This window comes from Phoxinus phoxinus (assembly GCF_949152265.1).
Source record: "Phoxinus phoxinus genome assembly, chromosome: 1".
NCBI lineage: Eukaryota > Metazoa > Chordata > Actinopteri > Cypriniformes > Leuciscidae > Phoxinus > Phoxinus phoxinus.
Window position 1 is genome coordinate 50,009,170 of NC_136876.1, and position 288,358 is coordinate 50,297,527.

General features: G+C 39.5%; 6 protein-coding genes and 2 long non-coding RNA genes across 17 annotated transcripts in view; 2 read left to right on the forward strand and 6 right to left on the reverse strand.

Annotated features, from left to right (window-relative positions):
- Positions 1–1,548: 1,548 nt before the first annotated feature.
- LOC307003693 (uncharacterized protein) lies at positions 1,549–29,435 on the reverse strand. 3 transcript variants are annotated; one of them, XM_079622419.1, is made up of 14 exons: positions 29,070–29,435; positions 14,306–14,480; positions 4,858–4,926; positions 4,443–4,675; positions 3,931–4,124; positions 3,234–3,368; positions 3,067–3,150; positions 2,948–2,979; positions 2,711–2,813; positions 2,491–2,627; positions 2,345–2,405; positions 2,055–2,275; positions 1,729–1,934; positions 1,549–1,650 (listed from the first exon to the last, which is right to left on the reverse strand). In XM_079622419.1, the coding sequence occupies exons 5-12, from the start codon at positions 4,081–4,083 to the stop codon at positions 2,075–2,077; spliced, it is 906 nt and encodes a 301-aa protein (XP_079478545.1). In that variant the 5' UTR covers positions 4,084–4,124; positions 4,443–4,675; positions 4,858–4,926; positions 14,306–14,480; positions 29,070–29,435; the 3' UTR covers positions 1,549–1,650; positions 1,729–1,934; positions 2,055–2,074. The 3 variants fall into 3 exon arrangements, 1 of the variants encoding a protein (XP_079478545.1); XR_013798787.1 differs by lacking the exons at positions 1,549–1,650; positions 1,729–1,934; positions 2,055–2,275; ... (5 more) ...; positions 14,306–14,480; positions 29,070–29,435 and having other exon boundaries at positions 2,891–2,979; positions 3,234–3,673; positions 3,931–4,222; XR_013798788.1 differs by lacking the exons at positions 1,549–1,650; positions 1,729–1,934; positions 2,055–2,275; ... (6 more) ...; positions 14,306–14,480; positions 29,070–29,435 and having other exon boundaries at positions 2,900–2,979; positions 3,234–3,673; positions 3,931–4,222.
- A 2,064-nt stretch (positions 29,436–31,499) lies between these two features.
- Positions 31,500–132,070, reverse strand: LOC307003518 (uncharacterized protein). Of its 3 annotated transcripts, none has more exons than XM_079622073.1 (10): positions 131,721–132,070; positions 130,972–131,065; positions 129,719–130,351; positions 109,875–109,976; positions 102,696–104,657; positions 97,320–97,493; positions 81,531–81,704; positions 62,870–63,034; positions 38,370–38,416; positions 31,500–35,474 (listed from the first exon to the last, which is right to left on the reverse strand). In XM_079622073.1, exons 3-10 carry the CDS (start codon positions 130,294–130,296, stop codon positions 34,912–34,914), a joined length of 3,765 nt encoding a protein of 1,254 aa, XP_079478199.1. In that variant the 5' UTR covers positions 130,297–130,351; positions 130,972–131,065; positions 131,721–132,070; the 3' UTR covers positions 31,500–34,911. The 3 variants fall into 3 exon arrangements, with proteins under 3 accessions (XP_079478199.1, XP_079478200.1, XP_079478198.1); XM_079622074.1 differs by having other exon boundaries at positions 131,786–131,957; XM_079622072.1 differs by having other exon boundaries at positions 130,972–132,062.
- Positions 132,071–139,541: 7,471 nt separating this feature from the next.
- Positions 139,542–141,738, reverse strand: LOC307003750 (fascin-2-like). 2 transcript variants are annotated; one of them, XM_079622532.1, is made up of 4 exons: positions 141,722–141,738; positions 141,159–141,280; positions 140,899–141,066; positions 139,542–140,790 (listed from the first exon to the last, which is right to left on the reverse strand). In XM_079622532.1, the coding sequence occupies exons 2-4, from the start codon at positions 141,265–141,267 to the stop codon at positions 140,585–140,587; spliced, it is 483 nt and encodes a 160-aa protein (XP_079478658.1). In that variant the 5' UTR covers positions 141,268–141,280; positions 141,722–141,738; the 3' UTR covers positions 139,542–140,584. The 2 variants fall into 2 exon arrangements, with proteins under 2 accessions (XP_079478658.1, XP_079478657.1); XM_079622531.1 differs by lacking the exon at positions 141,722–141,738 and having other exon boundaries at positions 141,159–141,351.
- Positions 141,739–145,924: 4,186 nt separating this feature from the next.
- Positions 145,925–205,058, reverse strand: LOC307003563 (NLR family CARD domain-containing protein 3-like). Of its 3 annotated transcripts, XM_079622166.1 has the most exons (10): positions 204,937–205,058; positions 203,401–204,023; positions 200,321–200,431; positions 192,441–194,381; positions 188,766–188,939; positions 185,197–185,370; positions 173,285–173,458; positions 148,541–148,587; positions 148,397–148,467; positions 145,926–148,139 (listed from the first exon to the last, which is right to left on the reverse strand). In XM_079622166.1, exons 2-10 carry the CDS (start codon positions 203,823–203,825, stop codon positions 148,137–148,139), a joined length of 3,120 nt encoding a protein of 1,039 aa, XP_079478292.1. In that variant the 5' UTR covers positions 203,826–204,023; positions 204,937–205,058; the 3' UTR covers positions 145,926–148,136. The 3 variants fall into 3 exon arrangements, with proteins under 3 accessions (XP_079478291.1, XP_079478292.1, XP_079478290.1); XM_079622164.1 differs by having other exon boundaries at positions 145,926–148,467; XM_079622165.1 differs by lacking the exons at positions 173,285–173,458; positions 185,197–185,370 and having other exon boundaries at positions 145,925–148,467.
- A 20,995-nt stretch (positions 205,059–226,053) lies between these two features.
- On the reverse strand, positions 226,054–236,287 carry LOC306999103. The gene is made up of 5 exons (XR_013797726.1): positions 235,674–236,287; positions 232,314–232,423; positions 229,491–229,510; positions 228,859–228,986; positions 226,054–226,225 (listed from the first exon to the last, which is right to left on the reverse strand). It is a non-coding gene; the product is annotated as an uncharacterized lncRNA (long non-coding RNA).
- Positions 228,562–235,661, forward strand: LOC306999093 (uncharacterized protein). Of its 3 annotated transcripts, none has more exons than XM_079613544.1 (9): positions 228,562–228,977; positions 229,097–229,126; positions 229,498–229,548; positions 231,987–232,177; positions 232,325–232,484; positions 234,542–234,651; positions 234,922–234,954; positions 235,225–235,239; positions 235,368–235,661. In XM_079613544.1, exons 1-9 carry the CDS (start codon positions 228,842–228,844, stop codon positions 235,410–235,412), a joined length of 771 nt encoding a protein of 256 aa, XP_079469670.1. In that variant the 5' UTR covers positions 228,562–228,841; the 3' UTR covers positions 235,413–235,661. The 3 variants fall into 3 exon arrangements, with proteins under 3 accessions (XP_079469670.1, XP_079469671.1, XP_079469672.1); XM_079613545.1 differs by having other exon boundaries at positions 232,029–232,177; XM_079613546.1 differs by lacking the exon at positions 229,097–229,126 and having other exon boundaries at positions 228,872–228,977.
- A 30,256-nt stretch (positions 236,288–266,543) lies between the features above and the next one.
- On the forward strand, positions 266,544–278,179 carry LOC306995327 (fascin-2-like). Its single transcript, XM_079606854.1, has 5 exons — positions 266,544–267,735; positions 275,495–275,651; positions 276,360–276,481; positions 276,574–276,741; positions 276,856–278,179. The coding sequence occupies exons 1-5, from the start codon at positions 266,916–266,918 to the stop codon at positions 277,059–277,061; spliced, it is 1,473 nt and encodes a 490-aa protein (XP_079462980.1). The 5' UTR covers positions 266,544–266,915; the 3' UTR covers positions 277,062–278,179.
- A 9,218-nt stretch (positions 278,180–287,397) lies between these two features.
- LOC306999056 overlaps positions 287,398–288,358 on the reverse strand; it is a 6,434-nt gene continuing 5,473 nt past the window's right edge. Inside the window, exon 3 of the long non-coding RNA XR_013797720.1 lies at positions 287,398–288,358. This exon is cut by the window's right edge and continues 1,259 nt beyond it. This is a non-coding gene — a long non-coding RNA (uncharacterized lncRNA).

A 288,358-nucleotide genomic window follows, 5' to 3' on the forward strand; every position in this document is an offset into this window, starting at 1 on the left:
ACTCCGAAAACGTCAGATCCAAATTTAAAATAGGCGCTATCTGTATAAATAAACAACATATTTGCGCTTTAAACAACTACATTGTCGACTGAAAAACTATAACAACGACATTTCGTGACACAATAACGGTAGTATTTTTCACAACTCCGAAAACGTCAGATCAAAATTTAAAATAGGCGCTATCTGTATAAATAAACAACATATTTGCGCTTTAAACAACTACATTGTCGACTGAAAAACTATAAAAACTAAATTTCGTGACACAATAATAGTAGTATTTTTAAATTTAGCTACAAGTTATCGCGAGAACAGATTTAGATCAGGCATACTACTGGCATACTAATGGGGTCCTTAGCCCGGACCCATCTCTTCACCCGTGAAGTGTTGGGTCCGGATGAAGTGTTGAGTCCGGGCTAAGGACCCAAGCAATCCGATTGGTTCAAAGCACGTTTTATGGGTAATCGCTTTAGTGCCTGGTTACAAATCATACAAAATCACATAATTAAAGAAGTCGTTTGACCTACGTTATAACGAGTCATTAATGTATTTTAACTTATATGTGTCATATAATAGTATATACCCGAAGCTATATATTGTGAATTTAAGCATTTCTCGTTCTTAGTGTTTTTTTTTTTTGTTAGCGTATAGTAGCGCGGCATAGAGCATACATCTATCCGATAAACGTTTTGTCGTTTTTAATAAATTTGTATTTATTACTATTTTCTTATTAACAGTTTAACCATAAATGACAGAATGCTAGCTATGTTTTGTGTGTACTTAGTATAAATATTAATCAACCAAATAAGTAATCAATCAAACCCCTTTCTTCATATATTTTTATACTTATTAAAGAAAGTAATTGCATTTTTAGGTATGTTTTGAGACATTAAGTTACTTGTTATTAAGCAATAAGGCATAATATATATTTTTAATTACAAGCATGTCATTTGTGTTCTAATTCATATGATTTATGTCATAATTAATTGTTAAAACAGAACATCATAACAATACAATACCACTCAATGTAATAAAACCAGAACCAAAACTCATATAAAAATAGCATTTTGATTAAATTACACAATATAATACAATACAACTGAATTATGAGATTTATTAGATTTCATTTTTATTAACACAAAACTACAAGCAACATGCACGTCATTTATAGATTTATAGACTTTTTAAAATACACAACAATACAGAGAAGCTTTAAACAGACATACTGTAGTGTGTCTTTAAAATACATTTGTGATAGTCCTCTGGCTATACAGTGTGAAGATTTAAACAAATTTAATGTTGAGTTAGCTGTGTTCAATTTAATGAACTGTATGGTTAAAGATTTTGAGAGAAAGGTTTATCCTGGATTGACTAATGAGAGACAAATAGATGCAGTGTCTTTTGCTGTATGTAAATTCAAATCTGTAGTTTGAATTAATTCATGTTGTATGTGCAGTCAATTCTTTGTGGAACCATCCTAAGGCCTAGATGATGCAGTTGAGATGTGTCGAGGCACCATTTCCCCTTGGCATGATGGGTCGTGAGCTCGTGACTGAGATGGGCAAATTCAAAGGTGCAGCGCAGCAGGCGGAGTTAGCTCGCTGAACCCTGTCGTCATTTGTTGGACGAGGAGGCTGGACAGACTGAGGAACTCTGCAAAAACATACAGAAATGCTGTGACACGTTAATTTGTACACACGCAAAGTCTACTGTGTGATGTACGTCACTCACTGTTTTTACTCAGATGGGCAAACTCAAAGGTGCAGCGCCGCAGGCGGAGTCAGCTCACTGAACCCTGTCGTCATTTGATGGACGAAGAGGCTGGACTGGCGGATGTTGTGACATTAGGCCATTTTAATGACACACTCCACAAGATAAGATATCTCAGCCCAAAAGTGACTGAAACCTTCCGTTCGTCTTAGTATTATAAGGCTGACCTGAACAACAAAAGATTTTTAAAAAGTAATTACTTAAGTTAGTTTAACGAGTTAGTTCACCCAAAAATATACAAATCAGACATACATATTTGTACCAAAACGATCCCATAAAATGCATACCTCAGGAATCAGTTCAGACATTATAAGGTCAAAATGTTCAAGCTTTTCATCCTTCTTTTTTTCGTAAACACAATGTTGTCAATGTGTCCCAGAAGTTCCTCAACATGTGCTGACAAGGCTGGATGAAAACTCTTTGGTTTTGCCATTTTACCAGTCTTCGTTTGCCACCATTTGTTCCACGTGGGTTTCAGTGAGCCTTTCACAATTCCTCGGAACAAGTCCTGCAAAAAAATATTTAGTATAGCAAACAATATCTAGACATTTTTTATTTCGTAAAATCTTATATGTACCTGGATTTCAGTGTCACTGACAATAGAACAAATTCCCTTTTTCCCCACCTCCTCAACTGTCCTATATTTTAAAAAACATCGATTTACTTGAATTATTAAACTTATAAGTTGGTTTATATGAATGAGGACACACATTTTACACATACCTTGTATACGTCACATGGTGAACAGCATATGCTGCCATTAATGATGCATGATATCTTCTCAGATACCACAGATCTTCTCCCTGTATCACCTCGTTTTTCATAGAGGTCCATTTGTCCCTCACCTCCATTTCTGCCATCTAAAGCAATTAACACAGTTGTTGAAGTAATGTAGATGTAATACACAAAAAATATTAAAAATAAAAGCATTTATTTAACTTACTGTACAGACCAAAACCCCACAGTTGTTAGAGTCAGACAGCCTCCACTGTTCTGGGTACTCAACAGTCCATTTTCCCAAGTCCCAAGTATTTCGGAATGCATTGCTTTTGTACAAAAGAAAAAAGAAATTAAGAAATGTACATTAGTAAATGAAGATAAAAATTGTGCCATTTACAATGCACAAAATATAGCCAGGTCCATCTCAGAAATGGACTTGTAGTTGCCAATGGGGTCGTACACTCGAATATGATTCCTCAAACCATCCAAGACCTTTACAAAACAAAAAGAAACCGCTTTAACCACAAAGAGTAACAACTGTTGAGCAAAAATGTATATATAGTTTTTTTCCACACATACCCACAAAATGAAGTGATTTCCCTTTTCAGGGCTCTGTCCACCAACAATTCTTGGAATAAGGACCATGTCATTCTCATCAAGGTCCTTTAAAATATTTGTAAGTAAATAATTGGTGCTGGAATGTGTCCCCTCTGCCCCTGAGATTTAATTTATAGATTTTCATTTACCTTCAGACAAGAAATGTGACTGTCATCCACATGTTTCGTGTTAGTGAAGGATCGCCACCAGAGAACAAATGTGTGCACCTGTAATGCAGTTCCACCATGTGCTTTACAGAGCTGTGCGATCCTTGTGTCAAGAATCTAAAAGAAATAGTAGGTTACCATAAAAATGTTGTTTAATAATATAAGAAGTATAGGAGATTTGTGGACAAGCGCCCATACAAATAAGCTGCCATTGGACGCATAATGACTCGGAGGGATCGTATGGTGAATTGGGATGACATATGCCTGTTATTTAATGGTTACTCAGGTCTTTTGCGATCACCCTCGCAGGCTCCCCAGAGTCCGTAACACTAAGTTGCATCTTTAGTGACCTTGATAGGGTGCAACACTGGAGCCACTGTTTTAATAGTAGCATTACGCTGACACTGTGGACAATGGGCAATCTAAAAAATAAAAAGGTGTTTGTAACATTGCAAACAACAGAAACACATTACTTTGTACAACTACATCAGGGTCTCAAACGCAACATAGGATATTGAGGACACGACTTAACATCATTAGGTATTTAATAGAATATATGCTCTTGTGGCCTAAATATAATATGTCGTGACCTCTACATAACATACCCATTATTTACACTTGAGGGGCTGTATATGAAACCATCTTGTGGATCGGGAATTTGAGTCTACAAATATCTTACCCACTTTGTGACGTCCGGAAAGATGCCTTGCCAGTAGTATGCGCTTGCAATCTTATTAAATGTCCTTGTTATCCCCTGATGCCCAACTGTAGCTGGGCTGTCATGGCAGTCCCGAAGGACTCGTTCCTTCTTTTTCTCATCCATGACAACCATACGGTTTGATCCGTTTGCAGTCTTGTAATAAAGATGTCCACCTGTATCAGAGACATAAAGAGGTAATGTGAGGGAACGCAACACACAGTATTTAAATCATGTTATTTATTGAAGAATATATTTATATAAAAATAAATAACACATATAATAAAGGGTGTAGGGAACAAGGAAGAGCAGAGCAGATAAGACGAAGTGTTATGGTCACAATTGTTAAATTAAAAAAATGAATACTATGTTAAATAAATGACACTCATCACATAAAGCATGACATACTGTATAGGCTTTCTTTGGTGCTAAAAAAACCCAGCCCATTAAAACTCAACTTCAACATGGAACAACAACAGACATGAACATCTCACCCTTGTTCAAGTTGGGCTTTAATAGATTCTGCCAAACTGTTTAAAAATATATAATTTTCCTTAGTGGTGAAATGAACTCCATCGTGCAAAAAAATCAAGGGAGAAGGCTCTTCCACCGCAGACCAGCCAACTAAGCCGAACCAAGAAATGTAGACATCCTCAATGCCAAGGCTGTTCCCCATGGTCTTTGCCGCTCTCTCAGCCCCACGCCGGACGTAGAGTCTCCAATGAGACTGTTGTTGGATGAAAAAACACATTGTAATAGTGAGAAATGTAGGCTATAGAGAAAAGGGATAACAGCACTATTAATTACACACAGTTATATAAAAATACATTATTACCTCACCTTAGTTGTACAAAACAAATCTGTTAAAAGTTTAATGTTGTACAATAAATAGCAGAAGAAAACTATTACTTCTGGGACATTGGGTGGGTGCACAATATGCCATCGTGGCTCTCTGGCTCTCTTCACTCTCACACATTTCTGAAAGAAAGAGAAAGAATCATCCATATCCATTTCCATTTTAGTCCCTCATAGTTAAATATGCACACAAGCATGTAACTGTACTTCATTAATTATCTAGAATAATACACATGAATAAAAAACAGTCTAATGTTCTTTATTGTAATTTTTAACTTAGTTAAATGTTACTTATTTCTGCTAACGGTTTATATATTAAAATATTCTTACATAGGCTATCGAATAAAATGACACAACCCTGTCTCTTTTTGTTACATTTCAGTTTTAATTATCAATAATAGACATTATAAAAGTATAAGTAGCCTAAAAGGCATAAGAAGCTATACAAGTCAAGAAATAAAGTAAGTTAAACGATTCAATCAAACAGTCTGCAGGCTACAACGTTAAATAGCCTGAATCATAAAGTTATAAAACTAAACTTTGCCCTCAACCAAAACGATTTGTCGGGGAATAAATTAAAGATTAATAAGATCAAATATCGCCCGTTAGATATAGCCTACACAAGACGAATATTATCTCATGTTTAACCACTAGACTAGAGACATCATCAGCCAGCGGCAAACATCAGAAGGACTAGCCGAGGTAAGGCTGTTCTAGGCGGGGTACATGAGCGCTGAGCGGCCGGTGATCGCCTGGATCTCACAACTCCGAAAACGTCAGATCAAAATTTAAAATAGGCGCTATCTGTATAAATAAACAACATATTTGCGCTTTAAACAACTACATTGTCAACTGAAAAACTTTAACAACTACATTTCGTGACACAATAACGGTAGTATTTTTCACAACTCCGAAAACGTCAGATCAAAATTTAAAATAGGTGCTATCTGTATAAATAAACAACATATTTGCGCTTTAAACAACTACATTGTCGACTGAAAAACTATAAAAACTAAATTTCGTGACACAATATACCGTAATAGTAGTATTTTTAAATTTAGCTACAAGTTATCGCGAGAACAGATTTAGATCAGGCATACTACTGGCATACTAAAGGGTCCTTAGCCCGGACTCAACACTTCAGTCGGACCAGAGAATGTCTAATAAGGGGAGAAGGTTCACTCTCGCTACACTTCCGGCTTCTGACTGGTTGCAGTTCCACTCTGATTCCATATGAGGGCGCTCACAGGACGAGTGCAGAATGAATGGAGGTCTATGGAGCTATACCCCTCAAAATCCACTTTTCTCAAGATATAATTTTTTGTCTAGTAATTTGAATGTTGTATTCGAAAGGAGATGCAAAGAAATTGCACATTGCTGGGTGTTAGATTTTTTAGAGTCACTTATTTGCTTTAAAAAGTCTTTCAAAATGTCAATGACGTCATACACATCGTACGACCAGAGATACTGCTTTACGGCAATCCTTCAGTCACTGTGGTGCTTTCGCGCTCTGCACTTTATTTTCTCTCGAGGCATCGCCAGCACAGCTGACACAGGTAAACACACGTGCTAGAAGAGTTTCTGCTAGAATACATTCTGTTCCCGCTTCGGATGCCATGATGCCATCAAGCGGTATCTCTGGTCGTAACCAGTCATTCACTGACCAATCAGCGTTCGTTAGCAGAATGCTAGCGTGTTATGGGCAACAACAACTCAACCTGTAAGAAATCGAAAGGACATAAGTACTCGTTCATTCAATTTTAGACCTATAACCCATGTTGAACTTGCCAAACCTACAATCAAATCTGAGATTTCTCAACGGCAATCGGCTGAAAGGGACAAATTTAGCCGTCTAGCCCCATAGACTCCCATTCATTTTGCACTCGGGGGTGATCGCCCCCAGTGGAACTCTGGTGGAACTACAACCAAAATTCGGTACAATAGGACTTAATAGGGAGTGAACAGGCTCTCCGTAGACGGGCTCTGGTCGGACCCAACACTTCACCACACCGGACCCATCTCTTCACCACAACCATAGACATGTATAGAAAGGCTAGATGGCTCAAGGCGGAGTCAGCTGTGTCGTCACTTGGCGGCCATCTTAGGTCAGGATACTGCGCTGCTGCTCCCTGCTGCTGTGGACGGAAGGTGAGTGACATACGCCAACTAAAATGCTCGTAACCTGCTGAATTCTTGACGGATTTACAAACGGTTTGGTTTATTACAAACCTTATTAACGTGGCTATGAATTGTGCTGATGCCGATGTTTAAATTGTAGCTTTTTTTTTCTGCAAATGTCATTCATGTAGCTATGATACAGGACACATGGTTCGGCATATTTTAATATTCATAGTAGGCTTAACAGTAATATAATATTCTGATATAAGTTATAAAGTGACCAGACGTCCAAAATCAAAATATGTGATGTAGGATATAAGGTATTTTATAAATCACACACTATAAATATGATAAAGAAGCAGAAACAGATAGTTGCAGTAAAGTAAGATATTTTAATAAGTTGAAGAAAGAATAATGATTTGTGACACACACACACACACACACACACTCGATTTGCGCATCGCCGTCATGTGTGTATTACAGGTAACGTTATTACATTGCTTCCTGATATACGTGCGCAAACACAAATAACCTATATTTATATGTTTATACTACAGGGCCGTTGAATGCTTGTATCTGATAACCGTGAAGCTCTTGTAATTATTACTTTACCCAACCTCTCCATGTCGAGTGATGCAGTAAACATCAGACAGCGCACGTGAACCGATCATCTCTAGCCTACTATAGTAAAAAAAAAACACGAACACTGTTGAAAGATACAGTAGGCTACAAATGACCTGTTCGCGCCACAAATTGTTCTCCGTCCTTAGCGACCGAGTCATTGAATGGGAAACAGCGGCTGCTGTCGTCAGCGAGCAGCACTCTTCAGACAACGAGGGCGCGCGCGCCGCGTTGATACCTCCGTTTTCTCGAACCCGCGCAGTGCGGCGGTCAGAACACGGAGACCATTCTGCCCCTAGATATGCGTGCGAAAGCATGGGGAGCGATCCCGGGCGTGTCAGAATGGGTGCTGAACGTTGTAAAACAGGGCTATGCGCTGCAGTTCGCTCGCCGTCATCCGCGCTTTCGAGCCCGGACCGTGACGAGCGGTCCTTTTCTTATCTGATCTGATTTGTGCTTCAGAGCGCGTTTTTTTCCCTGCAGCGGGTGGTGGTGGTGGTAGGGGTCTCTCTCTTGCCAAAGGCTTCTCAGCCATCCTTCCGCTCTCTTCCCTGAATTGAAATAAAGTAGTGGGCTGTACTTTCCACATGATTGACATCAGGTTCAAGTACGCCCACAAGCCGTGCGAGTTATTCGTGTATTGCAGGTTGGCTGGTGGTTATGTTGCCCGCATACCGCCTCCCATGGCCGAAATTGGTATTACGACACCTGTCGGGCCGTGGCTAGTAATGCTAATGCTAATTAAGGTTGATATCTCTGCAGCACTATAACTTGACATTTTTTTAATGACATCATTGCCCTTATTTAATGTTATAACTGGACGAGCGGTCCTGTCCTAAAATGGCCGCCGTGTGACGTCGTCAGGTCCCATTGGCTCTCTTCTCCAATAGCATCTCCAATAGCATCCAGCTGCAGCCCCGCAGACTCACCTCCGACTAGACACCAGTGGCTGGACACCAGTGGATAGACAGCCTACGTCATTTCCTTTTTCTCCGTCATTTCCGTTTCGCCGCTAATTTCCGTTTTCACCTCTGGATTGACATATATTCATTTTATATTTTCAAAATATTTATTTTCTGTTTTCACCAGTGGATAGACAGCATTCTTTGCAGGCTTTTGCACACGTCTTTAATATCTGACGTGTAATATCTTTCAAATTGGCTTAAACTGTCTTTATATACAAATACATAATTAAAATGTAAGTACTTTGAAAAAGAGAGTATAAAAATTGAGTGACTATAGTGTATTTAATCTTCAAAAAACACAGCTCATTAATTCCTACCGGGACGAAACAAGTGATTGGCTTGCACGACTGTCACTCTCCGTCGCCATGACTACCGCCGCTATTATTAGGCTTGTTTGAGATGAGCAAAATCTGCGCAGAACCGATCACCGGTGATCACCGCGAGATGCATGCCGGTTAGAAATGTGTCCGACTGCGTTCCGCCTGGCTCTGATATCATGCTGACGTATGTCAAAACACTCTCGCGAGCGCAAGGCACACCTGTCGGATTCTGCAGTCGCGCGCAGTTGCTCTCCACCGACTGCACTGATCAAAAGCATGATGGGAAACGACTTGCTGACGACACAGCTTAATGCTCATTGGTTTAAACAACCATAATGTAATGTTCTCTTTTAAAATGTTTGATATTAAAACTCTGATATCATGTTTTATGTGTATAAATGATCTGTGAATATTCCCAAACTCTCTGACAGTGCGATCTCTATATGGATTATGTGATTATGTAATTAAAATATATATATATATATAAACACATATATATATATATATATTTTAATTACATAATCACATATGTAATTAAATATAAACACATTTCCCGTGGGCTCACCACCTGCAGGAGGGGCCGTAAGGGGCCGGTGCATAGAGGATCGGGCGGCAGTCGAAGGCGGGGGCCTCGACAACCCGATCCCTGGACACGGAAACTAGCTCTAGGGACGTGGAATGTCACCTCGCTGGCGGGGAAGGAGCCTGAGATTGTGCGTGAGGTTGAGAGGTTCCAACTAGAGATAGTTGGAATCACCTCTACGCACGGCTTAGGCTCTGGAACCACACTCCTTGAGAGAGGATGGACTCTTCACCACTCTGGAGTTGCCCATGGTGAGAGGCGGCGGGCTGGTGTGGGTTTGCTCATAGCCCCCCAACTCAGCCGCCATGTGTTGGAGTTTACCCCGGTGAACGAGAGGGTCGTTTCCCTGCGCCTACGGGTTGGGGATAGGTCTCTCACTGTCGTGTGTGCCTACAGGCCAAACGGCAGTGCAGAGTACCCGGCCTTCTTGGAGTCTCTGGGAGGGGTGCTGGAAAGTGCTCCGACTGGAGACTCCGTCGTTCTACTGGGGGACTTCAACGCTCACGTGGGCAACGACAGTGTTAACTGGAGGGGCGTGATTGGGATGAACGGCCCCCCTGATCTGAACCCGAGCGGTGTTCAGTTATTGGACTTCTGTGCTAGTTACAGTTTGTCCATAACGAACTCCATGTTCAAGCATAAGGGTGTCCATCAGTACACGTGGCACCAGGACACCCTAGGCCGTAGGTCGATGATCGACTTTGTGGTCGTTTCATCTGACCTGCGGCCGTATGTCTTGGACACTCGGGTAAAGAGAGGGGCGGAGCTGTCAACTGATCACCACCTGGTGGTGAGTTGGATCCGATGGCGGAAGAGGAAGCTGGACAGACTCGGCAGACCCAAGCGTACTGTAAGGGTCTGCTGGGAACGTTTGGCCGAGTCTCCTGTCAGAGAGATCTTCAACTCCCACCTCCGGCGGAGCTTCGACCGGATCCCGAGGGAGGCTGGAGATATTGAGTCCGAGTGGACCATGTTCTCCACCTCCATTGTCGAAGCGGCCGCTCGGAGCTGTGGCCGTAAGGTCTCCGGTGCCTGTCGAGGCGGCAATCCCCGAACCCGGTGGTGGACACCGGAAGTAAAGGATGCCGTCAAGCTGAAGAAGGAGTCCTATCGGGCCTGGTTGGCTTGTGGGACTCCTGAAGCAGCTGACGGGTACCGGCAGGCCAAGCGAACTGCAGCCCGGGTGGTTGTGGAGGCAAAAACTCGGGCCTGGGAGGAGTTCGGTGAGGCCATGGAAAAGGACTATCGGTTGGCCTCGAAGAGATTCTGGCAAACCGTCCGGCGACTCAGGAGAGGGAAGCAGTGCCCTACCAACGCTGTTTACAGTGGAGGTGGGCAGCTGTTGACCTCAACTGGGGATGTTGTCGGACGGTGGAAGGAATACTTCGAGGATCTCCTCAATCCCGCCGTCACGTCTTCCATGGAGGAAGCAGAGGCTGAGGTCTCAGAGGTGGACTCGTCCATCACCCAAGCTGAAGTCACCGGGGTAGTCAAAAAACTCCTCGGTGGCAAGGCACCGGGGGTGGATGAGATCCGCCCTGAGTACCTCAAGTCTCTGGATGTTGCGGGGCTGTCTTGGCTGACACGCCTCTGCAGCATCGCGTGGCAGTCGGGGACAGTGCCTCTGGGATGGCAGACCGGGGTGGTGGTCCCTCTTTTTAAGAAGGGGGACCGGAGGGTGTGTTCCAACTATAGGGGGATCACACTTCTCAGCCTCCCTGGGAAAGTCTATGCCAGGGTACTGGAGAGGAGATTACGGCCGATAGTAGAACCTCGGATTCAGGAGGAACAGTGCGGTTTTCGTCCGGGCCGTGGAACACTGGACCAGCTCTATACCCTCTACAGGGTGCTGGAGGGTTCATGGGAGTTTGCCCAACCAATCCACATGTGCTTTGTGGATTTGGAGAAGGCATTCGACTGTGTCCCTCGTGGCGGCCTGTGGAGGGTGCTCCGGGAGTATGGGGTCCGGGGTCCTTTGCTAAGGGCTGTCCGGTCCCTGTACGACCGAAGCAGGAGCTTGGTTCGCATTGCCGGCAGTAAGTCAGACTTCTTCCCGGTGCATGTTGGACTCCGGCAGGGCTGCCCTTTGTCGCCGGTTCTGTTCATAATTTTTATGGACAGAATTTCTAGGCGCAGCCAGGGGCCGGAGGGTGTCTGGTTTGGGAACAACACGATTTCGTCTCTGCTCTTTGCGGATGATGTTGTCGTGTTGGCCCCATCAGACCAGGACCTTCAGCATGCACTGGGACGGTTTGCAGCCGAGTGTGAAGCGGCTGGGATGAGAATCAGCACCTCCAAATCCGAGGCCATGGTCCTCAGTCGGAAAAAGGTGGCTTGCCTACTTCAGGTTGGTGGAGAGTTCCTGCCTCAAGTGGAGGAGTTCAAGTATCTTGGGGTCTTGTTCACGAGTGAGGGAAGGATGGAACGGGAGATTGACAGACGGATCGGTGCAGCTTCCACAGTAATGCGCACGATGTACCGGTCTGTCGTGGTGAAGAAAGAGCTGAGCCGCAAGGCGAAGCTCTCGATTTACCGGTCAATCTACGTTCCTACTCTCACCTATGGTCATGAGCTTTGGGTCATGACCGAAAGGACAAGATCCCGGATACAGGCGGCCGAAATGAGCTTTCTCCGCAGGGTGGCTGGGCGATCCCTTAGAGATAGGGTGAGGAGCTCGGTCACTCGGGAGGAGCTCAGAGTAGAGCCGCTGCTCCTCCACATCGAGAGGGGTCAGCTGAGGTGGCTCGGGCATCTGTTCCGAATGCCTCCTGGACGCCTCCCCGGGAAGGTGTTCCGGGCACGTCCCACCGGGAGGAGACCCCGGGGAAGACCTAGGACACGCTGGAGAGACTATGTCTCTCGGCTGGCCTGGGAACGCCTCGGTGTCCCCCCGAAAGAGCTAGAGGAAGTGGCTAGGGAAAGGGAAGTCTGGGCATCTCTGCTTAGACTGCTGCCCCCGCGACCCGGCCCCGGATAAGCGGAAGAAGATGGATGGATGGATGGATGGATATAAACACATGTATTAAAGAAAAAAAAAGATTGATAAACACGTATTTGGAATGGGATTATATAGCCTAACAAGTGAGTTGGGTGTCTTGTTCATTATATTTATTTTCATATTTAAGCAACAGAACTTAAATTACATCCAGTTTATTACCAACACTGTGCACGAGCGTGAATCCCGTGAATCCCGCGATATCCATCTTTGATCTCACAGGTGTCAGATCCACTGTGAGAAGAGAGAACTGTCCGGCTTGCCTGCACTTTTTTCACTCCTCCCATCACTGCAGCCGCCTACTCTCGCATACAATTCAGGCGAGGCAAGGCGCATCTCAAACAAGCCTATTGGCTCTGCCCACGTGCGCGCAGTCGCGCACCCGTTTTTCATATCACTATTCTTTGATCATATCACTATTCTTTGTGACTTAAATTCAGCCTAGATCAATGGACTATAACGTTTTGTCAATACAACAGACTTGTACATGTTAATTGACCACAGTTTTTTGCCTTGCCCATTTGGATATTCTTATTTTTTTTGTAAATGTAACCACTTCTGTTTTTTAAAATATACATAGATTCATATACATGATCAGACAATTTACCAAACAATCCAGATCAAATGAACACTTCATAGTTTTGCAATATTTATTGGAAATTACACAATCTGACCATCAGAATGAAGATGCCACAGTCAGGCCCGTAAGGTAGTGGGGGAAGTAACCTAGAGCAAACTAGCTCTAGAATTGAGGCACACCAGAGTTCACTAATACCTTTAAAAAACATGACACAGTATGAAAACAAGACGATTTTTTTTTAAATAGCTAGTTTGTGCATTTGAATTCTGACATGACCTATCATCATCGACAGTTTATTATTTTTTCTTACCGCTGACATCTGCATGGCGCGTCAAATTTGAAAAGTGAATGACGATACGGAAATGACGTCAATTTGAAAAGGAAATGACGTCTGCTGTCCATCTACTGGTGTCCAGCCACTGGTGTCTAGCAAGAAGTGAGTCTGCGGGGCTGCAGCTGGATGCTTCTCCTCAGCGCCGGTAAGCTATCTAGCCTTTCTATACATGTCTATGACCACAACCAGGGACGCAACTACCCAGTGTCAAAGGGGTATGCAGCAACAAATTAGGCGCCCCCCACCCCCCAAACAAACAAACAACAACAACAACAAAAACGAAAAAAAAGTGTCCAATGTAATGAGTGAGGAACGAGTGAGAGTTAACATATAAAATAAGTAGAAAATTGCTATTTATTAATAAAATTGAACTCTGTCCCTCTAGGGGGGTTCGGGGGCATTTTTTTACCAATGGATTACACCGGCACTAACCCAGCATCGCCAATTAATACAAAAAAAAAAACGAACGGGCCTCCGATGTAGCAGCTACGAGTTTTATGGGCTGTTAAGAAGAAAAAAAAAAGTAGGCCTATTAGATGTATCGGCCCAAATAGGACCGGGAATCTCCCGGTAGCCCCGATGGCCAGTAGGCTATGCGTGGACGTCACACTTTAAATCCTGTTGCCTTTCACCATCCACTTATAGCTGCTGTCTCATCAATTGACATGCCATCTCCCTTTTCAGTCTTTCTTTTTCTATCTTTAGCCCCGACAGCTTTTTTACTTTATCCATCTTTATCGACGACAACTCTACTCGTTCCTGCTCGCTCAGCGCTGACGGCGCCCCCGCCCGCTCGCGATATTATCCCCCCTCTTCTAATTAAAAATTCTATGATGGAATCTTATGAGGGCGCCTACTCTAGCCAGTTAGTCCTCTACAGGGTTATATAACATTGAGGAAATGCAAAAATTATTTAGAAACGCACAACAGCAGCTCACAAATAGAAATTCTAAATTTAAAAAAAGTAAAAAAAATAATAATTTTACCATCGCTTTGGCGCCCCCGCTGGTGCTGCGCCCCTATGCGCCGCATATAGCGCATACCCACTTTTTGCGCCACTGACCACAACGGTAAACATCCAGCAGCTCCTCCTCGAATGGATTCTTTTCACACTTCCGGGTTTGGAACAAGGAAATAAATTACAGCAGGGCCACTTGTAGCCTATTGAGGTAAATGCGAGACCATATAAAAATTATTTTTTGCATTCTCACTTGCACAATTTTTATTATCTAAGAAAAGTTTGAAACAACATTTGGGGATTAATTTGTTAATGGAAATACACAAACAAAACTGCTACAATTTAAAATGTTTGTAACTATTTACCAAACTACTACTTTTGAACATGTTGATTAAGTAACTTTGCAACTCCATATCAGTCATTATAGTAGCCTATAGTTTGCTTAATACCTGCTAACACTTTATTGTGATGGTCGTCCAACAGACATGAATATAAAAATAAAAGATAATAAATAAATAAATAAGAGTCAAAGAGTCTCTAATTCTCTAGCATCTGTCAACAAAATCATAAAATTTGATATTAGTAAATGGACACTTGAAATGGTTCATGTAAAAATTGCAAAGCTTCAAGTATGGATCATAGACTGGTATGGATGTAGTATTGTTGTGGTGGGAGTAACAGATCGACACAGTTGGTGTGGCGTCAGGAGACATAACATTAATCTCTGATATTTTATATCTCAGAGTTTTTTTTTCTTTAACTAGTTCCTATAACTTTAACAGACATCCAGTTCATTTTTTTTTCTTACATTATGACAGACTTCCATTTTATTTCCTTAAAAATAATATATTTGAATGTCAGGTGTATTCGTGATAGCACAAAGAGGAAATTAATATTTTTATTCCGTAGACGAAAAAATGCTGATTTGATATTTTTACAAGAGACTCATTCGGTGGGCGATGATGGGAAGTTTTGGAAAGCACAGTGGGGTGATGTTATTTCTGTCATGCCTCTCAACAATCAGCAGGTGTCATCATTCTACTTAATACATCTAAAGGAGATATCATTGAATCAGTGACCTCAAATGAGGGTAGAATGATTATCTTGGTTTTCAAATTAGACAATTCCTTCTTTATAGGGGCATTTGTAAGGTCTCGAGCAAAATGGCTGGAACAAGGGGAAAGAAATTTGAGTTATTTCTTTGCTTTAGAGAAACGAAATCGCTAGAGAAATAATTGAACTACTCTTAAAATTGATAATAACATCACCTCTAATTCTTTAGACATTTCAAGATATGTGGGTACATTTTATAGCAATATATATAAGTCTAATATTCAATTCGATGATTGTGATAGATTTGTTGAATTAGTCAAGGCATTTACACCAACTATATCTGAACAATTTAAATTGGACGTCCCATTACTAAAGTGGAAATCTCAGAGGCTGTTAGCTCAATGAAAAAAGGCAAATTGCCGGGTAATGCTGGGCTCTCAGTCGAATTTTATCTGCATTTTTGGGAAATTATTGAAAATCTGAAATTTGATTTATTTAAAGAATACTTAAAAAAAGTAAATGTCCACGAGTATGAAGCCAGGTTTAATATGTCTTCTCCTTAAGCCTCATAAAGATCATTTAATGATAGAAATTTGGAGACCTATTACACTCTTAAATATTGACTACAAAATGTTATCATAATTTTTTGCTAAACGGTTATAAAGAGGTCTTCATGAGATAATAAGTGAAACACCAACAGGTTTTATGTCTAACCGTCACATTAGCTCCAATATAAGACTTGTTTTCGGCCTGCTGGACTATTCTGATAACATCAATACTGATGCACTTGACTTTTATAAAGCATTTGATACGGTAGAACATTATTTTTTACTTAAAGCACTTCAGATTTTTGATTTCGGACAAACTTTTATATCTACAGTTGAAATGCTTTATAAAAATATTGATAGTTCTGTGATATTATATCCAAACACCACAACAAGATGTCCTGTACTGAGATCAGTTCGCCAGGGCTGCCCTATTTCACCGTTTTTGTTCCTACTGATGGTTGAATTATTGTCATTACATATTAAACATAGTCCTATTATTATTAAAAGGATTGTCTATTTTTGGTAAGGAAATTAGAGTAACTCAGTTAGCGGATGACACAGCTCTCTTTTTGAGTGACAAACATCAGATTGATAATGCTATAACCCTGATTGACCAATTCTCAGCTGCCTCTGGTTTAATGCTTAACAAATCTAAATGTGAAATCTTATGTCTGTGACAGACTGAAGAGGATTTTTTATATATATACCTGTTAAGAAATGTGTAAAATATTTGGGTATTCATATCTGCAAGGATCACAAGGAACGTCAACAACTAAATTTTTCACCTAAATTGAAGAAAACTAAAACAATACTAAATTTATGGCTTCAAAGAGACATTTCTATTTTAGAAAGGATCCTTTTGACAGAAGCAGAAGGGATTTCAAGAAATGTCTATCCTGCTCTCTCTCTCTCTTAATGGCCATGACTCAACATGTAAAGATATAAATACCATATTTACGAATTGTGTGTGTAAAAACAGACACCATCATGTGAAAAAAGCGGTGCTCTCTGGCTCTAAGGATGAAGGTGAACTTTTGGGACTTGAATTATACTTTTAAGGTGAAGTGGTTGAAGGAATGTTTGAGAGCCCCAGAGTGCTTACTTTATCCCCAACAATATTTTCAATAGTGTAGGAGGCCTAACATTTTTATTGAAATGTTACAAGATTGCCGCTAAAACTATCGCAATTTTATCACCAAGCTCTTTTGGCCTGGAAGCTGTCATTCTCACAACTTTTCTCCATCTTTTCAAATAATGAATGCATCACTAAAGGGAACAAGTCACTCTATTTGCAGAAATGGATCGATAGAGATATTATCTTTTTAAAAGACCTTTTTGATTGTAATAACCAATTACTTAACTATGAATCCTTTCTCAGAGAGAAGGCATTCCCAATAACGTTCAAAGAATATAACTCAGTTTTCAAATCTATACCTAATGGCAGAACTAATGCTTTTTCTTTGCACTGCATGTCTTCTGTACGTTGGTTTCATAAAGTGGTGCGGACATCACATCCTGAGCAAAAGTGTCCATCTATCATTTAACTGAATAAACCTGTGTGGTATTTTTGATTTCTTAATGTTGTAATGGTGGTGCAGTCATTTAACTTCTAACACATCGAGGAGGTATGGAAGCACATTTCTGCCAACAGGAAAAAAACATGCTTTGGTAATTATGACATAGAAAGTTGAATTTTTTACATACCAAGTCATAATGAAAAGTTTAAATTATTACTTAAAATGTAAAAAAATTATGGCTTAAAGGTGAAAATTATGACATTACAGGGATAGTTCACCCAAAAATAAAAATTAGCCCATGATTTGACTCACGATGACTCACCCTCAAGCCATCCTAGCATAGATGACATGATGTATATAAGACAAAATTTGCGGTTTCGCTATGGGTGTGTGTAATTTACTTTGTTGAACAACTTGCCAAAGTATACTGAAGTTATGTTTACCACAGGCTTTATTTTACACATAAATCAGAAAACCCCATTATAAAATCCCATAGGAAAATCTCGAAGGAACCAGCAGCGAATTATACTTTCAGGTTCGGTCAAATCTAAACAAATCTATTCACACTCGAAGCCAGAGGGCGCCCTCGCACAGAAAGTACAGAGTAGACACATAAAAGTTATTTTCATAAGAATATTTATTTTGAAAAAAAAAAAAAAAGTATTTTGCCAATCCTAGCTATATTGCTAATTGAACTAGCTTTTATCACTGTAGAATACTACAAAATAATATATTGTTTGCCTTAATCTGTATAAAAAGTCTAATCAGATCGTAAAAATGAAAAAAAAAAAATAATAATAACGTAAATTAAAAACTGCATGCTTAGATAATATGAGTAACTATTATTAGCATTTTGGTCTCCTCTAAACAAAATCTCATGGTCTAAAAAAGTTTTAGAGTTATCCTCAGATTTCAAATAAAACATGATCAGAACAACATAAAGCTATAGTTATTTTATTTTATCATATGCTCATCAATATTCTTGTTAAACACAGTAAAGTGTGAAAACAACTCCAAATCTGAACAGAAGCTTTTGTTCTTCTTCAAAATGTTGTTTTATTATGTGTGTTATTCTTAATGAAGAAAAAATTACATATGGAAATATTTAAGCTGTTATTGTAATAGTCTCTTAATCCAGAAAGTGCTTGAATTCAGGGCTTTAAAGAACAGATAATGAACAAAGCGAGTCACCAGCAAAGAAAATGTATGCAAACCTCATTGAATTAAGAAGTGTGCTGGACTTGTGTTAAACTTGGCCCTCTCTGTAAAGGCTGGCCCGATTGTGGCCATGCTTTAAACAATTCTAGATCCGCCACTGGAGTGAAGTGTAATATTGTATTTTTCTGATGAATCAAAGGGCGACACTAACATTTACAGTATTAGAAACAGATAAAACCACACATATTTCACTTACTCACAAAAAAGACTGAAGAAAGAACATGAATGCACAACGTCGTCCTGAAAAGTCATTAGTTTAACAGGTGTCAGTACGAGAACTGATGGTTTCTGAGTGAGTCTGTGTTTGTGTCTCTGGTTCTGGACAGCACTCAGTGCTCCCACAGGGAAGAGGCGTCTGTTATGTTAAGGAAGGATCACACCGACACAGAGTAGCATCAACTTCTCATAACTTTTACTTCCATCTTTCTCGTCCTTTCAGACCCAAGCAACCGAACCTATACATTCGTCAGGCATAACACAATACTCCCAGCACAATCAAACTCTATGCATCACTGAACACTAACTCAATGCATATTAAACCCCACTTTAGAGAACACAACATTTCCCCCCCTCCTAAGAGTTTTCAAACATGAAAAAAAGTCCTGTAAATGCCCCGGGCGAGAACGAGTGCGAACAGGCCGCGGCGGAGGACAAGGATGCGGCTGGGCAGCCTGTGATGGGCAAGGACACATCTCAACAGTCAGGTTGGTAGGGATGTCTGGAGCTTGTGCAGGAGCTATCTGAGGTGTTGGCTGAAGCACTGAGGTGCCCTGCCAAGCTGAGGGTGTGGCTTGAGATGTGACACCTGTTGTATGTGCCGGGGCCGGTACTTTGCGGAGGCGGCTTGCATGCCACCGTGTGCCATCACTAAGCAAGAGGGTGACTGGGCCCAGCTGACGAATAACTTGGAGAGGGGAAGACCAATACGAAGCGAGCTTGTGGTCTCTGTGGGGCCTGCGAACCCTGACCCATTCTGCCGCCTGTCTTTACGTGTGCTGAAAGGTCAAATTTCTGCTTCATCCGCCTCTGCTGGCGTTCAACAGAGGCCCTGATGCTTGGTAGTGGTCCCTGAGGCAGTGGTGGGCTGAGCCTGTCGAGGGGAAGGTGGAGCTCACGGCCAAGCATGAGGAAGGCTGGAGAGACCCCCGTTGTAGAGTGTTGGGTGGCTCTGTAGTGCAGCAGTGTGTGACGGATGGCCTGTGAGAAGGTCCAACCCTGGAACAGGTGTGCTCTGATACTGTTTTTCAGCGACTGATGAAAGCGTTCGACGCCACCGTTAGCTTGGGGATGATAGTATGCAGTGCGGATGTGGCGGATACCCTTGTTTTTGAGGTATGTGGTGAACTCAGCCGAGATCAGCTGCGGGCCATTGTCCGTAGTGATAGTATTAGGAAGGCCCCAGCGGGAGAACAGAGAGTCCAGAAAGTTGATTATGACCTGAGAGGTGACAGAGCCGGTGGCAATGAGCTTGGGCCATTTCGAGTGCAGGTCATAGACAACCACTAGGAAGCGTTGGTGATGAGGAACTCCTTGTATCTCACCACATATGTCCAGCTGCAGGTGATCCCAGGGCTGCGATGGCCAAACAAGAGGTTGTAAGGGTGGGGGGGCCTGGTGACCCGTCTTACCGCTCAAGAGACAGTCTTTCAAGAGACAGTCTTTCACCAGGGCCTCAATGTCTTTATCTATCCCTGGCCACCAAACCCGGTCTCTGCAGCGCTGTTTCAACTTTACAATACCCAGGTGGCCCTCGTGAGCCATTGCCAACACACGTGCACGTAGGGTGCTGGGGATAACTGTGCAAAGGCCGCGTGCCACACAGGTGTCGTTCCAGCAGGACAGCTCCTGCTTTATTCTGGAAAATGCTGCCAGCCCCTCCGATATCTCCTTAGGCCAGCCGTTCAGAATATAGACACGGAGCTGAGAAAGAATCGGGTCCTGTTCAGATGCGTCCTTCAGTTCTTGTAATGATACGACAGCCTGGAGGGGTGTGTGTAACATCTGGACAATGTCCCGTTCCACCTGGTCTGTGTCGGTGAGTGTGTGCGTGTCAGGGTGAGATGGAGTAGCACGGGACAGTAGATCAGCCACAACATTGTCTCTGCCAGGAGTGAACTTCATGTCAAAGTTATACTGGCGAAGGCGATCGGACCAGCGATGTAGCCGCATTGGTCTGTGGCCTGTCCCCGATGTAGAAAGCAGTGTAGTCAGGGCCTGGTGATCTGTCCTCAGGGTGAAAGCTGCTCTGTCTGATTGAGGGCCCGCGACGCAAAGGCGATGGGCTTCTCCCCGCCCCGCTGAGTCTGTGACAGTACTGCTCCTATGGCTGTAGCCGACGCATCGCAGGTCACCAAGGTGGGGCTAGAGATATCGAAGTGAGCCAATACTGGAGCTGTGGTGAGCTGCACCTTGAGTGCATGCACCGCCTCAGAGCATGCCTGTGACCACACCCACGGCTCATCCTTACGCAGCAGACGCCGTAGAGGAGCAGTGGTAGCAGAATAATGTGGGAGGAACTTCAGATAGTAGCCTGTCATGCCCAAGAAGGATGCGACCTGTGCAGCTGAGCTGGGTTCGGGAATTGCCAGTATGGAGTCTACATTTGACTGAAGAGGTGTGATGCCATCTGCCGACAGTCGGAAACCCACATACTCAATGGTTGGTGCAGAGAAAACACATTTTTCAGCATTGACGGTTAGTTTGTGTTCAGCTAGGGCCGCAAAAACTCTGCTGAGGCGTTCATCATGACTCTCAGGAGAGGGCCCATGGATAACCACATGATCCAGGTAAATGGTATACCAGCTAACACCGACAGCATGATTTTTTGAAAACAGCTGGGGGCGGAGCTAAGTCCAAACGGCATGCGCGTGTAACGAAACACACCTGCATGGGTCACAAAGGCTGTGAGGTTTCTGCTGCTGGGATGGAGAGGCACTTGTAGGTAGCCCTGTCTGAGATCCAGTTTAGAGAATATGGTTGAGCCATGGAACTGAGCAGTGAGTTCTTCCGAGGTAGGCAGTGGGAACCTGTCCGGGATCACTGCCTTATTCACTGCTCGCAGGTCAACACACACCCGTAGGGCCCCTGATTTTTTCTGAGCTACCACCAGGTTTGAGACCCAGGGCGATGCATCCACTGGTTCGATAATGCCAGCGTCCAGCAGCTGTTCAAGTTCAGCTGAGACACCATCTCGGAAAGCCAGAGGAATGCGGCGAAGTGGTTGAATGACTGGTTTAACGGCGGGGTTCAGGAGAGGTTGGTGGGCAAAAGCAGTGAGGCAACCCAAGCCTTCAAACAGTGATGGCCATTTTTGCTGCCAAGGGGTGGAGACTGTCAGGATCGCAGCTCCCTTTGTGTCCACTAGGGAGAATCCCAGAGCCCAGAACAGATCCAGACCCATCAGATTGGCCCCGCGACGGGCAACATGGAAGGTAAAGCTGGGTACCAACTTGTTGCCATACGCAACAGTCACTTGTAGGGAACCCACTAGATCAATTTTTGAGTCACCATAGCCACAGAGTGAAGCAGAGGGTGGTGAAAGCGGCAGCGCTTTGAAAAAAAAACTGTATGTGTGCATGTTTAAAAGAGACACACTGGCACCAGTGTCCAAAATCAGTGGGATACACACATCATTTAGGCGTACTGAGCATACTTTAAATGAGACATTATGAATGATAGTGGGTGACTCAGCTGGAGCCGAGCGGCAGACTGTGATGGTTGGCAAACAAAATGGTTGCGTTTGCCACAGTTGCGACACGTTTGACCACGGGCTGGGCAGTTCTGTGCTCTAGACGGATGAGATGAAGATCCACAGTTATCACAGGGTCGTGACGCTAGTGCTTGTGGGCGTGGCCGAGACCGCGGCGGGCGTCTCAGTAGCATAACCGAGGAGTCTGCTGCCGCCAAAGTGTCGTTCTGGCTGGGCTGTAATGTTGATGGGGGTATGGGGGAGGGGGCTGGGTAGTCCGTGACTGTATGCTGTTTAGTCAGAGCCGACGCACATGCAGCTGCACTCTCTATTTGTAATGCAATCGTGATTGCTCGGGACAGTGATAAATCATCTGGTTCTAATAGCAGAGTTTCACGTACTTTTGCGTTGTTGGTATGTTCAATTAACTGGTCGCGAATCATTTCATCCTGCAACGCACCGAACTTGCATGTGCTGGTCAATCCACGAAAGGTTGGCTACGTACTGCTGTACTGACTCACCGGGCAGCTGGTGTCTTTGGCGGAACAGAAAACGGCGCAGGAGCGCACTCTGTGGGGCCGCAAAGTGTGCGATCAATAGTTCCACGGCTGTGTCATAATCGCTTTGTGTGCCTGACTCGAGCGTTCCCAGCACACGCCGACCCTCGGCTCCCAAGTAATGCAGTAACAGCGCCTTTTTGCGGGCTGTGCTCACGTCAGTCAGCCCCACTGCCAAGATGAAAGTCTCGAAGGACTGTAACCAGCGAGTCCAGGGAATCGGAGACTCACCAGGTAAAGCAAGGAAAGGAGCAGGAGGTGGTAGTGCGATATCAGCCATCCTCGTCGCCAAATGTTATGTTAAGGAAGGATCACACCGACACAGAGAGTAGCATCAACTTCTCATAACTTTTACTTCCATCTTTCTCGTCCTTTCAGACCCAAGCAACCGAACCTATACATTCGTCAGGCATAACATAATGCTCCCAGCACAATCAAACTCTATGCATCACTGAACACTAACTCAATGCATATTAAACCCCACTTTAGAGAACACAACAGCGTCCACGCTGAACCCATCGCCCATCAGCGTGCCTCCCTGGTCTCCACGCAGGTACTTGCCATTCTGACCCTTGATGCCAACCCGTCCATACTCCACAAACTCAAAGAAGAAATCCTCAGGTTTGTCCCCATCTGTGCACACCAGACCACTGCCGGACACATACCAAAACTTTTCATTTACAAAAAAAACATGCATCAGGAATTTTGTGAAGAAGTGCCCAACAGAGTCAGTGTTGCTCAGTGCAACTCTCGTCAGTCTCCGCTCACACAATATGACTCACTTTTTATATGGTATGCGCCATCGCTGAAGAGCAATGAGAAGATGTCATAACCAGAGCGACTGGCGTCCAGTGTATTGGAGTTCTTGTGGTGACACACAAAGCCGTTCTCCCCACGCAAGACCAGGATAGGCCGATTAATCAGCTTTAGCACAAACTGCTCGTCCTCCCCTGCCGAACACACGAGAGGAGTTATCGGACTCGTGTTGTGTCCAGTAGTGGAAGTTTAGTAAAAGGACAGAGAAGGATCAGTGTGCGCTCACCCAAGGATTCACTCACAGCTGCAAGCTGTCCATTTTTCTTTGTGCAGACATATTTTCCATTGTTTGCCCAAAGCGACTCGTCGGCCCAACCACTCAATGTCGAACATGGTGTTTTCTTCTCTGTCAGTTACAAGAACACACATATTCAAGATCATCGCTATGCATATTATATATTATATATGTTAAAGCGATAGTTCACCCCAAAAAGAAAATTATCTTATTTACTCATCATGCCGTTCAAAAACCTGTATGACATTTTTTTTTAAATCTACAGAACAAAACTAGTTTTTTTTTCTTCATAAAACAGAAGTAAATAGTCACACAATGAACAAATGAACACTCCCCTCAATGTCATCACTATTTCTCTTGTATGTGCCATAAATAAACTCAGGCAACAGAGACCAAAAGTTTAACACAGTGCAATATCAATTCCAGGGCTTTTTTGTGTAACTGAACATAAACCTTCTATACCAAAATCTGCCCCTTTTACCGCATTTCACACACACGAAATCAACAAAGCAAGAATTTCTCATGTTTAAGTTGTAGTCAGACTCATCCTCCTCACTTCTACTTCTCCGTCAGCCGGTCACTGAGACAAAGTCTTCTCTGCATTCTCAGAGCTCAAGGCTGTCCTCTTTTGTTTGGACTATGTTTCGCTGCAAGTGAAAAGTCTCTCACGAGGGCCAGAACTGCAGGGGCAGCCGGATCTGTGTGAGGACGGGCAGCCGGATGTGTGTGAGGACGGGCAGCCGGATGTGTGTGAGGACGGGCAGCCGGATGTGTGTGAGGACGGACAGCCGGATGTGTGTGAGGACGGACAGCCGGATCTGTGTGAGGACGGACAGCCGGATGTGTGTGAGGACGGACAGCCGGATCTGTGTGAGGACGGACAGCCGGATCTGTGTGAGGACGGACAGCCGGATCTGTGTGAGGACGGACAGCCGGATCTGTGTGAGGACGGACAGCCGGATCTGTGTGAGGACGGACAGCCGGATCTGTGTGAGGACGGGCAGCCGGATCTGTGTGAGGACGGACAGCCGGATCTGTGTGAGGACGGGCAGCCGGATCTGTGTGAGGACGGGCAGCCGGATCTGTGTGAGGACGGACAGCCGGATCTGTGTGAGGACGGGCAGCCGGATCTGTGTGAGGACGGACAGCCGGATCTGTGTGAGGACGGACAGCCGGATGTGTGTGAGGACGGACAGCCGGATGTGTGTGAGGACGGACAGCCGGATCTGTGTGAGGACGGGCAGCCGGATCTGTGTGAGGACGGGCAGCCGGATCTGTGTGAGGACGGACAGCCGGATCTGTGTGAGGACGGACAGCCGGATCTGTGTGAGGACGGGCAGCCGGATCTGTGTGAGGACGGGCAGCCGGATCTGTGTGAGGACGGACAGCTGTTGATGGGCTCCTGCATGAGTTGTCCACTAGAGGACGGTCCTCCATGCTGACGCTGGGCTCTGCTGTGTAGCGGTCCAGAGTCCACCGTGTCCTCATCATCTGAGTGTCTGAAGCAGAGAGTAGGAGGCTTCTCTTCTTCTGGCTCTTCTGCAGGCTCTGGGGAAGCCGTACTGGGGTTATTTTGCAGCAGTGCCTCAAGGCTGGTCCTCTCCTCTTCTCTGTCTCCTCACTGAAGATACTTCAAGTCCTTGAAGCGTGGGTCCAGCGCTGAGCCATCCGTCGTTGAGGTTTGCTTGCCGTTCAGACGGGTCCTTTTTAAAGGCAGTCTTGAATTTCCCTATGTCGGCTGGGTCCTCCTCCGAAACGGCCATTGTGCGGGACAGCTGGCAGAGAGCAGGCGACACCACAGAGCAAGAAACATAAGTCTCACCTCAGAGGAGCTCAGTCACATCTCTGCAGTGGATGATGAGAGACACACACCGTACATTTATTATATCAGTGTCATAGTAGCAGCCTAGCCGACTTCAGCAATCTGATTTAGTTTAGTTTATTACAAGGACAATGCATATTAACATGACAAGTCAAAATATGCCAGAGTTAGCCAAAAGGCTAGTTTTCATCTGCAGTCCTAGGCCAGATGTATAATAGGCAACCTAAAAATACAATGTCAATACAACAATTTAAGCAAAAACATAGATTATACAGAAATACAACAAACCCTACAAATTCTAAAATCAGCAGAGAGAAGAAGAGAAAAAAAGAAAAAGAGAAAAATCATTCAATGTTGACATATTTGCATACTAAAAAGCCAAATTTTAAAAGAAGAACGAAATCTATAATAACTATTTACTTCTCTAACTGACGTTGGGATGTCATTCCATTCTTTTGAGGCTTTAATGGAGAAAGCAGACTGACTAAAAGCAGTTTTCCTGAAATGAATCACACAGTCCCTTCTAAATGTACCTCTAGTGAGACGACTGTTTTCTGATCTTAAACTCAGAAACTCACTAAGAGGTGGTGGAGCCAGGCCATTGAGAATTTTATATGCTAAACAGCCATTTGAGAACTTAACAAAGTTTTCCCAACTCAACAAATTATATTTTGATAAAATCTTACAATGATGAAAATGACGTGGTTTCTTATCAAAAGTTTTTAGCGTTTGTTGATATATAGTCTGTATTGGGAGCAAGGCGGAGTGGTTGGCCTGAGACCAAGTAGTTAGACAATAACTCAAATGCGAAAATATCATAGAGTGCATAAACATTTTGGCCGCTTGGGTAGACATTGAATTCCTGATATATCGAAAATTAGATAAATTAAATTTTATTTTCTTAACAGTATTTGAAATATGAGAATTAAACTTAAGTTTGGAGTCAATGATAATGCCAAGATATTTAAATTCTGAGACAATTTGAATTTTTTCACCAGTAATAAAAATGTCCGGATCGACTGCAGAGTTGGTGGTTTTACTAAAAAACATACCAACTGTTTTGGAAAGATTTAACTGCAGGCTACAGTGGTTTAACCATTCACTAATTTTAACCATAGCATTCGTAAGTTTGGCAGCCACTTCTGCTTTTGTTGTTCCATGTATATATAAAACAGTGTCATCTGCATACATTTGAACTCTCACTTCTGGGCACGCACTTGGCAAGTCATTAATATACATGCAAAACAAAAGGGGGCCCAATATAGACCCTTGAGGCACTCCAGTGGACAACTGAAGAGGTTCAGAATAATAGCTGCCAATACGTACAGCTTGTGATCGTTGAAAAAGATAAGAGGCTACCCACTTTAGAGCATTATCTGAGAAATTAAAATGAGATAGTTTAGACAGTAGAATATTGTGATTAACAGTGTCAAAGGCTTTCCTAAGATCTAAAAAAATAGCTCCAACAACCTTGTTCCTATCAAGCAATGATTTAATATTTTCAATAAAAAAACAGTTTGCTGTCTCAGTGGAGTGATTCGTCCTAAATCCAAATTGTAATGGATGAAGGGAAAAGACTGAATTATTCAAGTGATTCCTAATCTGTTGAGACACCCATTTTTCTAAAACCTTAGAAATGACTGGCAAAATGCTGATAGGTCTATAATTGGAAATAATGTGTCTGTCTCCTGATTTAAATAAAGGGGAAACAATAGATAATTTCCAAGCATTTGGGAATTCCCCCACAGAAATAGATTGATTAATAATTTTTGTGATGGGGATAAGCAAGGACGAACCTAATTCTTTCAACATTGTATTATCCATACCAAAGACATCTTTCGCTTTAGAAGTATTAAGTGAACTGATTAAGGATTCAATATTTCTTTCCGAAGCGCTGGAAAACACAAGGCTGTGCTCTGACGACAAGATAGGGCACTTACTAATATCTACGTGTGAGAAACCCTGTGCAATAGATGCAACAGAGTCTATAAAATAGTTGTTAAAAGCTGTAGCAACCACAGTTGGATCAGAAATACTTTTCCCATCCAACACAAGTTCAACAGGTTTTCTGTCTTTATGTTCCTGCCCCAGCAATTTGTTTAATTGATCCCAAATCAATTTTGAATTGCCCCCTGCATTGTTTATAATGGTTAGAAAAAAGTCAGCCCTTGCTTTTCTTAACTGAGATGTAACTTTATTCCTCAACATTGTAAAACGGTGTTTATCAGTACTTAATTTTGAATTGTTAGCCCTTTTTTTTGCAAGATCCCGTTCTTTCATCATATTAAAAATGTCAGCATTAATCCATGGGAGACTATTCTTATAATTTCTGTTTCTAAATTTTTGGGAAAACTCCTTAATAAAATACTGCAGTCTACTTGTAAGCACTGTACTTCCATCATGTACGTCTTTCCCAGCTAGCAAATCACTCCAGTTAAGCCTGTTTATTGTATCTATAAAATGATCCCGTACTTTGTTGGGTATTCTCAATACTTCCTTCTCCTTAACAGTTGAAACACAGAACCTTCTGCTAGTTAACTTTCTTGTCACCAGAACTAAATTATGATCCGATAATCCAGTGATCATATTAAAGGATTTAGTAATTCTTTCTGGTTTATTGCAAAAGATTAAGTCAATCTGTGTTTCAGTATTATGAGTTTTTCTTGTAGGACCCTTGACTACCTGTGTTAAATCAAATTTATCACATATTTGTTTAAGATTTTTCCTAGCTACTCTGTCTTCCCAATTAACATTAAAATCCCCCATTATTAAAACCTCTTTTTCAAAGTTGCATCTAAGAAGCATATTACGAAAATTTTCATAAAAATCAACTTTGGCAGAGGGAGGGCGATAAATTACAAACAAACTAAAAAACATTTGTGGCGATACTATAATTTTCAATCCAATACATTCCAAGTCCAAGTCACTATTTGACAAGTTAATTTCATCACATTGAATACTATTTTTAATATACACTAAAACACCACCACCTTTAGATCTCACTCTATCATTTCTATAAATTTGATATCCTGGTATGGTGATAGCTGCATTAGGTGAATTCTCATGAAGCCAGGTTTCGGACAGACATAAGAAATCCAAATTAGAGTCCAATAACAAATGGCGGATTTGTTCCATTTTAGACATGAGACTACGTACATTCAGATGACCGCCAAATAAGCCCTTTGGTTTTATACTGGGGTCCCATAAAATTTTAGAATTGTTCACAGTTCTGCAGACGTTCCACTTTCTATTTTTCACTACTGCTCGGTTTGTCGTCAACTTCCTGATCTGATTTGTAGTACTTCCGATCGTAGCTAAGCTACCCATATCAGCATTACCTTCAGTAGAATGACATTGTGACTGTAACAATTTTCGAATTGCCAAGTCACCGTCCGTATCATCACACCCACACGGCGATCTCCGTTGAGCAGCGGGGACGCCAGCAGGGCAAGCAACATCTCCCTTGCTCCCCTCCAGCACACCCCGCGAACCCCCGCAGAGCACGCCATTCCTGCGAAACAGACCACACTCCCCCTCCAACGCACCAACCGCCGTCACCACGCCAACCACCGGCAAATCCACAGCGTCCACCGAAGAAACAGAAACCGGTAGGTCAATCGGTTGCTCCAAAGCATAGCAATGTGTACATGATGAGCATACCTGTAGGTTTCCAGTGTAGCTCCTACCATAAATGGATGATACACGCGGCCCCGCCCGCGTTGGTGCGCTGACTGGACCAGGGCATTGATGAATGTCGCCAGATAATAATAGACAGATTGAGATAATGAAAGCGAGGCTTCGTTGTTGGTGAAGTACAGTTTTGTACATTCGTCCTCTTGTTTTACTGAAGAGATGTGGATGAATGAAGGTGATAGCTAAAGCATGTCTCCCAAAACCAAAATGCTTATTTAAGTAAAGTAAGTAAAGTAAAATGATAAATAAAGTGTGTGTGTGTGTGTGTAAGCTTTTACCTGCATGGTTCAAGGATGGTTTCTGAAGTTCAAAATCAGATTTTTTTTTAAACAAATGTAAGAAATATGAACTATATAAACAGTGGCTTTTGTGTTCGGGTCCGCATTGACCTGAAAGTGAACTGCAGCTTTACACATGAAATTATGCTGATGTTTTTCATCTATTGATTAGATTTGTCTCAAATTAATTCTGTAAAATACATTTATCCTCTTTCCTACACACACATTTGATCCTTCCCACATTTCCCACAAAAGTCCACATTTCTCTCTGCTGACACCTATTGATGAACCATTGCAGCAGGAACAGATTCAAGCGGTTTATCATCGGCATTCTTTCATGTGGAAGTAAAAGTTTATTAATGAAATGTTTACAAACAAAATGTTCATTTTACTGAGTAATATTGATGTTGTTTTGTTGGAAAAAGAATATGTAGTTTTCATAAAAATAAAATTTTCACTGTTTTGAGCAGTCATGAGTTATAAGTTTCAAATTAATTTAATTAAATCCAGTGAAGTCAGTGAAGTTCATACTGGCAATTCTCTTATTATATGTTCTCATAAATTTCATCTAAAGATATATTCAAATAAAATGTCTCATATTGATAAAAATGTATCTTTTCTTGCATGACTGATTTTTGCTTTAGTTCCTGAGGAAACTTTAAAACTTTAGTGCATTCACTCATTAATGAGAAGTTACTGATTAGATGCGATATGGTTTAAGTTGAACAATATTAAGTTATGAGTGTTTTGTAAGCTCACGTTCCTCCGGGTCCAGACAGAGCTCAGTAAATGATGAAGAGAAACTCGTGTGATGAGGACATGAACCGCTGTGAACCTCTTTGATTTTAACTTGCTCTTTGATTCAGTCAAACTGATTTACTTTAGTTACAGGGACACAATAATGATGTTAAACTTCAGTGAAAATCTGATGTTATATGTAATAATTCAAGATCCCAAAGCAAATATGCTGAAGTAAAACTGTGTGTGAGTTCAGTTTCCATTTGTACATGTTGAGTTTCTTCAACTGTGATGCACTTTACAGATGAAGGAGATTTCCCCCTCAGGTGCTCCTCATTTGTTATCTTCCCGCTCAGAAGTGCAGAAACACCTACAAATGAAACTTCCTCCAGCCCAGCAAAACCAATGTCATTTATCTTTGTTCAATAATATTTTTTTCTTTTGTATTTTGAGACGATTTGATGGTACTTATTAATATTAATGCAATAATTATGGTTAATTTATGCCATTGGAAATAATAAAAATCTAATTTTTTAAAATATTTTTTTTTCAATGAATGAAGTATTTCAGATTAATATAGAGACTAGGCCTTTAAAATCAGATTAGCGCCATCTGTTGATAGAAAATAAAATGAAACATGTCATGTCATAGTGTTACCACTAGATGCCTGTATATCTCTCTGGAGAGGCTTGTGAATTCTCTAGTTGTTTAAGGACAAAATTACTTACTTTTAAGATGTGGATTTGAATGTAGCCTATTTTGTTTTTATATTCTCAAATAAAACTTTATGTCAAGGTTTATAAAAAATATAAATACAATTTGATGTGAACTGTACACGTTTTTGCATTATTATTACTACAGTCAAACCTGAATACAAATCAACAACAGCCCGAACAAACCAAACTAAATCTAAATAAATAAACATAAATGTTTATTAATGGGCCACCATCGCTACAGCATATAACAGAACACTCTAAAAAATGCTGGGTTGTTTCAACCCAATTTTGGGTCAAATATGGACAAACCCCAAACGTTGGGTTAAAAATGTAATTTAAAAAGGAAACCCAACGGCTGGGTTTGTCCATATTTGACCCAAAATTGGGTTGAAACAACCCAGCATTTTTTAAAGTTAACCTGTGCAGAATTCACTTTATAAATCCCAGTCAGCGGAAGACTGCACACATGCGTCTCCTCCCCGAAATAACCTTACAACGCCTAGTTTTACTATGCATATCCTCATCTGCATATCATTTGTATATGATATATATACGTATAGGAAATATTGTGATTCTCTTTTAGTTTCTCTTTTCTGCTCAGATGATTCTGTCATGTTTAGTTTGAGTTTCTCCAGATCTAATTTAAAATAAACTGACTTGGAAAAATAAACATAATGAGCATTTTTTTTATTTATTATTCTGATTTAAAATTATAATAGCATTTTTTTTACATAATTCAGATGTAGTCTCACATATATACGTGTTTAAAGGGCACCTATTATGGAATTTTGAAATTTACCTTTCATGTAGTGTGTAACATAGATCTAAGTGAACAAAAACATCCTGCAAAGTTTGAAATATGAAAGTGCACCGTATATAAAGTTATTGTCTTTCAAAAGTAAGAGTCGACTCTGAGTCATTTTTATGAATCGTTAGAAGACCGAAGCTTTTTCTCTGACTAGATGACATCAACTTGTCAAGTTATTTGAATACGATACGCCCATTTATTGCGCTCCAAGGCCAGGGAAAACATCATGGAGACGAGACGCTGTGTTCTGAAGTGCGGCTCAAAAGCAAACTTTTTTCATCTGCCCAAGGAGGAGCATTTGAAGACTAAGTGGCTACAATTCATATATACAACTATACCACAGAAGTATAGTCCGAGCCTTGTGCTTTGTTCGCGCCATTTTCAAGACGATTGCTTTACCAACTTAAATGCACTCACACTTGGATTCGCGAGCCGGCTGATATTGAAGGAAGGTTCAGTTCCAAGTGTATTTGCATCAGCTTCCTCCTCCTATCACAACCTGTAAGTGTTATTAATAATTGTTGCTTTTATGTTTTATGTAGCATGCTTAATTATTATTTTGTTTGTTGTGTAAGCACCGTTTAGCTTCTAGGTCTTAATTGACAATTGTATTGAGATGTGAAGTGTTTGTCGTTGTTTTCGGAGTTGTCTTAAAGAATAGAGTAATACCTCGTAGTAACTTTACTGCATTTTTTTTTTTTAAACGTTATGTTTATGCATCGGGCTAATTCAAACAAAGACTGATTGTGCTTTTACAATATGCTCGCTAACATAACATTACATTCTTTATCTTATTTTTAGTTTTTTACTACAAACTACAAAGCAGTGGACTATAATCATTATTATAACACAATTTAATTGATAAAAGCATCATTGTACTCCGTGTTAAACAATAACGCCGCCTTCACACTGGCAGTTGAAATCAGCTCCGTAACACGCAATACGCCCCCAGTGGACATCGTACTACACCGATGAAAAGCTTCGGAAGCGAGTAGAACAAAAAGCGAGAGCGCGCGCGCGAGAGAGATACCGAGTGTGTCTATGGTCTTGGTGATGGAAGTTCGATAAATGGACAACAAAATGTACCCCTGTCTTGCTCGGATCTTGGTGAACGCAGCCACTGACAACAATATAAACAACAATTAAATTCATACCACTGAATTACTGTGATTTGAATTAGATAGACAGAAGACAAGTACCACTAGCACTACAAGGGGAATATTTTCACTATATGCTACCAGCCGACGATTTACCATCATGGAATTTATGAATGAGCGGGTATTTTGTGAATGAGCAGGGGTCACAATATTTAATTATTCATTTTAATTGTATTAACTGCCCTAATAATGTTAGAAAATCATGAAAATAAAAAAATGACACGACAACTTATCGTTATAAAATTGTATTAAAAGTTAAGAATTCAGGTTTGTTTATCAGTACCATAGCAACGTTCAACTTCCGCTGGAATTGTCGGATAGGAACCGTCCGTAGCCTTTCGCAAGAGTTAAATTTTTTGAACGCATCCGGACGACCAACGGACACGATTTTTTTTGCACCGCACTCGTTCGGACCCGGTTCGGACACATTCGCATGCGGTCTGCGAATCTCCATAGGAAATTAATGACTTCCGGTCGTTTCGTTGCCGTATCGGAGCTGATTTCAACTGCCAGTGTAAACACTGCTGGGTCATCTGACCAATCAACGCAGATTAGCGTCGCTCAAAGGAGGGGTTTGAAAAATGAGTCGTTGAACGATTCATTTGGGAGTCGGTGAGCAAATCAGGTAAAAATAAATGCATATTATACGACAACAAAAGTGTTTTTTGTTATTGCATGCATGTAAAACTGTTGTTGGGGACTCCCTAAACAACATTAGGAACATTTTAAATGTCATAATAGGTGCCCTTTAAAGACGGACTATATTATTATTACATAAATCACATTACAGGTTTTTAAACTTGTAGAAAATAATATAAACGTTTTTTAAAACCATATGAAACAAACAGGAATACTGCCAACATTTCTAAAAACTTATGTTTAATGTTTTTTGTTTTTACAGTTTTTTTGGTAACACTATTTTACAGTGTCATTGTTACACGCTACATGCATTTACTGCAGTAATAACTATAAATTACCCATAACCCTATAGTAGGAACATGTACTTAATATTACTCAGCACTTAAATATAGAATTACACACTGAAATAAAGTGTTTTTTCTTTGACTCTGTGACAAATAATGAATAATTATATAGATAATAGAGTCATGAACTTTCCTGTTCAACAGTTCTTCTGTATTAGATTCAATCCAAACTCTCTGTTGATGAAGATTCATAAAGTATTCAGTCAAAACTGGACATTAAGAAGCAAACGTGTAAAAACAGTGAAACTCAGGGCGACAAACGTTTATCATGAATGACAATAACAGTCAAAGATCAACAACTGAAGAAACATGTTCAGACGGACACAGAACAAGCGATTATTGCCCATAAACTACAATAACATGATTAAACTGTAATAAAACATGTGAATTAACAGTGAAATACTGGAGGTGACAGAAGATTCATGTTCATCTACAGTTATCTCTATGATTATACACATCATGTGTTATTCATCTCTCATTATTGATTATAATAATCCTTCGAGATCAGCAGTGTTTTAATCAGATCATCTGAAGGATTTAATAACACATTGTGCACAAATAAAGTGTGTGTGTGTGCGCGTGTGTGTGTGTAATAAAGTGTATGAATATCAATAACGGTGATAATGCAGTAACACACACAATCAGTCAAACAACTGGAAAAATGTCAGTTTAGTGTGTGTTTGTGTGTGTGTGTGTGTGTGTGTGTGTTTATCAGTCAATGTGTGTATGTGTGTGTGTGTGTGTGTGTGTGCGTGTATGTGTGTTTATCAGTCAGTGTGTGTGTGTGTGTGTGTGTGTGTGTGTCAGTCAGTGTGTGTGTTGTTTAATGTGACACAGAGACACTGAACAGTTAACACTATAAACACTAAATCCAGCATAGAGGGGTTCAGTGAATGTGTGTGTGAATGTGTGTAAGTGTGTGAGTGTGTGTGTGTCAGAGACGCTGTAGAAGGACAGAGTGCCGGCCGACACGTCCACAAACACTCCTGCTCTCTTACAGGATCCTGGACCAGCAGAAACATCAGTGGAGTTATCATTGTGCAGGACAGAGAGTGTGTGATCAGAGCAGATCAGACTCCAGGACTTCTCATTACGTCCAAACACACAGAACCTACTGTCACGACTCCCTCCTTTCCTCATGATTCCTTTATATGACACTGAGATACCAACATCTCCACTCCATTCACACTCCCAGTAACAGCGTCCAGTCAGACTCTCTCCACACAGAACCTGATGATGAGGATGCTGAAATCTCTCTGGATGATCAGGATACGACTGACTCTCTGACACATACGTCACCTTTCTGTTCTCCTCAGACAGAACGAGATCAGTGTTTGCTGTGTTTGGATCCAGTGTGAGATCAACGGCATCTGAACACAAGAACACACATTACAACAGCAACATTTACAACCAGATAATAAAGTGCAAGAGTTTGGAGTTGGCTTGAGAAAGCCTGACCAGAAACTTTGAATTAGTTAAAAAGCTTAAAGTGTGAAGGTTTTGAAGGAAATACAGTCTATCGATCAATAGATTGGTAGATAGATTGATTCTAGGGTGTTGCTATGCGGTTGCCAGGGTACTCAGGCTTGTTGCTAGCGTGTTTATATGTGGTTGCTAGTGAACTCTGGGTGGTTGCTAGGGTGTTACTATGTTATTACTATGGTACTCAGGATGGTTGCTGCTAGGGTGTTGCTGGGGTACTCTGTTAATTATGCTAAGGTGTTGCTATGCGGTTGCTATAGTACTCTGGGTGGTCGCTAGGGTGTTGATAATATTCAGGTAGGTTGCTAGGGTGTTGCTATGTAGTTGCTAGGGTTTTATTATGTGGTTGCTAGGGTACTCAGGGTGATTGCTGAAGTGTTGCTATGCGGTTGCTAGGGTACTTGGGTGGTTGCTAGGGTGTTTCTATGCTGTTGCTAGGGTACTTTGGTGGTTGCTAGTGTATTCTGGGTGGTTGCTAGTGTGTTGCTTTTTGGTTGCTAGGGTACTCAGGCTGGTTTCTAAGGTGGTTGCTATGCAGTTGTTAAGGTGCTCAGGGTGGTTGCTAGACAGACAGACAGATCTTGTCGCGATTTTGAAGCACGAATAATTCACGCGATGGTTTTATTTTTTGATCAGCTGTTTGTGTAATGAGTGCTTACACACCGAACGTGAATGTGCTGCGGCGACAGAAAAGGCTTCAGCCAATCACATATAGTGGACTGCATGTAAACATGGCCCCTGATGATTTTAAGAGGACAGCTCACTTAAGCAGACTGCCAGACGCTGCTCCGGACCGATTGGTTCCCTGAAGTTTGTGGTTTGTCTCGTCAGATGCGGTGCCACTGTCTGAAGCTCCTCAAATTGTCCCACAGACATCCGAAAGTGTGCGGAACCGGCCATGAGAAAGTTTTAGCTCCTGTACAAGATTTGCATACTCCCCTTCAGAGTCTCTGCTCTTTAAGATTGGGTGCACCCAAAACCTTCTTCGTCTTCACTGGATGATGATGATGATGATGATGAAGTATTCATGTTTTCTCAGCTGTCGGCTATGAAAGTTTTGAAATGTTGAAGCTCTGAACGTTGCAAATTCGCGTCGCGGCTGATGTGAATGGTTTGATGTAGGGATGCAACCGATTAATCGACGATCGATTAATTGTCGATAATACATTAATCGATCAAACTTATCGATCATCGATTAAGCAGGTTCATGCGCGTGCGTGCTGCTCAACCGCGAAACACAAGCGAGCGCGCCGGAGTTATGTTTGGGACTATTTTACACCTTCATCATGACTATAAGTTTTCGTGTGCATTCGCAGCCTTTTGTTTTGTGCAAATGTAACGTTAAGTTGTAATAGTTTATTATGTGTATCTATATCTGATTTATCTCATATTGGATGCATTTGGTTAAGAATTGTTGAAGCGTGATCTTTAGCGCGCGCAGCTCAAACGGCAATGCACGACTAATAATGACTATTGGGAGGACTGTCATATTACATAACATTATAAAGAGAACAATAGTGTAATAAAACATTGTGAAGTATTTGGGTTTAGTTGCCGTGTCGCGTTGTTCCAGGAAGAGCGCGTCCACAACATGAGTCATTCTGAATGGCACGTAACTCAAGTTCACTTGTGCATTCACGTCATTTTGTGCAGATATAATTTGTAATATTATGTTTATTTTGTATATATCTGACTAATCTCATATAGGTTGCGCTTCTTTGAGATAAATAACGCGCTAGCAAAGTGCTCAACGGTTATTCATTCAGCGCGCGCCGCTCAAGCAGCATTAATGCACGACTAATAGTAACGATGATTAATTTGGGACTGTCATATTACATAACATCAGAACACTATTTTATTAAATCGTTGTGAATTCATTGGGTTTAGTTGCCGTTTTCAGTGCGTTTCAGTGCACGTCTAACGTTACAACACACTGCAAGCACGCATCTGAGGCGGCGTTGGTGACACGTTGTATTATTAGTCGTTATATTTGATTATTAAATAATTAATTTAATTTAATTATCATTCACATCGAAACATTTTACAATCCTACTAGCCCTTCATTTGGATTAAAAGCCATTCTCATTCATTTGGTGAGTAACAGTGTTTTTAACAAACCCTGTCATGCTGTTGGCCATATGCACTGCAGCAGACGCATACTTGATCGTTAATTTAAATTACGATCAATCATGGGAATTTGTGAAAATTGACATCCCTTCAGTTCTATATTTGAAGTTTCCAGGTCTAGTAATCTTACTGTTACCTTTCTCAGACCAAGCATCAATAAGTGCTGCCAATGTTTCAAGTTTTTCAAGTAGTTTACCAGATATGTAGACTTAATATAGTTTAGGCTAAGCCTACCCATATAGATTTTTATTTAACATTTATTTTATGTTGCTTAATGTTTGCAACAGGTGAGCCAGTGCACAATTATTTTTTATGTATTTTAATTTTCTGTGCATAATTTATTTTGTTAAACTACATAAATGCCATTCTGTACCGTATCCCAACTGTTACAATAAAACATCATTTGAGCAATATACCATGCATTTTTGTTCAGTATATAAGCAATATTTTGCTTTTTATGTTAAAGACACTATTGATACCGTGAGAAATGTACATTCTCAGGAAAATAGCCGCTTATCAGTTAAGCGATCGATAAGGTCAATCATTTACAAACTGAGTCTAAGGAAAACAATGTTAAGCTTTAATAGTAGATCACTTTTTCAGGATAATTTAATAACAAAACAACAAACACTAAACCTGTGTGTTTGCGGACTTACATTTGTGTGGTCCTGGTGTAATCCTGAACTCTCCTCCGTGATCCACACTAGAAAACACACACACACACACGTTTGTTTCACTATATAGATGTGTAAATTGTCCTCACTAGTCAGATGTTATATTCATTATATTAGTGAGGACATATGGCAGTTGACATTATACAGCAACTAAGCAAGTAAACACACTTTAGTAAAACACACTCTCCTGTTTTTCTTTTTTCTTCTTTACATCTTCAAGCTCCACTTGAGCTACACAATACAGCACAGCAGTCTCGGTGTGATGCCTGCGAGTGGAGGAGACGCTGCGCATGACACGTGACCAGGGACGGACTGGGACTAAAAAACGGCCCTGGACTTTGACTAGGCCCGGCCCAAAGCAATCGCCGCGCGGAAACTCGTCAACAACAACAATAACGCCTGGCATGAGTGTCACAAGACTTTAATTGTGTCTCATGATACTATACCATCCAAATTATAGCAATAGCACTGATGTTGACTAGATGTTGTGTTAAAAGCATATTATTCTAGATTAACTTGAATACTACATATAAATGGAGGTCTCAACACACTGCAGTCCTGTGTAAAAAACCTCTAGGCTGTGACTGTCTGACTTGGGGCGCTTAAAGTATTTTTAAGTTGAGCTGGAGTGGGTGTCTTTCTCTGCTCTTGGTCTAAGCTCAACCTGAATAAACAAATGGAATGGATAAAAAAAAAAAAAGGTTTTATTCCAAGATGGCATGGAATAGATTATATAATATGCTATTATAACAGCATATTATACAATCTATTCCATGCTGTCTCAAAATGAATTTATTACTTAATAATCTTAATTAATTTATGCAGCAATTAATCTTACATCACAAATAATATCACATCTAAATGAAAATACACCATTACAAATGTAACATCTGTATTTAAAATCTTCAAAGTTTGTAAACTGTAACGTTACCAACATTTTTAAAAGTAAAAGCACAACATATTTCTTAATATTAGCTACTGCATGTGGCATTTTACAGCTAAAATTTTGAAGTTTAGCTGTTTTAACTAATGTAATCATTAAAAATGTAGCAACCTGAATATCACTTCCTAACATCATCCCTAGCAAGTAACTCTCTTTCTCCTCTCATGTTCCATACTTACTTGCCCTGGATCTACCTGCTCATCTTTCTGTCCCTCATCATCACTAGTGGCATGTTGCTGTACAGCTGTCTGGCTCTCTTCTTCACTGCTGCTAATATTTAACTGCGAGGTGCTGCTGCTGGCTGATGTGCTGCTAAATATTTCAGTTAGTTTGCGACATTTAGCGGCTTCGGTATATAAATTACGCACAAAAAAATTATCTCGCCTTCTCAGCCCCACCCTTTTCTTTCCGTTTTTTTTTTTTACCCGCGGCCGCGTTAACAGAGAAACAAACGGTGATGACTGCGTGCGTGGCGGGTGGTGGGCCGGCCCGCCGGCCGTCCTGGAGTACCGGCCGTTCTGTGATTCTCCAGATCACACAGATGGCCAGTCCGCCCCTGCACGTGACGTGCTTGATCCCGACCCGGCCCGAGGATAGTGGCGGAAAATATCGGCCCGTCAAGTTAATCTAATCTACAGATAATCTAAACTCTACTGTAGATTACTTGCTTTTGCTCCGTGGATTATTAATGGACTTCTCTGGCAGATTCAGAGGCACTCAGAGGAGATAAGGGTGAACAATGACTGTTGCACACGGTTCCTGAGACTATTGATCACCAATAAAAGACTGACAAAAAACTGTCATTATTCTGTACATTAAACATGGTGCTTGTGGGTTATTTGGTGCATTATATTGTACATACAGGTGGATGGAGTTCTATTATGGTTTCTCACTTTGTGTGCGTTTATTTTTATCTTTTTAAAGGACAAGTTCGGTATTTTACACTTAAAGCCCTGTTCTCAGATCGTTTCTGATGAAATAGAACGGTTAAGATTAAAATTTGGACAGATGCTGCTGTCCCGAGAATTTTCGGTTTCTGTGGTAGCATTCACGTCTTTGTAAACGAAAGTTTAATGCGTTTTAGGAAGGATTATTCCAGTGCACCTATGCAGCCATTGTGGAGGTGGGGGGGTGCTACCAAAAGAAACGATCTGAGAACAGGGCTTTAAGTGTAAAATACAGAACTTGTCCTTTAACACTGCAGAATAAAGAACTGCTTTACAGCAGAATTAATTCTGTTTACATCTTTGATATTTTCCTGTTTATCCCTGTAAAGCTGCTTTGAATCAACCTGTATTGTATAAAGCGCAATAGAAATAAAGGTGATTTGACAACTCAAAGAACAGAAGTCTTGTTAGTGTGAAATCACACCGATATGACCTGATCGTCACACAGGTGTAAAAACACACAGAAGCTTCTCATGTTAAAACTCATGTGTTCACCATGCTCCGTAAATAATTATTGTCCTCCCTACTTCTGTCTGCCACGTTTTCATTTTTTATGTTACATGTTTACTTTATCGAAATTGATGTTTTCTTTGATTCTATAACTTCTCATGTTGGTTGTCTCCATCTGCTTTTCTGCTTGTTTGATTGTTATAATAAGCAGATTGCTTGTCTCTTTGTCTGTCAACTGTTTGTATTATTTTGTGAAGCAACCTTGTGTTCTTGAAAGGCGCTATAAAAGGCGTTATAAAAAATAAACATATTATTATGTTGACACACGTAGGGCTGCAACTAATCGATTAATCTGTCGATTATTTTTTTGATTAATCGATGAATCTGATATATTTTTTTATTAATTTCCAACCGTTTATTCAAAAACAGAACTGAGAGAGTGCAAATTCACAGTGCAAAAAATCTTCAGAAAGGATGTACAAACAGGTTGCTCCTTGAACATCCTTGAGCTGTTTAAGTAATAATAAAAAAATTATAAAAAATGGACTAACACAAAAAAACAAACGTATGCTTTACATCTGACAAATATATAGGCTTTTTTTAAAATAAAGTGCACAAAAATATGTATATTTTTGTTTAAAGGGACCTGAGCTGTCAGAACAATAATTTATAAAAAAAAAAAAAAAAAAAAAATACAAATCAAAAAACTTAACAGGATTTGTTTAAACGTCAGAACTTGTTCTCTACACTAAACTCACAGACACACACACTCACAAACTTGTGTTTTGTTTCGTTTTTTGTCAAAGATGTTATAATCTTTAACAAAATGTTTGACATTATTTGATAAGCAAACGCACACAAAAGACAAGTCTCGCACATGGATATTATCGTATACACTCGGTCTCTCTCGGGTCTCTCTCGGATACACTCGGTCTCTCTCGGGTCTCTCTCGGATACACTCGGTCTCTCTCGGGTCTCTCTCGGATACACTCGGTCTCTCTCGGGTCTCTCTCGGATACACTCGGTCTCTCTCGGGTCTCTCTCGGATACACTCGGTCTCTCTCGGGTCTCTCTCGGATACACTCGGTCTCTCTGGGATACACTCGGTCTCTCTCGGGTCTCTCTGGGATACACTCGGTCTCTCTCGGGGCGCTCTCGGGTACACTCGGCCTCTGCTCTCGGGTACACTCGGGTCTCTGCTCTCGGGTACACTCGGCCTCTGCTCTCGGGTACACTCGGTCTCTGCTCTCGGGTACACTCGGTCTCTGCTCTCGGGTACACTCGGTCTCTGCTCTCGGTAACATACTCGGACACTCTGCTCTCGGATACACTCGGTCTCTCTCCTACACACTCGGTCTCTCTCCTACACACTCGGTCTCTCTCCTACACACTCGGTCTCTCTCCTACACACTCGGTCTCTCTCCTACACACTCGGTCTCTCTCCTACACACTCGGTCTCTCTCCTACACACTCGGTCTCTCTCCTACACACTCGGTCTCTCTCCTACACACTCGGTCTCTCTCCTACACACTCGGTCTCTCTCCTACACACTCGGTCTCTCTCCTACACACTCGGTCTCTCTCCTACACTCGGTCTCTCTCCTACACTCGGTCTCTCTCCTACACTCGGTCTCTCTCCTACACTCGGTCTCTCTCCTACACTCGGTCTGGAGTTATGGCTCTCAATATCGCAATATATCGTTGGGGAAAAAAATATTGTGCAGCCCTAATATATATATATATATAACCACTTTATGAAATGTATAAACATGCATCTAATTTCCCCATCTCATGGTGTTGCTTTTATGTGGTTTGGCCTTTTCTTGTAAACTCTAATGGGTTAAAGGGGTCATGACATGGTTTATTTTATTTTATTATTATGTTCCCTTAGGTGCAAATATAGTATTACTATAGTTTTTTTTACAAAAAACTTTTAAAATGTAGTGATTTCTCTGGGACCTTTATTATTTTCTATCTTTGTTAATGATATGCCCTTATGCTGTACAGACTGTAATATTCATCTTTATGCCGATGATACAGTCATTTACTGTAGTAAACCTACCATCTCTGGGATAAACCTCTCTCTACAGCATGACTTCAATTCTGTACAACAGTGGTTATTAGCTAATAAACTTCTCCTTAATAAATCAAAGTCATACTCTTTACTGTTTCATAGAAAAGCCTTGGATATAGATGAAAACAACCTTAATCTTTATTATCTCGACTCCTCTCCTTTAGAGTCAACTGAGACCTTTAAATATCTTGGTGTTTGGCTGGAAACTGATTTATCTTTTAAAACTCATGTACAAGCAATGACAAACAAAATCAGCTCTCGTCATAAAATACTTTATCAATCTGTTAATTGTTTTAATTTTTTGGTCAGGAAAAGAATAGTCTTACAGCTCCTCCTGCCTATGTTGGACTACGCGGATATTATTTATCAGAACACTACTGCCTCTTGTTTGCATTCCATTGATGTGGTTTACAATAGTATTTGCCGTTTTGTTCTTCGCTGTCCCTTTAGGACACATCGCTGTGTGTTGTACAGACAGTTGTCCTGGTTGGCCCCTTCTGCCAGGAGACAGTCTCACTGGTTACATTTTATATTTAAAAGTTTTTATTTTAATTATCCAGTTTATCTCAAGCAACACCTAGTGCTTTATAATTCGCTTTACAGTCTGCGACACAATGATCAGATCTTTTTTGTTGTTCCTAGAGTTAAAAGACAGGTATGGAAATATGCTTTTTGTTTTAAGGCTCCATATGATTGGAATAATCTTCCATTTTCTATCCCGTTCTTTAACTTCACTTACAGCGTTTCGAAGGGCTATCGGGGAACATCTTCGGAACATTTGTCTTTGTTTCTAGTTTTGCTTGTTTGACTTTGGACTTTATTGGTCATGTGTTTACTATTTTTAATTTTTATGTCCTCATTTTTATTTATTTTTATTATTGTTATTATCATCATCAATGTTCTTGTTTGTGTTCCTCTTAGTCCTTGACCTTGTGCAATGCTAGTCATGTGGTTGTTTTTCTGTCATGTCACTTGTGGGGTTCGTGCTGGGTAGGGTGGGGTGGGGTGGGGTGGGGTGGGGTTGACCATTGTGAGCTGGTGTGTGTTTGTGTGTTGTTGTGTTTTGTCGTGCTGTCTTTGATTGTGATATTTGCTCTGCTGTTTTGGGTCTTTTTTGCTTTGCTGTACTGGAGGACCCCCTTGAAAACGAGATGTTTCATCTCAAGGGGTTAATCCTCGCAATAAAGATATGTTAATAAATAAATAAATAAATAAATACATTTATGACCTTTTCCCACCCTGTTTCTCATCCTCTGATTCAAACAGTCTGTTTTGGGGGGGTTTCCCCTTTAAGAGTTCAGTGTTAACGCCCACTGTTATGATTGGCTAACGTTAGTGCCTATGCATCAATTATTAACGCCCCCAGCCAGAACATTTGCGGATTCAGCGTATTTAAAAGTAGTTTAAAGTTTTAAACACATTACTTACAGTTTGCGTCGTCGTTGTTGAGCCCATAATAGTCGGCAAGGACTTATCTTTGAGCAACAGTTTTCTGGCAAAGCCAGCATCATTTTGGGATTTGTTCTCAAAACAGTCATCCTTCAAATGTATAGAACAAACGCTTAAACTAACACTGCCGTGACTGAGACGTCCGCAAAAAATAAAGTGCATCCATTTTCCCCTGACGACTGGATCTTTCGGCAGCGTATTCAAAGATGTTGTTTGTCCACAGCCAGGAACAGCACATCTGCGGCATCGTAATTTCCCTGTACACAGACCCACTCGCTGTCCGTCGACTGAACACTTGTGAGGCGCGCAGCGCGCGGGCGCGACAACGATACGAAATGAGCGTAGTTGTCTTGCGCTTTAAGCGTAGTTGTCTTGTGCTGGAGGTGGTCATATGCAAACGCTGGTACGTCACTTCGTACCGAGACGTCACTTCTTACCATGGATCCAGAACGAGCTGTATTTAGAGCTTGATTAAATAAATGATTCGTTTATAATGGGGAGGACGTCTTAAGCTATGAAACTTGCAGGACGTTTTAATGGTACAAAGACCTCTTATATACCAAAAGATCAAGGCAAATTTGGTTTCTCATGTCATGACCCCTTTAATGCTAAATACTATGGGTAATAAAAATCATATGTGTGGCATTTTTGGTCTCTATAAACCCCCATTTTTTATTTTACATTACATTTTGCTAACTTTGTGACACTTTAGTATTATAAGAATCTTGAAGATTCTTTTCTTAAACACCCAATGAAATTACATATTCAAATGCCCTGCTAGGACACAATGGGTCGTAAAAATGTCCCTCCAAAGGGATAATGTCTTATTGGTTCACCCAGTTCTCCTCTGGCCAACGAGTGAACAGTGAATGATTATGATTTAGGCAGCATTCAGAAGTCAGATTGGATCATTCAGATTATAACATTAGTGATGAACAACTGCTGTTAACAAGCAGAATCACTGAAGGAAAGTTGTTTAACCCCCTGGGGTCGGCAATCACGCCGGCGTGATCTGCTCGCTTTTTTTCTTATCAGTGCAAAAGAGATTCAAAATACTTTGTTGGTTTTGATCTTACATTTAAGTGTTTTACATCATTCGATCCAGTTAAGTTTCTATTTTTTTTGTGTATACTCACAATAAAAACAAAGTGTTGTGTCTTTCTTTTATCTTTTAATTCTCTTCTTTTAAATGAAGTAATTTATATTAAAAAACACATATTCTTAGTTTATGTAATCCGTTTGAAACCAAGGAGAGGCACAGTTTTTCATTCTCTCTTCATTATTTTTACTTTTATTTATTTTACATCTGAAATTTCCTGAGGGTATGAATGAAGAACTTGAACTGTCATGCTTTTTATAAAATCTGATTATTCTCTGTAGTTATGTTTCATATTTCCTGCTAAATGTTGTCAAAATCTGCTGTGAATTCTACTTAAGTGATCAATGAGGTAATTACTCTCCTGAGATAATTGTATTCAATCACTTATCTGTGAAAATTGGATTCAGCTGATTGATCTCAATTACTGACTTGTTAAAAAAAAAAAAGGGGTGAATCTTGTTTGTTAAGTGAGCACTGAGGAAAGCATGTGCTGAAACGTTTGCTCGCCTTGTCTGTTTTTAAATTCACCTGCACTTTGCACTTTATTAATAAAATAATGTTTTCGTAGACACTTTCTGTCTCAATTGGATCAGTGTGCGGCTAGCCACTCTCTCTACTCCTACCATTCGCCTGGCTCTACGCACCTGAAGTAAATGGACTCATAACAAAAGGATACTTTTCTGGTTGGAGCGCTACATATCCCTCTATTTATTTTACATCTGACAGGAAAGATTGCCTTACAATATCCCTAACATTCGTATATGGTCGTGTTTCAATGTGATATTAGGCTACTCTCTAAACATATTTGTATTATATTTCAATCCGTTTTGATTAGCTTATGACACTGATTATCATGCTAAAAATACTGACTTTTGCGAATATCTGCTTAGGTGTAAATATGATTTCGTGCAAATATATTTCAGCCTCCGGTAAAATGTGATACTGTCTAAATACTAGACATTATATTTTTATATATAAATGTTCGGTTTTGGTTAGCCTATGACACACGCTAAAATATTGCCACAGATGATTGTGAATGCAGGTGTAAATGTTTGAAATGCTCTAAATGCGTGCGCAGATAATGGCCAACAGCTCGCGGTGACGCATCTATGGCCCATAAATAGATATTTCTCCGTCCTATGGCCCATCAACAGATATATAGACTACATGCATTGTGCATCCATACCCATTAATCGCCCATCTTTGGATAATGTATGCTAACACAGTTGTTTTTATTTTTTTAGGAATGTGTTTGCATCACGCTCTCCTTCTCCAGCAGAGGGACACGCGAGAATGATGGTAAGTGCACAGACGTAATATTTTACTGATGAAATGTAATTGTGTTTACAATATACATAATATACTCGTCATAATATACAAGTAGGGCCTACCTATTCTTGTGTGAAATTACAAAATCGGTTGTCTTTTTCTTAATCCATGGCCATAGTGATTGATAGCGATAATAATACAGTTTCTTTGATTGTGTTATCAACAGATGTGACAATGAACATGTCCAAGCACCGGTCCCGAAGAGAGCCATGGCAAACAAGCAACAGGTCCAAGTCCACCCTGTCATGGAAAACCGAGACTGATGTTGACATGGTTGCACAGACTGCGTGATTCCTGCCCGGGAAACTGGACCGCAAGTGACCTCTGTTTACTCACATTCGCCCATGAGTCTGTTTGTAACAGTATACACTACCTTTCTTTCTTTTTTTTAAAGGATGTGTTAAGTTATATTGTTGGGAAAGATTTCTATTTTGAATAAATGCTTTTCTTTTTAATCAGTGAATCCTGAAAAAAATATCACAGGTTATAAAAAAATATTAAGCAGTCAGGGCTCGCAAAATCGCCCGCCCGACGTCCCCGGGCTATTGTGTTTTCCAGTCGGGCTACCAAAATGCATAACCGGCCTGCCCGACGGGCTATCTGAAATAGTGTTCGCTTCAGTCTTGTTATAATCAGATTCAGCGCGTTCTTCGTCTTCAATCCGCAGTGGCGCCGAACAGAGCGCACGTCAGAAACAGAGGACAGGATGTGTGTGTGTGTGTGTGTATCTGAGCCTCATTGGTCTGTCACTGCTCGTCAATGTCAGAATATTAGAGATTACCAATCAAATCAAAGTAGGCGGGATTTATATTCACAGAAGCGGCTGAGCGCGAATTTGAGCAGAGCGACTCGACGCTTCAGTTTATGGTCAAGTGCGATAATGTAAGTAGCTAAACTAAATATTTCACATTTGACTTTTTTTAGGTCATAAATGTTAAACAAATGACAAATTATCAGGCAAACGAATTTACTTGTCTAATTTCGCCATTTTGAACTGAAAATAGGCCTTTGTAACGTGACTCGTGGAATGTAATTCGTTTACTGTCATTGTGAGGGGACGAGAAACAAAGCCGTTTTCATCTGGTTAGGCACAATATTAATAACGAATGTGTACATGTTGAGAATTAATATAGTACAATTTGTAGCCTTCAGTAAATTAAAAAAGTTCAGCTTTAGGAGGGGAAGAGACAGGGCAAGATGAGGAGACTGAGAGAAAAAGAAAGAGTGATGGATAAGAAGTGCGAGCAAGTATTGACAAATACTGCCCGCTGACATGGGTTTAAAGCTATTTTTTATCCTTTTTTTTGGCCTTCAAACGTCTTGAAATGCACATATCAGAGAAATAAAAAAAATTGAACCCCCTAACAACCTTACATTTAGGACCTATTTGATTATAAAGCCCTGTCTACGGCCCTGTATTAAGATCAATAATGAATGTGTACATATTGTGAATAAATTTAATAAACTTAGTTAGGCTACCTAGCTTTCCTAGTAGCTTTCAGTAAATGAACGTGTCTGAGAAAATGATTGATAAATCAACCTATCAGCTGACCCCAAGTTTACTTTCGTCATTGACAGACAAAAATGAAAAGCCTATCAGTCAAAGCTCAGCTTTAGGACGGGAAGAGCCAGAGCAAGAGAAAAACAAAGAGAAAAAGAGTGATGCTGATGAGGAGAGAAAAATAATCAGCTGTGTGACATGGTTTTAAAGCTATTGTTGTCCAATTTTTTTGGCATTCAAAACATCTTAAAATGCACATATGTAGATCAGAGAAATCTAATTTTTCTCGGGCCCCCGAGAAAATTATTGCAGATTGGCCCCCGAACACCCCTAACTAGTCTACCTCACATTTGGGACCTCAGTGATGATAACACTCTGCCATCTGCATGTTAATGAAACTAGTTAATTGTGAGCGTTAGACCCTAACCCAAAGTGTTACCTTTTTTATCATACCCTCATTGGGGGCTGAGCCACAGACAGATTCATGTTCCACACTGGTCACACACATTTCACTTCAGAGATCCAGATGTATATTTGTATTGATGATTCTAATTTGATTATTTTATATCCAATTGTTGATATTTGTGTTTTGAAAAAGTTTTTGATTCATGTTTTGACTCCTAACCAATTTTCTACATTAAAAATTGTCTTTTTATGTGGGCTAGTAAAATTAATTTCGGGCTACCAAAATCTGAAGAGTGCCTGCCCGAAGGGCTACCAGCGATTTAGAAATTTTGCGAGCCCTGAGCAGCACAACGGTTTCCAACATTGATAATACCTGATTATCAAATGATATTAGAATGATTTCTGAAGGATCGTGTGACACTGAAGACTGGAGTAAGGATGCTGAAAATTCAGCTTTGATCAAAGAAATAAATTATATTTTAAAGTATATTAAAATAGAAAATCATTATTTTAAATTGTAATAATATTTCACAATATTATTGTTGTTTCTGTATTTTTGATCAAATAAATGCAGCCATCTTCCAAAAATATTAAAAATATTAAAAATGGTAATGTGTCCAAACGTTTGACTGGTACTATATGTTTATATATGTACGGTAGCACTGTGGTCTTGTGAGGCACAACATTTAGTTCCTCCACATAGAGGAATTACAATAAAAAACAGATTAAAAAACAAAACCTTTGAATGTCCTCTCATTCTCAGATTCTCCTCTCTGCCTCACAGCACCGTGATGGGGCATTAGCCATGGATGGGGGAGTGTCTATTGTCTCCCCTCATTCATATTCATGGCCATCAACACCCCTACGCATAAAGCAGTGCTGGCACAAAAACTGACTTGCAAAGTTTAAATCATTATATTGTTGTTTTGTGAAAGAGTGATCAGAATGATTTTCACATCATTTTGTAGTAAATATTCTAGCCTACAAGAATGGTAACTCAAAAGTCTTGTGCCAAACTATTCAGTATGAGTTATACGAGCTCATTGCAGTGACACATTTTTTCCCAAAACTTACTAACCACGCATAATATTTTTTTTCTATAAAATGCAAACATGTACAGTGCTATGCATAAGTTTAGACACCCATGCTAAAGTTGACTAAAAAGAGGAATAAAAAATCATCTTTTGGAAATTGAACTTAATGCCTTAATTTAAAAAAATAGGAAAAATCCAACCTTTAAGGACACCAATTTTCTTTGTGAATGAATAATGTATCGTAAATAAATAAATGTTCTTCCTTAAAATACAGGGTGCATAAGTTTGGACACCCCTATGTTAAATTCCCATAGAGGCAGGCAGATTTTTATTTTTAAAGGCCAGTTACTTCATGGATCCAGGATACTCTGCATCCTGATAAAGTTCCCTTGGCCTCTGGAATTAAAATAGCCCCACATCATCACATAGCCTTCATCATACCTGGAGATTGGCATGGTTTTATTTCAGTTAGCCTAATAGCTGGTTTGATTTGCATTGAGAGATGATCTTATGGAAAGTACTCCATGCCAATCTCCAGGTATGGTGAAGGCTATGTGATGATGTGGGGATATTTTAATTCCAAAGGCCAAGGGAACTTTATCAGGATGCACAGTATCCTGGATCCATATAGTAACTGGCCATTAAAAATAAAAATCTGCCTGCCTCTATGGGAATTTAACATAGGGGTGTCCAGACTTATGCACCCTGTATTTTAAGGAAGAACATTTATTTATTTACGATACATTATTCATTCACAAAGAAAATTGGTGTCCTTAAAGGTTGGATTTTTCCTATTTTTTTAAATTAAGGCATTAAGTTCAATTTCCAAAAGATGATTTTTTATTCCTCTTTTTAGTCAACTTTAGCATGGGTGTCTAAACTTATGCATAGCACTGTAACTTCCATTTTGCTCACATATTATTGTAGCAGAGTTTGTGCTGCAATACAGCAGAATTATGTGTTGGCCAAAGGTATGTTGTAAGTAGCTGAGATAAGCACAAATGTCAGGGCATGTCAAAACCTCTCAAGGGCCCCAAAAACCCCTCAGACCCCAGGGGGTTAAAACTGTTTTAAGCACAATGTGTTTAACTTTTTCCCTACAACCATTTTAAGTTGTCTACTATCGCCATCATTTTTTATCATATTCACAAAATGTCCATGGTCCACAGATTACTTAGTTCTCAGCATGATGGACATGTCCTAAAGACTGTTCTCAGTTCAGTGTACTGTTGGACCAACTGAAGCGCTGAAACGGTTAAAAAACCTTCCGAATAAGTACACTCGGTCTCTGCTCTCGGTAACATAATCGGACACTCGGTCTCTCTCCTACACTCGGTCTCTCTCCTACACTCGGTCTCTCTCCTACACTCGGTCTCTCTCCTACACTCGGTCTCTCTCCTACACTCGGTCTCTCTCCTACACTCGGTCTCTCTCCTACACTCGGTCTCTCTCCTACACTCGGTCTCTCTCCTACACTCGGTCTCTCTCCTACACTCGGTCTCTCTCCTACACTCGGTCTCTCTCCTACACTCGGTCTCTCTCCTACACTCGGTCTCTCTCCTACACTCGGTCTCTCTCCTACACTCGGTCTCTCTCCTACACTCGGTCTCTCTCCTACACTCGGTCTCTCTCCTACACTCGGTCTCTCTCCTACACTCGGTCTCTCTCCTACACTCGGTCTCTCTCCTACACTCGGTCTCTCTCCTACACTCGGTCTCTCTCCTACACTCGGTCTCTCTCGCACGCTCTCGGATACACTCGGTCTCTCTCGCGCACTCTCGGTTACACTCGGTCTCTCTCCTACACTCGGTCTCTCTCCTACACTCGGTCTCTCTCCTACACTCGGTCTCTCTCCTACACTCGGTCTCTCTCCTACACTCGGTCTCTCTCCTACACTCGGTCTCTCTCCTACACTCGGTCTCTCTCCTACACTCGGTCTCTCTCGCACGCTCTCGGATACACTCGGTCTCTCTCGCACGCTCTCGGATACACTCGGTCTCTCTCGCACGCTCTCGGATACACTCGGTCTCTTTTCGCACGCTCTCGGATACACTCGGTCTCTCTCGCACGCTCTCGGATACACTCGGTCTCTCTCGCGCGCTCTCGGTTACACTCGGTCTCTCTCCTACACTCGGTCTCTCTCCTGCACTCAGTCTCTCTCGCACGCTCTCGGATACACTCGGTCTCTCTCGCACGCTCTCGGATACACTCGGTCTCTCTCGCACGCTCTCGGATACACTCGGTCTCTCTCGCACGCTCTCGGATACACTCGGTCTCTCTCGCACGCTCTCGGATACACTCGGTCTCTCTCGCACGCTCTCGGATACACTCGGTCTCTCTCGCACGCTCTCGGATACACTCGGTCTCTCTCGCGCGCTCTCGGTTACACTCGGTCTCTCTCCTACACTCGGTCTCTCTCCTGCACTCGGTCTCTCTCGCACGCTCTCGGATACACTCGGTCTCTCTCGCACGCTCTCGGATACACTCGGTCTCTCTCGCACGCTCTCGGATACACTCGGTCTCTCTCGCGTGCTCTCGGGTACACTCGGTCTCTCTCGCGCGCTCTCGGGTACACTTGGTCTCTCTCGCACGCTCTCGGATACACTCAGTCTCTCTCGCACGCTCTCGGATACACTCGGTCTCTCTCGCACGCTCTCGGATACACTCGGTCTCTCTCGCGTGCTCTCGGTCTCTCTCGCACGCTCTCGGATACACTCGGTCTCTCGCGTGCTCTCGGATACACTCGGTCTCTCTCGCACGCTCTCGGATACACTCGGTCTCTCTCGCGCACTCTCGGGTACACTCGGTCTCTCTCGCGCGCTCTCGGGTACACTTGGTCTCTCTCGCGTGCTCTTGGATACACTCTGTCTCTCTCCTGCACTCGGTCTCTCTCGCGTGCTCTCTGGTACACTCGGTCTCTCTCGCGTGCTCTTGGATACACTCTGTCTCTCTCGCACGCTCTCGGATACACTCGGTCTCTCTCGCGCACTCTCGGGTACACTCGGTCTCTCTCGCGCGCTCTCGGGTACACTCGGTCTCTCTCCTGCACTCGGTCTCTCTCGCGTGCTCTCTGGTACACTCGGTCTCTCTCGCATGCTCTCTGGTACACTTGGTCTCTCTCGCACGCTCTCGGATACACTCGGTCTCTCTCGCACGCTCTCGGATACACTCGGTCTCTCTCGCACGCTCTCGGATACACTCAGTCTCTCTCGCACGCTCTCGGATACACTCGGTCTCTCTCGCGTGCTCTCGGATACACTCGGTCTCTCTCGATCACGCTCTCGGATACACTCGGTCTCTCTCGATCACGCTCTCGGATAAACTCGGTCTCTCTCGATCACGCTCTCGGATACACTCGGCCTCTCTCGATCACGCTCTCGGATACACTCGGTCTCTCTCGCACGCTCTCGGATACACTCGGTCTCTCTCGATCACGCTCTCGGATACACTCGGTCTCTCTCGATCACGCTCTCGGATAAACTCGGTCTCTCTCGCGTGCTCTCGGATACACTCAGTCTCTCTCGCACGCTCTCGGATACACTCGGTCTCTCTCGCACGCTCTCGGATACACTCGGTCTCTCTCGCACGCTCTCGGATACACTCGGTCTCTCTCGCACGCTCTCGGATACACTCGGTCTCTCTCGCACGCTCTCGGATACACTCGGTCTCTCTCGCACGCTCTCGGATACACTCGGTATCTCTCTCGCACGCTCTCGGATACACTCGGCCTCTCTCGCACGCTCTCGGATACACTCGGTCTCTCTCGCGCACTCTCGGGTACACTCGGTCTCTCTCGCGCGCTCTCGGATACACTCGGTCTCTCTCTCGCACGCTCTCGGATACACTCGGTCTCTCTCGCGCACTCTCGGGTACACTCGGTCTCTCTCGCGCGCTCTCGGATACACTCGGTTTCTCTCTCGCACGCTCTCGGATACACTCGGCCTCTCTCGCGCGCTCTCGGATACACTCGGTCTCTCTCTCGCACGCTCTCGGATACACTCGGCCTCTCTCGCACGCTCTCGGGTACACTCGGCCTCTCTCGCGCGCTCTCGGATACACTCGGTCTCTCTCTCGCACGCTCTCGGATACACTCGGCCTCTCTCGCACGCTCTCGGATACACTCGGTCTCTCTCGCGCGCTCTCGGGTACACTCGGTCTCTCTCCTGCACTCGGTCTCTCTCGCGTGCTCTCTGGTACACTCGGTCTCTCTCGCATGCTCTCTGGTACACTTGGTCTCTCTCGCACGCTCTCGGATACACTCGGTCTCTCTCGCACGCTCTCGGATACACTCGGTCTCTCTCGCACGCTCTCGGATACACTCGGTCTCTCTCGCACGCTCTCGGATACACTCAGTCTCTCTCGCACGCTCTCGGATACACTCAGTCTCTCTCGCACGCTCTCGGATACACTCGGTCTCTCTCGCACGCTCTCGGATACACTCGGTCTCTCTCGCGTGCTCTCTGGTACACTCGGTCTCTCTTGCACGCTCTCTGGTACACTCGGTCTCTCTCGCACGCTCTCGGATACACTCGGTCTCTCTCGCGCACTCTCGGGTAAACTTGGTCTCTCTCGCGTGCTCTTGGATACACTCTGTCTCTCTCCTGCACTCGGTCTCTCTCGGATACACTCGGTCTCTCTCGCGCGCTCTCGGGTACACTCGGTCTCTCTCGCACGCTCTCGGGTACACTCGGTCTCTCTCCTGCACTCGGTCTCTCTCGCGTGCTCTCTGGTACACTCGGTCTCTCTCGCACGCTCTCGGGTACACTCGGTCTCTCTCGCACGCTCTCGGATACACTCGGTCTCTCTCGCGTGCTCTCTGGTACACTCGGTCTCTCTCGCACGCTCTCGGGTACACTCTGTCTCTCTCGCACGCTCTCGGATACACTCGGTCTCTCTCGCGTGCTCTCTGGTACACTCGGTCTCTCTCGCACGCTCTCGGGTACACTCGGTCTCTCTCGCACGCTCTCGGGTACACTCGGTCTCTCTCGCACGCTCTCGGATACACTCAGTCTCTCTCGCACGCTCTCGGATACACTCGGTCTCTCTCGCACGCTCTCTGGTACACTTGGTCTCTCTCGCGTGCTCTTGGATACACTCTGTCTCTCTCGCACGCTCTCGGATACACTCGGTCTCTCTCGCGCACTCTCGGATACACTCGGTCTCTCTCGCGTGCTCTCGGATACACTCGGTCTCTCTCGCGTGCTCTCGGATACACTCGGTCTCTCTCGCGTGCTCTCGGATACACTTGGTCTCTCTCGCACGCTCTCGGGTACACTCAGTCTCTCTCCTGCACTCGGTCTCTCTCCTACACTCAGTCTCTCCCGCATGCTCTCGGATACACTCGGTCTCTCTCGCGCACTCTCGGATACACTCGGTCTCTCTCGCGTGCTCTCGGATACACTTGGTCTCTCTCGCACGCTCTCGGGTACACTCAGTCTCTCTCCTGCACTCGGTCTCTCTCCTACACTCAGTCTCTCCCGCATGCTCTCGGATACACTCGGTCTCTCTCGCGTGCTCTCGGATACACTCAGTCTCTCTCGCACGCTCTCGGATACACTCAGTCTCTCCCGCATGCTCTCGGATACACTCGGTCTCTCTCGCGTGCTCTCGGATACACTCAGTCTCTCTCGCACGCTCTCGGATACACTCAGTCTCTCCCGCACGCTCTCGGATACACTCGGTCTCTCTCTCGCACGCTCTCGGATACACTCAGTCTCTCCCGCACGCTCTCGGATACACTCGGTCTCTCTCGCGTGCTCTCGGATACACTCGAACCAATATTTTAAAATGTGTTCTGCTTTTCTGTTTACAGAAATGTTCTAATTTTGGAATAAAATATTAAGTGACCTTTTTGTCACTTGTAATGAAGCTTGCTTATTAGTGAAATTATTAATATCATGGAATGGAAATGATTGACTTTAGCCTGGAGTTATGGCTCTCAATATCGCAATATATCGTTGGGAAAAAAATATATCGTGCAGCCCTAATATATATATATATAACCACTTGAGAAATGTATAAACATGCATCTAATTTCCCCATCTCATGGTGTTGCTTTTATGTGGTTTGGCCTATGTTTTCTTGTAAACTCTAATGGGTTAATGCTAAATACTATGGGTAATAAAAATCATATGTGTGGCATTTTTGGTCTCTATAAACCCCCATTTGTTATTTTACATTACATTTTGCTAACTTTGTGACACTTTAGTATTATAAGAATCTTGAAGATTCTTTTCTTAAACACCCAATGAAATTACATATTCAAATGCCCTGCTAGGACACAATGGGTCGTAAAAATGTCCCTCCAAAGGGATAATGTCTTATTGGTTCACCCAGTTCTCCTCTGGCCAACGAGTGAACAGTGAATGATTATGATTTAGGCAGCATTCAGAAGTCAGATTGGATCATTCAGATTATAACATTAGTGATGAACAACTGCTGTTAACAAGCAGAATCACTGAAGGAAAGTTGTTTAAAACTGTTTTAAGCACAATGTGTTTAACTTTTTCCCTACAACCATTTTAAGTTGTCTACTATCGCCATCATTTTTTATCACATTCACAAAACGTCCATGGTCCACAGATTACTTAGTTCTCAGCATGATGGACATGTCCTAAAGACTGTTCTCAGTTCAGTGTACTGTTGGACCAACTGAAGCGCTGAAACGGTTAAAAAACCTTCCGAATAAGTGCCACAACATTGCTGGATCTCATGCTGCAGTTTCACAGGGCTGGTAGTGTAGAATTTAAGTGGGATGAGATCTGTGAATTCAACTTTATGATGATGATGTCACAATCAATAAATAAGCCACATCACCTGGCCATCTTTGATTTTTTTTCTTCCTTTGCAACAAATAACATGTTTTACACTGCTACAAAGGACAACTAACATTAAAAGTCTAGGGAAAACTGCTCAAGTAAGGAAGTGATTTCTCTTTTGCATCTTAATGTTTCAATGGTTAAACAATTCTTGAATGTTGAAACTAGCAAGGTCTTAAAAACACATGCAAATGATAAACCATGGCAGAGATAATAATAATCCAATATTTATATGATAATCCACTGGTTTATCCAATCCACTGGTAAATCACCCAATCCCTACACTGTTCATACAGGAACTAGAGACCAGTGACTTTGCTGATCTAAAAATCCTCTCTAAGACTCTGGCCAATAGGCTGATAGAGGTTAAGACGAAACTCATTTATGTTGACCAGACCTTTTTTGAACGTTGAACCAGAATTTTTTTTTTTGTTGATTTAGGTTTTGTTTCTGTTGACCAATACATTTTTATAGAGTTTAGCACAGATATATTTGAAAGACTCTACATGCTTTTGTATTTGGATTAAATTGTACTAATATTTGTTTAACACTTTGAAAGTCAATGGTGATTCGAGCGCTCTTTTTGAGGGTTATTAGATTGTTGTGCACAGGGATGTTATAATCTCCGGCCACTGAACCCATGCTAAACAAACTATGATAAAAAAATATATATTTATTTTTTGCACTAAAGTGAGTGTCAGCATATGTTGTCGATCATGTAATAGCTAGGGATAGGGAATTGATAAGATTTTATGATGAATTGATGACGATTCTGCTTATCGATGGTAAATGGAAGTGGATTTGCTCTAAATGCATTGTCACTTGAATAGTTTTAGCGCCTCCTAGTTGTGGTTCTCAAGGAAAATAAGTGAAGTGAGTTCAGTATTGACCACATTTCCTATCGAGTCAGCTTATCCTCAATCTGTAGATGCTACCCTTTTGTCTGTGTGAAAGCTTCATCTTTAAATTAATTATTTTTATACAATGCTTGATCATACCTATTTATATGATGTGTTTATTTGTACTTGTGACACTTAATTTTTTAGAAGCTTTGTGTCATTAATGTCATTCTGGTGAAAGCCTTTAGCTATTAGTCTAGCCTTTCTTTCATTTGGTATGTTAGGGATGCACCGAAAAATATCGTCCGAAAATAGCGTTTTCGTTTTTTGAAAGAGAAAAACGGCTGAAAATATATGCCGGCGAAGGGTTAAGCACTCAGGTTTCACTTTCACTCTAATAGCTAACCAAATTAGCTTTGGTTAAACAGGCGTATAATAATTTGGGTAAATGTGTAAGCTAGATTTATGTCACATCTTCATGGACACCACAATGATTTCCCTTGTGTGCAATATTTTTCCTTGTAATTAAGTATGGTTTGCAAAAATGGCAACTGCTGCTTCTGTGTAGATGAGAGAAGCAAAGTGTATGCGCGTTGTGCACACGCTACATTATGGCCAAGTAGAGATGCTCCGATCAGCATTTTTGGGGCCGATTACCGATCACCAAAATCATGATCTGCCGATTGCCGATCACTGCCGATCACAGAATGGGAATCTTTTATCTATAATGTAGCAGAGTTTGCACCATTTGTAGAAATGAAACTACTGGTAACTATGAGGTGGCAATAACTATTTTTTTCTGGAACAACCAACTATGCAAAACACCCCAGAACCAGTAGGTTGTTTATCAGACAAAAATTCATGAAAGACCTTTTGTATGTCAAATTTAAGACCGTTTTAAGACATTTTAAGATCATAAAGATTGAAATTTAAGACCTACACACGCATTAACCAGCAAATAACAAATAAAATTAGCATCAACACGCACTTTTTGATTACATAAGCATTAAAATAATAACATCAATTATGGCTAGATTTTAAAAGAGTGTCTTTGCAACATGTTATCTACTAACATGTACAAGTGCAAATAAAGTATTGACAAAAAAGGTTTTATAAAAAGATAAACCTTTTTTATGAAAAGAATGAGTAAAAAAAAAAAAAGATAAATTACTGACATTTACAATGCACATTAGCTTATATTTTATTATTAATGGTAAAAATTCGGTCTGATTTTCCTGTGGCGTCTGTCGTTGCTATGCAACCATGTACTGCGCTCTCCACAACGACAAAGAAGTTTTAGCTTTGCGGAATTCTGAAGTTGATATTTTTCTCGCTGCGCCTGGAAAAAACGGCCGCATCGCTTTTATAATGCGCCGTTATTTAAAATAACGAACTTGAGCGCGCAAAAGACGTGATATGTGAACGACCCCTTAGCGAGCTACCTCCAGTCAGGCCACGAGCTACTGGCAGCTCGCGAGCGACGTGTTGGAGACCCCTGAGCTCCGCTTTGTAGGCTACGACTACTTTTTAGCTACTTTGTAATGACTTTCTGCGGCCAGAATCATGTTGCCACTGGCAAGCTCCGGTCTACTGTTGTGTGACCGTGCGCTGCGCATGCAGTTGGAAAAAAGTCGCGCGAGTAATTTACGTCACGTGATCGGCTTTTTTGATCGGCGCTTTTGGGGTTCACCGATCAAGCTATTTTTAACCAATATCGGCCGATCATGATTGGCGGCTGATCAATCGGAGCATCACTCAATCGGCCAAGTAGGGGTGTGCGATATAACGATTTTTGATCATGGACGATTAAAATGTCTCCACGATCTGCTTTTGAAGAAATATAATCAGTTATAATCATATATCAGTTACAGTTCTGTCGCCTGTCTCAAAATACTGTACAACTCGACGTACATATTGCCTACACATCACTCGTTAATGCAGAGGTACGGGAAACGTTCATTATTTGCGTACTTTAAATCCTTGCCAGTTAAACATTTAATTCGCATGCTGATGCGCTGTTCTAACGTGCGCTTTTCTGAGCATGTACACCCGAAGCGCAGGAACTAACAGCCGGTCAAACAGCGCCTGGATACTGGACTAAGTTGTCTCACTGCACTAATACTGTCAAATGCACACAAGGTTTACATAAACATAGTTGGTTATGTCTAAATTGAAAGCAAACCTTTGAGAGAAAATGTGGTGCGTCTGTCATTTGCATGTATATTAGATGCGTCGCATGCCGGTCTTAAAGCGACAATAGCCTACAGTAAACATGCTGTCGCAGCGTGTCGCTTGTCCTTAAAGGGATAGTTCACCAAAAATTCTGTCATTATTTACTCACTCTAATGTTGTTCAAAACCTATATTTATTTATTTCTTGTGCTAAACATAGAAGAACATATTTTGAAGAATGTGGGTAACCAAACAGTTGCTGGTCACCATGGACTTCCATACCAGCAAGTGAAAAATCACTCACTGACTGAGAACTTTAATGGAAGCTTTAATAAGAATCAATGTATAATTGGTACAGTGAAGTCTATGTATTGTTTTAATTTCATATTTGTTCATTTAATTATTTTATTCAATGCTGCTAAATACACCTGCTGTATCTGAAAAAAATAAAGCATTGTTTATTTCATTTGTATATTAAAAGTAAAGTAATGTGTATCTTTGTTCTTATTTTTTTAATAAAGAAAATAATGACAAAGATTTTTATCTTCACTACTTTGGTCTAAATGTCTGCCATTCTTTTTTATTTTATATGTTGTTACCTAAGGCTTTGTTAGGGACATCAGTTTGGCTGTAATGCTCAGTCACTTGCAAAATAGTAAAACCAACTTGAAATATAATCTTGATAAAAATCGTGAATCGTGATTTTCCTGAAAAAATCGTGATACAATATTTTTGCCATATCGCCCACCCCTATGATCAAGCATGCGCCCTTAAAATAGCATCTGAATTACGCGCCACTGACTTTAGACTAGACTTTAGGTCTGTGGCGGAATTGTTTTCTGAAACGGCAAAATAGCACTGATGAACGTTTGCGCCGGAACACGCCGCCTCTTTTCGCTGAACCTCCCCCGGGAGCTCAAGTTCATTTCCTAATTTACTGACGTGCGTCTGTGGAGGGAAAATTGGAATGCGGGTTTTGCGGGTGCAAAATAGGAATGATACATGTGTCGGTGTACAAAGTCAATTATAAGATAGAGCCCAAAGTCTTTGTTTGTTATTTTGCATGGTCACTGGATCATTTGTTTTGATATACTTTTTATGTGATGTTAATAATTCATTGAGAGAAGCAGAAACCGTGACCACGTTTAAAATACAATTAATTGCACAGCCCTAATTACTTTAGTCAAAAGTACTGATTTGGAACCAAGTCGGTACTGAAATTTAAAAAATGTGATGATACCAGGATTTCCCCTTTAGCATTTTGAGTGCTGTTCGATGTTTGAGCAGATTCTTAAATACCTCTGATTGGCCACTATGTTCATGCGCTTAACATATTTGTCTGATTGGCTACAATGATCAAAGCTTTAAAAACATGTTTTTAGAGAGCGCTTACACAGATACACACGGAAGCGTTTGAAAGCAGGCGTCTATCAGTGAATCCGTCTATCAGTCGATATATTAGGGATCCGCTGACAAACGCCTGCTTTCAAACGCTCCCGTGTAGCCAATCAGAGACATATACGTTGAGCGCGTGAACACAATGGACAACCAGAGGTGTTTAAGAATTTGTTCAACAGCGCTCAAAATGCTAGAGGGAAATGCTGGTATCGTATTATCATAGTTTTAAAAATTCAGACTTGGTACCGAAGTCTGTACTTTTGACAACACTAACCCAATTTACGAATGTTTTGTTAAAGTTTTTAATAAAACTGCTTTAAATGTGAGAAGTGATATAGTATGAAGGGAAAAGCTTGGATGGTAAAAAAACTACTAGACTGAAAAGTGCTTTACAAAACAACAATTGTGGCAGTTGTAACACCTGATATACTCGTTATATCATAAGAAGAATGGCATCTACGCTAACGTTAGTCTTTATGACATATATGATGAGGTATGATTTTCAATTTGAACAGCTACAATAATTTTGACAGACATATTTGAACACTGTTGTATTACAAATTTATTAAAGGGACAGTGTGTAGGAATTACTCCCATCTAGCGGTGAAATTATATTTTGCATTCAAACGAATAGTGCTCTCTAGCTCTCTGCTTGTTACAACTACGGTAGCCGCTATGTATCAAGAAGCTATGACAACATGCCTTCCAACGCACTTCATCGAGTTTAACTAAACATGTTCTACTGTTATGCTTCCTATATAATGAATTACACAACCTAGCAATGGAAAAAGCTTGTAATTTAGACCGTAACATTGACTTATCTGTTGAGAAGAAAGCAGGTTAACCTTCAAGTTAGCCTACATGTCGCCACCATACACTTAAGCATAAATGCTCCTGATAAATGATTTGTTATTAAAGCATTAACATTCACAAACCACTGTTAATTTAACACAAAAGCAAGCAGGCTGCGTGCATGGTTTGCCATGACTGAATGTGCGCAAAGTGCGCTCCCTTAATAATTCCTAAAAAGCTGACATCAGTTCATCGTGATCTCATAGATATCTGTTATTATCAATGAAGCTGACTGCATAATGAATCTTTCATAATATCTACACTTTGTTTGTTATAATCAGAGGATTTGCCAGCATGCAGAATTCAGCACTGAACAAAAAGTCAGTTTGAGTGGTGAGGAAGAAATCAACACGTATGTCTGTGATTGGCTACATCGTTCAACGCTACATGTTACAAATAGAAAGTCTGGCCTGTAAATCGTTTCTATTTTATTTGAGTTGTTCTTGTTGCTTTTCTGCAACAGATGAATAACAATTTATTAGTTTTTATACGTTTTATTCATAGATATTTATATTTAATTGTTTTATTTTCCCACAGCCCACACACACAGAGTGATTAGCAATGCATTTGAATGACACTGTTATGCTGATGAGATCAGGAAATCTCTGTAAACGAACTGACTCATGTACTGCATTTACATGCTACCTTTCTGTAGATCCCTCCCCCTTCGAATGTATGTAAACTACAATGTATACTGTTTTAGACTAGACTGTTGGACCACCTGCAGCTACGCACAGAGTTCTCAATAAAAAAAACCCTTCTGTTTGAACGCGATCCCAACGTCTCCTGGTCTCTGCTTTGACAAAGGAAAATGTTGCCTACAACACCTAAACCTATTTGTTAATTAATGTAGTATTTTTGGCTTGTTATCATATTTCATGAAGACATTGATCTGGCAGTGATCGGAAAAGGTGGTGAAGCTTTGATAGTAAATGCACTAAAGTTGGAGGGGCTTATATTTGTTATTGTATTATCTACTGCCAAAGACCCTAGAGTTGTAAGTGAACTGTCCACAGGAATCTATTATAATTCTACCATTTAGTAAAAAGGTGAATGTAGAAGGTAAACGTTTTGACAGATATGCACCAATGTTTGTTGTCAAGGGTCTCTTGACAACCTCAAAAACTATTGAAAACTTGTCACCAGCCAGGATGATTCTTATTGATCCACATACTTGAGTTTGCAGTCTGGATGGTTCATTGCATCAGAGAGCAGCTTCACTCCTGATTCTCCTGGGTGATTGTAGCTCAGGTTCAGCTCTCTCAGGTGTGAAGGGTTTGAACTCAGAGCTGAAGCCAGAGAAGCACATCCTTCTTCTGTCACCATACAGCCAGATAATCTGCAACAAAAATAAGTGTTCATGTTAGAGTGCTTAATTTTTAGAGAATATACACTACAATAAACATCACGGCTCTTCAACCTATCAATTATCTTTACAAGGACCTCTGATTGATTGCAATTAGTGATGTAGAGATTACCCAATTTCAAAATGGTCACATTATTAAACAGTGAGAATTTGGAAGCTATGGTTAAAAAATAAAAATAAAAATTTGTCTTTCAGACTTGTGTGTGGCGTGCCCTCTGTCTGGATACTCTGTGAGGCTGTTACTACTGTAGCTGAGTTCACTAGGTTATTGTCTAGGTAAGGCAGGGTGCGTGCAAAGCATGAACTTTCAGCGCATGTGAAACTCTCAAATTGAAAACATGGTGGAACAATGCAATCTCCTGGACTTGTACTTGGTGAAGAAGCAAATTAAATAAGCTATTGGGGCATTTTGTCTATCTAAACATGATTCAGGAGTAGTTGAAGACAGGTAGGCCTATGCAATATGCAAAACATTTAGATGAAAAGTGTCAGCAAAAGCGACGAACACATTTAATATGCTACAGCACCTGAGGGATCATCACCATCCACACCCAGATGAAGTAATCATTTCACAGACATAATAAATAGCCTGCTACTTACTCCTAGCCAATAATTGCAATAAGCTATGAACTTTTTAATTTTGATAAGAACAATATCTTAACTTTCAAATTAAAACAATAAATAGCATTTTGACACTATTTAATGCATGACAGATCGCTGTAGCCTTTTTATCTGTTTAAGCAGAAACATGGAGCGCACCTGAACTGCATCTCTGCATCTGAACTGATCATCTCTGCATCTGTGCATCTCTGAAACCTGAACTGATCATCTCTGAATCTGTGCATCTCTGCACCTTAACTGATCTTCTCTGCATCTGTGCATTTCTGAAACCTGAACTGATCATCTCTGCATCTCTGAAACCTGAACTGATCATCTCTGCATCTGTGCATCTCTGCACCTGAACTGATCATCTCTGCATCTGTGCATCTCTGCACCTGAACTGATCATCTCTGCATCTGTGCATCTATGCACCTGAACTGATCATCTCTGCATCTGTGCATCTCTGAAACCTGAACTGGTCATCTCTGAATCTGTGCATCTCTGCACCTGAACTGATCTTCTCTGCATCTGTGCAACTCTGCACCTGAACTGATCATCTCTGCATCTGTGCATCTCTGCACCTGAACTGATCATCTCTGCATCTGTGCATTTCTGAAACCTGAACTGATCATCTCTGCATCTGTGCATCTCTGCACCTCAACTGATCATCTCTGCATCTGTGCATCTCTGAAACCTGAACTGATCATCTCTGCATCTGTGCATCTCTGAAATCTGAACTGATCATCTCTGCACCTGTGCATCTCTGCACCTGAACTGATCATCTCAGCACCTGTACATCTCTGAAACCTGGACTGATCATCTCTGCATCTGTGTATCTCTGAAACCTGAACTGATCATCTCTGCATCTGTGCATCTCTGCACCTGAACTGATCATCTCAGCACCTGTACATCTCTGAAACCTGAACTGATCATCTCTGCATCTGTGCATCTCTGCACCTGAACTGACCATCTCTGCATCTGTGCATCTCTGAAACCTGAACTGATCATCTCTGCATCTCTGCACCTGAACTGACCATCTCTGCATCTGTGCATCTCTGCACCTGAACTGATCATCTCAGAATCTGTGCATCTCTGAAACCTGAACTGATCATCTCAGCACCTGTACATCTCTGCACCTGAACTGACCATCTCTGCATCTGTGCATCTCTGCACCTGAACTGATCATCTCAGAATCTGTGCATCTCTGAAACCTGAACTGATCATCTCAGCACCTGTACATCTCTGCACCTGAACTGATCATCTCTGCATCTGTGCATCTCTGCACCTGAACTGATCATCTCAGCACCTGTACATCTCTGCACCTGAACTGACCATCTCTGCATCTGTGCATCTCTGCACCTGAACTGATCATCTCAGCATCTGTGCATCTCTGCACCTGAACTGATCATCTCAGCATCTGTGCATCTCTGCACCTGAACTCTGAATTGATCATCTCTGCATCTTTGCATCTCTGCACCTGAACTGATCGCTGTACTTCTAGATTGTTACAAAAGCTACCTTCGAAAATCTACCCGTCTACCACACAAGATCTCCCTCATCGGAGTATAAACAGTACTGACTACAAATCCCAGAACTCGCATACCTGGACTGATTGCACAAACACCTGTTCCCCATTTCATGGACTAAGACATATTTAAGCACTGAGGCTTAGTGCAAAGTCTTGTTTTGCCATGGCAACATTTCTGAGCATTTTTCCCACAATGGATCAATTCATCGATTTAGCGATCCATACTGACAATCTCATTTGCTCTCAGAGAACAGATTCTCTAACCCTTTTCACTAAGCATACTTCCCTATGGAGGATACTGAACTCATGCAGATAGGATGAACTCATCTGTCCACAGAGGAGCAGGAATGCTGCATCAGGGAAAATCTATGTCTGTATTGCAGTCAAGCAGGACATCTGAGAACAAACTGCTCAACTTGACCAACACAACAGTGTACTCCGAGGGTGAGTACTAGGGATGGAGAAACAAAGCTTCTTGAATCTTTGAAGGTTTTCTTTGATTGTGTAGCATTTGAGGGCGAACCAAACACAAATGAATATTCCAGGTGATTCAAACATAATTCCACACAGAACTCAACACTCCAGACCTCAAATCACCAATCCAGAGCCATAAAACCCCGGCTCCAGCCAGTCTACCATAGCCAACGAAAACCCCCCAGTAAGGAATTTATGGCCATAAGAGATGAGCCCAACAACGAAGAACGTTGTCAAGTTAGATAGTTTGGGAAAGACTGATTGGTTCAGAGACGGCACGGCTCTGGCACCCAACAAGATAAACGACAAAGGATGTAAAACAGACCTCCTTTTCTTTGAGGACCTTTGAACGACCTCCTCAAAACCCACAGAGACTAAGACTTTACATATAAAATTACATAAAATCATCCCAAAACAATTCTTGATGAACTTCTAACCAAACATAATCCAACTACATAATTATATTTTGTGTTTACAACCTCTATATGTGTGTCTATTATGCATAAGTCATGTAATGGTTATAACTATTAGATGTTTGAATGAAAGTGTGTCATGCTTCCTATCAGTATGATCATATGTTCGTAATTCAGAAGATGGCTTGATTGAAATCTGTGTAAAATGTTTCGTATTCTTATAATAGTAATGATGTCTAAACTGTGGCCTCTGTACTATGTAGAGTAAAGAGATCACAGATAACACATGATTTACGACGTGAGGTAAAGAAAATGCCACCTCTCAAATAAAGACAGTGCCTAATTGGTCAGAACTCATCCAGGAGGCTGGACAAATATTTGAGCTTAAAACCTTAGAGCCCGAACAAAGATTCGGAGGAGGAGAAGAAGGAAAAAGAGTCTGAAAAAGACCGTTAGCAGAAGAGCAGATTTACTCCAGACAGACAAGTAACCATATAGACGAAATAACCCAAATCAAGATCAGAAGAACATGGGTTAAACAGCTTCAGTCAAGCCATCTAAACTCGTCTCACTTTTCTTTCTTTCTCTTAGTTTTCTTTTCTTTCCCGTTGAAAGTCTCGGTTCTAAGTTAAGTTTTGCTGCAAAGTTTCGTTTAAACGATTCGACTGCGAAGCCCGCTTCCAACTTCAAAGACTTTCCATCCATCCGCCAAAAACACACCACGTGATTGGCCGCCCAAGACATCTATCCAGCCACGAGAAGACTGCCAGCCAATCAACGAATCCGGGAAACCCCCTTTTACGCCGACAAAATGAATCCCCAAAGGAACGCAAAAACAAGCAAGTAACCTCCAGACTCTTAACTGAACTGGTGCATTAATATAAATTGAATAACCCGCCTAAGAAATGATAGAAGGGTTAAATTAAGGATTGATGGTTCGTTCAGGTCTTTTAAGTGCATATAGAAGAAAGTCTTGCTTATATTTGAAAGATAATTGTTCTTGTGTTATGTGCTTACGAATTTAATGTCTTAAACTGCTGATCTAAGTTACCTTGCTAATAAATAGTGTTTTCACTATAGTTTGGATATTTATATCCGCTGCAGAGCTGATAGTTACAAATGAACGCTGGACGAGTCATTTGCTCGGCCGTATGAATGATTCTTTTGAAGATTCCCTATAAATTAATTCATAATTCCTTTGAGCTAAATTGACCCTTACAAACGTATTATACATAGTAAGTGTCGTTACAATTGTTTCGGGAAAAGATTCAAAGCATCAGCAGTGTCGAAAACTGTGGCAAATCAAATTTATAGCAGCCATAAACCAGAGTGAGCAGCGCCGTTGTTTCATCCATTAAGCACAAATAAAAGCCTGAAAACGCTAAATACTCAGTTTTCTAATAATATAATTCACATATTTAAGTTGGTAGTAAATTAAATGTAACAATTATAATAATATTAATTATAATAATTCCAACAGAGTTGTTTGGTGAAAGTAAATGGTGCTCTAATTATTTTATGGTATTTATACGGTTTATATGGCAGAATATATGATCATGTAATATAGGCTACAGGCTTATATTTAGAAAAAAAATTATAATTAAATGGACTTGAACTTCCAAAAAGTAGTGAAATAGTGGAAGCATTCACTTGACTGGAAAGAAAGTGAAGCTTCATTTTTCGTTGTAGCGACAATGGTTGGTACATTTACGAATTTAGTTTGAACACGAATTAAAACAACACGCATTGCCCATGTGACCACCCTCAAAGACATTCCGAACATTCCAACCCCCTTTTTCACTTCCTCTCTGCAAGAGAGAAAGCCATGTGACAAACACACACACACATGTGGCAATGCACACACACACACAAGTTCTCTAAATTCATCATATAAAATGGCCACAATGTTGATGTACATTAACCTAAGTGTGAAAGCTTCTAATATGCAAATCCTATGTAGTGTGTATTTTTGTGTTTTGATGTGTTTATTATCATTTTAAATCTCGTGACCTAACTGTGTCCCATGGTGTCCGGTTGCACCGATAGCCCATTTACGACGCTTAGGAATGCCCAGAGAGAAACGACCCTCACCCAATTCCTGCTGAGAAAGATAAATAAACCCCTGTTGTCCTATATTCTATAAAAATAACCACTTGAAAAATGTGTTAAACATGTCTCTAATTTTCCCATCTCATGATTGTAAAACGTATTAATGTAGGATTCCTTTTTATGTGTTCATTAATGCTTAAGACTTGATGTTCACTTGACACACTCATGTGTGGCATGTGTAGTCTTGTTAAGGGATAGTTCACTTTAAAATTAAAATTCTGTCATCATTTACTCACCCTCAAGTTGTTTCAAACCTGTATTAATTTATTTCTTCTGCTGAACACAAAGAAAGATATTTTGAAGAATGTCAGTAACCAAACAGTAGTCTGTACCCATTGACTTCCACAGTATTTTTTTTCCCTACTATGGAAGTCAATGGGTACAGACTACTGTTTGGTTACTGACATTCTTCAAAATATCTTTCTTTGTGTTCAGCAGAAGAAATAAATTAATACAGGTTTGAAACAACTTGAGGGTGAGTAAATGATGACAGAATTTAAATTTTAAAGTGAACTATCCCTTTAAACCCCAATCGTCGTCGCCCACTGGTTAATTTACATTACATTTAACTAATGTTGTGTTATAAGAATTAGTATTGTATGTTATAAGAATCTTGAAGGGTCTTTTCTGAAAAACCCTTCAAATTACTTATTCAAATTCTCTGTCCTGGACACAAAGAGCCATAAAATCTTCCTCTAAAAGGAGCACTTCTATTGGCTCACACACCCCCAGAGGGCAAGACAGCTTCACACTCAAATAGCAAGGAGCCCTACTGTTCGCGTCTATTGCCCTTGCTCTGGTTCCAACATCTTGACGTGCTAAACGGGGACGCCTTCTGAAGATGAGGCCGCGGGCCTACAGCTTGCAAGGCCTCTCCATTCCCTGCCACCCAACTGCAGATGAAAACTGCAACGGCTCCATTATTGAATGGGCAACCATTAATTCTTCAACCTCCAGCAACACTCAACTTCAGACACCTTTTGAAAGGACCGCGCACAGCCCACGTGCTCCGGGAGACGCATCAAATTCAAGGAATGACATTTACACACACACGCATACAGAGAGAATTCTAGCGCAAGTATTATTTCTTTCCTGATTTAATTGCTTAAAGACTGCTTATCCCTGTTTTAAATTAATTGATTTCCTTGGTGTTCTCAAAGGTTAACTGTATATGATGTTTGCGATATTTGATATCATTAGAGAATGATATCCAATCTTCTTTAGCTTTAATTCACTTCCATTTTCCCCTGCGCAACTCCATGTCGTTATCCGTTTGTCTTATGTGTTTAAGTAACGTTACCCCGTGTAAATACCTATATCACGTGTTTAGATGTAGAATTATGTATTCATTAGCTTAGTTTCATTAAAATACAAATATGATTTGATTAAACTGTCTCAAGCTCACATTACATCGTCCCTGAAAATGTCTGATCTTAAGCTACAACGCTTTATACATTTTATAAGGATAGAATTCGTCATTCTTCTGGCCAGAGGATGATCTCTTCTGTGTTTATAAAATCGATGATCCTATTGAGAATTATCTTATAATCGATCTGTAATTGGACTATTGATATATTAATGAAGAACCATAGTGCACTATGATCATTCATATATACAATTGATCCATTATCCGTTTCGATAGTTTAACGTAACTGTAATATGCAATATATCTTAATCATATTCCTGATTAAAATATAGCTAATTCCCCACATAGTTAAATGACTTTAGAGCCATTTTGAATGCGGTTACATCGTTGATCACATGTTTCTCTGAAAACAATATGCGCTCCGATACGGAGCATCGTGAGAAATTGTGCTGTGTACTCGAGACGCACTTTGAAGCTTCAGTGTCATATGTAACATCACTAGTGAGTAGGGCTGGGCGATATGGCCAAAAAAATGTATCACGATAATTTTTTTTTTATATCAGTCGCTATCGATAATTATCACGATAAATGTTAAATCTTTATTTCTTTCAAGTTTAAAGCCAGATTTGTGCTACTTGTGTCACTAAGTGAAAGTTAGGAGCAAAAAGAAACCAGAGCGTTAATTGTGGTTTTAAACTACTCTTTATTGTCAGAACACATCATGACAAACACTTGCCAAACAGGTGAACATTCACAAATCCGAGGTAGAACATTCAAACATTTGTCATTTTTCCTTAACAAATTAAATATCTTAATAGAAAAAAAAAATCTTAGTTTCTGCATGTGCTCATTTTTATTTGGTAAAATGTAATATTCTGACTGTTTGAATTTTATTAAAATTATTAATTGGTCATCCAGCATCATGCATTTAGATCTTGATAACCACAGATAAAACCGCAACATATTACTTTATGGTTTCTATGTTATTTATAAAAAAACAGTAGCCTAAATGCATTATTAAATACTGTAATTATATTCCATTAGTCCTTTAATACATTGTCTACATTAATAATCTAATATAATACAATTCAATATGTATATCCCACATTTCATAGTGCAGTTAATATTACTAGGCTAACGTTACAGTAAATCCATGGTAAATGATGGGACTTTGTAGACGGAAAAGCCTTCTGACTGTATCGCTGCGCACAGTGTTTCTCCTGTTCGTCAGCGGCGTTTCCCTTTAAACTGGTTTAAATCACTGAGACATTTGTGTTCTTCGCTGAATTCAAGCGCTTCTCACTGGATCTCGGGGCCGAGACCGATCAGAGTAAACGCGTCTGCTCTAGTAAGCTCGTGCTGCGCTGCCGTTTGGACTTTGAGCCGAGCGGATAAACGGTTCGTGTGGTGTGCGGTTCAAATGAGTTAAGTTCTGCTTTTGGCGCATAAACATTATCGAACTCTTGATATCGTTTTATTGAGAAAAATTATATCGTGATAATTATCGTTATCGTTTTATCGCCCAGCCCTACTAGTGAGTACCTCCATTGTTCCTGGTCATTACACTTAATACAGAAGTAACTGTAAAGATAATGTTCTCTATGAGTATAATCATTACTACGGCCCTACTTGACACTAAGGCTGCACGATAATAAAACATTTTTTTTTTCAACGATATATATTGCGATATTGAGAGGCAGAACTCCAGGCTAAAGTCAATAATTACCATTCCTTGATATTAATAATTTCACTAATAAGCAAGCTTCATTACAAGTGACAAAAAGGTCACTTAATATTTTATTAAAAAATTAGACCATTTCTGTAAACAGAAAAGCAAAACGCATTTAAACAGCAGCTTTACACCATACCGCCTGTCAGCGCCGTCGCTCCCACCACGTGCTTCACGCGCTGTGCGTAGGGCACCAAGAGCTGAGGGGGCACCAAAATATGAAAAATCAATAATTATAATGCCGATATTATTTCAGTAAAGAAATACAGACATCCCAAGTCTCCCGGAAGTTCCGGGAGTCTCCTGCATATTGATAGCGGCTGATGCCCGCGAATTAGTTAAAATCTTCGGAATCTAGAGCGAGCGCGCGCGTGCACGGCAGAGAGGGAGAGAGAGCAAGAGACCGTCCACGGCGCGTGTGCCTCATGAAGCGCATGTAATATCTCCCGCTGGTGCTACGGTGCTACTACCCTTCACATCGCATGTTCCGGCGATGTGACTATCGCTCACTCGCACATCGCGATGTCGATGTTAAAACAGAATATCGTTCAGCCCTACTTGACTCGGACCCTACTTGTGTGTAGTTGGAATTCTACACGCAGAGCAAACATGCTTTTACCTCAATCGTTCGCCTCACAAATCCAGTCATCGTTGGTCTACCTTTTCTTCCGAGACACAATCACATACATCAGTAACTGTCAGTATTGCACACAGCGAAACTTTTTGGACAACCCACTGCATGCCTTCTACAGCCACTACACATTCCTCGATGACCTTGGTCACACATTGCTATTGATTTTGCCACTGAATTCCTGGCCTCCCAGTGTAACACTATTATATTAACAGTCATTGGTCGTTTTTCTAAAGCACGTCGATTAATACCTCTACCCAAGTGCCCAACAGAATATCTCTTCCACTACGCGTTTCGCTATTATCGACTACCTGAAGATATTGTCTCAGACCAGGGGTTTCCAATTCATATCTCAGGTCTGGAAGACCTTCTTCCGCCAGCTTAATGCAAATATTAACCTCACATCAGGATATCACCCACAATCGAACGGTCACCCTGAATGCCAGAACCAAGAACTCACAATGTTTCTTAGATTGTACTGTCAGCAGAATCAGTCGGACTAGAGCCGCTTCTTACCCTGGGCAGAATATGATCAAATTTCCCTTCAGAAACCCTCCACTGGCATTACCCCTTTCCAATGTGTCCTGGGATTTCAACAGCTTTTATTTCAGTGGTCAGGGGAACCCTCCGAGTTACCGGCCGTTGACGACTGGCTCTGATGGAGCGAGACACTATGAAATCAATCACACATCCAACATCTGGCTAAGTCGGATTGAACTGCGATGCTAATCTTGTCTCATGAATGCATAGTCATGCACAAAATACCAAAAGCCAATGTCAGGATTTTCATTAAATAACAAATAAAATTTTGGTTTGTTTTTCATTAAACACTACCATATACCCCTAGAACACTTGGAATATATGACACGTCACATGGGACCTTTCTGTGATACTTTTGCATATTTTTTTAGCTTGATTCTGGTTGCAATTCACTCCCATTATGTGGATGAGCGCGAGCGGGATATTTTATATTAGGTCTCTTTCTGTGGTCCAAAAAAAAAGAAGGGCATACTGCATAAGAATAACACCAGGGTGATTAAATTATGACTTTTATAATTAACTCTTTTCACACCATTACGCATCTTCTCAAAGAGTAGTGAATCTCCTTAACAAAACACATGCAAACAAGGGATCTCATAGGTAATTGTAAGCAAATGTGAAATAACGCTATCGCCAACAATAAACAGCATAAATCAAAACTGCCTAATGTTACTAAATTAAGGTGAGACACTACAGGTGAATAGAGTAAAAATTTAAACTAGCAGATATCACCATGAAACTTTCCCAGTTGATTACCTACATTAAAATGAGAAAAACATGTATTACAAGCTTTCTGTAATTTAATGTTTAAATATGCAAATTAGGCAATATCTAATTAAATATGCACTAATTTGCATATGCATAAAAAAAACGAAATTAGTATTGGATAAAGCCAGGTTCAAAATATTTTTTTTCATTGTGTTCACATATTAGATGGGAAAAAAATTACAGAGGGATTTATGGCTATCTACTTTTGTTATCCAGTAAATCAGAATATACTGTCAATAGCCTTAAAAAATTATTTTCGCCATGTGTTTTGGAATAAAATGTTATATAAATCAGGCTAGGAATAATATATTTACAAATCCCTCTGTAAATATCTTTATAATATAACTTTAAGGCTTTAAAGATTTATCATCAGCCAATGAGATTCAGCCCTTTTACTTTCACGATTGGTTGCTGATAAAAAGGAAATGAGCATATTTGGATCCGACAGCATTGTACAGCGATCGCGGAGCAGCGGGATGATTCAGAACGCCAACTTTTGTTGAATTTAGGAGAAATCTACAGACGCAAACAGACAAAGTGTAGTAAAATAAAGACCTAAATGTGTATTTCAGGGGTTTTTTCACCACAAGTCTGAAAGAAGACAAATAGCCCAAAATTTCAAAATGGACCAGTAAAAAAAAAAAAAAAAAAAACTGTTTTTGCCTGCCGTGTCTCGCCTTAAATGTGGATTCAGGATGAGCTATAGGCCTGTGCAAGCATTAGGGGTGTTGATGGACTCGATCTAATCCGTCTACTCCATGTTTTGATCATTGTTTTGAATTTTATCTGGATGTAGTCTTTGACAAAAACATTATCGTAACCCCCTCCCCTCCACGGTAATCAATTCTATACTTCACCAATAGATAATATAAAATACATTAAATAAAGATATGCAACAAGCACAACAAACAATAAAATCAGAACCAGAGCTTCTGCTCCTGTATTGTATGGAAGCAATATTCAATTTGAAATGTAATATGCAAAATGACAATGCAATATATAAAATGGCAATGCATTTCTGTATATAAATTTACATTTTCCATTACATTTGTGCAACGTTTGGTGCAAAATTAAAATTCAATTATATAATTTACATCTGCCATTTAATACACTAGTTTCACTATGTAAATTGAATGCATATTTTAACGCTTTATAAATTGCTACATTTTTGCCAATGTTTTGCGTTGGGTGAGGAGTACAGCTCGGAATGCATTTTCAATTTCTTATTTGAAATCTTATTTAAACTGTGATTCAATTATATAAAGAAAGCAATCAAAGAACACACACTTTTCAAAGAAATTGCATTGCAATAAGATCTTTTCATACACGATCAACAGACTGTCTGTCATCTGCTCAATGCTCATCACTGCAACCAATACTTTTCATGATTCCTTAATCTCGATAGCTGTAATAGTAAAAACGTAGTAAAAGTTTTAGAGAGAGTTCCACATGTAATGTTGGCTATTTCCTATGCAAACATGTCAGCCAATCACAGCAGTGGGCGTTTACCCTGAAGTCTCACACAGACACGCCCCTTAAAACAGAGCGTTCAAATCAGAGGCTAAAATTAGGCTTGGAAAAATGCCTTTTATTTCTTAATTATGACAATTTTAATGTTAAAATCATACTAACATTATAAGGGCACCCCAGGAAACATTATAAAATAATAAAATAATCCAGTCTATGACCCCTTTAATGAAAATGCAATCGCAAGTGTCTTAACTGTGAGTGTAAATGCAATTAAGAAAAATAAAAAGCATAATTTTGCTACAGTTTTTGCTTGAATATTTTAAACATATCTAATCATTTCTGTAATACACTGTAATTTTAATTTTGCAACTTATAAAGCTTTAAAATATGTATTCAATTTACACATTAAAACTAGTGTATTAAATGGCAAATGTAAATTACATAATTGAATTTTGCACCAAAACATTGCACAAATATAATGGAAAATGTAAATTTATATACAGAAATGCTTTGCCATTTTACATATTGCATTGTCATTTTGCATATTACATTTCAAATTGAATATTGCTACCCATGTACTTCCATAGTATTGAGAGATAACATTCAACGTTTCAGTTACAATCCTGGTTCCAGTGGCCATAATGCATGCACGGCTTTTTAAAATGTCACAAAACGTTTTGAGATTCTTTGAATGAAATATTGAAGTTTATAATTAAGTGTTTTGGCACACCACGCCGAGTGGCGCTATGCATTGTTCTAAAATCGGGTTTTATTCTGGCATGTTGAATTAGCGTTCGACAAACGCTGCGGCGCGTTCATTTGGATTTATTTTTCTCATAACATCTAAAATAACTTAATATACTTCGTAATTTTTTGGTCCTACAGATAAGAGTACATTGTTCAAAACTGTACACTTTTATTCATATTAGGCTTACGACAAAAGCTTGTCTGTCGCCAGGAACTGCGCATCACAAAAAATCAATAATTTAGCAGATTAAAGACAGGCTTCATCTTCATTTTCTGGTGTGATTGGCTGACAATCTGCCTTCAGCAGCACCTTCGCTTGACTTTAATAAACAGTTACCTATTTAAGCATCAAGAACGGTAAAACATAAACGCTGTCGGCCAACATCAGTTAACAGCATGTAGGCTACAATGTTATATTGTCTAAACGCCTATTAATAAAAATGACAGAAAAACAAATCAAATCAAACAAAGCTTCGAAAAGTGTTTCGGATCAATAAATGAACATTTCAAATGTTTTTATTTTTGACAAATATTAAAATTGAGACAAAATTATGAAGATGGTAAAGCTGAGATTCGAACTCGGAACGCTTGAAGCACCGCGATGCACATGTTGTGGTGTCGACCACAGAGCGATCGTCTGAATGGTGAGTTATGATGAGCATGAGCTTATTATTATACTAAAACTTATTTTTTTATTGCAATGTTTTATGTTGAAATGTTTTCATTATTTATTAAAGAAAATTATGCTAATGATAACAACCTACTGTAAGCCTATGTAATTCTTAATAAAGAATGCTAAAACACAAATTCTGCCAACTAACATCGGTTAGCAAGTCCTGATCAATGTTTTAATTTTATGATCATTTAGTTTAATTTATTTCACTGTTATGTTTCAGTTAATAAATCTACTAACAAATTAAAATAACACAAAGTTTAAGACACATAACCTATTGACTAGGGATGCTCCGATCAGCATTTTTTGCCTCCGATACGGATTCCGATATCTGGGATTCAGTATCGGCCAATAACGATCACCGATCCGATACTAAAATAAAAACAGTGCTGAATTACCTAATAAACAGTATGCCTCACTGTGTAGAAGAGACTGGGATCATTCTTTTGTGAAAGGCATCAGGCAGGCTTGACTTAAACATTACTTTCTTAACTGTATGGGGGTGCTGGATGGAATACAGGCAGGCTAAATACACATTAATTATGCAGATATTAACATAAATAAATACATGATATTCAATAAAATTTATTAAGAATAAGATTTGATATTAAGATAAGATTTAATCATGTTTCTTTTTTATTTCTTTTTATCGATTGCAAAAATAAATACATAAATCACAAATTTTTTCTGTGATTAATCACCATAAAACATTTTTTTTAACCCTCTGGGGTCGGGTTTTGCTTTTTTTTTTTTTTTTTACATAGCAGCAACAGACTTAAAATACTCTGTCATTTATGGTCATACAGACTTAAGAAATATGAAAAAAAGAATCTGTGAGATGTTTACTTTTGTATGTGTCCACTTACAATCAAAACAAAACGTTGTGCTTCTGTAAAATAAAGGGGGGAAAAAGGGTGTGCTTTCTGCCTCTCCGTCTCGTGAACTTTTTTTTTTCTTGAGCCCGTCTCTAAACATAAACAAAACTCAGCGAATACTTGTCACACATTTATGAGCTCTATATATTTATAATCATTTAAGTGTGTATTTTTAAATGGCCTGATTCAAAAAGAAAACAAATATTCTCTGTTCAAGTAATTTGTATAAAACCAACAAAATATCCGTTTTCTCAAACCCTTGCTCATTATTTTTAATGTGACCACACGCGCAAAAGATATTGACATGCAAACCTTACATGCGTCACGCGAACGCAAGGGCGTAGGTTTGGTCTCAGCTTTTGGTGGGGACATCCCACCCTCACACCACCCCCTTATTTTTTCAGCCAATCAAATGACGGCGTTCCTTGTACTGTCCTACTGGCCATGGGAATCGATGCAAATCGCTGCAGCAGGGTTTTTTCTTGGCTCAAAACTAGGCGGAGTTGGTACAATTCTGATGATGTATTTAGAAAAAAATTTACATTTTAAAGATAAATTCATTAATCTGGTGCACTTTGAGTCACCAGAATCCGCTGTTAAAAATAAATAATCCACCCGCCCAAACCTATGATATTCTCTGATTTAGATATCTGATCAATGATCAGTGTTAAGCATGATAATATGGTAAAATGTCACACTGTAATAGGGTGATTTACAAATAACATTTATTTAAAATAAAAGTTCTTCTTTTGGCAAAATTAGATTTCTTTAATAGCCTAAACCGAGGCTTTACTCCCTTCAAACTTAAATTGTCAATGTTTCATTACGCCACTATTGGAAAACAATCTTATCAGAATATTTTTTTTTACCTTTATAAAGGGCATTTCCCCCTAATTTTATTAAATGTATGCTCAGCGGCAACACTCCCACCACGCGCATCACGCGCTGTGCGTAGGGCACCAAGAGCTGAGGGGGCCCCAAAAAAATTACTTAATGAAAATCATTAATAATGACGATATTATTTCAGTATAGAAACACAGACATCACGGGAGTCTCCCGCGCATATTGATAGCGGCTCACTGATGCCCGCGAATTAGTTAAAATCTCCCGGAATCGCGAGCGCGCCCGCGAGACAGATACTGTGCTCCAAACCGCGTAGTGCGTGCACGGCAGAGAGGAAGAGAGAGCAAGAGGCCGCGTGCGTGTGCCTCAAGAAGCGCATGTAATATGTTTGATGGACACAGGACAGAATGGACACAGGAACCCAACAGAACCGTCACGGTGGAAAAAGTGTATCTGAGCATGTGACTGTCTATCAGAGTTTTGTCGAGAGCAAGAGGCGGTACCGAATTTGACGGAGACGGCCGCCTCGTAATTCTCTTACAAATATTGGTGGGAACAATTTTGTCATTTTCAAATATTGATTGGGACTAGTACCTAGCGTCCCCCCCCCTAAACCTACGCCCATGCGCGAACATACTCATTACCTCAAAAACAATGCACCGAACTTCATCAGTCCTCTGCTCAGTCTGCTGTTTGTCGAGTTTGGAAGACGCACACGAGCTTATTGGATTTACATCCGAAGAAGAAGAACGCCATTTGAAGACAAAGATTTTAAGGTAAGAAATAATTCTGAATTATATTAGTCAGTGTTATTGTTGCATAAACTTTACATTCAGCGGCTCCATCGCTTCAGTAAATGTTCTCTACACGCGCTGTGAGTTTGAGTCAGTCACGCTGTCTGTTGGAAAAGCAAAACGCATGTTTTTACTCCAATCTCATTTCATAACGTCATAACAATTGTAAACATTTGAAGTAACATGATAATCAATTATATTTTTACTCGTGTAGTTTTCCTGAAGTGTTTAACGATTTATAGGCTGCCTAGCTGCTTTAGGCTTGTTATTATTATTGTATGCAGCACTGGATGTATATGCCTACAAGGCACAACAAGGTGTTCATTACATATACGCAATTTTAACCCAATTTTAAAAATCTAAAAATGTATTCCCAGAATCGTGCAGCCCTATAGTTTATCTTGATATCACCATATTTACATTTTTTTTTTACAGGGACCAGATGAGAGACCACTGATGGAGTCCTGCTGACTTAAACATTCACATGATTCTCTGTACATGTAGGCCTACATGGTAAAATGAAAAATAAAACAACATGGAAATGACAGGTATGTACTATGTTTCAGGAATGGCACAAAGGTGTGATCAGTGTGATCAATAATGTGCTTTTTTGTCCTTTTTTGTGTATCTTTATATTATATTATGTTGTGTTGTAAATAAATCCCAAAAAACAAAAAGCCATTATTTTTTAAATGCAGTCATTATTTGTGCAAGGTTCCTCATAATGATATGGCCTGAGAGCTCCTAATAGGGCCATTATGGGAGGGTCTTTGTCTTTCTCAGGTGTGAAACACTTAATATGCATGGGATGTTCACGCCTCATCGCATACAGCTTTCTTACACAAAACATGTCTAACTAACAAATTTTAAATCAATATATTGTTTTATCTGAATGAGTATGCAGGATGATTTTCACATAGTTTTCAAGCAAATATTCTAGGCTACATGATACAATTTTCAAAAGTTTTGTGAAGAAATAATCAGTATGGGTATTATGACCTCATTTCAGTGACAATTATTATTATTATTTTCAGAAACCACGCATAAACATCATTATCTCAAAACAACAAACTTTTACATACATGCTGCTGATATACTAATGTAGCAGAGTTTGTTCTGAATACAGTGTAATAAGACTTTAGTCATGAAAATGTCACAAGTAACAGAAATAAGCGCAAATCTCAGAGCATGTCAGAACACCTCCAGGACCCAGAAAACATCTCAGACCCCAGAGGGTTAATATATTTTATAATGTAATAATTTCACAGTTAATCTCCAAATTAATGTAGAAACAAAGACAGTATATTTTAAATATTTGTCTAACAGGTAGGAAATATACACAAATTGAATAAAGTAACAGTTTGCACAGCATACATTTTATTTATAGGCTATATAGATTTTTCCTTATTAAAGTTACAAAAGTTCTTTAGTCAAGAGCAGTGAGTAATTTTCTCCGTTCACTTTGTTCTCTGATTAACTTTACTGACAGAAAGCTTCATTGGCTGCTGTCCCTTTAAGATCTGCCGCTGCTGACAGAGACTTCTCCCATTTCTACCAGTGACGCTTATCCAACTTCCTACTACCTGTCTACTACCTGCGCAGACGTCAACAGCGCAACTGGGTTGTAGGTTGCCAGGTTGAGCTCACAAATGGGTTGAAATTTGTATGATGCGTGTATTGTGTGAGTAGGATGTGTTTAATACAAGATCTGGCAACTGGACAACCTTGGAATAATATATTGATGTGGTTATTCATATTACGAGGTTTGTGCCATACAAATTACAGGAGTTTCACGGGAGAAATAACAAAATGGGAGGGGGGCGGGAGATGGGTGTGAAATACGGGAGACTCCCGGGGAAAACAGGAGTGTTTACAGGTATGCACGTTAGCTTGTTTGAATTGGAAACTGTTTACCTGCCGTCTGCGTGCTGCACATGTTGCTAGCGCGTGATATCACACACTTGTGCAGAGCATAGAATTACAGCGAGAGCGTTTAGAGAGCTAACTGCTTTGTAAGCTTTTGAATCTCTCGCTGTAATTTGATGCCCCTACGGATCGGCCCATTGTCACGATACCCGATCTACAATTTTATTCCATATCGGAGCCGATACCCGATACAAATATTGGATCGGAGCATCCCTTCTATTGACATGCATAGCCTTTCTAAATTATAGAAAAAATTGGGCACACAATGTTAACGTTTAGCCTATTTGTCTTAAATTTGATGCAATAATAGAAGCCTACATTTGTTTCAGTTCTAAATTTGAAATGTAATTTCAGTATTGTGATTATGAATTAGTTTTTATACAATGTTTTACTTGAATTTAGCTGCTACCGGTCTCATATTTCTTCTGTTGTTAAAAACTCATTTTAAAATTTTCGATCTTTGATCTTCTCTAGCTGATGCTGACACCCTAATTCATGCATCAATCGATTACAGTATGTTTTCACCTCGACCAGGCATTCTGCTCACATTACTCCTCTGCTGCATGATCTTCACTGGTAAACCGTGGCATCACATATTCACTTTAAGATATTACTTCTAACATTTAAGGCATTAAACAGTCTTGCACCTCCATATCTATCTCATCTACTTTAACTCCTGACCACCCTGCCCGGTCCCTTAGATCAGCTAAACTTGTTTTTTTGTCCACTGTAGGTGGAAGTTAATTTAGTGTTAATGCTCCTAAATTATGGAATTCACTACCCCTTACACTTCGTTACATCTCATCTATGGCTACCTTTAAGACTCAGCTAAAAACATCAATTTAACGTACTTTGGATAATGTGGCTATATGTATCCTTATGTGTTTGCAATGTGTGTGTGGGTGTGTAAATGTATTGTAATGTACAATGTAAAGCAACCTTGAGCTACAGAAAGGTGCTATATACATAAAACTTCTAAGTACCTCAATATGTTGAGTTGACAGTTTGGATTCTTCAGTCCAGCAGAGAGCACCTCCACTCCTGAATCCTGCAGGTCATTGTTACTCATGTCCAGCTCTCTCAGGGGTGAGTTAGATGATTGTAGAGCTGAAGCCACAATTTCACAGTGCTGACCAGTTAGATTACAGTCTGCTAATCTGCAAAAAGGGAGTACTCTGGTTATAACCCTCATGGGAAAAAAAAAGTATTTTCATACATTTATGATCAATATATTAACTAGTTTAAATATATTGAAAAATATATGAAACATATATTGCTTTAATATATTACAATATATTATATTATATACAATATATGGTATATAACAAAGCGTCAATGCGTCAAAGCGACAAAGCGTCAGTCTGCGGAAAGGACAAGAGCGTGCAAGTGGTTTTTTCTTAATATTCAGTTCTCTTGTTGTTCAGTGTATTATTTTCCAGAAAGAAGGGCTATTTTCGATTCTGTGGTTATTTGTACATTTTTACCTTCAAACAAATCTGTATTTTAATTAGACGCGTTAGGCTACTACTTTAAATAACAGCCGCGTCTGAAAAGTATTGCAGTTTAAATTTTATAGCACTTAAAGGAGAACTCCAGCGCAAAATGAACCTTTGGTCTAATTACACATTGTTACCTAGTCAATCGTTATCTGAGATTTGTTTTTATGATTATCGAATGTAAATAGTTTTATCGCTAGTATAACGCTAGTATATTGGGCATAGAGTAATGACAAATAAAAATCGCTTGTTAATACCACTAACAAGGCTCAAAATAGCCCCACACTAACACGGTAGCATAATGAGGGTCCCTACCTTCAAACCGAAGCATTGAGAACTTTGTCAGTGTTCAGACAGTTTAATAAGAAGATATTTTATACATACAGTCAACTTCGCGTATACAGGCAGAAGCCATCTTTGAAAAACAGTCAAAGGCAGTCGATCTACGAACTCCGATCCAACTGGTGAGATGTGAACGAGACCATATGAGATTCTATATGCGTTCGTAGATCGACTGATAGAGACTGTTTTTCAAAGATGGCTTCTGCCTGTATACGCGATATTGTATGTATAAAATATCTTCTTATTAAACTGTCTGGACACTGTCAAAGTTCTCAATGCTTCGGTTTGAAGGTAGGGACCCTCATTATGCTACCGTGTTAGTGTGGGGCTATTTTGAGCCTTGTTAGTGGTATTAACAAGCGATTTTTATTTGTCATTACTCTATGCCCAATATACTAGCGTTATAGGCTAAACTGTTTTTAGAGATAAAACTATTTACATTCGATAATCATGAAAACAAATCTCAGATAACGATTGACTAGGTAACAATGTGTAATTAGACCAAAGGTTCATTTTGCGCTGGAGTTCTCCTTTAAGTGTAGCTGTCCAACAGGCAGTTTCGATTTCTCCCATTTTCGGATTATTTGCTTTGCCTGTGTTAATTGCTTGGAGAGACAGCTGTCCTCACTCAGGCGTTTGAAAGCTCTATATATATCTGTAGTGTGCGCGCTGTCGCGGAAGCGTTAGCGGTAGCGTTCAGCTCTCCTCGTGTGAAGACCGACTCGGGTAAAGACCATCGACTCTACCTGCGCGACTCCACCGAGCAAGGACACTTAAAAGGCACTTAAGTATCCTCTTCTCCTTCTTCCTTTCACACTGGTATAGTATTTCCCTTACTCAATATGTGGTTTCAATACATTCCTGTTGTCTCTCGACGACGATCTCTCATCACGCACAGAAGGCAGCGGAATACTGCTAATCTGCGTCCCATTCTCTCATCCTCACACACACCTCTCTCTCTTTCTGTGGGTCTATGAAACTGTCAATCTGCAGTCAACAAAGCTGACTTCATTTCAGCCTTTGCATCTCATTCTACTCTTAATATTTTAGGCTTGACTGAGACCTGGATTCGTCCAGAAGACTCAGCAACCCCTGCTGCTCTCTCAAACAACTTCTCTTTCTCTCACACTCCTTGCCAGTCTGGGAGGGGTGGGGGCACAGGTCTTCTCATCTCTAACAATTTGAAATACTCAACCCTCTCCTCTCTATGCAATAACTACTCGTTTGAATATCATGCTATTACACTTACAACTCCCATTAAGATCCATATCGTAGTCATATCGCCCCCCAGATCAACTGGGAAGCTTTGTAGAAGAGCTGGATGGTGCTGCTGTCTTCTTTCCCTGAGGATGGCACCCCACTTGTAGTCTTTGGTGATTTCAACATTCATCTAGAGAAGCCGAATCCAACAGACTTCATCTCTCTTCTAGCCTCATTCGATCTCAAACGGCTCATCACCATAGGTACTCACAAATCAGGCAACCAACTGGACCTGGTATACAACCGCAACTGCATCACGGACAACATTTTGGTGAAACCTCTCCATGTTTCTGATCATTTCCTCATTACTTTCAATCTACAACTCTCTACCCATGCTCCACCAACCCCCCTACCACTTACTTTCAGACGAAACCTGCGCTCACTTTCTCCCTCCCATCTTTCCTCTGCTGTGTCATCTTCTCTCCCCTCACCCTCACAATTCTCATCTCTGGATGTTAATACCGCAACAGATACTTTATGCTCCACTTTAACTTCTTCTTTAGACAATATCTGCCCTATCTTCTCCAGGCCAGCACGCACTACTCCCTCTAACCCCTGGTTATCTGAGGTTCTTCGTGAACACCGGACCAAACTCAGGGCAACAGAGAGGAAATGGCGCAAATCAAAAAGACACAACTGACCTTAGTATGTATCAATCTCTGCTCTCTTCCTTTTATGTTGATGTTCATGCTGCAAAATCGTCTTATTTCCATAACAAGATCAACAGCACCGCTAACACACGAACACTTTTCAAGACATTCAACTCTCTCCTCTGTCCACCTCCACCACCACCCACCTCCTCTTTAACTGCTGATGATCTTTCGAACTTCTTTACCAACAATACAACAACTATCAGCAGTCAGTTCTCAGCTCCACACACACAGGAACCCAGTCCAACCCCTCCCACTCCCAAAAACCTTCTCTCCTCCTCCTCTCCACTAACCCAGGAAGAAGTATCTAAGCTTCTCCTCTCCAGTCACCCTACTACCTGCCCTCTAGATCCCATCCCCTCACACCTTCTACAAGCCATCTCTCCCACACTTCTACCAGCACTCACACACATCATCAACTCATCCCTCCACACTGGCACTTTACCTACAGCATTCAAGCAGGCTCAGGTAACTCCACTGCTTAAGAAACCGACATTAAACACATCACTCTTAGAAAATTATAGACCTGTCTCTCTCCTACCATTCATTGCGAAAACACTTGAACGAGTTGCCTTCAACCAAGTATCATCTTTCCTCACTCTGACCAACCAACTAGATGTAAACCAATCTGGCTTCAAGAAAGGGCACTCAACCGAAACTGCATTGCTGTCAGTCACAGAAGCCCTACGGATCGCAAAAGCTGCCTCCAAATCATCAGTTCTCATTCTCCTGGATCGGTCTGCTGCCTTCGACACTGTGAATCATCAGATTCTTCTGTCCACCCTCTCATCACTGGGCATCACAGGAACTCCTCTCCACTGTTTTGAGTCCTATCTCACAGGTAGGTCCTTCAGGGTCGCATGGAGAGGTAAGATATGCAATGCACATCAACTGACTACAGGGGCTCCTCAGGGTTCAGTTCTTGGACCGCTACTCTTCTCCATTTACATGGCTTCTCTTACCACTGCTATGCTGATGACACCCAGCTCTATCTCTCATTTCAACCTGATGATCCCACAGTAGCTGCACGTATCTCAAACTGCCTGGCGGACATCTCGGCATGGATGAAGGAACATCACCTGCAGCTCAACCTGGCAAAGACTGAGCTTCTCGTCCTCCCTGCCAATCCGTCTCTACAAAACGACTTCACTATCCAGCTAGATTCAATTTTAATCACCCCATCAAGGTCGATCAGAAACCTTGGAGTAACATTTGATGAGCATCTGACCTTCACAGACCACATCACAAAGACAGCTCGATCATGCAGGTTTGCACTGCACAACATCAGGAAGATCAGGCCTTTCCTAACTGAGCATGCAACACTACTTCTCGCCCAGCCCTTGGTTATCTCTAGGCTTGATTACTGCAATGCTCTTCTGGCTGGTCTTCCATCATCTGCAACTAAACCTCTACAAATTATCCAGAATGCTGCAGCCCGTCTTGTCTTCAACGAGCTCAAAAGGGCCCACGTCACTCCTCTGTTCATCTCTCTGCACTAGGGATGGGACGAAATATCGTTTGACAAAATATCGCGATACAAAACGTGACGAAACGCATCGAGGTCGAAAAAAATGGATCGCGAAATAAAGATAGATGGCACTGCTGCATGATTTGCGTAGTATATAAATAATTTAGTGTATTATATGTGTGTGTGTGTGTATATGGGGAAGACATACAGTCTATGGTGACAGGCTGGCAGGGTAAAACTAAATGAAAAAATATATATATCCGGGGAACGGTGCGGCTGCGGTACGTCATCACGTCAAGACAGCGCTGCAACAACAACACTGCAGTCTAGAGCGAGCTAACAAATATTAGCATTAGCACCAACTGCCTTGCCCCCAAATAGCCGACCATGGAGTCAAACGAGGTCGAAATTGAGGACGCTCCGCCTGGATACAAGTCATATATGTCTGGCAGTATTTTGGCTTTCTCATTAAAAAAAGACAAAGACGGCAATAGAGTAACTCACCAACTCTACCTCCGTCAAGTCCGCGTGCAAAACAGATTGTGTGAGTGAGCCCGTTTCAGTTGTGTGTGTGAGCGCGTTTCAGTTGTGTGTGTGTGAGCATTTCAGTTGTGTGTGAGCACGTTTCAGTTGTGTGTGTGTGAGCATTTCAGTTGTGTGTGTGTGTGTGAGCGGTGAGCGCGTTTCAGTTGTGTGTGTGTGTGTGAGCATTTCAGTTGTGTGTGTGTGTGTGAGCGGTGAGTGCGTTTCAGTTGTGTGTGAGCGCGTTTCAGTTGTGTGTGTGTGTGAGCGCGTTTCAGTTGTGTGTGTGAGCGCGTTTCAGTTGTGTGTGTTTGGCCAGTAAGGCCTTGTGTTTCCCTGTGTGCAGCTGAAACAAAAATAAATTTGTTGTTATACAGTAATATTTTTTTCCTTTTTTGATATCGTATCGCGACGTATCGTATCGTGACCCTGGCATATCGAGGTGCATCGTATCGTGAGTTTAAGTGTATCGTCCCATCCCTACTCTGCACTGGCTATCACTCGCTGCTCGCATCAAGTTCAAGGCATTGACGCTTGCTTACAGATCGACCACAGGCTCAGCTCCCTCCTACTTTCACTCGCTACTACGAGTCTACATCCCCACCAGAAGCCTGCGATCGGTCAATGAGCGACGGCTCGTGGTACCATCACAGAGAGCTACAAAATCACTCTCCATAACATTCTCATTCACGGTTCCATGCTGGTGGAATGATCTCCCTACCCTCGTCCGGAATGCAGATCCCCCAACTACATTCAAAAGACAACTGAAAACTAATCTCTTCAGTGAGCACTTGACAGAAAAAAAAAAAAAGAAAAAAAAAAACCTCTTCCTTTAATCCTCCCTTGTTTGGCTTATGCTACTATGAGCAATGCCTGAACTTTGTATTTTGAGCACTTCTTGCGTTATTTTTGCCTCTTCACGATGACTCGCTTGCTGTAGTGCTAATGTGCTAATGTTGCTGAGGTGTTTTTTTCCTGTTCCCAGACTGTACTCCTCACAGGAGCATAGTCTGGGAGTTGCTTTTTTTCCCCCTCACCTATCCTCATGTCATGCTGTATTATTTTCCTCAATCCTCTGTCTTCCTGTCTTGTCTACCCCATTGTCATATTGTATGTATGTTTGTGCATGGACAGGTTGATGGCTAATTTCACTGGTACTTGTGACTAAGTGACAATAAAGGCTACTACTACTACTACTGTAGTCCTCAGTTGTAAGTCGCTTTGGATAAAAGCGTCTGCTAAATGACTAAATGTAAATGTAAATATCTAAACTATATTTACTATGTTACACTAATGTGTATTAACCTGAGTTACTTAACCTCAATTGAGTTGTTTCTGCCACACAAAGTAATGAGTTAAGTGTATGTGTAAAGTTAATTACTTAAGAGTGCAATGTTGAAAACATGTAAAGTCTAATTGGTCAAAAAAAATTGTTGAGTTCAAAATATTCATAATTCTGAACCAAGTAGTTGCCTAAATTATTTTTGAGTTAAACCAAGACAATATTTTTACAGTATGTGGAAACTGATTTCCTAAACCCCTTACTGCACGCCCCACATTTTGGCAAGTGATGACATACCCAAAATAAAAAGGTTGCTGCTCATAAGTCATTCTGGATAGACACATAATCAACATATATTTAGAAAGATGACACTTGGGAGTTTACATGTCAAGACTCAGAATTACTCAGACTGAATATGGAGATATAAAACTTTAAACAAAAATATGAATATGATTTTTAAAATGTATAAAAATATCAATGTTGATGTGGTATAACAACTGTTACCACAATTTAACCACAATTACAGTGAAGCCACAAGTCTGTTCATGCTTCATTTCAAATCGGAGGATGATATCTCTAATCTCTTCATTATTCTTTTCTTTGTATTCAGCCACTATTAGCCTTTATTCTGGCATCACATGGCTTGCCCATATACACCACATTGATCCCACTATACATGAATCCACCCATTAACTGAATTATTTCTAGAAAACAAAAAAGTAAGCATATTCTTGGGACCCTATGTGAATTCTTTTAACAAATTAGATTATGGAATAGAATAGCTCCTGGCGTAACAGGTGCATTAGAGCAACAATTAGCATCAAGCTACATAACACAATTTTAAAGATTAAAATTACACTTTTACTCAAAATTCACTTTCAAACTACAGTCAAGTGTTTGTATTAACTTCAGAATGCGATCTAATGTGGATTTTAGTCTAATGTGAATGGTTTAAATGTTATGTTAGCCTTTTATATGCAGCTAATCACTACTCCGGCTTAGCATTTATAATGTAAACATCCATTATTGATATGCAAATACCCCTAATCGCATGAAAATCACACACAAACCATATTGTAATTGTGTGTTTATTAGCTTCTTGTTTCATGTGTAGAAATGTTTCTTTGAATTTGTTTTTCATGGAGCTTGGAACAAGGAAGTGTTATTGTGCAATAATCTGGGGCTGTCAGCGATCTTTGTAATAGGGATGTTAACCGATGACCGTTTGACCGATGGTTGACCGTATCAACGTTAACCGACCAAAGTTGTCGGTAGTCGGTTAAAAAAAAAGTGATCTCTAAATTAGGCTATTATAGACAGTGGACTAAACGCTACTACATCTCATCCGATCACCTTGTACCCAAACCATTTCGAAACTAAGGAGCCATTTGTTCTCCGATTACACACAAGCTCCTCGGCACCGCGTTTGCGGGACTCATGTTTCGCACTGTAGGGGATTTTAAAAAAGTGACGTGAGTGGAAGGGCGGCACCGGGGTGTGTGTGTGTGTGTGTGAGCGGGAGGCAGAGCGGCAGAGAGATGCGACAGAGTTGCGAAATTGCAGGCGCGGCTCGAAATGGCTGTTATTTCAAATAGCGTAGCATATTTTAAACTAACCGGTTAACCGGTTTCAACCGGCTAATGAGGCTCGGTGGTCGGTCAAGAAATTTTTTAGTTTTCGCCATCCCTACCTTTGTAAGTGAAGGGGTTAAATATCTCAATCGCGTTTTACTCGAATCAGGGAGAACAGGTGCTAAGTCTTACTCATGGCACCACTCTGAATAATTCAGCTACTGTCAGAGGCCAATTCCTCTAAGGGGGGACTTCCTTACACAAGCGGAGGGGTCAATTTGGCATCCCCAACCTAAGTTGTGGTGCCTCCATCTGTGGCCTCTCGACGAGAGCCTTCACGCCTCTCCTGAGAGATCATGAGCACAATCTCCTTTATGCTCAGAAGTGGTCTATCTTTTTTGGCTGGTGCTCAGCCCGGTGCATAGATCTCATATCTTGTGAAATATCTATTCTGTCATTTTTGCAGGAGCTGTTGAATGACAGACACACCCGTCCACGCTCAAAGTGTACATGGCAGCTATCACGGTGTACCATGCTCCTATGGCTGGCAAGTCGGTTGGGAAACACGACGTGGTGGTCAGATTTCTCAGAGGGGCCAGGAGTCTCGCCCCAACATGGCCCCTTATTCTTCACAGCGCGTCTTCCAAACTTGATAAACAGCAGAGGAATGATGAAGCTTTATCTTTGTTTATCAAGGTGATGGGGTGTTTACAGGTTTGCGTGCCTCACATGGACGATTAGCGCATGTATAAACTTACTGCGCATGGGAGTGGTCACATTTACGATAATGAGCAGAGACGTGAGAAACTGTACCTCTCGTTGAATTCATACAGATTACATAAACTGAGAATATTTTATTTTGGTATGAATGACTTAATTTAAAAGTATTCATCGATTTTCGGTAAATTTTTTTTAACGCATTTCAGACAGCAGAAAGTGCACCCTGTTTGTTTTCTTTATTTTACAATACCGCAAAGTTTTGTCGTTATTGTGAGTGTACACAAATACAAGTAGAAAATTGCTCTGAGGGCAACTTAAATAGGCAGTTGGCTCCGCCCGTTTTGACGGAGACATTGTGACTTGGGGTAGGGGGCGTGATTATTAGGGGCGTGGTTTGTATTACCGCGGGTCAGACACACTTGGAGAGCACCACATTGTGTCCTTTTTTCGTGGCTTATTGTGATGAATAACACTCTAACATGTCAATAACTTTTAGTACAGTGAAGTTTAAAAAATGTAACACTTTAGAATATCGATTTATAAAATGTGTGAATCAATGCGAATCGGCAGAAGATAGAATCACGATTCATATGTAAACCGTTTTTTTCCCACTAGCCCTATTCATCTATGGGATTAATATCCTGCCATGATTCAAAACTGAAAATAAAGTTCTGAAAGGTTGAAACTAAGTGTTCGAAAACTCAAAATCTTAAAAAAAAAAGTTTTGCAAGATCGAAAAATAAGATTTGCAAGCTTGCAAAATGTAAAAAAATAAGAATATCTCTGCAAACATTATGTTGTTTTTGAGATTTCCTTCTTCAGAACTGCAAAACGTTTTTTACGATGTTGCGCAATTTTTTTTTCAGAGTTTCAAATTTGTCAGTGTTCTCCCACTGTATAGTTTGTTTTCCAGATTTGAAACCTTGAAACCCGTGATCTGAAAACGGGTGTGCGAATAGGTGAAAAAAAGCTTTGAAACTCTGAAAACTGAGGTTCGAAAGGGCGAAACGTATTACATTACATTAAATTTGCACTCCTATTGCAGACTATTTTTTCAGAGCTGAGTTTACAACACCCACTTTCGGAGATACGCGCACACAGTTGCGAGCTTGCGACTCGCGTGATTGTTGGCAGCGTTGTCACGCAGCTCTGCTCTGAAACTCTGAAACTCAGACTGAGCGAAAATGAAGCTTCGCAACCTCGCAACTTAAAAAAAAAGCCTGGAGGGAGGGCCTTTCTGCTCTTGGCCAATGCTTTGCTGTCTGCTGACTACAGTCCAATCACAAGTCGTATTTACTGGAAAGGTGGCTTCTGCACTGGTTCTTTGCATGCGTCCGGCAGATTGACCGTGACGATTGCTTCTGTAAAGAGTGCAAATCCTTCCTCTCATTACCATGATTTACCTTTTTCTAGTATGATTTATCATGATTTACCACCATGTTCCAGTATGATTTACCATGATTCTAGTATGATTTACCATGTACTAGGATGGTTTACCATGATTTACCACGTTCTAGTACAATTTACCACAGTTGACCATACATTTAGCATGATTTACCATAGTGTACCATTATTTATCAAAGTTTACCATGATTTACCCTGTTCTAGGATGATGTATAATTATTTACTATGTTCTAGTATATGATTCACCATGATTTACCATGACTTACCATGTTCCAGTATGATTTACCATGAATCTAGCATGATTTACCATAGTTTACCATGATATACCAAGTTCTAGTATGATTCAGCATGTTACAAGTCTTGATTTTTACCAGTATTTTTTTGCACTAAAGCAAACCGGTTTCTCCATGTTAACTCCATTATGCATGCTTACACACATATTACACGTATGTCATAATAACAAATATATAGCTTTAAGCATTTGTTTATTAGCCAATGCTGAAAGCTGATAAAAAGATTACAAATATAATCCTGCTGCTCTTAAATGGATTTTTTTTTTTTACTTTCATTTTCAGGATTCCCATTTCTCAATGTGACACAATTGTCAATAGTAATACTCCAATAGATGAATTTTGACAAAATGTGATTGTAAATGTTAAAATAATGATTTTATAAAGTCTAAATATGAATTATATAACAATATTAGGGAGTAGTATGATGAAGAGACAGCAGGGGGCAGTAGAAGACCACTTAAAATACTGGTAAAAATCAAGACTTGCAAAATGAAAGTGAGCCAATAAGTGGTCTTCTACTGCCCTCTGCTGGACAATCTACAATTTAATAGTCTTTTCACATGTGCTTTTGCATTCATATATTTAGACACTAAAAATTCCTTACATAACAATTACTATTATAACACAATCATATTTTGTCAGAGTTTATCACTTCATTTGTTCTGATGCATCACATAATTGCTAACAACGTGGTAAATCATGGTAAATAACGCTAGAAACATGGTAAATCAGTAAATAAGGTAAATCATGCTAGAATCCTGGTAAATCATTCTAGAATGTGGTGTATCATGGTAAATCATCCTGTAACATGGTAAATCAAGGTAATAAGATAAATCATGGTAAACTATAGTAAATCATGCTAGATTCATGGTAAATCATACTGGAACATGGTAAGTCATGTAAATCATGGTGAATTATGGTAAATCATGCTAGATTCATGGTAAATCATACTGGAACATGGTAAGTCATGTAAATCAAGGTGAATCATATACTAGAACATAGTAAATAATTATACATCATCCTACAACAGGGTAAATCATGGTAAACTTTGATAAATAATGGTACACTATGGTAAATCATGCTAAATGTATGGTCAACTGTGGTAAATTGTACTAGAACGTGGTAAATCATGGTAAACCATCCTAGTACATGGTAAATCATACTAGAATCATGGTAAATCATACTGGAACATGGTGGTAAATCATGATAAATCATACTAGAAAAAGGTAAATCATGGTAATGAGAGGAAGGATTTGCACTCTTTACAGAAGCAATCGTCACGGTCAATCTGCCGGACGCATGCAAAGAACCAGTGCAGAAGCCACCTTTCCAGTAAATACGACTTGTGATTGGACTGTAGTCAGCAGACAGCAAAGCATTGGCCAAGAGCAGAAAGGCCCTCCCTCCAGGCTTTTTTTTAAAGTTGCGAGGTTGCGAAGCTTCATTTGCGCTCAGTCTGAGTTTCAGAGTTTCAGAGCAGAGCTGCGTGACAACGCTGCCAACAATCACGCGAGTCGCAAGCTCGCAACTGTGTGCGCGTATCTCCGCAAAGTGGGTGTTGTAAACTCAGCTCTGAAAAAATAGTCTGCAATAGGAGTGCAAATTTAATGTAATGTAATACGTTTCGCCCTTTCGAACCTCAGTTTTCAGAGTTTCAAAGCTTTTTTTCACCTATTCGCACACCCGTTTTCAGATCACGGGTTTCAAGGTTTCAAATCTGGAAAACAAACTATACAGTGGGAGAACACTGACAAATTTGAAACTCTGGAAAAAAAAATTGCGCAACATCGTAAAAAACGTTTTGCAGTTCTGAAGAAGGAAATCTCAAAAACAACAATGTTTGCAGAGATATTCTTATTTTTTTACATTTTGCAAGCTTGCAAATCTTATTTTTCGATCTTGCAAAACTTTTTTTTTTAAGATTTTGAGTTTTCGAACACTTAGTTTCAACCTTTCAGAACTTTATTTTCAGTTTTGAATCATGGCAGGATATTAATCCCATATTCATCAACCAATCAGATTCATGCATTCAACAGCCCCCGTAGTATAAATTTATATAAATAAGCTTTCTCCACAGAATAAGAACCTGTTAGCTTAGCTTCCAAAAAAAGATGGCTGACACTATTTGTACATTCTGTGAGGGAGATCCCACCCTCTATGGGCAGGTTTAAAACATGCGGATCTAGCGCCTTCTACTGGCTGTAGTTTTTAGTTTCAATTAGAAGCACCTACTTCCTGATGGCTGAGCGTAATGCGCATGCTCAAACTGAGCTTGACGACGTAGATGTGACGTGAGCAACCTGTCTGACAGTTGTCAGTCTTCTAGTTGCTGTGCCGAGAGAAATCTGAATCATTCCCTTTCGAATCTCGCAGAGACGGAGAGCGTTAGTATTAGCTGTCCATGAGCTAGCAGCAGGATACCTCAGTATGTTGACACCACAGTTTGGAGATGTTCAAGAGCGGGAAGGCCTGGGTTGCACTTTTATTTGACATTTCATGCACTTATATGTTCTTACAGTGTACTTACTAGAAAGTACTGGGTAATATAAGGTAACTGCATGGGTTAAGGTTAGGTCACATTCTTACAGGGCTTTTCACACTGCAATTAACCACTGGTTATAGTCATTCTAAACCCCCCTTTTAACCCTGGGTAAAGAAATATTTCACACTTGTAAATTAGAAGTGGGTTTAGCTGGATTAGAGCCGCTTCAGCGCTGTTAACCCCGCATTGCAGTGCCAAACTTGCACAGTGTGAAACGATACAGTGTTAGAATGTTACGGCTAGATACTTAGCAATGGACAGCCAATTGAGTGCCTCAAGTTCACATGCTTTGTATGGTCACAGAAACACTGACACCGAGTCTGAAATCAAATACGTCCCGACTATATAGTATGCAAAAAACTATACGTTAACAGAGCAGTATGTCTGAATACATAGTATTTGAAAAACAGTCAGCGGAAAGTCGCCGGATGACCTACTACTTCTGGCAAGATTCTGAAGTACATACGATGGACACTTTACCCATGAGGCCAAGGGAGAGGTTTTATGAATGGCAGTGAAGCGACGTAACTGGCGCTTGTAGGTCACATTATAATGACAACATGGCGGATGTAGTACGTCCAGATTCCATTCATACTATACACATTCATACAAGGACTACACAATGCATCGTTTCAGCATCAATATCACGATGTGTGCATCTGCGTTAGTCGGTGTTAATTTTGACAGTCAATTTCGTCAACGAAAATAAAAACCAATTTTTAACTAAATAAAAAACAATTTTAAATGACGACAACTATGACGAAAATGTATTGACATTTCGTCAACGAATAAAAAGTAGACGGAAATGTTAGGGAGGGGCGATTGGGGAAGAGATCGTCAGAACTGATTTGCGTTTGTGGTAGATGCGCACATTTGAATTGTAACGTGCTGATTAGGGGTGGAGCCGAACCCGAATACGGTATTCGGAAAGGCACAAATAATGTGTTTTTTACAAATACTTATTTTGAACAAATACTTTAAAAAATATTTGTATTCGGGAACAAACAAAAAACTTTATATAAAACAGCTGCGTTTCCTCATGAGACCGCAGTGCATGCCTGGATGAGTGAGTGAGTGACGGACACAGGCTGCTCCACACAGCAACAGAGAGGGCTCAGCTGAGCGAAAAAACACTTAACTGCATCACTATTTTTGTTGAATAGATTTTTGTAGCTTAACTGGGTTCCTGAGGCAGTTTATAACTTTCGGGAAGCGGAGTTTGATCGGGAGATTATTCCATTACGCTGCATTATTGATGTCTGCAGTCGGGTGCTCTCATGTTCGCTCTGTTTCGCGCGGTAATTTACTGTCTATGGGTAATTTAGACAATAGGCTGTTGACAGAGTAACGTTAATGTTCGGTTAAAAATGCTTGTGTAGTTGTGTCGAATTGTATGCACGTGTGGGAGTTATATGGTACGTTTAAGTTACTCTGTCTTTTGCAGACAGCAAGATGTAGGCTGTAGGCTTCATAATGTTCACAATCGTATTTTATTAGTTGTTGGTTTAACCATGGATGAGGTAATGGGTGTTATGTTATTTTCTTTTAAATTACGTTCCTTGTTTCATTGCTGGATTTATGGAAAAACATCAACCAATATGGCATATCCATAATTATTATAATGGATATAATTCAAGAATACTTACACTATAACGTAAATTAGAAGTGTAACGCAAAAAAAAAAGGATTTTTACGCCTATTTTGAATTTTACTCGAATACAAATACAATTTCCCCCCTCAACAAATACAAATATCGGTTGCTTTGCACACCCCTAGTGCTGATCTACCCGGCGGGACACGAGTTGGCATGCGTTTGATGCATGTCTCATAAATCGTTAAAAAATGTAAACGTCTGGGAGAAAGAGAAGTGCAAACATATCGCTAGATCTGAATAAGATTGACGACGCAAAAGAGCTAGAGCTTTATTCTGTATGTTTTTCTGTGCGAACACACACACACACACGTGACCCGAAGCGTGCAGCCCTGACACACACACGTGACCCGAAGCGTGCAGCCCTGCACATAGACGGCTATACAGAGCTCTCTTTCGCATCTGAATGGACAAATACACACAACATTATGTCTAAATGTCAGTTTTGGAGAGTATTCACGTAAACACAGTCGGTTATGTCTTTACAGAACGTACAGTTGTGAGAATATCGGATGTGCATCACAGTGCAATTGAATCTCCACAAACTTAAAGTGACAGTTCGTAATAAACTTAATGCAGTCTGTACACTTAATATTGATCAAACAACTGCTCTTTAATAGCTTTAATAAGGATTAATTATATTTAATTTATACAAATAAATATACTGTATCTGCTTGAAAGAATAAAGAATGATGCATGTAAGCTAAAGACTGCATAATCATTCATTGAAAAAAAAACTTCTACTTTAGGAGAAGTGTTTTTATTTCATTTTAAGATATTATTTTATGTCACAGTGCTAAATCTGTGTCTGTATTACATGTTCAAATTTTAAAAATGATTCATATTAACAATAGATGTTTTCTACTGGAATATATAATGGGTTTGGACATTTTAGAGAAATTCTAAATTAATGCATTACAATTTAACTAAACTCATTCGATTTTAGTCGACTAAATCTACTGCAGATTTAGTAGACTAAAATCTTATTGTATTTCGTCGACTAAAACTAGACTAAAACAAACAATTCAGATGACTAAAATATGACTAAAACTAAAATGGTATTTTAGTCAAAAGACTATGACTCAAACTAAATAAAAATTTGCTGTCAAAATTAACACTGGCGATAGTCATGGATTGATGGATAGACCTGGATTATTTGGAAAGTTTATAATTTGCACGCTTTTAAGTCGAGTCAGGCATCAAGCGCAAGAGGACTCGTGCGCTGTTTTCTGTGCGCACACACAAAGCCACGCAGACAGCACGCCGAATTCAGTTCCCATTGTCATTCTTTTGAGCTTAAACGGACAGCTTAATGTACCGGCAGCTGTTTGTGATACCAATGCAGGGTTTTTTCTAAATTATGGAATTCACTACCTCTTACACTTTGTTACATCTCATCTATGGCTACCTTTAAGACTCGGCTAAAAACATAAATTGAACATGTACTTTGGATAATGTGGCCATATGTGTTTGCAATGTGTGTGTGGGTGTGTAAATGTATTGTAATGTACAATTTAAAGCAACCTTGAGATACGGAAAGGTGCTATATACATAAAACTTTTTCTAAGTACCTCAATATGTTGAGTTGACAGTTTGGATTCTTCAGTCCAGCAGAGAGCTTCTCCACTCCTGAATCCTGCAGGTCATTGTTACTCATGTCCAGCTCTCTCAGGGGTGAGTTGGCTGATTGTAGAGCTGAAGCCACAATTTCACAGTGCTGACCAGTTAGATTACAGGCTGCTAATCTGCAAAAAGGGAGTACTCTGGTCATAACCCTCATGGAATAAAAATATATTTTCATACATTTATGATCAATATATTAACTAGTTTAAATACATTGAAAAATATATGAAACATATATTGCTTTAAAAGGTAGGGTTGGTCAGAATTGTCTAAACAACTTTTGTTCAAATTTGTTTAAACTGTCTTTATATACCAATACATAATTCAAATGCAAGTACTCTGAAATAGAGTGACTCTAGTGTATTTAATCTTCAATAAGCACAGCTCATTAATTCCATTCAGTCCCATATTACAATATATTATATCATATACAATATCTAAACTATATTTACTATGTTACACTAATGTGTATTAACCTGAGTTACTTTACCTCAATTGAGTTGTTTCTGCCACACAAAGTAATGAGTTAAGTGTATGTGTAAAGTTAATTATTAAGGGTGCAATGTTGAAAACATGTAAAGTCTAATAATTGGTCATAAAAAATTGTTGAGTTCAAAATATTCATAATTCTGAACCAAGTAGTTGCCTAAATTATTTTTGAGTTAAACCAAGACAATATTTTTACAGTATGTGGAAACTGATTGCCTAAACCCCTTACTGCACGCCCCACATTTTGGCAAGTGATGACATACCCAAAATAAAAAGGTTGCTGCTCATAAGTCATTCTGGATAGACACATAATCAACATATATTTAGAAAGATGACACTTGGGAGTTTACATGTCAAGACTCAGAATTACTCAGACTGAATATGGAGTAGGGCTGTCACTTTTGTGAAAAAATCCTTTTCGATTTTTGAGACATAAGTGTTCATTGAATCGATTGTAAAATCGATTTTCCATGTCTAAAGACGTTTCCATTTTCAACGCCAAATATAGGCCAATCCACGGACAACTAACCGGCATTAGGACGAACGTAAAGAGGGCGCTTGAGACGCACAATATTTTTGATGATTTATTGGCATGAAATTTTGTGTACAAATACAAACAGGAGTGTAACATTCTCGAAAAGCAGAGTGGACTGCCATAACATCAATGAAAAACATTACTGCAGGCTTTAGCATGGCTGTTTTCACCATTAGAAATGTCAAACAAATTTCTACGTAGCCTGTAGCCCGAGTCTGTTAGCTATCTGTAGCCTATGCTTGAAATTTTCTAAATACTGGCGACACCTTATGCAGAAGTAGGCTATAATTTGCTGTTATGTGTGTTTATCAGAACCTGCAGTTGCTGTGTGATGCGCGTTCGCTGCGGGCGTATCGTGACAAGCTGGGCACGCTCTGAGAGAAAGCGCGGCATTCGCGGCGCTGTGAGACGACCCATTCATTTCAATGGCTTGCGAGACATTCTGTTTTGTGAAAGCAGCTCTTTTGTTTTTACCTCCAAAACCCACCAACAATTGGTCAGATCTATGCCATTGGACTGTGCGGTTCAATGCCTGAGCCATTCAATAGGCTAAAGATAGCGCGAGACGTTTTGTTGCTGGGTCGACCAAGCGTTGCGCACGCCGCGGTCAAAGTTCAATCGCGCAAATCGCGTTGTATCTGAAGCGGCCAGCACCGCGCATTCTGCGTCCTGAAAGCTGTTAAAATCGATTCCCTATTTTCATTTTCGAAACTTGTGTTGGTTGGTCCGATCGATTGTGCAATCGATTTTCGAACAAAAAGTGACAGCCCTAATATGAAGATATAAAACTTTAAACAAAAATATGAATATGATTTTTAAAATGTATAAAAATATCAATGTTGATGTGGTATAACAACTTGTACCACAATTTAACCACAATTAAAGTGAAGCCACAAGTCGGCTCATGCTTCATTTCAAATCGGAGGATGATATCTCTAATCTCTTCATTATTCTTTTCTTTGTATTCAGCCACTATTAGCCTTTATTCTGGCATCACATGGCTTGCCCATCTACACCACATTGATCCCACTATACATGAATCCACCCATTAACTGAATTATTTCTAGAAAACAAAAAAGTAAGCATATTCTTGGGACCTTATGTGAATTCTTTTAATAAATTAGATTATGGAATAGAATAGGCTAGCTCCTGGCGTAACAGGTGCATTAGAGCAACAATTAGCATCAAGCTACATAACACAATTTTAAAGATTAAAATGACACTTTTACTCAAAATTCACTTTCAAACTACAGTCAAGTGTTTGTATTAACTTCTGAATGCGATCTAATGTGCATTTTAGTCTAATGTGGATGGTTTAAATGTTATGTTAGCCTTTTATATGCAGCTAATCACTACTCCGGCTTAGCATTTATAATGTAAACATCCATTATTGATATGCAAATACCCCTAATCGCATGAAAATCACACACAAACCATATTGTAATTGTGTGTTTATTAGCTTCTTGTTTCATGTGTAGAAATGTTTCTTTGAATTTGTTTTTCATGGAGCTTGGAACAAGGAAGTGTTATTGTGCAATAATCTGGGGCTGTCAGCGATCTTTGTAATAGGGATGTTAACCGATGACCGTTTGACCGATGGTTGACCGTATCAACGTTAACCGATCAAAGTTGTCGGTTAAAAAAAAAAGTGATCTCTAAATTAGGCTATTATAGACAGTGGACTAAACGCTACTACATCTCATCCGATCACCTTGTACCCAAACCATTTCGAAACTAAGGAGCCATTTGTCCTCCGATTACATACAAGCTGATCGGCGCCGAGTTTGCGGGACTCATGTTTCGCGCTGTAGGGGATTTTAAAAAAGTGACATGAGTGGAAGGGCGGCACCGGGGTGTGTGTGTGTGTGTGTGAGCGGGAGGCAGAGCGGCAGAGAGATGCGGCAGAGTTGCGAAATTGCAGGCGCGGCTCGAAATGGCTGTTATTTCAAATAGCGTAGCATATTTTAAACTAACCGGTTAACCGTTTCAACCGGCTTCAACCGGCTAATGAGGCTCGGTGGTCGGTCAAGAAATGTTTTCGTTTTCGCCATCCCTACTTTGTAAGTGAAGGGGTTAAATATCTCAATCGCGTTTTACTCGAATCAGGGAGAACAGGTGCTAAGTCTTACTCATGGCACCACTCTGAATAATTCAGCTACTGTCAGAGGCCAATTCCTCTAAGGGGGGACTTCCTTACACAAGCGGAGGGGTCAATTTGGCATCCCCAACCTAAGTTGTGGTGCCTCCATCTGTGGCCTCTCGACGAGAGCCTTCACGCCTCTCCTGAGAGATCATGAGCACAATCTCCTTTATGCTCAGAAGTGGTCTATCTTTTTTGGCTGGTGCTCAGCCCAGTGCATAGACCTCATATCTTGTGAAATCGCTTCTATTCTGTCATTTTTGCAGGAGCTGTTGAATGACAGACACACCCGTCCACGCTCAAAGTGTACATGGCAGCTATCACGGTGTACCATGCTCCTATGGCTGGCAAGTCGGTTGGGAAACACGACGTGGTGGTCAGATTTCTCAGAGGGGCCAGAAGTCTCGCCCCAACATGGCCCCTTATTCTTCACAGCGCATCTTCCAAACTTGATAAACAGCAGAGGAATGATGAAGCTTTATCTTTGTTTATCAAGGTGATGGGGTGTTTACAGGTTTGCGTGCCTCACATGGACGATTAGCGCATTTATAAACTTGCTGTGCATGGGAGTGGTCACATTTACGATAATGAGCAGAGACGTGAGAAACTGTACCTCTCGTTGAATTCATACAGATTACATAAACTGAGAATATTTGTTTTTGATATGAATGACTTAATTTAAAAGTATTCATCGATTTTCTGTGAATTTTTTTAACGCATTTCAGACAGCAGAAAGTGCACCCTGTTTGTTTTCTTTATTTTACAATACCGTAAAGTTTTGTCGTTATTGTGAGTGTACACAAATAGAAGTAGAAAATGGCTCTGAGGGCAACTTAAATAGGCAGTTCGCTCCGCCCGTTTTGACGGGCTGAAAAGCCATTTGTCTGTGCAGGTGTACAGACGTGAACCAATCAGGCTTCAGTATTTTGGAAAAAACTGATTTTCCCCATAAGCGTCAGGAATAATTCTGACGCAATGCTCATTCCTATTATCTCAGGGAACCAAGGTTACGTTAGTAACCGGAACGTTAGTGTTTAATGGGAAACATTTCAAATGGCAACAGAAAACTTGCCAATTGGCGTGAAGAAGAAACATTTCATTGTTACCTTTACTGTCCAAAAAGTCCATATAGACAAAAATCTTGATAGCAGTCGGCAAATATATAATATGAGGATGAACAATGCAAAAGCCTAAACGTAAACAGGTTGCATGCAGCGTTCGTCCAATCAATGACAATAACACCGCAAATATGCAAATAAGAACATTAACCCAGGGTTTAGGTATGTACAGCATGAAACATCAGTTTATAAATACCCAGGATTAATTGTTAACCCTGGGTAAATTATGATCAGTGTGAAAGTTTACAATGACCCAGGGTTAACAATTTCAAGTGTGAAAAGCCTTCTTGTTTGTCAATAATTAGATATAAGACAGATAGTTCTGGACCTTGATTCTGAATGGTTGAGCCGTGTCCTAAGCCGTAGTAAATCACTCTACAAGGACTCAAGCCATCCAAGCCACATAAAGTTTTCAGTGATCTTATCACGGTTACAGTCCCATAGCATTAAGGCCAAGACTAGTAGGCTCAGAGACAGTTTCTGGTCAACCCTGTTCCTGGAGTACCCACAGCACTGCACATTTTTTAAATTCAACTCATCAGGTAGTTAGTAAAGACTCCAAGACCTCTAATATGTGTGTTAGATAAGAGAGACATTACAAATGTACAGTGCTGGGATGCTCCAGGACCAGGGTTGGGAACAACTGACCTAAGTTAAGATATGTCTTATTTTAATTCATCCTCTCCGCAACTAGATAAAGTGTGATTTCTAGACCAGGAAAAGGAATATATTTTTCTAAAGATGCTCAATCCTTATCCAGTAAATTATGAACGATGGAAAAGTAATGTAAATTCAATGGTTGAAAAGACTGTAATTGCTGAAGAACATTCAGCTTTTAAAACTTCAGAAATTTAATTACTTGGATTTCAATTACAATTACAAATTAAAATAATTATTTTAAATATTTTAATCTGTAGACACTTCAAATTTATGTAAATGAAAAAGCTATTACAGCGCATTTAGCTAAACTATTAGCCTACATGAGAGGTATTATGTTCATATTTAAAATCAGTTGATATTATGTTCATATATTCACACTCACAGAGCTTTTCTGCAGTTCCTCAGGGCAGGTAACAGTCTCCTTTGACTCTCCTTTGATGATGTGATGATGTACTTTTTAAGGTCAAACTCATCCATCACCTCTTCTGACATCAAGATAATGTTTGCCAAAGTTGAACATTGTGCAAGAGAAAGGTTTTTGTTACTTGTTCCAGATTGTAAAAACGCCTGCATTTCTTCAACAAGAGAACTATCCTTCATCTCAATCAAGCACTGTGACAGATTCATCCATATTTCAGGGCTGACATTGTCTTTTGTGTTTTGTGTTTTTTTAAGGTTGTCGATTATTTTCTTGCTGCTCTCTGGGTTGTTCTCTGTGTGAATCAGCACATCCTGTAAGAGTCTCTGATTGGACTCCAGCGAGATGCCATGAAGGAATCGAAGGAAAAGATCCAGGTGTCCATTTTTACTGTTCAAAGCTTCATTCACTGCTCCCTGCAGAAACACATCCAGAGACAGGAACATTTTCAGAACTTCACTGTTCTTGTGTAAATAACAGTAAAACACATACAGTGCTGCAAAAAACTCCTGAAAGCTGAGATGTACAAAACTGTAAACCTTCCTGTGATAAATCACAGATTCCTCCCTAAAGATCTCAGTGCAAATCCCAGAATACACTGAGGCATCCGTGACGTCTATGCCGCACTCAATCAGGTCCTCCTCATAGAACATCACATTGCCCTTCATCAGCTGATTGTAAGCCAGTTCAGCAAGTTTCACAATCACTTCTCTGTTGGACTGCAGGACTTTCTCTGGATCTCTCTCTTCATACTTCTCTGGATCTCTCTCTTCATACTTCTCTGGATCTCTCTCTTCATACTTCTGGTTCCTCATACTAGTTTGAATAAGAAGGAAGTGTATGTACATTTCAGTCAGAGTTTGAGGGATTTCTGCACTGAGATCTTTATTCAGGATGTTTTGAAGCACAGTGGCTGAGATCCAGCAGAAGACGGGTATGTGGCACATGATGTGGAGGCTTCTTGCTCTTCTGATGTGTGAGATGATTCTGCTGGCTTGATGCTCATCACTGATTCTCTTCCTGAAATATTCCTCCTTCTGAGGCTCATTGAATCCCTGAATTTCTGTCACACGGTTGATGTAGTTTGAGGGGATCTGATTGGCTGCTGCTGGTCTGGTAGTGATCCAGATGAGAGCAGAGGGAAGCAGATCTCCTTTCATGAGGTTTGACATCAACACACCCACTGATGAAGTCTCAGTCACATCAGAAACTTTCTCACTGTCTGAAAACATCAGTGTAATTCTGCTTTCATCCAGACCATCAAATATGAACACAACTTTACATTTATTATACATATTTGAGTCCAGATCTAGAAGTTCAGGATGAAAGTCCAGCAGAAGTCTGTGAAGACTGTACTGATGATCTCGAATCAAGTTCAGCTCTCTAAATGGAAGAACAAACATGAAATCTACATCCTGATTGGCTTTTCCCTCGGCCCAGTCCAGAATGAACTTCTGCACAGAGACGGTTTTTCCGATTCCAGCGATGCCTTTAGTAAGAACAGTCTTGATTTTCTCTTTCTTCTCTCTTCTCTTCTCCTCATATCCTAGCTCAGGTGAAGGATCAAAGATGTCATTGCAGTTGATTGGAGGGTCTTGGAGGGTCTTGTAACTTTTCTCCATCTGTAGCACCTCATGTTCTTCATTCACTCCTTCACTCTCTCCCTCTATGATGTACAGCTGTGTGTAAATCCTGTTCAGGAGGGTCTGATTCTCTTCTAGTTTGATTCCCTCAAATAAGCTCTCATACTTGTTCTTCATGCTGGTTTTGTGCTGGTCTTTGACTCTCTGCAGATCATCATGCACTGGCTGGTGAGAATCGAGCTGCAGGGCTGCTTCTGTGTCATGATGACTGATGTGTTTCTGACAGGAGGAGGATGTGCTGGTCTGACAGGACACATCTCTGATCTGGTCAGCTCTCCCACCACTGTAAACACATTAAGAAGACAAACAGAAAAAACAAAAAACAGAAAAGACCTTTGTGAACAAAGAAAATATTTAAACATGTTTAATGTGAAAATCACACCACATGTAGAAATAAGTGTTTTCTCTTTCAGACAAATTTCTATCTATTGTAATGTGATATGATTACATTAGGGGTGTGACGATAACCGCATCACCGCAATATCGCGTTAATGAGATGCGTATTATAATATAAGCGTATTTGCAGAAGAGGACATTTTCTGCGCGTTCGTGCCAGGTCAATGTCCGCAGTAGCTGATAACCTACGGTGTCTATATCGCATTACGAGCTTTCTGAACACGCTTTAGTATCAGTGCTCGTCTCTTTTCTGGCGTTTTGTTAATTACCTCGTTAGTAAAACAATACATCACAAACAACTGGAGCACAGTTTGAATCTCCTCCATACTTATTATAAATGTGGCGCTCAAAACTGATTACTGTCCGTCGCAGACTGAGAGTTTATAATCTAATAATCTTCCCAGTATTTTAGACCGCAATGTAAATGCCGAAAGCAACCGGTCAGGGGCAAAAAAAGTTCCTAGGACAAATAGTTCCGGGTAATTTCGGTGGAAACGCGGCTAAAGTTAACATGTTGGTATCACAGGCATGGGCTAAGTTTGGTTTGAAATGTGCTGGGGACAGAGACGCATTCGGAAGTGCATTTTCAGAAGTGCTGGGTACAATGACCCATACATTTTTTTCCTCAATCGCGCAGGTCATGTTAAGAAAGACGATGTCCTGTAGCTTACTAATGCAAGCTCTCCAAGCTATGCTCTCCACAGAACATTAAATATTAATTTTATTTTATTTTATTTTATGAGGAAAAAACAATGTTACGGACGTGACAGTTCTCGGTTACGGACGTGACCGCTCTGAAATCGGCACTAAAAGATGCTTTAAAACTTCCTCAGACCTCAAACAGAAAGCACAAAGCCTTTCTTTAAAGTGAATTTCGTTTTGTATTAATTGTAATCTTAATTTTAATCTATGTTTCATCAACCAATTGCCTGGATTTAATAAATAATAAGTAAAGGTAAAGCAGAATAGATATAACGCTGGCACAATAACTGGAGCTCGTAAATGAACCGAAACTCAGCATAGCCTACTTGCCTCACAGACCTGAGAAATATATCTATTATCTACAGAACACTTGAAATCATACTTTTAAACAGAACAATTCAAAACGAAAGAAAACGTAATCCGTATGAAATGTGCATTTCTCTCTGCCGCGTTCACTAATTATTATTCAAAAACGTTGTTTAAGTTTAGCCTAATTAATAGTTAATTATTAATATTTACAATTTAATATAATAATAATATAATACTGCTTTAGAATCATTCATTTCCAATGAGCTACAAGCTACATGCGTTCTTGATCGCGTCTGCAGTGTGTGACGCGACCGCGGGATTTTTTTTGGGGGGGGGGCGGGGGGGAGCTAGGTGTAGTAGAGTGGTTGACTGTTAACCGCCAAACCGCGATATTTGTTGCTTCTTCACCGCGGTAGGAAAAAATCCCATACCGTCACAGCCCTAGATTACATATAATTAATTAACATGTAAATGGGGACTGATGACACAGATTGTATAGACCAAGGGGGTAATCCATCCGCCGGAAACTGAAGCCTCCGCGGGCGCCGCCATTGTAGCAGAACTTCACCTGCTGTTAGCATTCCATTGACTCCCATTCATTTTTGCGTCACTTTGACAGCGAATAACTTTACATCTGAAGCGTCCACAGACTCCATTTGTCCATTATTTATTTCTAAAGAAACACGACAATGTATAAAAGGCTCCATTACTTTGTATCTTACGTTATGACTTCGTAGAAGCCGTTTTTGTAAAAAATAGGCTAACGATTGCGTCATACCCACGCGACTCCCTGTCGCACTGTAGAGAAATTACCGTATGGACCGGCGGAGAAGCTCGCAAGCAATCGGGGGGACGTGGAGGCATAAAGTCAAGGGAGAAGCCCATAGAGATTCATAAAGTTGCTCCCGCTGCTAGCTCATTGACAACTAATAATCACGCTCTCCGTCTCTGCGAGATTCGGAAGGGAATGATTCAGATTTCTCTCGGCACAGCTACTAGAAGACCCATGTCACATCTACGTCGTCAGTTTGAGCTTGCGCAGTTCGCCTGGCGATCAGGAAGTGAGTGCTTCAAATCGGGCTTCACTTCTCTCCGTTGAAATCTATGGGGTCGCTGTGTCCATCTTATATACTGTCTATGGTATAGACCCCTTTTCAGTTAATAAACATGATGATGTTTTTTGTGGGCGGAGCTTAGGTGGAGGCAGAACGATCCCTCTGGCCGCTTCACTAACGCTAGTTAGCAAGTTTTGTTAGCTTCTTTTTTAACAATGACTGGAGAAAATCCAATTTTATCTTAATGTGCAAGGTCACGGTCCAGGACTGTGATTGTTATTTTCAAAAGTTAATTTTAATGGACGGAACCAGATTAGCTGACCCGCACACGCTCAGTCAATGCATGGACGATCTGACAGGATTAACGTTAACGCTACCTCCGGTTGAGTGGCCTGATTCTACAGCTACCCGATAGAGAAACTGAGCATACGGAAAACTGAGGGCATATAAATCTTTAGATTATGTGCTTAATGGTCAAGTACAAGACTTGTGTGGTACGATCCGAAGTTCTGCCGAGCCAGCGCCAAGTCCAGAAGACAACAATGTAAAGAGTGACATTACGGTGCAATTTTAATGATGTGAATATTTTGTAGAAATAAAAATTCCAGATACAGCGTATTCATTTTAACTATGTATTTGATTACCCTTTCTTAGTCAGAATCAATCAAAACAATGTATAATCATAGATGATTCACATATAAATCACAATCATTTAGAAAACATGCGATAACATTTCAAATTGGAGCCTGTACTCCGTCGGTTCTTGCACCCAACTACACAACAAGATGACATTTAATAATAATAATTTAAGCTCCTTATTATGTAGTCGAATCTGTGCTGTTTTTGTATTGGCCGCCTCTAGTTTTCACTTTGTTTTGCCGTTTTGCCTTCAGCTAGCGCCGTGACGTAATTGTGACGTCGGCGCAAAAGGGGTCTATACCGATCACATATTTCAGCTGATCAGCTGATATAAATCCTGATTTTTAAAAGTTCTTTCGTATTTTCTCTCACTGTCTGGTTTGAGCAGTCTTGCATTTGTGTGTCATCAACATTTGATTGGCAAGTTAAGAGACAATCAGTCAATTCATATGAAGTTATTATAGGCTGATTCATGGCAGATCGATCAGAATATCCTTACAAAACTTACATTTAGGGGTACACCGAAATTTCGGTGGCCGAAAATGGCATTATCGGTTTCGGGCCGAAATAAAAAAAGCCAGCCGAAAATGTCAACCGAAAATGAATGTCAACACGCACCCTCCCATCCGCGCGCAAGCGCTTGGGTTTCACTCACCGTCGAGCTGTTATCACTCGTCACCCACCCCACCCCTCCGTGCTCAAGCAGGTTTCACTCACGGTCGAGCTGTTTGCACGCGTCTGCACAGATTGAGCATGTCAGCGGTATGGAAGTATTTTAAGGTTTCAGATGAGGACAACCAGCGCCGCCGCTCCCACCATGCGCTGTGCGTAGGGCACCAAGAGCTGAGAGGGCACCAACAAATTGCGTAATGAAAAATCAATAATTATAATGCCGATATTATTACAATACAGACATCCCAAGTCTCCCGGAAGTTCCGGGAGTCTCCCGCATATTGATAGCGGCTCACTGATGCCTGCGAATTAGTTAAAATCTCCGGAATCTAGAGCGAGCGCGCCCGCGAGACAGAGACTGTGCTCCAAACCGTGTAGCGCGTGCACGGCAGAGAGGGAGAGAGAGCAAGAGACCGTGCGCGTGTGCCTCATGAAGCGCATGTAATATAAAATATATATAATATATAAAATATTTTAGGTTTTGTTATGTAACTGTTAGTGGTAATAAAAGTTTGATGATTATTCTATTGGTTTGTGATTTTTCATTTCAGATCCATTAAAAATTAAGCAATATAAATAAATGTATATTAAAGTTTTTAAAAGAAGCCATTTTCGGCTTCAGTTTCGGTTTTCGGCCAGGTGCATCCTAAATTTTCGGTATCGGTTTCGGTTTTCGGCCAAGTGCATCCTAACTTACATTTATATATTAATATTACAAATATTCAGTTATCTTACATCATTAATGATATTGTATATCAGAGATTTTGTGGCACCCCTAGCCATTCTATTGTCATTCTAGACAACCAGTTTGGGAACCATTGATTTTATTTATTCCTAGCCAGAATCTTGTTTCAGTTTTCATCAAAATTGATAAATTCAGTGCATCAGTAATTTAAAGGATATCTGTCAATATAACATTGATGCAACACATGTAACAAAACTCATTCCTGTGTAAATGGAGATCTAACAGAGAAATGACAGACAGAAGCATAAGAAAGCACTATTTAACAAAGACACTTTAACTGTAAGGCCCGGCTCGATCGGCCCAATGGAGGCATCCAATCAGCGGGGGAAGATCTCTGCGCGTTACTGTCTTTCCTCGTGGCAAAGTAATTTGATTAAATGAAATACATTTTCTCATGTAATAATTCATTATTTCATCTGACTCCATAAACTAAAAGGTTTTAATGAGATCTGTGCATCATTAAATGTGAATTGTTTGACTATTCTTTTTAACTCTTTATTGAAAATAATGTCAGAGTCGATTAGAATAAAATCAAATGTTAACAATTTATTATGCCAGGTAAATGTACCACGCCAATTGCATAATCAGTTCAAAGATAATAGACACAAACATCAAACGCTCTGGAATAAAGAGAGAAGATGCAACACCTTGACATTATAAAATACATGATTATAAAATACATGACGTGAAGTGTTTTGCTTACACTTCGCATCACGGGCTGGTCTGGGTTAAAGAATCGTGCAGAGCCTCTTGTTGCATTTCATTATATAGACAGAAAGGTCCTTTGTCTTCTCAGGGACTGCTCGCTCCTCAACCAGACTGCCTAATTTCTCCATTCTTACAGTTAAAGTGAGAGGATTCCTTTCTCGACTTCCACTTGTTACTTGTTATACATGTTAAAGAGCTAAAGCCATATGTAACATTTCTGAACCTTTGTGCATTCTGTGTGAATGTGTCTCTCACCCTACATGATGATACTCACACAGGGTCAAAGGTCACTGCTCCACCAATGAACTTTGCAGTCTTCATGGAAACACAGTTGGATACTGGAGAAGCTGCTCTCTTTCTCTTCCTGTTGTGGATACTGAGGAGAAAAACAGAATTATTTTAAATGGTTTCTGTGCAGATTTGTTTTGTTTGCTCCATTAAATTAACATTGAACAACACTGTAATTTATAGAGCAGTATGTGTATTATGCATCGTTTTAGAGAGAAAACATGTTTTAATAATGGTAGGGTAAATGAGGTAAAAGGTGCATTTGATTTTATTCTCCTTTAAACCACTAGATGGCACAAAAAAACTAAACATCCATGTTTCAAGATGCACATGGACATTTGGCTGATCCTTCATGCAATCGTGAAGGCAGCAGTGCAACGTTGATTCTGTGCTAAATTGATCAAATATTTCATTGTTTTTAAAGTGTTATTGATTTAATTAGCCATTGAGAATCTCTCAAATTAATATATTTTGGGGGGAAAATATTCCCCACCAGTGCTTTAAAAAAAAAAGTTGCAAGCCACTGCCAGTGTTTTTGTAGCCTGGTTCTACCAGACTCTCGTACATTTGTACAGAGAGTCTGGCCTCTCTCCATTGACAAGCGTTAACTTCCTTGAAGTTGAAAACTATTGGATCTGCCATAACTGCCAGGATCAGAGTCACTCTGGATCTGCCATAACCAATCGCTAACGTTTGGTCGTGACGTATGACAACTCAAACTAGCGCACAACCTCAACATCATCGTTCTCAGCCACTCCCTCTGTTCGCTGATTGGACCTGCAAAAAAATTATCGGAGAAAACCCAAGAATATACCACAATCCCAGACCTAATACTGAAGGAAAATGAAAATTGAGCGGAAGTACGTAGTAGGGCGGAGCCAGCCTAGTGTTTTTGATCATTTTCACAAAAATGTCATGGCCCCCAGAATATTTTGTTGTGTGAATATCTGAGCATGCAATATATCAAAAGAAAAAACAGACCATTTGCTTTTAAACAACAAAAAAACTTTTATTCGAGCTTCATACATTATTTTTTATTAACACTTAAATGTGTGTGTCTTCCAGAGGATTCCTGAGGCAACATCATTCATCTGAACCAAAGAATGCTGACATGAATCAAAATAGCTATGTGGTTTTGTGCAAATAGGAGACAGACATTATCTGTTAAGCTGCTTTTAAACAGTTTATATTGCAAAATATATATATATATATATATATATATATATATAAATGCGCATGTTGCTCACGGCAAAGGAATATTGCGGGTTCAGTAAAAGTGAAGCTCAATCGACATTTGTGGGATAATGTTCATTACCACAAAAATACCTATTTTCTTAAAATAAAATAAAAACTTTGCAACGAAAAAGAGGGATGGATCAAGATTTATATTTGCTCTATCCTGAAATAACATTGAACATGTTTGGATTTGCTAGAAGGTACTTGGTCTGAGAAGTTTGAGAACCTCTGAATTGGTTTTTAGGAGTGGCAACTACTTATTGTAAGTAACGTTTATTTATAGCACCTTTCACAGACAAGGAAGGGTCACACAGTGCTTTACATTAAAAAAATTCAAATAATAATAATAATACTAAAATAATCCGAAGGAAAACAATAGGGCCTTCACCTTTTCAAGGCTTTTTCTAGTTATAATATGAAAGGTTCCAATTTACAGCGGCAAAACGTTTATGCGCATCCCGTGCGCCGAATGATGCACTTGAAGCAACTCGAAGTCACAGCGTGCAGCGCTTCGTATTGAAAGGTTAAAAGGACAAAGCGAAGAGATACAGTATTTGATGCTTACTGTATTATATCTATGCAACAGTTTATTGAGCCTTTTCTTTTAACAGTTTTAAATTTCAGTTACAGTGCGCATGAAGAACAATTCATAGTGCTGTAAGAATTGAAATGGGAAGCTTTAAATAAAGTTAGATGGTACGCGAGATATCGCGAGTGTAAGCAAAAGAAAAAGGTGAGAAGGGGGAGGAGTAATGAGAGAGAGGAAATATGAATGGAGAAGTGCACGATGTAATCGGGTGGAACGATGTAGAGTGATAGTTAAGAGATATGTTGAAATAAACACTGAGTTTTGAGCACAGAAGATTTGTTCTGACTCCTCTATCCAGTGACCACGACAGATCCAGGAAATAGCCAAGAACCCACGCATAATACTCGGTAAGCACGAATTCCTAAAGACCCGCAAATCCGAGTATTACACTGGTGGCAGCGCTGGTAGGCTATTTTTATCTTTTATGGACATTTGCTGTTTGACTCTGAACAACGTAAAATCTCCACATCAACCTGCAGGCACGTTAATATTGCTCATAATATTTTACGTGCTATATTTTTGCAAGTTCGGATTACGTGCCATTTTTTTTTCCTCCTCTCGCCGTTGCTCGCACACAAAATGTCGGATGGTGAGCATGATATCGTGGAGCAGCCGCAACCGCATAACGTGATGGCTGGTACAAATTCACATGTGCCCTTCAGAATTGATCTTCCTGCTCCCTTTTCGGGCGATAATGCTGAACCATTCGGCTCCTGGATACAGAGATTTGAAGTTGCACTTAATGTCTCTGCTACACCACCAGATAAAGCTAAACTTCTCCCTGCTAAACTCACGGGACCCGCATTTGCATATTGGCAGTCTCTCTCCCCTGCTGTTAAAGCAGACTATGATCTGACCAAGGCCAGTTTAGGTGCCGTTTTTGGACGTACCACGTTTTTGGCCACATTCCAAACATATTTGAATGCCCGTCTCCGCAAGCCTCTGGAGCCTCTCGAAGTTTATGCAGCTGAGCTCACCAGCTTAGTGACGGAAGCTTTTCCTCAGTATGATGTCACAGCTCGAAATTGTGAAATTTTTCGTCGATTTCTTACTGGCTTAGATCCTGCACTTCAATTAAAAATACATGAGCATGGAGCAGTGACCTTGGAAAATGCTTTAAAAATTGCCAGTCAATGTGAACGTGCACAGTTGGCCATCAGCATAGCCAATCCAACGGCTATTATGCCAGCGACTATGCATCAGCAGCCTTTATCTGCCACAGCGACGCCAATGCCCATCACAGATCTGGCGTCTGCCATCGCTGACCTCCGGATGGACCTGCATACTTTACGCCAGTCTCACGAGCGTCGGACTGAAGACCGCCTGGACGTACTCTCACAACAGATCGCCAACCTTCAGCACAAGGTGACAGAAACTACACACGCCTGCACAGCTGTTGACTACAACCTAACAACACGGACTCGCCAGCCTGAGTGGGATGACCATCACCATCGTCGTCAGGACTGCCGCTGCCCGTCACAGCACCTACAGAGAGAACGACGACAACAACCTCATGATGACTACAGCTCCTCGCACCTCTTCTCATGATCATACTACATCTTATGAGGACCCCCATCATCAGAGCCATCGCAGCTATTCTCCCCCTCCCCTCTGTTGTGAGTCACACACACCATATCATTCACATCCTGATCAACATAGCCCCCATAGACACAATTATACACACCCTAGACCAGACCGTTCCCCCTCGAGAGAACGTCGACCCCATTTGGTCTATGAGGACAGACCACACGCCACTCGCTCGCCCTCACCAAACTCACATTACAGGCAGTCTACTTATCGCACCCACCGCTCACCATCACCAGCTCCGCATTACAAACAGCCACCACACTCTCACACATCCCCTACCCGCCATGTACATTTTTCTCAAGTCAAAAGAGATACTGCCCCTCCTTCGCCACATCAGGGAAACGAGTAGAAGCTGTCATTGGGGACCAAATGTCAGCTCCAGCACACTCTATGGTCCACTCTGATGATATGCACTATACATGCGGGCACCTACACCATTCATTCAAGTTACGCTGGCTGGCACCGAAATCTACGCTCTAGTCGATACCGGTTCGGGTTTATCCCTCATTACGGACGACTGTCGTAGGTCGATCCCAGCCTTGGCATCTCAACATATTAATAAGTCATTCGTGTTGGCCTCCTCAGTCACAGGACAACCATTAGACATACTGGGCTCTGTAACAGCCCTTGTGCATATTGGGGATGCCACATTTTCTCACATTTTTCACATAACACGAACAGCAACCCATCTCATGGTCAAACATGCAGTTACGGTCGATATACCACATAAACAGCTACGATTGTATGACACCACAGTATTTCTCTCACCGCCACAGTCATTCATTCCAGTACAGGGCGCAGCCATCACTATCGCACAAGTAACGGTGTCGCCAATGTCAGAAACGACTATCTCAGTTTCTATTAAAGACGGTGCTGTCGCAAACCCATTCACAGACTCATATGTAGGTATTGTAGAGCCTCAGTCTCCCCAGGCTGTGTCTTTAGGCATTGCGCGCACTCTAACGTTGATTCAAAACAGTATAGGCATCGTTAGAGTCGTTAATCCGACCAGCCAACCGGTCTCTTTAGAGGCGGGATGCCCCGTGGGCCAGTTTTTCTCCATAACAGGAAAAACACAGGATGAATACGTACTAGTCTCATTAGTAACCACCTCCACTGACAAACCACGTACTGTTCAGGACACGCTTTTAGCAGACACCTGCTTAGATGCAGACCAGCAGTCGTTGCTTAAGGATTTGCTAACAGAATTTGCTGACATTTTTAGTTCACATCCACACGATTACGGACGGACCGATTTAGTCACACACAGCATTAACACAGGAGACGCAGCGCCAATGGAGTTTAATGGAGTTGGTGCTCCGTGGTCTTCATTGGAGCATTTGCTTGATTTATTTAGACGACATAATCGTTTACAGCGCAGACTTCGCACAACATCTGAAACACTTGCGCGACGTCTTTGGACGCTTCCGTTCCGTCCGACTTAAACTCAAGCCATCTAAGTGCCATCTGGCATGCTCCTCGTTACGTTTTTGGGCCATCGTGTCTCCAGCGCCGGAGTTGAGCCTGACCCATCAAACATCGAGAAAGTTAAGAAGTGGCCAATTCCATCGTCCGCCACACATGTCAGGGCTTTCTTAGGATTATGTTCGTATTACCGAAGGTTTATCAAAAACTTCGCTCATACAGCAGAGCCCTTACACCGGTTAACACACAAGGGTGTTGCGTTCACTTGGTCAGTTCAGGCGGATGAATCGTTTCGCGTCTTAAAGGAAGCATTGACGTCGCTGCCTATTATGGCGTTTCCGAACCTTTCGATACCCTTCCTACTTTACACAGACGCGTCCCTGTATTCAGTTGGCTCTGTCCTCTCACAGCACGTGGATGGCAAGGAGCATGTTATTGCATACGCCAGCCATGTGCTGTCTGCATCAGAAAGGAAATGGTCCACTTTTGATCGAGAACTATTCGCCATTGTGTGGTCAGTGCGCCATTTCCGCCACTACCTTGCGTGCCACCCATTTACTATAGTCACGGACCACAAGCCGTTGGTCGGACTAAAAAAGCTCCCTTTGGACCACGATCCAACGGGTAGACGCGCACGTTGGGCAGTCGAATTAGACCTTTATGACTGGTGCGTGCGCCACCGCGAAGGTGCCAAACACTTGAACGCAGACGCTATGTCTCGACGGCCACGGGGTGAGGTTGTTCAACAAGATAATGGCTACGAACAGGAGTCCTCCAAGTGTTCGGTCTCCACACAGACCACATTGTTCGAGCCTCAGTCAAATCCTGTGTCGACACCTCTGCAAACACCAAAAATGGATGTCAATTCTCTCGTAGTCACGCCTGTTTCAAATTATGTCACAGCAAACCTAATTCAAATTCAAAGCGACTGGAAAGCAGCAGAACGACAACGGTCTGACTCTGACTTGGCCACTGTTCTCTCATGGGTAGAAACGGGTCATAAGCCCCCCTTGTGGAGGCTTCGAAACGCGTCACCTTACATTAGGAAATTGTGGTCACAATTCAGTCGGTTAACTATACATGAAAATGTCTTGTGTAGACTGTCGCGCGAATCTCCTGCAGACGACGTCCTCCAAATTATCATTCCAACGTCCTTGGTTCCAGACATACTGACCCATGTGCATGGCGATCCTTCAGTTGGCCACTATGGACATGCTAAAACCCTGAATAGGGCTAGGCGGCTCTTTTATTGGCCCTACATGTCTGCAGACATTTCTAAACATTGTTCTCGATGCGCGGCCTGTCAGTCACGACGTTCGCCTGTGCCCCGACCACAAGCTCCGCTCATTTCCATTTCTCCTGATCGACCATTCGAAATCGTCGCCGTGGACATAACCGAGCTGCCTCCGTCGACTAAAGGCAACCGTTATGTTTTAGTGATGATGGACCTGTACACAAAATTTGTAAATCTGTATCCTTTGAAGGATCAGACAGCTATCTCTGTGGCAGGTTGCATTTTTGATCATTATATACCGCAACATGGGGTTCCAGATGCTTTGCACTCCGACCAAGGCAGACAATTTGAATCTGACCTCATTCAAAATCTCTGTAAGTTATTGGGCATTAAAAAGCTCCGCACATCTCCCTACCACGCCCAATGCGACGGCGCTGTGGAGCGTTTCAATCGCACCTTAAAAGACGAGCTTGCCAAATATCTCTTTGAGTCTGGTAGAGAATGGGACGAACACCTCCCACATGTCGCATTAGCTTACAACACCATCAATCATACCAGTACCGGGTTCACGCCATTCTTCTTAGCGCATGGACGTGAGGCCCGCGTTCCCTTGGACGTGCTATTTCAGGACGGTACCTCTGTCACTTCAGCCACATCGGGTACACCTGCAGCGTTTGCTAGTTCACTACGACACAGATTATCCTCTGCTTATCAGTCAGCAACTGCCTTCCGGGACAAAGCGCAAGGACAACAACGACATTATTATGATTGTCATGTGAAGTACAGTCCATACAAGGTGGGCGACTTGGTACTCCTTGATGACCCAGCCAACAAGCATAACAAACTACGTCCTCGCTGGGTGGGTCCTTATGAGGTTTTACATTCAATAGCACCTCTTGGTAGTCTTACCCCTGTGGATTTTGCTGTTCGTGATACTTCCAAACCACACGCCAAGACCAAAATCATTCACTATAACCGCATGAAGCCATACATTACTGAGCACTCACAAACACACGCACCCCCCTCGCCTCAGTTAACCGCCAGACCAAACACTCTGAACACACTATCAGGTCTCCTTCCACCTCATGTTACACCAATGGCCCCAGGACCTCCCGCTGGACCCCCCAGGCCACGTTTGCCAGCAGCACACCAACCTTTGCCGCAGTACGGCCCCTTACCTGATGTTTCAAAGGACAATGCTAGAGACAGTTGCCCCGCACCTTCCTTGGTACATCCCTCCCAAATGCCAACTTCGATTGTAGTGGGAGTACCCGCTGGTTCCCCAGTGTCCCCTGTCACGCAGTCCTCCACACCACACGAACGTCTAAGGTTGCGTCGAATGCCGGCTTACTTGAAAGACTTTCAATTGTACTAAATGGTGTACTTTGAGGTTCTGATGTGACTTGGTTCTATCATTATACAGTGGGCATAGTATAACGAGTATTTTATGGTTATACAGCAGTGAAAAATAATAATAATAATAATTATGTGTATGTTTCATGATATACACTGTTATATCACGTTCTCTTATGGGGTTTTGTGTCGACATACATAGAAATGAGGACATTTCTTATAGGAAATGGAGTATTATGTAAGAATTGAAATGGGAAGCTTTAAATAAAGTTAGATGGTACGCGAGATATCGTAAAGAAAAGAAAAAGGTGAGAAGGGGGAGGAGTAATGAGAGAGAGGAAATATGAATGGAGAAGTGCACGATGTAATTGGGTGGAACGGTGTAGAGTGATAGTTAAGAGATATGTTGAAATAAACACTGAGTTTTGAGCACAGAAGATTGGTTCTGACTCCTCTATCCAGTGACCACGACAGATCCAGGAAACAGCCAAGAACCCACGCATAATACTCGGTAAGCACGAATTCCTAAAGACCCGCAAATCCGAGTATTACAGTGCTCTCTACTCCAGTGCTGTAATCTAACAGAACTAACGCAATAAACTCCAGTAAGATAAAGTCATTTTATGCAAACCATAGACCATTATCTACAAATAAAGTATAATAATAATGTGAACATTGATCTTAGAGAGAGTGTCATCGTATTATTTGTAACTGAATGCGACGCGTTGTTTGAATTGTGAATGGAGAATGACAGGAGAGATGAGTTTCCATTAACTTTAACTTAACGACTTAAATATTAATTTTTACCTCACATTATGCTATCGAATGACTTTAGAAGTCTTGGAATATAGTGCATGAAAACTTTATGGTGCTTTACAATGTTTTTTATGCCTTTTAGTGGGGCTTAACAATAACACAATAGTATGCACAATTATCGGACCTCACTGAGAAGCTGCAGCCGTGGCGGGAGGATTTTTGGTGTGGCGGCCCACCACGGCAGAATGAATGTAGCGGAAACACTGCTGTTCAATGGTTTCTGAGATTAGTGGGTTTATTATTTGAGTCACATTTACTCATCAGTTCAGTTCAATAGCAGTGCAAAGTTCATCAGTTATGAAGAACTCAATTCAGCAAAAGAATAAGCAGATCAACAGAAGTTATTCAGCTCAACAAGTCAGTTCAATGTGGATTCACTTCAGTTCAATAAGTGTCAATGTTCCAGAGATCATCAATTCTGAAATAAATTCAATTCACCTATAAAGCAGATTGTCAAAGACAATAATGTCATTATCCAGCACAATTTAATGCAAGCTTTTGTATGGAAGTAAATTAATGACAAATGTTTTTGAAACAAAAAGCCTGTTGAATTGCACTACTTGAAAAACATATTCATTGCATTTACCAAGCTAGCATTTTAATGCATTGTAATTTTAGGACTTGCATTTTTTATTGGCTCAAATTCAACATGGTTGCATATTTAAGCTGTGTCTATTTCAATTCAAAACATTTCAAACACATTTTCAATGAGATCAAAAACAGCCCTCATAATAATCACAAATACTCTTACATTTCTATAAATTAGTTTTTATGAATGAATAAATGGCTTGCTCTAACTCTAATCTTCGTCAACAACACGTGCTTGCACCCCCTGCTGGTGATATAGAGTAGACTAACAGAAGATGGAGATTGTGCTTGGTAATCTACTGCTTTTCCTGCAGTTCTTGGATGTCAATGTTGAATTTACTGTCGAATTTGAACCACTGAATTTGTGGAAGCGAATTTGTAAAGCGAAATAAAATGGACCGAAAATTGCCTGTTGAATATTATAGGTTGTATTTTTAAACAGTTTGAATATTTTTGAAGTGAAATATGAAAGGTGAATATGGATTATTGAATTTTTAATAATGAAAATGTGTTTGAAATGTTTTGAATTGAAATATTCACAGCTTAAATATACAACCATGTTGAATTTGAGCCAATAAAAAATGCAAGTCCTAAAATTACAATGCATTAAAATGCAAGCATGGTAAATGCAATTGTAGTGCAATTCAACAGGCTTTTTGTTTCAAAAAAACTTTTGTCATTAATTTACTTCCATTCTTTTGTCACTGCAGCAAGTCGATAAATCGATAATTCTATCATTAGAAACATTATATAAACCCTCTTCACATAAAAAGGAACATTTCTAAACTATAACAAACTGAGCATTACATCTATGTATTAATGTAAAATAGTGTAAATTGAACTTAAATTTGAAGAGTTTATTTGCAAAACCAGAAACTCTGCATTCCAGATATCAATCAAACTGCAGGTGGGTTGTTTTAAGCAATAATAACTCAAAATAAATACAGGTAACTTACAAAATTAAAGTTCATTGAAAGAATGTTTTTTATATATATTAAAAGTTAATATTTTTTAGCCAAAGCAGATTAAACAAAACCAAGTAATTGCTATGATATATATAATAAAACACTCAGGTAATCTCCTCAGCTGACATAGACGCCTGACATGCTTTGTTTTTGTGATTTAACACACACTACCAGGAGCTTTTCCCTCACCACTGTAACGCGCTGCTTTAGCAAGGTTGTGTGAAAAAGTTTCAGCTTTAATTTTCCTTTTACGCCCTGAAGAAGATATCACGAGTTCATCAAGTTCGCTGAAATAATCAATCCTCGATCACTTTTAGGCCCCATCCACACTACTGCGTTTTCGTTTAGAAACGGAGACCTTTTGCTACATTTGCACCTCCCGTCCAGACTACAACGGCAAAAACGCAGACCTAAAACGGAGAAGTTTAGAAACGCTGCCAACCCCGTTTTGCGTTTTGAAACTCCGGAGGGCGTTTTAGTGAAGACGGTCAAAACGGGGGACTTTAGAAACGATGACGCAGAGGCTCACGCTCGGCTCTATGATTGGGTGTCATCAGTCGTGGCGTATCCTTCCCTGATTCGTCAGCCACCCATCACATGACCCGTCCCCAGGAAGAAAACATACAAAAACAGCCTGGACTACGTAACGTTAGTGACTGCAACATGGATAACGAATTACAAGTAGGGATGTCAATTTTCACAAATTCCCATGATCGTTTAAATTAGCGATCAATTAATCGATTAATCGTTAGCCTTAATACTGCACATGCGTCTGCTGCAGTGATGGCCAACAGCGAGACAGGCTCTGCAAATCCTGCTCAACATGCGATGTTCCTCACCAAATGAATGAGAATGTTTTTTAATCTAAATAAAGGTCTAGTAGGATTGTAAAATGTTTCGATGTGATTGATCATTTAATTAAATTAATTATTTAATAATCAAATATAATTACTACTAGTAATACAACGCGTCACCAGCGTCCACCGCCTCAGATGCAGTGTGTGACTGTGGACGTGCTCTCCCTGAACACCGCACTGAACACGGCAACTAAACCCAATGCATTCACAACTATTCAATACAATAGTGTTCTCATGTTATGTAATATGACAGTCCCAAATTATTCATTGTTATTATTAGTCGTGCATTTCTGCTTGAGCTGCGCGCGCTGAATGAATAGGCTAGCACTTAGTTTGCTAGCGCGTTATTTAACTCAAAGAAACGCATCCTATATAAGATTCATCAGATATATACAAAATAAACATAATATTACAAATTATTTCTGCACAAAATGACGCGAATGCACAAGTGAACTTGAACTAAGTTACGTGCCATTCATTCAGAATGATCATGTTGTGGACGCGCTCTTCCTGGAGCAACGCGACACGGCAACTAAACTCAAATAATGCACAATGTTTTATTACAATATTGTTCTCTTTACAATGTTATGTAATATGACAGTCCTCCCAATAGTCATTATTAGTCGTGCAGTGCCGTTTGAGCCGCGCGTGCTGAAGCTGATCACGCGCACTACAGCGTTCATTCAAGGGATGCATCCAATATAAGATAAATCAGATATAGATCGGCATACACAAAATAAACAATATTACAACTTACATTTGCACAAAACAAAAGGCTGCGAATGAACACGCAAACTTAGTTATAATAAAGGTGTAAAATGGTCCCAAACAAAACGCACTCACTTTGTTTCGCGGTTGAGATGACCTGCTTAATGATGATCGAGAAGTTGTATCGATTAAATGTATTATCGACAATTAATCGATCTTTGATTAAAGGTAGGGTAGGTCAGAATTGTCTAAAAAAATGTATTCAAATTTGTTTAAACTGTCTTTATATACCATTACATAATTAAAATGCAAGTACTCTGAAATAGAGTATAAAAAACTGAGTGACTCTAGTGTATTTAATCTTCAATAAACACAGCTCATTAATTCCATTCACTCCCACCTAAACACGGGTGCGCGACTGCGCGCACGTGGGCAGAGCCAGTAATAGCGGCAATAGTCATGGCGACCGAGAGTGACAGTCGCGCAAGCCAATCACTTGTTTCGTCCCGGTAGGAATTAATGAGCTGTGTTTTTTGAAGATTAAATACACTATAGTCACTCAATTTATATACTCTCTTTTTCAAAGTACTTACATTTTAATTATGTATTGGTATTAGGGGTGGGCGATATCTTGATATTTACGATGTATCGAGATATTTTTTAAACTCGATATGTATTTTGACATATCGTATATATCGATATAATGTTTATATTTAATTTTGATTACGCCACTTTGCTTGTTTGCATTCTCTGTGCTGTGCTCGCTCGCTCCCGCTCGCCCCCCGCTCCCTTGCTTTTGTTCCCCCTCCCCTCGCGTGTTGTCTCATTTGATTTAACATGGCGGCGCCCACAACCAGCCCGGAGGCTACAGATTCAGAACTCGTCTCAAAAAAAAGGACAACTGGCTCCATTATATGGAGATACTTCGGTTTTAAGGCGTCGGACGAACAGCAGACAGATGTCTACTGCCGTGAATGCCGAAAGTTGGTTCCAACCAAAGCTTCTAGCACCACAAACCTTTTTCACCATTTACAGACAAGACACAAGCTCGCATACGAGGAGTGCAACAGATTAAGGATCCCGGCCACTAAACCCACTAGCTCTGGCAACACTCCACACACTACACAGATAACACTACACAATGCTTTAACGCGGAGTGTAGAATATGAAAGAAAGAGCGCTAGGTGGTGTAGCATCACAAAGTCTGTGGCATTTCATATAGCGGTGGACATGGCACCCATTTCCATCGTTGAACAACGTGGCTTTATACGCATGCTAAAAACACTTGATCCAAGATACAGTTTACCTAGTCGGCATTACTTTGCGAGACAAGAACTCCCGCGTCTGTACACTACGGAGAGAGAGCGTCTTGCTTCCGAATTAGAGAAGGTTACTGACTATGCCCTGACTACAGACATGTGGAGCAGCAGGACATGCGAGCCTTACATGTGCGTCACCATACATTATATTTTGGACTGGAAGATTAAAAGTGCATGCCTTCAAACCACATATTTCCCACAAGATCACACGGGGGAAAATATCGCAGAGGCCCTCAGAGACGTAACAACCACCTGGATGTTAAATCCAAATGGACCCGTGGCCCACTGACAACGAAGCAAATATAAAAAAACGTCTGCGCAGTCCAAAACAACAACTGGCAGAGGATGCAATGTTTTGGTCACAGACTACATTTGGCGATTGGTGAGTGGAATATACCTGGTCTTACATGGGCGTATGTGTGTGTGTGTGTGTGTGTGTGCACACATGTACACCGGAATTTTTTTTTAAATCAATTTCTTTATGGTAAGTGATTGCACAATTGATTTAAGCTACATTTTAACAAATGCATTACGTTAACGTTTAAAAGTTCAACTTATAACATTTGTTTAAATTAAGCCAAAATTAATTGTGTGCAATCACTTATCATAATGTTTTTATTAAAATCAGTGAATCATTTTTTTCAGTGTAGGTTAGTCTGCTTGGGACTGCCTGGGTGTGAAATGTTTGGTTGGGTGGAAGGGAGTGCGGCAAATAATCTGGTCTTTAAAAAAAAAACAGTGTATTGCAGAATAATTAAAAAGGTAAATGTCAAAATAATAACTTTATTACAAATTAAAAAGAAACTATACTTATTCAGTCACAAAATTAAGATATAATTAATGTCTTGAGCTATTAAACTACATTTAAAAACAATTTATTTAATTTTTGCTTTTACTGTGTTACAGGTCATGGAATGCAAGACCCTCGTATCACACGGGCCATTTCTCTCTGCAAGAAAACTGTGAGCGCATTCTCCTACAGCTGGAAAAAGCGGAGGGAGCTGGCCGAAGTGCAGGCACAGATGAATTTACCAGCTCATCAGCTCAGTACGAAGTCAACCACACGGTGGGGATCACGTCTACAAATGATAGAACGCGTCCTTGAGCAGGAAAGGGCTCTTACCAGAGTCCTGTCTGCTGACAAGAAAACAAGACCTCTGGTTCTTACCTGGCAAGACATAGAGGTGCTAGAGGCCATCCAAAGAGCACTGAAGCCCCTGCATGACTTCACTGACGCTTTGTCAGGCGAGGAGTATGTGACACTCTCCTATGTAAGACCTGTGCTCCAGCTTTTTAACAGCAGCCTCCTTGCTCCTTGTGGTGACAGTGAGCTAACAAAGTCCATCAAACACACCATCCTGACTTACTTAAATGAGAAGTATTCAGAGCCCTCTACCAGTGACTTGCTGGACATTGCTTCCTTTATAGACCCACGGTTTCAGGGGAAATATGTCAGCAGTGGGAAACTGGTTGCATTGAAAGAGAGGGTCATCTGCGAAGCACAGAGTTTGCTGGGTGATCAGGAGAGCTCTGCAGGTGTTGACAAAGCTGTGCCTCAGTCCGCACAAGTGAGTGCCATAGCAGATCCTGTGCCCCCCATTGCTAAAAAGAAAAAAAAAACACTAGCCAGCTTCTTTGTCCAAGATGCAACCCCTTACTCTTCTTCATTCACAGTCCATTGACTGAGCACCCTAGCAAAAAAGTACCTCTGTGTGCCTGCCACTAGCAGTGCGTCTGAAAGGATCTTCAGCTGCAGTGGAAATATAGTTACTTGTCAAAGGGCTGCACTGAATCCTGACACAGTAGACAGATTGGTATTCCTTGCTCAAAATATTAAAATGTAAAAGAGTTACACAAACTTTTGTTTTTTGGCTATTTGTTGATAGCTACAACAGTTAATGCAAAGATGAGGTTGAGTTGAGTTGTTTTATTTTTGAATGAAAAGGCAATATGTATTTATTTTATTTTACATTTAAATTATTATTATTTATGTTACCAGGGATTTTTTTTTTTTTATCCCTGCACTTTGTTCCTGTATGCACTGCCTACCTCAAGTTGAGTTGTTATATTTTTGAATGAAAAGGCAATATGGTATATTTCTTCCTTTATTTTACAGTTAAATTATTATTTTGTATACAGAGATTTATTTTTTTATGTTGCAGAAGCACTTTGTTCTTACATGAACCTCTTTGCACTTTAATAAAAAAAGACTTGTATTTGGCATAATTTGTTTTTGCAGTAGTTTTTGGGGGGTTATTTTTCCTGTAAAGATAGAGATATATATCGTATATCGAGATATATTTTTTGCCCCATATCGCCCAGCCCTAATTGGTATATAAAGACAGTTTAAGCCAATTTGAAAAAAAAGTTCTTTAGACAATTCTTACCTACCCAACCTTTAATCGTTGACATCACTAACTACAAGCGTTACTGACTTTGATGTCTTTTGCTAGCAGCTGTTGTGCAAATAAATTCAGCATTTTACAATGCTACAATTGCCTACATGCGCCTGTTTACACCGGCACGCGCATGCCCAGTGTTGGTGAATGGTCACGTGATCCGCGTTTTCAGTCGTTTTAATGTGGACGGAGATCAATTCTAATATGCAGCTAAAACGCTGGTGTGGACGGAGATCGTATTCGTTTTAATTCTCCGTTTCTAAACTGAAGAAACGATCTGAAGAGAAACGCAAAAGTGGCGTTGCGTTATCACTTTTTATTCTGCGTTTAGACGAGCGTTATTGGGGGGAAATCTGCGTGCATATGGTGACGCAAAAGTGTGTGAAATTGGATGTAGTGTGCACTCCAGGCGGCTAGGTGGCGATGTGAAGCACTGAGAGTGAAAGAGACACTGACACAGTTTTTCATGTTTAATGCGGTAAAGCTATTGCTTTAACCCTCGGCACTCTTCTCGTGTCGCTCAATAATGACAGATTTTTTTTTGTCAATGAAATTAATGCTATATTTTAGTTTGATAATGTTTTGTTATTTTCCTGTACTGGCGCATGCCTGTGACGTAAACACGTCCGCGACGCCTTCACTGTCTAGCAGACTTTTGCGTTTTTACCCTTTAGACGGGAACGCGACGGTGGAGCGTTTTTAAGATTTCCACTCTGGAGGGTGGTTTCACTTTTTTGCGTTTTTAAGCCCCAAAAACGCCGTCGCCGTGTAAACGAAAGACACATCCGATAAAATATTTTTACGTTTTCACCCGCGAGCGTTCTCGTGTATACAGGGCCTTAGTCAGCTTTGATGAAACTCCTCTCAGCTAGCGCATCATTTTGAAGTAACTAGCAGCCTTATCACCTGACCTGAATACTGTGCGCTGATTCTAGGGCTGGGTATCGATTCAAATTTCAAGAATCGATTCCGATTCTCAAGATCTTGAATCGATTATCATTATTCGATTCGATTCGATCCGATCTGATCCGATCTTATATTTTTAAAATCAAAAGTTTTAACTGTTCATGAACAATCAAGTGTTTGTATTAAATAACATTCACAAACATACATTAATGTTGTAAAAATGTATTGTTCACTCAATGTATTGATGTTAGATAAGGCATTAATGTTAATGAATGGTGTCTTAATGTAGTGTTACCAACTAAACAGGAGATAAAACGTGTTTTATTTGACTTAATTGACTGTCCTTTTATTTAATCCAAAACTGCGTTCATATTTAAAAGGCCTTTTAAACTAGATACAACGAACCGCACACGATACCACTTTAGGGGCCGTTCACATATCGCGTTTTATGCGCGTGCAAATTCAGTGAGAAGCACTTCAATGCATCTCAACAGGTCATGTGACAAAAACAAGCCTGTTACGGCCTTTCCGTAACAACATGGAAAGCTCGGCCGAACAGCTGATCATAGCCAAAGAGTATAGAAGTAACAAGAGGCGAAACTCCGTTGCAGTTTTGACAACAATCGCTAGATGGCGCTGCGGTCGCGCTGACGCCATTTTGGACTGAACCAACGGCTTTACCGTTAGCACAACTATACAGCATTAACAGCATTATGTCTGGAAATAATTGGAAACAAAGAAAACAGTGTTCTGCCATCAACTACCAGTATACAACCAATTAACTAGCATTTCATAGATTCACCAAAGATCCAGAGAGGTAAAGTAGAAAAGGTTTTTATTAACGTCAAAGTGAGCTAACGGCAACGATAACAGGTGCTGTAACGTTAAGCTATCCTATAACCGCAGTAACAGTTTATTATAACGTTACTTATGTGTTTGGTCGAAATTGGCTTTTTAAATCGCATATTTTCAGAGATAACACCTAACCTGGCAAATTACCGCTTTATTAATTCATTGTTATCACTAAATTAACCCTTTAACTGTCACCCCCCCCCCCCCCCCCCCCCCTCGCATAGACATGAAAATCACTATCCAAACTTAAATGGTTGTAATTCAAGAATGCTTTAAAACAAGACCAACCATATGTCTATATTCCAAAGGAGACATTTGCCAGATTATTGTTGAAGTTAAATCAATTATTATAACCGATTAATATCAGAAGATTAGTTATTCTTATTTGATTGGAAGTGGTTCATTTATTACATATTTCTGTCATATTATTATACAGATATACACTACCGTTCAAAAGTTTTGGTGGCAGTAATCCTATTTTAATTTTTTTATTTATATAATTTCGATTTCAAATAAATGATGTTCTTTTGAACTTTCCATTGTTCAAATAATCATGATTTTTTTTTATCACAGATTCCACAAAAATATTAAGCATAACATTGATAATCAGAAATGTTTCTTGAGCAACAAATATGTTTGGAAAAGTATGGAATTTGATTTTAATCATTTCCAGACCTGGATCATATGGAAAAAAATGTTTCCACTTTCCAGACTATTGACAAAATTGCAATATCCATATTGACCATTCAAATTTCTAAAAATAAAAAAGCAGAACATAAAAGCAGAGTGTTTTCATGGCAAAAGTTTAATTACACACGCAAGGTCTCTTACTCCCTCACCCTTTCTGCCGTGTGCGCAACACGGTCTGGAGCTGCGCGCTCTTGCTCGCTCGCTCTAGATTTCGGGAGATTTTAGCTAATTTGCCGGCATCAGGGAGCCGCTATCAATATGCGGGAGACTCCCGGAACTTCCGGGAGACTTTGGATGTCTGCTATAGAGATATTAAAAACGAGAAACAACTATTTAGTTCCCTTAACAGCTTTTGAATTGGAACCGGTATCGTTCAATTCTATGACGTGTTCAGTCCAAGATGGCGGAGCTGCTGCTCTGCGCACGGGTGCGTTTGTTGCAATGGAACGTTCTATTGAGTTTCGCCTCTTGTTACTTCTATACTCTTTGTCATAGCTGTACAGGGCGGCTTTTTATTTCTCATCTCAATGAATATAGTAGTAAATCTAATGCAAGGGCTAGAAATCAATTAATTATTTGATGATACTTCCTCGTCATCATGGAGAGCGCAGTTTGCACGAGTTTGCACCGCTTTCTCCTCTCAACAAGCGCGTGCTTTCCTTTTGCGTCTGCCGTTGCTATGCAACCATGAACAGAGGCGCGCCTGGAAAACGAATTTGCACGCGCAAAAAACGCGCTATGTGAACGATTCATTCCTCCTTTCTTGTCAACAAGTGGATTCAGAGAAACCGCATTAGCAGCGCCGCCGGTCGCCGTGTCTCAGTGTGTTTATGGGGAAAATGTAGGCCTGTTATTAAATCGATCCTCTGAGTTACGGATCGATCTTTAGAAATTAATATGAATATCGATTTAGAATTGGTGAATCGATTTTTTCAACACAGCACTACACACAAAAAACGCGCTATGTGAACGGCTCTTTCCTCCTTTCTGGTCAACAAGTGGATTCAGAAAAACCGCATTAGCAGCGCCGCCGGTCGCCGTGTCTCAGTGTGTTTATGGGGAAAATGTGGGCCTATTATTAAATCGATCCTCTGAGTTACGGATCGATCTTTAGAAATTAATATGAAAATCGATTCAGAATTGGTGAATCAATTTTTTCAACACAGCCCTAGCTGATTCGCTAAACTGACTAATCGGGTTGTGTTCACAAACAACAAGAGCGCTTCTCGGTTTCTGCTGTAAATCATGAACTTGCGATGACTTGACAATGGGCAATACCGTGTTCAGAATGTGCTGTATGTGGAGGATAATACACAGAAGTCAGCAAAAAACAAAATTTTAAGTTGGTGTTTATTGTGTTTTGCAAATGAACTCTTCATTGATTAACGGTGAATTAGGCCTAGTCAATTCATGACTTACAATGTCAATGCCTTTGGTTAGTTATAGTTTTTTTTTTTTATGTCTGCTTTTTTAAAACCTTCAATAAACTCACAGAAAACTGGTGAAGTGGAGCACAGAAGAAGAGCAGAAAAAAAACTAGATGAACTAGATAAGTAAGAATCATAACTACAACTTGTCTGAGTCATTGATGTTTATTTAATATTTTGAGGAGCTACTTTAGAATATTTCAACCGGAACGGTCCACTAGTGGGATCTTTTTCATTTTATTTACATTTAATGAAAGATCAGTGTAAAACTTAATTTTTTACTTATGTTGTTGCTGCTTTCACTTCAGCAATAAAATCATATGTATCTTTTATCAAAAGAGGCCAGTGGTCAAAAGCGTTCATGAAATTAAAACCCTTCAAGTTTATAAATCACCAAATGGAGTTTGAATGTCACCTAGCGGCCATATTGGCTACTGCGCCTAAAACTCCCAGAGCATATTGATAGTTTGAGACAAATTAGAAAGACAACTTGTTTGGATTTACCGCTTTGACTTGCAGTTTTAGGATGCACAGGTTTTATATTAATAGAAAATAAAAATACAGTACAGCAACCATTTAAGTTTGGATATGTAATTTTCCAGTATATGTTTAAGAATAGGGTCGCCAGTAAAAGTTATATAACTTTTAAAAGGCTATATTTATGGCCACTATCATCTATAAATATATTCAATTTGGATACATATTTTATATAACCTTTTCGCCCTTTATTTTAACAACTATTTGTGCACCCATACACACACTTGTGTTTGTGTGTGTTATTGACAGTGTTGTATTTTTTTAGGGGCGATGAATATAATGTAATATCTCGTCTAGGACGCCAACAGAATCTGGACCGGCCCTGAACTTCATGATACTCACACGGGGTCAGAGGTCACAGCAGGTCCATCACTGAGATCAGGGGGAATACGCATGGAGATGTCACTCTTCATGGACACACAGCTGGATCCTGGAGATGGTCCATCACTGAGATCAGGGGGAATACGCATGGAGATGTTACTCTTCATGGACACACAGCTGGATCCTGGAGATGGTCCATCACTGAGATCAGGGGGAATACGCATGGAGATGTTACTCTTCATGGACACACAGCTGGATCCTGGAGATGGTCCATCACTGAGATCAGGGGGAATACGCATGGAGATGTTACTCTTCATGGACACACAGCTGGATCCTGGAGATGGTCCATCACTGAGATCAGGGGGAATACGCATGGAGATATTACTCTTCATGGACACACAGCTGGATCCTGGAGATGGTCCATCACTGAGATCAGGGGGAATACGCATGGAGATGTTACTCTTCATGGACACACAGCTGGATACTGGAGATCGTCCATCACTGAGATCAGGGGGAATACCGAGCAGCTCCTCCCATAGACAGCTGTGTATCTGAGTGTGACCAGACGCCGCCTCCTCTCTCTCCTCACACACACTCATTTTACATAAAGTTTGCTCGTTCTCTTCCTCCTTGATGATGAGAGACTTTTCAGACCTGTATGTGGACACAGAAAACATGCACAAAACACAAATTAATTTTGACACATTTTATTTATGCCATTTAATTCACTTTAACGCAACATTAACAGTTTTTCTCCAGTTACTGTAACGTTGGTTTGTAGAGCAACATGTCGGCCACACTTTCAAACACAGCAGCCTCGTTTAAACACTGGATTCACCTTCACTTTAATGACACTGCTGAACTCTTGCAGGTGTTTTTCACAATCCGTTTTTTCGTCTCGTATTAAGCAAATATGATGTTACTTTTATGTGTTTATGTGATTATCCGATGACAACACTTCCTTTCCTTTCCTTCCTTTCTTACTGCGTCACTGAACACATAGATTATATAAAAAAAAAGAAATAGGCCTAAGTATTTAAAGTCAACCAAAGATTTAAACATTAAACTAATATTATCCTGTTAAAGGAAAAAGTAAGTGTAAGTTGAACCATTTTCAGCCATTTTATGAGTGTTACAGTTGACGTGTCGTGAAGTAGGGCTAGACAACGAAAGTAACCTTCAACTTTATCATTTGTGTTTGAGTTCGGCATAATGTCTGTTTAGACGCAAATACTCTATCGATATTACAGCTATGAAAAGTTTAACGAACTTACTGTCACATGTGAAGCGATCGCTGATTTTCTATCTTCCGAAATGGCGTCTTCGGCTGCTTTCGGTTTCAGACTGCAGCTCCTCCTCGAATGGATTCTTTTCACAGAGGGCCACGTGATGGCGGAGAGAGCAGACGCACTATGATTAGCTCAGAGTAGCAAAGCCTTGAAAATCAACGGAATGAACTTATAACTCAACAAAACCCTGATTTATCAGATGTAAAACCGTGGGGAACTTATAATAATAATTCAGAAACTTGTAAGTAACCCTGAGCACGATATTGCAGACCATAACATGAATAGCACACAAGCTAATGCTAAATTGATGGCTCTCCAAGAACACGCCTACGGTGGTCCAGAAAATATGGAAACGAACGCCAGAGGAACCAAAAACACCTTAACATCTCCTTCCAAAGCTCCAGCACCACAGAAAAAGTCAAAACCAGACGACGTCTTGACTGCTGGAGCCCATGCTGAAAACGCCTCTAACGCTGCGATCCTGGCTGCTATTGGCACTCTTCAAAACATGATGCAGGACTTCAAAGCGGAACTAATGCAAAACACGCTGACCATAGCCAACATCGCGAAAGCGGTAGAGTTTAACTCTGCAGAAATAAAAGAATGTAAAGAACAGTGCCAAAAACTGCACGTCGAGGTGAAACAACTTAAAGAGGAGAACACAGAACTGGGGAAAAGAGCTGCAGAGTTGGAGCGTTATAAAAGAAGATGGAACCTGCGAGTAAATGGCTTACAGGAGGGAAAAGATGAAAACACACGACAAATCATCTCTGATATTCTCGGAAAGATTGTGCCTCACTGGAGGGAGAATATGGATTTCATCCTGGATTCGGTGCACCGACTGGGGCCGAGTAACGCCAACCGCCCTCGTCAGATCATCATGCAGCTCACAGGACGCCACTTCAGGGACGAACTCTGGAGGATCACCAAACTTCACCCCGTCTGCAAGGATCTCAACATCCGCTTCGCAGTAGGGATGGCTGACGCGAAACAGTCGTTCCGAAGCTTTGCGAGATCCCGAAGCGCAGATGATTCGAAACACTGATCCGAAGCGTGATTCAAAACACCCATGTCACGTGACTATGGCCAAACGAAGCCTCGAAGTGTTTCACAAGTGTTTCATCAGGTGTGATCCGCCGAGTCAGCGCTTGATTGACAGGGTCGGGAATAGACCACACAAGCGCACATCTGTATAAAAGTGAAATTAACGCATATTGACCTCGTGGGTTTTTGTGAGAGTAGTTTGATTTTGAGATAGCGGATTTTTTGACATTTATAGTGCGATTTGTTTAAGTTATATTTAGGCTTACATTTAAATTTACACAACACATTGACTGATAGGCTAGAGACACAGAGTATACATATAGTGACACATTAATAGATACATAGATATAAATATAGACAGCTAGATTAATAGATAGATAGATACATATATAGATAGATTAAAGATAGGCTACACATATAAATACATAGATAGATTATAGATAGATTTCAAATACTCAGACGACACAGCCATACTCGCCCTCCTCACTGTCACAGCATTTCACCAATCTGTTGCCCATTTCACCCAATGGTGTACAGACAGTCATCTCCTTCTTAACACCACTAAAACAAAGGAACTTATCTTGGACACACGCCAAAAATTCTCCACTGCTCATTGCCCTATCTCCATCAGTGGCCAGTCAGTACAGCTTCAGGTACCTTGGCATTATTCTGGACAATAAACTGAGTTTTCACCATCACATCACAGACATTCACAGGCGCTGCCAACAGAGACTATTTGTCATACGAAAACTCAGGACACTCTCAGTAAAACCACACTTTCTTCTCCTTTTGTACCGTAGTATCATTGAACCCGTTCTTCTGTACTGTGCCACCTGCTATTTCACTATGCTTTCACTCACTGATAGAAACAAGCTTCTTAAAGTCACTAACACTTCCTCAAAAATAATAGGCCTTCCCACACCCAACTTGCCGGCTCTCATTGACGCTGCTATCATTCGCAGAGCAAACACCATCATAAAAAATCAGAGCCACCCGCTTAACTCATGTTTCACCCTTCTTCCCTCAGGTACAGACAGCTACCCCATAAAAAATCACGGCTAGGGAGGAGCTTTGTAATTTCAGCCATAAGAGCGTTGAATTCACAGAAAGCCTAATTTATTTTTGTGTACAATGTGTAATATGTGTATGTTATGAGTGTTGAATGTTGCTCCTGGTACAGACTGTGGAAACAAATTTCCTCTATTGAGGACAATAAAGAAATGAATGGAATGACATAGATTATAGATACATATCTAAATACATAGATAGATTATAGATACATATTATATATCTAAATACATAGATAGATTGTAGATACATATATCTAATTACATAGATAGATTAGAGATACATATCTAGATAGATTTGGATAGATAGATAAAATGGAGGCTCCCCAGAAGAGATGCCGTACATCTGTGGTGTGGGAGCATTTCCATTTAGAAACCCCAAATAAAGTGAGATGTGTGTATTGTGATCGGCAGCTTGCCTACTGCAACAATACATCATCCATGATGCGCCATTTGAGGAGCTGATGCCACAGTGGAAGTGAAAAAATACATCAACGATGCGTATTTGCCCAGAACTCATGATCCACTAACTTACTGGAAAGAGAGAGCAGTCTTTCCTCATTTGTATGTCCTGGCTAAAAAATATCTCTGCATGCCAGCAACAAGTGTCCCTTGTGAGAGGATTTTTTCAAAGGCTGGAGAAATTATCTGTAAAAAAAGAAGTAGGCTAAGTCCTTCCACAGCAGAGAAATTAATATTTTTGAATAAAAATATCTAAAAAAGTGAGACATTGTGGCTCGATTAATTTTATTAATATTCATTTTGCAGGACCAAAATAACATTATGCACAGTGAGGAGCCTAGGTTACAAGCTTCACATATTAGAAAAATACAATAATAAAAAAACAACACATTTTTTTTAATGGCTCGTCAAGGTTGTTTCAGATCAACACCTGCAAGTGACCACTAGGTGTCACCGTGGAGACGGGTGTCGGATTGATTCGAAGCCTCGACACAATATGAACCATTTGGTTCAACTGTTTCATTGCTTCACGAAGCCTCGATCTGCCCATCACTAAGGGACAGTAGGTGAGCGCATCATTTCGACACCAGGTTTCAGTGAGGATTATGATATCAACATCTTCGACATGTTTTAGAAATTCTGGGTCTGTACTTTTAGAACCAAATGTTAAAGAATTAAGACCCTGTAGTTAGGGAAAGTTAAGCATTTCTTTGGCCAATCTGCAAAAAAATTTCTTACCAATAGCTTTTTTTACCATGTGTTCCTATAGGTGTCTAGTAACACCTCCCAATTTATCCACAGCCAAATCCTTGGGGAAACGCCTGGAGAGGCCATCAAAGTTGGGGTGCCCAGAGGGCCTGGGTACCAAAAAAAAAAAAAAAATTTTTTTTTTTTTTACCAATATTAGCTTTTGAGATGTCTAACTATGGGTTTTTAGGGGTGCTGAATCTATCCCAGCCATTAGTTTTGAGTAAAAATGACTCCAAATCCATACAAAATCCATAAAAATGTATGTAGATGGGTTTGTTGAGGATCAGTGCTGATGGCTGTCGTGTCGATGAGGCCTTCACAGGGCTGATGAGGGATGCTTTGTGGATGGGCCCAGGCGCAGGTCCATCCTCTGATCTGGATACGGCCCAGATTCAGCTGACTTCAGTAAACAGGAGAGAGACTAGTTGACTAGTGTAGCAGACTTTATAGCAGTAGCCTATCTCTGGTCTGGAGATATGCCCGCAGAGAGTGCTGTGCTGCAGCTCCTGTAGTCGGAGGCAGTTTCTCAGGCTTGATGCTCCCGGCTGCGGCCCGGACAGTTGAACAGTTCGCAGCCAGCTTTGATGATGTCACTTTTCTTGGCTCTGATGTCATTGAACACATCCATGGCCCCCTCTGCTTTGTCAGTCTTGCAGAGCTTGGTGAGCAAAGTTGGTTTGCTAAACCCAGAAATTGCTGATACGGTATCGCAGCCAGAGAAGCTGTGTAGGAAGATCAGGTATGTAACAGAACCTCTCCGGGAGGGCCACCCGGATCTATCCAACATCGTAAGATGTGTCTTCAGCTGTTGTGAGGAAGACCGGGTGGTTTGCCCTATGATGGACCAGCATCACCATAACGTCTGTGTCTTCTCTTCTTATTCACTTCTTCTCTTCTCTCTTTCTCTCTTCTTTTATTTATTATGAATAAAAATGTTGAATATAAAATATTTAGATATTATAAATTGATTGATTAAGTAAAACTGTAACATGAGATTGAAAAATAATTCAACAAAACTTTAATTAGTATAATTACACCTATGAGTCATATTTAATATTAATAATTCAAGATTTTCTTATTTTCTTTTTCTTAGTAATAATTTCTCAGTTGAATTCACTTCCTTTTCTTACACACACACACACACACACACACACACACACACACACTCTCTCTCTCTCTCTCTCTCTCTCTCTCTCTCTCTCTATCTCTCTCTCTCTCACACACACTTTCTCTCTCTCTCTCACTCACTCACACACACACAACGTGTTTTATACTGTACAAATCATATATTGCACTAAACATAAAAATGCAGAATGTTTTCAAATAAGCATCTTTTTTATTATTAAAACAGTTTGTAGTACACACACACACACACACACACACACACATACACAGTAGTAGGTCTACATATAACAATGAACGCTTGTTGTGGGACTTGTATAGATTAATTTAGATGTACAATTTCTTTCCTATGAACCCTGTTTATGTTATTTCCATATATATTCTTACAACTGTAATTGATCAACACAAATCTCATCTCACTTGTGCGTCCTTTCAGAGTGTTTCAGCAATAAATCCAAACGCTTATATCCAAGTTTTATCCACTTGATGTCCATAATTTATACATTTTCTGTCATTTTTGCCGCTAGCTCGATGCTAGCTGCCATTTTGGATATCACGTGATGCTTTGCGTGAGGTTGTTGACCAATGACAGGCTGATCCGTCGTCCACGTTGGTGTGCGTCATTACGCATGAACCAAGGCTGATATTGTAGAGAGAGAGAGAGAGAGACGCACGGCACAGTGGTTTCGAGGGGAGAGAGAGAGAGAGTTAAAAGTTAGTATATCCCAAAAATTCAATTAAATAAAAGTTGCTATAAAGGTGGTTGCGATTCATTACCGAACTAATTAGATGCTACCTTCACAGCTGGCGAAGTCGCGCTAGCTAACTAGCAAGCAGGCAATGCTAGAAAGTTGGTTGAAACAACCAAGATGAAATATAAATAATTACGCTGTGCATGTACAAATGAAGACCAGAATAAGCATCGTAAAGGGCCTCTGAAACAATATAGACAGTTGACAATTCAAAAGAGGTCGATATTTCAGCAAGTTACTTCTGGAACAACTCGACGTGCAGCAATGTAAGTGAATGGGGTTCAACGCCCAAATGACAGTGTTTGGAACTAATCCGATCTTCAAATCACGGAAGTAGGCGGTTAAATGTGCCGCCATTTTTTACAACGGAGGTCTATGGGAGTGTCGCAACTCTTTCTCTCTATGGCTCTGCCTACAACCAATGAGAGCAACGGAGTAAATGACGCATGTTCTTCATTCATATTTCCGACCGACAAATGCCTTGATCGCGGTTCTCTGTTCCGCTTTTAAAACGAATGCGCTGTCGATATCTTCTATAACAGACGCGATGGCGGAATCTACACATGATGTTTCATAAACAAAGTTCGGGAGGACCACGTTCAAATAATCAATCCAATCAACTTGTCAATACCATGTCTAAGTAACGTTACCCTATCAGCATGAGAGGAAGCATATTCACTCTGTCAACGCACCTACCATTCCTTGACAGTTTTTCAGCATCCCTCCACCACCCCGACTCCTCACTCTTGGCTTGTTCTTTCACAGCCAGGAATACGGGGTAATACTCTGGGTTCGGGCCGAATGCCGAGCCCGGAGCGGCAGATCCCTCTCCTCGGACAGCATGTCATATACACATTTATTCTATCTGACTTATTTGTAAGTGTGAACTCGTGAAATCTCAATTCTCCAGCGGCAGTCATCTTTGTAAACGAATTCAACCCAAGCGCTCTTTGGTGACGTGGATGATTACGTAACTGTTGATCATCTGTCCATCATCGTATGAAGCCCGCCCTGACAATTTGATTGGTCCAAAGAGATCTGGGGCCTCATTTATAAAGCTTGTGTACGCACAAAACGGGGCTGAAAACATGCGTACGCCAGTTCCTGCGCAAAAGGTGGGATTTATAAAGAAAAACTTGACGTGAAAATATGCGCACCTCCACGCAAACTCTGACCCATGCGTACGCACATTTTGAAGACAAAGCAGTTTGGTGACACTGATGGTGAGTTGAGGAATTGACTGCGGATAAAGGGAATTAACCCTTTGCAAAATGGCAAAAATAAGTTTGACATATTTCAATATTTACAATATTTACAAGTTGCTCAAGTTGCTCATAGGTTACAACAAAAAATACAAACTAGAAACTACAAACTTGTTGAGACAAACTTTAAGTTGGCTTGAGAAAGCAGGACCAGAGAGTTTGAAGAAGTTTAAAGTAGTTTGATGTTTAAAGTAGGTTAAAGTTTGATAGATAGATAGATAGATAGATAGATAGATAGATAGATAGATAGATAGATAGATAGATAGATAGATAGATAGATAGATAGATAGATAGATAGATAGATTTAGAATGGTAGTTTAATTGAATCTAGGGCTTCAGGGAGTTTATATTTGAGTTTTTGGCTTGTACACTAATGGCCCACCGTATAGTCTTGGCTCAATTTGAGCACTCTGCAATGTAAGTCTATGGGATTTTTATGATTTTTAATATTAATTTTTAAGAAAACTGAAAGTCAAATCAGTTTGAAAAGATATAGCACACCAAGTCAGAACAGTCTGAAGGTCTGACCCGAGTTTGGAGTTTGTAGAATTAAAGCTCTAGGAGGAGTTAGAGTTGTACATTTTTAGTAAGAAGAAGAAGAATAAAAAGTTTAAATAAATTTCAGTAAGTTGGCTTTTCCAAGCCAACTTAATAAGTTTACATAGGATTTGAGTAAGTTGGCTTTCTCAAGCCAACTTAATAACATTAAATCACCATTGGAACTAGAAATAAAAGGAACTATATGCTGAAAGTACGAAAATTAAATTTCTTTCACTTCCATTCTTAAATGGATGTAGGCCTATCACTCATTATGTTTTAAAAAACACAAATTTCCTTGCTCCTTTAATATATGCATGGCTAATGAGGTAATTTGCATTGTCTATATATGGTTGAATGTGGGCGGAGAAAGGGCGGTAAATGATTTTTTTTGCGTGCGCAAATGATCAGTTAGGCTGTGATTTATAAAGTGAAAATTGCGTGCAGGTGTGCGTACGCACGGTTTTATAAATCTGATATTTTTTTTGCGTACGCCATTTTTGGCTTTTGTGCGTACGTACACTTTTAGTAAGGTTCCTACGCACAGTTTTATAAATGAGGCCCCTGGACCGAGCATAATTACCATAGACAGTAAATAAGATGGACACAGCGACAAAAACTGCTTCTACGGGGCCATAACGTAAGATACAAAGTAATGGAGCCTTTTATACCTTGTCGTGTTTCTTTAGAAATAAATAATGGACAAACGGAGTCTTTAAACGCCTCAGATGTAAAGTTATTCGCTGTCAAAGTGACGCCAAAATTAATGGGAGTCAATGGAGTGCTAACAGCAGGTGATGGCTTAGCCAATGGCGGCGCCCGGGGAAGCTTCAGTTTCCGGCTGATGGATTTCCCCCTTGATAATCACTCCACAACGGATCAAGTCCAGACCGAACTTCCCGACCAAAACATTTTATGGCCGGGGTTCAGTCTGGCATCCAGGCTATCAAAGTGCATCTATCCATCATAAAAGTTCTCCGGGGGGGTTAATAAAGGCCTTCTGAAGTGAAGCCATGCGTTCGTGTAAGAAAAATACCCATATTTAAAATATTATCGACTAAAATAACAAGCTTCCGGCAGACGGCCTAGTAAATCGATTCGTACGGCCGTCTGACGAAAGCTAGTTACTTTTGTCAAAAGTACCATTTAATTCATAAGGTGCTAAAAATCTTGCCTCAAATAGAGTACTTTTAAACTGAACAGTTTAACAGCCTCAATAACCAGTCGTAGTTGTAACTGATTAAAGTGACAGGAGAGATTTGCTGGTTCCTTCGAGATTTTCCTCTGGTTAATGTTCGCTGTGATTTAAATTTATGAGTAAAATTAAGCCTGTGGTAAACATAACTTGACGAAACTTTGATGTTTTGTTCTACAACGTACAATGCACACACTCACACCCCATAATTCGCTTTTGTTATGTACGTGTGTGGGACTTTTATGTACGTAGCCTACTAACCCATTTATTAGCCTATGTACTTACCCATACTTTTTTATGTACGTACGTGTGTGTGAGATTTATGTTGTAGAACAAAATGTCAAGATATACTGAAGTTATGTTTACCACAGGCTTTATTTTACACATAAATCAGAAAACCCCCATGATAAAACCCGTAGGAAAATCTTGAAGGCTTTCGGGTTCGGTCATATCTGAACAAATCTATTTATATACTCGAAGCCAGAGGGCGCCCTCGCACAGAAAGTACAGAGTAGACTCATCATCAGGTATTTTCATAAGAATGAAGCTAATCCCAGCTATATTGCTAATCGAAATAGCTTTTATCACTGTAATACTACAAAATAATATATTGTTTGCCTTAATCTGTATAAGAAGCCTAATCAGATCGTAAAAATAAAAAAACTGCATGCTAATATGAGTAACTATTATTAGCATTTTAGTCTCCTCTAAACAAAATCGCATGGTCTAAAAAAGTTTTAGAGTTATCCTCAGATTTGAAATAAAACATGATCAGATCAACATAAAGCTATAGTTATTTTATTTTATCTCATGAATATTCTTGTTGGAACCCAAAACACAGTAAAGTGTGAAAACAACTCCAAATCTGAACAGGAGCTTTTTTTTTTTTTCTTGAAAATGTTGTTTTATATTTTATTATGTGTGTTATTCTTAATGAACAAAAATGTATATATGGAAATATTTATGCTGTTATTGTAATAGTCTCTTAATCCAGAAAGTGCTTGAATTCAGGGCTTTAAAGAACAGATAATGAACAAAGCGGTAGAGCCAGCAGCAAAGAAAATGTATGCAAACCTCATTGATTTAAGAAGTGTGCATGACTTGTGTTAAACTCGGCCCTCTCTGTAAAGGCTGGCCCGATTGTGGCCATGCTTTAAACAACTCTAGATCCGCCACTGGAGTGAAGTGTAATATTGTATTCTTCTGATGAATCAAAGGGCGACACTAACATTTACAGTATTAGAAACCGATAAAACCACACATATTTCACTTACTCACAAAAAAGACTGAAGAAAGAACATGAATGCACAACGTCCTTCTGAAAAGTCATTAGTTTAACAGGTGTCAGTACGAGAACTGATGGTTTCTGAGTGAGTGTGTGTGTGTGTCTCTGGTTCTGGACAGCACTCAGTGCTCCCACAGGGAAGAGGCGTCCACGCTGAACCCATCGCCCATCAGCGTGCCTCCCTGGTCTCCACGCAGGTACTTGCCATTCTGACCCTTGATGCCAACCCGTCCATACTCCACAAACTCAAAGAAGAAATCCTCAGGTTTGTCCCCATCTGTGCACACCAGACCACTGCCGGACACATACCAAAACTTCTCATTTACACCTGTGGTAGAGAAGGAAAAAAATCAGGAATTTAGTGAAGAAGTGCCCAACAGAGTCAGTGTTGCTCAGTGCAACTCTCGTCAGTCTCCGCTCACACAATATGACTCACTTTTTATATGGTATGCGCCATCGCTGAAAAGCAATGAGAAGATGTCATAACCAGAGCGACTGGCGTCCAGTGTATTGGAGTTCTTGTGGTGACACACAAAGCCGTTCTCCCCACGCAAGACCAGGATAGGACGATTAATCAGCTTTAGCACAAACTGCTCGTCCTCCCCTGCCGAACACACGAGAGGAGTTATCGGACTCGTGTTGTGTCCAGTAGTGGAAGTTTAGTAAAAGGACAGAGAAGGATCAGTGTGCGCTCACCCAAGGATTCACTCACAGCTGCAAGCTGTCCATTTCTCTTTGTGCAGACATATTTTCCATTGTTTGCCCTCAAAGCGACTCGTCGGCCCAACCACTCAATGTCCAACATGGTATTTTCTTCTCTGTCAGTTACAAGAACACACATATTCAAGATCATCGCTATGCATATTATTATATATTATATGTTAAAGTGATAGTTCAGCCCAAAAAGAAAATTCTCTCATCATTTACTCATCATGTCGTTCAAAAACCTGTATGACGTTTTTTTAATCTATGGGACAAAACTATTTTTTTTCTTCATAAAATAGAAGTAAATAGTCACACAATGAACAAATGAACACTCCCCTCAATGTCATCACTATTTGTCTTGTATGTGCCATTAATAAACTCAGGCAACAGAGACCAAAAGTTTAACAGTGCAATATCAATTCCAGGCTTTTTTGTGTAACTGAACATAAACCTTCTAATCCAAAATCTGCCCCTTTTACCGCATTTCACACACACAAAATCAACAAAGCAACAATTTCTCATGTTTAAGTTGTAGTCAGACTCATCCTCCTCACTTCTACTTCTCCGTCAGCCGGTCACTGAGACAAAGTCTTCTCTGCATTCTCAGAGCTCAAGGCTGTCCTCTTTTGTTTGGACTATGTTTCCCTGCAAGTGAAAAGTCTCTCACGAGGGCCAGAACTGCCGGGGCAGCCGGATCTGTGTGAGGACGGACAGCCGGATCTGTGTGAGGACGGGCAGCCGGATGTGTGTGAGGACGGACAGCCGGATGTGTGTGAGGACGGGCAGCCGGATGTGTGTGAGGACGGACAGCTGGATGTGTGTGAGGACGGACAGCCGGATGTGTGTGAGGACGGACAGCCGGATCTGTGTGAGGACGGACAGCCGGATCTGTGTGAGGACGGACAGCCGGATCTGTGTGAGGACGGACAGCCGGATCTGTGTGAGGACGGACAGCCGGATCTGTGTGAGGACGGGCAGCCGGATGTGTGTGAGGACGGACAGCTGGATGTGTGTGAGGACGGACGGACAGCTGTTGATGGGCTCCTGCATGAGTTGTCCATTAGAGGACGGTCCTCCATGCTGACGCTGGGCTCTGCTGTGTAGCGGTCCAGAGTCCACCGTGTCCTCATCATCTGAGTGTCTGAAGCAGAGAGTAGGAGGCTTCTCTTCTTCTGGCTCTTCTGCAGGCTCTGGGGAAGCCGTACTGGGGTTATTTTGCAGCAGTGCCTCAAGGCTGGTCCTCTCCTCTTCTCTGTCTCCTCACTGAAGATACTTCAAGTCCTTGAAGCGTGGGTCCAGCGCTGAAGCCGTGTTGAGCCGTCCGTCGTCGAGGTTTGCTTGCCGTTCAGACGGGTCCTTTTTAAAGGCAGTCTTGAATTTCCCTATGTCGGCTGGGTCCTCCTCCGAAACGGCCATTGTGCGGGACAGGCGGCAGAGAGCAGGCGACACCACAGAGCAAGAAACATAAGTGTCACCTCAGAGGAGCTCAGTCACATCTCTGCAGTGGATGATGAGAGACACACACCGTACATTTATTATATCAGTGTCATAGTAGCAGCCTAGCCGACTTCAGCAATCTGATAAATAAAGTGTGTGTGTGTGTGTGTGTGTAAGCTTTTACCTGCATGGTTCAAGGATGGTTTCTGAAGGTCAAAATCAGATTTTTTTTTAAACAAATGTAAGAAATATGAACTATATAAACAGTGGCTTTTGTGTTCGGGTCCGCATTGACCTGAAAGTGAACTGCAGCTTTACACATGAAATTATGCTGATGTTTTTCATCTATTGATTAGATTTGTCTCAAATTAACTCTATAAAATACATTTATCCTCTTTCCTACACACACATTTGATCCTTCCCACATTTCCCACAAAAGTCCACATTTCTCTCTGCTGACACCTATTGATGAACCATTGCAGCAGGAACAGATTCAAGCGCTTTATCATCGGCATTCTTTCATGTGGAAGTAAAAGTTTATTAATGAAATGTTCATTTGATGTTGTTTTTTTGGAAAAAGAATATGTAGGTTTCATAAAAATAAAAACTGTTTTGAGCAGTCATGAGTTATAAGTTTCAAATTAATTTAATTAAATCCAGTGAAGTCAGTGAAGTTCATACTGGCAATTCTCTTATTATATGTTCTCATAAATTTCATCTAAAGATATATTCAAATAAAATGTCTCATATTGATAAAAATGTATCTTTTCTTGCATGACTTTTGCTCTAGTTCCTGAGGAAACTTTAAAACTTTAGTGCATTCACTCATTAATGAGAAGTTACTGATTAGATGTGATATGCTTTAAGTTGAACAATATTAAGTTATGAGTGTTTTGTAAGCTCACGTTCCTCCGGGTCCAGACAGAGCTCAGTAAATGATGAAGTGAAACTCGTGTGATGAGGACATGAACCGCTGTGAACCTCTTTGATTTTAACTTGCTCTTTGATTCAGTCAAACTGATTTACTTTAGTTACAGGGACACAATAATGATGTTAAACTTCAGTGAAAATCTGATGTTATATGTAATAATTCAAGATCCCAAAGCACATATGCTGAAGTAAAACTGTGTGTGAGTTCAGTTTCCATTTGTACATGTTGAGTTTCTTCAACTGTGATGCACTTTACAGATGAAGGAGATTTCCCCCTCAGGTGCTCCTCATGTGTTATCTTCCCGTCAGAAGTGCAAAAACACCTACAAATGAAACTTCCTCCAGCCCAGCAAAACCAATGTCATTTATTTTTGTTCAATAATATTTTTTGTTTTTGTATTTTCAGAGGATTTGATGGTACTTATTAATATTTATGCAATAATTACGGTTAATTGTTGCCATTGAAAATAATAAAAAATAATACAAATCTAATTTTTTTAAAACTTCAATTAAGAAGTATTCAATTAACTCTTCAATTAATGAAGTAATTCAGATTAATATAGAGACTAGGCCTTTTAAATTAGATTAGCGCCATCAGTTGATAGAAAATAAAATGAAACATGTCATGTCACAGTGTCACCACTAGATGCCTGTATATCTCTCTGGAGAGGCTTGTGAATTCTCTAGTTGTTTTAGGATTTAAAATTTAATTTAAAATTACTTACTTTTAAGATGTGGATTTGAATGTATTTTGTTTTTATACTCTCAAATAATACTTTATGTCAAGGTTTATAAAAAATTATAAATACAATTTGATGTGAACTGTACACGTTTTTGCATTATTATTACTACAGTCAAACCTGAATTAAAAAATCAACATTCAACAAGTGTACGAAAATCAAAAAGTAACATTCAAATGCAAAAATAAATAAAATAAAAGTAAGCTTTATTACAGCTTATTTAAGCAATAAGGTACGAGTGCTGTATCGTGAATAAGTCGACGTGAAGCGGAGTGCCTGCAACGCCCTTCAGCCGTGACTTATTCCTGATATAGCACTAGCCTCGAGTACCTTATAGCTTTTATACAACGGTTACCACACAATACAAATATTAAAGCCAAAAATTATGCAACTTTCATGAAGTAAAAATCACTAAAAGCCTTCCTTCCGCTGGAAAAAATAGTCCCTGACCGTAAACAGCAACAGAAGTTACATACATTATTTCGCCAATAGATGGCGGCAAAGACTGTCTTTATGAGCGAGTCAGTCAGTAGAGAAGACTTTTACATTGAAAGGACTCAAACTTGTGATCACGGAGAAGGAAGACGCACACGACAGATGAAAAGGCACGGGGTTAACGTCTGTTAGAAGAACAAGATATCGCAGCGGACATTCAAACTGATTTTTAAAATTATGAATAAAAAGACTGACCTGAAGGAAAATGCTATATCTACTGTAAATGCAGCAGGTACACTCGCTTACTCGATCTCTCACAATACTCTACTAGAGCTTCAATGAACATTATCGATGAGATCAAACATGAGTTGCGGTTGCTAGGGGTGTTGTGTAGTGATACATAGAGCCGTTGGGTGAAGCGGTCATAGCCGTGTTTTATCGTGAATATTGATATTGGCCAATCAGAATCAAGGATTGGAACCAGTGTTAGTGTCTGTCAGTGTTACTCTGAAACTGTTCAGTCTTAAAGTCTTTGATAAATCATGTTTTATAAAATATACAACTAGTAACTAATAATATTTATGGCAAATGCCGCTTTAATTGACACGACAATTGACGTCAATTAATTACATTGACGAGAGAGAGAGAGAGAGAGAGAGAGAGAAAGAAAGAGAGAGAGAGAGAGAGAAAGAGAGAGAGAGAGAGAGAAAGAGAGAGAGAGAGAGAGAGAGAGAGAGAGAGAGAGAGAGAGAGAGAGAGAGAGAGAGAGAGAGAGAGAGAGAGAGAGAGAGAGATGTGATAATGACTGACGGTCACTAAAATAAATGGTTACACGAATCTGTTGGTTTCTATAAGTTTAATAGTTCTATAAGTCTCCCTTTCCCAATGTCTTCTTCATATGTAGCTGGTGTTTTTTTGAGAATGTACTTATTGCCAGGATTACATGCCAGGCTGGCGCCCGACCAAACCAAACTAAATAAACATAAATGTTTATTAATGGGCCGCCATCGCTACAGCGTATAACAGAACACTCTAAAAAATGCTGGGTTGTTTCAACCCAATTTTGGGTCAAATATGGACAAACCCCAAACGTTGGGTTAAAAATGTAATTTAAAAAAGGAAACCCAACGGCTGGGTTTGTCCATATTTGACCCAAAATTGGATTGAAACAACCCAGCATTTTTTAGAGTTAACCTGTGCAGAATTCACTTTATAAATCCCAGTCAGCGGAAGACTGCACACATGCGTCTCCTCCCCGAAATAACCTTACAACGCCTAGTTTTACTATGCATATCCTCATCTGCATATCATTTGCATATGATATATATACGTATAGGAACTATTGTGATTCTCTTTTAGTTTATCTTTTCTGCTCAGATGATTCTGTCATGTTTAGTTTGAGTTTCTCCAGATCTAATTTTAAATAAACTGACCTGGAAAAATAAACATAGCTAATAAGCATTTTTTTTATTTAATATTCTGATTTAAAATTATAATAGCATTTTTTAAAAACATAATTCAGATGTAGTCACATATATAAGTATTTAAAGACGTACTATATTAGTAACACTATTTTACAGTCATTGTTACACGTGTAACAGGTATTAATTATAACTTGTGTTTTATTTTAAATTCACACAAAATCCAAATTTGTTCGCTACATATGTATGTATAAAAACATTTATTTGTTATGTCTTTATGAGTTTTGCGTTCGTCGCAGTTGTGACGTCATTGGCGCGTTGCGCGCTCTCGCTTCAGTCCGCGGGAGGTCTGAGCGGAGCGAGGTATGTATTCTGTGCACTCCTGTTCAAAAGAGTGTCATAAGTGAAAATAATCACTAATTAAGTGATCGATTTCGTTAAAATGGAAATGAGTATGCACAAGTATGTGATCATCCCTCTTAAAGCTGTTTTTCCTGCATAAGTGAAAGTTTAACCGAGTGAATGCAGTATCACGTTGTGTTGTATGCTAGTGTGAAAGTTGGCCTGTGAAGCGTGTCTACTGATATCTTTTCTATGTTCAAATGTTTGACAGGAGAAGGCTGATTAAACATGCACTACACTGAATGCAACAAATAATTACTGCATTTTCAACTCATGCAGGTATGGTTATAAATTGTTTTTATGATTTATTTGTTACATGTGTTCAACCAAATTGGTTCTATAAAATGCTGGAATGTGGGTGATTTAAAGATGTATATTTTACAGTTTGGTTAGTGTCCATGTATATTTAGAGATATATTGTATTATTTCACTGACCGTTGATACATCTGATGTGATATGAATTATTACTATTTTCTTTATATTCTTTATTACTGTAAATTGTGCATTGTGAGCTCGCTTGAGTCCGCGGGAGGTCTGAGCGGAGCGAGGAGAATTGCTGATTAAACATGCACTACACTGAATGCAACAAATAATTACTGCATTTTCAACTCATGCAGATAAAGAACCTCTGAACCAGCAATTGGACTCCAGTTTTTATTCACAACACAACACAACACAACGCAGAGAGATAGCCGAGTCGTAGTAGCAGAGACGTGCGAGCCCGAACCGGCTACACACGTTACATGTATTTACTGCAGTAATAACTATAAATGACCCATAACCCTACAGTAGGAACATGTACTTTATATTACTCAGCACTTAAATATAGAATTACACACTGAAATAAAGTGTTTTTTTCTTTGACTCTGTGACAAATAATGAATAATTATATAGATAATAGACTCATGAATTTTCCTGTTCAACAGTTCTTCTGTATTAGATTCAATCCAAACTCTCTTGTGATGAAGATTCATAAAGTATTCAGTCAAAACTGGACATTAAGAAGCAAACGTGTAAAAACAGTGAAACTCAGGGTGACAAACGTTTATCATGAATGACAATAACAGTCAAAGATCAACAACTGAAGAAACATGTTCAGACGGACACAGAACAAGCGATTATTGACCATAAACTACAATAACATGATTAAACTGTAATAAAACATGTGAATTAACAGTGAAATACTGGAGGTGACAGAAGATTCATGTTCATCTACAGTTATCTCTATGATTATACACATCATGTGTTATTCATCTCTCATTATTGATTATAATAATCCTTCGAGATCCAGCAGTGTTTTAATCAGATCATCTGAAGGGTTTAATAACACATTGTGCACAAATAAAGTGTGTGTGTGTGTGTGTGTGTGTGTGTGTGTCAATCAGTGTGTTTGTTGTGTAATGTGACACAGAGACACTGAAGAGTTAACACTATAAACACCAAATCCAGCACAGAGGGGTTCAGTGAATGTGTGTGTGAATGTGTGTAAGCGTGTGAGTGTGTGTGTGTCAGAGACGCTGTAGAAGGACAGAGTGCCGGCCGACACGTCCACAAACACTCTTGCTCTCTTACAGGATCCTGGACCAGCAGAAACATCAGTGGACTTACTATTGTGACGGACAGAGAGTGTGAGATCAGAGCAGATCAGACTCCAGGACTTCTCATTACATCCAAACTCACAGTCACGACTCATTCCTCCTTTCCTCCTGATTCCTTTATATGACACTGAGATCTCAACATCATATCCACTCCATTCACACTCCCAGTAACAGCGTCCAGTCAGACTCTCTCCACACAGAACCTGACGACACTCAAATCTCTCTGGATGATCAGGATACGACTGACTCTCATACACACACGTCACCTTTCTGTTCTCCTCAGACAGAGCGAGGAGAGTGTTTGCTGTGTTTGGATCCAGTGTGAGATCAACGGCATCTGAACACAAGAACACACATTACAACAGCAACATTTACAACAACACACACTACAACTGTGTTTGAGGACTTACATCTGTGTAGTCCTGGTGTAATCATGAACTCTCCTCCGTGATCCACACTAGAACACACACACACACACACACACGTCATATTTCATATTAATAAATTCGAGATTTTCTTATTTTCTTTTTCTTAGTAAGAATTTCTCAGTTGAATTCACTTCCTTTTCTTACACACACACACACACACACACACACACACACACACACACACACACACACACACACACACGCACACTCTCTCTCTCACACACACACACACACACAAACACACACACTCTCTCTCTCTCTCTCTCTCACACACACACAAACGCACACACACACACACACACTCTCTCTCTCTCACACACACACACGCACACACACACTCACTCTCTCTCTCTCACACACACACCACTCACTCTCTCTCTCTCACACACACCACTCTCTCTCTCTCTCTCTCTCTCTCACACACGTACACACACTCACTCTCTCTCGCTCTCTCACACACACTCACTCACCACTCTCTCTCTCTCTCTCTCACACACACACTCACTCTCTCTCTCTCTCACACACACACCACTCACTCTCTCTCTCTCACACACACCACTCTCTCTCTCTCTCACACACGTACACACACTCACTCTCTCTCGCTCTCTCACACACACTCACTCACCACTCTCTCTCTCTCTCTCTCACACACACACTCACTCTCTCTCTCTCTCACACACACACTCACTCAATTCAATTCAAATTAGCTTTATTAGCATGACTTGTACAGTATTGCCAAAGCATTGGCCATTACATAGGCAATGAACAAATAATCAATAAAATTAATCAGTAAACAAATGCATGAATACATTTATACAAAACAATAAAATAAAATAAAAATCAATCAATCAAAATATACAATTATTTATCCATCTGAGGTTCCACTGGTTGTCCTCAATTCATGGCATGAAAAGACATATTTTGCAGCAAGTATCTCACATCTGGGCATTTCTCCCAGTACATATGGGAGTTTCTGTGTGTCTGATATGGATTCGAATTCAGGGTATATTTGGGAAATGTTTGCAAAGTGTTTTTGTCTTAGTGTATTATATTTGGGGCATGATGTTAGAAAGTGCAGCTCTGTCTCGACCTGTGCCCTGTCACACTGGGAGCAGAGTCTCTCCTCCAGTGGGAGCCAGCTCTGTCTGTGGCGACCCTTCTCTATGGCCAGGCTGTGTTCACTCAGTCTGTATGTTGTCAACATTTTTCTTAGTTTAGGGCATTTTATTGTTCTCAGGTAATTTGCCAGTGTGAATTCTCTTTTTAGGGTCAGATAACATTGTACTTTACTTTGTGTTTTTGTCGTTTCTTTCCAGTATTCAATATATTTTTCTTTCTGCTTGTTGATAATGTGGTTTGGTCTGCTTGCGCTGGCGTTGCTGTCCTGAGGCTGCTGGGTACTTGTCACTGCAGAGAGCCTCAGGACCAGCTGGCTGAGGGGACTCTTCTCTGGCTTCAGCTCCTGGTGTGTTAGGGCTCTGTGACGATATGTCTGGGGGTTAACTGATTTTAAGTGATTGTAAAATTTAATTGATCTTTTTTGTATTTTTGGGGGTATTGGCCGAGCTCTGCTCTGCACAGGTTATTTGGTGTTTTTCTCTGCACCTGTAGGATGCTCTTACAGAACTCGGTATGGAAAGATTCTATGATTGTTTTGTCCCATTTGTCAAATTTATCATTAAGTTTTGGCCCCCAAATTTCACTACCATATAGAATTATTGGTTCTAGTACAAATTGGAAAATTTTTAGCCAGATTTCAATTGGAATATAGATTTTAATGTTTCTTTTTATTGCATAGAAAGCTCTCCTTGCTTTGTCCCTCAGATCTTTCACAGCCATGTTGAGGTTCCCTGTGTATGTAATGTTGAGGCCGAGGTAAGTGTAGTTTTTTGTGTGTTGTAATTTAGTGGTGTCTAAATAGAAATTGTGTGTAACCTGATTTCTGTATTGTTTCTGAAAGATCATTATCTTAGTCTTCACTGTGCTTACTGTCAGGGCCCAGGTCTGGCAGAATCTCTGCAGGAGGTTAAGGTGCTGCTGCAAGCCTTCTTTAGTAGGGGAGAGCAACACTAAGTCGTCTGCATACAGCAGAGCTCTGATCTCGGTGTTGTTCAGGATGAGGCCAGGTGCCGTGGAACTCTCTAACTGGTTTGCTAATTCATTGATATATAGATTGAAGAGAATTGGACTGAGATTGCACCCCTGCCTTACTCCCCGGCCCTGGGAGAAGAACGCTGTTTGTTTGTTTCCAATCTTTATGGCGCATTCACTTTTTTGTATACATGGTCTTAATCAAATCATATGTTTTTCCTCCAATGCCACTTTCAAGTAGTCTATAGAAGAGGCCCTCGTGCCAGATGGAATCAAAGGCTTTTTGGAAGTCAACAAAACAGGCATATACCTTTCTTTTCTTAATGTTCAATTCTTGATCAATTAGAGTCTGGAGTGTAAATATATGGTCCGTTGTGCGGCAATTTGGCAAAAAACCAATTTGGGATTTATGCAGAATATTGTGGTCATCAAGAAAGTTGACAAGTCGTTTATTAATGATGTTGCAGAATATTTTCCCCAGGTTACTGGATACACATATTCCTCTGTAGTTATTTGGGTCATATTTATCTCCGGATTTATGAATTGGGGTTATTAAACCTTTGTTCCAGATGTCTGGAAAAGTTCCAGTTGATAGAATAGTATTAAATAGTTTTAGTATAGCCAGTCTGATTTTATGATCTGAGTATTTGATCATTTCGTTGAGGATTCCATCTACACCACAAGCCTTTTTGGTAACACTTTATAATAACTGCACGCTATTAATCATTAGTTAAGCATTAGTAAACAGTTAATTCATCATTTATAAAGCATTCATATACATTAAAAAGCAGTTTATAAATACGGCTACAAATGCTTTATTCTTGATTTATAAGCATATCTATTTGTAATTTCTAAATGAAGTATAGCATTATTTACAAACCAGTAATTTAGGAGTTGTCAGTGATTCATAAGATCACTTAGAAAGTGTAAGTAAATGTAGTAAATTCATGTAGTTATAAAGCATTTAGTAGTGGTCAGTTAACTATTTTGTGAGCTAATCTAAAGTGAGGACTATTCATGGCTTGTAAAGCATTTACAAAGGAGATTTAAAGGCTCATTTGTCTTCTAAACAGAAAAAATAAACAAACACAACACAGTAATACAGAACATAGAAATATTAACAGCCTTTAAATCTCCTTTGTAAATGCTTTACAGTTCATGAATAGTCCTCACTTTAGATGAGCAACAATATGATGAGTCAACAATAGTTAACTGACCACTACTAAATGCTTTATAACTACATGAATTAACCATGAATTACAGTAGAAATTCATGTTAATAAAGCATTTATTAACACACTAAGTAACTATTAATATACGCCTGAATAATAGGATGTATGAATGTACATTTAAATAGTTTATTAATCATTTACTTATACTTTCTAAGTAATATTATGAACCACTGACAACTCTTAAATAACTGGTTTGTAAATAATGCAGTACTTAATTTAGAAATGATAAATTGATCATTAATAACATATGAAAATATGATTATTAAACACATTATAGATATGCTTTTAAATCAAGAATAAAGCATTTTTAACTGTATTTATAAACTGCTTATTATTGTCTATTAATGCTTTATAAATGATGAATTAACTGTTTACTAATGCTTAACTAATGATTAATAGTGTGCAGTTATTATAAAGTGTTACCGCCTTTTTTCCTTTCAGGGACTGGACGACTTCTGTTAATTCTTGTTCTGTTACAGGGTAATCTAGACGGTTTTGGTTGTTTTTTATCACCGCCTCCAGAGTTTTCCATTTTGTGAGTATCTTGTACTGATCATCATTTTTTGTAATATTACTGTATAATTTACTAAAGTGATTAATCCAAGTATTTCCATCTTGAATCGCCAATTCATCCTGCTGGGTTTTGTTTAGGTTGTTCCATTTCTCCCAGAACTGGTTGGACTCTAAAGATTCCTCAATTTCACAGAGTTGCTTTTTGTTGTGTTGTTCTTTTTTAGTTTTTAGGGTGTATTTGTATTGTTTCAAAGTGGCCTCATATTTACAGCGTATATTGTGGTTATCTGGGTCCCTATGCTTTTCATTTGATAATTTCCTTAAAGTTTTCCTTAGGTTTTTGCAGTCAGTGTCAAACCAGTTGTTACTGTTCATTTGTTGAAGTTTTGGTCTGGAGGCTTTCAAATTAGATAAAGAAGCCAAATTATGAAATATTGAATTGATTTTGTCCACAGCTGAATTTACACCTGAATTATTCTGGGGAAATGTTTCATTTATAAATAAATGAGTTAAATTATATATGTTTTGATTTTCTCACTCTCTCTCGCTCTCTCACACACCTCTCTCTCTCTCACACACACCACTCTCTCTCTCTCTCTCTCTCTCTCTCTCTCACACACACACTCACTCTCTCTCTCTCTCTCTCACACACACACTCAACACTCTCGCTATCTCTCTCTCTCTCACACACACACACTCACCACTCTCTCTCTCTCTCTCACACACACACTCACCACTCTCTCTCTCTCTCACACACACACACTCACCACTCTCTCTCTCTCTCTCTCACACACACACTCACCTCTCTCTCACACACACTCACCACTCTCTCTCTCACACACACACACTCACCACTCTCTCTCTCTCTCTCTCTCTCACACACACACTCTCTCTCGCACTCTCTCACACACTCAACACTCTCGCTATCTCTCTCTCTCTCACACACACACACTCACCACTCTCTCTCTCACACACACTCACCACTCTCTCTCTCTCTCTCTCTCTCACACACACACACACTCACCTCTCTCTCTCTCTCTCACACACACTCACCACTCTCTCTCTCTCTCTCTCTCTCTCACACACACACACTCACCTCTCTCTCACACACTCACCACTCTCTCTCTCACACACACACACACTCACCACTCTCTCTCTCTCTCTCTCACACACACACTTACCACTCTCTCTCTCTCTCTCACACACACACACTCACCTCTCTCTCACACACTCACCACTCTCTCTCTCACACACACACTCACCACTCTCTCTCTCTCTCTCACACACACACCACTCTCTCTCTCTCTCTCTCTCACACACACACCCCTTTCTCTCTCTCACACACACACACTCACCACTCTCTCTCTCTCTCTCACACACACACCCCTTTCTCTCTCTCACACACACACACTCACCACTCTCTCTCTCTCTCTCACACACACACACACACACACACACAAATCTTACTTGACAACAACAGTATCAATATTTTAACAAATATAAAATAACCTTTAATAATGTATAATGACGACACACGTAAAGCTTTTTTGAACTTTTTACACACGAGAAGCGCGGTCGCCGCGACGCTCAAGCGGTTGACATGGTAACGAACAACACCTGTGGTTGCCATGGTAACGAACAACACCAGCTTGTAAAGGTGAATGAATATATCCTGTATCTGAGACTAAATCACTTAATATTGAGAAACAGAATATTGTGTTATTAAACAGCAGCTGCTCTTCTTCTCTTCTCTTATTCTCTTCTTCTTATTCTCTTATTTTCTCTTCTCTTCTTATTCACTTCTTCTCTTCTCTCTTTCTCTTCTTCACTTCTCTTATTCTCTTCTTCTTTCTTATTTTCCCTTCCCTCTTCTCTTCTTATTCACTTCTTCTCTTCTCTATTTCTCTCTTCTTCTCTTCTCTTCTCTCTTTTATTTATTATGAATAAAATTTTTGAATATAAAATATTTAGATATTATAAATTGATTGATTAAGTAAAACTGTAACATGAGATTGAAAAATAATTCAACAAAACTTTAATTAGTATAATTACACCTATGAGTCATATTTAATATTAATAATTCAAGATTTTCTTATTTTCTTTTTCTTAGTAATAATTTCTCAGTTGAATTCACTTCCTTTTCTTACACACACACACACACACACACACACACACACACACACACACACACACACACACACACACACACACACACACACACACACACACACACACACACACACACACACACACTCTCTCTCTCTCTCTCTCTCTCTCACTCACACACACACAACGTGTTTTATACTGTACAAATCATATATTGCACTAAACATAAAAATGCAGAATGTTTTCTGTGATGGGTATGTTTTCAAATAAGCATCTTTTTTATTATTAAAACAGTTTGTAGTACACACACACACACACACACACACACACACACACACACACACACACACACACACACACACACACACACACACTAGTAGGTCTACATATAACAATGAACGCTTGTTGTGGGACTTGTATAGATTAATTTAGATGTACAATTTCTTTCCTATGAACCCTGTTTATGTTATTTCCATTTATATTCTTACAACTGTAATTGATCAACAAATATCACGAAAGGAAAGTTCAGAGAGACATTACATCATTTGACGTGAAGGACTTTCCAGGGATGAGGAACAGAATGATGAAAGAAAAGACTAATATACCAAGAGTGAAGTATGAGTACATTTACATTTACATTTAATAAAGGGTCATGAAACCCCACAACACATTTTTTTGGAGATGTGAACAGATATGTACAGGCTGCACATCACTGGAAACACTAAAAGCACTCATAAATGTGATCAGTAAGTGGACATTTTGTTCTTCCGGGTTGAAAAGCAAAGTGGAAGCAACGTCAGGGAATGTGAGGTAGAAGCGCCGTCGGAGTGTGACCGGCTTTAGCACGATTCTACATCAGAAGTTTCTGAGCTAATCTCTGGATTTATTGATGAGAAAGAGCTCGTTCAATCCAATCACTGCAATCACTGTATTACGCATGAGATCGCATCACAGCGGAGAATTAAAACATGCGGCGCACGCATGACAGCGATGAGTTCAACAACACTCGTAACTCCAATAATATAGTTCATATACAGACCGGAGCAAGCGTTTCAAGTTTACCTTTTGAGCCCGACGGCATCGTCCACGACGCCACACGACTCCTCCGATAAATATTTATATTATTTTATGAAAATTTGATCGATTTTCTTACCGTTTTTTGCAACAGAAAGCTAACGAGCTAGCCGTCACGGGGGTGTCTTTGGTGTCTTTCTAGCCTTTACAGAAGGTTTTCTATTCAGCCTGGAACTTGTGCGTCCTTTCAGAGTGTTTCAGCAATAAATCCAAACGCTTATATCCAAGTTTTATCCACTTGATGTCCATAATTTATACATTTTCTGTCATTTTTGCCGCTAGCTCGATGCTAGCTGCCATTTTGGATATCACGTGATGCTTTGCGTGAGGTTGTTGACCAATGACAGGCTGATCCGTCGTCCACGTTGGTGTGCGTCATTACGCATGAACCAAGGCTGATATTGTAGAGAGAGGCCCTGTCCCAAATGGCACACTCCGGACTTGTGGACTTCCTCAGAGTCCACACTTTGGTCACGTCATGTAGTGCAGACTTATAGGGCCCTTGGCACGAGTCCACATTGAGAGGTATTTTTGGGACAGACTCGATCGCCACGCCGGAAATAGGAAGATGGTCCGGTTGTTGTTTAAATATTATATTTCTACATTTACATATGATTCAGTAAAGCCCTGACATTCGGTTATATTTATTTAATGAATCATGAATGAATTTATGTTTATATTTATGTTTGAGACATCAACCATTGGTTGATGATCATAATGTTTGTATAAACTGTAGGTAATAACTGGTAAAAATGTACACATAGGTCATAAAAACCATAATGATATTTACACTTAAATATTTTCTTCTCATCCATGGTAACGTGAGCGAAAGCTCCTCCCATTTGTTGTCTGATTGGCCTTTCGCAAATTCGCAAGGATTCCTGGGTAGTTAAAGTGCGTGAAGCCTGCATCTATACGGGCTTCGCTGAAGACCGCTTGAAGGGTACAAAGGCGGCGCTGCTGAGCACACGCTTTCAGAGCGTTAAAATTATGAATGGGACGGTCTACGGACTCGTAGACTCAGCGAGCAATTTAAGTCCACGAGACCGAAAGTCTACATCAAGTGCGCCATTTGGGACAGGGCCAGAGAGAGAGAGAGAGAGAGACGCATGGCACAGTGGTTTCGAGGGGAGAGAGAGAGAGAGAGAGAGAGAGAGACGCACAGAGAGACGCGAGTTTTGAAGAATACACAGAGAATAATGATCGAGAATAATTGAGGCTTGGCATCAGTGAATTTCATGAGGCCCAAAACGCCTGGACTTCTTTTGAAAAAATGTAAATAGTTTTGGTTCTGTTCAAGTTATAATGTTTATTCCTGTGCTCCAGGACTCCAAAGACATGAACAAACTGTTTCCGAGGAAATTTGCTTAGCCTATATTTATTTGTGTGTGATTTCAATAAATGTTTGAGTGATTCAATTTCCGTTTTATTTTTTCATTTGTCTTTGTGGTCCCATAACTTATTTTACATTCAGGTGACATCAATGCAACACAAATATGCTGAAAGTTCAATTTGTCCTGAAAAAAAAGAGGTGTGTCAATTGTCTGTGCACAAAAGGGTTGATGTTTAACAAGCTTTTTTAGTAAATGACACCAGACGGAAAATTAATTTTAAAAATACCCTTAGGTCTTTGAGGGTTATGGACATATTTTATATACTCTAGTGCTCTAAACATGAACCAGCATCATGTATGCACACGTGACTTCTTCAAATGAAATATAATGTGCAAATAAGGACACTGATGCAGCCGTACGTCTGATCATGAACACGATGGATTATTCTGATACACCGAAGACAATGATGAAGACCGACAATTCAAAGAGCAATGGACAAAAACTATGACTTTATTATTTCTGTTAACCCTCTGGGGTCTGAGGGGTTTTCTGGGTCCTGGAGGTGTTCTGACATGCTCTGATATTTGCGCTTATTTCTGTTACTTGTGATATTTTCATGGCTAAAGTCTTATTACACTGTGTTCAGCACAAACTCTGCTTCAATAATATGTCAGCAGCATGCATGTAAAAGTTTGTAGTTTTGAGATAACATTTATGCGTGGTTTGTGAAAATGACAACAACAAAAAGTCACTGAAATAAGGTCAGAAACCCAAACTGATTATTTCTTCACAAGACTTTTGAAAATTGTATCACGTAGCCTAGAATATTTGCTCCAAAACTATGGGAAAATCACCTTGACTACTCATTCAGATAAGACAATATCCATCCATCCATCCATCTTCTTCCGCTTATCCGGGGCCGGGTCGCGGGGGCAGCAGTCTAAGCAGAGATGCCCAGACTTCCCTTTCCCTAGCCACTTCCTCTAGCTCTTCCGGGGGGACACCGAGGCGTTCCCAGGCCAGCCGGGAGACATAGTCTCTCCAGCGTGTCCTAGGTCTTCCCCGGGGTCTTCTCCCGGTGGGACGTGCCCGGAACACCTTCCCGGGAAGGCGTCCAGGAGGCATCCGGAACAGATGCCCGAGCCACCTCAGCTGACCCCTCTCGATGTGGAGGAGCAGCGGCTCTACTCTGAGCTCCTCCCGAGTGACCGAGCTCCTCACCCTATCTCTAAGGGATCGCCCAGCCACCCTGCGGAGAAAGCTCATTTCGGCCGCCTGTATCCGGGATCTTGTCCTTTCGGTCATGACCCAAAGCTCATGACCATAGGTGAGAGTAGGAACGTAGATTGACCGGTAAAACCGGTATATTGATAAGACAATATATTGATTTAAAATTTGTAAGACATGTCTTGTGTAAGAAAGCTTTACGCGAGTAGGCGTAAACCACCCATGAATATTGAGTGTTTCACACCTGAGAAAGACAAAGACCCTCCCATAATGGCCCTATTAGGAGCTCTCAGGGCCTATGAGGAACTTTGAATCTCTTTGTTCAGGCTTGCATTTGATGGGCCATTGGGGGAGTGTCTGTCACACCCTGGGTCTGAATCTCATTAATATTGATGGGCAATTACCACTCCCACGCATAAACCTCTTCTGACAAAAAAACTGTCTTACAAAGTTTAAATCAATGTATTGTTTTATGTGAACGACTAGGCAGGATGTTTCTCACATCATTTTGAAGCCAGAACTCAAAGCGACAAAATCCATTAGTCAAAAGTCTTGGGAACACATATTTAGTATGCGTTTTGTGGTCTCATTTCAGCAACTTTCTTTTTTTTTCTTTTTTTTTATAACCATGCATAAACATTCTCTTAAAAATATAAACATGTACATACATGTTGCTCACATATTATGGTAGCCCCGTTTGTGCTATATAGAGTGAATTTACACCTTTTCCATTAACATGTTCATTAACATGTTTATAAATAACTGAAAAAAGCAACCCTGACAAATGTCAGGGCATTTCAAAACATCCCAAGGGCCCCAAAAACACCTTGGTCCCCAGAGGGTTAAATGAGTTGAAAATGTTCAAAAAGAACTGATACGCACACTGAAAACATTTCAACAAGTTTTATATTTGGAAATCAACAAACAACAAATTAAATTAGCAACTCTATGCACTTTATTTTAAGCATACACATTAAATGATATGACCGTCGTCAATAGCAACGCATTATAACACAGCGCACATCTCTTCTATCACCACGGACATTTTATTACAAATCTATTATAAATGAGTTCAGTGGATAATTCAGCAGCAAATGTTATTATAGTGGAAAAAATTTTTTTGTTTGTAACAAATAAAAGGTAAAATGTTCCACATTGCTCTTTGTATTGTTATAAAATACATTAATGAAAAACAAATAAATGTATTTACATTTAAAATAAATGTATTTTCATTTTATAGTATATGTATAGCGCAGATTTTTCATGAGGCAACAACATTTGATAAATGGGACAGAACAAGAAATTAGAAATTAGACCATTAATAGTCCAAATCCCTCATTGGGGCAAAAGTATTATAGTCTACTATGAAAGGCTTCAATATAGAGCACCAGAGTGGCTTATGCACATCCCGTGTGTAGAATGATGTGCTTGAAGCAACATGGAGTCATTGAAAAGTTCAGAAAACAAGGGAAAGAGAAAATATATTGATGGTTAGTGCATATATGCAACAGTTTGCATATTGAGCCTTCTCTTTTAAAGGTCCCATGACATGAAAATTTCCGAGCCTCTGAAGAAACAATTGGTTAATTTTATTTTCTCTGGAAATGCGGCGACATAACTTCCTAAAGTTTTGTATGGTCCAAACATTTTACAGACGACTGTTTCCTCAACTTGGGCCAATACAGAGCTGGCCTCGATGAACGTCTAAAAATAAATCGATCGAGCTACCAAGCAACAATTTCTGATGTGTAATTGTTCAGATAGGTAATCTTTCTCTCAGAATCGTTTAATCGTTTATGCTTCAGTAAATCAAGCCAGTGACTAAAAGATCAACTTCACATCGTTTCTCCTAGTAGGATGAAAATGATCTTATTTAAACTGTGATTAAATTATACAGAAAGCGATCACAGAACAATCCCTTTCCAGGTTTATCTGGACATTTGCCAAAACTCGTTATGAAATCAATGACGTTTTACAATGTACAACAAAGCTCTTACTGTATTTACATCGTGTTTGCATTGTTATTTGGTGAAAGCATTAGTGAGAGTGCAGAAACTGCGTCTGTCATCTGCTTATCACTGCAACCTTTCATGTGATGGGAATAGATTCGTTAATCTCGATAGCTGTAATAGTAAAAACATATCATAGCTGTAATAGTAAAAACGTATAATAGCTGTAATAGTAAAAACATATCATAGCTGTAATAGTAAAAACGTATAATATCTGTAATAATAGTAAAAGTATTCGAGAGAGTTCCACATGTAATGTTGGCTATTTCCTATGCAAACATGTCAGCCAATCACAGCAGTGGGCGTTTACACTGAAGTCTCACACAGACACGCCCCTTCAAACCAGAGCATGTGAGCGGAGTGGAGCGGAGTGGAGCGGGAGCGAGCGGGCGGATCTTGGACAGAGCGCAGAGCGGCATTTTTAAAAGGACGGAGCGTCGCCCTATTTCCTGCTCAAATTTCACTCCGCTCACACAACGAGTCCAACACGATCTCATGAAAGTGTGTATCTATACCACAAATGTTATTTCTCGTACTATTTATACGGCAAAAATGGTCATATGCACGCAAAAACTATTTTTGGCGTATAAATGGCACGAGAAATAACATTCGTCCTTAGATATGCACTTTCATGAGATCGGGCTGACGAGTCTGAAGCATGCTCAGTCAAGCCTGACCCAGAATCATCGCATGAGTCTGAATCCTCAGACATTGTCCAAACCTGTGGTCTTGAAAGTGAACTCAAAAGAACTGTAGATAAGTTCTTCTATGATAACAAATGTTTTTTTGACAAAATAAGCCAATTTAAATTGTAATCCTCTGCGCAAAAGTTCAGTTATAAGAATTTTGGCCTAATAGTTAATTTACTTTTAAAACTTTGATGTAAGCCTATAACTAGTGATGCTCCGATTGATCGGCCGCCGATCATGATCAGCCGATATTGGCTAAAAATAGCTTGATCGGTGAACCCCAAAAGCGCAGATCAGAAAAGCCGATCACATGACGTAAATTACTCGCGCGAGTTTTTTCCACCTGTATTATGCGCGGCGCACAGTCACACAACAGCAGACCAGAGCTTGCCAGTGGCAACATGATTCTGGCCGCAGAAAGTCATTACAAAGTAGCTAAAATGTAGTCGTAGCCTACAAAGCGGAGCTCAGGGGTCTCCAACACGTCGCTCGCGAGCTGCCAGTAGCTCGTGGCCTGACTGGAGGGAGCTCGCCAAGGGGCCGCTCACATATTGCGTCTTTAGCGCGCTCAAGTTCGTTATTTCAAATGTAGGCGTGCGCCGTGCGGCAAGCGCGCTCATTATAGAAGCGATGCGGCCGTTTTTTCCAGGCGCAGCGAGATGAAAAAAATATCAACTTCAGAATTCCGCAAAAGCTACTATAACTTCTTTATCGTTGTGGAGAGCGCAGTGCGTTGTGGAGAGCCGAAAGCGCAGTGCGTTGTGGAGAGCGCAGTGCGTTGTGGAGAGCGCAGTCCATGGTTGCATAGCAACGACAGACGTCACGGGAAAATCAGACCGAATTTTACTATTAATAAAAAAAGATAAGCTAATGTGCATTGTAAATGTCAGTAATTTATATTTTTTTGACTCATTCTTTTTATAAAAAAAATATTTAAAGTCTGAAATATGAGGTTATCTTTTTTATAAAACCTTTTTTGTCAAAACTTTATTTGCACTTGTACATGTTAGTAGATAACATGTTGCAAGACACTCTGTTAATATCTAGCCATAATTAATGTTATTATTTTAATGCTTATGTAAACAAAAAGTGCATATTGATGCTAATTTTATTTGTTATTTGCTGGTTAATGCGTGTAGGTCTTAAATTTCAATCTTTATGATCTTAAAATATCTTAAAATTGTCTTAAATTTGACATACAAAAGGTCTTTCATGAATTTTTGTCTGATAAACAACCTACTGGTTTTGGGGTGTTTTGCATAATTGGTTGTTCCAGAAAAAAATAGTTCTTGCCACCTCATAGTTATAGTAGTTTAATTTCTACAAATGGTGCAAACTCTACATTATAGATACAAGATTCCCATTCCTCTGCCATTCTGTGATCGGCAGTGATCGGCAATCGGCAGATCATGATTTTGGTGATCGGTAATCGGTGATCGGCCCCAAAAATGCTGATTAGAAGCATCTCTACCTATAACCTGTATATTTTTATTTATATAGGCTAATTAGGCCCATTGATTAGTTTCATTTTACAGCAGTTTTGTTGTACAATTGATATAAGCCAATTTAAATTGTAATCCTGCGCGCTGCGCTAAAGTTCAGATATCAAAATGTTGGCCTAATAGTTAATTTACTTTTAAATGTATATTTTTTTATTTTTGTTTATATAATTCTTATTTATATTATTAGGCCCATTTATTCGTTTAATTTTACAGCAGTTTGTGTGTACAATGGATATAAGCCAGTTTAAATTTTAATCGTGTGCGTTGCGCAAGAGTTCAGTTATCAAAATTCTGGCCTAATAGTTAAATTTACTTTTATATATATATTTTTTATATATATTTTTGTTTATATAATTTTTATTTATATTATTAGGCCCATTTATTCGTTTAATTTTACAGGACTTTTTTTTGTAGGCTAAATTCCTTCTTACATAGGCTAGGCCTAATTTGTAATTTGAAATAAAACATTTCTATTTGGAAAATGTTGTTGTTGGTCTTTAGTTCTTTGGGAGGTTAGGCTGTGGTCTAAGCTAAAAGTGAAATACATGCAGATTTTTTTCCTTTTTTGGAGCGAGCAGGGGGCGATTTGAGTGGAGCGCGAAGCAAACTGCGTTGAGCGCTGAGCGGTAATGAGCGGAGCGGCCTGATGTGGCTTTGAGCGGGGGAGCGGAGGGGTGAACAGTTCCGTGAGCGAGGAGCTGAGATTCTCACTGCTCCACTCCGCTCATATGCTCTGCTTCAAACAGAGCGTTCAAATCAGAGGCTAAAATCAGGCTAGGAAAAATGCCTTTTATTTCTAAATTATGACTATATTTGATCTAAAAAAACATACTAACATTACAAGGGCACCCCAAGAAACATTATAAAATAATAAAATAACCCATGTCATGGGACCTTTAACAGTTGTAAATTTCAGTTACTGTGCGCGTGAAGAACAATTCCTAGTGCTCTCTACTCAAGTGTGATCTGACACCCGGGAGAAAGACTCATTGATTTAGAAACAGAAATAAACTCCAGCGAGATAAAGTAACGTTACTTTTATTAAAAACCAGATCTTTTTCTACAAATAAAGTATAATAAAGGGAACATTGATCTTGAAGTGAGTTTCCTCGTGTTACTGTCATAACCGAACTTGACGTATTGTTTAAATGATGAATGGACGGAGAATGACTGAGGACAGCGAGGAGAGATACATTTCCATTAACTTCAATGACTTAATTATTCATTTATGCTTCACATTAAGCTATCGAACGGCTTCAGAAGTCTTGGAATATAGTGCAATATAGCATATCTTTAGTGGGGCTTAACAATAACAGAGAATAGAACGTACAATACGGGACGTCACTGAGAAGCTGCAGCTTCGGGAGGATTATGGGGGATGAATCTCCCGAGCGCTGTCACTGCTTTCCGCCATGTCTTCTCGTACAGAAAAACAACGTTGCACTGCGGCGGCGTGAGACTGATGATGCCTGGACAGGATTTACTGCAAGTTTTAATACTACTAAATGTTGTAATACTAATATTGTAAAACTAATACTAACATTTTACCATGGTTTATCGTTCCATCCCTAGAGGGTTAGATTTTAACCCTCAGCTCTGTTTTTCTCTCCCCAAGGTCATATTTTAACATTCATGTGTCTGTATAATGAGTGTGTAGCAGGTCTGTGATTTATTGGTTGTTGTCTCCCCTTTTCCCGCCCTCTACACTTCCACTTTTCCACAGCTTTACCCATTTTTAGAGACTTTTTTCCAACTTTGAGGTGTGAACGTCCAGGCTCAAGGGGTTTCATGACACTTTAAGTGATTCCAATCCAAAGGAAGCGAACATGTTTTTGATATGAAGGGCACTGCGAGCGGCATAGGGAATAAGGGAACATCGATACATCTTCACAAGATCAAGAGCGAAAATCACCAACTGTCATAGTTCACCGGTCTGAACTAACCGTAGAGCAGAGCCGTAGAAAGAGTTCTTAAACGCCTCTTCGATGGAGTTTATGCATGCATTTGAGTATTCATAAATATTGTTGTTATTATTAAAACTAGAGTATTTATGATTGGTTATGGCGATTAATGTTAGATTTGCATATTCTATTGAATGAATAAAGAAAGTAAGTGTTGAGAAGCAGCTGAGGCACTGTCATTTTTTATAAATATATTTTACTTTATTTACCTCAGGAATGTTTACTTTGCAGCTGCGCGTAGGAAAGAAAGCGCACGCGATGAGACCGCTACAATCATTAAGAACACAGTTAACATTAAGTATACAAGTAGTCTATGTAATAAACGAATAAAACAAGACTAATACAATGTTTTGATTATAATTCCGATACATTATGTGTTTTGTATAAGTACAGGCAGCCTATTATATGATTTTAAATTAGACAGTAAATTGAATGACAATATTTATTTGTGTTATATTATAATCTGTGCGACCCTGTCGTTGCCTTTCTTTGATGACGTTTCAGGTCGTTCCAAATGAGTGATTATTCTGGGTCAATCAAGGGCCTTCAATCCTTGCCATATGTGGGCAGAGAGAAACTCGTTGTGTGTCCCGGAGCTGGCCCAGACAACAATTGCTATGTGGGTATTTTACAAAGGACTTTATATGAGAACATTTTATTTCCAAGAGAACAGAGATCTCAAGACTCCCTGTTCTGGCTTTTGGAGGAGCCACTTGTAAAGGGAGTTTGTTTAGACGAGCAATGTGCTGAGACTCAATCAGATTGTGTGTGCTTGACTGTGGGACTGAGACAAATTGTTAATGTGTCCGGTCCTGCATTAAGTGACATCAGCAACAGCCCTCTTGCTGGGGCATAGATACATTTTTTACACAAAAATAACTAGAAATACAGAGGAAAAAGCTCACAAATGATATCACGTTGTTAACAGACAATGGCACTGGACTTTTTGCTCATGATATAAAGGAACCAAAAAATGTAAAGTCCTAGTACTTAGTAAGGAAAAGTATTAGACAAATTAGGGTTGCACAATAATGGTTAAACTGATAGTCACAATCAGGGATGTGATTGTGTGAGTGAAAAAAAGACCCAGCGTCAAGCACTTTTAGTTTTTTAAACACCTGAATCAGCCATTTACTGCATGAACGATCAGGAACTGTGAAGACTGACACATGGAAATATATTTTACAGCTATAATATATTTCTAGTAATACAAAACAGGACGTCTAAACAGGGGAAAATGTAAGGGCGATAAGTCCTATTCTGTAGTTCTGTAAATAAAACAACTGTGCTTCCAATACCGATCAATCTCATTCAGTAAATACACTGCCACTCAAACTTCTACAATAGGAATAGGCTACATAAAAATGTTTTTGTGTTTGGGGAAACTGCACATCATATTCTGGCTACACAGATAAAAACAACCTAAAAAACAATTATGAATTATATTAATGTTTTTTACGCATTAGAAAATGAAGAGTACACATAACCTTATCAACATGATGAATAAATTATATTAAAGCTACACTGTGTAAGATTTTCTCCCATCTAGCGGTGAAATTGTATATGACTTCTGAATATTACTTGCTTGCCCCTCCCATTCCGAGAGCGTTTTAACTACTATGGTGGCCGTGTTATTCCAAGATCTGCCTGTCGCGTTGTCGTTGTAATTCTCTCTTTTGCTTCCTTGGCGACTCTGTTACATGTCCTCGAGAATAGGCGTGATCCTCCATCTTCAACAGGCTTTCAAATCTGCCGGCAGTCGCGAGTAATCTCACGCTCGCATTTGTCACGGTGCTACTGCGTGTAAAAGCGCGAAAGGCGAAGCTTGATTTTCCAGGTATGTCCCTCTTTGGCTAATGTATTTTCAAGATGGAGGCGCCGCCATTCGAGCGATGTAAGGTATATGCCTCGGACTCCTGGGTCCGTATGAATTAGCTCAAATGATCTATAGGGAATTTTAATAACTAATCATGAATATGATTAATATTTTGCATATTACAGTTACATTAAATTATCGAAATTGAAAATGTATAGATTATATGAATATATGAATAATTGATCACAACGTCTTATAATTCCTCATTCATATATCAATAATCTTATTTAACCTCGATTATGAGATAACCTTTAAGGGAAATTCATGTAACGATCAAAGAGGTGTTTGTCCTGCAAAACCATCAAAGATCAATCCATCAACCTCTCAATAAAGTCATCCCTTATTATAAACTCCAAGAAATACCAACCCCCGGCCGGGAACATTAATATTTCTGGTGTTTATAAAATTAAAACTACTTAATGTAGTAAACAGGGAGCACGGTAGCTCGGATCTATCTCATTGACTTTAGTGTTTTTACGAGCATTTTTCACAGACACAGTCTTGAATATATGTTTTAATAAATGCAAAACTATAGAATATAAGTACTACACAAGATACACGGTTTATATGTACATTTTAAACAAACAAGACAAAACGGGTAACAGATGATGAGAGAGGGAGAGTTGGAGAGAGAGAGTGAGAGAATGAGAGAATGGGGCCGCGCGCGCCGAAGCACGCGCTGAGGTTGTAGAGAGAGAATGAGAGAAAGCGAGAATGGTCACGTGTGACCATAGAACAGCAAAAATCACAGACCTTTGAGAGAGAGCCATCAATGCATCCAACCTTAAAACATTAAAACTTGTTAGAGTTTTACATGCAAAGATCGTTTGCGTGCACGAGCTGTGTCCAGCCTGCGCGTGTTTTCGGAGCAGAGTGCGCGCGCTCGTGTCTCCTCGGACAGGGCGCGAGTTTTGAAGAAGGCTTCTTGTGGAAGTGATATGTTACTGAAGGAATTCAGGCTTCGTTCGTTCGACTCGTAGGTGGAAACGAACCAAGGAGAATTTGAAAATGAAACAAAAGAAACTTTATAAAGAAAATAAAAGCAGACGGACTCCAGAGGAGTCGAAACCGACTTTCACATGATGAGCAGACGCTGAATAGCAGGAAGCGAGAGAGAGAGAGACAGAGAGTGCTCCAGCTTTTGAGGGGAATTCTTTCTCCGCCCCGTTTTTCGGGAAGGACAAATCATCTGCCGAGATTCGCACGCGGGAAAATTCTCCTTTGTTTGCTGGGAACGTCCTTCTGGCTTGAATTACAAAAGTGTGTGGCTTAAACCTTTCGGCTCCAGAAATATAACATGTGTAAAACAATGTACATTACTGCATTCTGCTATCAGAATTCGACTCCGTTAGGTTTAGAGATTTAAAATGATATGAAACACATCAGGTTACGGTTAGGAAAACAAAGTTTGATTATTATGCATTAGTATAGACATTTAAAGTTCGATTAATGTTACACTTGGACATATATATGCTTTCCTATGGTTTATAAACACATCTTAACACAAAAAGGGATATATTTATTACATTTAAAAGTGACTATTTAGCAGTCCTTTTTCTCTGTGTGAGGACACGTGGGTGTCTTGGTGTGTGTGTGGAAGACCAGATGTTGTTGTGAGGAATGTGTGGTGTCCGGTTACATGTTGGTGTGAGCCATGTTGGTGTCCTGTCCTGTTGAAGTGTGTGTGAGGATCACGATTCATTAATTTGACCAGATGTCAATAGTCAATGTTGCTACAGCGACTAGCTCGTATGTATTCTGAATGGCAGATTCTACGCTTAGAAGAGAAAGAGTTTTTTGCTAAGAATCAACTTAAAAAAATTATACAAGTTTTGCTTTAACTGAAATAAACTGTATACAGAAAAGGAGTAGAGAATGTGACCGATCGAACCCAATTTTCACGAGTTCATGCTTTGCGAGCTATTTATACGCATAAATTACCTTTTACGTGCACCAAAAAAGCACTTTTTAGCGTGCATATGAAACGAAATATACACACCCAGCCAATTCTACACAGCGGGTCAATTTAGCACAACAGATGCACGTAAAAGATTACTTTTGCGTATAAAGACCACACCAAATAAAAGAGAACGTCAAACTCATATGCAGGGTTTATTTTACAGTCTCCTGATTTACACATTATAAAAACTGGCAAAACCTTATTAAAGGGGAACTGAAACAAAATAGGAAGTACTGGTGATATAACAGATGTGTTATCATTCTTATTTGTGGTAGGACACTTAAAACTGCTAAAGTAGTTACAAGGAGGAAAACAGTGATGTTAGTTTGTTGTTTTGATACTAGGGCGCAGCCATCTTGAGCTTCAACGGTCCATGACTTCACTGGCATGGTAGGCTACCTTGACAGCTCCAGTAAAATGGCATATCAAGAGCATAACCGATCGAGAGGGGGGTCTTATTCAATCTTAATCAAGGTTCAAAAATGTTGATCTGTCCAACAAGCGAATATAACACATCCGATGCCATCAAGTCTATTATTTTCTCAACACATTCTCACTAACAACTCGTCTGGATGCTTTGTCAGGACTGATTGGTGTCACTTTTTAACACACTGGGTACCCCTTCAGTGTCATTTTTCAACATGCAGGGTAGTCCGACTTCTATAGAACGTTTAATGTCTGAATTAAATAGCATGAATAAAGAAGTTTATTTTTTTTATTTTTATTGCAAGTTATAACATTGTAGCTTATACAAGGTAAAATATCAATGTCATATATACACATACAGAAGAGAGAGGAACATACAGAATACCAGAAATAAACAAATAAATAGACGACAAAAAAAAAAAACCATCAATATAGTGATGTATGCAGGTACATTGGTAAGTTTAAGCAATGAGGAATTTTAGTGATATAGATAGAGACAATTTAAGAAAATCATAATTGTGAGTTGTAGTAAAAGTAGTATTCATACTATTAATAAAAATAACTAGAACACAAATAATAATAGTAGTAGCAATAGTAGTGGTAGTAGTGGTAACACTAATATTCATGATGATAATAGTAGGGGTAGTAGTTGTGGCAGTACTGTAATTATAATACTAACACCATATTTTAGGACATTATTCTCTAGGCCTGGGGGCCACTCCACCACTGCCAGTGAGCACAACCAACAAACCCCCCAAACAAAGACACCTCCCTCAGATTCACTGATCCACCTGTCCCTCCCCCATCACCATCATCGATGACACCCAACCCCAGCAGTTAAGCTTTATGTTTCGCTGAGTCTTCCTCAGTAAAATATAATATGGCACCATTACAGGCACCTCCAGACCCAGCTCACCTAGTCTGGTTGTGACCTGACAGGACCGAAGTTCAAATTATTATTATTATTATTATTTTTTAGTTGATCTGTGGCTTGGACGCTAGCGTGCACTGGTTAGCTCTCTAGCCAGAGACACCACATCCAGCCCAGATATCCGTCCAACACATTTATTTTGCTCAACAGAAGCCTGGAGTTGGGGCAGAGGCGGCAAAAATGAGAGGCCATTAAATCCGTGAACCGAGTAAACAATGAATATGCCGACAGGACCTGCTAGTCATACCCACCGACAGCACCCAGAATAGTCACCCGACCCAGATCAAAAAAGAACACAAATGGTTCTATAATATCAATACCAATACCACCGTCCCTACCACCACCCCTACCAACAACAATAAATAATAACAATATGCAGCTTTTACATGTAAAACAAAAAGTAAAGTTTATAGAACATAATATAAACACACACATGTATACACGACTGATGTATTTAACAATACTCAGAGATTATCCATTATAGATATAATTTGTAATTATGCATATTGTGCTTCCTTATTATTAATCTATTTAGTATATCAAAAGATTTAAATTGAGGCATCGACTACCTAGCTAGATTTAATCAATATTCAAGGATAAGAGCAGTGGACTGAAAATGTTATTAAATTTGTATAAATGATTTTTATTTACTAATGTTTGTTTCTCTTTAATAATATGGTCCCTTAATAGATGTAGCCATTGTGTCGTTGATATTTGGTATTTATTTTTCCAATTGAGTATTATTGTTTTTTTGGCGATAGCTAGAGATATGAGCAGAGGTTTTGAATGTTCAAAGGGAGGGTTAATTTGAGATGTGTCACCTAAAAGACATAATAACGGGAGTGCATTAATTGTAATTTTGAAGAAACTCGATAGTTTATTAGCGACATCTATCCAGAACTGATGAACTGGTGGGCATAGCCAGAATGCATGAAGGAAAGTGTCTGGTGTATTTACACTGCAGTTAGTACAACTATCGGAAGTTACTAGTCCCATTTTAAACATCTTACGCTGTGTTATGTGTGTTCTGTGTATAATTTTATACTGAATTAACTGGATGTTTATGTTTGTACTTATGATAAAAGTGTTTCTGCAAATTGTTTTCCAGAATTTGTCATTTGTGTTGATATTGAGATCTTTTTCCCATTGTTTAACTGGTACTACTATTGTTTTAAAGTCTATAGATGATATTAAAGGATAATTCCGGTATTTAAGACCTTGAGTCTATATTGTAGTTTGTTTTGGATGAACAAGAGTGGTGGACAAATTTTTTTTGACAATGGTTCCTCTCTCGAGTTTTTGACTATAAAAGAATTGGCCATGGACCCATTTAACATGGGAGTCAATGTGCATGTCCGAAAATGTCATTAAAACAGCCAATGATGTTCGTTTACAAAACTGTTAAACTCACCGAGTGGTTAGTGGTGTTCGTTGATGATTATAAACAATATATCGTCGCAATATATGATTCCAATCCGTTTATTTTGCTATAGTGGAACTATTTTTTCAACAATGGGATTTTACAAAATGACGAATAAAACACGACAGAAACTGTATTTCGCAACACTTTTTGTTTCTGGAACATCAACTAACATCACTAATCACTCGGTGAGTTGCACAGTTTTGTAAACGAACATTATTGGCTGTTTTAATGACATTTTCGGACATGCACATTGACTCCCATGTTAAATGGGTCCATGGCCAATTCTTTTATAGTCAAAAACTCGAGAGAGGAACCATTGTCAAAAAAATGTTGTCCACCACTCTTGTTCATCCAAAACAAACTACAATATAGACTCAAGGTGTTAAATACCGGAATTATCCTTTAAGGTGTATAATTTACTAAGTGTTTTTGATGAATTACTAATTGTGGTGATATTTTTTAGAATTGGGGGAGGTTGTGCAATGTCTTTGTTTCCGATTGTGGTTTTAATAGAATTCCTGATTTGTAAGTAATAGTAATACTGTTCATTTCCTAAGTTAAATTTCTGTATTAATTCTATAAATGTAGCGAAGGTGTTGCCAGTAAACAGGTGATGTAGATGTGTAATACCTTTCTCTTTCCATTTAGTATTGTTAAGCGGAGTTTTATTGATAGTAAAATCAGGATTATGCCATATAGGTGAGTTAATGTGTGGTATCAGTTCATGTTTTGTCAATGTATTAATTTGCCACCAAGCAGTGAGAGTTGTTTTAATCATTACATTCTTAAAAAGATTGTTCTGTTTGATTTTTTTTGTGATGGATGGGAGATCAGATATGGTTATTTCTTTGCATTCTGTTTGTTCTAACTCTAGCCATGTGTTTTGGGAGTTGTCCCCTTTGATCCATTTGCAAAAGTATTGTAGTTGGGATGCTAAGTAATAGTGCTGAAAATTTGGTGCTGCTAGACCACCTTGAGCTTTATCTTTTTGAAGTGTTTGTAAGCTAATTTTAGGGTTCTTTTTTTTCCAGTAGAATTTGTTGATTATTTGATTTAATGATGTAAACCATTTCTTAGTTGGTTGTACCGGAGTCATAGTGAATAGATAAAGAAGTTTTGGTAGAATACACATTTTTACTGTTGCAATACGACCTATAATGGAAAGTGGTAGGTTCATCCATCGAGTTAAATCATCTTCTATCGTTTTCAACAGTGGATTGAAATTGAGGCTAAACAATTCAGAGAGGTTCTGAGATATGTTTATTCCTAAGTATGTAATATTATTAATTTTAAACGGAGTGTCTTGAATGCTCCTGTCATGCGGTTTCATGTTCAGGGGTAAAATTGTTGATTTCGTCTAATTTATGGAGTAGTCTGATATGATAGAATATTCATTGATGAGTTTAATTATTTCTGTAAGTGATGTTTTAGGATTTTGTAAAAATAGTAGTATATCGTCTGCGTATAATGAAATTTTATGATTAGTGTTAATTGATAGAACTCCGATAATTTTATCATTCTGTCTTATTGCAGCAGCAAGAGGTTCTAAAAATAAGGCAAAAAGTAGTGGTGATAAGGGGCATCCTTGGCGAGTACCTCGTTGAAGTTGGATGGGTGATGATATTATGCCATTCGTTATAACAGATGCTAGTGGGGTATTATATAGTGTTTTAATCCAATGAATAAAGCAGTCTCCAAACCCACATTTTTTAAGTGTCATGTAAAGAAAGTGCCAACTGACTTTATCAAAAGCTTTTTCTGCGTCTAATGATACGATTATGGTTTTTGTTTTGTTTTGATTACATAGGTTCATAATGTTGAATAATCGTCTGGTATTATTTGATGACTGGCGTCCTTTGATGAAACCCGTTTGGTCTGGGTGGATGAGGGATGATATGACTGATTCAAGTCGTGTAGCCAAAGCTTTACTAATAATTTTTAAGTCAGTATTTAATAGAGATAATGGGCGATAACTAGAGCATAAAGTTGGATCTTTGTTTGGTTTAAGTAAGACTGAAATTAGTGCTGTGTTCATGTGAGGTGGAATAAAAGAAGTGTTTTTAATTTCTGCCGTCATTCGCAAGAATAGTGGTGATATAGTTGACCAGAAATGTTTGTAATATTCTGGTGGGTATCCATCTAAACCTGGGGCTTTATTGTTTGATAGAGATTCAAGAGCTTGTTTATATTCAGTTACTGATATAGATTCTTCTAAAGATTCTCTTTGTGCTGTGGTTAGACTGGGTAAAAATACATTGTTAAGAATAAAGAAGTTAATAAAGAAGTATCTCTTGACAACCACAAAAACTATTAAAACCTCTCAGTCTCTCTCACATACACGTCAGCCAGGATAATTCTTACTGATCCACTTACTTGAGTTTGTCCAGTGTGCAGTCTGGATGGTTCATTGTATCAGAGAGCAGCTTCACTCCTGATTCTCCTGGGTGATTGTAGCTCAGATCCAGCTCTCTCAGGTGTGAAGGGTTTGAACTCAGAGCTGATGCCAGAGCAGCACAACCTTCTTCGGTCACCATACAGTGAGATAATCTACAACAACAGTAAGTGTTAATGTTAGTATGCTTCATTTGTAGAGAATATACACAACAATAAACATCACAGCTCTTCAACCCATCAATAAACTTTACAAAGACCTCTGATTGATTGCAATTAGTGATGTAGAGATTACCCAATTTCAAAATTGACCGTAATTACAATGGTGACGTTATTAAACAGTAAGAATTTGGAACCTATGGTTTAAAAAAAAAAAAAAAAAAAAACACATTAAAATGAGTCTTTCAGACTCGTGTGTGGCGTGCCCTCTGTCTGGATACTCTGTGAGGCTGTTACTATAGTAGCTGAGTTCACTAGGTGGTTGTCTCTCAAACTCTCAAATTTAAAATATAGTGAAACAATGCAATTTCCTGGACTTGTACTTGCCGAAGAAGCAAATAAATAAGCTATTGGGGCATTCTAAACATGATTCAGGAGTAGTTGAAGACAGGTCTGCAATATGCAAAACATTTAGATGAAAAGTGTCAGGCCAACACATCTAATATGCTACAGCACCTGATGGATCATCACCATCCAACCCAGATGAAGTAATAATTTCACAGACATAATAAATAGCCCTTTACTTACTCCTATCCAATAATTGCAATAAGATATGAGCTTTGTTTTTTTGATAAGAACAAAGTCTTAACTTTCAAATTAAAACAATAAATAGCATTTTGACACTCTTTAATGCATATGACAGATCGCTGTAGCCTTTTTATCTGTTTAAGCAGAAACATGGAGCGCACCTGAACTGATAATCTTAGTATCTGTGCATCTCTGCACCTGAACTGATCATCTCTGCATCTGTGCATCTCTGCACCTGAACTGATCATCTCTGCATCTGTGCATCTCTGCACCTGAACTGATCATCTCTGCATCTGTGCATCTCTGCACCTGAACTGATCATCGCTGCATCTGTGCATCTCTGCACCTGAACTGATCATCGCTGCATCTGTGCACCTGAACTGATCATCTCTGCACCTGAACCGATCATATCTGCATCTGTGCATCTCTGCACCTGAACTGATCATCTCTGCATCTGTGCATCTCTGCACCTGAACTGATCATCTCTGCATCTGTGCATCTCTGCACCTGAACTGATCATCTCTGCACCTGAACTGATCATCTCTGCATCTGTGCATCTCTGCACCTGAACTGATCATCTCTGCATCTGTGCATCTCTGCACCTGAACCGATCATATCTGCATCTGTGCATCTCTGCACCTGAACCGATCATCTCTGCATCTGTGCATCTCTGCACCTGAACCGATCATATCTGCATCTGTGCATCTCTGCACCTGAACTGATCATCTCTGCATCTGTGCATCTCTGCACCTGAACTGATCATCTCTGCATCTCTGCATCTGTGCATCTCTGCACCTGAACCGATCGCTGTACTTCTAGATTGTTACGAACGCTACCGTCGAAAATCCTCCAGTCTGCCACAGTAGGTCTCCCTCATCTGAGTATTAACAGTATTAACTGAGTATCGACTACAAATCCCAGAACTCACATACCTGGACTGATTGCACAAACACCTGTTCCCCATTTCATGGACTATTTAAGCACTGAGCACGCTAGGCTCAGTGCAAAGTCTTGTTTTGTCATGGGAACATTTCTGAGCATTTTCCCCACAACTGATCAATTCATCGATTTAGCTATCCATACTGACAATCTCATTTGCTCTCGGAGAACAGATTCTCTAACCCTTTTCACTAAGCAAACTTCCCTAGGGATGATACTGAACTCATCCAGATAGGATGAACTAATCTGTCAACAGAGGAGCAAGAACGCTACATCAGGGAACATTTATGTCTGTATTGGAGTCAAGCAGGACATCTGAGCAAACTGAATATCTCTTTCTCTACAGCGATCTGTCAGACACATTAACCCTCTCGGGTCGGCAAACCCACGGGCGCGTTTTGCTGGGTTTTTTTTACATAGCAGCAACATAGACTTAAAATACTCCGTCATATATGGTCATACAGACTTAATAAATATGAAAAAAGAATCTGTGAGATGTCTACTTTTGTATGTGTCCACTTACAATCAAAACAAAACGTTGTTTGTATGATAGATATTTTGTGTGTATGTATCAATTGTCCTTGTGTGTGTAGGTGTGTCTTGCTCTCTTTCTCTTTGTGTGTTGTCAAGCTTGTTTCAGATGGGCGTTACCTCTGTTAATCTGTGGAAGACTGTGATTGGACCAGCTATGCACCTGACCTGGATATAAGGACCGCCTCTGACACAGCATGGTTGCCTTTGAGCCTCGCTGACTTTGTGCTTTATGCCTTTGTGTTTCGCGGTCGTCCCGTTTAGTGTTTCTCTTCAGCTTTGTTTGTTTCGCCGTTATTTAATTGAGTAAGAGTGTCGTGCCAGAGAGATTATTAATGTTTATTGAAACTGAGTAAGTGTTTGGTGAATGTAATCCTATTTCTGGTTTTCTCTATATCTGACTATTGCCTGATTGACTACGTCTTTGGATACCGATTCTAACTTGTCAACCTACTTTTTAAATGTGTGTAAACTTTCTTGTAATTGTTACCATATTAAGGGAGGTAGGGGGTTTGACGCCTATTTATTTGTATTTGTTTATTTCTTTTACTTTGTTTATGTGTAAGGGAGTTAGGTAAGTTAAAACTGTATTTTCATTTTTTTCTTTCTTTTGTTAAAGGTAATTTAGGTTCTAAAAAGAAGATTGTTTTGTTTGTTATTTTGGCCTTGTCTGCCCCTGATGTTAACCCTTTATGGTCAATAAAATTCAAATTATTCGTTATCTCTCTGGTAGTGTGACTCTCTTCCTTTTCCTGTTGCGGCTGACCCCTAGCGGTCGTAACATTGTGCTTTTGTAAAATAAAGAAATTAAACAGGGTGTGCTTTCTGCCTCTCCGTCTCGTGAACTTCTTTTTCTTGAGCACGTCCCTAAACATAAACAAAACTCAGCAAATACTTGTCAGACATTTATGAGCTCTATATCTTTATAATCATTTAAGTGTGTAGTTTTAAATGATCTGATTAAAAAAGAAAAAAAATATTCTCTGTTCAAGTAATTTGTATAAAACCAACAAGGTATCCAGTTTCTCAAACCCTCGCTCATTATTTTTAATGTGACCACACCCACACGCGCAAAATATATAGACATGCAAATCGCGCTCATTACCTCAAACACAATGCACCTAACCTCATCAGTCCTCTGCTGTTTGCCGAGTTTGGAAGACGCGCGCGAGCTTATTGGATTTACATCCGAAGAAGAAGAACGTGATTTGAAGACAAAGATTTTAAGGTAAGAAATAATTCTGAAATATATTAGTTAGTGTTATTGTTGCATAAACTTCACATTCAGCGGCTCCATCGCTTCAGTAAATGTTCTCTTGCACGCGCTGTCTGTTTGAAAAGTAAAACACATTTTTTTACTCCAATCTCATTTCATAGCGTCATAACAATTGTAAACATTTGAAGTAACATATGATAATCAATTATATTTTTACTCTAGTGTAGTGTTACTGAAGTGTTTAACGATTAATAGGCTGCCTAGCTGCTTTAGGCATGTTATTATTATTGTATGCAGCACTGCACATATGCCTACAAGACACAACAAGGTGTTCATTACATAGGCTATATTTTTTTTAAATCACAATTTTTACCCAATTTTAAAAATCTAAAAATGGATTCCCACAATCGTGCAGCCCTATAGTTTATCTTGATATCACAATGTTCACAGTTGTTTCGTTTTGTTTTTTTACAGGGACCAGATGAGAGACCACTGAGTCCTGCTGACTTAAACATTCACATGATTCTCTGTACATGTAGGCCTACATGGTAAAATGAAAAATCAAACAACATGGAAATGACAGGTATGTATGACACCTATGTTTCAGGAATGGCACAAAGGTGAGATCCATGTGTTCAATAATGTGCTTTTTTGTCCTTTTTTGTGTATCTTTGGATTATGTTGTGTTGTAAATAAATCCCAAAAAGCCATTATTTTTTAAATGCAGTCATTCTTTGTGCCTCATAATGATAGTGCCTGAGAGCTCCTAATAGGGCCATTGTGGGAGGGTCTTTGTCTTTCTCAGGTGTGAAACAAGAGAGATATTATTTGATATGTTTTTACATTTTAATTAAGGGATTTACGTTTAATTCGAGCGAGATTTTCACTCTTGCGTTGTCCTTTCCTCATTGGGACACAATCAAACACATGATAGCTAAACATGTTTGAGATCCTCTGTGTTTCATATGGATTACATAATCAGATAACATTTATAAAATATTTAGACATTTTGCCTGAGTTGAGGAGAGTGGCTTTCGGTTAATTATTGTGACGCTAAGTTCCCGGAGAAAGAGACGATGATTTTAGTTGTAACGAAAACGTTTTGTTGTGAGCCTAATGTGAGTGTGAATAAAAGTATACAGTTTTGAATTATGTAGGCCTACTCTTATCTGTATGTCCAAAAAATGGTGGAGTATAGGCTAAGTTAAATAAAACAAAAATAAATCCAAATGAAAGCACCGCCGCGTCTGTCGAACACCAATTCAACATGCCAGAATAAAATCCGATTTTAGAACAATGCGTAGGCGCCACTCAGCGTGGTGTGCCAGAACACTTAATTATAAACTTCAGTATTTCATTCAAAACAATCCCAAAACGCTTTGTGACATTTTGAAAAGCCGTGCATGAATTAAGGCCACTGGAACCAGGATCGAAACTGAAACGCGCTGCATGTTATCTCTCAATACAGGAGCAGAAGCACTGGATCTTGTTAAAATGTTTTTAAAAACTCTTTCTGTATAGGGAACCCAATAAAGTTTTTTTTTCTTTTTTTTAAAACATTACGATTTCGGTTTTTAACTCTTTAAATTACAATTGAAATTATTATACAAATGTAAATCCAGTCATTACTATTGGTTCCTTAGTGTGAAATGGAAATGCATGGTCATTTTATTTGATAAATATAGCCTAAGCAAAAAAACAATATGGTGTAACAGAGTTTTAGAACTAGACAAATCTCTTTGCATTAATAATAATAATAAAAAATACTGTCCATATTTGTTCGGGATTTGAACTGGTGTCATCTAAATAATTGAAACCTAAGTTCTACCACTCGACCACGAATTTACTAGAAAGCCTAGAAGTGGAGAGAGAAGTGCTCTTCATTCGTCTCATTGCTCAATAAAATAGTAATCAGCGTCATTGCACTTAATTTATGTTCACTGACTGCGAGATATGCCTATGATGGTCTTTTGGTGTATTTTTGTTTGTTTGTTATCGTGCTGCTCACCCGATGAATATAAGCTTCTGTTGTTGAGGTCTACAATGTAAAATATAGGCTATATTGTTGTCGTCTCCATTTTTAACTTTTGATTTTATTTTTCTGTTCTAAAAGTTTTTTCTATTCAGTTTAAAATTTACTATTACATACAAAATTTTTGCTTTCGTTACACTCAAAAAAATAAATTGTTGAATGAACATGATTTAATCGTATCACCCATTATGCATCTAAGCAAGATTTGAATATTTTATTTGAACACAATATTGGTTTGTAAATTGAACATGATTGTAATATGTCAATGCAACTTCTTTGCAACTAATTGAATCAACATGTTTGTATTGTGTTAGACGAATCAAATGTATTCTCATTCACTCAAAGCACAGGAAAGCAGAATCACCAAAGGAGAAAATCACATTTTTAAGTCACCATTATGGGGATCAGTGTGTGTTTTAGTTGTGCTCTTCACCCTTAAATTATTAACTTTAAGTTTTGTTTGACTGCTGTACATAAGTTATAACAGCCAGATGAACAAATAGGAATGGTGATCTGATGGTGTTGGTTGTGTATTAACATAACCATTATTTCACAATCATTTAGCCAGAATCACTGAACTCATATGGAGTCCAATTTATGAGTTAGGTTTAATTTATTAATTTTAGCTGCATAATAGGTTTAGCCTTTTCAATGAAATTAAAACGATCTAATCAATACAAATAAAAATATATATATACACAATTCTTTTTTGGGCACACACAGACATCAAGAATCAGTGTATGCATCTCAACAATGGTGACATTTATAAAGCATGTTGCAGTGCATTCTGTGTTGCACCAATCAAAACTCATTCATGGCTCCCATCATGCATTGCTGCATGAATAAATAATGAGCTTATGATCAGAGGTGATCTGTTTCTCACCATTGCTGAGATTCAAACGTTAAATATTGATGTCTGTGTGTGCTTAAAAAAGAAATGTGTATATATATATTTTATTTTTATTGATTTGATCGTTTAATTTCATTGATAAGGCTAAACATATTATGCAGCTAAAATTAATAAAATAAACCTAAATTATAAATTGGACTCTATATGAGTTCAGTGATTCAGGTTAAATGATTGTGAAATAATGGTTATGTTAATACACAACCAACACCATCAGATCACCGTTCCTATTTATTCATCTGGCTGTTATACCTCATGTACAGCAGCCAAACAAAACTTAAAGTTAATAATTTAAGGGTGAAGAGCCCAACTAAAACACACACTGATCTCCATAATGGTGACTTAAAAATTAGATTTTCTCCTTTGGTGATTCTGCTTTCCTGTGCTTTGAGTGAATGAGAATACATTTGATTAGTCTAACACAATACAAACATGTTGATTCAATTAGTTGCAAAGAAGTTGCATTGACATATTACAATCATGTTCAATTTACAAACCAATATTGTGTTCAAATAAAATATTCAAATCTTGCTTAGATGCATAATGGGTGATACGATTAAATCATGTTCATTCAACAATTTATTTTTTTGAGTGTATATTTAACCAATTCTGTTGTAGCCTAATAGGCATATAAGCCATTTACATTTGTTTTATTCTGTTTGTTTTGTTTATATATTTAATCAGTCTCATTCTTGTTGAAATAGTGAAACAATATATATTTTTTTACAATACGTTGTACTGTTTTTTTTTTTTTTAAATAAACAGATAGCCTACAGCAGATATAATAGTTCACTGTTCATTAAAATAATAGTCTATGTATGTATCGTTTGTTTAAACAACATTAACCACATTTTCTTTTGTTTATTTAATAATAAAATTAGCCTATTACTATAATATGCAGTTTCAACTACACCAAATATTCGGTTGTTTTATTATTATAATACAGCAAATGTCAATAGCTCTTTTTTATCTTTATCTTTTATCTTTTTTATCTTTGCTGTAGGCTTATTTGGAAATTACCATGTAGTATTTCATCCTTACTGTTAATTGACATTAGCCCCACTCACGTTTCAAAATGCGGCAATTGCAACTGTTTTGCAAAATGTCCCTTTGCGCCACCTGGCAGTCATTTCGCAAATGACTTTGAAATGCGACTGGTTTATTTTTGCCGCTGTGATTTTGCGGTAATAGGCATTCTGGTTGACTAACTACTGTATAAACAGAAACATGTTGAAATGTGAACTAGACAGGTAAGCAACCTTTCAATGCTAAATTTATATACATGTACGACACAAGGATGTTTTTATGTTCGATAATAAAACACAGCATGATAAAAGCAGGCTAGTATGAGTGTTTACTCTAATATGGTGTATATTATAATGTTTAGACCCGTATATTATATTATTATTAACAGGTATGTACAATGTTTCAGGAATGGCACAAAGGTGTGTGAGTCTTCAAGTCTCTGTCTTCAGATCAGTGTGTTCAATAATGTGCTTTTTTGTAATTTGTTGTGTATCTTTGGCAAGGCAAGGCAAGTTTATTTATGTAGCACATTTCATACACAATGGTAATTCAAAGTGCTTTACATAGAAGAAATTTAAATAATCAAAAGAAATAAGAATAATTAAAACAGTTTAGAGTAAAAAATAAAAATAAAATAAAATAAGATACAGTGCAAACAGTCGGACGAACAGTGGCACAGTGCTCATTCAGTAAATGCAATGTTAAACAGAAGTGTTTTGAGTCTGGATTTGAATGTGGCTACAGTAGGAGCACACCTGATTTCTTCTGGAAGCTGGTTCCAGCTGCGGCTAGCATAATAGCTAAAAGCGGACTCTCCTTGCTTTGAGTGGACCTTTGGTATTTCTAGTTGATGTGATCCTAATGATCTCAGTGATCTGTTGGGTTTATATTCAGTGAGCATATCTGCAATGTATTGAGGTCCTAGGCCATTAAATGATTTATATACCAGTAATAATACATTAAAATCAATCCTAAATGTGACTGGAAGCCAGTGTAAAGACCTGAGGACTGGTGTGATATGTTCATATTTTCTGGTTCTGCTCAGGATCCTGGCGGCAGCGTTCTGTACGAGCTGCAACTGTCTTATGGTCTTTTTGGGAAGGCCAGTAAGTAGTCCATTACAATAATCCACCCTGCTGGTGATGAAAGCATGCACACGTTTTTCTAAGTCCTGACTGGAAACAAAGCATCTAATTCTTGCAATATTTTTTAGATGATAGTATGCTGATTTAGTTATTGCTTTGACATGACTACTGAAGCTAAGGTCTGACTCTAGAGCCACACCAAGATTCCTGACTTGATTTTTAGTTGTTTGACCTCTAGAGTGAAGGTATGCATTCACCTTGAGAACTTCATCTTTGTTTCCAAACGCAATGACTTCAGTTTTGTCTTTGTTTAACTGAAGAAAGTTTTGGCACATCCAACCATTTACTTCATCAATGCATTGGAACAGGGAGTCAATGGGGCTGTAATCGTTAGGCGATAGGGCTAAGTAGATCTGTGTGTCGTCTGCATAGCTGTGGTAAGCAATTTGGTTCTTTCTCATTATTTGGCTCATTGGAAGCATGTACAGGTTGAATAGGAGTGGCGCAAGAATTGAGCCTTGAGGAACTCCGCATGTCATGGATGTCCACTCAGACTTATGGTCTCCTATACTCACATAATAACCTCTCGCTTCTAAGTATGACCTGAACCATTTTAGGACTATCCCAGAAAGCCCCACTCAGTTTTCCAGCCTGTCAAGAAGTATGTTGTGATCAACAGTGTCAAATGCAGCACTGAGGTCGAGTAGTACCAGCACTGATATTTTGCCTGTATCAGTATTTAAGCGAATATCGTTAATTATCTTTATGAGCGCTGTCTCTGTGCTGTGATGCGATCGGAAACCAGATTGAAAATTGTCAAAGTATCCATTCGAGCTTAAGAATTTGTTCAGCTGATTGAAAACAACTTGTTCAATGATCTTGCCAATGAAAGGAAGATTTGAGATCGGTCTATAATTGCTTAATATAGTCTTATCAAGATTACTCTTTTTCAGGAGGGGTTTGACAACTGCAGTTTTCAGGGAGTTTGGAAAACTTCCAGAGAGAAGTGAGGCATTTACCACTTCTAGGAGATCTGCTTCTAAGCTGTTTAACACACTTTTGAAGAAAGATGTGGGAAGAGCGTCGAGGGCGCAGGTTGATGTTTTAAGGTGCTGTACGGTTTCTTCCAAAATTTTGCCATCAATTTCTTTGAAATCAGACATAGTAACTACTTTCTCAGGTTGTGGTCTGATCTGTCTGACCCCAGTGCAACTCAAGGATGTGCTGATCACCTTTCTGATATTATTGATTTTCTCAGAGAAGAAAGAAGCGAACTCACTGCACTTGCTGTCTGAGAGCATTTCACTGGGAATCTGGCTCGGGGGGTTTGTCAGTCTCTCTACAGTAGCAAAAAGAGTGTGTGTGTTGTTTAAGTTGCTGTTAATAATATTTGAGAAGAAAGTCTGTCTAGCTTTGCCTAGTTCCATATTGAAAGCATGGATGGTGTCTTTGTAGATGTTATAATGGACTACAAGTTTTGTCTTCCGCCACATGCGCTCTGCTTTTCTGCATTGTCTTTTCATATTTTGCACTGCTGTTGAGTTTCTCCAGGGTGCTTTTTGTCTACCACTCTTCCTGACCTTCACAGGAGCAATATCATCAATTACACTTTTAACTTTTGAGTTAAAAGAATCAAGGAGAAAATCAACAGAGTCAGCAGATATGCCTGGTGTTAAAGATATAGCCTTCATAAATAGTAAACTAGTGTTCTCATTTAAGCATCTCTTTTTGACAGACACAGATCTAGCTTCAATGGCAGGAGAGATCAATATATCAAAGAAAATACAGAAATGATCAGACAGTGCTACATCCTTAATAACAATCGATGAAATGTTTAGACCCTTACTGATAAGTAAATCTAGAGTGTGTCCACGATTGTGTGTCGGTCCATGTACATGCTGAGTCAGATCAAAAGTTTTTAAAACAGTTTTGATTTCTTTTGCCATATTGTTTTCTGCATTGTCTATGTGAATGTTGAAATCTCCGGCAATAGCAAAACAGTCAAACTCTGAGGAAATGGTTGATAACAGTTCTGTAAAGTCCTCAGCAAAGGCTGAAGAGTATTTTGGAGGCCTGTAAACAATGATAATTATAATGCGTGGAGCACCTTTTAACACAATACCCAGATATTCAAAAGACGGGTAATTACCAAATGATATTTGCTTACATGGATAGACATCTTTAAAAAGAGCAGCTACTCCCCCACCTCTCCTACCCGTTCTGCAGACACTCATAAAAGTAAAGTTAGGAGGGGATGTTTCATTGAGGACAGTTGCACTGCAGTTGTCTTCTAGCCAAGTTTCATTTAGAAACATAAAATCCAGGTTGTATGTGGTTATTAAGTCATTGACTAGAAGTGATTTATTTTTAAGTGAGCAGATGTTTTAGAGTGCTAACTTAACAGTCTTACTTTTTGTCCCCACAGCAGTCTTAGTTTGGCGTGTAATAGGCACCAGATTAGATGGGTTTGCTGTACAGCTTTTGAAGGCCTTAGACTTTCTATCATGTAATCGAACAGCAATAGAGAAAGATACAGGCACACTGGGTTCCCGCTTGTTCTGTTAACATTTGAGAAAGTTACTGTTATCATAGCGGGGACCCGACACATATCACTGAGAGCTGGTATCAGTTGTTTTTAGTTCACCTCGAGCAGAAGGAGGAGGATGTGAGACCTGTCTTTGTATTATGTTGTGTTGTAATAAATCCAAACAATCAAAAAGCCATTCTTTTTTAAATCTCTCCTCATTCTTTGTGCAATGTTCCTCATAATGATAAGGGCTGATAGCACCTGATAGGGCCATTATGGGAGGATCTTTGTCTTTCTCAGTGTGAAACACCTCAATATTCATGATGATTCACGCCTTCCTCGCATAGAGCTTTCTTACACAAGACATGTCTTACAAATTTTAAATCAATTTGTTGTTTTATCTGAATGAGTAGGCAGGATGATTTTCACATAGTTTTGTAGCAAATATTGTAGGCTACGAGATACAATTTCAAAAGTCTTGTGAAGAAAAATTTAGTATGGGTTTCATGACCTTATTTCAATGTTTTTCCACAAACCACGCATAAATGTCATTATCTCAAAACTACAAACTTTTACATACATGCTGCTGACATATTATTGTTGCAGAGTTTGTGCTAAATACAGTGTAATCAGACTTAAGCCCTGAAAATGTCACAAGTAAAAGAAATAAGCAATGTCAGTGCATGTCAGAACACCTCCAGGGCCCAGAAAACACCTCAGGTGGGTTAACCAGAGGGTTAACATGTACTTTGGATAATGTGGCTATATGTATCCTTATGTGTTTGCAATGTGTGTGGGGGTGTGTAAATGTATTGTAATGTACAATTAAAAAGAGACCTTGAGCTACAGAAAGGCGCTATATACATAAAACTTATTCTAAGTACCTCAATATGTTGAGTTGACAGTTTGGATTCTTCAGTCCAGCAGAGAGCACCTCCACTCCTGAATCCTGCAGGTCATTTTTACTCATGTCCAGCTCTCTCAGGGGTGAGTTGGATGATTGTAGAGCTAAAGCCACCATTTCACAGTGCTGATCAGTTAGATTACAGGCTGCTAATCTGCAAAAAAGGAGTACTCTGGTTATAACCCTCATGGAATAAAAATATATTTCCATACATTTATGATCCATATATATTAACTAGTTTAAATATATTGAAACGAATATATAAAATAATATATTTTTATAAATAATATATACAACTTTGCTTTGTATTCAGCCATTATTAGCCTTTATTCTGGCATTACATGGCTTGCCCATCTACACCACCTTGATCCCACTATACATGAATCCACCCATTAACTGAATTCTTTCTAGAAAACAAAAAATAAGCATATTCTTGGGACGTTATGTGAATTATTTTAACAAATTCGATTATGGAATAGAATAGCTTCTGGCCTAACGGGTGCATTAGAGCTGCAATTAGCATCAAGCTATATAACACAATTTTAAAGATTATTATTATATTTATTATTATAATTATTATTACACTTTTACTAAAAATTCACTTTCAAACTAGTCAAGTGTTTGTATTAACTTCTGATGTGGATTTTATTCTAATGTGGATGGTTTAACCTGTTAACCTTCACCAGAGCGAGGACGCTCTGAAGCGTTTTTTTTTTAAAATAGTTCAAAGTTACTATCAGATTTAATGTTATTACCTTGACAAACTATACATCATTAAAAATATATAAGTCTCACGTTTCAGTATTTGACCACTATTGTATTCTGAGAAACTTATAGTGACAGTTATGTCTTAATTTGTGTCAGGATTTATGTAATGAAAAAATGAGTCGATACCTTTAATATGAATTATGAGCGTCAGCTGCTCCATTCAGAAAAAAACTCCGGTGCTGTTGTCTTGAGAACGCGTGACAAAACAACGTTCCTCAGGGCTTTTGGCTCAAAAATGTGCAGATTTGGAGAAATATTGATATATTATCATAGGTTTACATCATATTTCTATAGACAGGAATAATATTTATTGAATTTATATCCAAATGCGTCGATGTATACATAAAGAGCGCTGGATACTCTGATGTACTGTGTTTTCAATCCATACAGCAGGCTGAGGGCGCCATTTGCACAGTTTTTTCCAAATATGAAAGCTCACGAAGAAGAAATAACCTGTGACCTTCCAGGACGTCACTGACATAAACAGCTAACGTTAGCTTTCAGAGATCGCTATAACATGCAGATAAAGATGTTTTGAAGACAATAAACATGATTGCAATGATATTTGATTTACCTGTGTTCTTCGAGCCATGTCAGGTATTTTTATAATAATAGATTATATGTATAATGTAGCAGTGCTAATCGGTATAGACTTTACAATAGTGCAGAATAATATCAAATCATATATTTTCTGTCTGATTTTCTTTTCTGAAGCCAAATAAGCTCATAGAAGATTATTTAAAACACTCGACTTGCACTATAAAGTAAGTTTGGAGCTCAAACAGGGTTTTAATCTCATAAATTGTCGTGTATTGATGGTGTGCTAAGCTAACATGCTAGCTAGCTCTCTAGTTGCACCTGCCATCTAGCTGTTATTTTTTATGATTTTTTTTCTAAATCGGAATGCTTACTGAAATATTTCTTTATTTAAGAAAGGCATTTGATACAGTTTCAAATGTGAAGTGAAGATTATGAAAGAAATTAGGGGGTGAAACACCGTGATTAGCCAGTCGTTAGCGATTATAATGGAGACAAAGGAAAATAATATTTATGGCCATAAGCCGGCTGGAAAGGTGTACATGTGTGCAGGAGAGAGTGACACTGAATGGGGCTCGTTTGCACCACAAAACAATAGAGACAATAGACTGAATAGATGCTAATAGATGACAATAAACACAAGTTTGCATTTTAGAGTCAATTCAAAATAAAGTCATTTGAGATGATCTTGAAAAACATTTAACAAAATACAGAGTTTTAGACTTATCACCTTCAAATTTTAAATATAACATGGTCAGACATGTGTCTTTAGCTGGAGTGCATTTCTAGAGTGCTGACGGGCCAACTTCAATTTAATTTTCATGAAGATGTTTCATAAAAATAAATTTCTAATAACTTACACAACTTTGAAGCTATTCATAATTTTTTTTTCATTATGACAATAATTCATTCTACATTTCCAATAAAGTGGCAGGTGTCAGCTTTCAAATGAGACCATACTTGAGCTTTTAGGACAAAGGGTAAATTAATTGAATCTTTTTTAGGTTGGGTATGCTATTTCTGGGGATTTTTCAAAAGTGGCGCTGAAGGCTAACAGGTTAAATATGTTATGTTAGCCTTTTATATGCAGCTAATCGCTACCCCGGCTTAGCATATATAATATAAACATCCATTATTGATATGAAAATATCCAATATAAATAAGTGAAGGGGTTAAATATCTCAATTCATGTTTTACTCGAATCAGGGAGGACAGGTCCACAAGTCTTACTCATGGCACCACTCTGACAGAACCAGCCAATAAAAGTGGCTTTTACACAAATAAAAGTAGAAAATGGCACAGAGCGCAACTTAAATAGGCAGTCGGCTCTACCCATTTTGGCGCGCTGAAAAGCCATTTGTCTGTGCAGATGTACAGACATGAACCAATCAGGCTTCAGTATTTTGGATAAAACAGAGTTTCCCCATAAGCGTCAGGAATAACTCCTACGCAATGCTCATTCCCACTTTCATTCCCTCATTCCCACTCATTCCATCATTCCCACTCATTCCCACTTTCTCAGGGAACCAAGGATAGGTTAGTAACCGGAACGTTATGTTTTATGTATGAAATATTTATAAGTCTATCTTATATTGCTTTAGAATCTCATGAAGTATGAAACAACAGCTAGTAAAACAAATTATACTATCAAATGAATACAGAATACAAGTAATAATAGCCAAAACCTAAAGCTTACCTTAAACCTACCCTTTCCATAAAATTACAATTTACTGTAGAGTTTCATAATTAAAATAGTTCAAAAACAAACAGGATTACTTACGGCGTCTGGTGATCTATGTTATACGATCTGTATGCCTTATCACTAGGTGGCGATAGTGAAGCTTAAATAGCAAGGAAAGTGAAGTAGAAAAAGAGCAGTAGTGACAAAATTTGCGATTTCAGAGGGAGGGGCTCTGATGACATTCCGAATGGCTGTCGGACACACTTGGAGAGCAACACATTGAGTCCTTTTTCGTGGCTTATTGTAATTAATAATACTGTAACATGTCAATAATTTTAAGTAGTACAGTGAAGTTTAAGAAATGTAACGCTTTAGAATATCGATTTGTAAAATTTGTGAATGAAGAAAATGGAATCATGATTCATATGTGAATAGTTTTTTTTCCCACCACCCCTATTCATCAACCAATTAGATTCATGCATTCAACTGCCCCCATAGTATAAATGTATATAAAGCACACATTATTATTAACATTAATTGATGAATGAAAGTCAAAGTCAAACCTCAGTATGTTGAGTTGACAGTTTGGACTCTTCAGTCCAGCAAAGAGCAGGTTTAGTTTTGAATCCTGCAGGTCATTGTTTCTCAGGTCCAGCTCTCTCAGGGAGGAGTTTGATGACTGTAGAACTGAAGCCACAACTTCACAATGCTGATCACTGAGATCACAGGCTGTTAATCTGAAAAAAGAGAGGACTCTTGTTAAAAGGTTATGATCAGTCAAGAGCTTGGTCCTGTGTTAATAATGGAGAAGCTTCTGAGCACTGGAGAGATGTTCGAGAGCGGGAAGGCCTGGGTTGCACTTTTATTTGACATTTCATGCACTTATATGTTCTTACAGTGTACTTACTCTAGAAAGTACTGGGTAATATAAGGTAACTGCATGGGTTAAGGTTAGGTTTAGGGGTAGGTTCATGGTTAGTACCTAGTTATTGTAATTACTATTATAACATATTAATTAGTATGTAATAAGTACATAGTATGTACATGAGGAAAATGACTCTAAAATAAAGTGCTACCAAGGCCAGAAAACGGATGCCGAGGTTGCTTTGTTTCTGCTCGATATGCAAATAGCTTTGTTTTTTTTGCTGTTTTAAAGAACCCAGGTATGATGCTGTTGTTGCTGAAGCACAGCTGTTTCATCCATTTTTACTCAAACTGTCTGATGCACCAGCTGTTAGATGTTGCGTGTGTAGCTGTAGGGTAACCAGATTTATCTTGGCGGTAAACAAGATGGGATGAACAGGCATTCTGTTGTGTCATTCAGTGAGATACCACATTCTTTTTTCACAACTTACTAGGGCTGCACGATTAACCTTTATCGCATCGATATTGAGGTTTTAACTCCCGCAATAACCTAACCTCAGGAGTCTGAGGTTTTTTCCCCCGCCTCTGACATTTGAGTGACAAACCTATTAGCCAATCAAAATGGTCGAATCTCGCGTTCCTGGCTTGCTGGCCAATTAGAAATGGCAATGGAAACAAGGTTGTATGCAGTGCTCCGGCTTTCTGTCAGCAGCAAAGCAGCTAACACAAGTGTTGTCAAAAATACTGAAATATCTGAACGGTACCAATACTAATTTCCCGAAGTACTAGCCGAGCGCTTTCACTTCTCTTTAAAGGCGCGTTGACAAACACCACACGTGACACACTCGTCTCATTCGCTCTGGTTAAATAGCAAAAGTGAAGTGAATGGAAAGATGGCGAGAGCGGCGCCCCCGCGACCGGCTTTGGTTGATTGATAAAGAACACCACGAGCGGGCATGTCGGAGAATAGCGCGGACAAGCGTAAAAACACACCGCGAGCGGGCATGTCGGAGTCGGAGAATAGCGTGGACACGCGCTTCACACTGCGAGCGGGTATAAATATCGCAGACACGCGCTTCACACTGCGAGCGGGTATAAATAGCGCAGACACGCGCTTCACACTGCGAGCGGGCTGCGGGCACCCAAAAGATTGTTTGACAATCAATAATCCCTCACATCACTCATTTTTAAAAATTATTTTATAGGTGTAAACAGACTTAAGGAACAGGCTCCAGGGGTACCATTTAGCAAGCATAGGCTACGCTCAGCATCAGGGGTGTTTGTTTGTTGTTTGGACAGACCTTTCCCCACTGCTAAAAAAAAATCCTAAAGGAAACACTGTAACTCTTCTCATTTTAACTTTTCTGAAACATTAACCAAGATGGCCTAGTATTTTTGTTGATATGAGTCTGTGTTGTCTCGTTTTTTCACCGTAATTATTTTATTACTTATTTTATTTTATTATATTATTACTCTTATTTTAAAATGTGTGCAATATAACAGTTTCATGTTCAGTAAATGGCAGTGGACTACAGAATTATTTTGTTTTTCTAATTGTAAATCTAAATCTAATAAGAATTCATTTTCTATTTTTCAGTGTTAAAGAATTTAAAAACAAATGACCAAGTGTTTAAGTTCATTTCCATTATGTCTTCTTATTCTTTGGTATTTAGGCGTATTTAATAATCATGAAGCATCAAACAATCTCATTACCTCAATCACTGTGTATGTAGTTTATTTAACCCTCTGTGACGAAGTAACAACACATTTTATTCATAATTTTAGGTTTTATGCACTTAAAAGTATCGAGCGCAAAAATCGAAAATCGCACCGCAATCGCAATATTTGTCAGAAAAACCGCAATTAGGTTTTTTCTCAAAATCGTGCAGCCCTATAACTTACTGTGCATAATAACTGGATAAACTCTTTAACACTTCTTTAACATCTTCATGTCTGACTTGATCTCGTTCGCACCCTCTAATATCCCGCCGTCACCAACTGCAAGTAAACCGATTACAAATTATGATAGGATGGTAATTTTGTTTTCCAAAATGACGAGATTGGCTGCCTTTGATAAGGCTATTCTCGCTTGACAGCCTACTATTCACTTTTATGATCACCTAGCAAAGACCATTTAGCAATAGAATAAATAGTTGGGACATTGTATTTATTAAATCACTCAACAAGGACTCAAGCCATTCAAGCCACATAACGTTTTTAATGCTCCCATCACGGAAATGGTACCGTAGCATTAGGCTAAGGCCTGGACTAGCAGGCTCAGAGACAGTTTCTTTTAGTAAAGACTCCAAGACCTCAAATATGTGTGTTAGATAAGATAGACATCAAAAATGTACAGAGCTGGGATTTAAAACCACTGACCTAAATCAAGATATTTCTTATTTTAATTCAGCCTCTCCGCAACCAGATATATGAGGTAGCGTAATTTCAAAAGTGTGATTTGTAGACCAGAAAAAGTCAGGTAATTTAAATAAAAACCTAAAGCCTAAATACCAAAACTTGGGCATTTTTATTGGGTAGAGAAAAATATTTGACTAAAAATACTTAATCCTTATCCAGTAAATTATGAACGATGGAAAGTCATGTAAATTAATTGGTTAAGAGACTGTAATCGCTGAGAACATTCAGCTTTTAAAACTTCTGGAATTCAGAAATGCAATTACTTGGATTTTATTTATAATTACAAAACAAAAAAAATTTTTTAATATATTTTATTCTGTGAAGTTTGAAGTTTATACACTGTCTATAAATAAAGGGGAAAACATTTTATTTTATTTTTTGTCACTACTGTGCATTTACCTGTAATGTAAATCTATCATTATGGGGGTATTATGTTCATATTTCTATTCATATTCATATTTCAATTCAGTTGATATTATGTTCATATTTTATAAGGGTGTCACGATTTTGACTTTAAACGCCGAATGGCGGTATCATAGAGAATAAAAAGTGTTTGAATTTTAAAGACGTGGCGCTGCGCGACGCATAGATTTATCTGTTAATCTGTTTGTTTGTTTTGTTGTGAACTTGAATGTCATCTTCTGTGATGAAGACTGCAGTTACAAAAGAGAAACTAGATGGCAGGTTATTTTACTTAAGTTTCCAATTGACTGAAGATATAAGTTATTGTTAAATTAGGTTCTTAATAAATGTTTTAAATTTGACAATGTAGTGTGGTACATTGCGAACAAAGGTCAGATATTATGCATAAAAGTCTGGTCTAAAAATGGCATAGCAACCTGTGCTTTAAAAAAAAAGAACTAAAAACCGAGAATCGAACCGTGACCTTAGAATCTAAAATTTAACCGAATCGAGGATTTGGAGAATCGTGACACCCCTAATATTTTCACACTCACAGAGCTTTTCTGCAGTTCCTCAGGGCAGGTAACAGTCTCCTTCGACCCTCTTGTGATGATATGATCTTGTACTTTTTAGGGTCAAACTCCTCCATCACCTCCTCTGACATCAGGATCATGTTTGCCAAAGTTGAACATTGTGCAAGAGAAAGACGTTTGTCGTTTGTTCCAGATTTTAAAAAGGCCTGCATTTCTTCAACAATAGAATTATTATTCATCTCAATCAAGCAATGTGACAGATTCATCCATCTTTCAGGGCTGACATTGTTTTTTTTACCTCCTTTGAGGTTGTGGATTATTTTCTTGCTGCTCTCTGGGTTGTTCTCTGTGTGAATCAGCACATCCTGTAAGAGTCTCTGATTGGACTCCAGCGAGATGCCATGAAGGAATCGAAGGAGAAGATCCAGGTGTCCATTTTTACTCTTCAAAGCTTTATTCATTGCTCCCTTCAGAAACACATCCAGAGGAACATTCCCACACTGAGTTCTGGACTTTCCTGTGAGGAACATTTTCAGAACTTCACAGTTCTTGTGTAAATAACAGAAAAACACATACAGTGCTGCAAAAAACTCCTGAAAGCTGAGATGTACAAAGCTGTAAACCTTCCTGTGATAAATCACAGATTCCTCCCTAAAGATCTCAGTGCAAATCCCAGAATACACTGAGGCGTCAGTGACGTCTATGCCGCTCTCAATCAGGTCCTCCTCATAGAACATCACATTGCCCTTCATCAGCTGATTGAAAGCCAGTTCAGCAAGTTTCACAATCACTTCTCTGTTGGAGTGCAGGACTTTCTCTGGATCTCTCTCTTCATACTTCTGGTTCCTCATACTAGTTTGAATGAGGAGGAAGTGTATGTACATTTCAGTCAGAGTTTGAGGGATTTCTGCACTGAGATCTTGTTTCAGGATGTTTTGAAGCACAGTGGATGAGATCCAGCAGAAGACAGGTATGTGACACATGATGTGGAGGCTTCTTGCTCTTCTGATGTGTGAGATGATTCTGCTGGCTTGATGCTCATCACTGATTCTCTTCCTGAAATATTCCTCCTTCTGAGGCTCATTGAATCCCTGAATTTCTGTCACACGGTTGATGTAGTTTGAGGGGATCTGATTGGCTGCTGCTGGTCTGGTGGTGATCCAGATGAGAGCAGAGGGAAGCAGATCTCCTTTCATGAGGTTTGACATCAACACACCCACTGATGAAGACTCAGTCACATCAGAAACTTTCTCACTGTCTGAAAACATCAGTGTAATTCTGCTTTCATCCAGACCATCAAATATCAACACAACTGTACATTCATCATAAACCTTTGGGTCCAGATCTTGAAGTTCAGGATGAAAGTCCAGCAGAAGTCTGTGAAGACTGTACTGATGATCTTTAATCAAGTTCAGCTCTCTAAATGGAAGCACAAATATGAAATCTACATCCTGATTGGCTTTTCCATCGGCCCAGTCCAGAATGAACTTCTGCACAGAGACGGTTTTTCCGATTCCAGCGATGCCTTTAGTAAGAACAGTCTTGATTTTGTCTTTCTTCTCTCTTCTCTTCTCCTCATATCCTAGCTCAGGTGAAGGATCAAAGATGTCATTGCAGTTGATTGGAGTGTCTTGGAGGGTCTTGTAACTTTTCTCCATCTGTAGCACCTCATGTTCTTCATTCACTCCTTCACTCTCTCCCTCTATGATGTACAGCTGTGTGTAAATCCTGTTCAGGAGGGTCTGATTCTCTTCTAGTTTGATTCCCTCAAATAAGCTCTCATATCTGTTCTTCATGCTGGTTTTGTGCTGGTCTTTGACTCTCTGCAGATCATCATGCACTGGCTGGAGAGAATCGAGCTGCAGGGCTGCTTCTGTGTCATGATGACTGATGCGTTTCTGACAGGAGGAGGATGTGCTGGTCTGACAGGACACATCTCTGATCTGGTCAGCTCTCACACCACTGAAAACACATTAAGAAGACAAACAGAAAAAAAAAAAGTTTTGTTAGCTTGTTTTTTAACAATGACTGGAGAAAATCCAATTTTATCTTAAAGGGCACCTATTATGACATTTAAAATGTTCCTAATGTTGTTTAGGGAGTCCCAAACAACAGTTTTACGTGCATGCAATGTCAAAAAACACTTTTGTTGTCGTATAATATGCATTTATTTTTACCTGATTTGCTCACTAACTCCCAAATGATTCGTTCAACGACTCATTTTTCCAAACCCCTCCTTTGTGCGACGCTAATCTACGATTGGTCAGATGACCCAGCAGTGTTTACAGAGATAATACTTATTGTTTAACACAGAGTACAATGATGCTTTTATCAATTAAATTGTGTTATAATAATTATTATAGTCCACTGCTTTGTAGTTTGTAGTAAAAAACTAAAAATAAGATAAAGAATGTAATGTTACGTTAGCGAGCATAGCCCAGAGTTCATATTGTAAAAGCACAATCAGTCTTTGTTTGCATTAGCCCGATGCATAAACATAACGTTTTTACAAAAAAAAAAATGCAGTTATGTTACTACGAGGTATTATTCTATTCTTTAAGACAACTCCGAAAACAACGACAAACACTTCACATATCTCAATACAATTGTCATTGAAGACCTAGAAGCTAAACGGTGCTTACACAACAAACAAAATAATTATTAAGCATGCTACATAAAACATAAAAGCAACAATTATTAATAACACTTACAGGTTGTGATACGGAGGAGGAAGCTGATGCAAATACACTTGGAACTGAACCTTCCTTCAATATCAGCCGGCTCGCGAATCCAAGTTTGATTGCATTTAAAAAGCAATCGTCTTCAAAATGGCGTGAACAAAGCACACGGCTCGGACTATACTTCTGTGGTATAGTGTATATATGAATTGTAGCCACTTAGTCTTCAAATGCTCCTCCTTGGGCAGATGAAAAAAGTTGGCTTTTGAGTCGCACTTCAGAACACAGCGTCTCGTCGCCATGATATTTTCCCTGGCCTTGGAGCGCAATAAGTGGGCGTATCGTATTCAAATAACTTGACAAGTTGACGTCATCTAGTCAGAGAAAAAGCTTCGGTCTTCTAACGATTCATAAAAATGACTCCGAGTCGACTCTTACTTTTGAAAGACAATAACTTTATATACGGTGCACTTTCATATTTCAAACTTTGCAGGATGTTTTTATTCACTTAGATCTATGTTACACACTACATGAAAGGTACATTTCTAAATTCCATAATAGGTGCCCTTTAACCCCCTGGGGTCTGAGGGGTTTTTGGGGCCCTTGAGAGGTTTTGACATGCCCTGACATTTGTGCTTATTTCATCTACTTACAACATACCTTTGGCCAACACATAATTATGCTGTATTCAGCACAAACTCTGCTACAATAATATGTGAGCAAAATGGAAGTTACATGTTTGCATTTTATAGAAAAAAAATATTATGCGTGGTTAGTAAGTTTTGGGAAAAAATGTGTCACTGCAATGAGCTCATATAACTCATACTGAATAGTTTGGCACAATACTTTTGAGTTACTATTCTTGTAGGCTAGAATGTTTACTACAAAATGATGTGAAAATCATTCTGATCACTCTTTCACAAAACAACAATATAATGATTTAAACTTTGCAAGTCAGTTTTTGTGCCAGTACTAAATGTTGTGCCTCACAAGACCACAGTGCTACCGTACATATATAAACATATAGTACCAGTCAAACGTTTGGACACATTACCATTTTTAATATTTTTAATATTTTTGGAAGATGGCTGCATTTATTTGATAAAAAATACAGAAACAACAGTAATATTGTGAAATATTATTACAATTTAAAATAATGATTTTCTATTTTAATATACTTTAAAATATAATTTATTTCTTTGATCAAAGCTGAATTTTCAGCATCCTTACTCCAGTCTTCAGTGTCACATGATCCTTCAGAAATCATTCTAATATCATGATTTGATAATCAGGTATTATCAATGTTGGAAACAGTTGTGCTGCTTAATATTTTTTTATAACCTGTGATATTTTTTTCAGGATTCACTGATTAAAAAGAAAAGCATTTATTCAAAATAGAAATCTTTCCTAACAATATAACTTAACATCCTTTAAAAAAAGAAAGAAAGGTAGTGTAAACTGTTACAAACAGGTTCATGGGCGAATGTGAGTAAACAGAGGTCACTTGCGGTCCAGTTTCCCGGGCAGGAATCACGCAGTCTGTGCAACCATGTCAACATCAGTCTCGGTTTTCCATGACAGGGTGGACTTGGACCTGTTGCTTGTTTGCCATGGCTCTCTTCGGGACCGGTGCTTGGACATGTTCATTGTCACATCTGTTGATAACACAATCAAAGAAACTGTATTATTATCGCTATCAATCACTATGGCCATGGATTAAGAAAAAGACAACCGATTTTGTAATTTCACACAAGAATAGGTAGGCCCTACTTGTATATTATGACGAGTATATTATGTATATTGTAAACACAATTACATTTCATCAGTAAAATATTACGTCTGTGCACTTACCATCATTCTCGATTGAGAACTGAACGACACCTGCGTGTCCCTCTGCTGGAGAAGGAGAGTGTGATGCAAACACATTCCTAAAAAAATAAAAACAACTGTGTTAGCATACATTATCCAAAGATGGGCGATTAATGGGTATGGACGCACAATGCATGTAGTCTATATATCTGTTGATGGGCCATAGGACGGAGAAATATCTATTTATGGGCCATAGATGCGTCACCGCGAGCTGTTGATGGCCATTAATGCACGCATTTAGAGCATTTCAAACATTTACACCTGCATTCACAATCATCTGTAGCAATATTTTAGCGTGTGTCATAGGCTAACCAAAACCGAACATTTATATATAAAAATATAATGTCTAGTATTTAGACAGTAGGCCTATCACATTTTACCGGAGGCTGAAATATATTTGCACGAAATCATATTTACACCTAAGCAGATATTCGCAAAAGTCAGTATTTTTAGCATGATAATCAGTGTCATAAGCTAATCAAAACGGATTGAAATATAATACAAATATGTTTAGAGAGTAGGCCTAATATTACATTGAAACACGACCATATACGAATGTTAGGGATATTGTAAGGCAATCTTTCCTGTAAGATGTCAAAAGCTAACCAAAACTAAGCAAAATATAGTCTGAAAATTCACATGAGTTCTATATAATCAGAAAAAGAATTATATAAACACTAAACAACTTACTCGAACTTGTATCCTCTGTGGGATCAATTCGCTCTTGAAAATGCAGCCGTTCTCCGTCTGAGATGCAACCGTTTCTCTGAGGAAAAGGTGAATTCTTCCTCGCTGTCCATAATCATCTGGAGGACGACTTTACCGGAGAAGCGTGCCATCCTCAAAACGCGATGAACTATCCGTGAATCTGACGAGAAACTGCGTGTTTCATGGCATTGATCGGAGGGCGTGTGCGATGCGTATAGATCACCTCAACTATTAGCATGTGAATGGCGCCGGGGGGCGTGGCGGCATCAGCTCATTAAAAATAATGAAGAGAGAACGAAAAACTGCGCCTCTCCTTGGTTTCAAACGGATTACATAAACTACGAATATGTGTTTTTTTATATAAATTACACTCATTTAAAAGAAGAGAATTCTAGCTTCATAAAGACAAATCTCTCGTTCCTGAGTGACAAGTATTCGCTGAGTTACAGTTCATTTTCGGACGCGTTTCAGAATGGACTTCCCTGACAGAGAGAAGGCAGAACTCGCATCATGTTTATTTTTCTTTATTTGGCGAAAGACACAACACTTTGTTTTTATTGTGAGTATACACAAAAAAAATAGAAACTTAACTGGTTCGAATGATGTAAAACACTTAAATGTAAGATCAAAACCAACAAAGTATTTTGAATCTCTTTTGCACTGATAAGAAAAAAAGCGAGCAGATCACGCCGGCGTGATTGCCGACCCCAGGGGGTTAATGTGCAAGCAAAAGTTAATTTTAACGGACGGAACCAGATTAGCTGACCCACACACGCTCAGTCAATGATGGACGATCTGACAGGATTAACGTTAACGCTACCTCCGGTTGAGTGGCCTGACTTCTACACCTACCCGATAGAGAAACTGAACATACAGAAAACTGAGGGCATATAAATCTTTAGATGCCTATAACTATGTGCTTAATGGTCACGTACAAGACTTGTGTGGTACGATCCGAAGTTCTGCCTAGCCAGCGCCAAGTCCAGAAGACGGCAATGCAAAGAGTGACATTACGGTGCAATTTTAATGATGTGAATATTTTCTAGAAATAAAAATTCCAGATACAGCGTATTCATTTTAACTATGTATTTGATTACCCTTTCTTAGTCAGAATCAATCAAAACAATGTATAATCATAGATGATTTACATATAATCACAATCATTTAGAAAACATGCGATAACATTTCAAATTGGAGCCTGTACTCTGTCAGTTCTTGCACCCAACTACACAACAAGATGACATTTAATAATAATAATAATAATTTAAGCTCCTTATTATGTAGTCTGTGCTGTTTTGTATTGGCCGCCTCCAGTTTTCACTTTGTTTTGCCGTTTTGCCTTCAGCTAGCGCCGTGACGTAATTGTGACGTCGGCGCAAAAGGGGTCTATACCGATCACATATTTCAGCTGATCAGCTGATATAAATCCTGATTTTTAAAAGTTCTTTCATATTTTCTCTCACGGTCTGGTTTGAGCAGTCTTGCATTTGTGTGTCATCAACATATGATTGGCAAGTTACGAGATAAAGGGGCATAATAGGTGCCCTTTAAGAGACAATCAGTCAATTCATATGAAGTTATTATAGGCTGATTCATGGCAGATCGATCAGAATATCCTTACAAAACTTACATTTATATATTAATATGACAAATACTCAGTTATTGTACATCATTAATGATATTGTATATCAGAGATTTTGTGGCACCCCTAGCCATTCTATTGTCATCCTAGACAACCAGTTTGGAAACCATTGATTTTATTTATTCCTAGGCTAGCCAGAATCTTGTTTCAGTTTTCATCAAAATTTATAAATTCAGTGCATCAGTAATTTAAAGGATATCTGTCAATATAACATTGATGCAACACACAAAAATCATTCCTGTGTAAATGGAGATCTAACAGAGAAATGACAGACAGAAGCATAAGAAAGCACTATTTAACAAAGACACTTTAACTGTAAGGCCCGGCTCGATCGGCCCAATGGAGGAATCCAATCAGCGGGGGAAGATCTCTGCGCGTTACTGTCTTTCCTCGTGGCAAAGTAATTTGATTAAATGAAATACATTTTCTCATGTAATAATTCATTATTTCATCTGACTCCATAAATTAAAAGGTTTTAATGAGATCTGTGCATCATTAAATGTGAATTGTTTGACTATTCTTTTTAACTCTTTACTGAAAATAAAGTCGGAGTCGATTAGAATAAAATCAAATGTTAACAATTAATTATGCCAGAGTAAATGTACCACGCCAATTGCATAATCAGTTCAAAGATAATAGACACAAACATCAAACGCTCTGGAATAAAGAGAGAAGATGCAATACCTTGACATTATAAAATACATGATTATAAAATATATGATGTGAAGTGTTTTGCTTACACTTCGCATCACGGGCTGGTCTGGGTTACAGAATCGTGCAGAGCCTCTTGTTGCATTTCATTATATAGACAGAAAGGTCCTTTGTCTTCTCAGGACTGCTCACTCCTCACCAGACTGCCTAATTTCTCCATTCTTACAGTTAAAGTGAGAGGATTCCTTTCTTGACTTCCACTTGTTACACATGTTAAAGAGCTAAAGAAACATTTTCTGAACCTTTGTGCATTCTGTGTGAATGTGTCTCTCCCCCTACATGATGATACTCACACAGGGTCAAAGGTCACTGCTCCATCACTGAATGTTGGGGGCTCTTGCCTCTTCATGGACACACAGTTGGATACTGGAGAAGCTGCTCTCTTTCTCTTCCTGTTGTGGATACTGAGAAAAAAAAAACTGAATTATTTTAAATTGTTTCTGTGCAGATTTTTTTTGTCTGCTCCATTAAATTAACATTGGGCAACACAACTGTAATTTATAGAGCAGTGTGTGTATTATGCATAGTTTTAGAGAGAAAACATGTTTTAATAATGGTTGGGTAAACGGGTGCATTTGATTTTATTCTCCTCTAAACCACTAGATGGCACAAAAAAACTAAACATCCATGTTTCAAGATGCACATGGACATTTGGCTGATCCTTCATGCGATCGTGAAGGCAGCAGTGCAACGTTGATTCTGTGCTAAATTGATCTAATATTTCATTGTTTTTAAAGTGTTATTGATTTAATTAGCCGTTGAGAATCGCTAAAATTATTGAATATATTTTGGGGGGAAAAATATTCCCCATCAGTGTTTTTTTTTTTTAAGTTGCAAGCCACTGCCAGTGTTTTTGATTATTTTCACAAAAATGTCATGCGGCCCCCAGAATATTTTGTTGTGTGAATCTGAGCATGCAATATATCAAAAGAAAAAAACAGACCATTTGCTTTTAAACAACAACAACAACAACAAAACTTTTATTCGAGCTTCATGCATTCTTTTTTATGAACACTTAAATGTGTGTGTCTAGAGGACTCCTGAGGCAACATCATTCATCTGAACCAAAGAATGCTGACATGAATCAAAATAGCTATGTGGTTTTGTGCATATAGGAGACAAACATTATCTGTTAAGATGCTTTTAAACAGTTTATATTGCAAAAATATATATATAAATGGGCATGTTGCTCACGGCGAAGGAATATTGTGGGTTCAGTAAAAGTGAATGTTCATTACCACAAAAATACCTATTTTCTTTAAAAAAAAAAAAAATACTTACATTGCAATCTCAATTTTTTGCTTTTTGCAACGAAAAAGAGGGATGGATCAAGATTTATATTTGCTCTATCCTGAAATAACATTGAACATGTTTGGATTTGGTAGAAGGCACTTGATCTGAGAAGTTTGAGAACCTCTGAATTGGTTTTTAGGAGTGGCAACTACTTATTGTAAGTAACATTTATTTATAGCACCTTCCACAGACAAGGAAGGGTCACAAAGTGCTTTACAGTAAAAACATTTCAAATAATAATAATACTAAAAATATTGGAGAATTTTGCAAATATTTTTCAATTGCCATTTTTCTTTTAGTCGAACTGACCTTCCTAGTACTAAGCTTTAATTGCAGAGGTCACACAGATGATTTTCAGTAGGCATCTGAAAGTTTAACTGGTTAGGGTCCTTACAAGCACACTCCAACGAGTTTACAGGTTTTCTTATAGAAATTATAATTTGTGGGTAAGTGGGTATAAGTGGGTAAAGCTTATGAATTAAAAGTTGAGCAGAATGAAAGTTAATGCTGTTCAATGGTTTCTGAGATTAGTGGGTTTATTATTTGAGTCACATTTACTCATCAGTTCAGTTCAATAGCAGTGCAAAGTTCATCAGTTATGAAGAACTCAATTCAGCAAAAGAATAAGCAGATCAACAGAAGTTATTCAGCTCAAGTCAGTTCAATGTGGATTCACTTCAGTTCAATGAGTGTCAATGTTCCAGAGATCATCAATTCTGAAATAAATTTAATTCACCTATAAAGCAGATTGTCAAAGACAATATTGTCATTATCCAGCGCAATTTAGTGCAAGCTTTTGTCACTGCAGTTAAATCGATAATTCTATCATTAGAAACATTATATAAACCCTCTTCACAAAAAAGGAACATTTCTAAGCTATAATTACAAACAGAGCATTACATCTATGTATTAATGTAATATAGTGTAAACTTAACTTAAATTTGAAGAGTTTATTTGCAAACACAGAAACTCTGCATTCCAGATATCAATCAAACTGCAGGTGGGTTGTTTTAAGCAATAATAACTCAAAATAAATACAGGTAACTTACAAAATTAAAGTTCATTGAAAGAATGTTTTTTTTATATATTAAAAGTTAATATTTTTTAGCCAAAGCAGATTAAACAAAACCAAGTAATTGCTATGATATATAATAAAACACTCAGTCAATCTCCTCAGCTGACAGACGCAAGACATGCTTTGTTTTTGTGATTTAACACACACTACCGGGAGCTTTTCCCTCACCACTGTAACGTGCTGCTTATTGTTAGTTAGGTTTTTTTTAAACCTTCAATAAACTCACAGACAACTGGTGAAGTGGAGCACAGAAGAAGAGCAGAAAAAAAACTAGATGAACTAGATAAGTAAGAATCATAACTACAACTTGTGTGAGTCATTGATGTTTATTTAATATTTTGAGGAGCTACTTTAGAATATTTTAACTGGAACGGTCCACTAGTGGAAACTTTTTCATTTTATTTACATTTAATGCAAGTTCAGTGTAAAAACTTTATTTTTACTTCTGTTGTTGCTGCTTTCACTTCAGCAATAAAATCCTATGTGTCTTTTATCAAGAGAAGCCAGTAGTCCACAGCATTCATGAAATTAAAACCCTTCAAGTTTTTAAATCACCAAATGGAGTTTGAATGTCACCTAGCGGCCATATTGGCAACTGCGCCTAAAACTCCCAGAGCATATTGATAGTTTGAGACAAATTTCAAAGACAACTTGGTTGGATTTACCACTTTGACTTGCAGTTTTAGGATGCACAGGCACAGGTTTTATATTAATAGAAAATAAAAATGTATGCAGCACATTAAGTTCAGCAACCATTAAAGTTTGGATATGTAAGACTATCATCTATAGATATATTCAATTTGGATACATATTTTATATAGCCTTTTTACCCTTTATTTTAACAACTATTTGTGCAACCATACACACACTTGTGTTTTATGTGTTATTGAAAGTGTTGTAGTTTTTAGTGGCGATTAATATAATATAATATAATATAATATAATATAATATAATATAATCAGCGCCCGCAGAATCTGGACCAGCCCTTAACTTCATGATACTCACACAGGGTCAAAGATCACAGCAGGTCCATCACTGAACACAGGCGGCTTATGCATGGAGATGTTACTCTTCATGGACACACAGCTGGATCCTGGAGATGGTCCATTACTGAATTCAGGGGGATTACCCATGGAGTTGTTACTCTTCATGGACACACAGCTGGATCCTGGAGATGGTCCATTACTGAATTCAGGGGGATTACCCATGGAGTTGTTACTCTTCATGGACACACAGCTGAATCCTGAAGATGGTCCATCACTGAACATAGGCGGCTTTTCCATGAAGATGTTACTCTTCATGGACACACAGCTGGATACTGGAGATGGTCCATCACTGAACATAGGGGGATTACCCATAGAGTTGTTACTCTTCATGGACACACAGCTGGATACTGGACGTGGTCCATTACTGAACATAGGGGGATTCATGCTTGGAGATGTTACTCTTCATAGACACACAGCTGGATACTGGAGATGCTGCTCTCTGAGTGTGAACAGACGCCTCCTCTCTCTCCTCACACACACTCATTTTACAGGTACGGTTCTCCTCCTCTCTCTCCTCACACACACTCATTTTACAGGTACGTTTCTCCTCTTCCTCCTTGACATGACACTTTATTTAGAGGCCTGTATGTGGACACAGAGGACAAGCACAAAACACAATTGAATTTTGACACATTTTATTTAAATGGCATTTAATTCATTTTAACTTAACGTCAACCGTGTTTCTTCAGTTACTGTAAATAATGTTTTTTAGAGCAAATTTCCGACATGTCGGCCACACTTTCAAACACAGCAGCCTCGTTTAAACACTGGATTCACCTTCACTTTAATGACACTGCTGAACTCTTGCAGGTGTTTTTCACAATCCGTTTTTTTTGTCTCGCATTAAAGCTAATTTTATGCGTTTATCCTATTTATTTATTTTATTTAATAGGGACACGTGTGAACAATAAACATGTACCACACACACTACAACATTTATAGCCAAGGCTAATTTGCAATGTCCGTCCCTAGAAGGGCTTTTCACATACATACAAAAAGTACAAAAAATACATTTACATTTACAGTAACATTACCTAATTCTGACATTACATAAAGAATGTGCATTTGAGCGCAAACTAACAATGATTACACACTTGATCTCTTTTTAAAATACGCTTTAGTTCATTTTTAAAAGCCCCCAGATCTGAGACCTGTTCCAGCTCGGTAGACAAGGAGTTCCAGAGTTCCTATAACCACACTTTCTTTCCCCAGTCTTACTGCGTCACTGAACGTATACAATATTGTAAAAAATAATAATTAAATAGCCTACGTATTTAAAGTCAACCGAAGATTTCAACATTAAACTAATATTCTCCTGTTAAAAGAAAAAGTAAGTTTAACCATTGTCGGCCATTGTATGAGTGTTACAGTTGACGTGTCGTGAAGTATAGCGGAGTAACCTTCAAATTTACCATGTTATTTATTGTTTGATTTCGGAATAAGGTCTGTTTAGACGCAAATACTCTATCGATATTACAACTATGAACGAACTTACTGTCACATGTGAAGTGATTGCTGATTTTCTGTCTTCCAAAATGGCGTCTTTACAGTCATCGGCTGCTTTCGGTTTCACTGTGAGACGGGTAAACATCCAGCAGCCACAGTTGCCAACTCTCGCGAGACAAATAAGCAACTGGAGCTTCAAAAACAAGCCCAAAACACGCCCAATATTATTAGATTATTTAGTTTCAGCATAATTATCATTTATTATTTATTGCCAATAAATGAGCCTGCAACATATTAAACTGAAACAACTCCTTTATTACAAAAGGATAAACAGATTAGGAAAAAAAGGATTAAAAAAAATCAGCGAACTGCAACAAAGCGGAGGGCACGCACTATCCTCATCTCCGATCACCTGTGAGGCTGGATAGGATTGGAGAGATGGAAAAGGACAAAAAGACAAGCAGGAAAAGACAAGAGCATTAGAGGGAGCTGTAACAAATATTTAGCTTAATAAAATAAATTTGAACCGTATCTTCTTCAGTTAGTATAGTAGGCCTATAGGACTAGGCCTTTTTTATTAAAGGGCACCTATTATGGAATTTTGAAATGTACCTTTCATGTAGTGTGTAACATAGATCTAAGTGAACAAAAACATCCTGCAAAGTTTGAAATATGAAAGTGCACCGTATATAAAGTTATTGTCTTTCAAAAGTAAGAGTCGACTCTGAGTCATTTTTATGAATCGTTAGAAGACCGAAGCTTTTTCTCTGACTAGTTGACGTCAACTTGTCAAGTTATTTGAATACGATACGCCCACTTATTGCTCTCCAAGGCCAGGGAAAATATCATGGCGACGAGACGCTGTGTTCTGAAGTGCGACTCAAACTCAACTTTTTTCATCTGCCCAAGGAGGAGCATTTGAAGACTAAGTGGCTACAATTCATATATTCACTATACCACAGAAGTATAGTCCGAGCCTTGTGCTTTGTTCACGCCATTTTGAAGACGATTGCTTTTTAAAATGCAATCAAACTTGGATTCGCGAGCCGGCTGATATTGAAGGAAGGTTCCGTTCCAAGTGTATTTGCATCAGCGTCCTCCTCCGTATCACAACCTGTAAGTGTTATTAATAATTGTTGCTTTTATGTTTTATGTAGCATGCTTAATAATTATTTTGTTTGTTGTGTAAGCACCGTTTAGCTTCTAGGTCTTCAATGGCAATTGTATTGAGATATGTGAAGTGTTTGTCGTTGTTTTCGGAGTTGTCTTAAAGAATAGAGTAATACCTCGTAGTAACGTAACTACATTATTATTATTTTTTTTTGTAAAAACGTTATGTTTATGCATCGGGCTAATGCAAACAAAGACTGATTGTGCTTTTACAATATGAACTCTGGGCTATGCTCGCTAACGTAACATTAAATTCTTAATCTTATTTTTAGTTTTTTACTACAAACTACAAAGCAGTGGACTATAATCATTATTATAACACAATTTAATTGATAAAAGCATCATTGTACTCCGTGTTAAACAATAAGTATTATCTCTGTAAACACTGCTGGGTCATCTGACCAATCGCAGATTAGCGTCGCGCAGAGGAGGGGTTTGGAAAAACGAGTCGTTGAACGAATCATTTGGGAGTCGGTGAGCAAATCAGGTAAAAATAAATGCATATTATACGACAACAAAAGTGTTTTTTGACATTGCATGCACGTAAAACTGTTGTTGGGGACTCCCTAAACAACATTAGGAACATTTTAAATGTCATAATAGGTGCCCTTTAAAGCCTGTGATAATTAATATATTTTCAAAAACATTGTAAAAAAAAAATACAAATTTACCTTACAAAAGAAGGTCATCCCTCTCCCCCAGCTAACAGACTTTTGTTATTAGAACGTTCTCCAAACGTTCAGTGTTGGTTCCGGGAATGTGAAAATGTCCAGTTTTCTTGACGTTAGAGGAACGTGTTTTGAAAAGGTACACAGAAAAAACTCCAGTGTTAAATGGACTTTGGACTCCATGGATTGGAGTTTATTTGGCTCCAGCCTCAAGAGTGTAAAGTGTTAAAATATGAGTGTTAAATTAACACTGAAGAGTATTAAAGTTAATGAGATAATCAAGTGATTAATTTAGTGATAATTGAGCATTGAAGACACCTGATGTTAACAAGCAGAATCACCAAAAGGAGAAAATATAATTGTTAAGTCACCATTATGGAGATCAGTGTTTGCTTTAGTTGGGCTCTTGACCCTTAAACTACTAACTTTATTTTTTGTTTGGCTGCTGTATGAGTTACGACAGCTGGATAAACAAAGAGATAATGTGATCAGGTGATGTTGGATGGAAAATTTTCATCATTTGACCTGAGTCACTAAACCTATGGTTACATTGTTGATTAAAGCAGCCCTCTAATTCTACATCATATGGTTATCAGCTTTTCTGTACAATCAAAAATAATGTTAACTAATAGTTGTTCTGATAAAAAAAAAAACAGACTTTGAACCAGTTTATTTGTTTAAACACACTTGACATCAATAATCAGCATATGAATCTCAACAATGGTGACAATAATAAAGCATGTGCATTCTGGGTACCACCAATCAAAACTCATCCATTGGCTCCCATCATGCATTGCTGTATGAATAAATTATGATCTGAATTGTCTTAGTAATTTACATTCATGTCACCATTGTTGAGATACATACACTGATTATTGATGTCTGTGTGAGCCTAAGAGAAAGATTTTTTATTTATTTATCAGAATATTTTTTATAACAAATCTTTTGAATAAATGTATATCGTTAATGGATCTTATGATGTAGATTCACTTTGATGCTATAATCAATAATATTAATCTAAATCAGAGATTAGGCTCTAAATGAGGTCAAATGATTATTATGTTAAGACACGACCACCATCACTTGATCACCTTTTTTTTTGTCCATCTGTCTGTTATAACTCGGTTACAACAGCATAACAAAATCTAAAGTTTAACATGTAAGGGTCAACTGGCCAACTAAAGTAAACACTGATCTCCATAATGGTGACTTAAAATTCGATTGATTTTCTCCTTCAGTGATTCTGCTTGTTAACATCAGGTGTCTTCAATAATCCTCAATCATCACTCAATTAATCACATAATTATCTCATTAACTTTTACACTCTTGGGCCAGTTGTTCAAAGGTAAGCTGATCGGATTTTGGTTATCGGATTGGATCAAATCTTGAAAATGGGTTGTTCAAAATGGAAAGAAGGAATCTGAAATCAGATTAGATCAGTGAATCCAATCCTAGTTTTAATCTGGATCAAACCTTCAGTTTGTGTTGTTCAAAACTTGTCAGTGGGATTTGGATAACTCTGATCCAAAAAAACAGGATTATTCTGATCCCAACAGGGGGTAGGATTTCAAGGTGGATTTCAGGAAGAAAATGTAGTAAAACTTTAAAATTGGTCAAATAATACATTTGTATCATTTAGTGTATATACTTTTATTTATATTTTGCACTTGACTTGTGTAACCGTTGTAGCAGTGATAAAGTAAACAATTAAGCTATTCAGTATAGTAAAGTAAAAATAAAATAAAAATTATCTTGTCCCCATGAAATAATCCCCCAAACAGATTTCAATAAACAAAAATAATATATTTGTTTTTCGGTCATTCATCACCGTATATTAATTTCAAAGAAACAATCATCAGAGATGAGCCTGTCAAAAATAACGTCTAACAATTGCATCCCTTACTATACGTCCAGTCAGTCCCTGATTCTGACAGACCACCAGAGGTTGGTCTGGTTCTTCAACAGGCTCAGGTGCATCATAAACATCATCACAGAGAGGGACATTGCGCCTGGTAGCGATGTTGTGCAGGACGATACACGCAAGTATTATGTTGCATGCTCCTTGTGGTTCCACTCGCAAGTAGTTAAGGCATGCAAAGCTTCTCTTCAGAACTCCATTTAAACGCTCAATTGCACATCTAGTTTTGCAATGAGCAGTGTTGAAGCGTGCGGTGAAACCATGGACTCAAAAGGACCTAATTTTACTGTTGCAGAAACCCATGCACTGCTGGAGGGTGTTAAGTGCCATTATGCCTCAATAGTAGGAAGCTCTGTTGCGGGTGGAATGGTGACTAACAAAAGGAAGAAAGACATTTGGGTTGAAATCACCCAGAATATAAATGCAATGGGGTCTGGCCAGAAGAGGACCTTGGAGCAAGTGAAATTTAGATGGAATAATCTGAGGGCCAGAGCAACGAAGGACCTTGCTGAGGCAAAAAAAACACCCAAACAGGCAACAAACCCTTTAAGAAAGGTGAATACACAGATGTGGTTCTGGACATTATTGGAGGTGAGAACTCTAAAGCTCTGCATGGGATTCAATGTGTTGTAGGGGATGGTGAGCCTACAATTGTAGAGGAAAGTGAGCCAGTTCCTCCTAATGCAGAGGAAACATTCATTCTGGATCTCAGCCCTATGATTGAAGAACAACCTGAATCCTCACTGGTAGAGCCAGCAGTCACAGGAGCTCAGAAAAGAGGCTTGAAGCGTCCTTTGCCGAATAAAAATGATGATGCCTATGAATCACTTCTTAAACGAGAAACTGAAAGAGCAGAAGCACAGATACTCCTGGCAGAGGAACAAATCAAACTGACCAAACTACAGCAAACCAAAGTGAAACTTCAGATCCGCCTCCTAAAAGCGGGGCTTGGAAATGCTGGTCTCTCCTCCTCAGATGAAGAAGAACCCTGAACATTCTTTATTTCGTTAACTATTGGATATTTAGCCATTTTTTTTTTTAAGACGTTTTCAAAATGTCCACAATGTATTTGTTAATGTATGTTTGTTGTTTATTTTGTTGTGGTCCAGATGTGGGTCATAAAATAAATTATGAATAGAAGTGGATGTTTATGTTATTTTTGTGTTTTGTCTCAAAATAAGAAACGCTTACAGTGACCCCATGTTGGCTCTTCTACCTGTTCTTTACATAGCTGGTAGCTCACATTGTGATATGTTGTCCAATTTAGAGCACTGGTAATCCGTATTTGGTAATCTTGAAAACTGTGTATCTGGATCAGGGTGATCCAGTACAATGTTGCTTTGAAAAACCGGCATAAAAGTAAGACGGATTACCTGATCCTGGATAGGAAAAAATGGGATTTCCAAATCCGGATAATTTTGATCCAGATTAAATGTTTTGAACAACTGGCCCCCTGAGTGTTAATTTAACACTCATATTTTAACACTTTACACTCTTGAGGCTGAACCAAACAAACTCACAGGAGAGTTAATTTATAACACTGGAGTTTTTTCTGTGTACCTTTTAAAACACGTTCCTCTAACGTCAAGAAAACTGGACATTTTAACATTCCCGGAACCAACACTGAATGTTTGGAGAACGTTCTTATAACAAAAGTCTGTTAGCTGGGCCTCTCCTCCTCCTCCTCTCCACCTCTGTACATCCCAACACTGAAGCGCTGCAACATCTCTTGGCTTGGGACAAAGTCCTTGCAACAAATTTCGAGTCTTCTTAGGCCGTAGCGAATGCACAATATGCTACTGAGAGTTTTCTGCCCCAATCTGTTCCGCAATTTAGATTTTACATGGTTCATTTGTGAAAAAACCCTTTCAACGTCAGCATTGCTCAAAGGCATCGCAAGAAGAGACAGTGCAAACAGGGCCAGATCTTTAAAACACTGTTCCCCACTGCTGTCCTTGTAGTTCAGAACTTCGGCCCAGAATTGTTCTGCTTGATAGTCATCCTTTATTTTCCCCTCATGGAAGCTGATTGCTACTGTGCATCCAGGGCCCCGAGATCACCAGTGTACATTTTCAGCATGGATACTGTGGCTAACTGTGGTTTGTTCTGTGATAGAATCACAGATGGGCTGAATGATGACATGGATTGCCAGGTATTGATATTTGCTGGGAGCCTATTCTGCACCTGCTTTGCTGCTTCCAGAAGGAAATCCCGGCATCTGTTCTTCATATTTGTTTCGACAGTGCTGTCCAGCTTTGCTTCTCCAAGAGTAATAGTAAACTGCACGCCGAAATGAACCGCACACACGGGCAGATGATTGGTTGTGTCATTCAAATTGACATCAAGGAGTTTGGAATCAGAAGGAGGTATGGCGCTGGGTGGGATTACTCTTGAGATAAGTGTACGGAAAAATGACTGTAGGCATTCCAGCATTTTAAATGCATTCCCATTTTCGAGTTGGAACAATTTGTTGACTCTAGAGAAGATGAGCATATGAAACTCCAGGTACAGTTTATTTACAGGATCACAGTACATCTGGTAGAGTACTTCTGCATCATAGCATCGTTTTGCATCTTTACACAGCTGGAAATGTAACTTCAGCTCATCCCATTGCTTTAACACACAGACACAGCAGTCATATATGGAGAGCCACCTAGTGCCTGAAAGCTGCACTAGCATCAATGGCGTTTCACCGGGGTTGGTTAATTGGTAAATTTTGGCATATTCTCTGCGCCTCAGTGCACTGTGAGAAAACCAGTTGTGCGAATGTGAAATTAAAAACTCGAGATTGCGGGGCAGTGTTTCAACGGTTTTGCTGGCACAAAGTTGAATTGAATGACACACGCACTTAAGCAGTTGTAGTTTCTCATTCCTTTTGAGAAGGTGAGTATAAACTGAGTTTTTCCGTCCAACCATGACACTACAACCATCAGTTCCGATGCCTACATACTTCTCGAAATCCAGACTGATACTGTCAAGGAACTGCGTCAGTGTTGTCGCGATTGCTTCTGCCGTCTCTCCCTGCATATCCACTTAACCCAAAAATGTTGAAACAATTTTGTTTAATGAGACACTGAAGTAACGCACTACCACACACAGCTGCTTTACCGAAGCGACATCTGTGCTCTCGTCGATTACCAGTGAATACGGAGCCTCTCCAATATCTTTTAGCAAATCTTTAAACATGCAGGGGGCTATGACCAGGGTGCGATTTGTGAAAAAAAAACAGAGGGGGGGGGTGTTTGGAAACATTTTTATTCATAAAAATAAATCATGAGAACATGAATTTCATCACTGCATTTGCAGGAATTGTAAAATATTTTTTCTTATTAACTGAAGTAGCCTAACGCAATATTTTTACTCTAACAGCTTATCTTTCCCCACAGATATGAACTGTGATCATGCAATAACGTTAACTTTACATCGCGATGCTGAGCTACAGTGAAATGATAGAAAAGACATTATCTGTGTTAGCAATTCGCCTCATTCGCGCAAACTGGACGCGCGAATGAGGCTCGCGTCTACCGCGCCGCGCTAAACACCGCGCCGCAGGACCTCTAGACGCGCATAAACGCGTCTTTTAGACTTAACATTGAAATCACTCGCGCCAGACGCTCAAGAGTGAGTGAGTAATCATTTTAAAATAAAATTGACTTTAATCAAACCACGGATCCGTGATAAGTTTTGTGATCCGTCTCGCCACTATGTAGGCTAGTAGCACTATGATCACTTTGAGGGGAGGATAAATGTATCCCCACCGGGGATAAAAATAATTAAGCAGAGGCAGGGATACATTAACCAGAAAGGGGGAAATCCCACGCATCCCCCCCGGCAAATCACACCCTGGCTATGACATTGGTGATAAGTGCTGTACATTTTGTAAGATGGATGCTCACGTCCTTTTCAAAGGCCGAATTTACCAATTCACCCAAGTGATCAACTGAACTAACTGCTGTGTGGCAAGCTATATAACTTGCTAGCTTCAGCTCAGCCATTTGATTTGTAGTCGAAGGTTTTGACACTGCAAAACCGATGTCTGTTAGACGTGTTGAGGAAAATGGTTTGGCATTCCGCTTGTGTTTTTCTGTGCTTACATGTTGTAGGAGGTCTCCATGGTGAGCACGAATCTCTGTTTTACAGTACCTGCACATCGCTTTACTCTGATCACCAACCACTTGACCTATCCAGTCTTTAAGTTGTTTATCCTTTTCCCAGTCTTTGCTGTATGCTGAAATGTGTGTATTTATTTACGTCTATCATAGCTAACAGCGTCGTGCGCGCCTGCACGTTGAACGTGATTTTTCCTCCAATGAGTATAAGGGGGCGGATTCGGCGGAATGTTTTGACGAATTATGCCACAGCACTTATATTATTGCACTGATTGGCTATAGCTCTGAGCAGACAGTGTCAATCAATGTATTGGAGATTGTGAAAACGGCAACCGTGACCATAGATGTAAAGAAAACAAAGTTGCTTGTCAGATTTTCCTAACAAGCAACCATATTTTTTTAATAAGCCCAAAAAACCGCAACCCATGCTGTTTTAACGCCTTACTAATAAAAAAAACCAAAGTCGCGCATTATAAGCGGACTTGGCAACTATACCAGCAGCTCCTCCTCGAATGGATTCTTTTCACACTTCCGGGTTTGGAACGAGGAAGTAATTTACAACCGTGCCATATAAATGCGAGATCAAATAAAACATTATTATTTTTTTTATTTTTTTTGCGTTCTCACTATTTCTAAGAATACACTTTTCAAACTGAAAAGTTTGAAACAACATTTGGTGATTAATTCGTTAATGAAAATATCCACAAACAAAAATGCTACAATTCTAAATGTTGGTAACTATATTTACCAAACTACTACTTTTGAGCATTCTGTTGATTATAACTTTGCAACTCCATATCAGTAATATCAGTATTAGTAGACAGTCTGCTTAATATCTGCTAACACTTTATTGTGATGGTCGTCCAACAGACATTCTACTGAATAGACTAAATGTAAAAAATAAAAGAGAATAAATAAATAAATAAAAAGAGTCAAAGAGTCAGCTTCTTGTGTCAACAAAACCATAAAGTTTGGCATTAGTAAACAACGTGCATTTTAAATGGTTTATGTAAAAATGTTAAACCTTCATGTATGGATGTAATACATATTTACATATTATTACGTTGTTGAGGAGCAACAACAAATCGACACAGTGGGTGCGGCGTCAGGCCTCTGAGACATAACATAAAATTTAACACATTTGGACATTTAACATAAAATGTTGACTTTATCAGACTTTATGCCTCCACGTCCCCCCGATTGCTTGTGAGCTTCTCCGCCGCTCTATACGGTAACTTCTCGACTGTGCAACAGAGAGTCAAGTGGTTATGACGCAATCGTTAGCCTATTTTTACAAAAACTGCTTCTACGGGGCCATAGCGTAAGATACAAGGTAATGGAGCCTTTTATAAATTGTCGTGTTTCTTTAGAAATAAATAATGGACAAATGGAGTCTTTAAACGCCTCAGATGTAAAGTTATTCGCTGTCAAAGTGACGCCAAAATGAATGGGAGTCAATGGAGTGCTAACAGCAGGTGATGGCTTGATAGCCAATGGCGGCGCCCGGGGAAGCTTCGGTTTCCGGCTGATGGATTTCCCCCTTGATATGAAGGTCAAAACGCAGTTCCCGAAGTCAATGGGTTTTTTAAATGGGATTTTGGTTAAATGGCTGAAATAAGGTCAGTGGTGAACACAAGCTCAAGACACTTGCACACATTTTGCCCCACACAGCTGGTATGTGTCTTGTAGGGACGGGGAAATGAAGCCTCATGAAGCAATGAGGCTTTCCCCTGACTGTTCCAGGAAAAGATTCAAACAAAGCTTTGAGAGTGTCGAGAACAGCGCCATCTGGTGCTTATTCAAAATAAAGCAGCCAGAAGCCTGTGTTAGAAGCTCTGTCAGATGAAGCAACCACAACACACTCCATAATTTCAATGTTATGTGTACAAATAAAAGCCTTACACATTTGTGTTTGATTTGTCCATTAAATAAATTCCTTTACCCATTAAAGTGTGACAATAAAAATATAGAATAAGCTTATGTGATTCAATAATATCTAATGTAGGCCTCTCTCTCTCGTGTGTGACTTTTATGTACGTAGCCTATACATAAAATGTACACGTACATACTTTTTATGTACGTACGTGTGTGTGATTTATGTTGTAGAACAAAATGTCAAGATATACAGAAGTTATGTTTACCACAGGCTTTATTTTACACATTAATCAGAAAAACTAGAGTTTTTTCGCATTTCATGCATGATTGCATGAGCATGATTGCGTACAGAAAGGCTTTAAAAGCTGCTAGATCTGCTTATTTTTCAACCCTATTAGAAGAAAATAAACATAATCCTAGGTATTTGTTTGAAACAGTGGCTAAACTAACGAAAAAGAAAGCTTCAAGCCCAGAAGTTTCCAAGCAACACAGCAGTAATGACTTTATGAACTTCTTCACTTGTAAGATCGATAATATCAGGGACAAAATTATAACTATTCAACCGTCTAATACAGTATCGCATCAGGAAGTGCATTGTAGTCTCCCTGAGGAAATGTTTTTATTTATTAATTGCTATAGGAGAGGAAAAATGTTCTAAACTCGTTAAATCATCTAAATCGACAACGTGTATGTTAGACCCTATACTGACTAAGCTGCTGAAAGAGATGCTTCCAGATGTCATAGATCCTCTTCTTAATATCATTAATTCATCTTTGTCATTATGTGGCGAGTGGGACTTTGTTTTACCGGCAACGCCACCCGGGGAATTTCACCCCGAGAATAGGACTTAACTACTTAATGATAAACTACCCAAAAATAGAGAAAGCACACAGGTTTAATTTATGCACGAAGCCAGAGACGTAGTTCCATTCAAAAATACTTTTATTTGTACAAATACTAAAACCATCAAATATAAATATGCATGATGATAAAAGGGGAAAAGAGTACTGAGGCCTTACCAGTAGAGGGACAGAGTCAAGGGGTGTGGGATCTCAAAAAAAAGGATCCCCAATCACACATGGACACTCACACACACACACACACACACACACACAGTGAGTGATAACTCCAAAATAGACAAGGGGAAAACACAGCACACAAAGACGCCACCACCAGAGACACCGGTACTGCCACCTTCAGCACTCAGCACTATGGAAGAAAGGACATTCAATTATTGGGAAAAATAACTCAAACCAAAATAAATAAAAATAACTTCAACCTAAGGCAGATCTAGGCAGCAAGTGTGACTTAATAGCTGCCTAGAATTTAACAAAATAACCAAAAATAATTGACAACTCTGAGTTCAGAGATACAGAAATCTCTCAGATCAACACAATATAAAGCCAAAACAGAATCACTTTAAATCACAAGTTAACAAATAGGCTAAACATAGAAAATCAAAATGGACAATTATAAAGTTTCAGAGAAACCTGAAAGTCTCTCAACTTAAAGTAAATGAAACCAAAAGAAATCACTTAATCAGGAATTAACAAATAAACAGAAAATCAAATTGACAATTATAAAGTTTCAGAGAAACCTGAAAATCTTCATCAAAACAAAAAGAAATATGAAAAGAAATATGAAACAAACTCACTTAATCATAAGTTAACTAATAAACTAGACCCCACTATTCACACACACACACACACACACACACTAATGAACACGGGCAAGCCAAAAAAGGACAATACTATCCTCGTGTCACACTGAGTCACATACAACCCTGCCAAACACCCAGTTGGACAACAGATCTGACACTGAACGGCGCGTAAAGACGTTCAACTATGGGGTTGCGCTCATAAAATTGCTTGTGGACAGTCGATGATAGAAACAGTTTGTTGAGACAAAACAGCAGCACGGCCGGGAAGGGAGTGGCTAGTGCAGATATCAGCGCGAACGAAGCGGTTTACTACCCCGTCAGGGAGCGTCGCACCAATGCACCAATAGTGCCGATAGTACGGCTACACCGAGCCATTGACAAAAACTCAACCCGGTTCTGTTACAGGAAGGATCGGGTTTAACAGTCAGGGAGACACTGGCTGCGTTCGAAACCGCATACTTCCCTACTATATAGTAGGGAAAAGAGTAGGCGAGCGAAAAAGTATGTACGAATCATAAAAGAGTAGGCGAGAATTACCTGGGTGACGTACTAATTATCGCGAGATTCGGACTTAAGTGCGTTCGAATATGAGGCTTGTTTGAGATGCGCCTTGCCTCGCCTGAAGTGTAGTCGAGAGTAGGCGGCTGCAGTGAGGGTAGGAGTGAAAAAAGTGCAGGCAAGACGGACAGTTCTCTCTTCTCACAGTGGATCTGACACCTGTGAGATCAAAGATGGATATCGCGGGATTCACGGGATTCACGCTCGTGCACAGTGTTGCTAATAAACTGGATGTAATTTAAGTTCTGTTGCTTAAATATGAAAATAAATATAATGAACAAGACACCCAAATCACTTGTTAGGCTATATAATCCCATTCCAAATACGTGTTTATCAATCTTTTTTTTTTCTTTAATACATGTGTTTATATATATATATATATATTTTAATTACATAATCACATAATCCATATAGAGATCGCACTGTCAGAGAGTTTGGGAATATTCACAGATCATTTATACACATAAAACATGATATCGGAGTTTTAATATCAAACATTAGGCTTGTTTGAGATGAGCAAAATCTGCGCAGAACCGATCACCGGTGATCACCGCGAGATGCATGCCGGTTAGAAATGTGTCCGACTGCGTTCCGCCTGGCTCTGATGTCATGCAGACGTATGTCAAAAATCTCTCGCGAGCGCAAGGCACACCTGTCGGATTCTGCAGTTGCGCGCAGTTGCTCTCCACCGACTGCGCGGATCAAAAGCATGATGGGAAACGACTTGCTGACGACACAGCTTAATGCTCATTGGTTTAAACAACCATGATGTAATGTTCTCTTTTAAAATGTTTGATATTAAAACTCCGATATCATGTTTTATGTGTATAAATGATCTGTGAATATTCCCAAACTCTCTGACAGTGCGATCTCTATATGGATTATGTGATTATGTAATTTAAAAAAATATATATATATATAAACACATGTATTAAAGAAAAAAAAAAGATTGATAAACACGTATTTGGAATGGGATTATATAGCCTAACAAGTGATTTGGGTGTCTTGTTCATTATATTTATTTTCATATTTAAGCAACAGAACTTAAATTACATCCAGTTTATTAGCAACACTGTGCACGAGCGTGAATTCTGTGAATCCCGCGATATCCATCTTTGATCTCACAGGTGTCAGATCCACTGTGAGAAGAGAGAACTGTCCGTCTTGCCTGCACTTTTTTCACTCCTACCCTCACTGCAGCCGCCTACTCTCGACTACACTTCAGGCGAGGCAAGGCGCATCTCAAACAAGCCTATTTTAAAAGAGAACATTACATCATGGTTGTTTAAACCAATGAGCATTAAGCTGTGTCGTCAGCAAGTCCCCAGCAAACACAAAACGTTTTTACAACGTTTCACAACGTTGTTTTTTGGTTGCAATTAGGTAATGTTGCAGTGCAACGTTTTAAAAACGTTTAAGAAACCACATCTAAAATAAAAAAAAAATGTAACCAAAATAAAACGTTTTAGAAACGTTGTGAAAATACCAACCAGGTATGTTTTCTTTAGGTGGTCAAAAAAACGTAAATATCACGTTTGTCTACTACGAAAACAAAACCAGACCAAAATGCAACTTTGGCGAGACGTTTTATTTAGGTGTTAAAATAACGTTATCTGCACGTTTGAATATGACGTTGTAAAAACGTCATTACAGTACCAAAATACAACCAAATCTTTTGACACGTTTGTTTGTTTACCCTTTCATGCATGAATTATAACCTCATTCATTGTTTTTTTTTAACTTTTAATTTTCAAATGTGCACTTTAGTGGACAGCATGCATTTATAGTTTAAACTGAAGAGATACTGTATTAGATATAATACAGCAATAAAAGGAATATTGTGTGTATTTAACAAACCAATCAATATAATTATATAAAATCATGTGAAATACACAAAAAATATAAATGCACAATATTGCAAAAGGTAGGCTAATTTAACTTCATACTCCCTCCAGTGTACCAAAAGTATGGCAATTTACCCTTATTATATGATGATTCTGATCACATTTCTAACATAGCTCGAAAAGCGATCAGGTGTTTTCAATATCATCTGAAATGAGCAGTGTTTGGGTGATAATTCTTTCTGATTATGTTCAAGATGGAATGTTTGGGACCAATCTGAACCAATCTCCATCTCGTTAAATTGGATAACTTTTCTAAATAAGTTTTATGATTTAGTTTATGCATTTTCTTATCTTCTCTTAGAATCTTAAACTTTCTTCCTCTTTTCTTTTTTTTTCCTTTCCCCACAGATATTAATAAAATAACTGTTATATATATTCACAAGTGTTAGTCTCTTTTTTTTTCATGCTCTCTCTCCTTACGTCAACAGAATCTCCTAAGTGACCTGGGTTACACTAATCGCTAGGGGTGGGTAGATCGAGGCTTTCGTGAAAAGCAAATGTGCCGTATTGTGTCGAGGCTTCGAAACACTCTGACACCGTCTTCATGATGATCTCTAGCGGTCAGAACAGTGTAATGCAACAAAAACTCGGGCCAAACATGCATAACATGAAAACCAAAACACCTTTTAAAAAAATAAATCGCATTTTTTTTTATTGAAAGTAAAAACTTCAATTGGAATTATATAATCATCTAATAAGATTATCAAGTGTGTATATGGCCTATGTTATTTTATCAATTGTCAGGATTTGTTTTGTTTGTTCTCAGCTAAACAGGCCAATAAGCCTACTCTAATTACCATTCATTTTAATTATACTAATGTCTAATTAAAACGTCTACAAATGTATACAACTGATCAGAGATCAGGTAAAACCCACAGACACTTGTTCATTGGTTCTCAGTGACTCCTCATGATTCATGGGTTGACAGCATGGTTGACAGAGATCATCACCCCAGTGGTGAATCGTTGAAATATCGAAGTGTTTTTGAAACAGTTATGACGTAATGAAGCCACGACACGTCTCCCAAATCCTTCCCCGGCCCTCGATTTGAGGCCGCTACAGACTGATTCACGCAGTTAACACCCACCGACACACTAATACACGTTCATTACACAAGCACACACCAAGCGCTTGTTTGAGTATTTTTTTTTTTACATTTCTTTCTTTTGGTTGAAATCGAACACGAACAAACTTTTGAGTTTGAGAAGAAAAAACGAAGACATTTGGGAATCAAGGACTCTAATACTTTTGTTGTTGTTGGGTGTAGCCTATACTGAACTGAACTTGAACAGCATCCTAACTGTTTGTTCATATTTCATTATTTTGTAATTTGTCATGTAAGGCAAAAAAAAAAAAAACTGTCTGAAAAGTGACCTTTGTGTTACTGTTTTTTTTTTTGCAAAATGTTTTCTTAAAATATATATATATTGCCCTGAAACCCTTTAATCTCTGAATGTGTCATTTGAGCCTGATTCTATATTGTGGGTATTGAAAGGAATTTATTTTGTGTAGCCTAACAGTGGTTTGAGTTATTTTCTGGGAAACTGAATTTCAATCTATATTTTTTTACTTGACAAGTTTGGCCCATAGACAGTATATAAGAGGTTTTGCCTTGAGGCAGCCACCGTTACAAGTGGACAGATGATAAATCCGAATTTTCTCCCAATCCATACTCAATACTTGGAAAATGTAACTGTGATATATGACTCATTAGATATTGCTTGATGCTACAATATTTTTTTTGTAACTACAAGAGTCTCGAGAGTAGCCTAAGCAAAAAAAAAAAGTAGGCTACGAGACATCGTAATTCACACAAGGAAAACCACAAAGAACACCGGACCAGAGGTTGTTTGATCACACAACAGAGAATTGAATAAAGGCCTGGTAGAGCACTAATGCAATGTGGAATGAACACACACACACAGTGGTATTTAACATTGTGCTTGTAGTGTGTTCGTTGTAACAATTTCTGTGATTTTCATGAAGTTATCGGTTTTATGGTCTAGTGGGGCATTATGGATCCTATAAGTGGTAAAAAAAAAAAAAAAATCCTGAGTGTGACTTTAACAACATACAGTCAGATATTGTATTTACTTATTTATTCATTCATTTTCATTTCCTTGATTGGAATAATAGCGGGGTAGCCTAAACTTACTGGCATGGGAGGCCAGAGCAAATTAATTTACCATTTTATCTAATAGTGAAAGAAATCCACTACTGAATTCCCACGATTTTTCAATATAAAATAAAAATAGAGAAATGGATTAAGGCAGCCAGAATAGAGAAACGTCACATTTACTGTCACTCCATCAGCAGCTCTATTCGAAACACCCGTTACTTTATTTATTTATTTAGACATTTTATGTCAGGGCAGAATAACGCAAGGTATATTAAATGTATACATTACATTTTTCAAAAAATAAGAAAATATATAAACTTCATAAAGTTTTATAGTTTTTAAATTATCACTCACGTGCAAAGCCCGCGAACGAACCAGGCAGAGGGCATATAAGCTGTGGTCAGTGCCCAGAACGCGCATAGCGGACGTCTCCGGGATCGCCACAGAGGACTGCGATTAAAGGTAAGTAGCCTTCCTAGTATACTTACTTACTTATAAGTTTATTTTATTTACATTTAGAACAACTAACATCAAACTATAAATATGACATTTCAAAATATGACCAAAGTAAATAATTTATATTACTAGGAGGACATGTAGTATGAAAAGTTTGTTTTCCTTGGCAATTATAACGAAATGAATAAAATAATCTCATATAAAACTAATTAGGCCTAAATGGTGAAAAAGTCTCAGTTGTTGGAAAAGACTGCCTTTTCCACACACAAACAATGACTTTCCGTCTCGCCAGTAACTGTTAGGTCTAAGTTACCATAGACTGTAAATAAATACCGTTAAATACCGTTACATATGACTAAGAGACGCTCTTTTGTTTCAGTCACCTTTGCCAACATTACCTATAAAGAAATGTATTATTATTATTATTATTATTAATAATAATAATAATAATCTTCACTTTGTAATAAAAGTATCGCGTAAGCAACGTTGTCTCGCTTGGCCGCAAGCGCCTCACACTAAACAAGCCCCAACCCTCCTCTCCCTCTCTCTCATCCAGAGTGACGTTAGAAGGAGAAAGAAAACACTAATAAGGATACCGATGAGAACTCTAATGAAATCCACCACCCGTACTACACATAACAACACGTGTTATTTTAATAATAATGATAATTCATGATGAAATAAATAATGAAATTAAAACATTTAGAGTAGGTTAACTGGCTATTCATCATGAAATGTCGTTTAAGTTACTGTCACTGACTGGTATTTCACAATACTGCATGCCTAACTTATTGCTTACTTAAAATAACTTGGCTTCTTATTTGTTAGGGTTGAAAAGTCTCATCAAATGCATTTCTCTATATTGGTCATGAAAATAATTATTCTCTTCTCTTTTTTCAGCTTCATTTACCATCTGTTTGTTGGCAAGTCATCCTGCATTTGTAATTTTAATCTTTTAAAGGTAAGTACTATTCTGCATTTCACTTAAAGGTGTTCTTAGTAATGTTGATTTTATTATTTAATATTCTGCATTTCACTTAAAGGTGCTCTTAGTAATGTTGATTTTATTATTTATGTAGTTATAATCTTATTGAATTATTTTCCACTTATACAAATTAGCTTGTTTGCCTGGAATCTGAATGTTTCCAAGATTGTTTCCTAAAGTAGAGTCTCAATTTTTCCTGTCAGCTTTGTTGTTTGGAGTACTTCAATCATCAGCTCATCTGTTGTTCTCTGATAGTAAGTAAATTTTACACTTAATAAAACACAATAACTCCAGTCAAACCCAATTTAATCTACTTAAAGTAGTCACCCCTCAAACCTAGAATACTCTATTTACACGCCAAATCAGTGTGACTTCTTCAAGAAAATTAGCAGTAGTAAAGCATCCAAAAGTGAAATACATTTAGTCCATGACAATTTCATGTGCGAATGAAATAACCCTTTAAGTTAATTTAATTGCTACCCTTTCCTTCTCTTTAATTTAAGCCATGGACAGGAAGAGTAGGAAGAGAGAGTATGACAGGGAGTGGGTCACTTTGAAAAGACTAAGCAAACTACAAAGAAAAAGGGAACAAACAGAGAATTCAGAACTTCTAATAACAGCCAAATGTGAAACTGCTGACACAAATACGCTGGAAATAATAGAAAACCAAGAGATGCATGACATAAACATGGACAATGATGAAAATGAAACACTGAACTTAGAAACAGAACACATTTCTGAAGATTCAGATGTTTTGATGGATGATGAATTTTCAGATGATGATTCCCTGATGATGAGTGATTCAAATTCAAATATAGCCAGTGACATCGCTTCTTGGAGCATAGAAAATGGAATTGCCCATAATGCTACGGATAGTCTTCTAAAATTATTGAAGAAACATGGAACAAAAGACCTTCCATCTTGTTCCAGAACCTTGCTTGAGACTCCAAAAACTGTAAATATTCAGCACAAGTCAGGAATGGAGTATTTCTACTTTGGAGTAGAAAAAATGTTAAATAATCACATACAGAAATACCCGGTCGAAACAACTGAGAAGATGCATACCCTGGAGTTGAGACTTAATATTGATGGCCTCCCACTCTTCAAAAGTTTAAAAACGTGCTTTTGGTCAGTTCTTTGCAGCACCAATCTAAAACCTACAAATGTGTTCCCAGTGGCCATCACATGTGGAAAATCAAAGCCCGGTGATTTGGAATTTCTATGTGACACAGTTGAGGGAATTCGGAAATTGGAGAAAGAGGGTCTGTGGTACCATGGAAGACGCATCATAGTTAAAATTAGCGGCATTATCTGTGATGCACCTGCCAAGGCCTTCATCAAGTCAATAAAACACTTCTCAGGGTATTATGGATGTGATAGATGCATTCAGAAAGGTCAGTGGCTGGGGCGTATGACATTTCAGCAGGTGGACAATCTAGTGTTACGTACTGACAAGTCTTTTAGACAAAAGCAGCAGGAAGAACACCACAATGGAGAACAAGAAACTCCACTTTGCCAGCTAAATATGGATATGGTTTCTGGTTTCCCTATTGATTATATGCATCAAGCATGTCTTGGAGTGATGAAAAAACTTGTCCTGACATGGATTCGAGGGCCAAAAGAGACAAGGATGTCTGCTGGACACACAATGATTGTAAGCAACAAGCTTGAAAATCTCCGAAACAGCATTCCCAGTGTGTTTGCCAGACGCCCCAGGGGACTAAATGAAATTGACAGATGGAAAGCGACTGAGTACAGACAGCTAATGTTGTACACAGGAAAAGTTGTTCTGAAAGGAATTCTTAAACAAGAGCTGTATGACAACTTCATGTGCTTCTCCACGGCAATGTGCATTCTGGTCCAACCAAGTCTCACACGGAAACACTGGCAATACGCGAGAGATCTCTTGAGATTTTTTGTGCTACAGTGCAGAGAACTGTATGGAGAAAGTTTCCTTGTGTACAATGTCCATCAGATGCTCCATATTGCAGATGTTGCAAAACAGTTTGAGGGTCTGGATGAATGTAGTGCTTTTCCGTTTGAAAACTTCAACCAGAAACTGAAGAGAATGGTTCATTCTGGAAGAAGTCCACTGGCTCAGGTAACAAGAAGAATTCTTGAAGGGCAAAAGATGCAGAAGGGAACAATGGAGGAACACATCAAGTGTACAAGACCCAACAATTTGTTTGGAGTTGACCAGACCTTCTTTGAGGTTATTGAAGAAGATGGGCTGGAAAAACAAACACTCCAATGTAGGGTCTACGACAAGACAGCTCCCCTCTACACAGAGCCCTGTGACTCTCGCATTGTTGGTTCCTATGTTGGCAAAGCAAGGGACACAACAATTAGGAGAGTATTAAAATCTGATATGAAATCTCAAGCAATCATGATTGACCATATGGATAACAACAATATTTTGTTTCTTTACATTTTGCACACTGATCATGGACATTGCTTGACCCTATGAACATTTAAAATGTGGATGACATTTCAGGAAATCATGCAACACTAATTATGCAAAATGTATAGTAATCATGGTTCAGTAAAACCTGCATTTAAATGATAAGAATTCAGGATTATTCAGGATTTATTCCAGGAAATCTTTATAGCAAATATCTGTAAGTGAATCATTTAAAAAATATATATAAATATATATTTTTTTATCCTTATTTGTACAAAATTACTTTATTTACCAATTAGAAAATTTAAAATGACCAATAACCAAATTCAATTTTTTTAGATGATTACCTACGTTGTGGTCGAATTTGACAAAGAGAAGACTGTTGCAATTGTATGCAGGTCATGGATTGTGTCAAATGGAAATGTAAGTATTGCTATTGCATAGCTTTTGTGATAAAGTACATGCACTATATGGACTGTATTGTAAAAGCCTTTTCACTTTTTGAATGGTTTATGATTGGAATTTTGTCTAAACAAACAGATTTTGAGCTGCTACTGGCCTCCATCTGAGCCATCTAAGAAGGCAAAAAGCGGAGAGCTGCCAGATAAGAGGACGTGGAACCTCTTTAAAATCAGAATTCTGGAAAAATCCTTTACATGTAAGAGAAAATGTTTTGATTTCAAATTCTGACTGCATACTCTGGGTCTGTTAGCTACCTAGCTAAATAGATATTTTTTGGATACTTTAATGCTAAAGTATAAATATACTTTAAATATACAGTACTTAGCTTCATGTTTATGGAGATGTGGGGTGGTACCATGGTGGGCAACTGATTTAACCGGTGTTGCAGCTGAACAACGGTAACCTGTAACAAATATATAGCCCTGCGACAAGCAAAAATTTTAGACCTAACTTTGTATCTGTGTTTTATACATACCGTATTTATACATTTTTAATGTTTAATTAAGATTGTTAGTGTTGTAAAAATAAAGTGGCAACATCATTAGAGCAAGTACACCAACAATATTGGCTTCCATATATTTAATAATTTAATCATAATTTTGTTTTTTAGCAAACTATCAGAAAGCTCTGGTTTACTTGAAGCGTGCTGAGGAGCTTTCCAATGTTGAAACGGATGGAGACTCCCAAATTAAGAAAAAGAACACACAGGCGACCAAGTCGTTTCGAAAGTGATACGGAGGATGGTAAATAATTTAAATACACTGTTATTGTATCTACATATCAATCAATCAATCCTCTTTACGCCGTCTGGTGCTTGAGGCGACTGCAAGGGAACTCCATTTTGTTCTGTCGGCTGCTGTTGTGGGAGCAGTCTGTATGAAAGTAAAAGAGTAGTAAAACTCGAGAGCACGTAGATGTGAATTTGAGAACTTGTACAATAAATATTTGTACTTGTATGCTAAAATGTACACTCACAGCTCTGATGTGAAAACGGCACTTCTATTGTACTTGATGATGTCACGAAACCCGCCTCCTCAGGGACGATCTGAAACGCTAACATTAATGCATTAGACTGATTTTCACAAGCAAGTCTTTTTGACTTGGTTTTGGTTTTTAAACATAAATTCTCTCCTCACTCGTTTTTTATTTGGAACTTTATTTTTTTTAGGCATTGGTTTGAGTCTGATATAGCCTACTATTAGTTGGTCAGTTGTTGAATTCTGATGGTGAGTTTTGGGGTATTACTGAACTATGTCTGAAATGTAAGTGTCATATTTCTGTTATTATAATGTAATCAATTCTATTTCTGCCAAAATTGTATCTCTATTCAGCAATCAGGGCACTTGGTGTAAAGCAGTAGGAAGTAAAGTCTCCAAACATTTGTTTTTAGATAAACTTGATTTAATTAAAGGGGTCATATAATTAGAATATAATATAATTAATAACATATAATTAGAGATGTTCCGATACCATTTTTTCCCTCCCGATACCGATTCCGATACTCGTTCTGTGGGTATCGGCCGATACCGAGTACCGATACCAGTGTGTAAAAAAAAAAAAAAAATCATACTACGCCTGCAGTACACTCCTACACTACTCCTACACTCCTCTGTGACAGTAGCCCTTCATGCACTACCAGCTGGAGAGTGTGGGCGAAGCATCCCAAACTTGGTACATTCATCTCGTCCATGGCTTTCTTCATGTTGCTAGCGTTGTCGCGCAAAACAATATGAACGTTGGACTTGGGGATTTTCCACTTTACTAGCATCCCCTCAATTGCTTCGGCAATTAATGTGCCAGTATGTGACCCTCGGAACTCGTTTGCGTGCAGCACCGCACTTCGAGGGGTAAATGTTGACTCTCTGTCCACCCAGTGTGACGTTAAACTTAACAAAGACATGGGGCACACGTCGGAGCTCCAAATGTCCGTGGTAAAGCTAATTGCATGCACGTCTTTCAGCATACACGAAACGTGTTCCCTAACAGTCTCGTATAATGTGGGTAGCGCAGTTTCTGATATATATTTTCGACCTGGCAAACAGTACCTTGGCTCCAAATGCTCCATTAAGCGGCGAAATCCTACATTTTCGACGACAGACAGGGGTTGGTCATCCAGGACAATAAACTCCAAAATTTTGTCGGTTATCCGTGTTGTTTTTTGGCTGTCTTTGGGGAATTTATCTCGTCGCTGGAAGGCAGTTTCCAGAGTTTGCTGCTGCAGTTCGTCCTTCTTTTTCCCCTTAGCTTTGGTAAATTCGTCGTGCTCTTTAGCGTGACGCGTCTTCAAATGTTTGATTAAGTTGCTAGTGTTGAAATTTGCAACACTCGTGCCACCCCTCGAAATTGCTTCTTTGCATACGTTGCATGTTGCCGTCTTACTGGTGGGAACATCCACTGTAAAGTACTGCCAAACCGCCGACATGATGCACTAATGTTAGCTTGTTTTACGGAGGCGTCAGGTGATCAATTCTTCTTCGCCCCTCTAACAGCAGCTGCCGATGGCAGCACAGCGCAACTGTTTTAAGAGCGCCGAAGAAGCACTGCGTCAGAGCTAACGGAGCTAACCAGTAAATAGATTCCTATTTCTAATAAATTACGTGGTATCGGATCGGTGCCTGGACTCCAGTACTCGCCGATACCGATGCCAGCATTTTCGGCAGTATCGGAGGCATTTCCGATACTGGTATCGGAATCGGAACAACTCTACATATAATGCCATTTTTGTACAAGCTAATATGATTATTTAGGGTCTGAATTAAAAGTTTGTAATATACTTTAATTAAAAATTATCATTAGTATTGTAAGAAAACACTAATTTTACCTGGTCAAAAACAGCTCTGTTTTCAGCACGCCGTTTTAGTGCATTTGTCTTTAAATGATAATAATCTTTGCTCACCCCGCCCCTCTGTTCTGTGGTGCGTTTTTTAAACAACACACGTGGAGTGTTGCCTTGACAACAGTTAAGGCTATATTTTGAAGAATGGCAACGGGAGTCTCTGAGGATAACATAATAACTATAACGCATTGTTCAGTATAAACGTGGAATTAGTAATTATATTGAGAACGTCGTAAAAACATGCCGTAATGTAACGTTACCCTGAGTGTAAACATTAAGTTAGCCGCATTCATCATGAAGCGTGCTAGCGATTTGCAAAGATTAATATAAGGATTAATATAAGGTTAATAAAATGTTAAAAATTTGTTTGGGTTAATATGTTTCCCTCATTTTAGTGGGAAAAATATATGTTATCGATTTGATTTTGTTATTAGGACAATTTTATAATCATCAAACTAAATGGAGTAACTCAAACCCCAATTTTGCTAATTTTAAAGCAGCCTTAAAAAATAAAAAACACAATTCATTATTATTAATAAAACAGGCAGCAGGTTTATTTGCACTGAACACAAATTTGCTTTCTTATGTCATATTCTGGGCTCGTCTGCTTTACTGTACATAGTAGGCTATGCTTAACTTGTTTGGTGTTTACTGAGTTTGATAATATCATTTATTTCTTTTAATATCAGTCTAATGCATTAATGTTAGCGTTTCAGATCGTCCACGAGGAGGCAGGTTTCGTGACATCATCACAAAATGAATGTCCAACTGTCTGTCAACTAATTATAATCAGGCATTTAGCAAAATTTGGCATGATATAACCGTTTCAATATATGTGGTTTTCACTCACAGAATTGGCCACACCAGCAAAGCATCCTAGGTCCACATGTATGGCTGGAAACCTCAAGAGACCTCAAGCTCCTGTTTTCATAAATAACAGGCAGCATGATGAGCCATTGCCACAAGACAGTAAGTAACCTGCAAGAACAATTTGTTTAAAGTTGTTTACATCAAACTAACCAATAATATCAGATCAAAAATAAATAAGGAGCTAATACAAAATGTTTATTACCATTTAAAATTAACAGACAGGAATGCTACAACACCTTGCCCATCAAGTAAGTGTTAAAAATATTCTGCATATATATATATATACATACACACACATTAATAATTTTTTTTATTACTTAAAAAACATTTAGAAGGAATGTTTTGGGATCAATATAAGTTAAGCTCTATTACCAACACTTAAGCAGAAACAGATACAATAGGACCTTCAGTGCTTGGTCTCTAGTACTATGCAAAATGGCAATGAATATATAAGCTATGCACCTCACTCCAAATAAAAAATTTTTTTTTAATTGAATTTTTTTTTTAAAGGTATAATTTCAAAGATATAGCCACAAAATGTAAGCATTTTATGCTCTGTCAATAAACTAAATCTTAACTTTCCTTTGTTAAATGTGTGTTGTTGTTTTTTACCTCATAGCATCAGCAGTGGCCTGTCAAAAAAGATGTCAGAGGACAGATGAAGAGCAAAGTAATTACTTTTATGCTACACTGAGTTGTGTTTACATGTTATATGGTATCTGGAAGGGGTGGAACGGTACATGTATTCGTATTGAACCGAATCGGTACGGGCGTCACGGTTCGGTGCATGAATTTACACTGAGAATACACGGTATAAAAATAAATAAAACTCACGTGCAAATTAATTAATGTAATGCGGAACTACTGTTACTACTGTTTAGTTGTAGGTTATGTTCTCATACTACTGTATGAGAACATAACCTACAACTAAATTAACATTATCTTACATAATTTCTAAACATTTTTATTTAGCTTTGTGAACCTTTTTATAAAACATGGCCATTTATTTTTATTTAAAGGGGTCATGACATGAGAAACCAAATTTGCCTTGATCTTTTGGTATATAAGAGGTCTTTGTACCATTAAAACGTCCTGCAAGTTTCATAGCTTAAGACGTCCTCCCCATTATAAACGAATCATTTATTTAATCAAGCTCTAAATACAGCTCGTTCTGGATCCATGGTAAGAAGTGACGTCACGGTACGAAGTGACGTACCAGCGTTTGCATAATGACCGCCTCCAGCACAAGACAACTACGCTTTCAGCGCAAGGCAGCTACGCTCATTTCGTATCATTGTCGCGCCCGCGCGCTGCGCGCCTCACAAGTGTTCAGTCGACGGACAGCGAGTGGGTCTGTGTACAGGGAAATGACGATGCCACGCAGATGTGCTGGTCCTGGCTGTGGACAAACAACATCTTTGAATACGCTGCCGAAAGATCCAGTCGTCAGGGGAAAATGGATGCACTTTATTTTTTGCGGACGTCTCAGTCACGGCAGTGTTAGTTTAAGCGTGTGTTCTGTACATGTGAAGGATGACTGATTTGTGACTGTTTTGAGCTTTGCCAGAAAACTGTTGCTCAAAGATAAGTCCGTGCCGACTATTCTTGGCTCAACATCGACGACGCAAACTGTAAGTAATGTATTTAAAACTTTAAACTACTTTTTAAATACGCTGAAAGATCCAGTCGTCAGGGAAAAATGGATGCACTTTATTTTTTGCGGACGTCCCAGTCACGGCAGTGTTCTATACATTTGAAGGATGACTGTTTTGAGGAAAAAATCCCAATATGATGCTTGGCTTTGCCAGAAAACTGTTGCTCAAAGATAAGTCCGTGCCGAATATTCTGGGCTCAACAACGACGACGCAAACTTACTTTTTACCATGGCTAATATAAACACATTTGGATAAGAGAATCTTGCAAATATGTCGCCTTTCTAGTATGCCTACATGTGATAGAAAATTAAAAATGTTGCCTTTATCAATGCTGCATCTTCAAATATGGCCTGTGCATGCATTTTTGTCCGTGGTACACCCTATCATTTCATTGGAATTAGTTAAATAATGTTAAACTGTTAGCAAATTAAGCTATAGGAAAATTATGTAACAATAATCCGTTTTCAAGTGTCTCGGGTTAATTTTGTTTTATTAATTCAAAATAGTTTCACTTTCCATGTGGATACGGGCTGATCCAGTCTTCGTTGTTGTGGTGATGGTTCATTTTCCTCTGATTCCGGCTCAAACATAATAAGGTTTTATCATTGCAAGAGCCATCGCTTCGCATGCATCACCTGCTATTAAACAGTTGCGCCGAATCCGCAAATGTTCTGGCTGGGGGCGTTAATAATTGATGCATTGGCACTGACGTTAGCCAATCATAACAGTGGGCGTTAACACTGAACTCTTAAAGGGGAAACACCCCCAAAACAGACTGTTTGAATCAGAGGATGAGAAACAGGGTGGGAAAAGGTCATAAATCACTACATTTTAAAAGTTTTTTATAAAAAAAACTATAGTAATACTATATTTGCACCTAAGGGAACATAATAATAAAATAAAAAAAAACATGTCATGACCCCTTTAAAGGGCTTATGTCTGCTATTGTAGGCTCATTTAGTTAATGTAAGCAACTAATTTAGACGCAAGAACTGGGTGCCGGTGCTGTGAGATGTACATGCTCGGCCAGATTCGGCTTGAAGTCGTGCATCTTCGGATGCGGAGCCGCACGCACTGTCACAAAAAAAAGCCGTGCACTGCACACCGCCACGCGAAATGGGGCGCGCATGACCGCCCACACCGCAATGACATTTTTGCCGAGATGCTGTATTTTCAGTTTTATAGCTGGTTGTCTTATTTTGTTTACATCTTACTTTACACACTTCAGGGCAGGCTGTTGCAGCTAGCTCGGGAGAGACTGTATAGGTGGTACAGCCTGAGACACGCACAATAAAAATAATTGCCTTCTGCATTTTTGTTTTGATTTTCCCTCCATGTACCGAACTCACACCAAACCATGATGTATGAACCGAACAATGACTTCGGTGTACCGTTCCACCCCTAGTATCTGGTATGCAGAATTTTAATGCATGTGTTGTATTTTTATGGTCAGACTACCTAACGCTAAATCGAAAGGTTGATGCAATCATGACAGAGCTGCGTCAGCTGCGAGAATTAATTATGCAGCAGCAGCAAGATGTCACTGAAGAACAGGCAACATCTGTGGAACAGATGCAGACAGAGGAAGAGCTGTCTGCATTCTGTTTAAAGCTTAATCAAGAAAGGCCATTTAGAAAATCCATGGTGATTACCTTTCTGTATAAAAATCTAAGTATACATATTTACATTAAATTATCGATACTATATATATATATTATATATATATATATATATATATATATATATATATATATATATTATCGATAAAACTGTTACTTACATGTTTTTTAGATTGCATTCAGTGTGCGACTGTGCTCTGGGACAGTTGGCCAGTCGATACGAAGGATGATGCGGGCATTTGGGACAAACATGCTATGGTCCAAATTCAGCCTAAAGGGAAGAAAAGGAAAAAAAGTTTTTCAGGACCTTCACATCATGAGTCTTATAAAAAGTAAGGTCCAGGACACACTAGACAATTTTCAAATCTTAACCAATTTTAAAACTAACCGAAAAACCAAAACCCGGTACCGATATGGAACCAGGACCTAACCGGTATGTAACCGGACCGAATCAATTCATTCTGACCGTGTTAAGGTGATAAATGTTTATTTAAAGTCTAAAAAAGCAAACTATTTAAAGCACAAATGGAGATATGAGTTCTGCTATGATGACCCTTAGTTTGTTTGTGCCGTTTAACTTCTGTCTCTGTGTTGTTTACAGGAACATCATATTGGATGCTGCAGGCTGACGAGTGCTATAATGAAATTACTACATTATATTTAGCATTGACATTAACGCTTGTCCAGGACAAGTACCATTTTTTAAACTGAAACTGTACTGAGGGTACAGAAGCCTAGCTTTTGCAGCCTCCATTTGGGGAGGTGCGCGCGCAGGCAAATGCCAGCTCGCAGTGCGTACATAGCTAAAATAAAAAATAAAATTAAAATTAAAACAATTGCAATATCATCAAAGACAATACATTGATCGCACATCCCTAAGCACATAAAGAATGAACTTACAATTTTACTGACATTTGCCAACTTCTCCTTCTCTCCTCCTGTTTCGCGTGCAGGAGACAGACGTATGCTGCCGTAAATGATGCGGATTGTCACGTGAACAAGCAAATCCACAAAGATATAATAATAATAAAATAATACGTACACTAATTAGATAGTTTTAATTTGAAAAGCATTTAGACACGTCTAATTCAAAGTGTCATCTAAAATGTAAGACCTTTCATGAGTAAAAATAAGACAAGACTTTTTATGGCCTTACATTTTAAGAATCTAACAAGACTTTAAGAATCCACGGGAACCCTGTTTGAGGTGAACGTGTGAAACGTGAATAACAAGAAAATAACAATGGAATCACCAAAAGCCGAGAATTTTTATTTATTTATTTTTTGCACGTTAAATTATTGTAAATAATGATATGTATAATGAATGAAGCACATGAACCTCCTCTCTCACTCGTCAAACACACAGACCCAAAGCGCTGCACCTTCACAAAGCTGTTCAACCATAAATTATGTGCATGGTCAGCCATGCACATAACACTACTGATAATTGATATTTTAAATATCAGTCAATGTCGATTTTTTTACTCGCAGTTGTAGTTGCCAGTATTGGACCCTGTATTCCGCTATCAAAGCTAAATCGACCAACCTCCAATTCTAACCTGCCTGTGGCGCCTACAAGATAACAGAAGCGAGCACATTACAAATCTTACCATTAAATAAGTTAATATCTGCATTAAGAATGACGTTATAAAAAAGCAACAACAACAACTTACCAGTATTTTCACGCATAACCTCAAGATTTCACTAGCTCACTGGAAGAACCCGCGAATCGATTCCCGCCTGGTCGACGTTGACGCATGTGCAATTTGCAATTATAGGCCTACAGAAAAACCAATGTGTAGGCCACCTACTGGCAGTTTAGTGTCATGTTTAAAACTAAGTATAATTTTATTAAAAAATGTCCTCAACATTTCTTAATTGTAGTTTCAAAACAAAAACATTCTCATAACATAATTTAATGCCGTTGTTATTAATTAATTTTCAAATTAATTAATGTAAAATGAAAGATGAAGCACACAAGATGGTGTGGGGGTATATCATTTGTATAAAGGTAAAAGAAAATGCCCTATAGGGGTGAATATCACAAATATGAAAATTTTTATATTTCATATAATTTAATTAAAAAAAATTTTTCCCCAGATAAGCTACTTTTTACTCCGACAAGTGAATGACTGATTTACTTGTCCAAAGGACAAGCATGACAAGGCTTAATGTCGAGCCCTTGTAGTAATATGAAACATGCACAACTTTTGCATTACTGTAGCTATAATAAAGTAGTTATTTTATATCAAGGATTATAAAATGGCCTGCTTTGACAGAATTTACATAATCGGAGACAATTTCTGACTTAGAAAGTAGCCCCATTCAGATTGAATATTTTTCCTATTTTTTCTTTGGTTTCATGTTTTATCTGTTAATGTTTTTTTCAGGAGCATGCCTTCAAACCTTTAAGGCTGCAAAGATGCCAGAGATAGAGGGAGAAGTGGCAGAGTTTTTAAAGCATGCCCCAAACAAACGCGGAGGACCAAAAAAACTCAGGGTACTTATCTACATGCAATAGCCTATGTCTATAATTACAAGGACAGTAAAACCTGATTTTTTTAAAACCTAGAATATACAGTGTGCAAACAGTGCATACACTTGCGTGTGTGACAGAGATAAAGAGATTTGTCTGATTAAATTGCCTTATATGAGGGTTTTCAAAATTGTATATTTATTTAAGATGAGGCTATTTACATGTTAGCAATGACAAAGCAATTAGAAAGAAACACTTGTTCTGTCTTGTGTCTTATGTGTTTCTTTTTTTAAGACTGATGAGCCCACAGCTGAAGATGATGACGAGGTAATATATTCTTCATCTAATTTTTTTCTATATTCTACTGTTAGGCCAGGGATCGGGGAACATATTGGGCATGAGCCATATACTTGTTTCACTGATTACTAAAATAAAGCAAACAATCTCACAATTGTTATTTTTTTATTAATTTTTAAGTAATTAGTCAAACAAGTGTGTTGATAGCTTGTATGGCTCTACCAGTGTAGGGAATGATAATAATCAATAATTGATAATACTCATGAGTTATGACATTATTTTTTCATTCTTCTTTGACAGACCCAAATTGGACAGGTACACTTTCATGTTACTTCACAAATTAATTGTTTCACTGAGGTGATGAACTGATACAAATTTGTATTTTTTAAATAGACCTCTCTAAACACAAACAATTGATTTTATTACAATGATTTGAATTTCAGTCTCCCCCCCTCTTCCACTCTGACAGTGAAGACCTTGGAGTTTAAAGTGTTTCTTTGCCATTTTGTTTTTATTAAATCTATTACTAACTTGTATATAATTCTTTAAAATTTCCATGTGTTTTATTGATGATTTATCTTGTTGTTTTGTTTCTTATAATAATATATTATATATAGATTGTTATTTATTAAAAATGTTGTAATATACAGAAATGTAATCATTAATTAAAATAATTCATTACAATCATTAATCATATCATATCAACCATATTGTGTTATTAATCAATAAATTATAAAGAATTTGCTTACCTTTTATGTTTTGTGTCCAGTGATTTCTCAATGTTTTGAACGGGTCCCAGAAAGAATTGTGTTTAAGATGAGTAGCCCACTGATCGATCACTCTTCACACTGGAATCTTGGAAGACGGACGTGGCAGCAGTTGCAAAACATAGGCTGCTGCTACAAACGCTGCTACATCCAAGGATGGAAACATCTCAGGTTTTAGTGAGAACACGTTCTTTCCGTGAAGTTTTCGGGTGAACGTGGTGAAAACCAATAGGAAAAAAAGTAGCCTACCACATAAGACGTGATATTGACGTTTTTAAAACGTTACAGGATGACGCATGTTTGAAGCAACATTAAAAAACTATTTCTTCAATGTTGTGAAAATACGTATCTATAACGTTAAAAAAATGTTTCAACCACGTTGTGAAAATACGTATTTATAACGTTAAAAAATGTTTCAACCACGTTGTGAAAATACGTATTTATAACGTTAAAAAAATGTTTCAGCCACGTTGTGAAAATACGTATTTATAACGTTTAAAAAACCCGACATCTGTCGTATTAAATACGTCGGATAAAAACGTTGTGACAACTTTTTCAGGACGTGAAAAAAACGTTTTCGCAACGTTTTTGTGTTTGCTGGGTCGTTTCCCATCATGCTTTTGATCCGCGCAGTCGGTGGAGAGCAACTGCGCGCAACTGCAGAATCCGACAGGTGTGCCTTGCGCTCGCGAGAAATTTTTGACATACGTCTGCATGACATCAGAGCCAGGCGGAACGCAGTCGGACACATTTCTAACCGGCATGCATCTCGCGGTGATCACCGGTGATCGGTTCTGCGCAGATTTTGCTCATCTCAAACAAGCCTATGCCTACTTTCCTACTATATAGTAGGCGAAAACAGTACGTGAAGGAAGAAGTACGTTCGAAACATCAGTATTCATAAAAGAGTAGGCGAGAAGTTCCCGGATGGCTCACTGCTTCCAGACAGATTTTCGAGTGCAGTCCGATGGATACTCTTCTATCCCAGGAGGCCACGCGAGAGGATACGTCATTATCAAACATCACGGAGATCAGCGACGCGCGGGGTTTCAAATGTGAGTAAACACGGTTCCTTGTGTTAAAATTGCATGTGTTAAACTACTATAGAGTAAACGTTTTAACTGTTGAAGGTGTAAAGGAGTTAGACAGTATAGTATAGTTGTGATTTTGCTGTAAAAACACGTTTTATTATGTATAGCTCTAGCTGACGGAGCTCCAGTAAGGACACGTAAGTTACGTCTCTAAAGGGGATTTACATAAACATCTTAAAGACGCTTATTTTAAACGTCTATTTACATCTGACAGGAAAATCGTTTATAAGTATTGCAGTATTGCACAACATGAAATAAACATCTGAGTGGTATGTGTGCTATTATGTAGAACAAATCTATAAATTAACTAAACATAAGTTATCTATTTTATTTGTCCATTAGTACTGTTGATAAATTGAGGAACATCTATGTTGGATAAAAAGTTAAAACAACCTCAACATGTAAATAGTGCTGAGCTCATAAATCACAGAGGTTATGGGAGTCTTGTCTGGATGTTGCAGGGACAGATGAACAGATGTGGGTTTATCCGGTGGAGAGAGGCTCATGAAGCTGATGCTGCATCAAAGGCTTTGAGTGAGTATACTACAGAAATTAATAACAACAACTATTTAAATATTAAGTTGTAGTTTATTTTAATTATTGTAATTTCAAACAGAACTATTAAAGCACTTTTCTGATACTCTATTTCTGTGCATTTGCTGCTCAGCTGTTGTGGTGGAGCAGGACCTGCCAGGAAAGATGATGGCGGCATTTGTGAAAAAAGCGTTCTTGTCTTCTAAATAATACTAAAATCAAATGACATTGTGCTGTTAAAATGACTGCTTTTGTGTTATGTTTGTGCATTTTTGTAGGATCTCAGCAGACTGGTGTGAGCACTGAGGATGAGGAGCACATATGGGATGAAATTAGTATCTAAATGATTAACTCATGCAAGCACAATTATCAATGAACTTGATACATGTTGCAAATATGTTTTATCCATGTCTTTCAACTTGCGTGTGCAAAATTAAAAATTGAATGAATGTGTAACAATTTGTACAAATGCAGACATTTTTGTGAATACAAATGTTTTCTTTTGTATTAGTGTATCATAATTTGCGCATGCAAAAAAGAAGATGTGCATGTGTGGATCAGATGACACGCATGCATTCATTGACGTCTTTTCTGAGTCGATCTCATTTGATTCATTTGGATTTTGAGACTTTCTTTTCGCTGTTTTTAAGCATTTCACAACACACACACAAACAACTACACATGAATAGGCCTGGTGCTAATAATTAATGTGTGCACAACTACCCTTCTATTTAACAAATTCACAAATGTGCGTTGCTACATTTAAACTAATACAATCCAACTTGTGTGTGCAAAATCCAGAATCACAAGAATGTGCAGCATTTTGTACAAATAGAGACATAGTTGTTAATACAAAACCTCAATTTTGTATTAATGTAGGTCAGAATGTGTGCATGCAACAAGTATAATGTGCATTTGTGGATGAGGTGACACGCGTGCATTCATTGACTCGTTTCTGAGTCGATCCTGTTTGATTCATTTGGATTTTGAGACTTTCATTTCGCCGGTTTCGCCTGGCACGATCCACACACAGCTGTCTGAGAAAACCTGCTACCACTAGATGGCAGTATTCTGCTAAAACCGACAACGGCAGTGGAATCAAGCGTTCTTCCCCATTTAAGACGCTTAATGGATTTAAGTGATATTGAAGTGATATTTAGTACACAATATAGGCCTACCTTATTAATAAAGCATAGCCTACTTTATAGAGGCAAACAGATTAAATCAGATTATGAACAACCCATATTGCTGCGCGTTGCATGTTCAATACGGTGTATCGTCTACTGAGTTATAATATCAGCGTCTTACTGCATTGATGTTAAGCTTTTTCGTAATAATCGGCTCTATGGGAGGAAAACTTTATAGCCTACAGACAAGAGCCTATATGAACGCGACGCGCAACGTTTCACGTTTATGGCATTTTCCTTCCTGAGCCTGTTAAAATTAAAAAGCTTAACATGAAATTCTGCACTTGCGTTTAACTTTGCATGTGTATGGGAGAGCAACCGGTCCGAGAGCGCAGTGAAGTAGGTTTTAGGTTTGATATTCGCTGCATTTTCTAAAGGGACCATCAGCAAATTCCACTCACAGTCAAAAAAATATAAACGTCCAATCATTCATTCAAATGAACGATACTTCCAGTGTTATAGTCAATGCCTGGTGGGCAGACTGACTTAAACTACTGTATGTCCAGCCAATATCTCGATTGAACAGTAAATTGTTTTTCTATTCATGTTCCAAAGTTTTAGTACGTTCCTAGTGATCGTCAGGTGAGATTTTGCATTAATCACCTGTAGTAAGTCACCAAAAACCCTTTTGGTGAATTACAGTAATTTTTTATTTTTAAAAAATTGTTTACTGTAAATACATTAAGGGTGGTATTGGGACCATTTCACCTGTAGTAAGCCAGTCTAGTCACTAGGAACATACTACAACCATTTTGAACATGAAAAAACCCTTTTGGTGAATTACAGTATTTTTCCTCAGAATACAGGCTACATACATGAAGGGAAGTATTGTACAAATTTTACTTGTAAGTCAGTCTTACAGGAACCTTCTACGGGCTTTGGAATTTGAAAATGTGATTTTAAATATTAAAAGTAATTTTAATGAAAACAAATTATACGTTTTAACGCAGTTAGTGTAATTGGCAGACGTTCCCTTGTGCATCATGACTCATGAGCTGTGGTAGCACGTCAAGCATTCTCATGTATGCAGCGATACACACGTAGCGCCTAGGTGATTGTCAATGAATATTTCATGTCGGTATACAATGGTTGCATATTTTTAAAACTCATCGTGCTATAGTAAGACTATATAACAGTGGCAAGGGTCAAGGGAAAACCAATGTCCTGCGAAAATCGTCTTTTAACATTTAAAAACAGACATTTTCAAATTCCAAAACTTGTATACAATGTGTAGTCTAGTCAGATAAAAATAAGCCTATAATATGAACTCGACTGCGAAATTTCACGTTCTTTTTAACAGGCTCAGGAAGGAAAATGCCATAATGCCTGCCGCTGTCGGTTTTAGCAGAATACCGCCATCTAGTGGTAGCAGGTTTTCTCAGACAGCTGTGTGTGGATCGTGCCAGCCGAAACCGGCGAAATGAAAGTCTCAAAATCCAAATGAATCAAACAGGATCGACTCAGAAACGAGTCAATGAATGCACGCGTACCACCTCATCCACAAATGCACATTATACTTGTTGCATGCACACATTCTGACCTACATTAATACAAAATTGAGGTTTTGTATTAACAACTATGTCTCTATTTGTACAAAATGCTGCACATTCTTGTGATTCTGGATTTTGCACACACAAGTTGGATTGTATTAGTTTAAATGTAGCAACGCACATTTGTGAATTTGTTAAATAGAAGGGTAGTTGTGCACACATTAATTATTAGCACCAGGCCTATTCATGTGTAGTTGTTTGTGTGTGTGTTGTGAAATGCTTAAAAACAGCGAAAAGAAAGTCTCAAAATCCAAATGAATCAAATGAGATCGACTCAGAAAAGACGTCAATGAATGCATGCGTGTCATCTGATCCACACATGCACATCTTCTTTTTTGCATGCGCAAATTATGATACACTAATACAAAAGAAAACATTTGTATTCACAAAAATGTCTGCATTTGTACAAATTGTTACACATTCATTCAATTTTTAATTTTGCACACGCAAGTTGAAAGACATGGATAAAACATATTTGCAACATGTATCAAGTTCATTGATAATTGTGCTTGCATGAGTTAATCATTTAGATACTAATTTCATCCCATAAGCACAGAGCTGAAGATCGTGCCATGGACGAGACCCTCCATCACTCCACCGGCCCTTATTGCCTCAGATCGTGAAGCACAACACATCACGCAACAACCTCCGGCACTCCGGCACGGCTCACCTCTGGCGGTCGGCTGGTTCATCAGAATAAAGCCGCAGAAGGGGAACCGCTGTGTTGAGATGGCAGTAGATGTGGTTCTGCGCCTGTAGTCTACATGATTGTAGTTTGAATAAAGCTTTGTTTCATCTGTTGACTTGTATATGCATTTGTTTATTGTGTGGTGACTTTCATTCATTCATTTACTCATTTATTAATATTTATCATTGTTGTCAGTAAATCAAATATAATTAATTAATGCTTTAATTAATTGTTTGAATGAAAATGTAGTCATGAGGTGTATATATATAGGCCTATATATATTATGTTTGCATTCATAATATGAGATTGTATACACAGGAAAAAGGTTGAATATCTTAATATATATTTTCTTAAATAAGTAATTATAATACATTTAAAAAATGCATTTTTTGATATTTATAGGCCTGAGGGATGAAACGACAGAAAAAGAGGAAAACAGCAGTAAGCCACTTTTGCTTGTGGATGAAAATGTTTGGAAATATAATTGAACAACATATTAGATAGAAATAGAAATGAACAACATATTCAAAAGATGACAATTTGGGGATTTCGTTATAAAAATAAATAATATCGTTAAGGATAAAACGGTGGGTCACATAAGTAGGGTTAAATATAAGAACTTAAATCAACCCTAAATGTATTCACAAAATTAATGGGCAGCAGTTTCTTTAAAAATACCATAAAATGAGCAAGTTTAATCAATATCAAGATATTTACAGATAGATGAATTAAACGTGTCGATCAAATCTTTTAAGTTGTTGCACTTGTGATAACGCGTCGTAGGTCACATGATAACGTCAACATGGCAGATGTCCGGTTCGCATTCATACCAAGGGGGTAATCCATCCGCCGGAAACTGAAGCCTCCGCGGGCGCCGCCATTGTAGCAGAACTTCACCTGCTGTTAGCATTCCATTGACTCCCATTCATTTTTGCGTCACTTTGACAGCGAATAACTTTACATCTGAGGCGTCCAAAGACTCCATTTGTCCATTATTTATTTCTAAAGAAACTCGACAATGTATAAAAGGCTCCATTACCTTGTACCTTACGTTATGGCCCCGTAGAAGCCGTTTTTGTAAAAATAGGCTAACGATTGCGTCATAACTCACGCGACTCTCTGTCGCACTGTAGAGAAATTACCGTATAGACCGGTGTAGAAGCTCGCAGGCAATCGGGGGGACGTGGAGGCATTAAGTCCGATAAAGTGAAGGGAGAAGCCCACAGAGAGTGATAAAGTTGATCCTGCTGCTAGCTCATGGACAGCTAATACTCACGCTCTCCGTCTCTGCGAGATTCGGAAGGGAATGATTCAGATTTCTCTCCGCACAGCTACTAGAAGACTGACAGCTGTCAGACACGTTGCTCACGTGTTCAAGCTCAGTTTGAGCCTGCGCAGTTCGCCTGGCGATCAGGAAGTAAGTGCTTCAAATGGGCTTCACTTTTCTCCGTTGAAGTCTATGGGGTCGCTGTGTCCATCTTATATACTGTCTATGATTCATACTTAACGAGATTTGGCTAAGTACCTACTCTTTTAGCGCTCGTTAAGTAAGCCCTAGTGAAAAAAAAGTATACTTTATTGTATTTGAAATATATTCCCTTTTTCAATAGTACATTGCAAATATACAAAAAAAAAAAAAATACTATCTTTAAATATATTAAAAGTATATTAGCATCATGCTTTTTATCTATTTTTATAATACAACTTTTAACACACTTTAAAATAATAGTACTTTAGTATATTTTCTAAAAATATATTTAAAAGCAAGCACAATTTTAACATATTTCTAACAAGTGCACTATAAGTACATTGGTAATAAATATATGCTTAAATACACTTTTAAAAAATATGCTAAAAACAAGCATACTTTTAATGTATTTCTAACAAGTGCACTATAAGTACATTGGTAATAAATATATGCTTAATTACACTTTTAAGAAATATGCTAAAAACAAGCATACTTTTAACATATTTCTAACAAGTGCACTATAAGTACATTGATAATAAATATATGCTTAAATACACTTTTAAAAAATATGCTAAAAACAAGCATACTTTTAATGTATTTCTAACAAGTGCACTATAAGTACATTGGTAATAAATATATGCTTAATTACACTTTTAAGAAATATGCTGAAAACAAGCATACTTTTAATATATTTCTAACAAGTGTGTAACCCACCCAATTAATTGATGCTGTGTTTTCATGTATTTTCATGTATGATTTTATATTTTTCCTTGCCTAATGCATGAAATGTTCAGACATATGTTTTATTATAATTTATTTCATTTATTATTTTGTTTTTGCTGAGGGCCGAAACTAATAAAGAATTGCGTCGATGGATGCTGACGTCACATTCGCGCCAGCTCGTTGAACAGAGAGAGATGTGAGCCACGTGTGGCTATCGTTTATCTTATCCATCGTCGTCAATATTCTTCTAATTTTATGTCTGAACTGTTTTATTGCATTAGGTAAGTCACAATTGTTTCATATTTTCATAAATAATGTTTAAGTTTGTGTTTGTTCATATAAGAAAATGTGGATGGTTAATGCTGTTCGTAATCGAGTATAAACTGGGCAATACAACAAAGTGTTTATGCTGTATTAGTATACTTGTTAAACCTGTTTACACATTTATGTTATGGGAATAATGTATTAAAGCTGCAGTCCGTCGTTTTTCCTCTTTGTCGCCATCTCTGTTCGAAATCTGCAATTGCAGTTATTCGCGGAATTATTAACTGTGCGTGGGTAGTAAATCGGCATGAAACAGCGCGGATGAACACAATGTATTGAGGCTGCCGCGTCGCTGTGGATACTGTACTGTCATCATCAGCAATCTCAGAGTATACTTTTTGAAAGTGTCAACATTAGAATTTTCATCGGTAAATGTCATCTGAACAAGTAAGTAACATTCACTTTTGTTCTGACCAAATTCGGGGGGTGGGGGGAAGCATTGCAGTAGGCTATATCATGCTGATTAAATCTAACGATTGCTTATATCACGTCAAAACGTGAAAAATATATTTTTTCTGTAGCCACTCTGAAGTCCGAAGTCTTTGGGTTTTACAACTGGTGAATCTCCAGTTGTCACTGGTGATTGTCACTTTAAACTTTCGGGATCCGCCATACCAAGTGCTAAGCTAAATCTCCACCTCCATCATCCACACACGCTAGCCGGGGACTCCTCTATGTGTACAGAAGTGACGTAATGACGCAAAGACATGCTCGAAATTCCCGCGGAAATCCACCAGTAGGCTACCACTGGAATTAAAATCATTATTACAAGCTTACCGTTTTGAATCGAGGTAAGGCAAGCAGATCGTTTTGAACACTGGCTGGATACGTTTTTCTTAAAAAATGTCTTTTTTGATATTTTTAAACACTAAAAAGTGCCGGACTGCAGCTTTAAGTTTAAGAGTTATATGAATGTTTTATATGCATTTCGTGATGGGTGCTGACGTCACATTCGCGCCAGCTCATTGAACAGAGAGATATGTGAGCCACGTGTGGCTATCTTATCCATCGTCGTCAATATTTTTCTGATTTGATGTCTGAACTGTTTTATTGCATTAGTTGGCTTGTTTCAACGCTCCGTGGTCGTGTTGGATTCGCGCAGTGAGGCAGAAACGCGCTGGATTCCTATGTGGAAGAATCGAGTCATCTTGGCGACTCTTTCACGAGGAAAAAGATTCGATTTGTTCATCGTTCATCCCTGCAAAGTCTGTAGGCATTCACCTTTAAACGAACTGAATTGAACTGAGTCAATTACATTTCCATCTACACAAATTTAACTGAGTCAATTACACTTCTATCCAAATGAACTGAACTGAGTCATATTCGCACGAACTGAACTAAGTCCATCACACTGAACTGAGTCAATTGCATTGCACTCAGACTTCATCACACTTACAAGGTTGAATTTAATTATTTTATTTTAATTTTATTTGATTGTCATTGATTGAATGGTATAGATATCTCATGTGATGTGTACAAAGTGATGCGTGCCTATGAAGTGAACAGCGAAGTGAGATTTCAGTGTACTGTTTAGTGAACTGATTGTTTCATTCATTAATTTCATTATTATTCATATTTCAGATTTTATTTCATTCCTTTGGTTCAATAATTTTTATTTGATTTTATTTATCTGTCTAGTTAGGTTTTTAGACACCAGTTAGTTTAAATAAGCGCAGTCACACATTATAATTTTTGAATATATTTTTTTAATAATGCAAGGTGTGACACCCCGAACCTAGGACTCCATATACTTTAAGTTGTGATTATAAGTATTTGGTGAGCTCAGACCCTAAGTAGATATTTTTCCTCCTTTTATTTTATGGTGTTATCCTATTAATGGGTTACAAGTGCACTATAAGTACATTTGTAATAAATATATGCTTAAATACACTTTTTAATGTGCATTTGTTATTGAAGACAAAGTGTGCTATTTGTAGTATTTGGATTAAGCCAAAGGTATTACGGAGAATATAATTTTTACTCAAACATAATAGACTTGTATATTGCTCGTAATGATTTTGTAATGTACTTGTAACACAGATAAAGTACACTTTATTATCACTAATCAAGTATGTATCTAGTCCCTACACAGGCATATACTTAAAGTATACTAAGTATACTTGAAGTTGTTCCAATTTAGTACACAAAAGTACACTAAATACACTTAAAGTTATGCTTTACTACAATTTAAATACAACTAAAATATACTTAGTACAAAATTAGTTGTTTCAAAATAGCACACTTAAAGTTAACTAATCCTTAACACACTTGAAGTATACTTATAATTAGTGTGGCTGCAAGTATACTTATTATATATTTTTAATATATTTATGGTATATTTCTTGTATGTTTCGAAGACACTTGTAATTAATTTGTAATGTACTTGTAACACAAATAAAGTACACTTTAATACACTAATCAAGTATGTAACTAGTCCCTACACAGGCGTATACTTAAAGTATACTAAATATACTTAAAGTTGTTCCAATTTAGTACACAAAAGTACACTAAATACATTTAAAGTTATGCTTTACTACAACTTAATTACTACTAAAATATACTTAGTACAAAATTAGTTGTTTCAAAATAGCACACTTTAAGTTAACTAATCATTAATACACTTGAAGTATACTAATAATTAGTCTGGCTTCAAGTATACTTAACATATTTTTTTTTCACCAGGGAGTACTTATTGAAATTAAGTACCTACTCATTGAGTATGCGGTTTCGAACGCAGCCATCGTCGATTTGCTGTGACTGCACCGCCGGACATGAACTAAATCAGAGCGGAAATGTGCGTCTAACAACAACGTCAGTGTCGAGGTGGCCAACCCCCCTGCCTATAAAGCATGCTGTTAAATCCTGATTGGTCCAGAGAGAGTGTGTAATTAGACCCATTGCGACCAATCAACCTGCTACAATCAGGATATTAGAAAAAGCAGTATCCTTACAACAGTGTTCCTTTTTTAAAAAGAAATTATATCTGCGAGGATTTTCAGTCCGGATTTAGACCGTACCATAGTACCGAGACAGCTCTCGTTAGAGTCACAAATGATTTGCTCTTATCATCCGATCGTGGTTGTGTCTCTCTATTAATGTTACTTGATCTTAGTGCTGCATTTGATACTATTGACCACAACATCCTTTTAAATAGACTCAAAAATGTATTTCCTACTACTTGATTCTGAAAAAACAGAGATTCTAATTATTGGACAAAACGTCCTCACATAATAACTGTCTAACACTTGATGGCTGCTCTGTTAAGTCTTTGTTGTCGTTTAGGAATCTGGTTCCCTATTAAACATTGTATTTTAAAATATTGCTGATTACTTACAAAGCACTAAATGGTTTAGCTCCGCAGTACTTGAGCGAGCTCTTAACGCATTATAGTCCTTCACGCCTACTGCGATCTCAAAATTCCGGCCAGTTAATAATACCTAGAATATCAAAATCGACTGCTGGCGGTAGATCCTTTTCCTATTTAGCACCAAAACTTTGGAACAATCTTCCTAACATTGTCCGGGAAGCAGACACACTCTGTCAGTTTAAATGTAGACTAAAGCGGTTAGGTGAACTATGGAGTGAGTCGTGATCGCGGTAGCTCCTGCAGAATTCTACCATATTTCATTACTTACATTTCAATTTAATACCTATGCGTATCGTTGGTTAGTGGTGTTGTATGTTTTTTTTTTTTCATCTCTTGCTACAAAAATGAAAAATAAAGGCAGTAAAGCCAGTCACGTGCGGACATCGCAACAGCGGCCTACCTCTAGTGCATCCACGGAAGAGAGAGACTCAGACAACACGCTCAGGTAATAACTGATAAAAATGGAAGATATTTGATTGTTGTTGGCACCATACTACAAAATCCCGTGATTCTTGTCAATGTATATGCATCAAATTTTGATGATCCAGGTTTTATAAACAAGTTATTTGAGATCCTCCCTTCATTAAAGGGGTCATGACATGGTTTTTTTTATTTTATTATTATGTTCCCTTAGGTGCAATTATAGTATTACTATAGTTTTTTTTACATTTTTTTTTTTTAAATGTAGTGATTTATGACCTTTTCCCACCCTGTTTCTCATCCTCTGATTCAAACAGTCTGTTTTGGGGATGTTTCCCCTTTAAGAGTTCAGTGTTAACGCCGACTGTTATGATTGGCTAACGTCAGTGCCTATGCAGCAATTATTAACGCCCCCAGACAGAACATTTGCGGATTCGGCGTATTTAAAAAGTAGTTTAAAGTTTTAAATACATTACTTACAGTTTGCGTCGTGGTTGTTGAGCCCAGAATAGTCGGCACGGACTTATCTTTGAGCAACAGTTTTCTGGCAAAGCCAGCATCATTTTGGGATTTGTTCTCAAAACAGTCATCCTTCAAATGTATAGAACAAACGCTTAAACTAACACTGCCGTGACTGAGACGTCCGCAAAAAAATAAAGTGCATCCATTTTTCCCTGACGACTGGATCTTTCGGCAGCGTATTCAAAGATGTTGTTTGTCCACAGCCAGGACCAGCACATCTGCGTGCCATCGTAATTTCCCTGTACACAGACCCACTCGCTGTCCGTCGACTGAACACTTGTGAGGCGCGCAGGGCGCGGGCGCGACAATGATACGAAATGACCGTAGTTGTCTTGCACTTAAAGCGTAGTTGTCTTGTGCTGGAGGCGGTCTATATGCAAACGCTGGTACGTCACTTCGCACCGTGACGTCACTTCTTACCATGGATCCAGAACGAGCTGTATTTAGAGCTCGATTAAATAAATGATTCGTTTATAATGGGGAGGACGTCTTAAGCTATGAAACTTGCAGGACGTTTTAATGGTACAAAGACCTCTTATATACCAAAAGATCAAGGCAAATTTTTCTCATGTCATGACCCCTTTAAATAGTCATCTACTTATTTTTGCTGGTGATCTTAATTGTGTAAGTGATCCTACTATGGACCGCTCTAGTTCCAGAACAATGACTCCATCATCTATGTCTAAATCAATAGTGGAATTTATGTCCAAAAATGGTTGTGTTGATCCTTGGAGATTTTATAATCCTCAAGATAAGGAATTGTCTTTCTTCTCGCAGGCCCATCAGTCATATTCTCGTATTGATTATTTTTTTTATAGATAGCTATCTGATACCTAAAGTAAAATCTGTTTCTTACCATGCTATTGTCATCTCTGACCATGCCCCTCTTAGTGTTGATATACAGTTCTCTGTGCAGCCTAGAAATTCATCATTATGGAGGTTGAATACTCTTCTTTTGTCTGATGAAAAATTCATTGATTATATTTCAACTTCCATTGACAATTTTTTGGCTACAAGTCAAGATGGGGTGGTTACTTATTCATTGCTGTGGGAAACACTTAAAGCTTACCTTCGGGGACAGATTATTTCTTACTCCGCACACTCAAAGAGAGTTCGCAACACAAGGATACGTGAACTCACTTCAAATATTTTTCAAATTGATCAGCAGCTTGCCAATTCCCCTTCATAAGATAAATTTAAACAACGTCTCGATTTACAAGCTGAACTTGATCTCGTCCTGACTAAAGATGCTGAGCGGCTTCTTTTGCATTCTCGTAGTACTTATTATGAGCATGGTGATAAAGCTGGTCGCCTCTTAGCTCATAAGTTAAGACGTCAAGCAGGCAGCCGTTTGATTCCACAGATTCAGGACCTATCTAGTAATTTGATATCTGAACCTGAAGGTATTAATGCCATCTTCAAAAAAAAATATTCATCGTTATATACTTCTGAATCTCCGTCTAATGCCCATGATATGACTTCCTTTTTACAGAACTTAAATTTTACCACGATTGATTCAGCTGTTGCTGGGGATGTCGATGAACCTATCGACACAAACAAAATTAATCAGGCAATTAAAAGAATGCAAGGTAATAAAGCTCCTGGGCCCGATGGCTTTCCTGTCGAGTTTAAAAAAAAGTTTCAGAACAAATTGTCCCCATTACTTTTGTCAGTGTATACAGAATCTTTAGAGCGTGGCATCCTACCAGAAACACTTACACAAGCGTCCATAATTCTGCTGCTTAAAAGGGATAAGGATCCTAAGCTATGTGGTTCTTACAGGCCCAAATCATCAGTTCTCATTCTCCTGGATCTGTCTGCTGCCTTTGACACTGTGAATCATCAGATCCTCCTGTCCACCCTCTCATCACTGGGCATCACAGGAACTCCTCTCCACTGGTTTGAGTCCTATCTCACAGGTAGGTCCTTCAGGATCGCATGGAGTGGCAAGGTATCCAAAGAACATCAACTGACTACAGGGGTTCCTCAGGGTTCAGTTCTTGGACCGCTCCTCTTCTCCATTAACACCACATCACTGGGACCCATCATACAGGCACATGGCTTATCTTACCATTGCTATGCTGATGACACCCAGCTCTACCTCTCATTTCAACCTGATGATCCCACAGTAGCTGCACGTATCTCAAGCTGCCTGGCGGACATCTCGGCATGGATGAAGGAACATCACCTGCAGCTCAACCTGGCAAAGACTGAGCTTCTCGTCCTCCCTGCCAATTCGTCTCTACAGCACGACTTCACTATCCAGCTAGATTAAACTTTAATCAGCCCATCAAGGTTGGTCAGAAACCTTGGAGTAACATTTGATGACCATCTGACCTTCACAGACCACATAACAAAGACAGCTCAATCATGCAGGTTTGCACTGCACAACATCAGGAAGATCAGGCCCTTCCTAACGACGCAGGCAACACAACTTCTCGCCCAGGCCTTGGTTATCTCTAGGCTGGATTACTGCAATGCTCTTCTGGCTGGTCTTCCATCGTCTGCAACTAAACCTCTACAAATTATCCAGAATGCTGCAGCCCGTCTTGTCTTCAACGAGCCCAAAAGGGCCCACGTCACTCCTCTGTTCATCTCTCTGCACTGGCTACCACTCGCTGCTCGCATCAAGTTCAAGGCATTGACGCTTGCTTACAGATCGACCACAGGCTCAGCTCCCTCCTACTTTCACTCGCTCCTACGAGTCTACATCCCTACCAGAAGCCTGCGATCGGTCAATGAGCGACGGCTCGTGGTACCATCACAGAGAGCCACAAAATCACTCTCCAGAACATTCTCATTCACGATTCCATGCTGGTGGAATGATCTCCCTATAACATACATGTTAAGTAACTTTCCAAGTACATATTCTACTAACCTGAACCCTAACACCTAACACTAATCGTATACGTATACTCTAAGGAGAGTTAATGAGAGTTAGTTGACATGTAGTTGCAAAGTTACTTATAGTTGTCTAAAGTTAGTAGCCCATCGAAACAAAATGTAACCCAAATTTGTGATAATAGTAATCACATAAAACCTAATATTTTAGGTGTTAATGTTAAATGATTAGCATTATGGGTGTGCATTTTAATTAGAGTTTTATTTTAGCTCAAGGATGGGTTACTGACCATCAGTTAGTTGAGAGAGTCCAGACACCTGCAATAAGCCACAGCAGATTGCCACAATGTGAGTAAATAAAGAAATTAATGATTTTTATATCTTCCTGACCCCTCCTGAGAACAAACAAAGCCATTAAACTCTCGCGGTGCATCGCCGTATGAGTGCTGGGATGAGCGGATGTCCATTCACTGAGGAAAATGAGTGGCAGGGTCATGTGGGATGCTGAGTAAGCTGTCAGAGCTCCGAAAAGTTGGGGATTTTTTCTTGGTTTATGCAAATGAGAAGTGGCAAACACTGGGCAGCCATGTTGAGAGACTTAAAAAAACATACAATTGTCATTTGCAGTCCTTTGTTTTACATAATCTAATCCTTGGAATTAGAAAGGAAGTATTTGAATGTCCAACTGAAGACTTTAGGCACAATGACATGTGGTTTTCTACCTTTTCCCTAAATCATCTAATGATCTTTGAATCTTGAGCTTTGATTTGCCTTTCCCAAATTAATCCAGATTATGAATTCAGGACACATTCTGCTTTTTACTCACTGTTCGTCTATGGTGGTAATCATCATTGGTTCTTGTGTGTGTGTATGTCATATGCTACCTGGGATCATGATTGAATGCAGAAAATGAAATTACAACATGGTTATTAATAACTGTTGTTGTATAGAGCTGTTGAGAGTTCTTCTATGGCAGCACAATATTACATTTTGTTTAGGGTGTATACAAAAAAAGGGGTGTCAATTATTCAATAAACTAATTTTAGGGTGACCTAATCTCTTCAGTTTCAGTCTGAGGTGGAAATTCAAAAAGAGCACAAAAACACTTTTAGATTTCCAACCCAGTTCTGGATTTCCATAAGTTTGACCAGAAAAGCTCCGTCATGGTAGAGCTGCTGTAAGCCATGCAAATATAGCATTAGTACAAACATAACAACTTGAATGTTGGAAATGTATGAAAATAGCCTTTTGACATTTTGTGCATGTGCACTTTTGGAAGTTGCACATTGTATCAATAGCAGAAAAGTAATTTTCTACAAAGCATTTATGCCATCTATGTTTATGCCATTCTTTTACACATCATTTTTTACACACAGTCAGAGGTGAAAGCATGCATGTTTGCAGTTGTTTTATTAGGGGTCCAAGCAGCAAGCATTAAAAAAAAAAAATCCAAAACCATATAAATTGGGGGAAAAAAAACTCTAAATCCCCCAGAGCCTTTGAATAACATGGGTGCCGAATGAAATACACTGCAAAAATGTTGCAATTTGCTTATAATAGACCTTTATCTTCTGAATGCAAAGTTCCACCTTAACAAAACTGGCTGTCTTGACAACAGGACAATTTGAGGTTGCATGCCATATTTCAGAAATAATAAAATCCATAAACTCCATAATTGTTTGATTTTGACAATTGTTTGACACTTGGAAAAATCAACAAAGATGGCCACCAATCGTCGATCAAATTCACCAGCCAATAATTTCAAAAGTGAGTAGACAATCATCATGATGTGACATACAAGAAGTGTGTCAACAATCAACCACAAGGAGGAGTACGATTAGCACATTTATATGCAACATCTTTAAGATATCAAAAGCTAAATTCCTCTTTTATCTGCATAATTTAAGAGTGCCTATCTAGTCTTATCATAGGACTTCATATTTCAGAAAAAAAAGGTAAGGTTTTGCATGAATTGGAGTGCAACATCTGGAGACTAAAATAAATACAACACAATAATACAACACAATGACCGTACAGTTTTTAGATATTGATCAAGCTTACTAATTGATCAGCATTGTGGCCAATTGTGGTATATATAGACTGTATACTATTGTGTAACTGTAACCCATTCATGGAAAAGTGAGAGTCATCTATCACCGATATTAGGGCCGAGGGTTATTTACCACACTCCGGAGGAGCAGACACCAGAGGACACCAAGAGGCTGACAACAGAGTGAATTTAAAAGGTACGTTTTTATTAAGTTTAAAAAAAGGATAAAAGCAGGGGTGGGGATGTTCATGGCTGTAGCTTTGGTGAGGTGAGGGGAGGGGGGTGCTGTTGGGTACTTTCTCGTTCTTCAGGTAAGTATACTCCTTTCCAGGTGGGCTTGGGGGACAGACAGGGACTTCCCTCGTCGTCAGACTCGTCGGATAGGCTCGTGAGACAGACAGTGATTTTTCTCGTCGTCAGACTCGTCGGATAGGCTCGTGAGACAGAGACTTTTCTCGTCGTCAGACTCGTTGCATAGGCTCGTGGGACAGACAGTGACATTTCTCGTCATCAGACTCGTTGCATAGGCTCGTGGGACAGACAGTGACTTTTCTCGTCATCAGACTCGTTGCATAGGCTCGTGGGACAGACAGTGACTTTTCTCGTCGTCAGACTCGTTGCATAGGCTCGTGAGACAGACAGTGACTTTACTCGTCGTCAGACTCGTCGGATAGGCTCGTGAGACAGACAGTGATTTTTCTCGTCGTCAGACTCGTCGGATAGGCTCGTGAGACAGAGACTTTTCTCGTCGTCAGACTCGTTGCATAGGCTCGTGGGACAGACAGTGACTTTTCTCGTCATCAGACTCGTCGGATAGGCTCGTGGGACAGACAGTGACATTTCTCGTCATCAGACTCGTTGCATAGGCTCGTGGGACAGACAGTGACTTTTCTCGTCATCAGACTCGTTGCATAGGCTCGTGAGACAGACAGTGACTTCTCGTCGTCAGACTCGTTGCATAGGCTCGTGGGACAGACAGTGACTTTTCTCGTCGTCAGACTCGTCGGATAGGCTCGTGAGACCGACAGTGACTTTTCTCGCCGTCAGACTCGTTGCATAGGCTCGTGGGACAGACAGTGACTTTTCTCGTCGTCAGACTCGTTGCATAGGCTCGTGAGACAGACAGTGACTTTTCTCGTCATCAGACTCGTCGGATAGGCTCGTGGGGCTGACAGTGACTTCTCGTCGTCAGACTCGTTGCATAGGCTCGTGGGACAGACAGTGACTTCTCGTCGTCAGACTCGTTGCATAGGCTCGTGGGACAGACAGTGACTTTTCTCGTCATCAGACTCGTCGGATAGGCTCGTGGGACAGACAGTGACTTCTCGTCGTCAGACTCGTTAAATAGGCTCGTGGGACAGACAGTGACTTTTCTCGTCGGATAGGCTCGTGGGACAGACAGTGACTTTTCTCGTCGTCAGACTCGTTGCATAGGCTCGTGAGACAGACAGTGACTTTTCTCGTCGTCAGACTCGTTGCATAGGCTCGTGAGACAGACAGTGACTTTACTCGTCGTCAGACTCGTCGGATAGGCTCGTGAGACCGACAGTGACTTTTCTCGCCGTCAGACTCGTTGCATAGGCTCGTGGGACAGACAGTGACTTTTCTCGTCGTCAGACTCGTTGCATAGGCTCGTGAGACAGACAGTGACTTTACTCGTCGTCAGACTCGTCGGATAGGCTCGTGAGACCGACAGTGACTTTTCTCGCCGTCAGACTCGTTGCATAGGCTCGTGAGACAGACAGTGACTTTTCTCGTCATCAGACTCGTCGGATAGGCTCGTGGGACAGACAGTGACTTCTCGTCGTCAGACTCGTTGCATAGGCTCGTGGGACAGACAGTGACTTCTCGTCGTCACACTCGTTGCATAGGCTCGTGGGACAGACAGTGACTTCTCGTCGTCAGACTCGTTGCATAGGCTCGTGGGACAGACAGTGACTTCTCGTCGTCAGACTCGTTGCATAGGCTCGTGGGACAGACAGTGACTTTTCTCGTCGGATAGGCTCGTGGGATAGACAGTGACTTCTCGTCGTCAGACTCGTCGGATAGGCTCGTGGGACAGACAGTGACTTTTCTCGTCATCAGACTCGTTGCATAGGCTCGTGGGACAGACAGTGACTTTTCTCGTCGTCAGACTCGTTGCATAGGCTCGTGAGACAGACAGTGACTTTTCTCGTCGTCAGACTCGTTGCATAGGCTCATGGGACAGACAGTGACTTCTCGTCGTCAGACTCGTTGCATAGGCTCGTGGGACAGACAGTGACTTTTCTCGTCGTCAGACTCGTTGCATAGGCTCGTGGGACAGACAGTGACTTTTCTCGTCATCAGACTCGTTGCATAGGCTCGTGGGACAGACAGTGACTTTTCTCGTCATCAGACTCGTTGCATAGGCTCGTGGGACAGACAGTGACTTTTCTCGTCGTCAGACTCGTTGCATAGGCTCGTGGGACAGACAGTGACTTTTCTCGTCATCAGACTCGTTGCATAGGCTCGTGGGACAGACAGTGACTTTTCTCGTCATCAGACTCGTTGCATAGGCTCGTGAGACAGACAGTGACTTTTCTCGTCGTCAGACTCGTTGCATAGGCTCGTGAGACAGACAGTGACTTTACTCGTCGTCAGACTCGTCGGATAGGCTCGTGAGACCGACAGTGACTTTTCTCGCCGTCAGACTCGTTGCATAGGCTCGTGGGACAGACAGTGACTTTTCTCGTCGTCAGACTCGTTGCATAGGCTCGTGAGACAGACAGTGACTTTTCTCGTCATCAGACTCGTCGGATAGGCTCGTGGGACAGACAGTGACTTCTCGTCGTCAGACTCGTTGCATAGGCTCGTGGGACAGACAGTGACTTCTCGTCGTCAGACTCGTTGCATAGGCTCGTGGGACAGACAGTGACTTCTCGTCGTCAGACTCGTTGCATAGGCTCGTGGGACAGACAGTGACTTTTCTCGTCGGATAGGCTCGTGGGATAGACAGTGACTTCTCGTCGTCAGACTCGTCGGATAGGCTCGTGGGACAGACAGTGACTTTTCTCGTCATCAGACTCGTTGCATAGGCTCGTGGGACAGACAGTGACTTTTCTCGTCGTCAGACTCGTTGCATAGGCTCGTGAGACAGACAGTGACTTTTCTCGTCGTCAGACTCGTTGCATAGGCTCATGGGACAGACAGTGACTTCTCGTCGTCAGACTCGTTGCATAGGCTCGTGGGACAGACAGTGACTTTTCTCGTCGTCAGACTCGTTGCATAGGCTCGTGGGACAGACAGTGACTTTTCTCGTCATCAGACTCGTTGCATAGGCTCGTGGGACAGACAGTGACTTTTCTCGTCATCAGACTCGTTGCATAGGCTCGTGGGACAGACAGTGACTTTTCTCGTCGTCAGACTCGTTGCATAGGCTCGTGAGACAGACAGTGACTTTTCTCGTCGTCAGACTCGTTGCATAGGCTCGTGGGACAGACAGTGACTTTTCTCGTCATCAGACTCATTGCATAGGCTCGTGGGACAGACAGTGACTTTTCTCGTCGTCAGACTCGTCGGATAGGCTCGTGGGACAGACAGTGACTTCTCGTCGTCAGACTCGTCGGATAGGCTCGTGAGACAGACAGTGACTTTTCTCGTCATCAGACTCGTCGGATAGGCTCTGGAGACAGACAGTGACTTTTCTCGTCGTCAGACTCGTTGCATAGGCTCGTGGGACAGACAGTGACTTTTCTCGTCGTCAGACTCGTCGGATAGGCTTGTGAGACAGACAGTGACTTCTCGTCGTCAGATTTGCCGGATAGGCTCGTGAGACAGACAGTGACTTTTCTCGTCGTCAGACTCGTTGCATAGGCTCGTGGGACAGACAGTGACTTCTCGTCGTCAGACTCGTCGGATAGGCTCGTGAGACAGACAGTGACTTCTCGTCGTCAGACTCGTCAGATAGGCTCGTGAGACAGACAGTGACTTTTCTCGTCGTCAGACTCGTTGCATAGGCTCGTGGGACAGACAGTGACTTCTCGTCGTCAGACTCGTTGCATAGACTCGTGGGACAGACTGTGACTTTTCTCGTCGTCAGACTCGTTGCATAGGCTCGTGGGACAGACAGTGACTTTTCTCGTCGTCAGATAGGCTCGTGAGACAGACAGTGACTTCTCGTCGTCAGACTCGTTGCATAGGCTCGTAGGACAGACAGTGACTTCTCGTCGTCAGACCCGTTGCATAGGCTCGTGAGACAGACAGTGACTTTTCTCTTCGTCAGATAGGCTCGTGAGACAGACAGTGACTTTTCTCGTCGTCAGACTCGTTGCATAGGCTCGTGGGACAGACAGTGACTTTTCTCGTCGTCAGACTCGTTGCATAGGCTCGTGAGACAGACAGTGACTTTTCTCGTCGTCAGACTTGTTGCATAGGCTCGTGGGACAGACAGTGACTTTTCTCGTCGGATAGGCTCGTGAGACAAACAGTGACTTTTCTCGTCGTCAGACAGACAGTGACTTTTCTCGTCATCAGACTCGTCGGATATGCTCGTGGAACAGACAGTGACTTCTTGTCGTCAGACTCGTTGCATAGGCTCGTGGGACAGACAGTGACTTCTCGTCGTCAGACTCGTTGGATAGGCTCGTGAGACAGACAGTGACTTTTCTCGTCATCAGACTTGTCGGATAGGCTCGTGAGACAGACAGTGACTTTTCTCGTCGTCAGACTCGTCGGATAGGCTCGTAGGACAGACAGTGACTTCTCGTCGTCAGACCCGTTGCATAGGCTCGTGAGACAGACAGTGACTTTTCTCTTCGTCAGATAGGCTCGTGAGACAGACAGTGACTTCTCGTCGTCAGACTCGTCGGATAGGCTCGTGAGACAGACAGTGACTTTTCTCGTCGTCAGACTCGTTGCATAGGCTCGTGGGACAGACAGTGACTTTTCTCGTCGTCAGACTCGTCGGAGAGGCTCGTGAGACAGACAGTGACTTTTCTCATCGTCAGACTCGTTGCATAGGCTCGTGGGACAGACAGTGACTTTTCTCGTCGTCAGATAGGCTCGTGAGACAGACAGTGACTTCTCGTCGTCAGACTCGTCAGATAGGCTCGTGAGACAGACAGTGACTTTTCTCGTCGTCAGACTCGTTGCATAGGCTCGTGGGACAGACAGTGACTTCTCGTCGTCAGACTCGTTGCATAGGCTCGTGGGACAGACAGTGACTTTTCTCGTCGTCAGACTCGTTGCATAGGCTCGTGGGACAGACAGTGACTTTTCTCGTCGTCAGATAGGCTCGTGAGACAGACAGTGACTTCTCGTCGTCAGACTCGTTGCATAGGCTCGTAGGACAGACAGTGACTTCTCGTCGTCAGACTCGTTGCATAGGCTCGTGAGACAGACAGTGACTTTTCTCGTCGTCAGACTCGTCGGATAGGCTCGTAGGACAGACAGTGACTTCTCGTCGTCAGACTCGTTGCATAGGCTCGTGAGACAGACAGTGACTTTTCTCTTCGTCAGATAGGCTCGTGAGACAGACAGTGACTTTTCTCGTCGTCAGACTCGTCGGATAGGCTCGTGAGACAGACAGTGACTTTTCTCTTCGTCAGATAGGCTCGTGGGACAGACAGTGACTTCTCGTCGTCAGACTCGTCGGATAGGCTCGTGAGACAGACAGTGACTTTTCTCGTCGTCAGACTCGTTGCATAGGCTCGTGGGACATACAGTGACTTCTCGTCGTCAGACTCGTCGGATAGGCTCGTGAGACAGACAGTGACTTTTCTCGTCGTCAGACTCGTTGCATAGGCTCGTGGGACAGACAGTGACTTTTCTCGTCGTCAGACTCGTCGGAGAGGCTCGTGAGACAGACAGTGACTTTTCTCATCGTCAGACTCGTTGCATAGGCTCGTGGGACAGACAGTGACTTTTCTCGTCGTCAGATAGGCTCGTGAGACAGACAGTGACTTCTCGTCGTCAGACTCGTTGCATAGGCTCGTAGGACAGACAGTGACTTCTCGTCGTCAGACTCGTCGGATAGGCTCGTGGGACATACAGTGACTTCTCGTCGTCAGACTCGTCGGATAGGCTCGTGAGACAGACAGTGACTTTTCTCGTCGTCAGACTCGTTGCATAGGCTCGTGAGACAGACAGTGACTTTTCTCGTCGTCAGACTCGTTGCATAGGCTCGTGAGACAGACAGTGACTTTTCTCGTCATCAGACTCGTTGCATAGGCTCATGGGACAGACAGTGACTTCTCGTCGTCAGACTCGTTGCATAGGCTCGTGGGACAGACAGTGACTTCTCGTCGTCAGACTCGTCGGATAGGCTCGTGGGACAGACAGTGACTTCTCGTCGTCAGACTCATTGCATAGGCTCGTGGGACAGACAGTGACTTCTCGTCGTCAGACTCGTTGCATAGGCTCGTGGGACAGACAGTGACTTCTCGTCGTCAGACTCGTTGCATAGGCTCGTGGGACAGACAGTGACTTCTCGTCGTCAGACTCGTTGCATAAGCTCGTGGGACAGACAGTGACTTTTCTCGTCGTCAGACTCGTCGGATAGGCTCGTGGGACAGACAGTGACTTTTCTGGACTCGCAGAGCCACCTCTCAACTCTCAGCAGTAACTGCTTCTTTGTTTCATGCAAGGAAAAGACAATTTGACAGTGAGACGGACAGTAGTAGGTGAGACAAAAAACGGGGTACTTTACCAGTCTTCACTCTCGTTCTGTGTGTGATAGAACGGCATCGTTGAGGAAAATAGTGAGACTGGACTTTCTTTGGTGTGGGGTACAGCGCTCGTGAACTGTGGCAATAGAGGTGAGTTGAGCTTTTCTCCTCCGCACCATGCACACAATCTTAGGACCCTGGACACAGCTGAGGGGACAGATCAGTTTGAAAGGATCTTCAAAGTTATGGGTCAATTTGCATCCATCAGAGACTCAGAGAAAACACAGTTGTTTGATCTCACCACACTTGTGCATAAATCACTTTTGTAAATCTTCACACGTGTTTGTTTCACTCTTTCAGACACTGCAAACTCACTCCATCTTCACAGCAATTAATCAACTCGTTTCTCTTCTCTTCATAGGGTGGATGATCCAAAAAAAATAGTGGTTTCAGAAGATGAACATGGGTTCAACGATCTTCCCAGCCGTTACAGTTACTGTTCTTCGCTCTGTCAACAGGATAACACACAGTGCCCACAAACACAGGTTAGTCGTACACGGGTGATGGCAAATCTTCACATATGGTGTTCTCAGAAGGGTGAATCATAAACAGGTGCACTTAACTTTTCCTCGGTGAATCACATCAATCCTACAGCGGGTTTCCACTCTCTTTTCTGCCAGTCACTCTCCTTCTTTCTCTGTGCAATTTTTCTCACTTACTTCGTTGCGTTGCTGTTCGTGGTTTCTTCAAAGACTCACTTAATGAGCATGCCTCGGGGGACCCAACATGGAACACCGATCAGGCTTAAAACCCCACCCAGTCAACACGTTGATCTCACAGTGATCTCTCCATATGATCACAATGTGAGGTCACAGTGAGTTAAAAGTGTAACCGCACTGTGCACTCACTGTGTGCTCATATTATGGTCACAATATGAGCTCATCCCAGCTAAAAATATTATTGGACGTGGACTCCAACATCACTCAGATGTCAAATTTTGGTTGAAAATTAAAATTGGGTTGACGTCTAAACATTTTTTTCTGATGTCAGGATCCAACTTTATTAAACAACTCTACAAATAGCATTACTAGCTTCACTTATTACAACAACAAAAAAAGAAAATTTGAGAAAATCTCAAATTGTAAGCCACCATTATGGAGATCAGTGTTTGCTTTAGTTGGGGTCTTGACCCTTATATTATTAACTTTAAATTTTGCTTGTCTGCTGTTACTTATTAATAACAGTCAGATGGACAAAGAGAAATAGTGATCTGATAGTGTCGGTTATGTTTTGGCATAATCATATTGTGATCTGAAATGATCAAAACATATTTAGATAGTTTGGTTTAACTTGTTAATACAGCAGCTGTATGTTTTTAAATCATATAATTTTCAGTATTTTTAATATAATCCAATAATAGTAGTTCTGATCAACAACACAGACATCAATAATCAGCCTGTGAATCTCAACAATGGTGGCAAGAATAAAGCATGTTGCAGTGGCTGCCACCAATCAACTCATTAATGGCTCCCATCATGCATTGCGGAATTAATAAATTATGATCTGATTTGTCGAAGTAATTTCCTTTTCCTAATTGAATATTTTGCTCATCACCATTGTTGAGATGCATAGACTGAATCTTCATGTCTGTGTGTGCCTAAAATGAAGAATTTTTTTTTAAAACAACTTTAAAATAAATTATTCCAAATTTATTTATCAAAAATTCTGGATATTTATGTAGAATCACAGTTATGCTGTAATAAACAACATAAATCTAAATCAGAAATAAGGGTTCAGAGATTCAAGTTCCAATTATGATGTTCATAACATAACCAATAGATCACTTTTTTTCTTTGTTCATCTGTCTGTTATAAGAAGAGCACACAACATTTTAAGTAAATAATATAAGGGTCAAGAGCCCAACTAAAGCAAACACTGATCTCCATAATGGTGGCTTACAATTTGTGATTTTCTCCTTCAGTGATTCTGCTTGTTATCATCAGGTGTTCATCACTAATGCTCAATTATCACTCAATTAATAACTTAATTATCTCATTAACTTTAACACTCTTGAGTGTTCATTTAACACTCATATTTTAACACTTTACACTCTTGAGTGTGGACTCATATAAACTCACAGGAGTGTTAATTTAACACTTGAGTTTTTGCTGTGTATATACTTCACATTTTCTCTTTCTATAACAAACACAACAGCCAGAGAAAACCTAACATCAAATAGTCAAGGCCAAAGAGCGCAACTAAAGCAAACACTGACCTCCATAATGGTGACCAAACCAAACAACTACTTTCAAACCAACTTCGACATCTAAACCTCTTTTAAGAGGATCAGTCCTGTGTCTGCTGGGAAACTTCCCGCTAAACCCTTATAATAATGTTAGGGGATAATGTTCTATCAATGTAATCACTGAACATTTTAAAAATGTTTTTAGAGACTGTTATCCTACTTTTTAGGAGAACATTCTGGTAACAAAAATAAAATTAGCTACAGACACCATAACATAATATAATGCTCTCAAAACATTCATAGAACAATAACATTTCTAGCTGGGATGAGCTCCTATTGCGGCCATGAGCACACAGTGAGTGCGCTGTGAGGTTACACTTTTAGCTCACTGTGAACTCACTTTGCTCACGTTGTGACCACATGATGAGATCACTGTGAGATCACCGTGTTGACTGGGCAGCTTCCCAGCACTTGCCGCCGCTCACTGCCGCAGCTGCAATGCACTCGAGCACTCGAGCACTCGTTCCAAGCTTCACTGCTCCCAGAACCTTCCTTCCTCACTGTGCTTCAAGCCCCTTGTGCTTCAATACTCCTTTTTCCCGGGCGTGTGTTTCAATGAAGCGCCAATCATTGGCTTCAGCTGGCGCTCATTATAGTCGGCAGCCATGATGTGTAAACCCAAAGCCGGCCCGGTGTTACACCGGCATTTATTCCCCCTGGCAACGAGTCGAAATTTTTTTGTTCCAGGTTTGTTCACCCGGTGACACATCTGTACAGAGAAATCCTAAAAATAATAATAATAAAAAAATAATAGGTCAACAGAGATATATATGCTTTTTTTTACTGCAATTCCACACAAAGAGGATATCTCCTGAATAAAAATAAATAAATAAATACAATATTTACATTCACCTAATGTCTAATATAAAACCTCTTTTTAATAGAAATGGTCCTCACCCATTTATGGTGTATGGTGTAACCTGTGGATTAGTCAGGAATTGGTCTCTTAATAACACAAATATTTACATATTCCTAGAGTTAAACCGTATTACATGGAATCTGGAATACTCGATTCTGATTGGTAAACCACAGCATACAGATTTATGTCTCTATGGTTTACTTCACATTCTCTTTCTTCTCACATAATCAAATAAGTGAAACGCAAATTAATACATACTTCATGTTGATTCATTTATTTAAGATGATGTACAGGCACAATATAATGGGTCATGATCAGATTGGTAAGGTTTATTTGGTGATAATGATCAGCTGACTGTACATTATACATTGCATATTAATGAAAGGTTAAAGGTTCTGGTGGTAAGATAAAAAATGCAGCCGGATGGGTAGGGGAAAAATGACACAGTAAGATTTTTTTCTTATTCTTTTTCATATTTGAACCATGTTTTTGTTACATTTTACTGAAATAATTTCTCTGTGTCATTTTGCTCTTCAGGTATAAATGTATCTTGTTTTAATGATGTGTGGATAAGCATGTTTCGATTTAATAAACTGAAAACAAGTTTTTTGCAGCGAGAGGAGCACAGCAGGTGTTTTCGGTTCATTCTCTAAGGGAGCTGATGGTGGAGAGGAGAAAGTGGTGAGTGCCACATTGTTTAGCAAATGACATGCAAACACTCTGGACAACAGACAGTCGTTTTGAGGTTGAGGCAGTGTGGTCTGTCATAAGACTTTCAAAATCCTTGAATTTCAAAATTATACGGTCTAATATCATATTAGTTTTTATTATATTCAAATTAGATTTGTTTACACACTTTCATTGTAGCTTAATTGGATCAACAACGGTGTACTTTGGTAATTTATAAATAAAACCACACTGCTGCACATTTTTAGCAGTCCATTTCTCAGTTGTGTTTCCCAGGTACCAGTCTGATATAACAAGAACTTGTGAAGATGAAATAATCAATTTGCCAATATGCCCAATTTTGCCAGGTGTCAGGATAATGTCTTTGTCGGGTGTTGTTTGTGTATAGCACACACTGTTACGTTTGTGTATAGCACACACTGTTACGTTTGTGTATAGCACACACTGTTATGTTTGTGTATAGCACACACTGTTACGTTTGTGTATAGCACACACTGTTACGTTTGTGTATAGCACACACTGTTACGTTTGTGTATAGCACACACTGTTACGTTTGTGTATAGCACACACTGTTACGTTTGTGTATAGCACACACTGTTACGTTTGTGTATAGCACACACTGTTACGTTTGTGTATAGCACACACTGTTACGTTTGTGTATAGCACACACTGTTATGTTTGTGTATAGCACACACTGTTACGTTTGTGTATAGCACACACTGTTATGTTTGTTTTGCCTTCTTTGCACTGTAAAAAATAAAACATAGATTTTATTTATATTTAATTAATTAAAATGAGGCAACAGATTACAAGCAATATTATTAATTAAATTTAACAAATTAGAATTGAGTAATAATCAATCAAATTAATTCCTTAAATGTTAATCATTTAAAATGAGTAAAATTTACAAAATATATGTTATTGCCAACATTGAAGACACCTGATGTTAACCAGCAGAATCACTGAAGGAGAAAACCATAATTAAAGTCACCATTATGGAGATGAGTGTGTGTTTTAGTTGGCCTCTTCACCCTTAAATTAATAACTTTAAGTATTGTTTGGCTGCTGTACATGAGTTATATCAGCCAGATGAACAAATATAAACGTTGCTCTGATGGTGTCGGTTGTGTTTCATAATTTCACAATCATTTGACTTGAATTACTGATCTCATGTAGAGTCCAATTTATGAGTTAAATTTATTTTATTAATTCTAGCTGCATAATATTATTATCCTATAATCCAAATGATCAAATCAATAATAACAAAAAATATATGTGTTTTTTTTTTTTTCGCACACAGATATCAAGATTTAGCGTATGAATCTCAGCAATGGTGACAACCTCTGATCATAAGCTCATTATTTATTCATGCAGCAATACATGATGGGAGCCATGAATGAGTTTTGATTGGTGCAAACCAGAATGCACTGCAACATGCTTTATAAATGTCACCATTGTTGAGATGCACAGTCTGATTCATAATGTCTGTTTGTTTGTTTTTTTTTGTACGAGAGAAACTTTTAAGAAATTATTTGGATTACATTGTAAAAGTTTAAAATATTATGGTGTACAAGGCCAGTACTTCTATAGTTAATAAAGTTAACTTAAGTCACAAATTGGACTCCATTTGTGTTCAGTGATTCAGGTCAAATGATTGTGAAATAATGAGTATGTTAAAACACAACCAACACCATCAGATCACTGTTTGTTCATCTGGCTGTTATAACTCATGTACAGCAGCCAAACAAAACTTAAAGTTAATAATTTAAGGGTGAAGAGCCCAACTAAAACACACACTCATCTCCATAATGGTGACTTTAATTATGGTTTTCTCCTTCAGTGATTCTGCTTGTTAACATCAGGTGTCTTCAATGTTGGCAATAACATATATTTTGTAAATTTTACTCATTTTAAATGGTTAACATTTAAGGAATTAATTTGATTAATTATTACTCAATTCTAATTTGTTAAATTTAATTAATAATATTGCTTGTAATCTGTTGCCTCATTTTTATTAATTAAATATAAATAAAATCTATGTTTTATTTTTTACAGTGTAACATTTAAGGAATTAATTTGATTAATTATTACTCAATTCTAATTTGTTAAATTTAATTAATAATATTGCTTGTAATCTGTTGCCTCATTTTTATTAATTAAATATAAATAAAATCTATGTTTTATTTTTTACAGTGTAACATTTAAGGAATTAATTTGATTAATTATTACTCAATTCTAATTTGTAAAATTTAATTATTAATATTGCTTGTAATCTGTTGCCTCATTTTAATTAATTAAATATAAATGAAATCTATGTTTTATTTTTTACAGTGTGGATTATCTGCTCATTGTGGTTTTGTATTTGTATATTAAGGTTGAAGTATACTGCATATAATATCCATTTGCCTGTCTAAACACCAGGTTAGTCGCATCAAATAAATTGACATCCACAATCAGAACCGAGTTTTGTGAAACAGTCTGTGCATATTACACTCAGACGGGCCAATAGTCCGATCAATTTTTATTTTAAATTTTTCTGTATTTTCTGTAAATTTTCTGTATCACTCAATCACCATACCATTATTTCAATATATATATATATATATATCACATTTTAGATTATTATTAATAACGGTAACATACTGTAAAGTTTACATTAAAAAAACTGTAAATTCACAGCTGCTCTTGTTTTGATTCTTTTACAGGTGTGCTGTATAATTTTACAGTATAATTGCAGTTTATGATTTACAGTACTCAGTACAACCAAAAAATTGCCAGTATGTTGCTGTAAATTTTACAGCAATTTGTTACAGTGTAGTGTCCAATTCTCACTATTAACTGTGACTTTTGCCTAATTACTGCTTATTAATAGTTAGTAAGGTAGTTGTTAAATTTAGGTATTGGTTCAGATTAAGGGATTATGGTCATGCAGAATAAAACATTAATATGTGCTTCAGAAGTACTAATAAACAGCCAATATCCTAGTAATATGCTTGCGATCATGTGATCACTTTTCTTTCAACAAATTACAAAGTGTCCCAATTTTGTGGAATGTAAATTTTTTTATATATCTGATATTGTCTGCTGAAAAAAACGTGGGATGTGAGCCTGTTTAAATACAGTAATATGACTGAAGAAAATAATCATAGTACACCCATTTCTACTGTATGGCTCTGAAAGCTTGTTGTACAGCTAATACCCTTATACGGACAAAGATCAGTAGGTGTGAGAGGTCATTCGTCATGATCCTCTGTACCTGAGCTGCAGGCTAAACAATACATATTTGACTGGAAAATAAGGAAGGTAAAATAAGCAGAGTTTGAAAAACTCCTCAGAAACTACCATATAAAGGCAAGAACTAAAGAACAAACTTGCACAACACATCAAAACATGTAGTGTATTATTTGTCACCATAAAAAAATATATATATTCAAGAGGGGATACAACAAGAGAAGTTAGACCGGGACTGAGAGAGAGAGAGAGAGAGAGAGAGAGAGAGAGAGAGAGAGAGAGAGAGAGAGAGAGAGAGAGAGAGAGAGAGAGAGAGAGAGAGAGAGAGAGAGAGAGAGAGAGTAATAATAAATCTGGCAGAGTACAAAAGGGAGGAGTCAGAGCCTCGGTGTGTGATGTCAGCAGCTTGTTGGATTGAGGTGCTGCGCCCTGCTGAGTTTAATCCAGGCTGATTAGGAAGAAGCAAGCAGTCACCTGTGTGAATGCAGAGAAGTAGCTAAAGATAACCTAGTGTAGCCTGGGACTGCTGCTCTGACGAGAAAGGATCCAGCACAAGTAAACTCACAAGGACACCAGCATTGATCTGTAGTTGAGTCACAGTTGACAAAAAAAACTCTTAAGTTCAGAGCAGAAAAGAAGCTTTAAGTGACATTTTAATACCAGCCAAGGAGCGGTTCTTGTTTGTCGAGGGCATATTGTTTTTATTTCAGCAGCTAATCTAATACAATCCTTTGGGAATCGCTTGATCAGAATGCCCACGAACGGAATAAGCATGGCTCTAAAGCTCCAGTTTGGACTTATTAATTACGGAAATCGTTACCTCACAGCAGAGGCATTTGGTTTCAAGGTAAATGCGTCCGGAACAAGCATGAAGAAGAAACAGATCTGGACCCTGGAGCAAGACCAGGACAGCCAGGTGGTCTTCTTGCGCAGTCACCTCGGACGTTATCTGTCCTCAGATAAAGATGGCAAGGTAAGCTGTGAGGAGGAAGTGCCAAACACAGACTGCCGTTTCTTGATTGTGATGCAGTCGGATGGACGCTGGGCCTTGCAGTCGGAGCCATACTTGCGTTATTTTGGAGGCTCTGCAGAATACCTGTCCTGTTTTGCCCAGACCATTGGAGACTCTGAGCTGTGGGCCATGCATCTCGCCCTTCACCCACAGGCCAACCTGCTGAGTGTCGGCCGCAAGCGCTACGCTCACCTGTCCATCGCAGACAACGAGCTCTCCATGGACAGCAACATCCCCTGGGGTGTGGACTCCCTGATCACCTTGGTCTACATGGACGGGAAGTACAGTCTGAAGACCTGTGACAGCCGCTTTCTCAGCAACGATGGCAAGCTGGTAATGGAGAATGGGCCAAACACCAGTTTCACCCTGGAGCTCAAGTCTGGCAAGCTGGCGTTTAAGGACTGTGGGGGCAAGTACCTCTCACCAACGGGCCCCACCGGCACGCTGAAGTCTGGCCGCTGCTCAAGGCCAGGGAAAGATGAGCTGTTTGATCTGGAAGAGAGCCACCCACAAGTTGTTTTCCAGGCAGCCAACAAGAGATTTGTGTCTATTCGTCAAGGTAACCAATGTTTGTGCATTTGTGTTGATATATCATGGTCATTATTATTGGTTTAAAACAAGGGTGCCCAATCCTGTTCCTGGATATATCTACCTACTTGCGGAGTTCAGCTCCAACCATAATCAAAAACACAGTTATTCCAAAGTGCTCATGAAGATCTTTATTTAGCTAGTTCAGGTGTGTTTAATTATGAGCTGAAGTATGCAGAGACATAGGATATGTTCATACTGTCAGTCCAAATCCGATAATTTGTGTATCCAATTGAAATCTGATCTAAAATTATTCACTGTCCACATTGTGATCCACAGATTTGTGTGTCTCATGCCGCAAATTGTTTTCCGGAATATTTGCGTTGGTTTCTATGGCAATGACTTTGCGTTGGGTAGGCATACGCCAAAAACAACAACCGCAACATGGTTTGCAATACAGATGTTGTCTTATTTACAACATGACAATGTGTAGCCGCTGCGTTCATGAGGCAGTGGTAGAAACGTAAAAGACTGGTATGCGTGGTTTTATTCGGTGCTGTCGTCTCCACCAGTTTCAAAACATCTCTCCGTTATATTGTAATTTTCTACTACTTCGGCACTTTGCAACAACACAACCATGATTCTGCAGTGACTTTCAGCATTTTGTCTATAACAACGTTTGACGGGTTTACAGAATTACACATACGAATGTAGCCCAAAACGCATTTCATGTGATTTTTTTTGCCGTTCACATCTACTAAATCTGATCAGAATTCAATCGAATTTGCACAAACATCTGATTTAGACTGACAGTATGAATGAGGCTATAGATATCAAGGCATAGGATTGAGCACCCCTTGTCTAAAACAATCTGTAGGTATTCAGCAACATGTCTGATCAATAAAAAGTGGGTTCTTGAACCAGCTCATCTATATTTATAATACAGGTCGCTCTTCATAAAACTGATAAAAGGTTTTCTGCTGATGTAGCACTAGGTCTATGACACGTTTTTGTTCGATTTGTGTGTGTGTGTGTGTGTGTGCCTCAACTTTTATTTAAACTTGTATTATGAGTCTAGTATAAATCATAGAAACGTCTACATCATCAGAAAATGACATTTGATACAAAGGGTAAAAGGGCAAGCTTTGAACACAACTGCACTTTCAGCTATGAGCCATTATGTTTAATGCTGTTCATTGTCATAGTCAAATATTTGCAAACTCTTACCTCTATTATCATATAGTAGAATACATGCATTAAATGGCTAACCAAATGCATCATTACATAGATAAATGTCAGTGTATGTTTTTTCCACTGCTTGGTTATAGAACCAAGAAGATGTCCTTGCAATTGGTCTACCTACATGTATGTACGGGAAACAACACAATGGGATGTAGCAGGAACTGTTCAAGGCAAGACTTCTCACTTTTTCTTACTTATGCAGCATAAGATTGCAGCAATTAGCAAACAACAATACTCAACTATCCAATCAATATACAGTGGAAAAAAAATCAAGTCCTGCCCTACATTTTTTTTCTCGTTCGATAAGGCATTTCACTCATGTAAATGTCTCAATAGGAAAGACATTAAAGGAGGGGTCTCAAACCCTGCTCCAGGTGAACTAGTGTGCTTCTCACTTCTAATTTGTGCATCCTTGTTTCCTTTCCTTGCATCTCAGCTCCACCCCTTTATGGTTTATTTAAACTGCAAAGGAAAATTATAAATTAAAATTATTGTGACAGATGTGAAGGGGGAGAAGTCCGGTTGGAAAGACTTGGAAAACTTGAAAAAGGAAACGAGGATGCACAAATTAGAGTGAGAAGCACAAGCTCACCAGGAGCAGAGAGATGTTATTGCGAGGGACATACAGTATGAATAAAAAAATAAATGTGTACGGATAAATCATTTATAATAAACATTGCAATATTCATAAATTCTTTTTGGTGACCAAGAAAAGTGTCAATCTTGCCTTGAACAGTTCCTGTTACATCCTATTATGTTGTTTCCCGTACATACAGTAGGTAATAGACCAATTGCATGGACATCTTGATTCTATAACCAAACAGTGGAAAAACATACACTGACATTTATCTATTTAATGATGTATCTGGTTAGCCATTTAATGCATGTATTCTATTATATGATAATAGAGGTAAGAGTTTGCAAATATTTGACTATGAACAGCATTCAACATAATGGCTCATAGATAAAAGTGCAGTAGTGTTCAAGCTTGCCTTTTGTATCAAATGTCATCCTCTTCTCCCACAAGGTCATCATCCCTACTCCTGGAGACCCATTGTCCTGCAAAGTTTATTTCCATCCTGCTTCAGAACACCTGCCTGTGATACTCAAGCAAACCTGACAAGCTTGATTAGCTGGTTCAGGTGCAGGAACAGTGGGTCCCCACCCAGGAGGAGGGTTGAAGAATTCTGCACAAGGCCTTTCAGAGACACATGCATATGATATTCCAAGAACAGGGATAACTTCCCTTACATTATAAAACATTATAAAAAAATTATTTAGAACATATTTTTGTTAGCTGAGTAGTCTGAATTATTTCTGTAGTCTGACATCCTTACAGATGGCTTTCTTTGATTGGTTTCCGATGGTTGAACAAACACACTGCAAAACATAATTTTCAAATAAGTTTCCATTTCTGTCTCTGCATATTAAGCTGAAATAGGATGGATCAAGGTACCAACTGCTTATTAGGCCCTGCTAGGGTGAGTGTTAGGGATTACTCCAGTAAAAGGCTTATGGACGGTCAAGGGATATTTCTGAAGCATCTAATTTGAACCTCAACCTACACAATCTGGTCATCTTGACTAGTTGGAATAGACGTTTGCTGGTAATGTTATTTAAACCACAGGTTCAGAGAGAGTGACAGAGATAAACAGCATGATTACTGGTTTAGTGGGACTCAGCCAGGAGCACAGAGTACTGGTGTGTTATCAGGGGATTGCCATTGGATTAGCAAAAACCCTTTGAGTCACAGGTGTGAGTGAACGCAGCCTAGCCATTCATAATCAAGGACTGAAACTATTCATTTTATAATTGAATCTAGAATGGTTTTTAAAAAAAACATTCCTGAATTTAGGTAGAAAAATAAGATGCATAATTGAAATTGAATGAAGAATTCCAGATCTCCTCAAGCAGGGGAATTGCTCCCTCAAGGATCACACGAGGGACTTCTTAGATATGATGTGCCTCACTCATTATCCTGACAGCTTTCTATGAGTCTTTTACAACACCAGACTAAATGAGCGGTCGAAGGCACGCCTGCCTGTGGAAGGTCCTCGAGGGAGCTTTGCAGAACCACTGCTTAAGTCCAATCCCAAGTCATCTTCCTCACCACTGCTTCAGTCCAATCCCAAGTCATCTTGCTCGCTACTGCTTTAGTCCAATCCCAAATCATCTTCCTCACCACTGCTTCAGTCCAATCCCAAGTCATCTTCCTCGCCACTGCTTCAGTCCAATCCCAAGTCATCTTCCTCACCACTGCTTCAGTCCAATCCCAAGTCATCTTGCTCGCTACTGCTTTAGTCCAATCCCAAATCATCTTCCTCACCACTGCTTCAGTCCAATCCCAAGTCATCTTCCTCGCCACTGCTTCAGTCCAATCCCAAGTCATCTTCCTCACCACTGCTTCAGTCCAATCCCAAGTCATCTTGCTCGCTACTGCTTTAGTCCAATCCCAAATCATCTTCCTCACCACTGCTTCAGTCCAATCCTAAGTCATCTTCCTTGCCACTGCTTCAGTCCAATCCCAAGTCATCTTCCTCACCACTGCTTCAGTCCAATCCTAAGTCATCTTCCTTGCCACTGCTTCAGTCCAATCCCAAATCGTCTTCCTCGCCACTGCTTCAGTCCAATCCCAAATCATCTTCCTCGCCACTGCTTCAGTCCAATCCCAAATCATCTTCCTCGCCACTGCTTCAGTCCAATCCCAAATCATCTTCCTCGCTACTGCTTCAGTCCAATCCCAAATCGTCTTCCTCGCCACTGCTTCAGTCCAATCCCAAATCATCTTCCTCGCCACTGCTTCAGTCCAATCCCAAATCATCTTCCTCGCTACTGCTTCAGTCCAATCCCAAATCGTCTTCCTCGCCACTGCTTCAGTCCAATCCCAAATCATCTTCCTCGCCACTGCTTCAGAATAATCCCAAATCATCTTCCTCGCTACTGCTTCAGTCCAATCCCAAATCGGCTTCCTCGCCACTGCTTCAGTCCAATCCCAAATCATCTTCCTCGCTACTGCTTCAGTCCAATCCCAAATCATCTTCCTTGCCACTGCTTCAGTCCAACCAAAAATCTATTCCTCACCACTGCTTCAATCCAATCCCAAGTCATCTTTCTCGCTACTGCTTCAGTCCAATCCCAAGTCATCTTCCTCGCCACTACTTCAGTCCAATCCCAAGTCATCTTCCTCGCCACTACTTCAGTCCAATCCCAAGTCATCTTCCTCGCCACTACTTCAGTCCAATCCTAAATCGTCTTCCTCACCACTGCTTCAGACCAATCCCAAGTCATCTTCCTCACCACTGCTTCAGTCCAATCCTAAATCGTCTTCCTCGCTACTGCTTCAGTCCAATCCCAAGTCATCTTCCTCACCACTGCTTCAGTCCAATCCTAAGTCGTCTTCCTCGCCACTGCTTCAGTCCAATCCCAAATCATCTTCCTCGCCACTGCTTCAGTCCAATCCCAAGTCATCTTCCTCGCCACTGCTTCAGTCCAATCCTAAATCGTCTTCCTCGCTACTGCTTCAGTCCAATCCCAAGTCATCTTCCTCACCACTGCTTCAGTCCAATCCTAAGTCGTCTTCCTCGCCACTGCTTCAGTCCAATCCCAAATCATCTTCCTCGCCACTGCTTCAGTCCAATCCCAAGTCATCTTCCTCGCCACTGCTTCAGTCCAATCCCAAGTCATCTTCCTCACCACTGCTTCAGTCCAATCCCAAGTCATCTTCCTCGCCACTGATTCAGTCTAATCCCAAGTCATCTTCCTCACCACTGCTTCAGTCCAATCCCAAGTCATCTTCCTCGCTACTGCTTCAGTCCAATCCCAAGTCATCTTCCTCACCACTGCTTCAGTCCAATCCTAAGTTGTCTTCCTCGCCACTGCTTCAGTCCAATCCCAAGTCATCTTCCTCGCCACTGCTTCAGTCGAATCCCAAGTAGTCTTCCTCACCACTGCTTCAGTCCAATCCTAAGTCATCTTCCTCACCACTGGTTCAGTCCAATCCTAAGTCGTCTTCCTTGCCACTGCTTCAGTCCAATCCCAAATCATCTTCCCTCGCCACTGCTTCAGTCCAATCCCAAATCATCTTCCTTGCCACTGCTTCAGTCCAATCCCAAGTCATCTTCCTCGCCACTGCTTCAGTCTAATCCTAAATCGTCTTCCTCACCACTGCTTCAGTCCAATCCCAAGTCATCTTCCTCGCCACTGCTTCAGTCCAATCCTAAATCGTCTTTCCCACTACTGCTTCAGTCCAATCCCAAGTCATCTTCCTCGCCACTGCTTCAGTCTAATCCTAAATCGTCTTCCTCACCACTGCTTCAGTCCAATCCCAAGTCATCTTTATCACCACTGCTTCAGTACAATCCCAAGTCATCTTCCTCGCCACTACTTCAGTCCAATCCCAAGTAATCTTCCTTGCCACTGCTTCAGTCCAATCGCAAGTCATCTTTATCACCACTGCTTCAGTCCAATCCCAAGTAATCTTCCTCGCCACTGCTTCAGTCCAATCCTAAATCATCTTCCTCACCACTGCTTCAGTCCAATCCTAAGTCGTCTTCCTCGCCACTGCTTCAGTCCAATCCTAAATCATCTTCCTCGCCGCTGGTTCAACCCAGTCCCAAATCGTCTTTGTCGTCACTTAATGAGCCCAGTCCAAAGTCGTCTTCGGTGCCGCAGTTTAGCATCAAGTCTTCTTCATCGCTGCTGGTTGTGCACAGTCTCCTTCATCGTCTAGCACCAAGTCGCCTTCATCGCCATTGGCTCTGCCAATTCATGCGTCCCTCTCTCTCCTCCTCTGCCAAAGCCATCCAGTTCCTCGCCCTCGTCTCTGCTGTCTCCCTTCAGTCCCTCGGCTTCTTCTTCAGTGGTTCAACCCAGCAGCTTGGATCCACCTTCGGATCATCAGCTTTGCCATGGTCTAAGGATCCCTCAGCTTCACCTCGAGCATCAAAGCCCCCCCAACCCATTGGCTCCACCTTGGGTCAATGCTCCCTTAGCACTCCACCACGGTCTGTCATCCCTCAGGCTCCGCCGGCTCACTTGTCACTCTGGCTCCACCTTGGTCAATCTTCGCTCTGGCTTTGCTTTGGACTTCCGGATCTCCACCTCTCTGGCTCTACCAGGCTCCTCCTTCCCTCTGGTTCCACCATCATCCTCAGTTATCAACTCTCTTCAGGTCTTCCAAACCCATGTCTCCACCTTGGTCACACATGCCTGCTGCTCCACTTTGGCCCTCTAGACCTTCAGCATCTCCCTGAGTATTTGTCTCCTCAGCTCCTCCTGGGTCTCCAATTTTCACGACTTAATTTCTGTCATTCAGGCTCCTGGCTCCTTCTTTCATCATCTCCACCGTGGTGTTTCCCTTTCACTCTTCTGGAGCCTCATCTTTCCTGCCTCTGTTGGACACCTGTTCCCTGTTTTGTTAATGATTAATTCCAGTGTATTTAAGTCCTCTGTTACCTCAGATCATGGTTCTGTGTTGTTAATGGACTATGTGTAATGTTTTTATAGCTATTCATCGTTCATTCTGGATCTCCATTTTGTATTAAATAATACAGCCACCGTGACAACTATAGAAATGTAATGCTGTCTAAAATATAAATGTTGTGGAGTGCATATGTCACGGATACACCTAAAGACACACCCCAACCAGCATCAACTCAGTACACATGGTCACGCTCATCATCCCCTGAATACTGATTACTCACCACCTGCACGGCATCACGAACTCACCACGCTGCACACAAGATTTAAGCTTCAGTTTCTCCATTGTTCTCTGTCCGGTCTTGTCAATCGACACGTGTGACTCACCCGGTTCCTCGGGCTTCCCGTGTGCTCGCAGCAAGTATACTCTAGTAGTTTATCACTAACTACTCTTCTGTGTGTATGTCCAAGTAGCCATTGTGTGCGGCGGTGCTTCATGATCCTCCAGTCTGATTCCCCGAGTTCAGTTCCCCTGTGCATCTACGAACCTTGTATCTCCTCTCTGCATTCAAGTTGGAAGTTTATTCAAGTTCATGTGTCTTCGGACACGGGATCTCTATTCAAGTGTCTACGTGTCTGCATTCAAGTGCGAAGTGCAATCGTGTCTGCCTTCAAGCCCTGTTAGTCTTCAAGTCTACTTCTGAATTCATAATATTCAAGAGACTTTTTATATTCCAGTTATTCCCTGTTTCCCGTTTTCTGTTCTGTGTGAATCTCGAAGCCTTCTAGGAGATCAGATATTGCAACAGGTGTATAAATAAAATCTGTTAACTGCATTCCTTGTGTCCTCATCCTTTTAGTAGTGTGACAGCAAGAGCCTTTAAAATTTTAGTATTTATTAATTTTGGTTTTAAATGGTAAGTTGTTTGAAGTATATTCTCAGAAAGGGCATGTAACTAGCAAAAAATAAAATGATACAGAAACAGCCGTCAGTTGGAGTACCAATTGATAACCTGATGCATTTGTAGAACTATATATCTGCTGTATTATTTGTTTGCTTTGTAATTTTGTAAAGGAACCAAGTCTCAGTCATTGAGAAAGCTTGCCATGATACACGTCTTTGTTTCCAGGTGTTAGCATCTCAGCTAATCAGGATGATGAGACAGACATGGAGACATTTCAGATGGAGATTGACAAAGAGACTAAGAAGTGCATGTTCAGAACCAGCGGCGGAAATTACTGGACACTCGTAACTCACGGAGGGATTCTGTCTTCAGCCACAGAAGCGTAAGAAGTTGTTTTATACATCCATCTCATTAAAACCAATCAATCAAACAAACAAACAAAAGATGTATAGTAAAACTTGAGAAACATGATAAACTATATAAACTTGGAAATGATTTAGGATATTGAAAAATAAATTAAATTAAAGTTATGATGTAAAATGAAGAATAAATATTTAATATTCTGTTGTGTTTCAATGTAAATAATCAAACATAAGCAAATTTCTTGAGACAATTTGTAATACTTTCACTGACGCACAGTTCTCGTTGGCATTTTTACCCTCAAATTATTATTAATTGTAAACTACATGGGTGTAAAAATGAATGTGTAACAAAAACTGTTAAATCAATGTTGTCAGATAATTTACCCCAACATTTTCATTCTGTCATCATTACTCGCACCCATTCCAAACCTGTATGATTTTCTTCCTAATGTGGGTAAAAAATGTTTTTAATAAAAACATTTTAAAGATTGTTGGTAACCAAATAGTTTTGCTGCTATTGTATGAAAAAATAATACATAAATAAAAAGCCCACTTTTGTGTTCCATAGATAAAAAAAAAAAAAAGTCATACAGGTTTTTGAACGACGTGAGGGTGAGTAAATGATGAGAGAATTTTCCTTTTGGGGTGAACTATCGCGTTAGAATGTAAATATGATATATAATATGCATAGCGATGATCTTGAATATGTGTGTTCTTGTAACTGATAGAGAAGAAAACACCATGTTCGACATTGAGTGGTTGGGCCGACGAGTCGCTTTGAGGGCAAACAATGGAAAATATGTCTGCACAAAGAAAAATGGACAGCTTGCAGCTGTGAGTGAATCCTTGGGTGAGCGCACACTGATCCTTCTCTGTCCTCTTACTAAACTTCCACTACTGGACACAACACGAGTCCGATAACTCCTCTCGTGTGTTCGGCAGGGGAGGACGAGCAGTTTGTGCTAAAGCTGATTAATCGTCCTATCCTTGTCTTGCGTGGGGAGAACGGCTTTGTGTGTCACCACAAGAACTCCAATACACTGGACGCCAGTCGCTCTGTTTATGACATCTTCTCATTGCTTTTCAGCGATGGCGCATACCATATAAAAAGTGAGTCATATTGTGTGAGCGGAGACTGACGAGAGTTGCACTGAGCAACACTGACTCTGTTGGCCACTTCTTCACTAAATTCCTGATGCATGTTTTTTTCCTTCTCTACCACAGGTGTAAATGAAAAGTTTTGGTATGTGTCCGGCAGTGGTCTGGTGTGCACAGATGGGGACAAACCTGAGGATTTCTTCTTTGAGTTTGTGGAGTATGGACGGGTTGGCATCAAGGGTCAGAATGGCAAGTACCTGCGTGGAGACCAGGGAGGCACGCTGATGGGCGATGGGTTCAGCGTGGACGCCTCTTCCCTGTGGGAGCACTGAGTGCTGTCCAGAACCAGAGACACACACACACACACTCACTCAGAAACCATCAGTTCTCGTACTGACACCTGTTAAACTAATGACTTTTCAGGAGGACGTTGTGCATTCATGTTCTTTCTTCAGTCTTTTTTGTGAGTGAGTGAAATATGTGTGGTTTTATCTGTTTCTAATACTGTAAATGTTAGTGTCGCCCTTTGATTCATCAGAAAATACAATATTACACTTCACTCCAGTGGCGGATCTAGAGTTGTTTAAAGCATGGCCACAATCGGGCCAGCCTTTACAGAGAGGGCCGAGTTTAACACAAGTCATGCACACTTCTTAAATCAATGAGGTTTGCATACATTTTCTTTGCTGCTGGCTCTACCGCTTTGTTCATTATCTGTTCTTTAAAGCTGTTCTTTATTTCCATATGTAATTTTCTCTTCATTAAGAATAACACACATGATAAAATATAAAAAAACATTTTCAAGAAAAAACAAAAAAAAGCTTCTGTTCAGATTTGGAGCTGTTTTCACACTTTACTGTGTTTTGGGTTCCAACAAGAATATTCATGAGCATATGATAAAATAAAATAACTATAGCTTAATGTTGTTCTGATCATGTTTTATTTCAAATCTGAGAACTTTTTTAGACCATGCCATGCGATTTTGTTTAGAGGAGACTAAAATGCTAATAATAGTTACTCATATTTTCTAAGCATGCAGTTTTTTTTAATGATCTGATTAGGCTTCTTATACAGATTAAGGCAAACAATATATTATTTTGTAGTATTCTACTGTGATAAAAGCTATTTCGATTAGCAATATAGCTGGGATTGCTTCATTCTTATGAAAATACCTGATGATGAGTCTACTCTGTACTTTCTGTGCAAGGGGGCCCTCTGACCAGATATGACCGAACCCGAAATCCTTTGAGATTTTCCTATGGGGTTTTGTTTTCTTCCAGTTGCGTTTATTTTTCTGGCTGCTCTCTTAATGGTTATTTAACCTTTAAGCGCAAAGGAGCAACTGTGTCTAAAGTGCTGGAAAAGAGAGAGTCAAAAGATTCTGTCGAAATATCGAGTTCTTCGGATGAAACTGATTAGGAATATTATTAATAAAGCAATCTTTAGTGGCAGAAGCGATATGTCTAACATATTTGTAACATGGAGTCGGCTTTTGCAGCCTTGGCTAAATGACGTTTACACACGACTAGATAATGATCTGAGATGTCATCGCTCTGCTGTACAATTTTGATGCCATCAACATTGATTTGATGTGATAATATTAGGTCTAAAGTATGATTACGGCAATGAGTCGGTCCTGACACGTGTTGTCTAACTCCAATAGAGTTCAGAGTGTCTCTAAATTAGGACTTTATCTGCAGCCAGTACTAACTCTGATTTAAAAAAATTGCAATTTCCCAATATAGCAAATTCTGTTTGAATTATAATTATAATACAAAAATTTATAAAGTCTATATGGTACCTTGGTGGCCTGTATTCAGTAGCCAGCACAAATCTCAAACGTGATTTATCATTTACACTAAAGGGTGGATTTCCTGCAGGGGTTCAGGCTGCAAGACTGCCGAATGACTAAAGAAACTTTATCAGCAAGATGGTAGAAAACTGTATATTTCTTGTCTATTCCACCCACTGCTACTTATACCAACGACGGAAATAAGCGCAGTTACAATAGCTTAATATGTGGGAGAGCGTTGCTATAGAGAGTAACAATATTGTATTGCAATAGGTAGCAAAGTCAATACCAAATCAAAACTAGTTAGCACATTATTTGTAATTAGAAAGGTTTAATGACAAAAAATGGTTATGGTTACACTTAAAATAGTTACAAAATAGATGTATGAGATTATAAAAACTTATACCATTAATTGTACCCAGCATATATGTAAAATGTTACCTGAGAGCGAGAGAGAGAGAGAGAGAGAGAGAGAGAGAGAGAGAGAGAGAGAGAGAGAGAGAGAGAGAGAGAGAGAGAGCCAGATCACCAAAGAGGAGATCTGAAAAGGGCAGAGCAAACATTTCAATCTTCCTTTTATCCCTTCCGTGACCATGTGACTAAAACCCAAATGTGAGACATTCAAAACTGACCACTCTGATAATTACAACTTCCCCCATTGTACTAAAGGTGTGACAATTTCATATCCCCAAAGTACACACATCTTAGGCCTACAGGCCTTGATCACTATCAGCACCTCGATGCATTCAGGGACTCCAAATGGTCATTGGGGAAAGAGGGGGTGAAAAACAGTAAAGCAGATGTCTTTGTTAAAGGGTAAGTTCACCCAAAAAATGACTCACCCTCATGTCGTTCTAAGCCCGTAAGACCTCCGTTCATCTTCGGAGCACAGTTTAAGATATTTTAGATTTAGTCCGAGAGCTTTCTGTCCCTCCATTGAAAATGTATGAACGGTATACTGTCCATGTCCAGAAAGGTAATAAAGACATCATCAAAGTAGTCCATGTGACATCAGTGGGTTAGTTAGAAATTTGTCAATCTGGTTTCATGACTCCGCAGTGACGCTGCTGACGTGTTATCTCGTCCGTGTAGTATTCGGGTTCAAATAAATATGGATGGGCAAAAAAATGCAAGTCTTCCTCTGTGTCGAAATCCTTAGACATGTTTGCGAAGATTGTTCTGTTTACATCGTGCGTCTCCCTCAGACTGTAAATGAAGCTCGGGCGCACCAGATAACACGTCATCAGCGTCTTACGTCAGCAGCGTCACTGCGGAGTCCTGAACACAGATTGACAACAGACCCGAAAGAGAATACAATGCTGAATAAAGTCGTAGTTTTTTTTCTTTTTGGACAAAAATTTATTTTCGATGCTTCAAAAATGTCTAACTAACCCACTGATGTCACATGGGCTACTGTGATGATGTTTATATTACCTTTCTGGACATGGACAGTATACCGTTCATACATTTTCAATGGAGGGACAGAAAGCTCTCGGACTAAATCTAAAATATCTTAAACTGTGTTCCGAAGATGAACGGAGGTCTTACGGGCTTAGAACGACATGAGGGTGAATCATTAATGACATTATTTAAATTTTTGGGTGAACTAACCCTTTAATTTCAAATATCTTGGATTATTTTCAATCCTACACTATAGTGTGACATTAAGTATCAACTCTTCAAAATAACTATATTTGAAACAAGACAATTCTGAAGATATTACTATAAACTACAGCAACACCTCCTCCTTTTGCCTTTCAGACGAGGCTCACGTTTATAACCGTAATCTTGTGGGGTTGACTCATTTAAAGTAATGTAATCGTTTGGTTTTAGTCAGGTTTCTGTCAAACACAGCACATCTAGGTTATGATCTGTAATCATAAAATGAACAATAATTGCTTTTGAAGTAAGGGATAGAATATTCAGCAATTACATTTTTACCTTTAAATGGGTTTGGGAGTTTTTTGTATTTCCTAATTAGAGAAACAGACACAGTCTCTATATGATGGTATCTAGGTGAAAGAGTCTCTATGTGATGATATCTAGGTGAAAGAGTCTCTATGTGATGATATCTAGGTGAAAGAGTCTCTATGTGATGGGATTTATCTGACCTTGGTGACGTGAGGCTGCTAGCAGACGGTCGGTTAAGCCAGTCTGTCTGCTTCCTGACCTGAGCCCCAATTTGTCATGTTTGAGCTCTAAGACTATATGCCATGTTACTAGAGAGAAGAGCAGCACCATCCCAGGAGGGATGAAAACCTCTCAAAATCTCTTTTCAACAGGTCAGGTCTGCCCCAAAAACTTTTCCAATTGTCTATGAATTCTATATTATTTTGTGGACACCACTTAGACAGCCAGCCATTGAGTGAACACAATCTGCTAACTATCTCATCACTCCGGCGAACAGGAAGGGGGCCAGAGCAAATTACAGTGCCTGACAACATACTTGCAAGTTCACACACCTCTTTAACATTCATTTTAGTGATCTCCAACTGGCGGAGTCGAACATCATTAGTGCCGACGTGAATAATAATCTTAGAGAATTTATGATTAGCATTAGCCAGCACTTTTAAATTTGCTTTGATGTCAGGCGCTCTGGCTCCCGGCAAACATTTGACTATGGTGGCTGGTGTCTCTATTTTCACGTTCCGTGTGATCAAATCACCAATAACTAGGGCACATTCAACAGGATTCTCAGTGGGTGTTTCACTGAGAGGGGAGAACCTGTTTAATGTTGTAATCGGAACGGAAGAGCTGTGTTTTGTCTCACTTCTATAGCGTCTCACGGTCACCCAGTTTCCCTGCTGCACGGGCTCTACAGCCGGAACCAAACAATGTACAGAGTTCACTAAGCTAGTCGCATCCAAAGCAGAATCTAAAGCCCTTGCATTCTTACTATCCAGGTCAAAGTTTCCTGAGCCCCCGCCGGCTCCATCCAACTCGAAATCTCCTTTGTCCCCGCTGGTCCCGCCCAGCTCAAAGTCTCCTGTGTCTCCTGAGCTCCCATCCAGCCTCCCTCTCCCACCTTCTCTTTTAAATTCAGCCAGTCCACCATCCCTGCCTCCGCTGGTTCACTTCAGTCCCTCAGCTCCTCCTCTGACACCACTTCACTTTGTGGATTTGCCTCAAGTCTTCAGTTTTCCAGCATCACCCAGGCAAGTGGATCCCCCGGCTCCGCCTCCAGCCACTGATGCCTTCACTCCCCCTCGGCCTGTCCAACTAATGCCTCCACCTTCTCTCGGCTCCGCCTGATACAATCGTCCTTACGGCTCCACCGGGTTCCCTTGTCCCGTAGCAGTGGTAGCTTTTCCTACCACTGCTACGCTGATGACACACAACTCTACCTCTCATTCCAGCCTGATGATCCGACGGTAGCCGCTCGCATCTCAGCCTGCCTGACAGACATTTCTGGCTGGATGAAGGACCACCACCTTCAACTAAATCATGCGAAGACAGAGCTACTTGTAATCCCGGCTAACCCAGCACTTAATCACAACTTCACCATTCAGCTAGGCTCGTCATCCATAACTCCATCAAGATCAGCCAGGAACCTTGGAGTTGTAATTGATGACCAATTGAATTTCACAGACCACATCGCTAGCACTGCCCGGTCATGCAGATTTGCCTTGTACAACATCCGAAGGATCAGGCCCTTCCTATCAGAGCATGCTACACAACTCCTTGTTCAGGCGCTTGTTCTATCCAGACTGGACTATTGTAATGCTCTCCTGGCTGGTCTCCCAGCTTGCACTGTCAAACCTCTGCAACTGATCCAGAATGCTGCAGCTAGAGTGGTCTTCAACAAGCCAAAGAGAGCACACGTCACTCCTCTCCTCACGAAATTGCACTGGTTGCCGGTTGCCGCTCGCATCAAATTCAAGTCACTGACGTTTGCCTACAGAACAACCACTGGCACTGCTCCCCTGTACCTGAACTCATTAATTCAGACTTATGTGCCGTCCAGAAACTTACGCTCTGCAAGTGAGCGGCGTCTGGTGGTGCCATCTCAAAGAGGCACGAAATCTCTCTCTCGGACCTTCACCATGACTGTTCCCTGCTGGTGGAATGATCTGCCTAACTCAGCCAGAGCTGCTGAGTCTGTAGCCATCTTTAAGAAACTGCTGAAGACGTATATTTTTCGGCAGCACTTGAGCACTTGATCCAGTACTACTAACACTAACACTTTCTTTTCTATTCTACAAAAAAAAAAAAAAAACTTTTGATTTGTACTGTGAAGGGTTATAGCACTTACATACTGTTGTCCTACTGCTAGTTTAATTGCTTCTATTGTTTCTCATTTGTAAGTCGCTTTGGATAAAAGCGTCTGCTAAATGAATAAATGTAAAATTATGTAAATGTCCCTCCCGATCCGCCTTGGTCAGATGTCGCCCTGCCTGTGCCACGGACTTATAAGACTTACGAGTCTGCTCTGCTACATCTCTCCACCCATTTGCCTCCGTCTGGTTCCACCTTCCCTCCAGCTCCCCCTCGGTCCTCAGTCCCACCGGATTCACCTCATTCCTCAGGCACTCTGGCCCCACCTCAGACGCACGTCACTGCGGCTTCGCCTTGCCCTCCACGACCATCGGTGTTGCCTGGTCCTATCTGCTCTCTGTCTGTGCATTGGGCTCCACCTTCATCAGCCTCGTCTCCATCTGTCATCCCCCGGGTGTCGTCAGCCAAGTCTCCACCCTGGATCCTCCCTCCATCAACTCTGCCATGGGCTATCGTCCTGGCTGCTATCTGGGTCCACGCCTGGCTTCTCCTGCTCCTGGCTCCTCCCACCATCATCACCACCCTGGTATCTCTTGCTGCCAACCCTTCTGCTTTCCTGTCCTTCGCTTGCTCCTCATCCTCCTCCTGATCCCCCACCCACCGTCCCTCCTCAGTTGGACCTTTACAGGGACGTAGAGTAACATGTATGTTCTGTTCCTGTTTTGCCTGTGTTCCCTTTGCTAATTTATTTCCATGGTTATTTATAGAGTTTGCACATGTTCCTAAGCTACACTAGTCATCCTCCATCTATTTAAGCCATGTGTTTCCTCAGTTCCTTTGTCCAGTATTGTTTGTATCTTAGTGGTTGTTTAAAACTTTATCTTCTGTGTGTTTTGTTCAGATTAAGTCACCTTTATTTATTTATATATTAATTAAAGACTATTTTTGTTCTTACATCGTCGTTGTGCGTGCTTCTCTACAACCTACCGTTAAACTTATTAGTAGAATGTCTGTTGACGAGCATCAAAGAAATTTTAGATGACAGTCTACTAATAGTCTAATAAGAGTAAGTTGACATGTAGTTGCAGAGTTATTTATAGTTAGTAGAATTTCTAAAGTGAACCATCAAAATAAAGGTTTACCCAGATTTGTCTTCTTTTTTAATTTTTTTAATTAGCAGTCTTATCATTTTTACTGTTACAGAATTGTTTAATCTAAATAATCAGTTTGACTCAAATGAGCAAAATTATTTGATCAAATAATCAAATTTGATTATTTGATTATCAGCGCATTGATCAAACGCTGAAGAAGACCATTCGAGAAACTCAGTAAAACGACTTGATCTTCCCTTCACTATTTGGCTCTAAAGTGTCTGGGAGTTTCTAGTAATCCTAACAACCTTGATTAGTTGGTTCAGGTGTGTCTTATTAGGCTCTGAGCTAGTCTGCATCTGAAAGATTAGGCAGCACCCTTATCACGCAAAGACTGTGCAAGCAGCGTTTGCGCACCAAGGTACCTCACAAAACTTCAGACAGACTACTGAGACAGCGACAGCGTTTAATTAGCATCATGTATCTTGGCATCGCAGACCACATCTCTACCTGGCTCCACCAACAATGATAATCAAAGTTAATAATAATAATAATAAACAGCATACAACATTAGGGTGAGTTTTCATTTGTGCGTGTACTGGCCCTTTAAGGATTTTTTGAGTCTTAACATTTCCCCTTTGTACCAGCAGGCCAAGTCAAATCCTGTGTTTACACTATGTCCTATAAGCCAATCAGCTGATTTCTTAAGCTCCTGTTAGATGGAAGTGGTTGACACGTTTCTGTAAAACTAAGACTGAAGGATTAAACTTCATGGCTGAGATTCAGCACTGTGACCTCACATCATAGACAATGTTACAAGTCCAGGTTATATTTTTTTCGATGGTCCACTTTAGACATAGGCTGCTACTACTACTGCAACTACACATCAATTAACACTCATTAACTTTTATTAGAGTATTAGTAGACTGTTAGTTAGGCTTTAGGGTCCGGGTTAGTAGAAAATGTTATATATGTTATAGTTGCAAAGTTATATAGTCAGACAAATGTCAGGGAGCATCAAAATAAAGTGTTACTGACATGTCTGACATGTACTCTATCGTCTATCCACCTTTTTCAAGTCAAGTCAAGTCATCTTTATTTATATAGCGCTTTTTACAATACAGATTGTATCAAAGCAGCTTCACAGTGATAACATGAAAATAATACAAAAAATAATTTCATCATCATCCACCTTTAAGGCAGATCTATAATATTGTTGAATATTAAATGTCCCCAACTAAGCAAGCCAGAAGGTAAGGCAACAGCGGCAAGGAACCAAAACTCCATCAGATGACAGAATGGAGAAAAAAACCTTGGGAGAACCCAGGCTCAGTCGGGGGCCAGTTCTCCTCTGGCCAATGAGTAAACAGTGTATGAAGTTCAGAATGAATCAGAGTATTTGTCCAGTTCCGGTTGTTTGAAGTCAGAGTGGAGAGGAGGAGAGACTGGTTGACACTTCAGGTCAGCGGCGTCGTCGTCGTGTCCTGGCGCTGGTCCTTCATCAGATCTGGATACGGCCTGGTTCCAGTGGACAGCGGTAAACCTCGGGATAGACAGAGAGACTAATATTAGCGTAGACGCCGTCCTTCTTATGATGTACCAAGTACATCAGGATTACGGGAAGTGTTCCCGGTCCCGGCTGTTCTAAACTATGCAGCCTAATTATATAAGTCTATAATGTGTTATGTGTATGCTAGGCTGAAGAGATGTGTTTTTAGTCTAGATTTGAACTGACAGAGTGTGTCTGCTTCCCGGACAATGGTAGGAAGACTGTTCCAAAGTTTTGGTGCTAAATAGGAAAAGGATCTACCGCCAGCAGTCGATTTTGATATTCTAGGTATTATTAACTGACCGGAATTTTGAGATCGCAGTAGACGTGAAGGACTATAATGCGTTAAGAGCTCGCTCAAATACTGCGGAGCTAAACCATTTAGTGCTTTGTAAGTGATCAGCAATATTTTAAAATTTATCCGATGTTTAATAGGCAGCCAATGCAGTGTTGACAGAACAGGGCTAATATGGTCATACTTCCTGGTTCTAGTAAGAACTCGAGCTGCTGCGTTTTGAACTACCTGTAGTTTGTTTATTAAGCGTGCAGGGCAACCACCCAGTAGAGCATTACAATAATCTAGCCTTGAGGTCATAAACGCATGAACTAATTGTTCTGCATTATTCATTGAGAGCATATGACGTAATTTAGATATATTTTTAAGATGGAAGAAAGCGGTTTTACAGATACTAGACACATGACTTTCAAATGAAAGATTGGTATCAAAGAGCACACCCAGGTTCCTAACCGACGACGAAGACTTAACAGAGCAGCCATCAAGTGTTAGACAGTACTCTAGGTTATTACGTGTGGAAGTTTTTTGTCCAATAATTAGAATCTCTGTTTTTTCTGAATTTAGTAGTAGGAAATTACTAGTCATCCAATTTTTTATATCGGCTATGCATTCCGTTAATTTTGTGAATTCGTAGGTTTCGTTAGGTTTTGAAGAAATATACAGCTGAGTATCGTCGGCATAACAGTGAAAGCTAATTCCATGTTTCCTAATGATATCTCCTAATGGTAGCATATACAGAGTGAACAGCAGCGGTCCTAGTACTGAGCCTTGTGGTACGCCATACTGAACTTGTGATTGATAAGACATCTCTTCATTTATTGCTACAAACTGATAACGGTCAGATAAGTATGATTTAAACCATGCTAGTGCAATTCCACTAATGCCAACATAATGTTCGAGTCTATTTAAAAGGATGTTGTGGTCAATGGTGTCAAATGCAGCACTAAGATCCAGTAATACTAATAGAGAGATACAACCACGATCGGATGATAAGAGCAAATCATTTGTGACTCTAACGAGAGCTGTCTCGGTACTATGGTACGGTCTAAATCCGGACTGAAAATCCTCGCAGATATCATTTCTTTCAAGAAAGGAACACAGTTGTGAGGATACTGCTTTTTCTAATATTTTTGACAGAAATGGCAGATTAGAGATCGGCCTGTAATTGACTAGCTTTGTAGGATCAAGTTGCTGTTTTTTAACAAGCGGTTTAATCATAGCTAGCTTAAAGGTTTTTGGTACGTATCCTAGAGACAAAGATGAATTAATGATATTAAGAAGAGGATCTATGACATCTGGAAGCATCTCTTTCAGCAGCTTAGTCGGTATAGGGTCTAACATGCACGTTGTCGATTTAGATGATTTGACGAGTTTGCAAAATTCTTCCTCTCCTATAGCAATGAATGAATCAAATTTTCCCTCAGGGAGACTACAATGCACTTCCTGATGCGATACTGTATTAGACGGTTGCATAGTTATAATTTTGTCCCTGATATTATCGATCTTATAAGTGAAGAAGTTCATAAAGTCATTACTGCTGTGTTGCAAGGAAACTTTTGGGCTTGAAGCTTTCTTTTTCGTTAGTTTAGCCACTGTTTCAAATAAATACCTAGGATTATGTTTATTATCTTCTAATAGGGTTGAAAAATAAGCAGATCTAGCAGCTTTTAAAGCCTCTCTGTAAGCAATCGAGCTCTCCTTCCATGAAATCCTAAACACCTTGTTGTGGAAATTATCAATATTCAAAAACCTGGATGAAGGAGACAAAGTCGATTCTCAAAAGATTAAACAAAGTATTTTATTTCATGCATGAAATAAGACGTTCCCACACAGACAGCGTCTGATATGAGAAGGCCCATGGCATTCTCACGCAGAGAGCATCTGACATGAGAAGGCGAAGGCTAGTCCCTTTCGCCAATGTTATATACCCTAACACATCCTGTGTAAAAAACCTCTTGTTACCTTAAACCCAGACTTCTTAGCTCATGGTCTCATGTGCTCATGATCTCATGTCCAACATTATTTTCTATCTAGACAGAACAACTTGTCATGTCAGCAAAAGTTTCCTGTTTTTAGCTACAGATCTTGTGTGCTGATCGAAACTGCGCACACACATATTGTCAGCCTTCACATGACTCAGAGAACATTTCGTTCCTGAAAGTTTGTCCTAACTTTTAACATTTCTAAAAGCTTGGTTTTATATCTTTAATAATGTGCTTTTTGCTTATATGATTATATTCCTTTAAATTTTCATGAGTAAACAATACATCTTCAATGCTAATAAAAGTTGTACCCATATAAAAGTAAAAGAAACACATCTAAATGTAAAATTTCCATAACAATCCCCCATATGTTCATTCAAAGAACATACACACAATTTGACATTTACTTTTCCATAATCATTGTAATTCACAACAGGTAAATTTTCCCCATAGTTACTTAATTTTCTAGTCAAACTCATGTTCGCTCTCGTTCTCATAATCCTCATCATCATCAGCCACTAAAACATTAACTTCGTCCTCTGGTACCCTACTTATCATTGTTGTGTATTCCCCTGGATTCATTCTCATCATTGTTACAGTCACTGCCTTAGCAGTGATTCTAGAAATACAATTCATTAAACATGGAATCATCAAAAGAAAAATCAAAATCAAAATCCGATTGGCATAATGGTACTTATTAACAAT

Excerpts from the sequence above, each read along its gene's own strand:
- LOC307003750 (XM_079622531.1), bottom strand. The coding sequence starts at position 141,315 with ATGATCTTGAATATGTGTGTTCTTGTAACTGACAGAGAAGAAAATACC. Across the intron at positions 141,067-141,158 it reads AGCTGTGAGTGAATCCTTGG|GGGAGGACGAGCAGTTTGTG; the intron begins GTGAGCGCACAC and ends TGTGTTCGGCAG. Across the intron at positions 140,791-140,898 it reads TGGCGCATACCATATAAAAA|GTGTAAATGAGAAGTTTTGG; the intron begins GTGAGTCATATT and ends TCTCTACCACAG.
- LOC307003693 (XM_079622419.1), bottom strand. The coding sequence starts at position 4,083 with ATGGTTGTCATGGATGAGAAAAAGAAGGAACGAGTCCTTCGGGACTGC. Across the intron at positions 3,151-3,233 it reads GTCACATTTCTTGTCTGAAG|GACCTTGATGAGAATGACAT; the intron begins GTAAATGAAAAT and ends AATATTTTAAAG. Across the intron at positions 2,814-2,947 it reads TTGAGGAATCATATTCGAGT|CAATGCATTCCGAAATACTT; the intron begins GTACGACCCCAT and ends TTTGTACAAAAG.
- LOC306995327 (XM_079606854.1), top strand. The coding sequence starts at position 266,916 with ATGCCCACGAACGGAATAAGCATGGCTCTAAAGCTCCAGTTTGGACTT. Across the intron at positions 267,736-275,494 it reads ATTTGTGTCTATTCGTCAAG|GTGTTAGCATCTCAGCTAAT; the intron begins GTAACCAATGTT and ends CTTTGTTTCCAG. Across the intron at positions 275,652-276,359 it reads CTGTCTTCAGCCACAGAAGC|AGAAGAAAACACCATGTTCG; the intron begins GTAAGAAGTTGT and ends TGTAACTGATAG.
- LOC307003518 (XM_079622073.1), bottom strand. The coding sequence starts at position 130,296 with ATGAGTGTGTGTGAGGAGAGAGAGGAGGCGGCGTCTGGTCACACTCAG. Across the intron at positions 97,494-102,695 it reads AGGAACTGCAGAAAAGCTCT|ATTAGCAGCCTGTAATCTAA; the intron begins GTGAGTGTGAAT and ends CCCTTTTTGCAG. Across the intron at positions 38,417-62,869 it reads CATCCAGACTGCAAACTCAA|TGTGGATCACGGAGGAGAGT; the intron begins GTATGTGGATCA and ends TGTGTTTTCTAG.
- LOC307003563 (XM_079622164.1), bottom strand. The coding sequence starts at position 203,825 with ATGAATCCCCCTATGTTCAGTAATGGACCACGTCCAGTATCCAGCTGT. Across the intron at positions 194,382-200,320 it reads GCAGTGACCTTTGACCCTGT|TGGTGTGAGAGCTGACCAGA; the intron begins GTGAGTATCATC and ends ATGTGTTTTCAG. Across the intron at positions 188,940-192,440 it reads AGGAACTGCAGAAAAGCTCT|ATTAACAGCCTGTGATCTCA; the intron begins GTGAGTGTGAAA and ends CTCTTTTTTCAG.
- LOC306999093 (XM_079613544.1), top strand. The coding sequence starts at position 228,842 with ATGTGGTTTTCACTCACAGAATTGGCCACACCAGCAAAGCATCCTAGG. Across the intron at positions 229,549-231,986 it reads GAGGACAGATGAAGAGCAAA|ACTACCTAACGCTAAATCGA; the intron begins GTAATTACTTTT and ends TTTTATGGTCAG. Across the intron at positions 232,178-232,324 it reads GGCCATTTAGAAAATCCATG|ATTGCATTCAGTGTGCGACT; the intron begins GTGATTACCTTT and ends CATGTTTTTTAG.